The following is a 283,305-nucleotide window of genomic DNA, read 5'->3' as shown; positions in this document are numbered from 1 at the left end:
CTGCAGTGACGGGGAGGGTACCTGCGGTTCTCAGGGGAGACCGGCAGTGCCAGGGTTTACCTCGGGGCCTCGCACGTGTTGAACGGCTGAAGCAGGTCCAAGGCAGGTGCAGATGGAAACGAGGGGAGGTAGAGACACCCAATGCCCACCTAGAGTCAGCACGGTTCCTCCTGCCGGTCCAGGCCTGGGCCATCTGGTCTCTGGGTCCGTTCCGCACCTCGTCTGGCCATCCCAGCATTCCGGCTGTTTTCATTTCCTAAGTGCGGGGCTGGCTCCTTGCTAGTGGTTGGCTCCTTGTCCCGCTCTTTGTACCCCTGGCTTCTGGCTGCACCGTGAGCCTGCAGAATGGCTGTGTGCCGGCCCCAGGGCCTGACATGGGCTCAAATTCTGGCTCCGGGGACCTGGGGTTGCTCAGTAACCGCTCAAAGGCTCCATGTCTGCAGGAAGGAGGGTGAGAATAATAACACTTGCTTTAGGAGGTTGTTTAAAAATTCAGCGAGTTAGTACATGTAAAACTCTACAATAGGGGCTAGTATGTAGTAAGTGCTCAACTAACGTCAGCTACCATTACGGTGGGGGGTGACTAAAACGATGCCCACAGGTAACTTCGGATTCACCACCATCAACAGTTTTCCCACAATGCCCCAGTGAGCTGAGCAGACCAGGTGTTATTGCCCAGTTTTCAGAAACCCTGAGGCTCAGAGAGGTTAAGCGACCTTGTCCAGATAAGCCTGCTAATACTGGGTGAAATGTTGCCTCCATTTCCACCTCTGCTGCCCAGAAGGAGGGGAAGTCCCCAGTGGCCTGGGAGAAGACACGAGAGGTGTCACCTGGAGCTTCCGTTCCTCCGTTCCTTTGGGAGGTGCTAGGAATTCTGCCTTTGACCAGAGAGCCCTGAGATGTCCACGAGAAGTGACTTTAAGTTTTTCTTTTTTGAGAAAAGCCGGTTGAGTGTGTGTGTGTGTGTGTGTGGTGTGTATGCACTTGTGCACGGTGCTGGTGCAAGGAGCTGCCCTTCCTTTCTCTGGGGGCGGAGCCGCTCACCCAGACCCCAGCAGGGCCCGGCCTTTGCATAGCTTAGCTTCAGACCTGGCGCTGCCCCTCGAGGCTGTAGGGGCGTCCTGGAGCCCTCGCCCACCCCTCCGCGTGTGCACAGGGCCCGCAAACTCATTTCAATATTAACTGAAGTAGAAGAGGATTAAGAAATGAAGTCTGTGGTCGGGGGAAAAGGAGTAAGTTCATCACATGCGCTTCAAAGCCGAGTAGAAATGACTCGCGGATCCTCCGCTGGTTTCGGATTATCTTTGCCTGGATTCCCATCTGCCCGCGTGGATTATGCACACCTGTGTGACTGGCGCACGCGGTTCCCGAAAGGACTGGGGTGGGGGGCTGTGACGGGCAGGCCGGGCCACCGGGTGAGGAAAGGTCAGGCCCCTTCGGCAGCCAAAATGTGCCTGATGGGTTTGGGCTTCAGGAGGGACGTCAAGGTCCTTTGAGGGAGCTCCAGGTGTGGCAGTAGAGGAAGTGATTGGGAGAGACAAGGCATCTGGTCTGAAAGGCAGGCTGGGGAGAAGAGAAGGCGCCCATCAGGCCAAGAATGCTGAACTCCATCCAGGCTGGTGTTCCCCAGGGAGCAGGGAGGGGAGGGAGGGGAGGGGTCGGCGGAGGGGAGGGAGAGAGTTCTCAGAGCAGAAGAAAACCATCCCCACCGACCACTGTGGGGAACCCACTGATGGTCCAGTGACTCAGGTGATACAAAGAATTATTGCTTGTTCTGTTTATCCACTCTCTTTCTCACTAGTGTCTATTTATATGTTTCTGACAGTGTGGCAGCACTGAAGATACAAGAGGAAACGAGAGAGAAGTTATCATCTCTGCTCTCAGGGAGGAGTAGACTGAATAGTTACTTCAGTGTTACAGTGGTGGGTGTTTACCCTGATCATGGTACATGGGGGCACAGAGCAGGCCAAGTGACTCTAACCTCGGCAGGGGTAGTCAGAAAGGGCTTCCAGGAAGGTAGTGATGTTTAAACTCAAACCCAAAGGATGGTATGGATAATAATCATTGTACTAGCAAACTTTCTATGAGCACTCACTACGTGCCAGGCAGTGTTCTAAGCTCTGTACATAACTTTTCTCATTTAACTTCTACAAAAATTCTATTGTTACCTTTGCTTCTCATACGAGAAAAGCAAAGCAGAGGGAGGTGCCTTGCCAGGGTTACAAACTGAGAAGTGAGATGCTGATGGAGCAGCGAAGGCTGGGGAGAGAGGGAGGAGAAGCAGGGATGTGGGGCTTCAAGTAGAGGGAATGGTTCGTGCGAAATCGTGGCAGTGAAGGGAACAGGGCTGGAACAGAGAGTGCGAGGAGGAGTGTGGTGAGTGGAGAGTCTGGGGCAGATCTTGATGGTTCCTGCCTTGACGGGGTGACAGTGTGGAGGTTGCAGGGGGTTATGGGATCCAAGTCCCAGACATGAGCCCCACTTAGGGAGGACTGCAGCCTGGGAGCCCAGAGGTGGGCCCATCCCCAGTCCAGGCCTTCAATGAATGCTCTGGAGCCTGGGGATTTAATCCCTGGCAGCATGAGGGTAAACCCACTCCCTCAAGCAGGGGCACGTGGGGGCCATGACTCCTGGTGCTGTCGTATCACTAGAGGGGTCCTGCCACCTGTCTGTGTCCTGGGGAGTGTACAACACTGGACACACCCTGATCCTGGGGCCTGAGCAGGCCGGGGGGCTTGCAGGTCAAGGGGCTTACAGCCCGGTCACTGCAACCAGAAAGGTCTGGGCTCAAACCCAGGTTTTCTCGTGTGTGAATTCCATGACCTCAGGCACATGACCCAGCCTCTGCGGGCAGAAGCTCCCCCATCTGTCACATGGGGGTAGCCCGGCAGCAGGGCTTGTAGGCTCCTCCTTCCCAAGGACACTTCTGTTTTGTTCAAGCGCTCACCCCTGCCCAATGCAACCCATTCCATAGTGGAGGGAGACCCTATCTGCAGGCTCATTAGAGTCATCAACACATCATGGATTCCAGGGATTGGTTTGGAGTCAGGGCTTAAGCCGATCAGCACGTGGCATTTCAATGGGTGGCCCAGGCAGCTGGAGGAGGCGTCTCTCTTCCTTCCTCCCCTGATGGATGGGACCAGGGAAGCCTCTTGTTTGCGTTGCTCTGGGCAGCCATCACCTGTGGATAAATCCCACACTTGGGGAAGGGCTGGGCTGAGGCAACATAGAGAAATTGAGCCAGAGCCATGATCACACTGTACCTGAAGCCCACAAAACCTCTGGATCCCATTATGTGAGGTAGAAAGGGCCTCAATGTTTAAGGCAGGTTGAGTCCATTTTCTGCTACTGCAGCCGAATGGACGCAAATGCATTTTTCCAGGTTGCCCATTTCTGTTTTCATGTATTCAGTCGATAACTATTTAGTGAGCAGCTCTTAAGAACCACACAATGCCCCCACATGGGGGTGAGGACAGGAGGTCCCACATGGAGCTCACTCTCTCATTGGGAGAGGGGCAGGTGGGAAACGAACAACCACCCAGGAGAATATCAGTGATACATCAGGGACACAAAGACCACAGAGCAGGGTGACTTATGAAAGACTGAGAGACGCATGTCACTGTCAGAGAGAATTAACAGAGAAGGGTCTCAGGAAGCCTTCGCTGTGGTTTTCACAGGAAGGAATGAATGAAGCAGGAAGAACAGGTGAAGCAGGTTTAGGACTGGCTCGTTTGAATAATTTCATTGAGCTCTGGAGTGTAGGGAATGTCCCTGGTCACCTGGCACCTGGTCCTGGGGTGACTAGGGCAGGGGTGACATGGGAGGGCTCCCGGAGGGAGGTGCCTGGGGGGCATGGCCCCTGGGCTGGCTGGTTTGCCTGTGAAAGGTGCCCTTGAAGAAGGGGTAGGTGTTTGCTCTCTGTAGGAATCAGCAGGGAGGACCTGTCTGTCCCCTGCCAGCAAGGCCACCAAGATGTCAAAGCATCAAGCAAATAATAAACTAAAGAAAGTCATAAAACATGTTTCACGTAGTTTCTGAGCTGGGAAGCACTTGCTTGTCTCGAGAGTTCGAGAAGGAAAGAAGAAAGATGTTTGTGCTGTAGAAACACCTGACGAACAAACAGGACACTCGGCAGCAGGTCTCACGTGTTAACCAGGCAGAGTGCCACTGAGAGGGGACCGAGGCTATCAGCACCAGCAGGGACAGTCGGGGAGACAGAGGCACCAAATGCTCTCAGGCTGCTGCTTCTGGCTAGTCACGTCTTTGCCACCCACTGCAGTGTGACCCTGGCTGCTGACGTGGGCTGCCCGAACCGGACACCCAGTTCCCGAGTCCGGACCAGATTGTCCCAGGTCAGTGTTCGTCTCTGCTACTTGTTAGCACGGTGCCCTGGAGCGAGCCACTAAAGCTCTCTGTGCGGCAATTCCCTCCTCGGTTAGGGGGAGCGATGGGGGTGTCAACCTGATGGCAGTCGTAACGAGCACATCACAACTGGGCGCTTTACGCACCTGTGGGACACAAAACCCATGGGAGACACACCTGCAAATGGCCACGCCCGCACTGCTGTCCACAGCTGTGCCACCACACTGGGGTCTGCAGAGGATTATATGTGGCAGCCAGGCACGGAGCAAGCCCTCAATGCATGTTTACTAACCCTATTGTTATCGCGGTGAGACTTTATAGAGATTGTTGCTGTAGCAACAACGGAAGTGGTCAGTCTCCCTCCCTCAGCCCTCCACGATGTTGGTGACTCGTGGGTGCTGCCGTCTGCCCTGGAAAGAGGAAGAGGAAAGCAGAGCATTGGATGGGGGGCAGGCTCCGTGGATGATGGCCTTGCCCTTTGCACGAGGAGTAGCCACCATAGGAACAGCGGTCACCCCCTTGTCCTGTGGCACCCTCCGAGAGGAGGGAGGGACACAGGCAGGCCAGGGACATGTGCACAGGTCCAGCCCTTCGCACCCGTGCACTGGGCTGGAGGCCTTGACCTTGGCACATAGACTTCTTCTCTGCTCCCTTCCTTTCCCATTTTATAATGTCTCCTTTGAGTTGTGTTTAGTTTATCTGTGTGCAAAGCTTGTATTTCTCAATTTTAAAAATCCAAACAAGACATAAGAAAGAAAAACAATTTTCTGGAGTCCCGCCACCCAAAAAAAGTGACTTTCTCCTTTGCCTGCACACAAACACACACACACACAAACTTGGACACAAATTCAATCAGAATAGACTCTCTGCTCTGCCATTGGCTTCTCTCCTTCATTCAGCACCAGTGGGCACGCACACGCATCCCTCTGCAGCACGGCAGCACGGGGCTCCTTGGCCGCATCGTTTATTTCGTCCGTCTTTGATCAACGGACATGAAGCTGTTCCCATTTTCTCACTGCTGTAAACGATGCTCATTAAATATTTTGCACCTACAACTTGGCCCACTGGTTTGGCAGTGATTCTTAGCAGCAGAAATCCAGAAACAATGTGGCCCATTCATTCATTCATTGACTCACTCACTCACTCAAGACAGACTGAGCACCCAGGACCTGCCGAGCACTATCCAAGGCGCTGGAGCCCCAGCCGTGAAGAAAGCAGGCCATGGCGCCCGCCGGTAACAGCCCAGGCATAAGGCCAATGATCTAGAACATGGCATTTGACATATGCTGTCAAATTTGTCTCCTCCAGAAAGCTGGCGCCAATTTTCATGTCTACCAACAGTGAAAAAGGATGCCACTTTCCCCTGAACTCTTGTCAGAGCTAGACAGTGTCAATTTCCCCCCCCCATAAATCTGAGAGCTAAAAAAAGTAGGTACTCCTTGCTGACTTTGTTTAACAGTTACTGAGCATTTACTTAGGTGTCAATTATATGCCCTTCACTATAGCCATCATGTACCGCAGAGAGGGCACTGCTTGCGTGCGGTAGGTATGACAAGGTCTGTCCAGGAAAAGTCCCACCATTGTTAAGGTAACGAGAACAGTTTGCACGGTATGCTTGTCACCTGGCAGCCAAGGAGGGGGGACTGGAATGCACATGCGTGAACACTGACAAACTCACTGTACTTGTCAGTGAGGGCAGTAGACACTGCTGACTGAGCGTGTGTACTGTGTGGCCGTCACATTCATAATGACTGAATCAGCAGAGCAATGAATCTGCATCTGATTTTACATTAAGCTTGAACATTCCTCCGTAGAAACTATTCAGGTGATTCAGAAGGCTGCAGCTATGGGCACCTGGTGATTAGCAGCTTCATCACGACATTGTGCCTGCTCACGCATCAGGTCTCGTGCTGAGTTTTGCAAAACATCGAATCACCCAGGTGACTCAGCCCCTCCTACAGCCCAGATTTGGCACCCTGCAACCTCTGGCTTTTCCCCAAACTAAAGTCACCTTTGAAAGGAAAGAGATTTCAGACTGTTGATGAGATTCACGAAAATACGACAGGGCAGCTGATGGCAATTGGGGAGAACAATGTGAGGTCCAAGGTGCCTACTTGGAAGGGGACTGAGGTGCCATTGTCCCGTGTACAGCGTTTCTTGTATCTTCTTCAATAAATGTCTCTATTTTTCACATTACATGACTGGATCCCTTCTGGACAGACCTCATATTATTATCCCTATTTTGCAGATGAGGAAACTGAGGCACAAGGTCATGTGGCCAGACCGTGCTGGGCAGGGACTTGAACCCGAGGTTCTCCGTGTCCAGCGTTTAAAGACCAAACCACTTCCTAAAGCACCTCTCACCAACTGCACTGTGGCCTGGGCACTTCTAGTCTGTCTTTAGTCAGTTGCCTATTCACGTCCCTCATTCTCTCCTTAACATAGAACCTTGCCGTGGCCCTTGCTATGCTCATCAGTAAACGAAGATCAGAGTGTCCGCCTGGCCAGCGAACAAAGGGCAGGGATGGGAGGGAGATGGCAGAGCAGAAAACACGCAGCCCAGCACCTGGCGCATAAGCGCTCTTTGCAGAGAGCAAAAGAAAGACAGTGCATCAGAAGCGCTCTGAGAACGACTGTTCCTCTGGCAGCAGATGGCATTACTGTTAGGCAAGCAAGAGGGAGGCTTGGAGGCCTTCCTGGGGAGGCAGGTGCGGGAGGTGGACGTTTGGCTTGGGTTCCGGGATGCTGGGGGCTGGGGAAGAGCTGGAGGGGCCCAGCCGGGAGGCACACCTTCCTCCCGGAGGGGAAGGGCCTCCACCAGGCAGCAGAGTCAGGTGCGGACTCCAGCATCCAGGCCCGAGGAGTCAGGGTGGCACTGGGGTCCAGGCATGTCTGCGTGTCCAGACTAGGCGGAGAGGTAGGGGTTCCAGGGATGGGGACCGAGACCTCACCGTGATAGGGCTGCTAAGACAGGGGACCCAGGAGGGGGACTGGAGCTGGATGCACTCACAGTTCCATTACTGACGTACAGGCACCTGGAAGGTGACAGTGAACAGGTAGAGAGGGCCCCTGCCTGCAGGGCGCTTACCTTCCAGTTGCCTGAAGGAAGACCCTCTGCCTGTCCCCTCCATGGAAAGGGAGAGACTGGAGCAGGGACACCAGCCAGAGAGCTTCGGCCCAGACAATGGGGACAGTGGGAGTGGAGAGAAGAGGCTGGAAGAGAGGGTTTGAAGGGCATAGACCCAACCGGAGTTGTGATGGAGAAGGAGAGAAGGAAGATCCCAGGTCCGGGCCGTGGGCACCGGGGGAAGATGAGTGGATGCTGAGGCAGAGGGCCAGGGCCTTGGGGACGACCCGGGAGATGTGTGGGTGGGCGAGCCCACAGGGCTGCTGCCTGGATGTGGGGAGTGAGGAACAGAGGCCCCAGCAGGACTCTGGGCTGCTGGCCTTGCTGACTGGGGGGGAGGACAGACGTTTTCCCGGGACAGGACCCGGGCGGGGTGGGGGGAAGGGTAGGAGGTGGGAGCTTTGAACTGGGCGTGCCTCTGGGAACTACCCAGTGGAGACGTCAACTCTCGGAAACCAGTTTTCCTGGAATAGGGGCTTCTTGAACCTGCAGGTGGTTCTGGGGAGCTCCTGATATTAACTGGAGCTCCTGAAAGGATCAGAAACAGCCGAGGGCTTTCCGCACGGGGGCACGACAGACACGACTCAGGCGGGAGGCGGGAGGTGGGAGCATTACCGGGCTGGGCACCATTCCCATTCCCCTGCTCACGGCAGAGACCCCCACACTGTCAGCCCGGAGCCCCCTGTGCCCCTCTCCTACCATGCAGGAATCTTCTCTCTCTCTCTTTTTTTTAAGATTTATTTATTTATTTTTAGAGAGGGAAGGGAGGGAGAAAGAGAGAGAGAGAGAGAGAGAGAGGTTGCCGGGGGCTGTGGCCTGCAACCCAGGCATGTGCCCTGACTGGGAATCGAACCCGTGATGCTTTGGTTCGCAGCCCGCACTCAATCCCCTGAGCTACGCCAGCCAGGGCCGCAGGAACCTTTTCTTGCTGGGAAATAAGGGGCGGGGGGTGCAGTGGAGCAGCTGCTGAGAAAGTCACAGGCCGTGAAGGCAGAGAACTTTTAAGAAGGAGTCAGTCCGAGGAGAAGCGCGCCACAGCGAGGGTGGGCTGGGCGAGGGGTAACGTGGGAGAAGAGAAGGGGTGTTAATAAGGTTGGGGACTAACTCTTGGGTCACCTTCAATATACTAGGGGAGACTTGAGTAAAGAATGCAATTACTTTTAATGATCTCTGGCTGCTCATGTGCGTTTTTGGAATCAATATGGCTCTGAGATTCGGCCAGGGACGTCACTAACCCACCTGGGGAGAGAGCCACCTTAATTATGAGCGCTTTCGTTTGTTGAGGGCTTTTTGGCACAGGGACCCTGGGACCACACCACCTGCGGCTTAATTGTATTTGCACCCCTCACCTGTGCTGCCTCAATTTCCTCAGCGAGGAGGTGGAGGTGATAATAATACTGCTCTCTGATTGTCTGCTGCTGTGTAACAAACCACCCCAAACTCTGGGGCCTAGAACCCTCCTTATTTCATAACGCGTCTGGATTCCTTAGGGCAGGAATTTGCAGGGGACAGAAAGGGGGCGGTCTGTCTCTGGGGTCTCTGAAGATGTGACTGGTGGCGGGGGGCTGGACTCCTCTGGGGCGCCGGCTGCAGCACCCCCACGGGGCTTCTCCATGGAGCTTGGGCTCCCTCGAGCGCGGCGTGGCGGCCTCCGGCTAGTGAGAGTCCCACGTGGAGAGTCGGGGTTCTGAGGGTGAGTGTTCCCGCCGGCAAGGAGGACACGGCTTCTCCCTCGCTGATCTAGCGTTGAGTCACATGGCGTCACTTTCCAATGTATCCTATTAGTCGAAGCACCGTTGACCCCTGAACAGTTGAAAGTCTACCTATTTCCGCAGAGGGCCCAGCACATTTCTGTTCAAGGTGGCAGCGTTGCCCCTTGAACAACACGGGTTGGACCCCCGAGGGTCCATTGAAAACAACCCTCACCCGATGGACCCCTGCTGTTCCAACGCAGGCTGTTCAAGGGCCAGCTGTCACCCAGACTCAAGGGGGTGGCGGGGGACACAAACCATGCCTCTTGACGGGCTGAATGTCGAAGGGTTTGTGGTCAAGCTTCGTAACAGCCCCTGGCAAGTGCCTCTCAGCGCTGCATGAGGGTTTGCTGAACCAGTGCCTGTGCCGAGAGCACTGGGGCGGGGCCTGGCAGCCGCGCGGTGCTCCGTGAGCACCAGCCCCTGTGATGGTTGTCGTCGTTGCTACTCTTGGATACGCCCAGTCTGCACAGAGGAGGAAATGGGCTCAAGGTCAAGTGCTGGGCGCTGGCTCTGTCCGCTTCCCTTAGCCAGATGGCCTCAGTGCCCAGTGATTCCCTGTCAGGAGCTCCCCAATTTGTACCTGCCTTGGGTGTCTTTCCTTCTTCCCCCGTCCCTCACTCCTGCTCCCCCTCCCTGAGGCAGGGGGGCCTGGGGACCATTCCTGGCTGATGCACTCAGCTCCAGAGGCACCCTCCAAGCTGCACCATCATCGCCACTAATTTAGTGTCGTTAACACTTACCCATCATCACTGGTAACTTCTGGACCAGGTGAAAGGCGCCGCTCCCATTCCAGCAAACGGCGCTTCCTCCTTGGCTGGCTGCTCTGGGAGGCACACTTCAGTCCTTCCTCTCATGCCTCCCCAGCCTCTGGGAGGACAGGGTGCTCAGGGCCTGGCCCGAGCCTGCTGCCGGAGTGCAGGGGGCACCCATCCTCACCGTGACCCGCAGCAGGTCCCTGAGACTCAGCTATGCGGGAGCCTAGACTTTGCATCTGAGTCTCAGCTATACAGCTTACAAGCTGGGTGACCCTGGACAGGTGCTTATCCGCTCCAAGCCTCAGTTTCCCCAGCTGTGAAAGGGGGAGAACAGTGCCTGCCTGGGGGGCTTGCTATTGTACCAACAGAACCGGCCTTCTCTTGTCCTGAGGGTGGGGGGAGGGGCGGTAAAGAAACTGGCCAGGGAGGGGGTAGGCAAGTGATCAACTCCTGAAGCCTCAGCCTCAGCCTCAGCCTCAGCCTCAGCCATGTGCTGGGGCTGAGTCCCGAACAGTACCCACCGTGGTGTTGTTGTGAGAATTAGAAAGATGGTAAATGAAAGTGCGAAGTCCAGTGCTGGGCACACAGCCCGCGCCTTACTCGCGTGAAGCTGTAGCTGCGGTCCGTAGGAGGTGTCTGGGCTGGGTCTGAGAAGCAAGGGAGCCTGCTGGGGGGCAGAGGCACCACAAGGGAGCAGGGGTCTAGAATCCAGACGAAAGGTGTGACGAGGCCGGGGAGGCGCTGGAAATCTCTCGGGACCTCGCCTCGTTTGTGTGCCGTATGGCTGACCTCAAAGTGCTTTGATCACTTTAAATGAGCAGAACTAGTTTCTCCAGAGTATTCCCACCCTCCCCCCAGCCTGGCCCTGAGGCCTGGCCAAGGTCTTCGCTGCCCACCCTCCCCTTCAATCGAGAAGAGTGGGAAAGGTCGTGGAGGCCCAGGGCTTCTGTGCGAACCACAGCTCTGCCACGCCTTAAGCTGTGTGACCTCAGGCAGATCACCTGGCCTCTCTGAGCCTCGGTCTCCTTGTGGTCAAACGGGGATGATCGTTCTTGGCCTCCCAGCTTCTCAGTCTGCTGTGAGCCCCGTCAGACAACCACTTAGCGGACTGCCCAGCCCCTGAGCATGAGGTTCACCTGCCCAATGAGCCGACGGGCAGGGCGAGGTGTCTCATAGCAGAGGCCGCTCGGCGAGCTGACCGTGGGCGGAAGAGTGACCTCCTCCAGGCTGAGCTCCGACCCAAGGAAGCCCCAGTCCCAGGGGAGGGCCCGGCTCGAGTCCAGCACTCCTGGTCCCTCCCAGAACCTCCAAACATGGCTCCCCAGAAGCACCAACATGGCAGGTGGGGTGCAGCGGAGGCAAGAGTGGTCTCCCAGGAGCCTGCATGGAGAATAGAGCGAGCCGTGGATGGCGATGGCGGAGGCCAGCGGGCACAGGGACAGAGCGTGTAAAGGGCTCCTTCCAACCTCAGAGCAGCCCTCCAGTGCCCTCACCTAGGAAGCTCCCACAGAAATGCAAACGTTCTTCAGGGGGACCAACTCGTCCCAGTTTTCCTGGGAACGTCCTGGTTTTGAAGCTGCACGTCCTGTGTCCCTGGTAAACCAGAACACTCGGTCACCCTAATCTCAGAGCACTTTGGTGGACAGCACAGCTCAGGAGCCAGAGCCCCGGGCTTGAGTCCCAGCTCTGTACTGGCCGTGCGGTCTGAGCAAGTTACTGACTTTTCCTGTGCGTGGCGTCCTTATCTGTGAGATTGGGGTAACGCACCCCACCTCGTGGCCATCCTGTGTGTTTGGCTCCATCATGAGGGTAGAGCGGCCTGCACAGGGTCTGGCATCTGCACGAATGTCAGCCTCGGTCATTCCTTCAAGTCCCTTTCCTCCCGGGGTGGATGACGCGTGTGCAGACTCTCACCTGGACCGGCACCCAGGGGCTGCAGACCCTGCTAGTGGGGAGTCCAGAGACGAGGGTGCCCTGGCTTTGCCCTCGGCAGGGAGCTGAGTTGTGTGTGAATAATGACCACCGCTGGAAATCAATACATGGCAGGTCGGGGCATAAAAATGCAGGCTTGATCATGGACGCATCTGCTTAGAAGAGGTGAATTTTCTGACATGTAAATTGTAGCTCAGTAAAGCTCCTAAAATATAGCCAAAACCCAAACCAATAAAGAGGCTCTGGTGGCCTTCGGAGTAGGAAATGCCTGTCATGGCCAGCGACATGGTGATCATGGAAGGCTTCCAGGAAGAGGTGGCATTTGAACGGAACGTCCAGGAATGGGCAGAATTTGGACCCTGGAGGTGATGGGAGGCAGGGACACTGGGCGGTGGGCCTGGCCTGCAAAGCCTGGGTCGATACTCACCTTCTGCTACTGTCAAGCTGTGTGACCTTGGACAAATGGCTTTACATCTCTGAGTTCCCTTATTTGTAACATAGAAAGAGACTATAGGGAATGCCCAGCGTGGTCCCACAGAGCACCCGACACAACACCGGAAGATTTTCATGGGCAAGGTAGGAAGAACGGGGGTGGGCGGGGTACACATGAAGGTCCTTCGTTTATCCACCGAACGCTCCCAGAACGTTTGCCGTGGGCGTGAGCCACACCGGTTCCCGGAGCTTACATTCTCACGGGCACCTTCCAGGGGACCAAATGGAGTAGCGCCAGCACCTCAGACTGGCTGAGGTTCAGGGGTATATTGGATGGCAGTGGGGGCAGGGGTGGTCGGTGGGGGGGGTGGATGAAGGGAATAATGTTGGGGAGAAGGGGGGATTTTGCGGAGGGCCCTAAAAGCTTTGATTTCTCTCTGCGGAGACTTGGGGAGCCGAGTGTGGAGTGAGGGAACATTGTAATCAGCTCGAGTGAGCACCCTCGCCCCCCTCCCCCCTCCCTCCTTCCCTCCCTCCCTCCTAAAATGTTCCCGTGCTGGCCTGGGGTTACCAGACACAGTCTGTCTTCACGACGCTCACTAGGCAGACTTTAATCAAATGATTCCCTCAAAGAAATGCGAAATTTGTGGAATTGCAGCTCTGATTAGCAGGAAGAGGAGAGGGGTCTGGTGCTCTGAGAATTCATAAGAAAAGAGGTCTGACCTCATCAAGGGGGTCGGGGACAGCTTCTGGCCGACACAGCCCCTGGGCCAGACATGAAGGATGAGCATGACCACAGAACAAAGGAGGCTGGGAGGCGGATGCCAGGCCGCCGGCACAGCGTGGGCCAAGGCCCCGTGGTGGGGCCGTCATGGCGGACGCGAGGGTCCAGAGGGCAGGCGTGTGACAGGGGCAGGGTTGGAGGGGTCGGAGGACCCAACTCCTGGGGGCCATGTCCGAGGCTTCGCTTTCATCATTCTGAGAGTGCCCGGAGCTCTGGAAGGGCTCCCGCGCAAGGATGGAGTGACGGTTTGTGTGTCAGCGAAGATCATGAACGTGGCGGGGAGGACAGTGTCAGGGGGACCAGAGTGGAGCAGGATCCAGACGCAAAGCCGAGATGAGGATGTAGGGAGCCGGTAGTTACTGGGGAGTCCTCTCCCCGGAGCTCGAGATAAACCGGTGTGAGTGGCTCGGGACCATCGAGATCTGCTGTAGGCGACAGGGAGTCCCCACTGCTGGGATCCCCTGAGAGCCGAGCCCAGGTGCTCCCAGAACGTCCCCTCCACCCTCCAGGGGAGGCTGGGACCTCCTCCATCAGGGACGCTGACTGTTCCTAAACTTCCACGCTGAGCATGCACACAGGTCCCCCAACTTCAGAGGAGCCCCAGGGACGACCGGGAAGACAGCCACGGCCCCTGCTTGCGGCCAGACGCTGTTGGAGTCCCGTGAGTCAAACCCCTCGGGAGCTGTCCACTCCAACCTCAGGGGAAATCAGGCCGGGGGCTGAGAGGGCCAGGCAGGGAGTCCGGAAGTACCTGAGACCTGAGGGGGCGCTCCTGAAGTCATCCAAGAAGAGAAGCAGGTGGCACGGGCCAGGATGGTAGCCCAGGGAGATGGAGGAGAGTGGGTGGATTCCCAAAATGGTCAGGCGTTAACTCAACAGGTCTTGGTGATGATGGACTTGGCCGAGGGTGGCGCTCTTCACTAAGGAAGAGAGTTCCGGGGGAGGACCGGGTGCAAAGGCAGGGGCGGTGGGGACGGTTGGGAGGTCGCTTGGCATTGGAGGTGCCTTTGAGACGCCCCACAGAAGCAGTGGCTGGCTGTTCGGATGGGGAGCTCCGGGGAGCGGCCCAGACGGGAGCCATAAATGTGTGAGTCACCCAAGTCTGGGCGGTGATGGGAGCCATAGGTGAGCATGAGATCACCTGCGGAGGGAACAGAGCAAAGAGCGAGGCCAGGCTCCCAGAGCCGCCGCCGCCGCCGCCACCCCAAGGCCACCTGCAGCCCCCTCCCTCCTGGACCAGCAACCCTGGCTGGCTGGACGGGAGGAAGTGACATTTCAGCACTTGTGATTCTAATTGAACCTAATTGTCTCCTCCGAGTTACGCTAAAACCTTTTCAAAGTCCCCTGAAATTAGGGAGCGCCGATAACACCACTCCTCGGGTTTTAATCTGTGTCCTCCCCAAGAACAGCGATTAATTTTTTACGAGCGAATCATCTCTCTTAGGCAGGCTGTCAGCGGAGGACCGTCATCGCTCATCAATAATGAAGTGATCCCAGCCCCTGTCTCTTTCCGCAGCCTCCTGCATAATTCACCAAGAAGGCTTCAAACAAGGAGGCCCAGGGGCAGGGGCCCTCTTAATTGGTGTCCTTGTAATTATCCACAGGAGCTGGGAGGGGCGGGAGAGGCCGGAGGGGCGGGCAGGGGCTGTAAGAGTTGATGGATGGATGGGCCCCCATCGGCCACCCCTGTTCAACACGTCGTCGCCCGCCTCCTAGGTCAGCCTGTCTTCTCTGCGCTTCTCCGATACCTCATCTAGACGCTTCTCACTGTCCCCTGTCCTCTTCTTCCTCCCTGTGACTCTGCTTGGCGTTGTCGCCTGGCTGGGCTCTGTCTTTTGGCCTCACGGCCGAAGTCCCACTAGGCGCTATGGGCTCCGTGTGACGGGTGAGTCAACAGAAGCCCCAGGAGGGAAAGCTACTCACACACGGTCCCACAGTGAGTCGGTGGCCGTCAGAGCTAGACGGAGTCTGGGGTCTCCCAGCCCTGTGCTCTGCGCCCCCAAACCTCAGGCCGGGTGAGCGGATGGGCTGCCCCACGGCTGCCCCGGTAGTGTGTCTATAACTTGGGTGCCAATGAGGAATTGGTTATTTCCTTCTCCATCAACACCTGAGGCGTCTCCTTGGGAATGAACGGCCCCCTGTGGTCAGCGTTTGAGGCCAGAGGTCAAAAGCAAAGCGTGTCCAGGATGGAGTGAGCCGGAAGTGAAGGCATGGCGAGAACAGAACCGCTTGTCCCCTCCCCGCTTTGGGGATCCCGAAAGGACTGCGTCTCGGGCCAACAGGACAGACTCCAGACCCAAGGGGAGGCCCCGATGTCTTGCCCCGAAGCCTTGAGCCAAAGCCCTGTGAGGGTCGGTAGCTGAGACAGGGGTCTGCCTGGACTGTCCACTCATCTGGCCGGCCACTGCAACCGAGGGCCCGGCTCTCTCGCGCCTTCTCCACCCAGGGAGGGAAGGTCCTTCCTTGGGGTGGACCCCTCTCTCTAGGCCTGGCTCGGGCAACTGGGCTGGGCCCAGGGGCTCCCCAAGTCTCTGTGGGTGAGCTCCAAATCCAGACCTCTGCCCTGACCTTGTGCTAAAGCACTGGCCAGGCCTGCTCCCTGAGGACCTATCTCAACCTGTCAAAAAACTTTATCCATCACTTTCCCAGCATGTCACCCTCTGTCCTTTGTCCCATTTATCTGTCCTAGGGTGATCAATTGTCCTGCGTTGCTCAAGAAAAAGTCTCCAGGGACATAAGACTTTATTTTGAAACCGGGAGAGTCCTGAGCAAACCGGGATGAGCTGGTCACCCGGGTGAACGCCCCCTTTCTGCCAGGCACTCAGGCTGCAGACTTCAGCTGCAGACTTCAGCAGCGTCGGAGAGCAGCCGTGCAGCAGGGGTGTGGGGTGGGGACGGGGTGGGGGGGGGAGTGAGGAGGGTGTGGGATAGGGGTGGTTTGCAGCCAGCACCACCTGCCCTGCCTGGTGACCTTGCGTATGGTCCCTGACACCTCTGAGACGTTACAGCGTTGACTCATCTGAGACAGAGTGATCCTAATAAAACCCAACGAGATTGCTTTGAGGAGGGAGAGAGACGGGGCGTCACACGGACCCAGGGCCTCGGCCGGGCTCCTGCACGGGCGCTCTCACGATGAGATGCGCAACCCCCCCGCCCCCCGCCCCGGCTTCCCTCTCCCCGCCCGGCACGCCCTCTGTTGCCAAATGCTCCCAGATCCATCAGTGTCCATCACCTGCAAAACTCAGTCCCTGTTTCCCAGCTTGGAACCTGAGGCCTTCGCAGCCCTGCCCCACCCCAGCTGACCTTTCATTTAACCTTTCCCCCCATGGGAGCCACTCAGGGGTGGCCCGGCAGCGCAGCCGCCCATCGTCCCAGATGTCCAGTTGTTCCCCTTCCTGACCTTCTCTCTTGCCCACCCCTCAAGGCCCATTTCAAGGGCTGCCTATTCCAAGAAGCTGTCCTTGATCTCACACCCGTCATGAACCCCGAGTCCCCTTGACCCCCCACTGTGTGTAGTCTGTGCCCCCCTCAAGGCACTCAGCCCTTTCTGAGTGTGATCAATGGTAACTGTGGCTAATACTGCCCTTGCCAAGTTCTTTCCATGCACCAGACCCTGTTCCAGTTCCTTGACTTATCCCCACGAGGTGGATGTGATTATTATATCCACTGTAGATCTAGAAGCAGAAGCCCAGAGAGGCACAGTCACTTAGGAAAGGTCGCGCGGGAGCTAGCTGAATGGCAGAGTCTAGAGTGGCAGTTATGAGAGCTTAAATGTAGGAGTCAGATGTGGGTTCAAATCCAGACTCTGGTACCTTCTCTTTGAGTGACCCTGAGTCTCAGTTTTCCCCATTAAAAATGAAGATCCCAAAACCTACCTCCTAGGGTTTGGGGAAGATGAAATGGCACACAGTAGGCACACTCTGGCGTGGTCTCTGCCTGGCACATAGTAGGTACTCAATCAAATGACCCCTGTCGCTAGTAGCTTAATTTATGTGGTTAGGCACTTACATGCTTTCAACCTGCTGATAATTTCCCGGGTCCCAACCGCACTGACTCATTATTTCCAAGTCTTGTTCTGGAGGACTCAGGTGGCGCCCCCTCGGCACCCAGTGTGGCCACTCTTAAGGTTCCAGAGCCAGGCAGGCCAGGGATTGGGTTCTGGCTCCAGGACTTTCCATCTGTGCATGACCTTGATGAGGTCGTGCAGCCTGGAGCCTGAGGTTAAACGCAGGCCGTGAAGGGCGGCTGTGGGGGAAGGGAGGCAGGGCATCCACCGGTGGTCCACCACCTGGGACCCCCCCCCGCCCCCCCCCATCCTCCCCAGGCCTGGCTCCAGCAGGTGCCTGCAGCACCCCAGGGATTAAATGGGGGCCCAGAGATGGCCCAGCTGTGCAGGAGGAGCTATGGGACCACGGTGACGGGAATGCTGTTCAGATCCCCGGTTCCGGGCGACAAGGCTGCATTTGCATTTAAATGGAGGTTTGGAAGTCTGTAAATCTCCATTTCCCAACCGTGGAGGCCTGCTGGGGAGACGAACCCCCTGGAGCACTGGGGGTTGGTGCGGCCGCTGCGCTGATCAAATGAGGGATGTTTAGGCAGCCGGCTCTGCCCTCACTTCCCAGCCCCTGGCCCAGCGCTGCCTTTGAGGTGGGCCCACTGTTCCTTGCTCTCCACGGACCTGGGTAGGCCCTGACCCCTGCCTCTTCCAGGAAGGCATTCGGGATTGCTCAGAAGTAGCTGTCACCTGATACTGCCGCAGCCTTCCCTGCACTTTTCCCGGAAAAGAGGACAAGCAAGATTGAGAGGTGGTTTGGAAGTCTGGCCTGTGGCTGCGGGCGGGTCACTCAGTCTAAAATACATAGTATTTTAGAGTACACTTCCAAATCCAGTATGTAAAGTCCCTGGCACACAGTAGGGACTTTCCAAACAGTACCCAATATAGCTTCAAACTGCCCTCCACTTGAGAAGGATTGGCCTTGGGGGACGCTTTGTGGCTATGATTCTTAGGCCTTACGGTGAGTTGCTGGAGAAGTTTGTCTAAAGCACCACGTGGACCCCATTCAAATTCAAGCCCCAAGAGTATCTAGAAAGGGAGCTTTGCCCTGACCACTGTGGCTCAGTCGTGGGGCATCATCTTGCAGAGCAAAGGGTCACTGGTTTGATTCCCGGTCAGCACCCACACCTGTGTTTCCTGCTCCGTCCCCAGTCGGGGCGTGTACAAGAGACAGCCAATCGCTGTTTCTGTCTCTCAACCAATGTTTCTCTCCCACTCCTTCTCCCTCAGTTCCCCTCTCTCTAAAAATAAATAATAAATAAAATCTTTAAGAAAAAAGAGAGGGAGCTTTATGGTAAGGGTTGATAACACGCATCTGGCCACTTCAGCAGCCTCCGTGTACCTGTCTTGTCCATGCGCACGGCGGCACTGACTTGTCCTACTGTGCGCGCCTGAATTCAGATGGTGCCGTGTGGCGCAGTGATGCCTGATGTTCCTGTGGCTCCTGACGACGCACCGTTCCCAGGACACAGCCGCATCCACAGGTGAGATCCTCATGTTCCGTGTATCGTTATCCCTTCATTGTGGCTGAGACAAAGGCCCAGAGAGGGAGCAGTGCTTTCTCAAGGTCACACAGCTGGGGGCAGAACTCAGGCCTTGGTGGGTTTAGCCTGCCCTGCTCCAGGGTTGCTTCCCGCGCCTTGTGCCACCTCACACATTTCCTGGTGTGTGTGATGGCTGTGACAGGGAGGGGCATTTCTGATCTGGCCAGGTTCCATGTTCTGGGCCAGGGCAGGGGACCTTTCCAAGGTGGCATTTTCAGCTTCCCTTTGTCCTCTCAAATTCCAGGCTGGGTCTGCCAGCAACAACCAGGTCAGCCTGGAGCCTGGGTAGGAAAGTCTCCAGTGCCAGAGACATTATTCAAATGCTCGCCAGACAAAGCAGCGGGGCCTGGGGCTCGGCCACCTGGCCCTGCCCACTGCCGCGTCCCCCCACTGCCCGGGAAAGGCTGGGGCTGACACTGGGGGTAGGGTCGGGGTCGAGTGAAGACGGCGTGTTTATCCCTCTCTTCCCATCGCCCCCACCCCACACTGCCCGGAACTTGTCCTCCTGGGACGCTCCCTGAACTTGAACCTCTGAAGTGCTCCTGGAACTCTCTGCCCACAGACCTTCATCCAAGCTGCTCCCGCAGCCTGGACCGGCCCCAGCCCCATTCTCCTGCTCTGGTCAAGCCCCACCTCTTGGAAGGGGATTTCCCAGTCGCCATTCATTTTCTTTTTTGGGACAGTGCGGCGATGTATTTGGGCCTCTCTCTGCCGCTCTGGTCCTACACGTGGAACCCTGGGGGGGGGGGGCGGGGAGGTCTATCGGGGTGGGGAGGCTCCGGACAGCTCTGCTTCTGTCTGTTCTGAATTTGGGGATTCAACTTCAGCTTTTCTTTCTTTTTATTTTTGAGACTTCATTTGTTTAGAGCAGTCTTGGATTCACAGCAAAACGGAGGGAGGCGGAGGTGCAGAAGTCTCCCACAAACCCCGACAAAGGCACAGCCTCCCTCCGCGTCAACCTCCGCCGCTGGATGGAACACCCGTCACAACTGATGGACCGGCGTGGACACGCGGTCACCCCCCCGAATCCACACAGTCTGCATCGGGGCTCCCTCTCGGCGACATTCTGTGGGTTTGGACAGATGTACGATCACGTGTCTCCACCCCACAGCATCCTGTGCTGAGTGGTTTTACTGCCCCGAAACCCCTCCGTGCTCTGCCCACTCCGCCCCGCCCCCACCTAACCACCGCTGGTCTTTTTACCATGTCCATGGTCTCGCCTTTCCCAGAGCGCCATATGGTTGGAATCATCCGGTACGTAGCCTTTTCGGCTTGGCTTCCTCCAGTTAGTACTACCCATTTAATATTCCTCCCTGTCATCATGGATTGCTAGCTCATTTCTCTCCAGCGCCAAATCGCATTCCATTGTCTGCAGGCGCCGCCGTTGATGTATCCATCCACCTATGGAAGGGCGTTCTGCTTGCTTCAAGTGCCGGCGGTTATGAACACAGCTGCCGTAAAGGCCTGTGTGGTTTAGGCGCGGATACGCATTTCCAGCTCATCTGGGTCAGAACCCAGGAGCACGGGGCCATCCTGCACCCCAGCAGCGGTAGGTGAGGGTCCCTGCAGTTCCATGTCCTCACCGGCATGTGGCGCTGTCAGTGTCCCGGGTGTGGCCACTCTACCAGGCGTGTGGTGGCGTCTCACTGCCCAGGTCTTGAGGACTGGGTGGTTTCCAGAGTCTCTTCTGCCCGGGAGCTCTGTGACCAGAGCCTCCCGTGGAGCGGGGCTCCTGGCAGCCAGGGGCTGACCCGCCTCTTCTCTGCCCTTGGCCGCGTGATTCAGTCCCCACGAAGGGCGGAACCCTCCCAGAGGAGCCGCGGGCACCCGGAGAATTTTCCCTGAATGAGAAAGATGTACTCCCCCTCCCACCTATGCGCTGTGTAGGGCCAGGGCCCGACGGCACGCGGGGGTCACATTGCCGCCCGACGTGCTTGGACTCAGGGTTTGGCAGACTGGGGTCTGAACCTTGGTTCCTCCACCCCCAAATGGAGACTTCATGGGCAAGCTCCCGCTTCTCCGCGCCTCAGTCTCCCCATCCGCGAGATGGGGACGATGGCGTGAAGATTCGGTGAGACGATGCACGCTGAGCACTCAGGGCTGCTCACGCCGGGGTGAGTGCTCCGTGAGTGCCGTCGTCATCGTTGTTGTTACTGCTGACTGTTGCCATCCTCTGGCTGAAGGGGTCTCGGGGATGGCCTTTCCCTGTCACTCCCCGTGCTTAGGCTTGCCCAGAAATGTTTCCTGGAGAGTCTGTCCCTGGAACACTGGTCCCAGGGCGTATGTACGGGTCACAGGAGGCTTCTGGGGTCAGGCAGGTTTGGGGACGGCTGGGCTCTGCAGAAACAAGCCTCTTTCTTCAGCGCCAGCTTTCCCAGCCATTGGCGCAGCTTCCAGAAGAGTCACAAGTGTGCGGTTTGGCTTCCCAAACCGCCGGGCCACGGAACCTCCTTAGCCCAGGAGCGCCTCATCCAACCAGATGGCGCTTTGAGGACGGCTGGCACTGGGGGTTAGGGGCAGGCCTTACCCGTCACAGGGCGACTCCTGCAGTCCTTCCCACCCTGCCCTCGTCCACGGGTCCTCTTCCAGGGCCCCCAGAGTCCTGGCCACTGCAGGTAGCTTGGCAGTTCTGGGATGTGCTCGCTACCGCCTCACCTAGGGCCTCTACATGCTTGCTACCAGCCCAGTGAAATCCACCTTAACCTCTGCAAGTAGAATAAGGAGCTGCTGATGCCCCCCTCCCCGCCCCCCCTGCTTGCAGCCCTATCCCTACAATATTCCAGGTGTGTGCTTCTCTTCCTCATTAAATCATGGGCTTCTCAGTGGCAGGAGCCATATCTTACACCTGGCCTGGCACGGAATAAGTACCCAACAAATAAGAGTTACGTCTTGGACCTGTGCAATAGTATTCAGGGATGTTATCTAGCTTTGTAATTAAAGACACCATCGCTGGCATCGGAAAGACCTGGGTTTGAATCCCAGCCTTATTCTTTATTAATGATACGAACTCGCAGCAGTTACTCAGCTTCTCTAAGCCCAGCCAGCCCCACCAACTGTGAGCGAGGGAAGGAACTCCACCCGCTGCGCAGGGCTGCTGCGATCTGTGAGCGTGGAGCGTCTGGCCCCGAGCCGGGGCTCAGGGAGCCAGGGGGGCTCACGGGGTAAATAGGCCCCCGGGCCCTGGGTGGGTGAGTGAGCACTTCTCCCCGTGTCTTCAGAAAACTCAGTGTGCACTTCCATTTTCTCATCTGTAAGGTGGAGAGGACACGACGGTCAGAGGGCCGCCGTGGGAATAAGGGGTCAGTTCAGGGAGAGTGCTTAGTCCAGAGCCTGGCACATAGTGAGCTCCATAAGAACATGTTAGATGCATTCTCACCACTGTTGCTGTTGAAGATCCAGGCGAGAAGCCTAACAATCAACCCCCTCCACCCCCGCACAGTGGTGCAGTATCCCGGCTTTGACCAGACAGTCTGACGTTTTCACTCTGCAAGGGAGAGTGCGTCCCTGCCTTTCCAGGGGCCACCTCATGTCTCCAGCACCCCCTCTCCACCGCTTGCCTGCTCCCCTGCCCCCTCCCCCAGAGTCCACTGTTACCCTCACCATCAGCTCGGCAGCCCTGACACAGCTGATTGGAAATTTGTTTTATTTCGGTGCCTGCCCCTGCCCCTCCTCTCCCCTCTGAAAAAGCAATTAAACTTTTGTTTACCAGAGTGGGCGGCTGTAATCTGTCGTTTGCCTATCTTATCCTGTCGCGCTTCCAGTCTGCTTTGCTTAGGCCGGGCTGGGAGATTTGCATAATTAGTAAAAATGGAACTCAGGAAGGGGGTGGGTGATTTGAGTTCAGGCCAGCGCGTTGTAAGCCCTGCGCTGGGGGCTCTGATGGCCCTAGGGGTCTTCCCTGACTGGGAGGTGCCCCTGCAGGGCCTCGTCTTCCTGTGCCTGTGGGGTTAGTTCCCCAGCCCTCACCCAACCTGTTTGTCCTGGGAAGCCAGGCCAAGGCTCAGAGGGCCTGCTGTGCCTGCTGACCACCCCCCTCTCCGCATGCAGCACTCAGTGGCTCCCCAGTGCCCTGGCCGGCTGCCGGGTTCCCTTCCCATCTCGTCCTCCGCCCCCAACCCCCAGTCCCTCCAAGGGGCCGCTTGGGAAGAATTGAACACGTGCTTAGGATTCTAACTCTTAGCTATGCCACGGACCCTGTTTAGGTTTTCATAAAGTTGCCCCTGAACAGGGACCGGGGTGCTGGTAGTGTGGTGGCAGAGTGGGGAAGGTGAGCCGGGGCAGGAGAGAAGTCCAGGATCCGGGTGAGGGGTAGTGAGTGGGTTCCATCTATGGGCTGCTGGGTTCGAGTCCGCTGGGGACTCCCTGAGAGACTGACACACACCTAAGAATCGTCCCGCTGGGGAGCTGGCATGCCTACCCACCAGGGGGGACCGCTCATTAATAGCCCCCGTGAACCTCCCTCCCCTGTGCCCATGCCCTGGCAGAGGCCCCTCCCACACTGAGCCGGGCTGGGCCATGCGACTTGCTTTGGCCCACGGAGCATCAGCACGTGTGACGCAGGCAGAGGCTTGACAAATGCTTGCGCATTAGGGCTCACTCTCCGGGAGCTCTGCAGCTGCCAAATGAGAAGCCTGGGCAATCCTGACAGAGAGGCCACTAGGGGAGACTGAGGCACCCCCGTCCACAGCTGCACCTAATCGCCAGACGTCTCGGGGCTGTCCCATCATCCAGATGACTGCAACTGCATGAGCAACCCAGGTGGGACAGCTGGAGAACCTTCCAGCTGAGCACAGCCCTGCTGCTGCAGAATCATCTGCAGACAAATGACTGTGTTAAGACCCTGAGGTTGGGGTCGTTTGCTATGCAGCAATAGACAGCTGATACATGCACCAACCCTTCCTCCACTGTTGCGGGTTGCTTGGAGGGGTGCCCACTCCCAGACCTTCCTGACCAGCCCTGCACACAGACTCCTGTGACCAGAGAAAGCCTTCAGACAGACAGACGTCCTGTTTGAGGCAGGGCATCATCTCAGTGTGCGGGAAGTGTCCGCTGGAGCTGCTGGTGACTTCCAGGGGGGCCGAGGTGCTGGGACAGAGCATCCCAGTAGCATCCACCTGGCTGTGAAAAGACCAGAGGGCTGCCCTGCGGAAAGGGGCCCTTCAGGGTTCATTCAGAGCTCCGCAAGGAAGGAGACCTGTATTCCCAGCACCTAGAGCAGTGTCTAGCAGTTCCATCAATATTTATTGGATGAATGAATGAATGCATGAATGAAGTGTAGGAGGAGTTGAAGTTGAGTAGAAATTAACCCGGTGAAGAGGGGAAGTGGGAGATTTCCAGGCAGCACCCACCAAGTTCAGTGTTGAGGTAGAGAGTGTGGCAGGAAGTGAGACTTGGGGAGGCCAGGCAGGACCGTGGAGACCCCAAGTTGGCTCAGCAGAGCGGGGCTTCATCAGACTTAGTCTGGGGACGATCCCCGACTGCTCTGTGGAGAGAGCCCTGGAGGAGCTGGGAGAGGAGGCAGAAGACTCTCCTGCACGGGCCAGGGAGGTGGGCCCAAGAGATCAAAGAATCTCAAAGGGGAGCGGAAACCCACAGCCCTGGTTGCGGTAGTGGAAGGTCAGCCAGGGCTCGCCTGTGAGCTCCAGCGCCACCTTTGCCCTTGCCTGCCCTTCTCCCTGATTCGTCTTCACCAGGGAGCCTCCCCACGCCCCACCCCAGGCATCCTCCCTCTGGGCGCCCTGGGTGTTTTTTCTGACTAATTTTGACGCATCACATTCTGTGGTCATCTTTCAACAGTGCTGGGCTCGCGGTAACTGCAGGGAAAATGTTACCGTCCTTTGCCGCTTTCCTCACTTCCTCCTCCCTCCCTTCCCTACTTTCCTCTTCCCTTCTGTACTCACGGAACTCGGCACCCAGGCCCCCGGCAATGTGCAGCCACCCCCACAGCAAAGGGGTGACACGCCAAAGGGGCAGGAACATGGTATCTGGGTTCCGGTGTGTCTGAGTTTGAGTCCAACTCAGCCGCTTGCTGGCTGCAGCTTTCAGCCTGGCTGAACCTCCGTTCCCTCACCTGTAAGAGGGTATACACACCTTACAGGGTTGGCATTAGGGGAGGCAGTATTGTAAGTAGGGAGCATGTTGTAGCAAGAGACGCCTGCTTTAGACTTGACCCTCCTCCTGCTGCAGAGGCGGGTGGACTAGGACGGAGAGGATGAGGAGGAGCGACTCTCGCCTCCCTGGGCCTCTGGGAGAGGCGCAGCCCGGTTTTCGGTTTTCGGAGGTGGCGGCGGCGGGGCGGCTCCTTATTAACCAAGGAGCTGGAGTGATTAGGCTGCTCTCCACGGGCCTGGCTTCCGTCCCATTTCCAAACCTTTCATTTGTGGAGCCAGTTAGGAGGAGGCGGTCTTTTTCTCATGCATGCATTTATTTATTTATTTAAATTAAATGGGGAAAACTCCGGAAACCTTTGAAATGTTCAGAGCAGCAGCTTTTTTTTTTAAGTAAAAGGGAAGACAAAGGAAGCCGTCCCAGTCCTTGGGTCGCACAGGAATTGTGTGGCCCCAAACATTGTTTGAAATGACAGCCATCACCATTATCCAGGGACCCGCTTTGTTGTAGAGAGAATCCTAGGGTTCGTTATAAGGGGTTCGCCCCCCTCCACCCCCGTCCTCTCCGGAGAGCGCTTCCAAGGAGCTGTGCATTTCATATCCATTACAGCTTCACTTGTCAAATCAGGGATGCAATAAAACTGGTCTCCAATGCTTCACCGAGAACGTTCCGGGAGGACAATTTGATAAAGTTGAGAATGTTCTACAAATGTAAGTTATTATTAGTGGTGGCTGTGGGGCCGGAGAGGGGAAGGGATTTGCCCGGGGTCACAGGGCAAGTTGGGGGAGGAGCCAGAAACAGAAGCAGACAGAGCCTTTCATCCTGAGGGTCAGGTTTTGTCTCATTTTATTTCCATGGTGTCCCGAGCGCCGAGAACAGGGCCGGGCGGACAGCAAGTGCACCAGGAATGTTGTCCGCTGAACGAACCAGTGATCGACGGTCTAACGGGCCCCGGAGCAGGAAGGACCTCTGCGACCATCCCAATGGGACCCTCTGATCCCACAACGGGCATCCTGCATTGGCGTCTCCGTCTCCTCCTTCCTCTGGCCTACCCCCACCCCCAGAGTACCCCTCCCCTGCACCTACCTGTGGGAGATTGTGACTTAATCCCATTACTCCAGCCCCACCCCCACCCACGCCCTTTGCAGTTTCTCCACTAAAAGGTAGAGGATAATTCCCACCCTCTGACCTTGAGGTACGGGAGATGTGATTTGCATTGGCTGATAGAGCGAGGTGGAAATGACAGTGAACCTGATTGTGGGCTTAGGCCCCAAGGAGCGTTGCCTAGTTCTGCTGGCCCTATTGGTCCTCTGCCATTGTCCCGAGAAGACCGTGTCTGAGCTAGACCGCTGGCCCCAGAAAGAGGATGACAGATGCGCGGGGCAGAGTCGTTCTGGCGGAGTCACCCCTGGGGAGCCCCGGCCAGCCTGCCGATGACAGAGCTCAGCAAACGCTTTTTGTCATATGCATATCACCCAAATCTTCCAAGTCTCCCCCCCGCCTGCATTCGTATTCACCTCTTCTGGGAAGCCTTCCCTGATTAGGTTCATCATTGCATTCAGTCGTTCATTGACGAAATGCCTGCTCTATGTCAGGCCCAGTGCTGGCAGTGAGGAGAAATAAGGAAGGATAATACGCTCCCCGAGGGTCTGGAGTCCGGGGTGGAAGAGAGGCAGGCCAACAGAAGTCATTGCTCTTACTCCAGTTATTAATGTGCTTAATATATTAGCTACTACTCGCTGAACATTTCCTACACCAAGAACTTTATATACATTACTTTCTGTAACCGTCTCAATAATTCCGGGGGAATAGTTTATACGCACTTGGCAGCTGCAAACCCTGAAGCTCAGAGAACTTGACCGACCTGCCCAGACAAGCCAGTCGAGCAGCGGGGGTTCCAGGCAGCGTCTTGACCCCTGAGCCCGTGCTTGCTTCTGGGACGAAGGTGGTGCAGGTGCGCCCTGGAATGCTGGTGGGGGCAGGGAGGGCGCGCCCGGCCCGGCCTGGGCTGGTCCTGAAAGGTGCACAAGCAATAGCCACACGGAGAAGGGAGGGCCTTGAGGTGGCTCCAGGGAGCTCAGGGGGGTGTGAGGCGGGGACAGGAAGGGACACCTGCATCCATCACCTGGGCAGCTCATTAAAGGTGGCTTCTGGGCCCTTCTCCAGGATGGCTTGTGCTGGACACCAGGCACCTGGGTTCGGGTTATGCTCCCCAGGTAACCTGATGCTCCTCCAATTTAAAAGCCTCTGTCTGGCCCCAAGCCCGTCTTCCCTCCCTCCCTATGTCGGTCGGCCCCTCTTCTGACCTCTCAGGACCCCTTGTCGTCATCCGCCAGCTTGACACAGATCTGGTTGCGTCCTGTGAGCATCCTATCTGTGGCCAGACTGTGGGCCCCCAAGGGCACCCTGGGAGGATCGCACTGTTTTGCAGCTTCTCCAGGTATTTGTATGCAGGATGGGTGGCCACCTCGTCTGTCAGTCAAATGCAGTAGCCAGGGAGTTGGAAGACCCTCACGGGAGGCCTGGGGTCAGCATGGGCATCATCGTCATCATTAATGAAATACCGTGACTATGGAGCCCACCCCCCTGTTGTTTCATTAGGTGCACTTTACCCATAACTCCACTTCACCCTCGCAGTTGCTCTGTGATGTGCGTGTTAGTCTCCGCATCTCTTAAACGGGGACGGCGGGGCTCGGCGAAGGTGAGTCACGGGCCGAGGCCTCAGAGGGAGCTGGGAAACCAAGACCCATGTCCCTTATCCTCTGCTTGCAGGTGGGGGCTCCAAAGCAAGGAATGTTCTGAGAAACCTTCAACGTCAAGTGCAGTGAGCCCCAACACGGCTGCGTCTCGGTCCGTGGGTGGCTGCGAGGGTGAAGTGAAGCTGGGGTGTCCCCCAACCAGGGTCAGAGGCCTGGCTTCCCGACCTGCTAGGCATCTTAACAAGCCCCTGGCTGCTCCTGGCCTTGGTTGCAGAATTTGGGATGAAGAAGGCGATGATTCTGCTGGAAAGGCGGAGGCAAGCTTCGAGCTCCAGGGGAGCAGCTGGCGATCAGAGAGGAGAGTTGGTTCTATATTGTCCAGCCCCACACTGGGCTGGGATTCCCCGTCTTCCCAGCCCCCCAGGTCCCTGCTCTGGCCAGCTCAGTGTGGGGAGCACCCACTGCTCACAGCCCCCATGCCACAGGTACTGAGCCAGCACCTCTGCCCAGGGCATCACCCGCAGTGCACCTGCCTGTCTCACCACAGCCCTTGGAGAGACAAGGGGCTAAGCTTACATGGGGTGGCACCATTCACTTACCTTTGCGTGCCGCTAGCCTCTGAGTGGGCCGTGCAGACAAAGGTCATCCCGGGCTCTCTTTGCAAAGGGTGGGACAGGGCAGAGTAGCATGGATTTGTTGTCATTGTCATCTCTGTTTGCAGAGCTCCTTTGCGAGCACTGACTCAATTTATCTCCGTTGTAATCGCATTTCCTACTCTCTCCTGCAGGCTGTCTCCCCTGGCCTGGCTCTCCGGGTCGGCCTGGGACGCGAGCTACCACGTGGGCCTTCCTGCCACTGATGGCTCCTCCTGCCATGATTAGAAGCAGCGGGGAGGCCTCGCCCCACCGCACTCCAAGGGCAACCTCCCGGAACTCCACATCCTCCTCTGGGTCTTACCTTTCTCCCTAGACTGCACTTGCGAACGTGCATTCTACTTACTTTATTTATTGTCCACCTCCTGAGTGACAGTGTCGGCTTCACAGGGGCGGGGCGTTTTGGCTGTTTTGCTCACGGCTGCAGCCCCAGAACCCAGAACAGTGCCTGGCCCATAGTAGGTGCTTGAGGAGTATTCACTGAACTTACCAATGAACGTGCATTGGATTTATCAATGAACATTCATCGGATTTATCAATGAATCGGCGTTGCTCTGGGGAAAAAGGGGATGGTGCTGGTGTCTGCTAGCCTGGGACTCACAGAGAAGACAAGTTAGGCTCTGAAGTTAGGGCCCTGGGACGAATTTCGGCATGCCTAGGTGTCAGCTGCCACCCAGATCCAAAGGTGACAGTGACATGGCCGCCTCAGGACGGCTGTGCATTTCTATCAGCTGCCACGGGCACCGTGAGAATGATGACCTGTGGGGCCCCCGCCCCTGCAGCCCGGCCGCCGTGCACGGGCGGGCCTCATCCTCTTGCCTGCTGGGTCTGAGAGGCGGGAGTCGCATGCACCACCTCAGTCCTGCTTTCCCTCTCATCAGACCTGTGTCCTCGGCAGCCAATGAGACCCCCGCCCCTCCCACCCCACTGTCCTCTGAGCCTCTCCATCGGAGAGTCTTCAGCTTGCGGGGTGTGAGGAGGGTGGAGCTCCACCCTCTGTGGCCACAGTGAAGAGCCGCCAGGGCACAACTTCAGGCCCAGGCTCCGGGCTGGCCCTGGAGGAGGAACAAAGTGGACCATGGGTGACGTGGTGCCCCAGAGACACCTCCAGCGTGTCCCGGTACCCCGCCTGCCCCAGGTCCCCCGAACCCGGCCTCGGGGAAGTTTTCAGAAGGGCCAGCTCGCCGGGGCAACCGTTTCTTCAACGCAGGGTCCACTGTCCAAGCAGGTAGCAGAGCGCAGGGGCAGGCCCGCGGGCTCCTCCCCCGAGACCCCCTGGGCCGGAATCCGTGGGTGGGTGACCCAGGATCTGCATCGTAACACTCCCCGTGTTGGGAGCCCCCGGGCCACCTCCAGCTGTGCTCCTTCACCGGCAGGACCTACAGGACCCAGCATGGAGCAATACCTGTGATTCTGGCCTATTAGAGAGAAAGGGTCCAGAGCCAACCCAGCAAAGGGAAAGGCACGTGGCGGAAGGTGGAGACCAGGGACACTAGACAAAAGCTTCCAAGAGCCCTGTCCCTGCAGAGTCACACAGGACGTGCTTAATTCCTTCAGCAAAGAGTTGTGAGGACGCCCGTGACATTTGTCTACCAGGGAAGCTCGTCACACTTGGTGACCAGGGCTTCTGCTGGGGGCTGGGCGTGCAGAGACCTCCCTCCTGGCGTGTTCCAAAACTCCGCAGCCCCCGGCACCAAAGCGGGCGTTCGGCGTGAAGCACGTTGTTTCCAAACAGCTCAGGCAGAGCGAGCCTCTTTCATCAGAGTTGTGGGTTGTCCCCGCCCACAGCCCCGGCCCCCGGTGTCAGTTGAGAGCCTGCTGGCGGGCCTTTCAAACGACAGCGGTCTCTGCCCGCTGTGCCCCTGCTGTCCGCACCACCCGCTTCCTCCCCGGCGATTCCTCGGCACTTAAAGGTTGAGACGCGCTGGTCTGGGGGATGAAGGCTGGGTCGACCGGCTCCGGTTACTGGGGACTCAGGATAGATTACTTGATCGCTCTGAACTTGACACCCTGCTTTGCAACAGCGAAGATATGTTTCCTGCCAAGAAGGTTGAATCCAAATCTTAGGTAACCTCCTCCTTCGCTAAGCAAAAAGGAAGAGATCCTTCTTTGAAGGGGTCCTGCCATGCTTAGGCTGCTGGAGCCAAATTTGACCTTGACTGCCGTGTAATGAGGGAAGGGAGAGATTTACAGGGAGTGGTACTTCCTCGCATGCATGAGGATTTGAGTCTCAAATGGCCCTTTTAGCGCCCTCCCCAGGGACCCTACACCCAGAGCCCAAGCTTCCCTCCGCTGTGAGGGTGGTGGGAGCACTGGACTGAGCAAGGATGGAAAGCTGGCCAGGCCTCAGGGTCTTGGGACACCAGGCAAGTCTCTGCTCTGCCATTGGTGGGACCTGAGACCTTGGACAAATCACGTCGTCTCCTCAAGGCCCAGTTGCCTCCTTTAAAACAGGGCTTTAAGACCAAAGATTTAGAGAAAGTTTGTAAAGATTAAAAAGGATAATGATGTCATTTAAAAAGGGACGAAGAATGGTTTTGAAAGAGCAAAATGTCACAGGTGCAATAGACAATGACGAGTCTCTGCTGGGTCTTCCTTCCAGGCGCGGCAGACGGTGTGGACCGCGATCTCCCCACCTCCGACCCCAGGAATCGAGCAGGTGTCCACCCACCTGACCTCGGCCCTGGGCTCGGGAAAGAACGCTTGGCTGCTTCAGGGCTGGCCCTGCCGCTAATCTCCTTCCCTGGGCCTCGGTTTTCCCCATCTGCAAAATGGGAAGAAAAACCCTCCTGCCTCTCAGCTTCCCGGCACTGCAGGTTCAGGTTCCTTTCTGTTTCACCTTGTTCCAGAAATGCCCTCGAGACACATCCATGCTGATGGCCTGGGACCCACATGTCTCTGAGCGACATTCCAAAGGACAGTGGGAAACACTGTCTCGGATGGGCCCCCCAAGCGATCCCGGGACGGTAGCACAGGGAGGGCTCTGACAAGTCTGGCAGTAAGGATATTGTCTGAAGCTCCTTCCGGCAGAACGCCACCCCGTGGCGCTGTTCCGGTGGCCATCAGGCCAGCAGGACCCAGGGAAGCTGAGGCCCCGGATACCCACCAAACTCAGATCCCGGGCTCCCCAGGGCTCCTGTCTCACCCCAGCCTCCGTCCACCCCAGGGAATGATCTTTGAGGCTGAGTTACGGTCATCAGCTCCAGTTCCTCCGGTTCGCCTTGTTCCCAGGGGCCTGAAAGTCCCCGAAATAGCTGCCCGAGCTAAAATCCAGAGGACTTGATAAACCAGGTTAATTTGAATGCCCGTGGCCACAAACAGCAGTCCTCCCTAGCGGGTTGCTTGGATAAATGAGTTAATTTTGTCCAAGCTCCAAGCGTCTTGGGGACTCTGGTGCTGAGGGTGCACACATGGGTTGTTGGGGGCAGTAGGATTGGCTTGGAATGCGCTCTGCGGTCTGTGGGGACCCCAGGAAGGAGGGCTGCGCACTCAGCAGAGCAGTTCATGGTGCTAATAACGGCCCGAGAGTCCATCCCGGCCAGGGGGCTTGGCTGGTGGGTGGAGGTTCCTTGGAAAACCTCACGTTGGCAGCTTCGCTGGTGGGAGCAGGGAGTGGGGGGTGCAGTTGGGGACCCCAGTGCCTCATCCTGAGGCTGGGCAAGGCAGTCTGAGGCAGCAGGGGTGGGGACAGCTGTCCTTCTGATTGGCCCAAGCGTGGTCAGGGGCAAGTGCCAGACTTCTGTGGCAGAGGGCACTGGGGCCGAACCGCGGCTGAGCCCTGAATGAGCTGGGGGTCACTGGCCGGGACACTCGCCTCGCTCTCCGTTTTCTCCTCTGAAAACGGCAACAACAATCCCCTCTCCCCGCCCTCGGAATAGTGAGTGAGAGAACCTAGAACCACAGGGCACATAATAGGTACCCGGCCCCTTCTCTCCTCTCTCTTTGGATAAGCTCCGAGAGGCTGGCAGAAGCTTGCTTTTCTTTTCTTTTCTTTTTTATTTTCACTTTTAATTGAAATATACATACACACGGGAAAGTGCATAAATCTTTTTTATTCGTTTTTTAATTTAAAATTCATTTCAACTCTTCCGGGGCTGAAAATATTACAAAACCTTAAAATAAAATGTCTTGCTTTCATTGGTTGATTTTTTATAGCATTAAAAAAAAACTTATTTTGAAACAAGTTAAGACACAGTGAGTTGCAAAAATAGCACAGAGTTCCCAGGGGCCTTTTACACAGCTTTTCCCGGTGACATCTTACACAGCTGCGGAGCCCTGTCGCAGCCAGGAGGCTGACATGGGTACAATATTATTAACTAAGCTAAAAAGCGTGTACACCTTAATGGGTTTAGCTCAGCGGTCCCCGACCATGTCGGTACCAGGAACCAGTTTTGAGGAAGGCAATTTCGCCACAGACGGGGTGTAGGGTTTCGGAATGATTCAAGCGCATTCTAATCAAGCTCGCCTCCTGCTGTGCAGCCCGGGTCCTAACAGGCCTGGACCGGTTCCAGTCCGATGCCTGTGGGTGCGAAACCTGGGTTTAGCTCCAAAGTGCTTATAGCTCAATAGATTTTCACAATATGATCACAGCTCTGCAACCAGCACCCAGATGAAGAACAAGAATGACCAGCACCCGGGAAGCACCCCTGTACCCCTTCTGGTCAATGGCCCAGCCCCAAGGTGACCACGATGGAGCCTGACTTCTAACAGCATAGATACACGTGGCCCGTGTCTGAGCTTGGTGTGCACAGAGTCCCACGACTCGTGTTCCTCACACCTGCAGCTTCCGCTCACCCTCTTGTCTAGGGCTCCTCCGTGCTGTGGTGTGTGCTGGGTGGCTGGCTCGTGCTCGCTGGTGTGTAGGCAGAGTTTGGCAAAGGCCACAACCCTTTGCAATCCTAGCACAGAGCCCCCACCGCCTGTCCCCAAGAGGGTCCTTTAAGGCCCTACTCCTGGGCAGCCAGCGTCCGAGGCAGCCAGAGGAGAGGCCTTTATCGTCTCTCAGTCTGAGAAACATTGTTATGAGGCTGAGACACTTCCTGTTGAGATTTACACCCTTCAATCCCAACCCTCTATACCCCAGAATGTACCTGTTTTAAAGATGGTTTTTAAAGACTCAGTTAAGTTAAAATGACATCATCAGGGCGGGCCCTAATGCAATGTGCCTGGTGTCCTCGGTCATCTTCTCTCTGTTTGCAAACCCACTGGGCTGGTGCCTGCAGAGGACCAGGACATGGGGCCGTCTCCTCCCAGACCACAGCCTCCCTGCCTGTCCCCCGGCCTCGTGCAAACTGAGCCCAGGGACGGTTTCAGCTGTTCTTTGGTGGGCGGTTTCAGCTCAGCACAGAGGCGGCAGGAGTGGGGGTTTCTCAGGGATTCCCTCCATCCCTGTCACGGGCAGGTGTACTGGGGAGCCAGGCTGCCCTGTCTGAGCCTTTGGAGGCCCCTCAGTGGCATTCAACACATTTATTTCTCACTTCCGGTCCCGCTGATGTAGGCCGGCCTCGACCCAGGTCTGCCCCAGGCGTCTCTGAGCCTCTTTGGACGTGGCACCCAGGCGTGCCCCACAGTGGGCACAAGTGCCGGCGGGGAGGACGCCTCACCGGCCAGCGTTTCTGAAGGCTGGATCCCGGTGGGTCCACTGACTTCCCATTGGCCAAAGCCGGTCACGTGGACAGAGCCAACATCAACAGGGCACAGAAAGGGAAGTCCACCTGACCTTCCAGGTGGTGGGGAGGGAGGGATGTTTGCTGCACAACCACCTAATCTACTACATTTAGTAAGATTTTACCCAAAAGAAAGATTTTTTCCCCCTAAAAAAAATATCCTCAGAACCACTGGTTAGGATGACTGCACCCAGCACCTATCTTGGCAGCATTACTGGGGGCCTTTGTCTGCCCAGGGAATGTTCCCTAGGGACCTTGTATCAATAGCCGACACTCATTGACCCAGCCTGCCTGGCCCGGAGCTCCCTACTCTCTCACCGCCACCCCCTGCTGGCAGAAGAGGGCAGTGGCCTGACCTGGACCTGGACAAAGGGCCTCGTTCCCTCCGAAACAGGTTGTGAGGAAAGACAACTTTTTAAAAAAGCCACCAGGGTTCAAATGCTGATTCCGCCACTCAGTGGCTATGTGGCCTCGAGAAAGTTCCTGAACCTCTGCCAGCCTCAGGTTCATTGTGTGTAAAATGGGCATATACCTAGAACTTGGGTCTTGGGGTTTTCTGTAAGGATTGAGACAGAGCAAGACTGCAAACTCCTAGCCCCGCTGCGAGAGCTCAACAAGCGTTTGCTGTTGTCGTGCCGGGGGCTTGCTAGGCAGGATGAGGTCACAGCTAGGCCTTCTCACCGGGACCCCCATGCCCTTACGCCCAGGGCGGAATAAATTCTGTGATGCTGACACTCACTCGCCAAGGTAACTGGCTCCTAGGGGCTGCCCAAGTCAGTCCCTGTCCTCTTAACCCAAAGCACCGACCCCGGAGCACCCTGACTGTATGAGCCACCAAAATGCTTTTCCCTGGATTCTGGCCACCCACCCAGGGACAGAGCCTCGAATGTCATGTCCACTTTGGGAGCTGTGTCTCTCTACACGCCTGGCCCACCTGGTCCCAGCTTAGAGGAAGAGAAAAGCTCCCGGGAGGCCTCCCGCCACATGCCGGGGCCCTGTAAGCGACACGGCCCGCGTGCTGAAGTGGGCGGCACATCCGTGTGCCGTGCTCGGCTCAAACCTGCTGGCGCACTGCAGTAAAACCGCCGTCGACTTAATGTATGCTAATTAGATTTTAATGGGATTCAGGATTCCAATAGTAGTGCCGCGTTAGCCCTAGTAAGTTATAATCATATCTAATTGGTAATTCTAACATAACAAATTTCTTAGATAAATTATTCTTAGTTAATAGTCCCCTAGGAACAACCTCGACACACGCACACACACACTCACGCACACACACATATATATTTTACGGAAAACGGAGAAAAAGGAATAAGGTAGAAGCAGGCTCCCAGCAAGACTAATTGTTATTTAAAACCTGGACTCTCTGAGGACCTTGGCCAGAGCCTCCAGGGAGAACCCACAGCAGGGTTCAGAGCGCTTAAAGGCTGGGAGTGGAGATGCGGGTGACAGTCACAGCAATGGTCTTTGCGGGTGAGGGACCTCCTTGCCACCCCCGGGAGGTGGTACCAGGCTCAGGCCTCAGCCCCTACCCAGGGCCTGGACCCTGACCCCGGAGAGGTGCACCCTGGCCTCAGTAGCCCCTCCCCTCCCTGCCAGATTGGTTGGCTCTGGGATTCTTCCCAAGTGCAAATTCCAAAACTCCAGAGGGGCCAAAGGGAGCTCCACCGGCTGAGTTAATACTCTCTGGACCAGGCAGATCACTGAGTGTATTTCCAGAAAAGGGGGGGCCAGCCAACCTGACTTTTGGTCGTTGTTTTGCTGCTAAGCCACTGTGACCCTGGGCGAGCTGCTCGGGGCCCCTGCCTTCTCAGACGCAGTAGGACGTGTTGAGACTCATCATTCCTTTCTCCTTCAGCTGGAAGGAAGAGGCCTCTTCTCTGCTCTTGGGGCGAGGGGGCGGGCCTTTGGCAGCCCACAGACAGTCTGGAGTACAGGCCTGCCCTTGTTCTTTCTCCTCATTCTGTCGGGTCACTCTCTGTCCCCTGAGGCCGCTTGCTGCCCCTGGCCACGGGTGCGTGTGGCTGTCTACCTGCACTCATCCTCCAGCTGCCACCAGTCTAAGGCTTGTGCTCCCAGTGGGCGGGTGGTGTGGCGGCGACATCACCCCACTCAGTGGGAGGCAGGATGGTGGGAGAGATGTGCACGGGCGTGGGGTTTCCAGCGGGGCCGCTGCTCACCCAGACCTGCGTGGTCCTCCCCCTTGAGGTCCACTGCGCGATGCCTTCATCCAACGAGTGCAAACGTGCCTCTCTCTCACACAGCTGGTGGGCGGACCAACGAGATGACCGTGCAGAGAATGCGAGTTAGGAAATATAAGTTTCTCTCCCTTTTTCCTTTCCTTCTTCTCTGTCCCCCCCCTCCCCTCCGGCTGAGACAAGGAGGAGGCACCGCGTGACCTGCGGTTGGAGGGTGAAGATGGATGCCAGCGTCTGGGGAGGGATAATGACAGCTCATATTTCCCGAGCACAAACTAGAGGCCAGACCTTTTTCCGAGCACTTTATTTGCACTCTCTCCTTCAGTCCTAAGAGGTGGGTATGATGATGACTCTAATTATAGAGACAGGTAGGCCACTTCAGCACAGAGAGGTTATGTAAGTGGCCTGAGGTCACACAGCCAGTCAACAGCCCAGTCAGAATTTGAACCCTCAGGAGTTTTGCTTTCGAGCTCACCTCGGTGGCCTGAGCAGCTTGAGATTGTTACAGTACTTAGGAGAGCCATGCTCCCTGCTGGAGCTTCCCGGGAGGAGAGAGGAAAAGGAACTGAAAAAAGGAACTCTCCTCTGAGTTCTGGGTCTGCACTTGACCCTGTGCTGGGCGGCCCACCCCTGGGGGACAATCCCCTGGTGCATCTCAGGTCAGATCTCAGCTCCGGAACTTATTTTGCTGTGTGACTTCAGCAGGTTAAAGAACCTCTCTGGGGTTCTTGAGCCTCTGTTTCCTTCTTTGCAGAATGGAGCTAGTTCTGCTAATACTGGAAGGTCGTTGTGAAGATCAGACAGGATGATGCAGGTAGAGTGCCTGACACATAGAGATACCCGGCACACGGTAAATTCCTGAATGTATGAATGTTGATATTTATGTAAAGTCTGGTATACGGAGGACCGATATTTGATTTGTTAGCCACGTCCTGTAAGCTCAGAGCAGTTGTCCCCATTTTACAGCCGGAGAAACTGAGCTCGGAGAGGTGAAGCAGCGTGCCCGCGGTCCCTTGGTGGGGATGTGGTAAAGCTGCAGTGGGGCCCCGCGAGCTCTCAGCCCGTCTTTCAGAGCTCCAGCTGTCCCTGTGTGTGTGTGTGGGGGGGGGGGTGGGGGGGGCTGAGTGTGACAGTCACCGTTCTGTCCTCTGCAGCTCGTGGCCTCACCCTGCGGGTTCCAGCTCACTCCCACTGCCCCACCGCCCCACCTCCCGCCTGCCCGCCTGCCCGCCTGCCTTTCAGCCCCGATGACTACATCATCACTATGACGACATTTTCTGAGTGGCATTCACGTTCCAGCCTGAACTGGGGGCAGATGCTCCTACCGGCCTCCCGGGACTAGGCTTGGGCTGGGCCTCAGGTCAGGACCTAGTCCGTCAGGCCTTGGGGCCTAGGGCTCCCTGGCCGTCCTTCCTCTCTGCCTCTCTCCCTGCACCTCACTCCTTGGTTCCCACCCCCTCCTCCCGAGGGCCCCGTGCAGGTAAAGTGCCCGACACAGAGGGAGATATCTGGTACACGGTGAATCCCCCCACCCCCGTCCCCCAGGACCCCTTCTGCCTTTGTAAGAGCCTCAGAGTAGGCCACAGGGATCCTGGGAAGCCAAAGACTCAGTCTAGCAGATGCTGTCCTGGCCCCACTCCTGTCACCAAGGTGCCCCCAGGGGCCACTTGCCATTTACTGCCTATGGCTTCCTTGTGCAGCACCTGCGTCTCTCTACAGGGGCTTTCTCAGGCTTCAGGGGTGTGCCCGGCTCTCAGGGGGCAGGCCCGTGGTGCTGGAGTTAGTGGCCAGGCAATCACTGGATACTGTTCCAGCTCCGTGGCCTCCTTCCGGGGCCCGTCGGAGGTCCGAGGTGTGTGCGTGCACGGTCTCCAGGGCACCCCTTGGAATAAAGGCCCCGTTGCCCAGGCTGGTAACTGGCCGAGACCCGTCCTGGACGGGCATTCCTCCCTCCCCTGTCTGCACTGCCTTCTTCTTCCTCTGCTTCCTGGGCCCCTCCCAAGTCAACTACTCGCACCCAATCCTTGCTTCCGGGTCTGCTCTGGGAGGGACCCAAATTAAGAGCCTCGGCCACTTCAAGCATCGCATCATTTGTGGCTTGGTTCAATGGAAAGATTGTGGGCTCTTTATCCGGGCAGGTGTAGGCTCAGATCCTGGAGCTGTGCCCGTAAGCTGTGTGACCCTAACCAAATGACTCACCTCTCTGAGCCCCTACTTGCACACGTATAATATAAAGGATACCTGTTCCTAGAGCCAGTGGGACGGATGGAGCGCCTGGCGAATGGTCGGCGCTCAGTCAACGCGGGCGGTTCCCAAGGCGGATGGTCTCACGTCAGCATCTCTCCTGAGCCCCAGACCTGCTGACGCCACCGCTGGCCCGTTCCCCTTTCTCCAAGGTCAGCTTGTCCGGTGTCAAACTGACCCGTCCTCTGAGTTCTCATTCCTGAGTCTCCGACTGCAGCCCGGGGTCCTCTGGCTTGTCATCAGGTTCTCGCCCTCTCATGTCCCACAGCCACCATTTGCGGAGGGTTGGGGGCCTCCTCTAGAATGTTTTTCGTCTGTGTCCCTGAGAACTGCAGGTTCAATGGAATTAGAGGCCAAAGAGAATGGCAGCCTAGGGCTGGGAGGGCAGCTAGCTGCCGGGGGCAGGGGCAGGGGCCGGGGGCAGGGGCAAGGTGGGAAGAGCAGAGGGGAGGCGCCGGGCAGCTGCCCAGGGAGCTCTGTCACGAGGGCCGAGGCAGCTGGCAGCCCGGAGCGCCGCCGCGTGTGCTGACATTTAGGCCTGCCACCGATGATTGGGCCCGTTTTGGAAAAATGCATGTACTTTGCACATCTATTTCTTCCCACCCATCACTCAGGGCTGTCGCTCCCCGAGGAGGGCAAGGGCACAATCACCGACAGAACAGCTTAAGTGCCTTCTGGAAGCTCTCCCTTCTGCTCTGCTCCGAGGCGCTGCCTCCCCCGGGGGCGGCAGGGCCAGTCTCCCCGGCTGCGTGTGGGTCTCTGTCCCTGTCCCTCTGTGTCCTTACTGCCTCTCCGTGCCGCACCCCCTTTGTCTCCGCGTCTAGACGGGCTTCTCTCTTTGTCTGTCTGTCTGGACCGGAAAGTTCTCTTCCAGAATCCCTCCCCCCAGCCTCCTGCTGTCCCCTCCGTCCTTATCCTCAAATCCCTCTGAGGCGCCTCCTGTCTCCCAGGGTGTGGGATCGCAGGGCGAGCCTGACCTATAGTGCCCAGCGGGCCTTCCTCGGTCCGGCACCCCTTTCCCTCTCCTTCCTCTCCCCCCTCCAGGCCAGCTCCTCCTCCATCCCCCACCCCTGCTCCTTCCCAGGTTCCTCTCCCTCCTCTCCCCTTCTCTGCCCTCAGGACCACCGGCCCCCCAATCTCCCTTTCATTCCTCTCCCCCCAAATGGACAGGTGCGCATCTACATTTGGGGCCCATCTGGGGCTGTCAGCTCCCCAGGTGGGGCAGAGCCCAGGGGCCTTGTTTTGGGGTTTTGTTTTCTCGGTTCTGGGTACATTCGTGCATTTCACAAAACCTGCAGTCGTTCTGGGTCGGGAAGGCTGGCCCTTGACTCCACAGGTGCCGGAGCCTCGTGGAGGAGCCACGATTCACTGTCCACATCTCCCCATGGATGAGGTCATCGTGACCCCGGGTGGAGCTGGCGGCTGGCCTCACTGGCGCCCGTGGTGTGGTGGGGTCCCCAGATCCCCTTCTGCTTGGCCAGTAGCCCAGCCGGGGTAGAAACAAGAGGGATGTGGGGGCAGAAGGGCCACAGGACCCCTTGGGTGTGCTGTGCGGCCCCAAGGCTGAGGGGAAGATGGTGAGCTCAGACTTTGCTTCTCTTGCAGGTGCACAGGCCAAGGGACCCCCAGCACAGCTGTCTCCGACCCTCCTCCCCAGAAGGGGCAGCCCCGGGATGAATGTCATGTGCCCCCCCCCCCCCCCCCGCGGCTTCCTGTGACTTGACTGATGGGGGCCTCCAGCTGTTCAGGGCTCAAAAGCCCAGGCCAGAGAAGGGTGGCCCATCCCAAGCTGCCACACAGGAGGCTGCTAAGAGCTCCAGTGACCAGAGGAGGCGGGCTGACACCCTGGCCCGTGGGATGGGGGGAGGGGGTGGTCTCCGAGAGGCCCAGCAGGGGTCTCTGCATCTGCCTAGTCACCTGAGCACAAGACAAGGGTCAGTGGGCATCAGTGGGCATCAGTGGGCAGCCAGAGCACCGTGGAGAGTGGGGTGTCAGTGAATGGTGAACGGGGACCAGGGCTCACTGGTGGCTGGGAAGAGCAGTGGGCGGAGATGGAGCTTCCATGGGACCAGGACTTGGGGGTCAGGCCCAGACCAGCGGCCACGTGTCTGGCTGGCCTGCCCTTGAGCCCGGATGTGCCTCAGGGGACAATGCAAACTGGCCCAGAACTCGAGGCCTTCCTTCTCCCCGTGGCAGCAGCATTTTTGGGTTGGTGCCCGAGAGACAGCGGAGACATCTGGACTGACCGGGGGTGGGGGGCAGCATTGACTTCGATGCCCCCTTCTTAGCCTTCAAGTCCTGGCTGCCATGTCACCACCTCCTGGAAGCCTCCCTTGACCTCCCACATAGAACACTCTTTCGCCCATTCTGTAACTGTGTTGTGCTCTCTCTTACTTTTAGTCCAATACTTATTGCACAGAATTTCACTTCTTTTTCTCCTCCAGCCTGCCGTTCCAGACGGATCTGGGGCTCTTCTCATGGCAGAGTCTGTCCAATCTGTCTCTACGCCTCCCTGCCTGACACAGGGCCAGGCCAGGGGGCGCTAGGAGTTCATCGGATGAGTGGACGAGCCAGTGGACGAATACACAAAGGACCCATCTCCGCTCTCGGGCTGGGCTCTGATTGACTCGTCCCTCCTGCCCCCGTCCTTCAACTCCAGGTTGAATAAACCACGCTGTCCAGCCCACCCAGAACGCAGAACCCTCAAATTCAGTGCCAACGCAGTCGCCCTCTCCCCCATGGCACCCAGCCGCCTTTCTCCGGTGTGTCCCCAGCCACTTTCTGTGGTTCATCCACTTGCTGCTGAGGTATTAACGCACCTCAGGGGTCAGTGGAGCCCGGTGACTGCGCTGTTAATAGGGCAAAGCAATTTCAATTTCATGCCTACGTGGGCTTCCGCCTATTAAGGCAAAGAAGGGGAACAAATCTTCCTTTATTCCTTTCAGAAAACACGGTCACTGTGCGGCAGAGGCTTATGTAGGATTGCTGGCAGGCAGTGGGGGAGGGAGGAGGCTCTCGTGAGACCGAGCAGGGCTCTGGGGAAGCAGGAAGTGGGTGGAGGAGGCAGTCAGTACTATGTGGTTGTTGCCTGCCGGTCCGGCCTAGACGTTTCTACCGATGAGTATCTGAGCGGCTTCAATACTTGCAAATCATTTGCTTGTGTTGCTCTCCACACTTGCAAGGTGTGGACACACAAATGCTCCTTGAATGAATGGATCATTTACTTGTTCTATTTGTGGAAGAGAAATTGCTATGAAGAGTCGTTTGGGCTTCCCAGGTTAAAGGAGAGTACGTGACGTGGAGGATGGGAAGCGAAGATTCCAGAACGTCAAGGTCAGAAGGTGGGGCTGTTGTAAGTCACACACACACAAAAAAAGGCCTTCATCCTGCATCCTCTCGCAGCCACACGTTATGCAACGTGACTTTGCAGCTCTTCTCATCAAACACTGCGATCTATTTCTTCACCCCTGGAATCCAGGCTGAACTCACGACGTATCCTGGCCAAAAAAATGTAGCAGAAGTGACAGATTGCATGTTCCCTGAGGCGGTTGGAGGCCTTGTGTGTTTCGGCTCTCCCTGGCGCCTCTGTCTTCCTTCACCGAGCTCGTTTGCCAGACGACAAGAGACCACATGGGGCAGAAGCCCTGAGGGACCACCCCGCCCCCACCTGACTCAGCAGCTGACTCACCCTCCACAGGGAGCCCAGCCAGCCTCCCAGACTGGCCGCCGACCGTAGCCTCACCAGAAATAATAAACAGCTGTTGTTCTACGCGACCACGTTTTGGGGGATGTTCATTATACAGCATCACTGTGGCAATAGATAACTGATACAAGAGCCGCAGGACGGCGTTCCTGTTTAATCTGTAGCATTCATCACAATGCCCGACCTGTGGTGAGCGGTTAGGAAACATTTGTTGAGTAAATTAATGTGCTGTCAGAAGCATTGATGTAACAACTTGTCTTTCCCCTAAATATACACTAAATTGTCTTCTCGGAGCCTTCGCTTATGTTCTTCTCTCTGTGTAGAATATTCCTTTCCATTCTCTGCTTGGTCAAACTCTATTTTTCTTTCAAAGCTCTCTGCTCATGTGTCATCTGTTCTCCGCGGTCTCCTCTGACACGCCCCCCCCTCCCCCCACTGCAGAGGAATGAATCTCTTTCCCCCTAATCTCCGGAGCACCGGGGAGGGTTTGTGCTGAGCACTTATCACAGTTTGAGGGGCCGTGGTTATAGCCGAATAAATGCTCTCCCCGCCCTGGGCCGTGAGCTCCTGCAGGGTGGAGGGCACCTCCCGCCCATCTCTGCAGCCTGGATGCCTTAGCAGAGCCTGGCCTGTCCCTGGGAGATGCTCACTCCTTCACTTATTCACCCACTCACTCAGTCATTCATACACTTAATAAACAGCTGCTGAGCTCCTGCCAGGTGCCAGGTCCTGGCCTAAGCGCTGAGGATAAAAAATGGATGCTACAGATGTGGTCCCCACACTTACTGGCTGACATACTGGCCAAGGGTAAGGGAGAGACGGTCAATAAATAAGCGAGTAAGTGGGAAAAGCACCCGAGGGTGGTATGCGCTCTGTAGGAAATGAAATTAAGGATGGCATGGTGGAGAGAGGGCCATGGCGGTCGGGTAGGTCCCCCTGAGGAGGGGACAGTTAAGCTGATATCTAAGTGGAGAAGAGGAGGAGCCCTGAAAAAGTCGAGGGGACGGGCCTAGAGAGTTCTAAGCAGCGGCGCCAGGCAGAGCCAAGGTCCCGAGGCGGGACTGGGCTTGCAGAGTTCGAGGAAAGGAGAGACAAGTGTGCGTGGAAGAGAGAGTGGGTGAGACAAAGCCAGCAGGCTGGGCTGCACCCTGTAGGACGCGTAACGGGTTTGGGTTCGTTCCCTGTGTCTTAGTCTATTTGGGCAGCTACGCCAATCTACCACAGACCGGGTGGCTTATACACAACAGAGGTGTATTCCTCACAGTTGTGGAGGCAGGAAGTCCAAGATCGGGTGCCAGCGTGGTCAGGGTCTGCCGAGAGCGCTCTTCCGGTTGCGGGCGGCCCACTTCCTGCCGTGCCCTCCCAAGGTGGGAGGAGCGAGGGGGCTCTCTGGGGTCTCCTTTCTAAGGGCACTAGTCTCGTTCATGAGGGCTCCACCCTCGTGACCTCAGCACCTTCCAGAGGCCCCATCTTCTAAAATCATGACATTGGCGGTGAGGTTTCGACACATGAATTTGGGTGGGGGACACAGGCATTCCATCTACAGCAGGTGGGAAACCATGGGAGGGTTCTGACTTGGAGGGCACCATGGAATGATTTATGTGGCAAAGTATCTCTCCGGCCGCTGTGGGGGGACCAGATTATTGGGGGGTGGCAAGGAGACGGTCTGAAGACCAGATAGGAAGCGGAGGCAGGTTTGCAGGTGAGAGGTAGCTTTGGGCAGAGCGGTGGCCGTGGAGAAGGAGAGAAGCCAGTGAACTGGGGATGAGTTTTGAGTGTGGAGTCAACAGGCTGTTTGGATAGGAAGGGACGAAGGAAGGAGATGAATGAAAGGTAAGCGTTGGGTCTGGTCACCCGGGTTGATGACGGCGCCACTGCCTGAGAAGGGGAAGGAGCGCCATGCTGGAAGGAAAAGTCAAAAGCTGGGTGTCAGCCACGAGAAGTTGGAAACGCAATTCGCTGTCCCGTGGGAGAGGGGAAAACAACAGGAAGTTGGACATCGGAGTCTGGCATTCCAGGGAAAGGTTATGGCGTCAGAGATTTGGGAGCCAAGGTGGACGCAAGCTGCACTGGCCATCCAGGCCCTGACTTGGGCCGAGGCGAAGGGGCTATGATGACAGAGCCGCTGCTTGATTCCCAGCCCGATGCGCCCAGGACTTGGAGTTTTTGCAGGGATGGGTCCCTATTCCCAGGACATTTGCGTGGACTGGGAGAGGCACACAAGTCTCCTTGAGGTCATGTGTGTCCTGCCTGGGAAGGGAGAAGCCTGGGCACCCTGAGGCAGCAGCGGTGGCTGAGGGCACCTCCTCCCTGCCCTCACCCCTCCAGCCGCCCTGGCCTGTGCCTCTCTGCGGCGGACACAATGCACCGTGTTCACCAGCGAGCACAGAGACGCTGTATCTTCCAGCCTCCCTTGCAGCTAGGTTGGAGGCTGTGACCGCTACTCGTCATGGGATGTGGGCAGAGGTGATCTCCGTCACCGCTAGGCTCAGCCCTTAAAAATATCCTGTGCCACTGTGAGAGATTCCCCTTGCTGCTGGGAGAAACTACCACACACGTAGTGGCTTAAAAGCATGCAAATGCACTTCCTTAGCGTCCTGTCCTGGAGGTCGGGAGTCTGGAGCGACTCTGGGCTGAGAGTGCTGGCGGCGCCAGGTCCTCCTGGAGTCTCCCGGGAGAACCCGGTCTCCTGCCTCTTCCAGCGTGGAGAGGTGGCCTGCCTTCTGTGGCTCGTGGGCCCCTCCCTGCAGCACCCCAATCCATCTGTTGCTTCTGTTGTCACATCTCCTTCTAGTGCCTTCCTTCCTCCCTTGTATGAGGCCCCTTGTCATTACATTGGGCTCACCTGGACAATCCAGAGTACTCTCCCCATCTCAACATCCTTAAATAGCCCATCGGCAGAATCGATTTTGCCTCATAAGGTAACATGTGCACAGGTTCTGGGGATTAGGAGGTGGACATCGTTGCGAGGGTCATCATTCTGCCCACCACAGTGATCCCACAGCCCTTTTTCCCTGCCCTGGAGAAGATTCTAGAAGCCACATGTTCCAGCTGGGGTAGCCATGAGATGAAAGAGGACTGCCCAGTCTGCTTTGGGCTTTTCATACCCCAAAGAATGTTTTGTGGTGTTAATGCAGCAAGACCCTGGGGCCGATGTGCTCCTGCTGCACAGCTGGTCCCATCCAGACATTACAAGTGCTCCATGGACTCTCCTGGGCGACCCGCCAGTCTTGGCCACAGCTCAGAGAGGCCAACCCCACCCTCCCAATGACCCCTTCTTTCCCCCAGAGCTAATCACTGAACGGCACAGGGAATCTTCTTGAGGTTGAGGGGAAAGTTCTGGAACCTCTACCCTTGACTCACCTGTGACCTTGACTGATATTGGCCTTGGCCATGGGACTTGCTTTGGCTGCAGAAGTGTTCATGGACACGACAGGCCGATGCTTTAATGGTGGGTGTGTAGTTTGGGTTTTCCTCCCTCAACTTTAGTGATCTACCATTAGAGGATCGAATGCCAGAGGGTCACTGCCCCTTTAGCCTGAGCTCCCGAGCAAACACCCGCGGAGAAGACCCGGGTCCACCTACAGCCTGGAGTCGAGCCCAGTAAAGCAGAGCTGCCCAGTAAGGCCAGAGTGGATCAGCTTCACCACGCCATCCTGGACAGGAACCTAATCATAAATGCTGGTTGTTGCAGGCCACCGAGATGTGGGCTGGTTTGTTATGCAGCATTATCCTGGCACCTGCTGACCATTACACTTGGCCCCGAGGACCCTTTAATTTCCTGAGGGTCTCTGGCCATTTCCCATGCCTGGGTGTCAGGATCTGGGTGAGAGAGTGAGCCGCATCTCTACCCCGCATCCGGGGAGGAGCATGTCTTCCATCTCCCGTGTCACCGTGCCGGTCCCCATGCCGGTCCCCACGCTGGATGCCAGGGGGCGCCCAGTTGCCGTCACAGAACAAATGAAGAATGCAGAGCCACAGACCCGGGTGGGGAAAATCATTCTGTTTGTTTTAATTAAACCGACGGAAGGAGCCAGGGCAGACAGAAAGAGACTAAGAACGAGACTGGAAATCGTTTAGAAAAGAAATGAAAAGCGGTCGCAGAGATGTCAGCGCCGGACGGAGAGCTGGGAGCCGCAGCCGAGCCTTCACGTCAGCTCCAGAACCACTGTCAGGGCGAGCACCAGGGTGAGCCGGACGCCAGCAGGGCCAGACGCGGAACCTGTGCGGGGCGGCAGGGAGCAGGGTCAGAGCCTGCAGACCCACCACGTCGCCCTCCGGGGGGCTCGGTGGCTGTGGCGCCCGGGAACAGCAGAGCCTCGAAGGGCCCAGCAAAGAGTCTGGACTTCAGCGTCAGCACGCACTGGGCCCACATGCCCGCTCTGCCACTGGGCCCACCTATGGGTGGTCCCTTCTTTGCCCTGGGCCTGCTGGGCTGGGGCCAGGCTCCCTGGTGCCCATCAGGACCCTCCAGGGAGGACCAGGAGTTGGGGCCTCCGTTGTGAATTGTGGGATGGGTCCAGTGTGGGGACAGGAGAGCTGGCGGGCCTGGGAGCAGTGTCTGGGTCCCTTGGTGAGGCACCCGGTTTGGGGGAGCCCGGGAGGGCAATAGGAAGGGCCCCAGCAGAGCCATCTGGCCGTGCTCCCAACTGTCTTGCGGGGTGGTCCAGGGCCCCAGAACACAACCCTATGGTCAGTGCTGGACACATGTCCTCGGGGCCAGGGCGGCTGAGCTCTCTGAGTCACTGTGGGTGGTGTTGGGGACACACTCAGTCCCTGGGAATCCCCGCCACTGCTTTGGGGTGCTGAGCCCCCTTGATTGTCTCAGCGCCCGCTGCTGACAACCCGGCCCCAGGCCCTGTGACCTGGGGACAATGTGCTGCCTGCGGCCCAGGGGAGGGGCGAGGGCAGGCAGCTGGGGGGTGTGGGGGCCAGAGCTTCCCGGGGCCTTGAACATCGCGCTTCTACGTAAGGAGCCCTGAGAGCGGACACTTACCATTGGAGTCCTCCGTTCCTCTCGGAATATTTGGGTTTTCTGTTGGGAGGAACAGAAAGAGAGCTAGAGGGTGGGCGGCTTCGGAACACCGCAAAGGAGCTCCCCTCTATCCGGATGGCACCTGCCAGGTGGCATCACGTGCCCTGTCTCGGTGTAGCCACGCGTCTGTGGGCTGGAAGTGCCAGCCCCACCACGGCACAGGAGGAGAAGCTGAGGGACGTTAAGTGTGTTTGCCCAAGGTGGCCCAGCTGCTAAGTGGTGGGCCTGGGATTTGAACCCACAGATCTCTGGTTTTCATTGCTGAACTCCAGTGCCTCCCTGCGGGGTACCTTCCCAGGGCAAATGTAAGGGACTCAGGTGCTTTCTCTTCCCTCCTCCTCGGGACAGTGCCAGCCAGGGCCTGTCCCCGGACAGACGCCCGGACCCCCATCCGGCGCGGCGTACCAAACACGATGAGCCGGGTGTGAGTGTCCGTGGAGCCCAGCGGGTTCTGGGCCGTGCAGCGGTACATGGAGCCGTTGAGCTCTGCGGGAACCCGCTCCAGCACCAGCTCCTTCCCGTCGAACTCCGTGCTGCCGTCCAGGAGGCGGCTCCCGACCCGCGTCCACGTGAACATGGGCTCTGGGAAGACTTGGTTCTGTTGGCCAGAGCAGGAAGGGGTCAGAGCCATGGCCTGGCCGGCCCTGGCTGCGCGGTGTCATCTGATAGGTTAGGAGGGGCGTCCCGCAGCATTAGGCAGACGAAGACTCTAGGGGCTGGGGAGGATGTCAAGGCCCATGAGCCATGCCTGCTCTGAGCTCCGGATGGGTAAGCAAAAATGCAGGTACCTCTTGCCATTCCTCACCGAAACCAATTTCGCCATCGCGAGATTAGCAGGCTGGGCTGGAGGTCAAGGGCAGGGTCTCAGAGCGTGCTGCCGGGGATGCCCGTGCCTGGCTGGGGCCCCTCCCACTTCCTAGCACCCTCCCAGATGTTCAGGGAGAGGCCGACCTGAAATCCATGGACCAGAATCCGCACTGTGTCTCCGACCCGGGCTCTGGTGGGCGTCATCGTGATTTTGGGTCCTTTGGGGGCAACTGAAGGGAGAGAAAGGCCAGGTCAGAGAGGTGGGTGTATGTGCGGGGGAGGGGGCACTGGGCAAGAAAAGGAGGGGGCAGGGGAAATGGAAGAGAAAGTTCCGGTCCGGTTCTGGTCCTGCTCCAGGATGCTAATTCCTTCCTCCCTTCATCCTGGCCCGCCTGCCTCATGCACACACACTTCCTGGGTCCCTGCAGGGAGTCAGACCCTGGTTGGGACTCGGGGGTTCCACGGTGCACCGAACGTGGTCTCAGCCCTGGGTGCACGAGGTGTGCGGAACCAGATTCCTCGCTGCCTTGTTTTCTAAAAACCCCATCTACTTCCTCCAGGCTTGGGCCTGGGCGTCCTGCCCCGAGAGGGGAGGGACCCGACACGCATCCGGTGTCTAACGTGCACGAGGTTACCCTGGAGGGCCGTCACACCCATCCCGGTGTTAGAGGCAGGTCACCGTAAAGCCCCTTTTGCCGGCTTTAAGACCTAGGGCGGTCAGCGGCTTGCCCGAGGTCACGCAGCCAGGGAGTGGCAGAAGCAGGACTTCGTGTCACCCAGGTCTTTGGAGGGGAGCAGGAAGCCCGGGAGTGGAGGAGAAAGAGAGCTGATACCTTCTCCCACCTGAGCTGGGGTCCCTGGGAGCTCCTGGGAGGGCAGAGATGGTGGGCAAGGGGTCAGCCTTGCCTTCACTTCCCTGAGCTGACCAACCGGGGCCTTTGTATGACTAACCGGGGCCTTTGCATGACCAACCGGGTCCTATGCAGCCGGCGGCCCCTCCGACTCCCGCCCTCGCTGCTGCATCAAGATGTTGCTTCCAGAAGCCGGGCACCAGCTGCTCTCGCCCCGGCATTTCCACCACCAGCCTGAGACCCATTAGTAGCTGCTGGCTGTCAAGCCTGGGCCCCCCACCTCCGCCCGCCTGCTCCTAGAACACATCACCCGAAGGCATGTTCTCAGCCCCCGGAGTCTCACGCCTCTCAGCCCCTGGACACACAGAACAAGGAGAGCCCCGGGACCAGGACCGAGGCCTAGCCTTCTGCTCTCTGGCTGCATGAACCAGTTCAGCTGGTTGGGTCTCAGTTCTCTCCCCTGTAAACGGGGGCAACAGGCGACCACCGTGTTGGAGGGGTTGCTCTGAAAGGACAGTGGGGGAGGGGTCGGAGACCGTAAAGGGTGTGCCTCCGCTCATGCACAGGAAATGCATCTGGAAATGCACAGGATGCTGATTACAAGGGATTCTGATCACATAACCTACCCTCTTTGCCTCTCCTGAGCACTCTGCTCCAAGGGCAGACTTGTGAAATCTCACGGAAAAGATGCTCTAAGCTTCCCCCAGCAGTTCGGGGTGTTCACAAAAACCACCACTCACCCACCCTCACACTCATCCATCTGTGCATCTATACATTCATGCATCTACCCATGGATCCGTCTACCCACCCATCCATTCTTTCTATCCATCCATCCATCCATTCCACCGTAGCATCCCATCCATCTGCTCAAACATTCATTCTACCCATTCGTCCATCATTCCATCACGTTATCCATCCACCCATTCCCCCACCCATCCACCCGTCTACCCCAAAACCTACCAGTCCGCGCACCAGCCCATTCCTTCATCGGCTCCACCCACCTGCTCTCTATGGTACCCCTAGTCAGTGTCGATCCTTATGTAGGGCAAGGTTGAGGGCACAATGGTGAATGATGGATGATAATAGTAGCGTATATTTATTTCCTGGGTACTTGCTCTGTCACTATGCTAGGCACTTTCTAGGCACCGCCTTATTGAATCTTCACAAACCCAGAAAAGAATGAGTTGTTATCAAACAAGAGTTTATTACGTAATGTGTTAGGGATTTTTCTGACTCCTGTACCCTGTGAACCTGCCCATACGGCACTTACACTCCAGTGGGGGACCCAAGAAATAAGGAACTATGTAATATATACTTGTAGATAGAAGTAAATATGATGCCAGAAAGCAACACAAGGAGTTGACGGGGCCGGCAGGAAGAGGCTGCGATAGGGTAGAAGATTGGAGGAGAGACCTGGATGAAGGAGGGAATTGAGATATCGGGGTGAGCTGTTTTCAGGCAGAGAGGAAAGTCAGTGCAAAGCCACGGAGGTGGACCTGAGCCGGATGCATTCGAGGAAGAGGAAGGAGGACCGTGTGGCTGGGGCGGGTGGACCAGAGGGGCGTGGTGGGTGAGCACTCCCTGGATTTGATGCGGTGGGAGGTCACACAGGGAAACGCACTGTTCTTAAGCACACACTTCGATGAATCTCAATGAACACGATTACCTGCGTAAGTGCCATCCCAATCACACCCCAGGGCATTCCTCGCTCTCCAGAAAGCCCCCTAGGCCTCCTTTCCGTCAGTGTCCACTCCCCGTCAATAAAGACTGCTCGGATTCCTGTCGCCAGAGGTTTGTTTTATGTTCTAGAAGCCCGTAGACATGGAGTCCCGCAGTATGTCCTCTTCGCTGTCTGGCTCCTTCAGCTCGGCGTGTTCTGGGTTCCAGCCACATCGCCATGTGTATCCGGAGTTCGTCCATATGTATCGATAAGAAGTACAGTTTATCGTATGCATACACTACCATTTTTTCATCCATTTTCCTAATCACGGCCATTAGCATTTCTCACAGGCTTTGCTGTTGCGAATAAAGCTGATGTGAACATTCATGTCCGAATCTTCGTGGCTGTGTGTGTTTCCCTCTCTCCTGGGTAAACACTTGGGAGTGGAAGCGTGGGCCAGGGAGGAGGGGTGTAGTCACCTCTGGAAGCAACTGCCACCAGCAAAGGACGGGCGTTCTGACGGCTCTCCATCTGCGTCAACAGTTGGCACCGCCGATCTCCTCCATTCCAGCCCTTGCAGCGCTTGTGAAACGGTAACTTACAGACGCTTTAGTCTTCGTTTCGCTGATGACTAATGATGTTATGCCCCTTTCTGTATACATATTGGCCACCGTTAGATCTTCGTCTTAAAAATAATTGAGTTTCCTTGTCATTATGAATCTGCCGTAGCTGTTTACATATTCTGGATGCAAACCCTTTGTCATACATTTGTGGTCAGAACGCTTTTTTCTCAGTCTGTAGTGTGCCTTTTCATCTTCTTAAAATTGTCTTCTTACGAGCAGAAGATACGGATTTTTATTAAGCCCCATTTACCAACTTTCTATTTTTCATCTAGTGCTTGTGGTGACCTCTTTAAGCAGTCCTTGCCTGCCCCAGTATCGCAAAGGTATATTTCTATGTTTTGCTCTAGAAGCTTTATGATGCTGGGTTTTACATTTACGTCTATGATTCATCTCAAATTAAATCTGCGTATATGTGAGGTAAGAGTCCAAGTTCATTTTCTCTTTATGCATCTCCTGGGTCATTTGTTAAAAAGACTTCTCCATCCTCATCGAACAGCCCGGGGTCCTTTGTCAAAAATCAATCGAGTCTATATATTAGGGTCTATTTCTGGACTCCATCCTGTCCTACCAATCTGTTTGCCTACCTTTAGAGGGTTTGCGGTGGGCGTGCGTGTGATTCATGATGTGATTGATAGTAAGTGGATCAATCAGGGTGAAGAATAGAAGGAGGCACGTGGGGAAGCCAAAAGTTCAGTTTGGGGGCTACTGCAATTGTCCGGGTGCCTTGGCTGGGGGGTCGGAGAGGAAACGGTGAGCTGTGGCAGACGTAGGACATGTTCTGGTTGAGCTGCCAAGGCTCGGCGACGGCTTGGGTGTGACGCACAGGAGAAGAATGGAGTTCGTGGGTGACCCCAGATTTCCAGCTTGAGCAGTGGGAAGGATGTAGTTACCATCGACAGAGATGGGCTCTGGACCCAGCTGGGCGTCTGTCTTCTTGGAGGAGGGGTGGCATCGGAGCAGGGGGCAGTACCCCTGTTGGAGGGGACAGCTAAGGGCTAACACAGGGAGACACGCGCCGACCCTCACTGGCCTGACCTTCGACGTCCTCATCAGATGATTAGCGTCTGTGCCCAAGGTCATCTCGTCCACCCCTCTGTCGCCCTCCCAGGCCAGGGCGCTGGTGCCCTTCCTGTGTGAGGTGCAGACTCTCACGCAGGACCTACCCCGCCCCCGGCTCACACCGCTCTTCCCGGCTCCTCCCGCAGCCCCGCCCAGGCAGACGGTACAACCCGTGGCTCTGGGGGCAGACCCACCGACCTGGCTCGGTGACCTAAGGAGAGCTCCTCGAAGCCCGCATCCCCTCATTTTTAAAATGGGGACACGGATAGCATCTCTCACTGCTTCATGGGGTCACTGCCCAGCGGCAAGGAGAATACATCTTACACAGATCCTGGCTCCCAGCACATGCTCCAAACGTTTATGAGGTCCCTACGGTTTCCTCCATTCCATAGGTCCGAAAACTGAGGCTCGAAGACCTAAGAGGCCTGAGATCTCACCAGCTGACAGCAGCCGAGGTAGGACTAGGAGCCAGCCAGCCTGGGGGGCTCTTACTCACCCACCCAGTTTGGCCTCTTCACCTTGGTGGCTCTGCTACATCCCCCTCGCCCCGAGTCCCTGGTGTGCACACACACGTCCTGCTGGCTTGGGGTGCGGTGTGGGAAGGGGTGGAACAGGCCCCTGGCAGCACCCTCCTTGTCGCCCATGATTTGAGCTGAAGCTCACCTCCCAGCTGCTCTGAGTCCTTGTCTGGTCTCATTTTTCTCCCTCTTGGTTGGGGCGGGGCAGGGCGCCGTCCGTGGGAAGGCCGTGCTTGGCCAGGAGAGGCAGGCGGTGGCTTTCATGGGTGAGGCGGCCTCAGGAAGGGTGGAGGCGGCTCCCAGCCTAAGAGCAGGCTGTATCTCGAGGATGGGACGGGAGGAGACGGGAAGGCTGGAGGGTCCAGAGAGTGGGGTGGAGGCCGGTGGGAGGGCTGGCTCTGGGTCCAGAAGTCCCAGCACCTAGCACAGGGCCTGGCCACAGTGGGTGCTCGGGAATTATCTCTGGAATGATGAGCAAGTGGTACCCGGGAGTGGCGGTGGGGTGGGAGCTCACGACAAATGGCCGCTATGTGGAAGCATAGTGACAGGTCACACTGCCTGCCTTTGAATCCTCTCCCTCTCACCTTCGACAACGTATGTAACCTCCCGGTGCTCAGTCACCTCCTCTGTGACACGGGGTAGTAACAGTGCCGCACTGAGCTATCATGAGGGATGCCAGTTGGGTAGTTGGGTTACGACCGAGTTAATATGAGACAAGCAGGAGTCTGCGGTCTGCAGTAGGTGTCCAGTAAAAGTTAGCCCTAGTCATTACTTTCTGTCTGGGCAGGTGGCCTCGGAAATCAAAGGGCCATTTAATGGGTCTGAAGGGAAGCAACCCCATAAGCCAGCCAAGGACGTCCTTTGGACCCCCTGACATAAGCTGCAGTCCCCACCCTCATCAGTCGGTCATTGCTGTCTGCCCTTGGTCACGAGGGGTTAGGGGCTGGGAGGGCTCCACGCAGCACCCATCACTGCAGAAGATGCAGAGGACAAGCCCAGGCATTTGGGGCTCCAGGAAGAGCTTTTGGGTGCTGTAGGTCAAGGTCCAAATGGCTTCAAACAGAGAGAACCAGAACAGTGCAGGAGGCGTGCCTGCCTCCCCGCCCTGGCTGCCCAGTCAATGCAAAAACCGTCTCAAGGGGCCTCTTGTATTTCTGCTAGAGAAGACTCCACATGTGCCCTCCCCTTAACTCAACCCAGCTGGGAGGAGACATAGAAGGGGGAAGGTGTCAGATCTCAGGGAACCGCCCAGGGGTGCCCTGAGCTAGTGCTTTGTGGCTAGAGGAAGCAGGTTCTCAAGCTGAGCGGGCCTTGGGCATCCAGTTTCCTGGTGGCGCCCGCCTCCCGCATCCCCGAAGATGACAGGGTTGTCCTTGTACTTAAAAGTCTGAGCCAGCGTGGTGTCCTCCTGTGTCTTTTGTGTTCCTGACCCCAACTCCGCAAAGTTCCCTGACCCTGATCCAGCAGGCCTCCGACCTGCCCTGTCACTGGCCCTTACTTAGTGACTGTCCCCTGGGCTCACGGGTCTTTTATCTCATACAAAAAAACCTCTTTGTCACCTCCTATGTTCCCGACTAGGATGGATAAAAACCTTCCCGGACCTTTCTGTGACCTGACTCAGCAACACCCCCGCCCCCCAAAGAGTCCAAAGTCTGTGTTTTTCGTGCTTCCAGCAAGCGTCCCTGTGTTCTCTGTGTTTCTTTCCAGCCTTGAAAACCTGCTATGTTTTCTAACACGGATCCATGTTCTTTTCTTTAGAGACTTTATTTATTTTTAGAGAGAGGGGAAGGGAGGAAGACAGATCAACGTGCAAGAGAAATATCGATCAGTTGCCCCTCGCACACTCCCAGTTGGGGAGCTGGCCTGCAACCCAGGCATGTGCCCTGACCGGGAATCAAACCGGCAACTTTTTGGTTCACAGGCTGATGCTCGACCCACTTAGCCATGCTGGCCAGGGCTGATCCATGTGCTTGACCCTGATGGACCAGCCTCTTGTGACCTCCTATGTTCCTGACTCTGCCCGGCGAACTCCCCCGCCCCCCTCCTTGCTAGACTCTCCCATGTCCTCCTATCCAGCTCAGCAAACCTGCTCAAGAACCCGGACTCTGCCCTTGCTGGATGGCTCAGCTGGTTGGAGCATCATCCTGTATACCAAAAGTTTTCAGGTTCGATCCCTGGTCGGGGTGCATGTACAGGAGGCAACCAGTGGATGTTTCTCTCTCACATCGCTGTCTCTCTCTTTCTCTCCCCCTTCTTTCTCTCTCTAAAATCAATAAATATATCCTTGGGTGAGGGTAAAAGAAAAAAGAACCCAGACTGTTACCTGTGTGCCTGCCCCTGCCTCCAGGTTGCTCCCTGTCCTCCCTGTCTCCATGATGGCCAGCAGCCCGGGGCCTTTATTCCAAGGCTCCCCCCACCCCAGCTCTGCAGGAGCCTGCAGAAGGGCAGCCCCAGACCTTACCCAGCGTGACCTCCGCCTGCATGGGCATCGACAGCGCTGGGTGCTTGACCTCGCAGCTGAAGAGGGCTTCGTTGTCGATCTGAGGGTTGAGTGTCCAGGTGAGCAGGGCGCGCACCTCCACAGTGCCGTCGCTGCCCGGGGTGTGGCTGTGGCGCAGGAAGTAGACAGGTTCGGAGCTGTGGACCCAGCGGGGGAACTCACGGCTCACCACCGTCTCCGGGATGTTCTCGGTGGTCGGCTGGAGGAGGACACTGGGGTCTGGGGTCAGGCCTCGGGACGGCCGCTCGGTGTAGGGATGCCCACCCCGGTTCTCAGTGTCCAGCAGGGACAGTGACCTCTGCACCTTGGTGTCATCCAAGTCACGGTGCAGGAGGCTGCGGAAGGGCCTGCTGTCCTGGAGGGGGCCGGAGCTTGCAGCTGGCAGCTCCGACAGGGGCACCACATCAATGGGTTCCCCATCTCTTTTGAAATAAACCTGGAATCACAAGGAGGGGATGGGAAAAGATTTCGTGCCAATGCCCTAGACCTCCCAATGGGCTCTCAGAGGATGTGGCCATAGGAGGCCGTGCTTCCGGAGCCTCCTTTTCCTGGCAGCCTTCCCGATGTACCTCCTTATTCATTTCCCTCCAGCACCCAAGACTGAGGACGCGCAGTTCCGTGAGGACACGCAGGCCCTGGGGGCAGAAGCTTTGCACCTCGGTTTCCTTACTTGCACGGGGAATACAAGGACCCACTCCACGGGGCTGTGGCGTGCCTAGGATCAATGGGCAAATAGAAGCCCAGCCCGGTGGCCACCTGGGCTCCAAGGGGTGGCCCACGCCCACCCAGGGAGAGCAAGCAGATGGGAAAGCGGAGAGGGGCTGAGCTTAAACGAGACATCAGGAGAGTGCGGAGAGGATCTCGCGTGTGCGGTGGCTTCGGAGGTTTCGGAGACAGGGCAGGACACAGGTGTGCGTGTGCGCAGGAGGCAGCTCGGTGTGGGTGGGGGAGGGGAGAGCACCGTCCTCTTGCTTTCTCTGCTAGCGCGCAAGGGAAGTTCTGAGAGGCGGCATTTAATTTAATTTGCTGTCTTTTTATTTTGGTACAGGCGCCCAGAGGCCTGTGGGGATTGGGTGTGTTTTTAATAAATCAGATAAATAAAGAGATGGAAGCTGGGGAGCGCGGAGGGCAGGAAGCGGCTCTCAGGGTGCCGGCGCAGGTGGGGGAGGGAGGCGGGCAAGGGGGGAGGGCGCGGGGGGCGGGGGAGAGGGGCTGGGGGCGGGCGGTGAGTGAAATGTGCTGCGCGGAGAATCTGTCAGAGTTTATAGCTCCAACGAAAAATCTCTTATGCACATAATAGCCATAGCCTGCTTTGGCTTTTTCTTTCTTTTTTTTTTTTTTGAAAAGTGCTTGAAAAGCATATTTGTAATTTATATCAGAGATTTTTTTCCAAGTTCTGACCTTCCAGGCAAATGTAAGATGCCTGGAATGCGGGGAGATGAGGATTATATATACATGAAGATATATATATGTGTGTATATAGGTGTACACACACATATATATGTATGTAATTTAATTTGCTGTCTTTTTATTTTGGTACCCACACACACACACATATACCTTCATATATATGTCTTTTACTATGTGTTTGAATATTTCGTGCCCTGTCTTAAATGGCAGAAGCAGGCAGGCGGGGGAAGGGTTGCCCCCGCAGCCCCAGGGCTGAGAGGACACTGTCTTTGGGCCCTTGGGGAAAGTTTTTCTTTGGGGAAAAAGACCAGCTTGCTTGGTTTTAGGGGCCCAGACCTCTGAATGGGCTCCGAAGGAGGAGGACTCGGGGTCGCCTCCTGCTCTCGCCCATGCTGGTGTGGAAGGTGCCTGTGTATCTGTCGCCTTGGGAACGCAGATGCGGGGGAGTGGGCCTCGCCAAAGGCGTGTCTCCGAACACAGGCCCCGTCCCGCCCGTGCGCGCCTGCCCGCTGCCCCGCCCGGGCCTGGTGCACCTGCCCACTGCCCTGTCTTCAGTCTTTCTGCACCTGTTTATTGCCCTGTCCTGGGCAGCTGGGGGAGGCTGGCTGAGTCCCTCGGTCACCCCACTGGAACACGCCTGTGAGACAGTCAGGGTCTGTAATGCCTAGCCTCCCCCTCCTTGAACTTGAACCCTACCTGTCCCCCCTTCATGGACCCTGGTAATGTAAGAAACTCCCAGGGTCAAGACCTAAAGCACTGCACAATGTCAACGCTGGAAGGGCCTCGGGAGCCTGCGGCCCGTGGAGCCTCCACGTGGAACCCCAAGGGCTGGCTCCTCGGAGGCACCTCAGGGATCAACACGGGCGACATGCCCTTCCCTCGCCCTTCACTGTTTTACAGACAGTTAAACACATGGCGCTTCTGTGTATCCCATTCAGGCCAAATGGTCCCATTGCTCCTTGAAACGCTGAAAAGCTTGAACAGTGTCCACCCCCTAAACCTCCTCACAGAAACGAGAAGCAGGGGGGGGCCTCCCAGCTCAGGGGTGCTCAGCGCTGGGCTGGAACCCCGCTCTCAGTGGGCGGGCGCTGTCACCTCTGTCCCCGCCTCTGACTCGGCTGGACCGTAGCTCAGGCGCTGGGCGGGGAGACCTCGGAGCAGTTACACTGGGTGTGATAAGGTGCTAACCGAAACAGGATCCCCTCTCCTCCCTTCTCTCCTTTCCTCCGTCTTCCCTTCACGTTGGACTTGAAGCGGGAGGACATGAACTTGAGTGCCAGCTCTGTCATGGACACTGTGGGTGACTCTGGAGCTGTCCCTTTCCCTCCCTGGGTCTCACGTGTCTGCGTCCTGCTCAATCACTAGGGTGGGGTGAGCATGACGCTGGGCTCCCCTAAGGACCACGCCACTCGGATGCCCGGGGCCAGCGGATGTGGGAGTTCTCCGTGCTGGGAGATGGGGAGCCCCAGAGACACACGTGGCTGCCTGGACAGGTCAGTGGAGTGGACAGGGTCGGCCCAGGCAGGTGGCTGCCCTCTTTGCAGACCGTGCCTGCCCTCTTTCCTTCATGACGCGGAGTGGGTACGGGGATGACGCACCCGAACAAGCCACACAGGAGGGTCGTCCTGCAGGGACGGGTGGGGGCAGGGGCACTCACCGTGGGCGCTGGTTTCCCTCCAGACACGATGCAGACCAGCGTGAAGTTCTGGGCTTGGTAGCGGCTGAAGGGGGCCGGCGTGTCCGCAGCTACCACTTCGATGGAGGTAGGAGGGGCTGCCCAAAAGGGGAGCACAAAAAGAAAAAGGCTTAACCGGGGGAGTCAGGAAGAATTCACTGCGCGCCTCAGCCGGGCCAGGCTCCAGACCGAGTGCTGGGCGGGGAGCGGGGGCAAACACTGCCCAGCCCCGGAGGGTGCCAAGGCCATCCACCACAGTGAGGACGATGTCCCTGCTGGGCATGGAGAGAGGGCCCTGCCTCACGGGGCTCACAGCCTGCTGGACACGACAGCACACGACACAGAGGTGACATAGTCAACGTGCTCAGGGCACCAGGTGCCGGGAGGCATAACAGAGTATAAACAGGCCTTGTCCAAGCTGGAAAAAGTGACACTGTGCTGTGACCTGAGGAAGCGACCCATGCGGGACAAACACGACAGGTGTCGGGGACAGCATGTGCAAAAGCCTGGGGGGGCGGCGGTGGGGGGCAGTGTGGGGGGTGGGGGGATGGGAGGCAGGGGAACGTGGCGCCCAGTGGGGCTGGGCTGATGCACAGAGCATGAACGGGGCGGCTGGTGGTGGTGGCCCCTCACTGGCGCAGGTTCCCACGGGCTCAGAGAGCCTACTGTGACGTTGTCAGGGAGTCTGAGACCCAGTTGTTAAGTGACCGCTGCCTGGACATGGGCCACACTGGGCGTGGACACCAGCCGCAGCTGTGAATTGGGACTTTCTTCACTTGCTTGCTCCTCCTCCCCCTGCCCCAGCCCCCAGAGACGGGGTCGCTAGCCTTCCGTGGTCCTGAGTTTTCCTTCGTTGTCCTGAGAGCAGCCGGGAGCCACGGGAGGTTTTAAGCAAGCGTGGTGACGTGACCTGAGCGGCATATTGAGAGACAGGGAACGGAGCGGAGGCCGGGGAGACGGGGGGCTCAGACCCCGGTGAGGGCGGTGGGAAGAAGCTGGTGGCTTTGGCGGGCACTGGTGGCCTGGCGGCTTCTTCCCACCGTCCTTTTCCTCTGGAAGCCGAGTGGCCCCAGGTGGCCCTGCCCCACCAGCTCACCTCTCTGCTCTCCTCACCAGGCGCCACTGGCTGGTTTGCCAAAGCCGGGCTCCCGGCACTGTGGGGCACCAGGACGGGGCCACGTGGAGCCATCGGGCACGCCTGGGTCGCCGTCCCAGCTAAGTCACCGCCACCTCTGCGTCCTTGGGCAAGTCACCACAGTCCCCCACGTCCTGAAATGGGAGTCCTACTCGGCAGGCATGTTTGTAGAAGCAGCCAGCTAATGCGAAAAGGCTTCGCACATGGCAGCAATTCCCTATTCTTAGGGTTCCTCCGATTATTTCCCCCACCCCCTCCTTATCAGCAACACCAAAGTCAGAATCTTAGACCCTCACTTGGGAAAAGCTGTCCGTTCTGGCTTCTCTGGCCTCGGGTCCTGAGCACGGAGGGAAGCAGCGAAAAGGAAGAGGGGCGGGCGTTTCCTCCCGGCACAGGCTTTTCACCCCGGTTAAGTTTAATTAAAGTCGACAAACATTTCCTGACACCTACTAGGTGCGGGGCATGGTGCCAGGTGCTCACAGTAGGCACCCGTGGTGACACAGACACTGCCACGGGAGGCTCGCTGTCTGGCAGGGGCGGCAGCCGCCTGGCAACGCTATTTTAAGGTCTGGGGAAACAGAGCCAGGTAGGAACCGTTCATTCATCCAGGCAGCCCCCACGCACGCACGCTGTCAGCGGGGGAAGCGAACAGGAAGCAATGGGAGAACAATAGACGGAGAATTGTAATTAAGTGTAAGATGGGATGAAACAGATGGTAAGTGAGGCAGGAACTCCGAGGGGGGAAAATACACCAGAACACTTCAATTACCCAGAAGTTGCAGATTCCACAATCTAGCTTCTGTTCAGTTCAACTGAGAACTGGGATGTTACGGCGGCAGCCGAGAGCGGCTCCCGTTTACGAGCGAGAAGCCGTTCCGAGCCCTCACCTGGGTTACTTCACACAATCCTCGCCATTAGCCTACGCCTGGGTTTATGCGTTCCCTGGTCTTACAGAGGAGGAGCCTTAAGAGGTGAGGCAGCTTGCCTGGGTTCATGGATGGCGTCAGGATTTGCAGCCAAGCGCCCCAGCTCCGGAGCCTGAACTTGGACGCGAAGCTCTGCCCTCTTGAGCTTTGCAAAGAAGGAAGGAGCTCATACCTGCTGGCACCTGAACCCTAACTACACACTTGAGCCACTCGTTCCTCTGGCACGTCTCGGCTTCCACGGGTCCGGGAAATCCAGGTCCCTTGAGAGCTCCGCTTAAGATCAAGGACCCGCCCCGAAGATCAAGGACCACGCCGCCAGTGGGGGTGCAGCACAAAGCCCTGGCAGTGCTTGTGGGGGCACGTGTGCAGCCTTCAAGAGCCCTAGAGGCTGAGGCTTAGGCAGGGAGCACCTTCAAAACCTCTCATTCATGCTTCCTTTCCTTCACTGAGCAGACAGGAAGTAGGCACCTACAACCTTCCTTATAGGACTGCTTGGAGGAGGACATGAGATGATGTTTACAAGATGCCTGGCACATCGGGAGCCTGCAATACCATTTAGCAACTTTAACTGATATTATCTGTATCCCTAGCGGAGGAAGGGAGTCTAGGACAGTGGTTAAGAGTGTGGGCTCTAAACTCAGCCACCCAGGGTTCAAAGACCAGCGGTACCACGACTGGGTGTGTGACTCTGAGTATGTTATTTAACCTCTGAACCTCACTTTCCTTATCTGCAAAATGAAATTAGAGGTTCCCTGGGAGGATTCAATGATGGAGGACCTCAAAGTGTTTTAAAAGTGCACCCAATACGTGTCAGCTGCATTTATTAGCAATATTACTTCCTGACGTTCTTTCTTTGAGGATCCTTGCTACCTACCGGCTGGGAGAATAAAACCTGCTCTCTGCCCTTGGGGTGCTCACCGTTCAAAGAAGGGCCCAGAAAATGCCCTGGACCGGCATGGGTCAATTACAGTCATCGCTAACCCGCTGTGGCTGCCGAGCACTCAAAATGTGGCTTTTTCAAGTTCATATGCGTTGTAAGTGTACAATACACCCTGAACTGTGAAGATAATTGTAAAAAGAATGTTATGAACAAACAGTATTAATAATTTATATTGGTTACATGTTAAAATAACATTTGGGCTATTTTGAGCTTAATAAATGTGTTATGGGAATTACTTTCACCTTTAGAAACTTTTCTTAACATGGCTATTGGAAAACTTAGTTACATATGTGCCTTGCCTTGTATTTCTCTTGCCCAGCGCTGGGTTAGACCTTCCATTGACAGGGAAGCAACGGGGGTCAGAGAGAGGGAGAGGTTTGCCTGTGGTCCCACGGTGAGTCAATGGCAGAGCCTGGCCGGGCACCTCAGGCTTTACAAATGCAGGTGGGGGTTCCTGGCATGGCACAGGTGCCCCCCAACATGCACACACATGCATCTGCACGTACACATGTCCCCACTCTGTAGATCTGCACCCAAGTCACGCACACCACCCACACAGACCCTGATTGGGAGCCGTGTTCCTGTCCCTCGTTATATTGCTGAGCAGGTGTTAGCAATATGTACAGTTAATCAAGCTCATAAGACAATAACAGATTTTGGTTGTATGGGCGACGGCGCAGCAGAGCTGCTAATATCAGCGTGGATAGCCCAGGCCTCCCACACTCTCCCCATCGACATGGCCCTCAGCCACTGCGCCCTAGAAAAATGTTACTCTGCCATCTTGCCTGGTGCAGGGCTCCCAGAACAGATGGGCAGGGAGCTGCCTACACCCGGGAGTCCCTGGCTGCCTCTGGTCGCTTCACCCCACACATCGCTGTCACCCTCTCCCCTTCCTCCTTTCTTTGCCTTCCTTTGAGGGAGAGCAGCGTTCTTTCTCCCACAACCCACTGTCTCATAGACTTGTCGCCTGCAGCCTTCCTTCACTCCTAGCATTCCCAGCCACACTGCATCCCCAACTCCATCTCCACCTGCATCCACACCTGCATCCTCACCTGTATCCTCACCTCCATCCCCAACTCCATCCCCACCTCCATCCCCACCTCCAACCTCACCTCCATCCCCACCTCCATCCCCACCTGCATCCCCACCTCCATCCCCACCTGCATCCCCACCTCCAACCTCACCTGCATCCCCACCTCCAACCTCACCTGCATCCCCACCTCCAACCTCACCTGCATCCCCACCTCCAACCTCACCTGCATCCCCACCTGCATCCCCACCTCCAACCTCACCTCCATCCCCACCTCCATCCCCACCTCCAACCTCACCTGCATCCCCACCTGCATCCTCACTTCCATCCTCACCTCCATCCCCACCTGCATCCCCACCTCCATTCCATTTCCACTCTATTTCCTTCTCCACCTCCACTCACACCTCTATCTTCTCTTCCATCCTCACCTCCATCCCTACCTCCCTTTCCAGTCCTACCCCCACTCCACTCCCTTCCCCATCCCCCTCTCTACCCCCATCTCTATCCCTGCCCTGATTCAGTCCTTATTTCTGTCTCCATCCCTTCCCCAACCCCAAGCCCATCTCCATTCTCGCCTCCGTCCCACCCCTGTTACAATCTCTGACCAAGGTCAAAATGAGCAGTCCCCTTATGTGCCCATCCTGAGATAGATTCCATGGCCGCAGGAACAGTGTCCAGTCACAGGCAGATGGCCAACTGCAGGCTCAGGCGTAAAGTGGCTTCTCGGACCAGAGCAATCCTAAGTGCAAAGTCGGGCTCTGGGATGAGCAGGGTAAGGCAGAGCCACCTGGCTGTGATCTAGGTGGCAGAGAATGGCACAGGATCATCAAGCACGAGCCCCGGCTCACTGATCTCTCCCCACTCCTTCTGTGACAGTGTCCAGCGCGTCCACTCTTAGTGCCTGGTTCCTGGGGACTTCGGGACTGTGCCTTCAGGGATGTCTGTGCTCCAACAAGGCTCTCGCGGGGGTGTGTGCCTGAGACGCCCCTCCTCAGGCGAAGAGACACCGAGCAGGTGTACGTGGCTTAGGGAGGGGACACACGGTAGTTAGCTGCCTCCATAGCAGCAGGAAGAACCGACACTGGGCAGAGCTTCAGGACTCCCTTACCCCGCCCGGCACGTCCTCACTCTGTCACCCAGCCCTGGGCCGTAGGAAGAGCCCCCGCCAGCCCCGTTCTACAAGTCCGCCATCGTGGTCCAACAGAGGTCGCTGCCATCAAGCCCAGCGGCCCCAAATCGAGCCAGCGGACTTCCCAGTGTATTTCTGTCTTTGGCCTTCAGCAGGGAGGACGGCCGCAGGAAGTCGCTCTGACATCGCCGAGTGCAGGACAGGGAGCCCGGCTTCGCCTCCGCCACAGCTGCGCGTCCCAGCTGACCTCCGCTGGGTCTGCTGCTCTACCGATGAGGGAGGCAGGGGCTGGCATTTCAGACTCCACGGTTAAGGTGGACACAGCGAGGCGATGGTCGGTGATTCATCTTATGAAGTTAGCTCTGACCTATCGCCTACCTTTCTCTTGAAAGCAGAACTTTGTCTCGGTCATCGTAACTCACTTTGGGGATAATTTGATGGCTCTTTGCTCGACGAATCATCCCGCAGCCTTTGAGATTTGGGAATACAGGCCTGCTCCCGCACAGACCCCAGCATTCCTGGAAAGAGGAGGCTGCCCCGTGCCCCGTGCCCAGCTGTATCCGCCAGAATGAAACGCTCCTCCCACCGTGAGGTTCACCCCGTCCTGGCCCAGGTTTTGCTACCAGTCTCTGGCGGGAATCTGGGCAAATCAACGGAGCCCTCCCCCCTCCCAGGCGACAGTCTTCTCAGCTGTAAAATGGGCTCCAGAAGCTTTCAGCTTCTGGAATTTTTGAGAGGCAAAGCAAATGAGGAAATGAACATAAGCCTTTTATACGGACCGCAAAGTGCTGTGCCAACAGAGAGGGGTTATTTATGTCGTCCATTCGGTCGCCCGCACCCACCCCTCGGTTTAGAGGGGCGTGTGGGGGAGCTGTGTTCTCTCCCTGGAACGCCCGCCATCGGAAGGACGGGAGGATCGGTCCTGCGCCCTGGGCACCGCTCTGTGGTGGCGCTTAGCACACTCAGCTCCGGGGGCCGTTTGTCACGGGGTGGTGATCAATTAGGTTTGGGGGAGGGGCAAGGGAGGGGAAAGACAAGTTCAAAATTATATTATTTGCAAAAATCCATTCTTTCCTCTCAGCGTGCCTGCTCTATTGACTGCCTTCCTTTTCAATCAGCTCCCAGTCATTACACTATATTTCAAAAAAGAAAAAAAGAAAACCACCCTCTTAATATAAAAGTGTCAATGAATATAAATGTACCTCCATGTTCCCTGTGTTAATTTGTTTCTTTTTTCCTTTTTTTTTTTTTTGGTTCCACATCTCGGTATTTCTTTCCTGCCCTCTCTCCCAGTCTCTCTCTGCTTCTTTAAGATACTGCTCCAAGGAGCACCTCCTCCAGGAAGCCTTCTCCGCTGCAGCCACACTCAGCTGCCCAAGCTGCCTTGCTCACCTCCTCTGTGCCAATCACATATGAGACCTTCTGCTAGTTAACCCTGCCACATCCTTTAGGGCTGGCCTTGGGTGTTGCCTCCTCCAGGCAGTCTTCCAGGTTTTTGCCAGGCTCCATTAGGACTTATCCTCTGGTTCCCAGAGTGTCCTGCTCTTGTCATACTCACAGGTGCTTGTCACTCTGTCCTGGATCCATGCCTATTTCTCCACTAGCCTGTGTGTTCCCTGAAGGCTGGAGCCTTGCCTTCAACCTGACCTCAGAGTCAGTGCAGGCCTGCCCCACAGGAATTCAACTTAATTCCTGTTTGTTTCCCAGTCTTCCTTCACTTTTCCCAGCACAGCTAGGGGCACACAGCCTTCTCATGGAGGGAATTTCACTAGACCCTGACGTGCTGGGGGCCTGCCCCCATAACCAGCTTTGTCTTGATTCTCCCCACTTGATCATGCTGCAGACACACTGAGATTTTTTGGGGGGCGCCCACGGACACCCTAAGGTTGTTCCAGCCTCGGGGCCTTTACATCTGTTGCTTCTTCTGCCCGCAGTGCTTCATCCAGCTTTTTGCATGGCTGGGTTCCCCCCACCCCACAATCTAAGCGAGGTCCCCCGTTACTGTCTGCCATAGCACTTTGTTATTTCTTCATAGAGGTCATCACAATGAATGTATAATTATTGCACGCACTGGTTTGCATACTTGTCGTTCTCTCCGATATCCCGCCCTAGAATGGAAGCACCATGTGGGCGGAAACTCCTTTCGTCCATGGTCGAATCCCAAGGCCTGACGCACAACAGTTCACTCAATAAATATTCGTCAAGTGAATCAGTGGATGAGTTGAGGGGAGGGACCCAGGGGTCCCGCCCAACAATTCCTGCCCCATTTGGAAGGACTGACGTCTCCAGCCCCGCCCAAGCCCCTCTCCCCCAAGGGAAGCTGGAGGAGGCAGATCTCACAGCAGGAGTGGGACTCGAGCAAAAAGAGGGAGAGAAAAAGCACAACTCTTTGCTTTATGGGAAAATTAAATATTGAACTGAGTAGTAGCAGCAGCCAAGGGGGAAAAAGAAACCCTGACAAAAAGCTCCCAAACGGAGCTGCCCTCAGTGACGGGAGAAACGCAGCGTCTGTGCTCATTTGGGCTGCAAGGGACTCTTTCTGCGGCAGCTGCTGCACGGAGCCCACCGCTCCCTCCAACCTGGGAGCAGTGGGAAGGCTCATGCTGGTGCAGTGTCGAGGGTGAGGGATCTGGCGGCTAGGTCATGGCCAGGGCGGGTGGCCACTGCCCAGGACCCTCCCTGCCAGGAGATGGGGGCCTTTCTGAGGGGCGTGGGGCTACGAGGGAACCCAGCGGCTGCGGGCACAATCCATCCCCCGCCTCCCACTCCCCGGGAAGCTGGCGGGGAGCACCCACTCACCTGCCTCGTCCCTCCCCTGACAGCTGTTGTGCTTTTGCAGCGGCGCAAGATAAAATTAACAACCCACTGGAGGCTCTGGCTGACTGCTCTGGGGGAGCGGGGCGGGAGCCGGAGGGGGGCAGCGAGGGAGGTGGTGGATCGGTGAGGCTGGGCAGAGCGGGATTCTACGCAGGCTGCAGGCTGCCGCCGCTGAAGAAATAAAACCCTACCTGCGCACACACACAGTTTGCAGAGGGCAGTGGGCGGTGGGGGCGGGGGGAGGGGGCCGGGCCGCAGCCTCTGTGCTGGATTGGACTGGTGCTCTCGTGCTATTTTGTAGGCTACACCTTTTTATCCGGTGCTTCTCCAAGTGTGGTCCCCGACCAGCAGCATCAGCCTTTCCTGGGAGCTGGTTGGACATTCCGAGCCCCCATTCCAGACCTGCTGAATCCTCAGGGAAAGGAGGGTGAGGTCCAGCCACCTGGATTTTAACAAGCTTTGCAGGAGATTCTAGTGCAAGTTCAGTGTGCGAATCACTGCCCTGACTTCTGTGAGCTGCAGTCTGCTCATCTCTAAATCAGTGATACAACGGTGGTGTTATGTGACCTGAGGACTCGGTCCATAGTAAGTGCTCAGTAAACAGCAGTGAAAATTATTACGGATCTGGAGGGCCAGACTCAGGAAGGGCAAACCCCAGTGCAGAGGGGGCAGAGGTAGAGCTCTGTCCCAGACTCTCTGACTCTCTGCACTGATTGGGTCAACGGCCTTCAAATCCCCAAGACCCCGCCCCCACAGCCAGGCAACTTTCTGCTTGTGCCTTGATTGGCTATTTGTCAAGGCTCTCAGTTTTCTGATTGGCCTACTAGGCTGCCAGTCCCACATGGACCCACCCCACACCTGCGGTTTGCTGGCTGGAGGCAGCCTGCCTGTGGCCACCACAGGAGGCTGCCCCAACCCTTCCACGTCACTGTAGTTTATGTGGCAATAGAACAAATGTGTTCAGGCCCAGATAGGTGCCATTTCTGCAGAGATGAAATCTATGGGGTGTGACATGAATCTGTTTTAAATAGCGGCAATGCTGGCTATTGGGGGAATGTTCTCAATGCATCCCAGAGGTATATATTACACACATGGGTGATTTTATCAGGTGCCGTACTTGGAGTTTGATGAAGGAAGCCTCTGGAAGCCTACAGAAGCCTGGGGAGGTCCTCGCAAGTGGAGCAACATTTAAGATCTGGCAAGAGCCAGTGGCACCCAGCTCAGGTTCTCCCTTCTCAAGTTCAAGTTCAGAGCTGCTCTATATTCCCCTCTCATCCGCCCACAAAAGCAGTGTGCTGAAGTTCCGAGGCTCTGAGTGGACCCTGACCCCTACTTCCCCACCCTGGAATACTTCTGTCTCTTTCAGCAGAACTTTGTTCCCCTAAATACTGGGCCTTGGTGTTCTGGGGCCCAGAACAGGGCTTACCCCTGAACTTCCCCCTCCCCTCGAGCCTGAGACGCCTGGCTCCAAGGTCACTACCCTTTTGTTCACAGGCAGTGTGTCCCTTAGGCAGTTGCGAGTCTCCTGAGCCTCACCCACAGGGTGCCTGTCCTGTGTGGGCTGCTTGTGAGGGCGGAAGCACGTGGCAGGGGCCACCCCTGGTGATCTTACTGCAGAGCCCCCAGCCCATGCCCCCAGCTCAGAGCCTCCCTCCCAGCAAGAGATTTCCCAGGGCTCTCTGCGGCCGGAGTCTTTCCTGTCCAATCAGCATTTTAAGATTGATTTCCGAGTCAAGGGCAAGTAAATCATTCTTGCCGCTTTGCTTCTCATAAAGCAATCTCCAGGGGAGATGGGAAGGGAGTGGAGGGGAGAAGCCGTGCAAAGGGCGCTTTTGGAGGAAGAGGATTGTGCGATGTTTTTCCTCCCCAACATTTTACGATGAAAAATTTCCAACCTATCTGAAAGTTCTGATAATGATATTATCGGAACTTGTGTCCATCCTCCAGTTCCTACGAGGAACACTGTAGTCTACCTGCTTTGTCCTACAATACATTTGTCGCATTGTTTCATTTTCAAGAGCTGGGGGAGGCCCAGCCAAACTTCATCCCCAGTGGGATCCAGCTGTGGCCGGGGCGGAGGGGCTGGAGCTGGGGTTCTCAGAGATCTGGCACCCGTGGCCTCTTGCCCGGCCTTGCCATGGCCCCGTGGGCCAGGGCCTTGGCTGCCTGTCTCACCTCTGACCTCTCCATCCTCATGTCTCATCGGGCCCATCCTGGCCTCAGTTCTCTCGTCTGTAAAATGGGGACCCAATAGTTCCTGTCTCGCAGGGCTGCTGTGAGGAAGAACTGAGCTCACGTTTGGGAAGCTCTCTGCAGGAGGCCCGCTGTGGTCAGTCCACATATCCCTCGGCCACGAAATCAAGGAGCAGTGACGTCCATCGCTGGTCCTGGAACAGTCACTCACTGTTCCTTCCCCTCTGTCACTCACACTGGCTGCTGGCCCCTCACTCTAGGGACACTGGTTCACTCTGCTGATCGGGATCCAGCACAGGGCAGCTCTACCAAGTGTGTGCCGGGCTGCTGTTTGCAGGGATCAGGAGGGTAGGGGGGTTTGCTCAGAGAGTGTCCTCCTCTGCACCCTGAGTTCGGGGGGGGGGGCTCCCTGCTGCTGGCCTGGGGGATTCCTAAAGTCTTCTCCAGTTCCAAAGCCTCTTGCTCTGGGTGGGGAGGTCCAGGGGGTTCAAGGTTAGGGAGGAGGCAGACCTCCTGACCAGCTGTCAGACAATGGGACTGGTCAGCAGAAGGGGGCCCAGGGTCTCCCTGATGGGGAGCCTTGGGAGTTGGGGAGTCTCTTCTCTGATGGGCCTGGGCAATCAGCTGGTGGGGCAGGGGGTGCCTGGCACCATAGCTGCCTGGTGAGTACCTACTCTACCCTCCCTCCTATGCCCAAACCCCAGGTGCTGAGGGGGCTTCGTAGACCCATCCTGGCTCCGGCGGCATCCCTGACAGATGTCACTGGACTTGGGGCCGTGCTGTGGCCTTGCCTTTCCTGTTAGCTTGCGGCCAAGCCCAGTGGACAGAGGGCAGCCCGGCCCTGCAGCAGCTGGGCCTGAGAGACCTTCCCCGAGGCACCTCCCTCCCCCTCCCCCCGCTCCCTCAGGACTGGGCACAGCAGTCGCTCATACAGGGCTCGGGAGCCACGCTGCCATGTCCTGGCTCTGCCACCTGTTAGCTGCATGAACTTGGTGAGTAACCTGCCCTGTCTGTGCCCGTTTCCCCATCTGCGACATGGGAATCCCCATGACATCCACCCGACAGGGTTCTTGGGAGCATTGTGTAAAGGGTTTGGACGCTGGCCTGGCCCCTGGCACGCACTGAATAAATGTCAGCTCTTGTTGTTATTATATCTTATTACCTCTCTTCACCTGTGTCCCCCTGGGGTCCTGCCACACAGCAGTGCTCCCTACTCGCCACGGTTTGCTGCTCCCACACTGCTATCTACGGGGCTCCTTTCACTTGAAATGCCTCCTGTGCTGTCTGCCCCCAGCCTACGAGGCCTCGCTCTATACCACCTCCTCCGTGAAGCCTTCCTGATGCCTCCTCTGGGGGGAGACTCTCCTTCCTGGGAACCCCCACATCCCTCAGCTTGTACCCTAGTCCTCCCCCATCGCCCTTATTTTCCAGGACAACCTGTGCCTTTCTCTGTCTCCCCCATCTCTCAGGGACTCCTTCAGGGCAGACACTGGTTTCACACCCCTCTTGGTGTCCCCAGAGCCTAGAGGTCAGGCTCTGGACTCAGGGAGAGCAGCTGAGACTCTCCCTTCGGTCACTCACCAGCCATGTGACCTTGGGCAAGGGACTCCAGCCCTCTGAGCCTCGGCGTCCTCCTCTGTAAAATGGGCATAACCACACTCACGCACTCTCCCACCAGCCGTCGTGCGAAAGAAACACGAGAAGGCTCACCAAGAACGTAGCTCAATGCCTGACACATAATAAGCACCTGATCGGAGCAGGCTTTTTGTTACTGAGGTTATCACGATGATTACAATCGTTGTTAAGAGGATCCCTCCTAAGGGAGTGAGCAAGGGAGCTGGCAGCAGAGACAGGGCCGAGTCAAGTTGGGGTGTGCTCTCGGTCCCAGTCTCCCCTGGGGTGCCTAAGGCAGCAGGCTGTCCCTGCACCCCCCGCCCCCCCGCCGACTTCTGGCAAAGTTCTGTTCCCACCTGTAACCTCAGCCTCCTGCCTGCTTCTTAAATCACTGGGCCCGAGGCACTGCAGCCTCCACAGCCACATATCACTTGTAATTAAGGGCCCTGTCCCAGGGAGGGGACGTTTACCTTCTGCCGGAGACACTAAATCCAGCTCCCAGTGGTGCAGAGGATAAAGCATAGACCTGACCTAACACTTGTCAAGGTTTAACGATGCACCTGCAGGCCTGCTGTGGTGGGGCCCAGGAGACTGGGGCCTGAGGGGCGGGGGGTGCGGGAAGGAGGCAGAGGGAGGCAGTGCCAGGACTGGAGGCCAGTTCTGGTCTATGAGACACAGACGGTCCAGGTAGCTGGCGAGGGTCTTGGGGGGCTGCAGACACCTGCCTTGACAAATCCAGGGGGCAGGTAAATCTCCACAGTTCAACTCAGCAGGGCACGATGAGCCAGCCATTCCATGAGTGGCTGCAGAGAAGCTCCTTAGCCAGGCGGTGTGGGTTTAAGAACCAGCTTTGTCACTTACATGCTGTGTGACCTTCAGCACGTTACTTAACCTCTCTGGGCCTCAGTTTTCTCATTTCTTAAAATGGGAACAATAGAAGTACGTACCTCCTAGAGGTGTGAGGATTAAATGAATCAATATATTTAAAATGCTTGGAGCAATGGTCCGCACCCTGTGACTGCAAAATTCACCACTACTGTCGCATGTCCTGGCTGTCCCATATTAAAAGGGCTCTCTCTCAGGCCTTTCCCCTTAGCAGGCTCATAGTAGGTGCTGGTAACTATGGGCTGAATCATGAACTTGTAAGTGTGAGGAATGAATGAGCAAACGGCCGCTCCCTCCAGCCACAGCCCGGGGTCGGGGAGGGGTTCCGCACCATGCCCAGTGTGCGCATGCGCTTGGGAAACCTGGCCTCCACCCCCGGCTCAGGGCCTCAGGTCCTCATGGAGGGAGAGCGAGAATCAGAGGACACTCAGGTTCATGCTTTAGGCTTCTCTTAACTAGCAGACTCAATTTTCTCTTCTGTAAAATGGGGGGACTGATCTTGCTGACTGCCCAGATGGCTGGGAGGAGCAGCTGATGGTGCGGCCCAAATATTCCAAGCTGCCTGTTGAGGGGAGCCCTGGTCTCCGGCCCAGGCCCATCTGGCTGCCATAGTGCCCCCCACTTGGACAAGGTCCCTCATCTTCCTGGCAGCCTCGTAGCGGGAGAACCGTGGGCTCTGGCTCCCAGCAGACCTGAGCTGGAATCCCAGCCCACTCCCGGCTGTGGGGGGCGGGCCTGTTCCCGGACACCCTGAGCAGGCGTCAGAGAGGCAGGCCGGGGAGGACCGGGGCATCTGCTGCTGAGCACACCGTGGGCTGCGGTCAAGGGCACCCCTCCTCCGCAGGACCATGTTCAGGGAGGGAGGGATGGCAGATTCTAGAAACCTGTGCAGGAGGCGGTTAGCAGGCTCGGGCCTTTGGGGCTGAAGCTGGGAAGTGACCGTCCTTGGTAGATGGTCCAGGTAGCTCCAAAGTGTTCCTCCGAGCCCCCAACCCATCTGTCTGGCTCCTCTCTGCACTGGCTCTCAGCTGGTGACCTCGGCTAGCTGGGGGCCCAAGGAGCAGTTGGCGGGCAGCATGGGCAGCCTTTTCCCAGGGCCCTAGCCAGGTCCAGGCATGGGAGATGCTGTTATATCCACTGTGGAAGGCCCTGGCCACTCCGGTCTCAGTCACTGGCCTGCCAAGGGACCCCCTGTGGCAGCTAAGCCCAGCCATCTGTCTCCTGCCCCTTCTGCCCATCTAGCTGCCCCCTCGGGAGCTCTGCCTGGTGAGCAGGTGCCCTGGCCCCTCCACCCCGGTGGCCCATTTTCAGTGGTCACCTCTGCTGAGTGAGATCACACGGCTTCATCGGTACCTTCTCAGGGGCTTGCCTCGTGCCGGGTCCTGCCATGTCCCCTGCATCGCCCCCATCTTTTCGATTGCTCCCCATGTCCTGTGGCTTCTGTCTGGAGACCCCTGGCGTGTTCCACCTCTACTGTCTGAGCCCTGGGCTGGCTCCTGTCTCTGTGCCCTTCTCAGAGTGTTCTCTGTGTACCGTCTTATTTCCTCCACACAGCAGCCCCACGAAGTAGGAACCTCCATCACCCCCAGGCTCCAGCTGCAGAGACTGAGGCTGGGAGAGGAACAGTCACAGCAGGACTGCGGAGGGGGTGGGGGTGGACTCAGGGCTGCTGGTTCCATTCTTTCCTCGTCCCCTCTACCAGAGCCCAGGGTGGGAGGCCAGTGCTGCCACTGCCTGGCTTAGGGATCTCCCACCGGACAGATGTCCCTTCCTGCAGCCCTGGACCCATCCCTGGGCCTGGCCATCATTTACAGTGTGAAGGTTACGGCAAAATGGGCCAGAGGTGAGAAGAGCTACCCTTTTCAGCAGCTCCCTGAGCACCTGGGACTCAGGCCTCTCCTTCTCACGCACCAACAAGGGAGCTGTTGCTATAACCCTACCCCACCCCCACTTAGCAAACAGGGAAACTGAGGCTCCAGGAGCTTAAACAACCTGCCAGTGTGAGCCCATGGTTAGGCCCAGGGGCTCTGGAGCCCACCGCCTGGGTTTGAGTCCCACTTCTATCCTTACTGGACCTGTGCCCTGGGGCACGCTCTTTAACATCCCTGTTTTCACAGTTGTACATGGGGAAGGTAACGGCAGACCCTACCTGAGGGGGTTGTTAGGACAATTAAATGTGTTGACAGGTGCAAGATATCGAAGAACTGTGCCTGGTGTGTAGTAAATGTGCAATAAACATTTGCTGCTTTTATCGCCAGTAGTTGCAAAGTGGGTTTAACATTCATGGCTGAATGCAAGGCTCGCACCCTTAACCACTCCTCAGCTCTCCAAGGGAGTGAACGCCGCTTCTGGTCCACCTACTCCGATAGAGGGGTACTTCTCCAAGTGGCGATGACCCGGCCCTGTCGTTTCCAGCATGGTGGGCCTGGGGGGGTGGCTGTAGGCACCCAGAGGGGGTGGGGAGGAGGAGGAGGGAGGGCAGAAGGCTTTGATCGGGGAGCAGCCCAGACTTGTATCCAGCCCCGGTCCTCGGAACCCTGGGGCTTCTGGGGTGGGAAGTGGAGTTTGCACCCCCTGGCCCTCCTCGCCCTGGACTCGTCTGCAGCGCGGGCCTGGATCCTAACCGGCCCACGCCCCCTCCTGACACGGGCTCTCTGCAGTCTGAGGCCACTGCAGTTGCCTGGGGCCCTTTCATGTAATGAGTTCAAGCCCAGCGGGAGGCTCATCCGCTCGGGCTCCAAGACCGGGGAGAGAGCCGCTCCTTTCCCACCCAGCAGGCATCCTGCGCTCTGGAGGGGGCTGATGGCGGCCCAGAATCTTGCCTCCCAGCTGCCCTGCCTGCAGACCTCCAGGGATGCTCACTCAGGCAGCCTCCCTCCCTCCAGGGAACCTAACCCATCCCCTGGATGGCCAGGAACACCTGCAATGCGCTGGCTCTGCCTGGGAGACTCCCACCCCCACAGCCGCCCTGCACCCAGGTAGGCTCCCTGAAAGGGGGTCCTGCAGACTGAAGCCCCCTTTCCCACCGGCATCCTTCGGAGACTCCGAGTCGTGTCTCTCCGGCCTGCGGCAGCATCAGCGGGCCTTGGAGGGGCAGAGCCTACCCTCAGTCCTCAGCTCTCCCCATCCCACGAAGAGCCATCTCAAGAGAGGGCCTCGACCCTGTGATGACTGGTTCTGGGAATACGCTCCTTCTTCTGGAGAGGAGCACTGGGCTGGGAGTCCAGACAATGGGGTTCAAGAATCTGAGAAAGCAGAGCGCCAGGTCTCTGGGCTCCAGCCCGGCCATGCGGACGCGGGCTCAGCCTGCCCCACCCACCCCACCCCCGCACGCCGGTCATCTCTGTCCCCTGGGGACCCGCAGCTGCCGTGGTGAGAAAGGTCGGGGAACCGGCTCCAGGGCAACTTCCTGTGAAGTCCTCGTCCAGAAAAGCACCCAGCAGGGGGCGCGGCAGAGCCGACGGGAGGCAGCCAGACGGCTGCACAAAGCACCCCCCGGTGCACGGGGACGGACGTACAGATCAAGGGGAGGGAACAGAGAGCCCAGAAATAAACCCTCCCAGGCGCGGTCCGTCGGATCTCAGCAAGGAGGCCACGACCATTCAGTGGGGAGAGAAGGGTCTGCTCGGAAAACGGGGCCGGGGCGCCTGGACATCCACGTGCACAAATCGTGGGGGCGAGGCGCCTCTCTCACACCAAGGACAAAAATAAACTCGAAATAGGCCACACGCCGGCGCGTGCGAGTAAAAACTACAAACACCGTTAGAAGAAAACCACAGGAGTAAATCACGGCCTTGGGTCAGGCAAAGCCTCCATAGATATAAGACCACAAGCACAAGCAACTGAAGAAACAATATATAAACCAGGCTTTGACAAAATGAAACCTTTTCTCCTTTAAAGGACACACAGCCGAGAAAGTGGAATGGTCACTGACATTGGGGTAGAGAGCGTGCAAACCGCCCATCCGACAAGGCCCGTATATCTGGAATAAAGAACTCTTAAAACTTTATCATCAAAAGACAAATAACCGAACTGGAAAGGAGCAAAGGGTCTGAGAAGATATTCCCCCCAAAGCAGACATCCAAATGGCCAAGAAGCACACGACAAGATGCTCCACATCATTAGCCGGCAGAGAAATGCAAATCTAAACACCACTTCGTGAGGAAATTAAACATATCTGTTTACTCAAAAACTTGAATGTGAATGTTCATAGCACAATTATTCACCACAGCCCAGGAGTGGAAACCACCCCAGTGTCCATCGGCGGGTGCGTGAATAAACAGGGCGCCGTCGGCCCTGCAGCAGAATGGTATTCAGCGGGGGGCAGGAACGGGGCGCCGAGGGTGGATGGGTGGACCTTGCGGGCACTGCACGGAGTGCAAGAAGCCGCAGGAGAGCGCACGTTGTCCAGTGTCATGAACGTGAGGGGTGCAGGCAGATGCACAGAGGTAGGAGGTAGGTCCGGGTTTGCCTGAGCCTGGGGGAAGGGGGTCTAGGATGGGGGCAATGGCTCGCGGGTACAGGGTTTCTTTTGGGGTGAGGGAAATGTTCTAAAAGTGGCCGCACGACTCTGTGAATAGACTACACACACTGAATTGTATACTCCAAACGACGGAATGACGTTATATGAATTATGTCTCAATCAAAGCGTTTATTTAAAAAAAAAAAAACAAGAGGGGAAAGTGTCAGATGCATTGAATAAACATGCAGTAAAATTTTTTCAAAAGACAAGCCGTGTAGAGTTCGTTAACAACTTCCCGGGGTGGGGGCCGTGTCCCGGGGCCTCAGGATGGGGAGGCGCATGGGGTGCCCTTGTGGCCTTAGGTTCCAAAATTCCACTTCCTCGGCCAGCCTCACCCGGAGCCCTCCAGAAGAGAGACAGGAATCCTGGGATGGAAAGTTTTATTGATGCCTACCAATACTTCGTGCCTGCTGGTAGAGCAGAGCGGTTACCTGTGTAGGAGGCGCTTCCCCCTGCTCTGTCGCTACCTGGGGTAGAACCTCGGGTTTCCTTTCTGACAAAGGGGCAATGGTCGTACCCACCTAAGGAGCTTTTGTGATGGTTCAATGGGTTACCGTACAAGGAGCTTGGCACAGCACCTGGCATTCGGTGACCCGTGTGCTTGGGAGCAGTGTTGGACCCAGAGTCAGACAGTGAGTGACTCCCTGCTCTGCTACCTCATGGCCCAGTTACTGCTGTGGGTTGAATTGTTCCCCTCCCCGAAAGATGTTGAAATCCTGACCGCTCCCCGCCCCAGTCCCTGCCAATGCGACCTGATTTGGAAATAGGGTCTTTGCAGATGTAACCAAGTCATACAGTTTGTGATCACGGCGATGGGCAGCCCTGGGACTGAACGCAGGCATGGAGCCTCGGCCTCTGCACACGCACCAGGAGCCGCCCCCTCGAGAGCCGGCCCCTCGGGCTCTAGACCTGCGCCCGGCAGGCGGAGGCTCGAAGCAGTCGTGATTGAATCAGGCACAGGAAGACGTGACGGCTACACGGCTCAGGCCTCGCCTCCTCTGAGCATCCCTGTGGAGAGGCCTGGCGGACCACACTGTTTGAAATAGCCCCACCTGCCCCGACCGCTGTGGCTCGGTTGGTTGGGCACCCTTTCTCAAGGCGAAGCATTGCCGGTTCGATTCCCGGTCAGGGCACATGCCTGGGTTGCAGGTTCAGTTCCCCGTTGGGGCATGTACGAAAAGCAACCAATCAATGTTTCTCTCTCATATCAATGCTTTTTCTCCCTCTCTTTCTCCCTCCCTTCGCCTCTCTCTCTAAAAAACTTAAAAAAAAATCTAAAATAGCCAAGGAGTCCCACTTCCCTCTGGTCGTACCCACCTCTGCTTTGCTTGACGACCCCCGCTGACACACTGCAGGGTCCAGCTGTCCACCCGCCCATGCCTGCCTCCCCTCCTGCACTGTGAGCTCCACGAGCTTGAGGGGTTTTGCCTGTGTCGTCGCTGGAGCCGAATGCTAGTGCACACAGCCATGCCCAGACTGCGCTCAGGGCTCAATCAACACTTCTTCCATAAACGAACCCATGGAGAGCGGGTGAATGAGATTTAGAGCACCCCAGTGTGTGGGCATCCAGGTCACCTTCTGATATGTTGGAGTCCTCGCCCCCAGTACCTGCGAGTGTGCTCTTCTTCGGAATACGGTCTTTGCTGATGTAACCAAGAGGGGGCCTATTTGTGTGTGTGTGTGTGTGTGTGTGTGTTCTGCTAGACTCAAAGTCCAGCGCTCCTTCCAGAGGGACTGAGTAGTACTGAGGGGTCCTGGGTAGTAGAGGACAGGAGAAGCGCCCGTGGGGACTGGGGTGCAGGGATGGAGGAGGGCTCTTGGTCCTCCCAGAACCCTGCAGGCCCCCAAAGGGAAAGCAGCTCCCCCTCAACCATCTGGCCTTTGGAGAGCCAAGCGCTCCCAGCGGGGCCTCGGTTTCCCCGAGCTGAGGTCCTCCCTCTCCCCCAGCTCTGCACCGCCCGCCCCCCCCCCGCCCCCCGGCCCCGACACTTCCTGACACTGGAGTTACCGACAACCTTTGCGTCCAAGGCAGGGACGTTTCCCTGGGCGTTCAGAGCTGCTGTCAGGAGCACCAGCTCCGGCCTCAGGCAGACCTGGAGGGACCCCCATCTCTGTCGCTCAGCATGGGTGAGCCCCTTAACCTCCCAGAGCCTCCGTTCCCTCACCTGTAAAGTGGGGGTGACGAAGCCTGAAGGTCACGGATTAGCCGGGTTGATGTTCAGCGCCCAGTGCTGGGCACACAGACCCCGTCTGGTGGGGCGTGACCATGGCTATTAGCTGTGGGTGGGAAGAGCCCCCTGCGTGGTGACAACTCCGTGCCTGGGCCTCCGGGTGGCACCGGAAGAGCAGCGTCTTTGGCTGGGACAGGGCGGGGGTGTCTGGGCCTCCCAACGTTTAATTGATTGTAACATCGCGCCCTTAACACGCTCTCCCGCACAACCGGCACCCGCGAGGAGCGCCGCGGCGACGCTTCCGTGACCGTGTGCGACGCGTTCCCGGGGCTCAGCACGCGACTTTGAAATTGGCTTACAATTTATCTGCAGCTCGGATAAAAACATTTTAATGACTGCGTGCGGCACGAGTCCTCGGTGTCACCCACGGGGCTCCCGGATGTCTTCCCCCACCACAGAGCAGGGATGTTACAGGCGTGAAATTACAGCCACTCTTGCATTTTGATTTCCACCCGGAGGCCTCTGGAAACAGCGCATTAGGATGTGCTGGATGCAGACTCTGTGCTCCATGCTCGGCTCTCCTGCGGAACCGCTCTTCTGTGTTCTTAATGCGTGTGGGGCCCAGGGCTGTGCCGGCTCCCCGGCTTCCCCTCATCCCTGCTGTCCTGGGGAGCTTCCTGTTGACCTCCAAACTGGACAGGGGCTCCCTTACACCCCCGGTATCTGCCATGGTCTTTAGGATCCCTTGTAGCACAAAGGAGAGCCCAGCTTTCCTTAGCGAGGCCTTTGCTTGCTAAGAGGGAGGGTTTCTGTGTGTGCGTGTGTCTCCAGAAAAGGTCTATGGGGTGTCCCAGACAGGCCCAAACAACGGACACATTTTAATTTTTGAAACCTGCCTTGACACAGAGTTAAAGGAGAGAGTCATGGAGGTGTGTGTGGGGGGGGGGTGGCACAATGGTTCACCTTTCTGACTGTGCCTGGCTTTTAACTGGCGTGGTTACCATTAACTGGTGCTGGAAGAGATACTATCTATCAAGCACGGGAAGTTGGCCCGAGCCCAGAGCATCCTGTTCTGTGGATAATCTCGCTCCATCCTCCCAGCTCGGGCCAAACCACTTCCTTCTCCGAGCCTCCGTCTGCCGCACGGCTGACGTGGCTGCTGGATCCTGGGGGAACCGTTCCAGACCTCAGGGAGCCACGAAGCCGCGCTCCTCTGGGCCAGGACCAGCCACGGCTCTGCGGGGCCCAGAGAAAATCCCCCCCATCCCTGAGCCTCAGCCTCCTCCTCCGAGAATCGGGGACCATCGCACTCCCGCCCCCGAGGGGCTGTTGTGAGGATCAGGTGCAATGCTCCGTGGTAAGCGCTTCGCAGTGGCGCACGTCGGCCAGGCGGGAGGTGTGACTGTCCTTGTCGAAGTTGGGATGGACCCTGGCTCCTCTTCTATGCACACGGTGCCAGGACGGGCAGAGCCGAGGGTGGAGGCTAAGGGAGCCCGGGGCACGGGCGGGCAGAGGCCAGCTGCCACCTCTCCCGGAAACAGGGCAGAGCTGGGCCCCCTTCCGGGGAGCCGGGTTGCGCGAAGCTGTGAACACTCATTCCTCAGACTGGCTTAGAGATCCCGGGAGTCACGAGTCTCGGACGGGACTTCTCTGTGCGGGGGCTGAAACCAGGGGCGTGAGGCAGCCGGTGATAATGAAGACGGACGGGGAAGCTGAGGCCCCGGGAGGCTAACGAACGGCTCATGGCGGGTCTGGAATTCGAACCCGGACCTGAGCATCCTTAGCTTGTGTGCTGCAGGGGTGGGGCCACTGTCCTGCGTCCGGGGCCACGGGAGGTGAGAATTAGAATTGGGGCGGGGAGAGATACATTGCATATGGATATGTTGATATTTGTAGCAATATAGACATATACAAAATTAGTACGTTTTTGAATACTTAGAGGTCTGGATCGGTGCTCTGAACGTGTGGTCCCAACACTGAGCTGCCTAATAACAGAGGAAGATTAGGCGATCCTAGCTGCTGGCAAGAGGCTGGCTTTCCCTGCACCTCCAAAACGGCACCGGTAACATGGGGGCGCTAACGCTGGTTCCTGCCCTTGGGGCGGTGGAGGGGGCTAAATGATGCCACATGGAAAGCATTGAGCACGGCAGCCTCTTCGGGGTCTTCCCTGAGTCCTCTCCCTAAAGGAGCCGCCACCCCACCTACGGCCACTTGATTTGTCCCCCAGTATTTATCGTCACCCACAACCATCTCACTAATTCACCCTTGGGTGCATTTTATGCTCATCTCACACACTGGATGCACACTCCCCAGGGACAGAGATGTCCTGTTAAAGGCGTGCGTTCATTACTTGGCACATAGTAGGTGCTCAATAAACATCCGATGATGAAATATGACTGCTTGCACATCCCTCCTGGGACTAGGAGCCCTTTGAGGGTGCCAGCTGAGTGCTGTCCCCTGGTGCGACCCCCTCAGGGCCAGGCACCAAGACCACTCCCTGTCCTTGTTTTACATGAGCCCATCCATGAGCCGGGGCACTGCAAGAGGGGAGGTTTCCCCAGCAGAAACCGCCCCTTCCCCGCCGCGGCCCTGCCCCCAGGAAGCCAGAGCACACCAGTGCTGCTGCTGCTGCAGGAGTGGGTGTCCTCCTGGAGGTCTGGCCTTCGGAGGGTTTCAATTTCCCCAGAAGCAGCGGCTTTCAGCGGGGCCTTTATGCTTCCATTGATTGCCCGAGTACCGCGGCTTTGTTTCCCTGATGAATATCATTTGCTAAGAAACTTGGGGAGAGCGCTGGAGCCCAGAGTTGAGGCCAAGTCCCCAGAGTTCTGGAGGCAGAACTGAGTGTGTTCCTAGCAAGAACATCTGTGCTTAAGAGACTTCAGACACTGCTGGGAGCGAGACCCTTGATTTTGCAAATGGGGAGACCGGGGGTGGGGTCGGGGACATAGGCAGCCGCTTTGCAGATGTGCACAGGGAGGCACAGAGGCAGCGTTCGAAGCCAGGAGCCCCCACACCCAGGCCAGCGTGCTTTCCACCTCATCACTTAGTGGCCCGAGTCTCAGCAACGGCCCTGGGAGGTTCGGGGAGGGGACACACCGCCGGGTCAGAATCATCTGTCTGCAGCAGGTGCGTGTCACCAATGAGGCTCCTGCATTGTGTCCCCCCCACCACTCCCAAGGAGCGCCCCCTCCCAACTGCACTTTCCCCACGGGTGTTTCAGTGAGTGTGGCTCTCGGCTTCCGCTGGGGAAAGGCGCCCACGCAGCTGTTCGCATGGTGCCCTGGAACTGCCTGTCTGGGTCCCCACTGGGTCACCGAGCCCAGAGCTGCGTGGTCTGTGAACAGTCCCTCGGGCCTGCGTCCAGCCCCGTCTTACAGAAGGGAGACCTGAGGCCCAGAGGCCGCGACCGCCCACTGCCCCCTGGGAAGCCCTGATGCCTCCCTCACCCTCGTTGGCTCCCTTTGACCTGCCCCCTACAAAGTGCCTGGTCCACGAGGACCCAAGGATGAGGCGCAGCTCTGTCTTCATGAGGTCAGGGTCCCCGTGCCGGTAGGAGAAGGGGGCCAGCGAGCAAATCCTCGGTGGCAAGGACACTCTGGTCGCACCTCAAGGGCAAGGGTGGGGGAGAAGAGGGTCCATGCCAACAGCATGGGCCTCTTGGCAGCTGGTGCCCGGGACAGCCCCTCCGTGCGCATGCGTACACACAGCTCCTCACGGCCCCGGGGACGCCGGCCGGGGCCCTGCACTCACCCATGACGTTGAGGAAGATGTTGCCCGATGCCAGGACCACCTTCTCCCTCGTGGCGCGGTCGTAGATGCCCACGTGGCACTCGTAGGGGCCATTGTCCGAGACGCGGACCTCGGGCAGCCTGCGGGAGGCAGAGGAGCAGGGTGAGGGCCCCACGGTCCGAGGCTGGAAGGCGCCACTCCAAAGTCCACACGGTTCAGCCTCCCTCCACCAATGTGCCCAGGTCCTGGGCTGAGAGGAGGAGCAACGTGCACGCGGCACCGACTGTGTGCCGGGCTCCCTGCTCCCAACACGCCCCCTCCGTGTACAGGTCATTATTCCCACCACATAAACACGGAAACTGAGGCTCCAAAGGGAGCAAGATGGTCACCCCCCGCCACCCGCTATGGCCAATAAGAGCCAGGACGAGAATCTGAATGCTGCTTAGTAAAGCACTACCTGTGGTAGTAAAGTACTACCACTGTACACCCAGCCCCGGGGACTTGAGAAGAAACACAGGGAAATCCTCATCCCCAAGGAGCTGCTGCCCCGGTGGACAGGGAGGCAGGGACACTGATCGTCTTTTCAAATCACGTGGGAAGGAGGGAGCTGATCCGGGCATGGGGCGGGAGGGGCTGGTTCTGCCTGAGGTAGGCAGGAGGGCTTCTCGGAGGAGGTGACCAGGAGGACGGGAGAGACACCCCCGGAACCCTGCTCTGGACACTTCCTGTAAAAGTCTGGAGGGTGAATGGTTCGGTGCTGCTGTTTTTATAGTCTCTGTCACAACTACGCAACTCTGTGCAGAGGAAAAGCAGCCACAGACAGTGTATTAGCAAAGCAGCGTGGCCATGTTCCAATAAAACTTTATTCATAACCATTGAAATTTGAATTTCAAATATTTTCATGCATAATGAAGTCTTCTTCCGGGTTTGTTTTTTTCCCCCCAACATTAAAAAGAAAATGTAAAATACACATTCATGGTTCACGGACTGTTAAAAACAGTCTGGATCTGGCCCGGAAGCCGTAGTTGGACAATCCATGTTCTAGATCTTTCTACAGGGTCTGCAGGTCAGACCATGCTAAGGATGCGTTGATATGTTGTTCTCTCTCCCTATAGAAAACACAGATGGGACAGCTCTTTCTCACCCCCTGCCGTGGGGTCAGAGAGCCAAGTTCAAGTCCCACCCCTGCTGTTGGTCCACCGCGTGACCTTGTGCGAGTCATGCCGTCTCTTTCTGGGCCCCTGTTGTCTCCTCCAAAGTATGGGGCCGATCCTTCCCGGGACTTAGAGATGATGTCACTGCAAGCCTGTGCCGGCACACAGGTGTCATTGAAGGGAGGAGGCGCTGTCCCCCGTCTTCCCTTCAGCCTGTGCCGCCCCGAGAGCCTGACCTGCACTGGCGGAGGCCGCGTGGCTGCTGTGTCGGGAAACCTGCATGTCCCCCGGCAAACCCCAGCCCTGCCTGGGTCTAACCATGCACCCAGGGGAGCTTGTTCCAGCCACGACTTAGAAGTGCGGTCACCGTGTTCGGGTCTTAGAGGGCCCCGCGCTGCAGCGGAAAACTGGGGGAAGAAGCACGGTAGCCCACCCACCATACTGGCCCACAGGCCTGTCAGAGAGACCCCGCTGGGGAAGGGAGGGGCAGCTGTTGAGAGCTCTGGCCCTGCCTGCGTGTCCCAGCCCCGCCGCCATGAGAAGGGGGGCTCCTCGAGTCCGAGTCTTCGCTCCCCCCGTCGTGGACACATTCTCCACTCTGCGCGGCTAAGCCTCCCTTCCCCATCTGTTTCTGCTGAGCCATCGAACCTCAGATTTACGCCTTCCCTCTCTTGTTTCAGCTGTGCCCACCCGTTGTTGTCTTCCAGCTCCATTTCCTCGTGATTCACTAGCCGCCACCCCCTCCGCTCGCCGCCCCCGCACCTGGGCACCAGCCTGCGTCTCCCTCCATCCTGTGGTCTCGTTGAGCTGAGTGGAGCCAGCCCCTCTGAAGCTCCCCCTTCCCTCCCACCACCCAGCACACATTAGCATAAATAAATACCTTCATTTACATAGAATATGCAGAGGTTGACATCTGGTCTACCGACTGCCATGAAAGACTTGAGACAACCGGGAGCTTCTCATCAGGGACACTTCGTGGGGGGGAAGATGCCGCCCCCTCTCCCCCCAACTCTCGGGAGAGCACAGTGACAAGGGGGAGCAGCAGAGAACTGTCTCCCCTCCGGGAAGTGCTTTCTTTCTTTGTAACTCACTAGACTAAAAAAATAGCCTCTGGACTGCGCTCTGTTGGCAGTGACAGTCACCTGAAGTGACATGTTGGGGTGACACTCACAGGTATCAGCTACAGAGGCTCCCTGCCTCGGTGACTTGTGCAGGTGGTGGTGCGCAGTGACACGCTCAGGTGCCGGTTCTGCAAAGAAGCTGCGTGGCTGGGAGCTGCCCAGATGATGTCATAAGATAACAATGACATGGCTGACACCCAGGTGGCGATGTTCAGGTAGCTGCGCGGAGGTGGTGGATGCAGGTGTGTTTTTGGTGATAGCGCTTCGCTGATGACACGCTCAGGTGACAGTAACATAAGCAATATGTTTGGGTGACACGGATTAGTGACACAACACAGATGGCAGAGAAGACAGCTCAGGGGACACCTGCACCGGTGCTGTGTGACACAGGCAGCCTCTCCCTGAGGACTATTTCTGTGGCCTCAGAGGCGGCCCCTCCTGGTTTCCCTGGCTCCACAACGGCCCTGCCCCGCCCCGTGGTCCAAGTCACACTCCTGGGCACCGCCCTTGACATCGCCCGTTTCTGGCCTCCCCAGGTACAGTCCGAGGCCACGTCCTGGGTGTTCCGCCTCCTAAAAACACCCCGAACAACCCCCTTCCCTCCACGTCCACCGCCACCCGCTTCTCCACCGGGACTGTGGGGGCAGACAGGTAGCTGTTTTCCCGACCCTGCTCTGCTCTGCAGGTAGACCTTCCCAATGCCCGTGGAGTTCACGGTGCCCCCCCGCCCAAAGCCCTGCTCGTGTGATGAAGAGCAGGACCCTTGTCTTGGCCAACAAGGGCCGGCACAGTGGGTCCCACCACATCTCCAGCCGTGTCTCAGCCGTCCCCTCCGCCAGGCGACAGCGGTGTTCTCTCCACTCCTCCCGTGTGCTGAGTTCCTTTTAAAAACATAAACCTCTCGTTCTGGAGTGACTTTAGGTTTACAGAAAAATTGCCCAGAGAGTAGAGAACTCCCCACACACTGACCCCCGCCCCCGGCAATTTCTCCCACTGTTGATGTCTCACATGACCCTGGCACAGCCGTCAGACCGAGGGACCAGCCTGATACGTCCCTCTTCCGTCAGCCCCAGACTTCACCCGGATGTCACCGACTGTTCCACTGACGTCCTCCTTCTGTCCCATCGGGATCCCTTGGAGGGGACCCTGCCAAGTGCCTTTTTTGACCCAACACGTTTGCTGGAAATATTCTCTTTCCCTGGGAATGTGGCATTCCCCCTGCCCCCCACCCCGGCACAGTCTTCAAGTTACAGAGCAACAGTCAGTTTCTTAGTGACCCCCTGGACTAGGGGGTCCCTCAGTTTCTCCATCTGATGAGTGGGCATCACAATACCCACCTCGTGGGGTTACAGGGTGCTGGCATTCATAGAGATTCACAGTGAGAGACTGTGAACTAGGCATGTCACCCTGTCTCACGGGATCCTCGACACCATCCTGTGCTGCAACAGTGTATAAAACATGCTTTCACATGCACTGCATTATACACATGTTCTACTATGTATTGTGCAGCAATAACAGTGTCATTACGCCTGCGGTATGGGTGAGAACCCTGAGGCGCCCGGAAGAGAGGTGGCCCGGCCGAGGGCACAGCAAGAGCAGGTGGGCGGCCTCGGGACGGGACGCATCTCCGGCACCGCCCCTCCCATCTCCCCGTACCGACCAATCCATTCGCGCTCTTGGTTCCGGAATTTGCCTGCACTGCCTCTGAGCGTGTTTCTATTCTGAGCGCCGCCACCCCTCCAGGTAATGAGAGCCATCTGCTTCCTCCCTGCTGGGAGAAACAGGATGGTCTTTTCTGTTCCCCGGTTCCTGTCTGCCGGCTTCTGGCGGCCCCTCCACTCTGAGGACTGGAGTTTGCCGGGCGAGTTGCGTTCACGCTCTCCCCACCTGACACGACCTAAGGGCCTCGGCTCGTCCTTCCTTTCCCGGCTCTGTCTTTGCACCGGAAAGGGTCCTAGGTTCTCGCGGAACTGAGATCGAGGGTGGGCTGCGATGGAGGGTGGGCTGGGAGGACCCGGGGCAGACCTTGGAGGGACGCCTCCTGCACCCGGTAGGGAATCGATGCCGTAGCCACCGACGCTCGCCGGGAACGGAAGCCTGCGTCGAGGAGCAGATGTAAACGCACTTGGAACAGACTGTGCTGCAGGCGCTTGTCAGTTTCATCCCCCTATGCTGTTAATTGATTTAAATTTTAAAACAAATTATTAAGTCCCTGTTATGTTCCAGACACTGTTTATGGTGCCGCGTATACCGCAAGGGCGAAGACCGGGGGATACTTCCAAGCAGCGACACTCACACGTGCCTTTTCTGTGGAGGCTGCCCACGTCTCCCTCCTCCTCAGGGGAGCTTGGCTGGATTCGGTTGCCCTCAGGTTCAAGGTCATAACAAACACCAATCTCATCCTGCCACATCTTAGGGGCAGTGCAATGGGTTAGGTCGGTTTGCCCCTACGCTATATGTCTCCTGGGATCTTTGCTTTTTTTTTTTAATTTACTTATTTTAGAGAGGGAAGGGAGGGAGATAGAGAGAGAGAGAGAAACATCAATGTGCGGTTGCTGGGGGTCATGGCCTGCAACCTAGGTATGTGCCCTGACTGGGAATCGAACCTGAGACACTTTGGTTCGCAGCCCGGGCTCAATCCACTGAGCTACGCCAGCCAGGGCTAGATCTTTGCTTTAAAAAAAAAGTTTATAACTTTCCTGAGCTGTAATTGACAAACAATAAACTGGGAGTAAAGTGTGCACATTTGTTGGGTTTTGACGTTATGCCTTCACCGTAGAAACCGTTGCCACCCACGTTAAGGAACCTCTCACCTCCCCAAAGTTGCCTTGGGTCCTTTTGTCCTCCTTCCCACCCCCGCCCCCAGGCAGCCGCCGCCCTGCTCTCCGTCACTGCAGACCGAGTGTCCTATGGCTCCCTAGGAATGAGTCATGGAGTGGGGGTGCTATTTTGGTTTGGTTTCTTTCCCTTGTCGTCACTATTTTAAGATTCATTCATGTCCCGAGTGGCATCCCCTGGCTCGCAGGGGCCCACCCACCTCTGTCCATCAGCTGCCTGCCGATGGGCGTGTGTTTGAGGGATCGATCACCAACGAAAGCGCTACGAGCATGTGTGTGCGAGTCCTTGTGCGGACACGCACTTTCCTTAGCCTTGGGTGTGCACCGAGGAGCGGGCCGGCTGGGCACAGGTTTAACTTGGTAAGACACGGTCCAACTGTTGCTAAGGCGACTGTGTGACAGCCTTTTGTCAGTTTCTGCCTTTTCACACGCTGCTCGAGGTGCGTTCCTTCAGAAGCATCTCGCCCCACGTGGCCACTCACCCACCCACCCACATGCACACCTCATTCCCACTCCGTAACGCCCTGCCTGCCGTTGGCAGTGAGCTTCAAGTCCCAAGGGCAGGTGCTGTGGGATAAAGAGGCTGCATGCCCGGTGTGGATAAAGAGGCTGGCGGAGGGGGGGCACGGCGGGGGCTAGGGGATTTCTCCAGGACAAGAGTGTGCATGACATTTTCGGGGAGGGGTTAGACCCTGTTTTCTCTGATCCTCCCTCAGGTGAAGGGAGGCTGTGGGAAAGGTCGCCCAAGGGCATCTCCTGCCCCCCCCCCCACTCCACTGCCCCTGCTCTGCTGGGGAAATCTTTCCACTTTTGTTTCTCATTTTCCCTGTGTCCCTGCAGTCTGTCCCCTCCCCATCTTGCTGCCAGAGTGACCTTATCACAGTGAGGATCTGGCCTGTCCTTTTCCAGTTTCAAACTTTCCCTTCCCGTGCCTTCCACCCCCAGAGAGTCAAACCCTTCCCAGATCTGGCCCTGACCCAGAAAGGATCCAGGGAGGGAGGGAGGGAGGGAGGGAGGAAGCAAAGGGTGTGTGGCCTCAAATCCCTTGTGATATAAAACAATCTAATCAGAAGTTTTGTCAGAACCAAACTTTTATAATCCACCCTATTTAAAAAGCATTTTGTAATTCAAACATCTTCATTTATATACATAGTATCTCATTCTGGGCTAATAGAGGAGATGCAGGTAGCGATTGGTCCTTTGAGGCGCTGCTTTAATGAAGAGACTAGAGAGCCTTTCATTTGTATAACCATTGTTTGCACTGAAACGGAGCTTCGGAGGGGCCAGGAAATAGTTCATTCTTGCAAGTAGGTTAACACACACCCCCTGCAATCTTATTAGCCCGATGCCTGCTCAGCTCCGCTCTCCCTCGTCCCTGCTGGAGAGAGCTCAAGTGGGAAGTAATGAAGTTTCACTCTGTGTGCATCCGCCATGCTTCCCTGATTGGCTGCACACCCCCTGAGGCCTGGACCTTGCTACTCCCTCCCTGGAACACCTGCTCACTCTCCAAGTTCAGGGTCATGCCCCTGGATGCTGGGGCCACATGAGCGGAGAGCCCTCTCCACCTCTGCAGAGCCCTCAGACAAAGCTAATAAAAAAGGCCATCAAGTAGCCATAGGTGCTGTCGGAATGTTTGCTAATAAGACACTTGAAAAGGGGTTCCTGCCCTCTGGGTAAAGGGGGCGGGTGGGTGTTGAGGTTCCCGCCCCTCCTCCTCCTCACCTCTATGCAACTGGCACAGCCGGGCTGGGAGCCGGCCTCGCTCCGCCCCCCCCAGCTGCCCTCACTGTCTTCTCTCCCTTCGTAGTCCCTGAGTGTCTGCATGACGCTTCCAGTGCCAGGAATGGACCAGGTACTGGGCACAGCACTCGTGACAACTGGCAGATCCGGGGAAGTGGGAGGGGACAGGCAAGAAGGGGCCTTGTCTAGACCTAGCCTTGTCTTGGGCTGGTGTCCTCTGGGGCGGGGGGAGGGCTGGGGGAGGGGCTGGGTAGCGTGACTCAACCTCCGTGCGCTTTGGAATCCCTTGGGCGTCTGGTCTTCAGCCCTTCTCCCTTCCCCGTGGGTCCATCCATCTGTCTAGCCTCCTCCCACCCCCCAGACACAGGGTGGTCCCTTCCCACTCGAGTCACCAAATCCCAAACCCAGCACCTAGAGCTTGGAGGGCGTTGACACGTGCTATGTCCCTGGTGAGAACGGTAGGATGGAAATTATTTACGAATAGATTTTGCAGCTTCGAACGAGTCCTTTGAACCATCAGAGGCTGCCACCCAGCCAGCCGCACGCAAACCTCGGCTTCCCTCCTCCTCACGCTGCCCTGGCTCAGTGCCGAACCTGCTCTCCGGGACCTGGCCTGTGCCTGCTCCCTGCCCTCCAGCTTCTGAAATAGGTGACGCATTCTCAGTCTTTCCTGGCCTCTGGAGGTGGGTCTGCACTCCTGCGCCCCAGGAAGGGGACCCGGACCTAGACCTAGATCAAGGGCACATGGTCTCATTCTGTTCGGTGTGAACTTGGCTAAAGTCACCTGAAAAGGTAAGACCCCTGCTGCCCCTCGTCAGTACGTTCCTGAGGAAGCTGCTTGTCTCAACCCCAGTGGGACAGGGGCGGAAAAGTCTGAAACCCAGGGATGAGTCCCGTGCCTCCTTATGGCCAGTCCCTGGGCCCTCTCCTCCAGCGAGCCCTTCGCAGAAGCAGACTGGGGAGGCCTTTCCCCTGGGGAGGTGTGGAGCCATGGGGACCGTCCCAGACAGAGATGCTGGTGGAGAAAGGAGACATCCCTCCCTGAGCTAAGGGACAGTCCCATGGGCACAGGATGGTTGCAGAGTGGGCCAGTGCGTTCATGTCAATCCCCCGGCCTAACCTGGCTTACCCAGGACTTCCCTGGTTTGGGCACTGAAAGTGCCGTGTGTCAGAGACCCTGCAGCTCCAGGCAAGTCAGGGTGACTGGTCACCTCATGTGAACACCAAGGAGGGAAGAGTGACTGGCCACAGACGGGGCCAGGTGGCAGTCAGCAGCCGATCACGGATAAAGAGGCTGGGCCACCTGCGCCAGGTGACCCCGCGAGAGCTCTGGGGGAATGGGCGGAGGACAGCCCCCTGCAGGGGGTTTGAGGACCGGTGCTGGTGTTACACACCTCTTGCGTCGCCTCTTTCAGAAGCTGGAGGGCAGGGTCGGGGTGGGGCACATAGTAGGTGCTCCCTGAACTGCAGCTGCGGTTTCTATGAGCTGGAAGTCTCGGTGACTTGGGGCCCCAACAAACCAGCAATATCCGGTGCCCTTTTCCCAACACAGAGCTACAGAGTTCGGGTCCAGCGTCTCCCCTGCCAAGCAGAAGGACACGCCAGAACCGCCCCACAGGCCTGCGCCCACAGCTGGGCCCCACCATCTTCCAGCTGTTCCCCGGGCTGGGGGGCCGGCCAAGGTGCAGCCCGTCTCAATGTGGCACCTCTGACCAGGGAGCTCTGGCAGCACCAGGTAGAGGTGGCAGGTCGTCTGGAACTGGGGGCAGGGCCCAGGGAGGGAAGGAGGGGGAGCCCCGGGCAGCGGGCCCCCTTGTCTAAGCGGCCCTCCCTCAGGCCTAAGAATTGTATTACCTTCTTTGTGGTATGTTTCCTTTCTTTCTTTCTCTTTCTTTCTTTCTTTCTCTCTTTCTCTCTTTCTTTCTTTCTTTCCAGAAACTGCCTGAACTCTTTTTTTGCCCGGGGCTTTAAAAAGCCATTAGTGTGATGTTTAGCCCCCTTTCAACCTGAAAACGGTTTTCATCATAAAACTGCTCAGTGGATGCGAAACATCTGTCTGTCGCTTCCAATCAAATTCAGGGCCAGCGGGGGTGGGGGGCTAGCGGAGAAGGGTGGCAAAGCGGGGGAGAACGTCCAGCACAGGCCAGCAGCCTTCCTGCCCCAGCTCCCTTCCCTTTGCGTTCCTCTCCCTTGTCCAGGGGGTCTCAGACGCACCTCGGACCCTGCCCCGGCCAGACTCTCAATGCCAGCCCTGAGCATAAAGCGCTATGATTGGCATCCAATAATTGCAGCTCTCTGACCAGCCCCTCACTACGCAGACGGCAGATGGTGAGGACCCAGGCGAGCCCCATGCTGTCCCTCTGTTACCTTTCTAAAGGAGGGGGCTTGCCTCCCCCAGTGCCCCCTGAGCTGCACTCCCCCACAGTCTGACTTTTCACATGGAGAGGGGGCCCTTCCCACTGAACTTGAAGGTGCGGGGACTCACCCAAATCCAGCTCAGTCTCCAGGGACTGTGAGATCTCAGGCAGGCTGCCTGCCTCTCTGGACCCCGCCTCTGCATGGTGGCTGTAGGGAGCCTTAAAGGTTCCGAGGCTCAGCGAGGTCACTGCCAAATGCCCCCTCCCTCCTGCCCCGGGGGGAGCTTCAGAGATGGTGGTCACGGTGTCCCAGTGGGCAAACTCGGGGTGACCCGTTTCCCATGGGGGAGCACGCCTCTCAGAAATCAGATTTTTATCTTCCAGGGATGAATTCATAATGGGGAAACACACACAGCTTAGCCCAGGGTTCCTAGATCGCCCAGGCCCAGGAAGTTAGTAACCGGGCCCCTGGAGGATGACAGATTTGGGGTCACCGGAACCTGCCACACTGGACTCCTTGAAGCCTGGTGAGGGGAAGACGGGGGTCAGTCACCCAGCCACCCATCTTGGCCCTTCCCACCCTGTTGGGCTGTCACCCTGAGCCTCAGGCCCCGAATCCATCCCATCCCATCCCATCCTATCCTATCCCATCCCATCCTCCATCTCTCTCTGCTGACCCCGTTCCCCTGGCTCGCGGGCTCCCTGCCGCCCCCTGCCTGTCCCTCCCCTTCTGACCCCTTCCTCTCCTCTCCTCCCCTTCCTCCCCAGGCCTCTCTTCTCCAGTCTCTTGCTGCTGCCATGGAAACCACTTTCTCTTCCACATCCTGATTGATCCATTTAGCCTTCATGGCCAGTCTGCTCCACTCAGGGTCTGGGGCGGGAGGGGGGCGAGGGCAGGAGGGGCCGAGGGTTCGGGACGTGTCTCCCAACTCGCCTCCACCACAGGCCATCCCAGGCCCAGCGAGCCCAGGGGCCGGGGCGTGTGCGCTGTGGGAGAAGTCACTGGCTGGTGGAGAACTGGAAACCAGGCAGCAGGCGACAGGGGACTCGGACCAGGGAGCCTGGCAGTGAGCCAGCTCTAGGAGCGAGGCAGCAAGGCTGAGGGCACGGGGCTTTGCCAGCAGCCTCCTTTCGGGCCCGGCGGGTGCTTTGCTTTCTAACAGGAATCCCTCTGTCTTTGCCTCTCCACTTGGCAGTGTGTGAGGGGTGGCATCATGAAGACCCCCCAGCCCCTGGGAACCCAGCCTGCCTCCAGCAGGAGAGGGAAGGTGGGGAAGGCGGCCCCCCAGCGCTTCTGCAAATCCTGGCATCAGCGGTCACTCCGATCTCGTTCCCCTATTGTGCCCCTGCTGTGTGCAAGGCCAGATCAGGCCACTGGACAATGAGATTCTAGGGGACAGCGCGTGCTTCCTTCATCTCTGCCAATCAGTGGTTCACTGAACACCTACTATGTGCAAGACCCTGCGTGAGTCACTTTGAACACTGATCTCTTTCAACCCTCACAAAGCCATCTGAAATAATACTAGTAATCATCATCATCATCATCATCATCATCATCATCATCATCATCGAGCTTCCTGCGTACCAGATACTCTCAGCTAAAACTCTGGTTGATTGACCAGGGACAAGACATTTAGTACCGGTGCCTCAGCTTCCCCATCTGTAAAGCTCAATCTTCCCAACAGTCTTGCGAGGTAGGTATTAGTATCGTCATCCCACCTTCACAGACGAGGAAACTGAGGCTGGGACATGGTTTGGAGCTTGTTGACAGTCACTCAGCTGGAGGATGTCAGAGCTGGGGTTTGCACCGGCAGCCAGGTGGCCCAGGCCTCTGCAAGGTCACCAGGCAGGGGCAGGATGGACACAAAGGCCTGCAGACTGGGAAGCATGGTAGAGGAAGACGGCATGAGCGGGCGCTCTGGGCCTCCTGCCCGCTGAAGTGACGTGGGGCCCTGGGTACCCAACCGGGCTGTGCCTTCTGGTGACCAAGAGCAGACTTCTTCAACTGCAGGGACCACATTTTTCCTAGAAGCAAACTCCGGCAAGAGTCCATCACCGGGATCCCTCTCGGATGAGACAAGAGCAGCCCAGGGGCTAACCCCTTCCATCACAATGTGACATGAGGATCAGAGAGGGGGCTTAAGGAGACGGTTCTGGACCCTTAGAAAAGCAGGCGGCACGCCAGAGCACTCCAGTTCGGAGAAGCCCGCTCTGCCGGAGCCGGCCTGGCCCTCAGGTGTGGCTGTCAGCCAGCTTCATGCAGAGAGAGAATCTGGGAAATAATCCTCAAAGTCTGAGCTGGCACTCTATCACTTAGCGCCTACAACCACCCAGCGAGATCAGAATGACAAACCTCGAGGAACAGATTAGGAAACTGAGGCCCGGACAGGCCAAGCAATTTGGACGAGGTCATGCAGCTAATGCCTGGAAGAGCTGGGGCAGGAGCTCAGAGCTGCCGGGCGCCAGGAGTCCATCAAGAGGGTGAAACATCTGAGAACGGCCCAGAGCCCGCCCCCGCTTCGGAGTGACCCCGGCCTGCTTCCGAGCAGGACCAATTACCCCAGCTGAGGAGAGCAAGCCTCAACATTCCCAAGGAGCCGGCAGCTGGAGGCCTTCCCCAACCAGGTCGGCTGATGGGTGACCCATGGCCGAACCTGATTCCCGCTGTTTCATCAAAGCTGAGCTAAAAACAGCCTTGCTCTGGCAGTGGAAAATTGAAACTCCCAGCTCCCTCTTAAAGGCTCTTAAACAGGTCAGCCCACCAAAAAAGCCAATCCTTCAATCTGGGTTCCCTTTAAAAGTAGGGCAGGCCAATTATGTTTTACTGTCCTGAGCTACGACGGGCCGAGAGCAGGGAAGGTCAGGCCAGGGCGCCAGGGACCACGGGCAGATGGCAGACAGAGGAGCCAGCCAGCCTCTCCCATCAGCCTCTCTGTCAAAACAAAATTAAAATGCCTGGACTCTTGCTGGCGCTGAGATCCCATCCAAGGTAATAGGTATTTATCTTAGTGTGTTCGGCTTTGGGCTCCTTGCCACGGGGACACGGAACCTGGAAAGAATCTTATTCTCTGCTCCGTCTCTCGTACCCAGCACAGTGCCTAGCACGTGGAAGACATTCATGAAATACCTGTTTGTTCATCTGTTCATTCATTCATTCATTCATTCACTCACTCACTGTATTTTTACTGAGGATCTCCTATGTGTCAGAGCCTGTCCTGGATGCTGGGGACACAGCTCTGAACAATGCAGACGAAAATCACTGTCCTCCTGGAGCTGATGTTCTTGTACACAAAGCAAGCTTTTAAAAATAAAGACAGGGCAGGGACAGAGAGTGCTGGGAGTGGAGGTTGGGGGGGTGAACATTTAAATTGCAGGGGGGTCAGGGGATGCGGACATTTGGCAAAGACCACAGGAAGGGAGTGAGCTGTGAGGACATCTGGGGGGAAAATGGAAGAGACTGACAATCATTGAACTGACGTTAAGTGCCGCACACTTGGCTAGGCATGTTGACATCCATCATCTCCTTGTGAATTCCTCAGAACTTGATAAGATGAACAACAGTGTATGAATTACCAATGAAGTAACAGAAGCTCTGAGACAAAGTCAAAGACAAGGTCCCCTCTTCGTGAGCTTATGGTCTGTGTAAAGAAGTTAAATAATTCAATAGCCATTCCCTTTTCATACTAATAGAATGCCTGACAGCTGGACATAGGGCTGCCTGAAATGAAGACTACATTTCCAGCCATCCTTGCAGTGGAGACTGCCCTGTGACTATGCTCTGGCCAATGGGATGTAAGTAAAGGTATTCTGTACAACTTCCTGAAGGATCTTCAAGGGAGGAGCTGAGTTCTTCTAGTTCTGCTCCTTTCTTCCCCCCCTTGGATGGAATGTAGTCCTAATGGCTGGAGCTGCAGCAGCCATATGAGACTTTGAGGTAAACTTGAGAATGAAGGCCATGAATAGTAGACGTCAAGAGAGAAGGAGCCTGAGTCCCTGACACCAAGGAATACCCTACCTGCTACCTGGAGAAAGGAGAATAAACTTTTATCTAGTTTAAGACACATTTATTTGGATTTTTTGTTGCACATAGCCCAAACTAATTCTGACTGATATAACTTCAGACAAGAGAGAGTGGCGTGGGCTGTGGGGGGGAATGGAGAGGTCATTCCCTGGTTTGAATCCAGCCACTACTAATGGCAGTTGATTGCTATAACTTGGAAATACCAGTAAAAGAGCCGCATCTTCAGCTTTTTAAAGAAAAGTAAAAAATAAAGGTGTGTGTAAAATCTCCTGATTTTCAAAAATTCACTATTAATTTAATTGAAAACTTTCTAAATAAAGTTCGATGTCCGTTATACAGAACTTGTTTACTGGCAAGCTTTACCCTCTGAGTCCCTGGTCTGTGAGTGAGAGCCCACGAGAGGAAGGACTCACGCAAGAAACCGAGCGAGCACTGGAGGGGCGGGGCGGGGACCATCAGTGCTCAGAGCTCATCCTTCCATGGAAGAGGTGGGGCGGCAACCACCTGTGCGGGCCCGTCCCCACTCCCAGCCCCACTGGGTTCCAGCTCTCAGACGGAGCATCTTGGATTCCCACCAAGCCCCAAACAAAAACAGTGCTGTTTAACCAAACAGACACACACGCAAACACTGACATGCGCACATGCGCACACGCCCTTATCCATGGAGACAAGGCGGCAGAAGTGAGCCTGGCTTGGCAGGCTGGTGCGTTTTCATGGACACTCACTAGCAGCCACATCCTCCACCATTGGTTCCTTCTGCTAATTGCTGACAGAAGGAGGAGAGGCAGCCGTGTCGGGAAGGTGAGAAGGGGAAGGAGCGACTGTCCACCCACCCGTGAGCTCGGGAGCAAGGGCCAGGGGCTCTCGCTCGCAGCCACGGCAGAGCCATTTCGCGGTTACACGGGCCCAGGGAAATGCCGACAGCTGGCGGTCCTGCTTTGGGAAGTGCCGTCTGGAGTCAACGTGCCCGCCCTCTGGCTCTGAGGCAGGTCTTTCGTGGGACGGGTCACCATGCCCCATGCGTTCTCCAGACCCACTACGAGGGCCTGCGTGGGGTGTAGGAATGCCACAGGTGGAGGGGTCAAGGGCATGGACTCGGGAGCCTGGCCTTGAATCCTGACTCCTCTGCTGACCAGCTGCGTGACCTTGAGCAAGTTACCACCCTGTGCTCTGTTTTCCCGCCTTAAAATCTGAGATGGTGACTTCTGGCCAAGATGGAGGCGTAGGTGGACACACCTGTGCCTCCTCACACAACCAAAAGAAGGACAGCAATTTAAAAACAAAAAACGACCAGAACTGACAGAAAATCAAACTGTATGGAAGTCTGACAACCAAGGAGTTAAAGAAGACACGCTCACCCAGGCCAGTAGGAGGGGTGGAGTTGGGCTGCCGGGCAGAGAGGACCTGCGGCAAGGCGGCAGGTGGTGGACCAGGTGGTCCCACATTAGCGCACAGATAAATCAGGCAAAACTGGGGAGCAGGACGGACTGCACAACCCAGCGTCCCAGCACCGGGAAATAAAGCCTCAAAACACCAGTTGCAAACACCTATGGAGTTGAGGTGCCGAGAGAGATTCCCAGTCTCATAAGACAGCTCGTTGGAGAGACCCACAGGGTCCTAGAATGTGCACAAGCCCACCCACGTGGGAATCAGCACCAGAAGGACCCAGTCTACCTGGGGGAAGTGGCAGAAGGGACTGAAATCTGACAGAGAGTGGAGCAAGTGCCCTCTTGGACCTCTTCCTCTCATACAGCATCACAACCCAGCCACGTGGATTACCCTGCCCTGGTGAACACCTAAGGCTCCACCCCTCATACATAACAGGCATGCTGAGACAAAAAGAAATGGTTCAAACGGAAGAACAGATCAAAGCTCCAGAAAAAATACAACTAAGTGACGAAGAGGTAGCCAACCTATCAGATGCACAGTTCAAAACACTGGTAATCAGGATGCTCACAGAAATGGTTGAATTTGGTAGCAAATTAGATGAAAAAATGAAGGCTACGCTAAGTGAAGTAAAGGAAAATGTACAGGGAAAACGATAGTGATGGGAAGGAAACTAGGACTCAAATCAATGGAGTGGACCAGAAGGAAGGAAGAATGTACAATCAGAAAAGAATGAAGAAACAAGAATTCCAAAAAATGAGGAGAAGCTTAGGAACCTCCAGGACATTTTGAAATGTTCCAACATCTGAATTATAGGGTGAATTATAGAAAGAGAAGAGGAAGAGCAACAGGTGGAAAACTTATTTGAACAAATAATAAAGGAGAACTTCCCGAGTCTGGCAAAGGAAATAGACTTCCAGGAAGTCCAGGAAGTCCAGGAAGCTCAGAGAGTCCCAAAGAAGTTAGACCCAAGGAGGAACACACCAAGGCACATCATCATTACATTAGCCAAGATTAAAATTAAGGAGAGAATCCTAGAAGCAGCAAGAGAAAAAGGGGACAGTTACCTACAAAGGGGTTCCCATCAGACTGTCAGCTGATTTCTCAAAAGAGACCCTACAGGCAAGAAGGGGCTGGAAAGAAGTATTCCAAGTCATGAAAGGCAAGGACCTACATCCAAGATTGCTCTATCCAGCAAAGCTTTCATTTAGAATGAAAGGGCAGATAAAGTACTTCTCAGATAATGTCAAGTTAAAGGAGTTCATCATCATCAAGCCCTTATGAAATGTTATTATATGAAATGTTAAAGGGATTTATCTAAAAAAATAGAAGAAAAAACATGTACAGTAAAATGACAGCAAACTCACAGTTATTAACAACCACACCTAAAACAAAAACAAAAACAAACCAAGCAAACAACTGGAACAGGAACAGAACCACAGAAATGGAGATCACCTGGAGGGTTAGCAACAGGGGAGTGGGAGGGGGAGGGAGGGGGAAAAGGTACAGGGAATAAGTAGCATAGGTGGTAGGGAGAAAATAGACAGGGGGAGGGCAAGAATAGTATGGGAAATGTAGAAGCTAAAGAACTTATGACACAGGGACATGAACTAAAGGGGGGGAATGTGGGTGGGAGGGGGTGGGCAGGGCGGAGGGGAGTGAAGGAGGGAAAATAGGACAACTGTAATGGCATAATCAATGAAATATATTTAAAAAATAAATGTTTAAAAAGTCTGAGATGGTGGCAGGGCCTTCCCTAGAGACCACGGAGAGGCTTTGGCAAGATAACCTGGGGGTTACACTGAGGACAGAGCCCTCTGTGGCTGGGTTTTCATTCCCGTCCCTGTGATTGTGGTGTTTGCGTGTCTTCCGATCACTGGGCGCTCTCTCCTGTTTTTTGAGGGGCCTGGGTAGGGGATGTGGATTGACGCCCAGAGACTGGGCGAGGGAGAGGACCAGGAGGTCCCAGAAACAAAGTCCATCAGGGCGCCCACACCACAGAGAGGAAGTGGGTGGGGTCTGCCCGCAGCAACACTCAAGACCTCGCACCAAGAACTCACTTTTCTCACTTGAGTTTTGGATGTTGGAAGCATTGTCCTGGCTCCCAGGTCTCCTGGAGCTGGTGGTGGTGCTGATTCTCGGAGCCAAGCTGTGGCTCTGATGGGGAAGTGTATGGCTTAGTGGCCAAGTGCACAGGTGGTGGCATCCGATAGACGGAGGGTCAAATCTCAGCTCTGCCACCTGTGAGCGCTGTGACCTTGGGCGTGTTCCTTAACTTCTCTGTGCTATGTCTTCTAACCTGTAAAATCAAGTCATATAATACCCACCTCCCAGGAATGTGGGGAGAAGTCACATAATAGTATGGAAAGGGCGGGAAAGTTCTTTCCCTAATCATAGACCTGGGAGTAGAGGGGTGAATGCTGGTCCTGAAAAAAAAAAAATCCTAACCACCATTTACTGAGAACGTCCTGTTTCCAAGACCTCTACATATTCATTCCGTCTCTACTCTTCACCAAACGCCGGAAGGGCGGGCACTGTGTACACGGGAAACCTGAGGCTCAGCGGGGTTCTGTGACCTACCTGAGGTCACAGAGAGGGGGGTGGTACAGAGGGTTGTCATCAGTTCTGCAAACTGGAACAAAGGGTGAGCTCTGTCCTTCCAGGTTAGCTGAAGGAGCCAGTCTGTCCACCTGCACACCCAGCACCGGGAACTTTGCTGGGCTCGTACTGTAGTTCCCTGCCTGTTGTTGGATAATAATAATGCACACCAGCACAGTACTTAGAGTGCTCCGGGCACAGTTCTAACGCTTTACGTGCATCAGCTTGTTCAATCCCCTAACAACCCCGTGGATGCCATTACATACCGATACTACATTACGTATTGCTATCATCTTCTTTCAGCCGAGGAAACCGAGGCACAGAGAGAGTAACTGATATGCCTAAGGTCACACTGCAAGGCTGGCTTTCCACTACCAACACACGAGGCAAGATCAAATCCAGGCCTTATCTAGGAAGAATCAGCATCCTGGGGAGGGAGGGACTGTGGCTGGGACTTAGAGATGGGGGTTAAACCAGAGACCCACTTAGGGAACGGAGGGGCAGAGGCTCGCACACAAGACAGTAGGAGAACTGGTCACACCAGCGCGGGAGGTCAAAAAGGAGGAACTGATAAGAGGACAGGTCCACGCGGAGGCCAGAGCAGGAGTAGGACCCCGTGAGTCCGAGAACAAGGGGTACAAATAAAGCTGGGCAGCTGCAGTGTCTGAAATGCACCGGGGGACCATCCATCAACAGCAGGAGGGATCCCATTCTTCAATGTTCAGCTTCGGAGCTCACTCTCGGTGGCCTGGCAGTGGCCACGACCATGCTGGGAAGGGGGAGACGGATGACAGTTCTGCTACGAAAAAGCCCAAGTTCCCCAGGGCCCCCTTCCCTCAGTCTCTGCATCCCCGCCTGGCAGAGCCCAGGCCCAGGGACTGGCATGGGCCGAGGACCACGTCTGGCCCCTGCCACACCTCTCCCTTGGCTGGCTCTGGGTTTGGGCTTCCCAGCAGGGGGTCTGCCTTCCAGAAAGTGAGCCTGAGAGGCGAGTCGAAATCCCTGCACCGGAGCACGGCAGAGCACTGTGCTTCCCACGTAAGAAACACTGAGTGACTTTTCTATGCCGGACACTGCTGGGGACTTCTCCATAGGGTCTCATAAAAATAGTCAGTGCTTCTGTCCACCCATAGTCATCCACTTATCCATCCATCCAACGTCCATTCACTCATCCACCCAAGTATCCATCCATCCATCCATATATCCATCCATCTATCATCCATTCATCCATCCATCCACTTACCCATTTATCTACTTATCCATTCACCTATCCACCCATCCAACTATCCACCCACTCTTTTAACTACCCATCCACTCATTTATATATCTATTCAATTATCCATTTATCCATCCATCCATCCATCCATCCATCCATCACCGATTCACCCAACACTTCTACACTGTGTGTCTGCCAAATCCCACTCAACGGTACGTGGGGTAATTGCTAGAGAGACCACAGTGAACAGGGCAGGCACGACCCCTGCCCTCACGCAGCTAGCTTCCTCTCTAGGGCTCCAGACACGGATGGGACTAACCACGGAAACATGTGTTCACTTCATAGTGTGATGAGTTCCGTGAGACATCCAGGGATCTGCTGGAGTGACAGTGGGGGGACCTGACCAACCCACACTGACAAGTCAGCTTTCCTGGGTCAGAAGGAGGAGCAGGACTTGGCAAAGAAGGCCGTGGGGCAGGGGGAGGGGGGCAGGTAGAGAGGGTTCCAGGCAGAGGGAACCAGATGCACAAAACACCTGGGAGGGCGGTCCCTGGAGGATGAAGGATGGCTCTGAGAGTGAGGAGCGGAGGCACAGGATGCGGAGGCCGAGGCAGCAGGGGTCGGGCCATGCGGGCCTCCTGGGTCATGCTAACGAGCTTGGGTTTTCTCCTAAGGAGAGTGGGAGTCACTGAAGAAACGTGAGGGGGAAGGAGGGCGGAGGCACGACACAGTGAGACGGCATCTTAGCCCTGCTGAGTAGGGAAAGGGACGAGGAAAGACAGAGCGCGTGTGGGCTGAGCAGCTGGGAGGCCTCTGCAGTGGCGTTCGATGAGACCTGTCAGCGACTGGGTCCGGGGGGCGGGACATAGGGAGAGAAACGAACCACCTTGGAATCAGCTCAGGGAGTATCAGGGGCTGGCTGGGCACGGGGAGGGAGGGAGAGGGGCGTCTGGATGAATTCCAGAGTTGCTGGCAGCTGGCGGGTGGCTGGGCCCTTCCCTCAGCACGGAGCAGCTGAGAGGGGCCCGCACGAGCTCAGTCTGAGTGTGGGCTGCAGGAGTGACAGCCAAAGGGGAATGTTGAACAAGAGGCTGCGTGTGCGGGTGTGGGGAGACTCTGCGTGGAGGACCAAAGCCCCTGGAGGTAGGTATCGCCACACCCATTTGACAAATGAGAAGGTGGCCTTAGGTTATACATGTGCCCAGGGGCTGGGCCTGTTGGAGTTCATCTCTGGTGAGAACAACAGTGTCAAACCCGGGATTCAGGTGCAGCCGGGCTTCCCTCTTGTTTTGGTTCCGGGTGGCCCCATGCAGGACAGTGGTAGTGTCTCCTCAGAGCTGTGTGGGAAGAGCCCCAAGACTGTGGCTGGGCCAGGATAGCTGTTCCCACACTCCCCTCCCTTCACTCCAGCCACAGATCTCTGGATGCACCACTTAGCTACTGGCCCTGCTAGGCCTTCCTTTCCCCTGGAGTGACTTCCTCCTGCTTCTTTGTCTGGCCCTGTCCCGCTCCCCCACCAATCATGGTCTCTGATACATCACCCACGCCCCTCACCCTGCTGCCCCTGGCAGCCAGGCTGGGGGTAGACACCTCTGAACTCCTAGAACCCCCAGTAACTACTGTCTGCTTGTCCAGATCTACCCCCAGCCCCACAACAGGTCGTGAGCACGTCCCACAGCTCAACAAACGTGCCTCATGGCAGCCGGAATTCCTAGCGGCTCCCCCAGGCTGGGGTATCATCGGCATCGGTGCTCATTGGCTAGAGGTAGGACACCCGTGGTGAGGACCACCCTGGCGGGGTACCAGCTCTGTGTGGTCTCGGGCAAGTCCCTTCCCCTCTCTGATCCCATTTCCTGCTCTGATCCCGTTTCCTGCTCTGATCCCGTTTCCTGCTCTGATCCCATTTCCTGCTCTGCAAAGCAAAGCGAGGCTCATTAAAGATGGCCCTTGCGGGCTTATCACGAGGATTAAGCAAATCCACACATACGAAGGCCACGGCCGAGGGCCCAGCACAGCCCCGTCATGCACACTCACAAACGTTAGCACCATTATTAGTATTAATTAGCCATGAATCATCTCCATACAGAAAGGACGACCTCCACCAGCCTCCAGAGAACGAGTCAAATCTCCGAAGCTGGAATTGTGGTGTAGAGGGAGCAGCCAGGCCAGGGGCTGTGGGAGCGGGGGTGCTGAGACAAGCTAGATAATGTCTTTGTTTAGGAAAAAAAAAAAATCGTTGGGCTATGTTCATGGGGAAGCAGATTCACGAGAATAGGTTTATCAAGGTGGTTTTCAGTTCCACTGTAATTTAAAATAAATAACTCAATTTAATGTTTGTAGAGTGAGTTATGCCTTATTAGGGACACGGTGAGCGGAGGAGACTTGGCCAAGGCGAAATGTGAGGAATTGGCCCCGGCCGCGAGTGTAATTACGGCCGCGCTTTAGCGTGCCGCCTTGCCCAATGATATTTTCATTCTGTCTAATTTATTAGTTTATTAGCTTTATGGTGAATATAGAAAGTTATGCCGCGACAGGGGCCTAATCTGATCAGAGCCCAATTCTCAGGCTCTCCCCTGACGGCCGTAATGAGGGAGGAGACCCCCGCTTCGAAACCACGTCCAAGATTTCCAGAAAGACGCAGGGCAGAGCGCCAGGACGCTGGGTCTCGGGGCCGCGAGCTGGAAAAGCGGCAGACGACAGCCGTCTGGAGTGTGGGCGGCCTGGTTTGCAACGCCCGCTCCCCTGCTTTCCGGCCGTGCGGCCTCAGGTACTCCTCACCCGTTTTCTCACCTAGAAAGTGGGAGCAGCGGTAGTGCGTCCCCACGGGGCCATCGAGGGCCCTGTGTGACGGCCAAACTACTCGCCACGGTCTCCCTAACCCAGCACCCCGCCTGGCTGGTCACGGGCACCCAGGAGATGGTGCAGGGTGAGTGTGGCCAAGGGCAACATCCATACAACGTGGGCTAGGCCCCCCGGCGCCACCACCCTCTGTCTCGGGCACATCGAGCCAGTGCTGAGAGCATCGCCAGCTCACGTAAGCCCCACAAGCGCTGTACAAAGCAGGCACTGTTATCATCACCCCCGTTGTAGAGATGGGGAAACTGAGGCACGGAGCAGCAGTGACTTGCCTAGGGCCCCACAGCTCCTGAGTGGCAGAGCTGGGATTCGGATGCCAGGAGCTGAGCTCCAGGTGACTCTCATCACGCCGCCTCCTAGCCTAAGTGTTCCTGACGTCGTGGCTTTATCCTTCAGAACGAGGGTCCCGCTCCATGACACCGTGACGGTGTCCAGTCCGAATCTGTTTATGGGGAGCCCACGCCCTCCGTGACCTGGCCACCCCTTCCTTTCCTTCACCTGCCTCCCCAGTCTCCTCCCGGACCACACCCAGCACCCAGTAGGTCTGCTCAGTTAAAAAAATGCCTTTGAGGCCCTTGGGTGACCTGCCCAGCCCACTCCGGGACAACAATGGGGGCACTGGGATTGATAACAGGGGCTTTTGCCCTCAGGAAGCTCACGTTGAATTCCTGAGCACCTACTGTGCGCCAGACCCTTGAGGAGGAAACTGGAGATGCAGAGGGAAGAAGGGCGTGGTGCCTTGCACATGGCAAAAGGAACTGTGCAGGCCTTACCCTGGGGCGGGGAGATTGTCCTGGACTCGCCAGGTGGGCCCCGTGCAGCCCCAGGGTCCCTCTGAGAGGGAGGCGGGAGGGTCCGGGTCGGAGGGGCAGCTGTGACAGCAGGGGCAGAGATCGCAGTGGTGCCGTTGCTGCAACGAGCCCCACGCCACGGCACCTGGGCACCTCTGGAAGCTTCAAAAGGCCAACAATCAGACTCTCCCCCCGAGTCTCCAGAAGGAAGTCAGCCCTGCCGATGGCCGGCTGAGCCCAGTGAGCCCGTGCCAGACTCCTGGCTCCTAGAACTCCAAGATCCTGAATTCGTATTAATCCTCACCGGAGGATGTTTATTGATTTGAGAGAGAGGGGACGGGGCGGCGGGGAGGAGAGAGAGAAACCCTGATGTGACAGAGGAACATCGGCTGTTTGCTTCCCGTACGCAGCCTGACCGGGGATCAAACCCGCAACCTTTCGGTGCAGGGGACGATGCTCCAACCCACCGAGCCGCTCGGCCGGAGCTAAATTCGTGCCGTTTTAGCACATTAGCTTCACGGCGCTTTGCAGCAGAAGCAATCAGGAATGAACACAACAGCTAACGCCGACAGAGTCAGCTCCTGCCATGCTGGACGCTAACTAAGCATGATCACCCAAGAACCACCCCTGCCCCGGCCAGCGGGCGCTCTTCTCCCCGTTCTACGGGGTCCGTTCATTCATTCATTCATTCATTCATTCATTCAACAAATATTTACGGACTGCCGCAGGTGACCTTCCGGGTGCTGGAGACGGAGCCGTGGGCACGAGATAAGGGGAAACTAGTTTCCGGTCGGAGAGACAGCGAACAAGCAAACTCATCACAGAACGGCAGGCGCTGATACCACTTGAGAAGAAGCAAAAAGACAGCGAGCATAGTGCTGGGGATGCTGTTTCAGACAAGGTGGCCGGGGCAGGCTCCTCTTGGGAGGTGACAATGGGGCAGAGACCCCAAGGGACTGGAGGAGGGAGCCCTGCGGACACCTAGAGCATTCTGGGAAAAGAAACTGATGGTGGAGAAGGGAGGCGCTTGTTCCTGTGGGTCTGGAGATGAGCGCTGCCACTCCCGAGCTGCAGCCTTCCGTCCCCCTCAAGCCACCAGTCAGAGGGGTCCGTCTGGAAGGAGGGGAGTGTGCAGGAAGCCGGGGGGGGGGCTGTGGAATTCGGCCTGGGCGGAGGGTTCAGGACACGTTCCCGGGGTGGCGGGGGAGGGCAGGGGTGTGTGAGTTTGGTCCACAAGGAGGGAAGGGTTTCCACAGGCAGAGCCGGTGGGGGCCTCTTCTGCGAAGTCGGGGGCAGAAAGGCATGGTGGGCGCTTGAACGGTCGAGGAAAAGGGAGTCACCTGATTCCCCGGGCCAGGAGTCGGAACACCCAGGACGCGGAGCACCCAGAACCCCCGCTGGCGCGAGGACGAAAGGGGACAGGCACTTCGGGAAAACGCCAGGCAGTGTTGTGGGTTGCACTGTGTCCCCCACCGTGAAAAAAGACAGGCTGAAGTCCTACCCCCTGGTGCCTGTGACTGAGGCCCTGTTCGGAGATAGGTCTTTGCAGATGTGACCCAGCTGAGGTGAGGTCAGACTGGATTAGGCTGGGCCCTCACCCAGTGTCTGCTGTCCTGATACGAAGAGGGAAATTTGGACCCAGAGACACAGACTGACAAGAGGGAGACGCCACGTGAGCATGGAGGCAGAGATCAGAGACCCGAGCCAAGGAGCACCCAGGGCTGCCGGCACCCCCAGATGCTAGGAAGGGGCAAGGACGGACTTTGTCCTGGAGCATGCAGAGGGAGCATGGATTTCAGATGTGTGGCTGCTGGAATTACGAGAGGCTACACTTCTGTTGTGTTGAGCCACCCAGTTTACGGCATCTCGTCACGGCAGCCCTGGGGGGCTAATACAGGCAGCCTCCACGAAAGCTAAACACTCACCTCCCTGTGCTCCCTAAGTTCCTCTCCTGGGGAAACATCTGAGAGAAATGAACACTCACGTTCAAAGCAACTTGACTGACCATTGCTCAAAACTGGTGGCAACAGCCCAACGTCCCTCCACAGGAGAACAGACAGAGAAACTGTGATAGAGCCACACAATGGAATACTACACAGCAATGAAAAAGGGCGAGCCAGTGACATGGGCAACCACGTGATCTCCCGGTGGTTGCTACCACCGGAACACAGATCTCCCAGACCTTATGCTGAGTGAAAGCAGCCAGACACGCAAAGTGCAATCCCCATTGTGGGCAGAGCAATAACAGGAAAAACGAGTCAAAGCTGGTTCAAAAGTCAGCATCATGCTTCCCTCCTGGTGGAAGGACATATCGAGGGGTGCTGGCCGGAAGCGTTTCAGACCCTGAGCTGGGCCGTGGGTGGGCCGCCGGGGTGTGTGGCTCTGTAACAATTCCCTGAGCCGGACCTTTAACTGAAGTGCGTCCCTGTGTGTCCGCTGGACCCTAATGTAAAAGGAAAATGAAGAGCTGGGGATTCCCCAGTGGAGAGCCCCAAAGCCCAGCAGGGGCATCTGGAGTCGGCTCTGTTGGCCCCCGGAGGCGGGGATGTGGAGCGGAGGATGAGATGCGTGCAGCCGTGGGCAGCACTGGGGCGTTTAGCAGCCTCTCAAGAGATTTATAACGAGCCCAGGGCCCCCCGCCCCCCGTCCCATCAGCAGCTAGAGCAGCTGGCGGGGCCTCCATGGGGCCCTCTGCGGCCCAGATCTCACAGGCTGGCATCCTAGGCTGGCATGGCCGCCTGGGCAAGCAGGAGGAACACAACAGGGAGAGCTGATGGTGCAGAGACACGGCGCAGGCTGCCTCTCCTCATCTGCTCGCTCTGCCGGGCCCCACTCTGTCCCCATCAGCCCTGCCCCTCCCGAGGCGCCCTGGCGTCGACTCCATCAGACCATCAGACCTTCACGCCGACTGTGCTGGGGCCCAGGCCTCATCACCCGCCTCCTCTGCGGGCTCACGGCAGAGGCAGAAAAGGAGGCAGACCTTCAGGGGGAAGCTGGAGGCAGTGGATGGAACAGCCGCACGCGGAGGACTGAGCCCCCTGTTCCGGGAAGGGCGGTACAGGGGCTCAGAGAGGCCGAGCGATCTTCCCAAAGTCCCACAGCTCTGAAGGGGCGGATCTGGGCTCCCCAAACCTGTCTGCTTAACCCTAAAAGGCCTGGTCCCGTCTTCCTTACTCCCCAACTCTTCCCTCGTGCGCTATCCAAACAAGTGAGCGAACTTACAGGCCAGAGGTGCCCAGAGGTGGTGTGGTCTGGTGGAGAAACACAGGGACGCTGGCCGCAGGCTGCCTGGGTTCAAATCTTGGCCCTGCCCCTTGCCACGTGCTTAAGCTGCGGCAAGACACTTAACTTCTCGGGCCCTCACTGTTCCCATCAGCAAAATGGGGCTACTAGTGCTGATCTCCTCCCTGAGGCTTTACTCGGCCCCCAGGGAGCCCAGGCAGGTGAGTGTAGCTGTTACCATTAGTGTTGTTCTCTTTGGCCCTGAGATGGAGACCAAGGTCCCCGTTGTGCTTGGAGCCCTTTGGGGGCATCAGACCCACAGACAGACCCGCTGCAGGCCTCCTCGTCTTTCTCCAGGACTCTGATGGGGAGGAGCTGGGGGCGGGGCAGGGTGCAGTGAGGGTGGGGGTGGCAGTGCAGGGCCCTTGGCGGAGAGGAGCCCCTCTCACTGGCTGGTGGGCTCCAAGGCCGGGCCCAGATCCAGCTCGGCCTCAGCTCGTCCTTCAACGTGGCAGCGTGGACATGGGGACCGGTGCCACCAGCCCCCCACGGGGTCCTGCAGAGATGGCTCCAGGCCGGTCTGAGAGCCCTGAGCTCCGGCCGCTCCCTGCTGGCTGCTCCTGCCTGACGCCCGCTTAAAATCCTGGCTGGCTGCAGGGGCCCTGAGCACGGATTCGGGCTCTGCTGGGCCCATGCACCCCACAGGGTCATCCGGGCCGTCCCCCTGCCGCCCACAACACTCACATCCAGCCAGAAAAGGGGCTCCTGCCTGTGTCTGAGTCCCCAGAGGAGGGCCTTGGGGGCGGTGGGAAGTGGGGAGCCAGGGCTGTGGGAGGGGCCCACAGAGGTCAGGCTTGCCAGGTTGGTGAAGGGGGCAACAGGGCACAACGGGGGCTCCAGGTATGGGGCCTCTGACCCTGCAGGTCGGAGCTCACCAAACAGGTGGCCACCCAACCCCCGCCACAGTTGGCCCAGACTCAGGCAGCTCCCACCCGCCCTCTCTGCAGCTGGCACACAGCAGCCAGGGCATGCAAGGCCCCACCTGCGTACCCATGCTGTGAGCTGCAGCCCGCCCCAGGGCTCCGCACACGGTACCATAACTGGCTCTGCACACGTCTCTGTGGGCCTGCTTCCTCACCCCTGAAAGAGGGACAGGCACAGCCCGCTGCATGGGACGTTGTGGGGCTCAGCCGAGACGGCCCACGAGAAACGTGGGAAACCACGGCAGTGCTCCAGGGCCAGACGCGCTTCCTCTGGGGGAAGACGCCCGCCTCTCTGTGCGACCGCGCCACCCTGCTCTTTCTCCGTCACCTGGCTCAGGAGAGGCACTCAGAAACGTTCACTGAATGAACAAATGAACAAAATAGCCAGCAATTCCACCGCCCCCCCACCAATCACTCCTGGAAAATCTCCAGACCACACTGGGGGTAGGAGGCGCACTTAGATGGGTCACCCAGGGGGAGGGGCCAGGAAAGGGTCCCTCCCCCCTCCCCCCCCCCCGGGAAAAGCAGGGGGAAGAGCCAGCCGCTTCCCTCATTCTTTCATTCTCTGCACTTCCTCTGTGCTGAGCTCCGCAGGGCCTGGGGTGGGCGCGGGTGGGTGCGCCTGTAGTTCCTCCCCGAGGGAGTTGTGGCCGAACCATGGAAGGGCATTGAGAGAGGCTCCTGGGATCAAAGGAGTGGGGTGTCCTTGCTGGGGCAAGAAGGGACAGCCCCCTGAGAGTCAGTGACCTTCCCACTCCATTCTTGTTATTATTCGACATTCCGGTGTAAAATGTGTCTCATACAGGAGAATATATGTAGTAAGACAGGTACGCATTAGAAGCACATTATACACAAGCACCTGAGATTCAGCTATTTTCACCTCACACCACTCCGTGCTGGACATGAGGCATTCCTACAACCCTCCCCTCGGCTTGGGAGCTGAGGCCATTCTTCTTCTGTCACCGAGGGAAGAGCTGAGGCTCCAAGTCCTGCCTGGTGTCACTGCGCACAGCATCTGGCAGAGGCAAACCAGAGCGGCCCCCCTGCCTGCCCCGCAGCCCAGCGTGGTGGGGGCCTGCATCCCCGCACCCCGAGCCAGTTGGGACACTTAAAGAGCAGTGACTGGGAGCCTGTGCCTGGCCTCTACCCTCTCACATGGCCCGTGGGTCTGAATCCCAGGGCTGGGCCACTTAGCGGCTGTGCAACCTTGGCCAAGTCACTTAACCTCTCTGAGCTTCACTTTGCACCCACGAATGCAGACAGCCACAGCACCCGCCCCGGGCAGGTTGATGAGTCCATGTGTGTGAAGTGCTTACAGCAGAGCACGGCACGTGGTGAGAGCTTGATGAGCACTGGCGTTAGCATTATTATGAGTCCTCCGCTCTCGGGGCTCTGACTATATCATCACTCTCAGGGGGAAGCAAAGGTCCAGGGAAGTTAAATTAAAGTGCTCGGAAACCCCTGGCAGGGCGAGCGGGCTGGAGGGAGAGTTATGACTTGCTTCAGTCCCATGGTCCCCACAAAATACTCAACATGCCCAGGAACATTAACCTAGTGGGGGAAGAAATAAAAGACACAACTGAACAAATGCCCTGTCAAGGAAGGAAATATGTAATCAATTAACTGAGCCTCCCCAAACCTTCCCAAATAATAATTAGGAGCGCCAGCCCAGCTCAGGAGGAAATTGCCGCAGCAAGGGCAAGCCACTCCCCCGAGGATCCAAATGGAGGTACTTAGAACCGACGGGCAGGCAGTTCGCTGCTTGTCTCGGAACTCGGGCATCTGTCTCCAGGCCCCAGGCAGGCCTGGCTGTGCGTGCAGCCTGGGGCCCTCGGGGCCGGGGCGCTGCCTGGCCCCTTTCTTTGGTGGGGCAGCGAAGAAGGGGCAGGGAGTGTTAGACCCCGGAGGGCCGTCTGTCACCCAGCACCCCCTCCCACTAGTGCATTGGAAAAAGGGAAACTGAGGCTCAGGGAAATGGGGTGTCTGGCCGTGTCCCATTGCAGGCTTGGGGCTAGACCCTCGTCCTGAAACCCCAGGGCTTTGGGCTCAGTGCTGGGCAGGGATCTGACGGTCCAGCCCTCTGACCAGGGGTTCGCTTCTCCGCTGATGTGGGCGGAGGGGCCTGGTATCGGTCTGGGCGCTGGGGAAGCAGAAGAAAGCCGAAGGGACCAAGTCCTCATCCTCAGGGTTGCACTTGAGAAGAAAAAGGGAAACGTATGCAGATACACACAGGAGAGAGCCATGCCGGACAGGGATAAATGCTGCAACAAGCAAGCGGGTGCAAAGGGACCTGAGCGTCTGGGGTGGGTGTGGGGACCCCTCCAGATGAGGCGTCAGGGAGGCCCCTGCGGAGGTGACCTTCCATCAGACACCTGGGATGGAAGACGAGTGTATCCACTGGAGGAAAAGCATGCGCAAATGTCCTGAGGTGGGAACAAGCTTGGCGACAAAATCAGGGTGACCAGAGGACGGTCGGGGGCGGGGGGAGGGCAGAGTGGATGGAGACTGAGGTTTCCTGGACTTTGCAGGCCTGATAGGAAACAAGCATTTCCTGGAAAGGGAGCCAGGAAGCCCTCGGAGGGCTTCCGGCAGCAGGTGCCACCATACAATCTCACCTGGGAAAGCTCACCCCGGCTGCTGGGTGGAGGAGGAACCTAGGCATCGCGGGGCCCGGTGTGCAGAGAAAGGACCGGCACTGTGGGGGCTGGGGAGGGAGAGGCAGCCCCGGGCTGCACAGCAGGAAGCCTGGGGCCTGGCGTCTCCACTGCCCCTGAGCCGTGTGACCTTGAGCAAGTCACTCACCTTCCCCAGTTGCCTCTTTGCTTTTTCATAAAATGAAAAAGACCTCCCTGCCCCTGCAGCCTGGGTGGTGTTGCTTCATCACCTCAGTCGCAGTCTGTGCTATTTGCAAACAGAGGTGACAAGGGCAAAAGGCCACCTGTACAAAAGGCCCATGGCCCACTGACCTTTTGTCCTTTGTCTCTGCCACTGGCAACTTTTAGGTGACTTCTTTTCCTTGACTAAGTTGTGCCACAATCTGATGGTTAAGCTGGGAGCTCCTCTTCCATTCATTCATTCATTCATTCTGCATCCATCCATCCATCCATCCATGCATCCACTGTTGAGAGCCCACTGCGAGCTCAGCAGGGCACTCACGTCTCCTGCCCTCTCCCACGTGTGTTTTCCCAGGACCCTTAGGCTCACCAGACTCCGCCCCCGCCGCCCGCCATTCGCCATCAATCCTACCCAATCCTCACCTCCTGAAACACAATTACCTTCCGAGGCAGAGAAGCTTCTCCCAGAGCCTGGGAACTTTATTAGGCTGCAATAATATAGTAAAGAGAAGATCTGAATCACCCGGAGCAAATTCTAATGTGAAGAAATACTACGGTGACAAATACTTTGTTCTGAACTGTTTACTAAATTAAGTCTTTCCCAGACATTTTTAGCCTTCATTTTTTTTAATACCAGCAATAAAGTAGTTGTGTAATTAGTAATAAAGCTGACAGCCGGCTACTGATTTTTTACTCAGAAGGAAAAAGATAATGTGTGTGCGTGTGGGGGGGGGTGGATAATGTCTAACAGTGTGTTTTCTGGCTGCGGATATATAAATTACTTTCCGTCTCGGCAGCTCTGGCCTTCCAACGGTGGCTGGGGCGGGGGGAGGGGGGCTGCACGGGGCTCGGTGGCATGGAAATGGTCCCGCCTAGAAGCCACACGCTGGCTTGCTGTGCGACCTTAGGGGAAGCACCCCCAGTCTCTGGGCCTCGGTTTTCCCATCCAGGGAAGGAGAGGAATGGCCTCGGTGAGGTCGAAAGGCTGCTGGCCGCACTGTCCCAAGTCTGGGAGGGGACAGTGGCTTTACATGGCATCTGTATGCCCGTGGCTCCCACATTTGTATCTATGACCCCAACCTCTCCTACTCACCGTCCTCGCTCTGGTGTCTAACAGGCGGCGCCTGAACCCGGCCCAAACCGAACTTGAGAATCCCGCACCACCCCCCGCCCCGCCAGCCCTAGGGGGTCCTCATGGGCCTCCCCACCTCAGGAAGGAGCTCCCCTCCACCTAAATGCTAGGACCCTGGCCCTAGAGGTCACTGTCAACTCATCTCTTCCTGAGATCCCCCCACTTCCGGTCCATCCGTGAGTCCTGCTGAAGTCCCCCGTCACGGCGCTCCGGGCCTCCTGGGGCCAGCCCGTCACCACCTTTCCTCCCCGGTCCCCCCTCTCCACTGTCACATCCTCCCCAGTAGCTCCGGTGGATCTTTTAACAACACACAAATAGAAACAAAATCGACTTTGGTGACTCCTCACCATTCCTAGAACACAGTTCAAGCTTTCTTTTCAACCACCCAGAATGTCCTACAACAGTGGTTCTCAACCTGGCCTGCGGGGCTTGGGAAAACTGGTGTCTGTGCCCCGCCCCACCCCCTCCCCGCTCCGCCAGCACAGCTCTGCTGACCCCGCTGGGGCTCGGCCGGCGCGGGGGGTGTTTGTAAAGCTCCCTGGATGTGTCCGTGTCCACCCGGAACAGCAGCACCCGCCTCCCCTGGGACAGGATCAGAAACGCAGGAGCTCAGGCCCCAGCCCAGACCCACTGAGTGAGAATCTGCATTTCGACAAAGTTCAAGAGGCCCGTTCCTTGCCCTCTGGCCTCTGCGGCCGTCTCCCCTCCTCCCCACACTGCTCACAGGGCCCTCTGTCCCCCCAGAGGCCCTCCGGGCCTCTTCTGCTCTCTGATGATCCTTCAAGCTCGCCCCCACCTCAGGCCCTCGCTGCCTCCTCTTCGAGAATGCTCACTCCCTGGCCTTTGTGTGGCTGCTTCCCCTCACCTCCCACACCCCCTCCCCCGACTCTCCCTGGGGTGCTGGCATCACCCCGGGAATGTCACCTCTACAGAGACAGGGATCTTACCCCCCTTGTGTACCCCTTGATGTCTACCGTTAACAAAGAAATGCTTTTGAAACGGCAAGTGTGTAATTAGGGCAAGGCCTCACTGGAGGGGCTGAGACACGTCACGGTCCACGGGACACTCACCGGAACTCCCTCCCGCCCCCCGGCCAGACTGCGGCCTGACGCCGGGCTCGCAATTCTGTGGGGTGACTCGGGGTGAAGGCACGGTCTCCAGAAGGCCCCTGGTAAAGGGCAGACCGACCGCTAACCAGAGGAGAAAATGGGTTACCCCACAGACACCTGCGCCCCCCATTCTATCAGCCCAGGGGCTCTGCCCCTCACTGGGAGGACCCCTGGGGGGGACCCTCACCCAGCCCTCGGGCGAGTCACTTCTCCTCTCCGAGCCGAGCGGGAGCCCCATAACTAGGACCTGAGATCTGCACTTCATAAAATTGTCATTAGGGTTTAAGCAAATGATGGATGGGAAAGAGTTTTGCTGAACGTTTGAAATAATAATTCCACATTTGGATAACCTGTCAGCTCATTAATTTAACAAATCCCTTCTGAGACCCTTGCTGGGCAGTGAGGCCTTAGAGATAAAGAAAGGAGAGTCCCTACTCTTGAGGAACAAGACCCATTCTTGGTGAAGGGGGTGGGGGCGTGGCGCACAGGTGAGGGACCCCCCCTCATTGCAATACTCCAGTGCATCACCAGAGGGCAGCAGACAGCTTTGCAAGCCCTTCCCTCCCCAGGGGAGAAAGGCGAGAGAGGGTACCTTCTGGGAGTCCTAGAGGCCTCCCTGTGGGCAGGAGGGCGAATAGAGAATGGGGAGGGTGGGTGGAGGAGGCTGCTTTGGTGACAGCCGTGGACCCATGGAGTCCATCTCAGTCCCCTGCACCAAAGATCTCCACTAACCCAAAACCCAACCATGGAGAAGTGCCCCTACCTGCCTGCCTCCCCAGGTGGAACAGGAACCCTCTTGATGCTACTGGGGCATCTGGGGCCTCGAGACCCAGGGCCCGTGCTGGGCCAGAAAGGGGCTCCAAGCCAAGGGATGCAGGAGTGTGCAGGGAGAAGAGGAAGTGTGAGAAGGTGGGAAGTGTGAGACTGAGAGGGCAGAAGTAAGGAAAGGAAGAATGTGGCCCTAAGAAAGGAAGGCCACAGCAGCTGAGGAAAAGACTAAAAGCCAAGGAACAAAAGGAGAAGAGGCTCGGCTTTTACTGGTGGGCGGGGTGGGGGCTCGGGAGGAGGGAAGGCCGTGCCCGCCCCTTGGGAACCTGCGGAGGAGCAGCCTGTGTGAGCGAAACCCGGCCTTGCCTGGTGGGTGCTGGTGGCCTTGCGGGGACAGCGATCCTGTGGGCGGGTCATTGCATCCACACGAGAGGGGCAGAGTCATGCTGCAGAGTGCTTCTGGAGCAGGACTGATCCTGGAGGGGCATGGGGGACACTGTGCCAAGTGGGGCATTTGAACTGGGCTCCCAAAAGGCAGAGGAGGACCGGCAACCGCTGGGGAAGGGGAGAAGTGGGAAGCTGAGAAGTGAGCGAGAGGAGGAGGAGGGCGGGGGGGAGGGAGAAGGCTGCGGTGGAGTGGGGGTGGAGGCTGCCCCCCTCCATGGGGGGACAGGCAAACAGCAGAGGCGTGCCAGGTTAACCCATTTCTCCGCAAGTCAACCAAATTCGTGCTGCCAGCTGAGGTGGCAGAGGCTCCACAGCCACTTCCGGAGTCAGGATTGGGCATCGCTTATCTCCTTGGCCGAGGCATCCATGGGCCTGGGGCTGCCAGGTGGTAGCTATTTTTAAGGTGGTGACTGGCAGCTTCCCACCTGGAGACGCCGAGCATCTCAGGCCAGGGATCCCGTGTGTGTGCTCCTGTGCACACGCGTGTGCATATAAGGATGGCGATACAAGGTCACATGACCTCACTAGGCCACCTAACTCTCCAGCACCTAGCAATGGTCCTGGCACAGGGTGGGCACTCACTGACTGCTGAGTGACCCCTCCCCCAGGCGTCCAGGGACCAAATAGGGCTCTGGGGACCCAATAGGGCTCTGACGACCCACGGGGACAAACCCAGGCTTCACTACGTGCAAACCATGTGACTTCAGCCCTCTAGTCTCCTGTGTCGTCATCGGTACCACAGCACAGACCCACACCGCGGGATTCGGTGAGTCTGAGCTCTGCCCACCTCGCGGTGGCTGTGAGGGTTAAACCACATGATGGATGGGCAGAGTTTTGCTGACTGTTTGAAATGGTAATTCCACATTTGGATAACCTGTCAGCCTATTGATTCAACAAACTTTTACCGAGGCCCTGGGCTTCCATCCCAGGCCCTGTGCCAGGCCCTGAGGACCCAGAGATGAAGCAGGGAGGGTCCCCTCCCTGATGGACAGGACCTAGGGAGGAAGGCTGGAAGGCTGTGCAGAGTGCGGTCTGCAGGCCTGACACGGGGGGGAGGGGGGGGGCAGGAACTCCGCATTCCCTAATGGGTACCCTGGGGTGCAGGGCTCAGGATGAGGTCCGGCAAGACTGTGGCTCAGGGAGCATGGGCACCCTCCACCTCTCGGGGAGATGCGTTGGCCAGGGAGCTGCGTTAGGAGCATCTCCTTTCCGAGCCCGCCTGCCTCCAGCCACGCCCTCCCTTCCTGAGGTCAGCTGCATTCTTCTAACGACAAGTAGTGGTAGCTGGGCATGGGGTGGCCCAGGCTCTGGGACTGGTCGGTACCTGTGAGGTCACTCTGGACTGGGAGGTCACTGGCTGGTCCAGCTGTTTTGTCATCTTCAACCCAAACAGGTCTCCAGCCCTGGGAGTGGGGCAGGGTGGGGGTCGGAGGGGTGGGGGAACTTAGAACAATCGACTGTCAGCCACCGGCTGCCAGCAGCACTAGAATTATCTGTGCCTTGCAGCTTCCCACCGAGCTCTTTGGCCCAAATCTGCACATCGGAGCAGATGGAAGGTGTTGTGTGAGCAGAGCTTTCCAAGTCTCGCTGCCAGCGTCTCTACCTGGAAGACTTTCTAAAAGACTGGTTTTCTAGGCCCTGCTCCAAATCAAATTCCATCTTGGTGGGGCCCAGGAACTGGTGTTTCTAAGGCACTTCCAAGGTGATCCTCATGCAGGTGGTCTGGGGACTGGCCTGTGCGGGAATGGTGCAGCCACCACCTGACTGCGGAGCCTTGCTCCCTTAGCAAACTTGCCGCCTCTCCTTGCTGGGAAGGGAGAACTGGACTGAAAATCCCCTAGTGGCTGGGAACTGCAGTCCTCGCTCTTTAAGTATCCTCTAGGTTTGAGATGGGGACCTGGCTCCCACGTGGGGTGGAAGACCTGGGGTGTTCAGTTCTGATGTGGCTGAGAGATAGCATCCGTTATGAGTAAAGTGCTGAAAATGGCTTGAGGTTATCCTTACAATCTCGCTCCGGCTCATTCATATTCCTGGATGATTTTTGGGCAGGGGAGAGAAGAATGGGTTGACAGAGGGTCAAGATCAGGGCTGCCAGCCTCACCAGGCAGTTCTGCAGAGACAGGGCCCACGTTTGTTCCATTGCACAGAACCTGGCACAAGGCCGGCGCGTAGTAGGTGTTCAACGTGGGTGTGCTGCGTGGCGGGATGAGTGGAGAAATGAAAGGCATCTTCGTGCATAAGCAACCTCGAGCACACTTTGGACAGAGAACAGAGGTGTGGCTGATGGCGGCGCGAAGGGCAGTAGGGAGCTGCGCAACTCAGGCTGTGAAATCGCTCGCGTCGGGCGGCCTGCTTCTTTGCACCGACAGTGAAGGCAGCGGCGGCCCTGCTCGCTAATGGATGCGACTCAGAAGGGACATTTAACTTTTCAAAGGGAAACAATCCTCTCAGCTCTTTGGACCAGACAGTTAATGTGTCTGTTTAAAAACCAACTCCATTTTTTTTTCCTCTGTTTGAACGGATTCCAGAGGGCATCCACTTTGAAACCTCTGCCGGCCTGCGGGACTTCGGCCCTCCCCTCCCCCACCCCCGCGCCCGCACCCGTGCGTGCCTTCCCTCTAGAGCGCCTGCTCCCGGGTCCCCTTTGTCTACAGCCGGCTCGTGCTTCCAGGGCCACTTCCAGTGCCGCCTCTGCCGGGATTTGCCCAATCTCTCCATCTCTGAGTCAGCGCTGCATTCTATCTGAGCCCGTCCTGTGACAGCTATCACTTTATTACTTGAATTGTTAGCTATTTATCTCCGTGTTTTATCTCCTCTTTCTCTCCTTTCATTTCACAAATATTTATTGTTCCTCTCTGAATGCCAAGTGGGTTCTGGGGTTACTAAGATGAAAAAGACGGCAGAGCACAGCCTTTGGGGGAGCTAATGGGCGGGCGGGAGACGGGGCAGGCTGTAAGCTCCGTGGAGGCAGGGGCTGCATCTTCACCCCCCGGGGCGCTGTGCCCACCCCCTGCGCCCACCCCCATGCTGGGCCGAGGATGCCGCAAACGCTCAATATGTGCTGTTTGTTGAGCGCATACGTGAACGGCTGCATCTCAAAGCAATAAAAGAAGTTGCGTTTCTTTCCGCGTCTTCGATCCTCAAGGCTCTTTTTTTCATTTACTTGATTTCTCCCACACCTCCCTCCCCTGATCAGTATGAATTAGGAAAGTGTAACTGTGCTCTCACATTCTCCAGGAAACCCCTAGGCTCCACCCGACCCAATTGTTCCCCAGCTCTGCTGGCTTTGGGGGGATGGCGCATGCGCACAGGTTCCCAGGCTTGGCAACCAGACCCTGCCGGTGAGAGCTGGTTCTCCCGCCCCCGCCTTCCGGCCCAGGTGGTCTTCCAGCCCCCCACACCCCAACTTCACTCCGACTTGGAAATGAGGTCCTGAAGCCTACGGAGAAACCTCTGACCACTTCCCCGGACTCCTTCACGGAGGGCTTTGTCCTTCTTTGTCGCCACCAACCCACCCTCCACGCTGCAACCCGGGTGAGCTTCACAAAACACAGGTCACGGTGGCTTCCAGGGCGCTGCGAGTGAACGCCAGTTCACTTCCTGGCCACGCCGGCCCTCGGCAGCTCCTCGATCAGGCCCTTTCTCGCCTCAGGGCCTTTGCACTTGCTGTGCCTTCTCCCTGGGGTGCCCTTCCTACCCCCAACCCTGGCCGCCGGCTTCCCTTTGTCCTACAGATCTCTGCGCACACGCCTCTCCTAGGAGGAACCCCGCAGCCCTCCCCCTCCATTATTCCTCCTTCTCTATTACATGACCTTATTTCCTTCACCACCCTCATCGCCAGGTATAAATAGTTTTCTTATTATTCTAAACATATTTTTATAGTCTGTCCCTACTCACCCGCTACGTCGTAAACCTCACAAGAGCAGGTCTGGTTATGTCTTGTTCGCTACTTTATTTCCAGCGCTGTCCCTGACACACTGCAATTGCTCAATTCCCTGTGATGAATGAAGGATGCAAATACGGGGGCGGGACCAGGCGCCCGGCTTGCTCCTTTGTAATGCCTCCGACACCACCGCTAACTCATGTACCTGACAAATATTTACAGATCACAACATGTTCGTGTGGGGGGTGTGCTTGGGGGGGCAGTGGGTGAGGGAGGGGCTGGTGCTAAGCTGGGGACTGGGGAGACGGGGATGAAGACATCGGACCCAGTCCTGGTCCTCATGGGACTTCCGGTCTGCTTGAGGAGGCGGGCTATGAGCGCCTAGTGTCAGGGCAGTGAGTGTGTGAAGGGCAAGTACGCTGGGGTATCTGGCCCAGTGTGGGCAGTCAGGACTGGCTTCCTGGAGGAGGTGGTGTTTCAGCTGAACCTGGAAGAATGAGTAGGGCCTTGGCAAGGAGAGGCGGGTCAAGTGTGCGAGGGGCAGGAGCACACGTAACCGCTCGAGTCTAGATTTTCCTTACCACTGAATCAGAGCCAGCGCAACCTGCCTGGTGCTCCTCACGACACCCCGAGCAGATGAGAGTGGACAAGGGGCCGCAGAGGGCTTTGGGAAACGGGAGGCACAGCCCAAGGGGGCGGTGCGGGTGGTGGGGGCGGTTGAAAGCTCACGGGGGTTCACCGCGACCTCCAGGAAGGTCTTAGCTGCCATCTGGGGGCAGCCACATTCTGCAGGAACCAATGAATTGTGCCCACATGGCCATCTTCTCTGTGGTGTAACAGGGGAATGGAGGTGGGGGGGCAGGGCGTGAGAGGGCAGGTGAGGAGGGCAGCCGGTGTGCTGGTGGGACTGTCCTCCACATCACACCGCCCCACACGGGAGGCCCCTGCGAAGCGGATCCCGAGACGAGGATTCTGTGTGAGGGGTGTACCAGGGAGGGAGTCCCAGGCAGCCGGACGGGCAACGGAGAATGAGCGGGAAGGGAAGGATGCCATGCAGGGGCCTCGCGCAGGGAGTTCCTTGCGTAACGTGTAGTGACATGTTTACGGACGTCTTACTTTCCTAGATTGCTGCCTGCGTCCCTGGAAAAGCAGAGAACCCTGCCTTTCTTGTGCCTCTGGGGCGCGGCGCCTCGCATCACACTGGGCTCCGGGAGATGCTCAGTCAAATATTAAACACCCTTTGAAGGAGGAAATGCCTGCCGATGCCCAGCTGGGAGTTCCGGGTTCTGAGGCTCAGAACTAGAAAAGCCTTTGACAGATGGGGCCTCTTAGGCGCCGGGAGGGGCAGTGAGCTGCCCAAGCTGTGCCATACCTGCACCTCCCCTCCAGAGGCAGAAGGCTTGCCCCTCCCAGCCCCCCACTGGACTGCCATCCCTCTGGGAACCCCACCAGTGGGAGGAACACCTCTGGGGGCCCCTGGGGCTCCTCTCAGCTGCTGCCCAGAGTTGCTCCCTGCCAATTCCTGGTAATCTTCTCAGCCTCCCTCTCCCCCCAGCCCGGTTCCCCAGCTGAAGAGGAAGCGGCGGAGACAGCTGTGGAGCTGGGACTCTCTCTAGTTGGTATGCATTAATTTGTAAATATCTTCATTTATATGTAAATGTGGAGTCCCACGCCCCACCGCCAACCCTAATGGGGCCCCGCAGCCTGAAGGAGCAGCCTCTTCCAGCGCGGATGCTCTCTGGGGGCTGGCGTGATCGGATTAGACTGGCAGAGAGAGAGAGAGGGTCCGCTCCCGTCGTCCCTTCTGCCTGGGGCCTCCTCTCGGTTGCTCTGGCCTCGCGCTCTCTGCCTGGGACGGGACGCCAGCCCTGGCTCGGCCGTGTGACCTTGAGCAAGTCTCCTGCCCCCTCTGGGTGGAGGGGTAGCACGAGGTGGGTCAGATCTGACCCAGTTCATGTCATTCCAGCAGGGGGCCCTTGACCTCACTAAACGTGGATCCCATCTGAAAAACCAGGACTGTAGAAAATAATAGTAACACGGGCTTGTGTTCACGAGGTTGTTGGTGACGCTCAGGAGACCGCGTGGACACACGTAAGCAGGCTTATGAGAGGCGCTGGGAGGAGAGGGCTTTTCCTTCCTGGGAGGGAGGGAGGGCTTTTTCTGAGACATAACAGCAAACACGCGGAGCTCGGGGACTGCGGCGGCTCATCAGATCCTCTCCAGGCGGCTTTGAACTTCTTACTGCGGCCCTTCCCTCCACACACCAGGAACTCAGACACGGAGTCACGCCCAAGGCCACACTACAGCGGGAGCGTGGAGGAGTCAGGACTGGCGCTCAGGCCACTGGACACCAATCTCCCTTAAACTCCACAGGTCTGTGGGGCCGATCCCATTCAGCAAGCTTGCTGAGGAGCCGACCCATGAGAGGTTAAGGCCCCGTCCAAGGTCACTCAGCAGGAAGTGGCTGGGCTGGGATCTGACCGGGTCTGCAGGTAGCAGGGTGAGCATGGCGGGGCGAGGCTCAGGGGTGGTCTCTGGGTTTCCGTGCTGCTTAGGAACCAGAGCCAAGGAGTCGCCCTGGGGACCCTACCTACAGTGGCGGCGGGGCACCAGAAATGATGGGATGGACTGGCACAAGGGGGGCCTCTCAGAGATCCTGGTCACCATGCAGCGGTGGGGAGGCAGCGGTGGGCTTCTGGGAAACTTGGGGTGATGTGAATCATCTGTGGTTCCCAGAACAGTCATTTTCTTCTCCAAAAATGAGAGTTTGCCTCCATTTCATCGCAATTGTCACTGGCTGGTCTTAGGTGTGATTCAGTATTTTAAGGCACCCCCAATCCCCTTTGGAAGCAAGGGCAGGAAAAATTGTAAATATATAAGTGAAGGCATCTGTGTGGCCACCTGCATGCCAGAGCCCCTCGGCACCCACAGTCTCGCCAGATCGCCTCAGCGAGCGGCTGGGTCTGACTCCGGGCACAAAGCCCAGCAAGGAGCGGAGACCCAGAAAGTTCCTCCAGGGGAGCGCACCCACCTTACAAAAGGGGGCAGGGAAGGACCACCTGCCAGACCCCCCAGGCTGGGCTGGATGGGCCCTTTGAAACCTCCTTGTCCCATTTTCTAACTTTACTCATGGGGAAACCGAGGCCCAAAGGGCCAAAGGAGCAAGCCCAGGGTCATCCAGCCAACGTGCAAATCCCGTCGAGCACCTGCTGTGCGTGCAGGCCTTGTGCTGGGAGCTGCGGGTACAAGGCGAAAGGGAGCAGCTGCTGTGCCTTCTGACGCTGGTGGTCGTGGAAAGGAGAGCCAGCCCCCGTGTGGAGAGCAGGAATGTCACAGGCACCCCGCGAGGCGCAGTGCCCCGGCCCGGCCCTGTCTGCCTCGGCCTCTCGCCACGGGCGCAGCGTAGCCCAGTCATCCTCCAGCTTCTCGGCAGCCTGTGCTTTCTGCCCGGGCTCCAGGCAGAGCAGCTGGCTGTGCAGCGTGGAAAAGGGCCCATGTGTGCGCGTGTGTGTAAAGTTGTGCACATTCAGTGCTTGTATGAAGGTACTCTTCATTAACCCTGTGGTGAGGTCCCCCTCTTGTGGGGTGGCAGCCCTGGGTTTCGGGGCGATCAGTTCTGCTGGGGGGGTGGAGGAGTCTAAAGAGGGTGTCCACAGAAGGAGCTGAGTGAGGAGTTTCCCAGGTGACCAAAGGGACACCCCTTGTCCCCTCCCTCCAGGAACGGGTCCCACTCCTGCAGCAGAGCCCCCGGCTCGGCCTTCCCAGCCCGTGGAGGCTGACTCTGAGAACCCCCAAGCACACCGTGGGCCGGACGCCAACGAGCCGGACAGGTGGCCTCCCGGTCCCCGCCCCGCGCCCTGCAGCCCCTCACCTTACGGTGGACTGGTACACCAGGTCCTCTCTCTTGCGGTAGTTTTCCATGTGTGAGTAGTTGGTGGAGAACATGGCGTCGAAGGTGAAGATCTTCTGCTTGATGGTGCCGCCATCCATCACCTGCAACAGAGCACAGAGGCAGCCGCAGGTGAGCATGCGGCCAGCACCCGCCACCCCTCTCCTCCCACCCCCCGGGCAGGGAGTGGGCTTCGGGGACACCTGCCCAGGAGACGAGGAGGCCAGCAAACCCACTGTCCCACTGCCTCTGGAAAGGCTCTGGGTAGGAGATGTCACAGCTGTCACTGGGCCCCCCCCCCAAGTCATCCCAGTTCCATTGATGTGCAAACTGAGGGTCCGAGGTGAGGACCTACAGCCAAGGAGGAACAGGGCTGGCTCTCTCTGCGTCTCTCCCCACCGCACCTGGGCTCCCACGTGGGGGAGCCCCCAGGTCGGCCTCGCAGAAATGACAAGTCCGGCTTGGGGAGCTGCAGGCAGAGCCGCGGACAGAGCCGCAGTCTGTGCATGTGTTTTGCAGAGTCAGCCACAGGGTCCCTGCCTGAGAAGAGACAGGAGAGGGGGCAGGCTGGACAGAAGGAGAAGAGGGGGCACCACCAGGGACAGTCACCAGAGCAAAGATCTCGTGCAGAGACAAATGAGCTACATGGCAACCATTTCCGGTAAGTCCCACAAGGGGCGGGCCCAGAATGGCAGGGGGTGGCAGAGCCGGTACAGCCCCCGTCCTGGGGAGAAGGTGGTCAGAGAGGGCTTCTTGGAGCAAGGGATGGGTAAGTTATCTTCTAAAAGGAAGAGTAGGAGGCAGCTTTGCAAATGGCGGGCGTGCTTCCAGGCAGAGGGGGAAGCAGGAGCAAAGGCCCTGGAGCAGGAAGGAACCGCGCGGGTAGGCTGTTCAGGGTGCAGTGCAGTGAGAAGGCCCTGGGGAGTGAACCGCGTGCCGGATCCTGCAAACAAAGCAGCTCAGGTTCCGGAGAGGCCATGGGGTTGCAGGGTTCAGATTCTCCTCTGGCTTTAGAGTCGGATGAGGACTGATCGAGGGGGCGTGTCTGGAGCCTAGAGACCTGGGAGGGGGCTGAGGAGAGCCCAATCCACTGACACGGGGGGGGGGGCGGGGGGAGAGACGGGGACAGGGTGGGGGACTCACTCTCCTCTGGCTGCCATTGGGACCGGCAGGCCAGGAGGTCCCCGTTTCCCCCAGGAACACAGGGGAACCAGGAGGCGATAATAAAGCCCGAGCTGGAAGACAAAGCCGCGCTCAGGTGCCCAGCTGCTCACAGCTGATTAAAAGCCGGCCCCCGAGTGTCCTGGGCTCCCGGCTGCCGGCGGCACGCCTGCCTCCCCACCGCCGGCATCCCCGGGTCTGGGCTGCCTCCTGCTAATGAAAGTGTTACTCCACAAAGCAGCAAGGTATGTGTTGTCACTGTTTCAATTATTTATCTGTTTACTCGGCTGCAGTTTTCCGCTTGTCTCAGCAACTCTATTATAGACCGAAAGCTTGCAGCCTCTCGCCACTCAGCTGGGCTCCAGGCGAACAGCCTGCCACGGCGGCCTCATGCATGGGCCTGGGGAAGCGGAATGAAGTCCATGCGGCTGCGCCTGTGGAGCCGGGGTGGGGAGCAGCAGAGGGGCCTGGCAGGGTGGCAGCCGGAGATGGGCTTTCTCCAAGGAGCCGGGGCAGGGGAATCCTGAAAGCCACTGTCCCCCTCCATCCCCACCCACCTTTGCTAGGCACTGAGCTCGGATCTGCCACCCTCCTTGGGAGGACTGGCCTGGGTGCAGCTGGGCATGTCTGGACCCACGGGGACTTGGACCACATCTGTCTGGCCTAGGTGGCGTTGGTACTCATTCAGGAGACATAGGTGTTGTGCATTTATTGAGCACCAGTGTATTCCAGGCACCGGCCACATCGGTGTGGACCACCCTCCCCCAGTGCAAGCTCATCAAGAATAGGGAGGCCTCTGCAGGTAGGGGACCCCCAGGGAGCCCGGGCTGGGAGGGTCAGAGTGAGGATGCGTGCTCACGAGCTTTAGGACCGTAAGGGGGATCTGCAGGGGGACTTCCCGCTGCAGTTTGTCCTCACCCCTCACCACGCCCACCACACTGTCGCTCTTCCTCATACACTTCCCCTGTGGGCCCCTTTGGGGACTTGGCGCTTTGGGGTGCTGTGTGCGTGTGGTGGGAAAGCAGGGCGCCTCGTCCTCTCGCCTGCTCACTTGCCTCCTCTGCAGCATGGGGGACCCAGTGTCCCAAAGAGGGGACAAAGAGAAGAGGGAGGAAAAGGGGCCAAGTACCTTTAAACCAGGGTCCTTAGCTGGGGGACATTTCTTTGGCAACGTGTGGAGCCGGTTTGGGCTGTCACAACGGGGGAGGAAGTGGGTAGAGGCCAAGGATGCTATAACCATCATACGGTGAACGGCCGCCCCACAAGTCATCTGCCCGAAATGTCGTCGTCAGTGCGGAGGGCGGGAAATCTGCATCAAGGCCATCACTTTGTCTGGACCCACAGTGCCCCTGAAAGGTGAGGAGATGATAACTCCCCCGTTTTGTGGATGAAGAAGCTTGGAGAGGAGCCGTGATTCAGCCGAGGTTCCGCCCTGGGCGCCTGGCAAAGCTCTGTGAGTTCCCGGAGGCAGGCTGGCCCCAGGGGCCCCAGACCAGAGTTCACACCCCACCCACCAGACTCGAAGTCTGAATGAACTCACCACCTCTCGGCCCCTCCTCTGCTCCAGGGAGGCTCCTTAAACCGGGGCGGGGTGGACTCAGAAGCGCTCAGAAGGGGAGGTGTGAGGAATTTCCTCCCCAAGTCCCCGGAGGGGGCGGCGCCCCACTGGGCTGACTCCCAGCTTTGCCTCCCCTCAGGTTCTGGCTTTTTATCTCCTCCTAAAATTGGGCTGCCCTTCTAGTCCCAATCCCAAATTTCACTCCGTTTTCTTTTATTATACAAAGGAGAAAAAAAAATCTGTCGGTAAAACTGTCTGCTCCAATTTATTCGCCGAGACGGAGGGTTTTATTACTAGAAAAATACACCTGCACCCCTCCCCGCGTGCACACACACACACACACCCACGCACCCTAGGTAAAGCACCAGCGATTTCTCTGGGTCATAAATCCCCGTTTCGGGCCGAGGGGCAGGGAGTTTCAAGGTCGCACCTAGTCTCCCTTTGGAGAGTTTATTTACATCTTTTTCTCTGGGGCCCGAGTCTGGGCTTCCGTGTCAGCCCAGGGAGTGAGTCACCGCTTCTGCTAGACTGGTCTTGGGGAGTGGGGACAGGCATTCTTCTCCACTCCGGCGTGACACCCACCATCCAAGTTCACTGCCCCGGCGTGGAGCTCTCTCAGCCTCAGGGAAAGGGAGGCAAAGGCAGAGCCTTGGAATTCAGTCCCTGCCAGTCCCAGGCCGGCGGGTGAGCGGCTGTTTGCAGGGAGATTAGCTTTGGGCTCTCAGGCAGCCATTTCCCCTCTGCAGGTCTCAGTCTCCACATCTGTAGCCTGGGGAGAGTGGGACCCAGCTCCCCGGGGGGCACTAAACCAGACGAGAGAATCCGGCGTGTGGTCTGCGCGCCTGAAAGAGACAGCTACCTACACGCATTCTAACACTTTTCTGGGCCACCCCCTTTCTGTGTCCCTTCCCACCATCCACAGCTGGGGCTGCAGGGCAGAATGTCTTTTACTGAAAAGCCCGAGGGTGCAGAATATCAGTCAGTGGAAGGAGTGGGTCCATACCTGGGGAGGGGCGCAGGTGGGAAGAGCCTAAAGCCAGTGTGGGCCAAGGAAGACGAGAGGGCTGGGGGGGGTGTGCAGGGAGGGGGCAGGGAGAGCAGAGGCCCCGGCCCCTGCTAGTAGCCCAGAGTGGGAGCCGGAGGGATGCTCTGAGCAAGTTCCTGGAGGCAGGCTGGCCCCAGGGGCTCTGAGACTCGCCCCCAGCGCCACAGAGGGGTGTGGCCCCAGACCAGGGCAGACAGAGGGGGGCAAGCTGATGGGGCAGACACAGTGCTGTTCTGGAAAGACAAGGCCCGGGATGTGTGGGTTTCCCTCCCCCGGAGGAAGACAGACTCCCGTGTTCATCAGCCAAGCAGGCTCTTGAATGGGGGCCGTTCCTAGGACATAAGTGTTATAAGAGCAGGGTCTTCATCTGTCCTGTTCGCTGCTGTGCCCCCAGAGTTGGGCACATGGTACTCGTTCGATAAATATATGTTGGACGAGTAGATGGATGAATGAATGAATGAATGAGCGAGTGGAGTCCTCGCCTTTGTGCTGGGCATCCGGGGTACCACGAAGAACGGAGCTCTGCAGTACAGACTTGCCCCAGGACGGCCCGCTGCCCCCGCTGCCCCCACACCCCGACCAGGCTGGGCCTTCTCGGCAGGAGTGGCCTGGCCCCACCAGGAAGGCAGCTGGACCGTCCAGGCAGCGATGCTCCAGGAGGAACCAGCGTGTGCCTGAGTTGCTCTTTGTCAGAGGTCTCAGCGTTGACCCTCCCGCTGCGGGAAAACGTCCTAATCATGCAAAGGGCACCCCGGACCAGGGAGGAGAGGCTGTGCACACCGTTATGCTAAAGATCCAAGTCCTAGCCAGCGACGACGTGGGCTTGGCCGTGTCCTTGGGCCCTCCCTCTGTCATGTCGTTTGGATTCTCAGGTCTGCGGGCTCCAGGAGCTGTGCCTCCCTGTGCCCAGCACAGCCCCCAACACGGGTAAATACATGAACTGTCCTGGGAGACGTGTCATCGTCCCCATGTTGCAGATAACCGAGGCCAAGAGAGGCAAGGGAGCTGTCCAAAGTCCCGTGGGCAGTGCACGGGGCAGCTGACGCCTCTGCATGCGTCGGTTAGAAAGAGAGGAGTAGGGGGCCCATCCTGAGGTTGCCCATGTGGGCAAGGGGCAGAAGCTTTGGGGGTCACACACCCTTCGAGTCAAGTACAGACGGCGCCTGGTGGGCTGCTTGGCACCTGGCAACAACAACGGTGACGGAAAGGAAACGGCTAGCACTTCCGGCGCGCCCACTGTGGACCAGGCACTGTGGGCAGACACTAACTCTTGGAATCCCAAGGGGAAGCAGTCAAGGCACACCGGCTGGGACAGCAGTCGCCCCGTATCTGCAGGTGTGCCTTCCGGGGTTTCTGTGACCCACGGTCCACCGCAGCCTGAAAACATTAAGTGGAAAATTCCAGAAACAAACAACTCCTACGTTTTCGACCGCGCAGATGTTCTAAGCCATGTGATGCAGTCCCTCACAATCCCGCTCCGTCCCCACTGGGACGAGGACCACGTTGCCCATAGAGTGTGACAAGACATTTTGAGAGCGAGAACATTCACATAACTTATTACGGTGCGTTGTTATAATTGTTCTGTTTTATTATTTGTTATTCTCATTAGTCTCTTACTGTGCCTAATTTAGAAATTAAACTTCATCATGGGCATGTGCGCAGGAAAAACTCAGTATGCCTAGGATTTGGCGCTTACCACGGTTTCGGGCATCCGCTGGGGGTCCTAGAACATACCCCTGTGGATAAGGGCTGGCGGGGGGGGGGGACTACTGGGTTTGTTTTCGCTTAGGTCCAAAGTAGGAAGGTTGGTTAGGGTGCGCAGCAGGTGCATTGTGGGTGCTCAAGAATGGGAGGCTTTTCTCCTTCCCACCCCGTGCACATCTCAGCCAGGACTTCCCCGAGGGATCCACCTCGCTGTGTGGAAGGGACTGAGGAGGCAGAGACCTGGCTTCTGAGTCCCATGGGCTGTCTCTGCACTGCTCTCCCCTCTGGGCCTCGGTGCCCCTCAGCGCTCAAGGAGGAGATTTGGGCCATTTCGCATTCTAGAACAGCTGGTCCTAGAAGCCATGGCTACTCACACTCTGGTCTGGCCCACCAGGGCTCCACCAGCCTCCCTCAGGCCCTGAGGCTGTCAGACTCCACCCAGAGCCCTGGCTGCCCCCAGCAGCAAAGGTGGCCTCCGCCAGGCGGGGTTGATTTTCCAGTGGGGCCACCAGCGCAGTGAGCAGACCTGCTCCCCGCTGGCAGCGCAAGAGCCCACCAGCCAGGTATTTCATTTGAAAAACAAATAAGTCTCCAGCTCCAGCCTCCTCCCCAGCAACATCCCAGGGTGCCATCATCCGGAAGAGAAAAAAAGAAGAAAGGAAGGGGGGAAAACTCACCTCTCCCACTCCCCAACCTCCTTCTCTTTGTGTTCCACAAAACCAATTACAGATTGGAAATAGCTGTAATAAACTTGATATCCCACTTAGGGGCCAATTCCGCTGCGGCTGGAAAGTGTAATAGTGGCGGAGAGCGAAAAGTGCTGGTGTATTTTGCCAGAGCTGTTTAAATTGCCTGCCTACATTATCCCAACTCCTCTCCAGCCGGGAAGGAATTTGCTGTCCTGGAAATGCAGCAGCTGAGGTCTCCGCGGCTGGGCAGCGAGAGGGAGGGTTTTAATGAACTGATTAGACCGGGGAGAGTGGACGGTGCCCGGGCATCGAGTCAGGCCGGCCCAGGTTCGATGCCCAGCAGAGGACAGGTCCTACGGCATTGTCGTTGGGGGTCAAGGGGCACTCAGAGAACGCGAGGCACAGGTGTTGGCTAGGAGCCGCAGCCAGCAACAGGAGATTCGGCTCGGCTGTGGGGGCTGCCATTTCCTGGCCCCGTCTTGTCGGGCAAGTCACCGACTGTCTCGGTGCCTCAGTTTCCTCATCTGTAACATGGGGGCTCTTCATGGAACTGGTGCCCCAAAGCTGTGAGAAACACTAAAAGGAACAAATGTCCAGGAAAGCATCTTGTACAATGTGAGCTGACTGCTCTGTTCCTAGTATAAGTGATGGAAAGCTTATCCAGAACCTTCTGCCTTGCCACCATCTTCTAGAAGTCCCTCACTGGGTCCTGTGTGTCTGGTGTGGGGACTTGTGTGTAGTATGTCCTTACTGTATGATTGCGGAGTGAATACATGAGGGAATGGGCGGAAGCAGGCCTGCCCCCATCCGGCCACTCGGCGATGGGGCTGAGGACGCGCCCTCCAAGGCCCGGTGCAAAGGTGGCGCCAGGTTAGCCAGAGTTCACGCAGGGCTGACGCAGATCGAGTCAGCCTCAGTGCCGCGGCTCAGGCCACCCGTGCACTGGAGCTTCTGTGTGCCGGCCGCCGAGCCCCTTTCCCGGGCTGTGCTGGATTCGGGAGCGTGGTGCAGCCACAGCCGATGAGACAGTGAAGAGACGCGACCACCTCACGTAATTTCCGCAGTGGGTGTTTCCCAGCTCTTCTGCTGACCTTTGAGAGCAGAGTTCTGGTACGTAGGGCACCCCCGACCCACATTCTTATAGAAATCAGCATCTTTTTTTCTAGGGACAAACACGGGGGCCACAGGAAGGCTGCCGCTTGTCCAGGCTGCTCAGCGGGTAAGGGGAGGAGCAGAGATTTGAACCTGGGTCTGACTCTGAGGTCCAGCTGGGAAGTGGCGCAGGCAGAAGCGTTGGATTACGCGTCAGGCAGGGAAGGGGGCAGGTGTTCTAGGCCGAGGGACATTTCGGCAGGGGCACGGGGTGCGAGGCAACCTGCTGAGGGAGGAGGGAGAGGCACGAAGTAAGAGAGGAAGTGGGGGGTGGAGATGCAGCCTCTCCATGGCCTGCTGGGCAGAGGGAGAGGCAGCCATGGGGCTCCTGTCTTCCTTGTTGCCATGGTGACCCTGGACCACTCTTCCTGCAGACCTCCTGCCCACCTGTTCTCCACCCAGGGTCTGGGAGCTGGGCCAGAGGAGCCGCCACAGAGAGGGCACGGCAGGCTCCCCGGGGGCCCGAGGAAGAGAGAGGTGAGATTTCCAAGGACGCAGAGAGGGGGAAAGCTGCGAGCCAGGTGCCACCCGCCCCTCTGGGTGGTCGGATGCCACCTCTGCTCTGTCTCTCCTGTGAGTCCCACCTTCTGGCAGGGCCGGGCTCGGGGTAATTGGCTTCCCCGTGTGTGTGTGGGAGATCCGGTTTTGACAGAGACAGCTGGTGTCATAAATTGCCTTGTCTCATCTGGTTACTGCGCGACGGCAGACAGCAGCTAGGGGATGGGGCGTGAGGCGGGCAGGGGCCCCGGGGGCTGCCGAGAATGACAGGCAGGGGAGCGGCGGCTGGCGTTGCAGGCTCCGCACATGTGCAATGGAGCTACCACAAGTGTGAGGAGGTATGTGTGCGCAACTGGTGTGAGCACAGGCCCCAGGAGCAGCTGGCGTCCGGGGGGTGTGAGTGCATATGTGTGTCAGCAGTAGTGAGCATACAAATCTGCATGCTCTGGGCTGCATATGAGTGTGTGTGTGTGTGTGTGTAAAGCAAAGTAATGGTGAGAGTGCGCGGTGGTGTTCTCGGTGTTTGGGGAAGAACCTGGGGGTTGGGGTGTGTGAGATATTGTGTGTGCACATGTTGAGGGTTGTGTCAGCATGTGGATTTGTGGTGTGTGTGGATGTGTGTCTGCACGTGTGTGTGTGATACCTGCGCCCACAACACGGGCCCAGTGTACACACCACCCCCTGTCCCAGGCCAGGAGGGTGGAGGATGTTGGCTAGGGTGCCCACGTGAGGGTAATTTCCTGAGAAATGCCAGTTGTCTGGTCCTCTCCCAGCCCCACGCACGCTCCCATTGGTCACATGCAAAGCCACAGTCGGGACCCAGCCTCCTGAGCCCCGCAAACTCCGCCAGTTACAGGCTGGGATGCTCTGGGACCTCCCTCCCCATCTCTTGGGCGTCCTCCCGCAAAAAAAACCCGTGCTGCAGGGGCTACGGGCCAGAAGCAGTGAGATAGGAAAGACCTGGACACTCACACCTCCAGGTGCAGGAAAACCGCCTGGGCTGGGGGAGTAGGGTGCAAAAATGCCACTTTCCCTGGACGCCCACCCAGAGGTTCCCTTTCAGTGAGTCCTGGGTGGAGTCTCAATTCTGCATCTTTAACAAGCCCCATCGGGGATGCAGGGGTCGGGAACCACAGTTGCGAGACACGACCCTAAACCCTCTGGACGTCCCCGCAACCAGAGCCTCTTCGCTGTTCTCCCAGAGGCCATCCCCGCCAGACTTTGGTGCCCTCGAAGGCCCAGAGCAGGAGACCCCTGCCTGTCCCGTCTAGACCTCCCACTTTACAGAAGGCCAAACCGAGGCCTGAAGACAGGAGGGACGTGCCCGGGGCCACACAGTGGGGAGCTGGCAGGGCCAGGAGCCAGGTGCTCGGCTCCGAGGCACCTCCTCTTGGCAGCATGCCCTCTGCCCTCTGGATGCCCGGGACCCAGACCTTGGAAACCACAATCGACCATTGAGCACTGTGCCGCTGAGGCACTGGGTCAGGGGGTGTGTATCTGGCTCCCCGATGCCTCTTCCCTGCCCCCCCAGCTGTGATCCCCAGCACCAGAAATGGGCTCCACCCCAAACAGAGGGCTCTTTCTCAGTGTAGCTAAGGCTGCCCCCTGTCACGTCCTGGCTGTGGTGAGGCTGAGATGGAGGAAGGGGCAAGAAAGCCTTTTCCACCCATTTTCTTGTCCCCCCTGAAGGCCACCCCTCATTACTTGCCATCAGTCTTCATTCCTCGATTCCAAGTGACCTCAGCTTCTCATTTGTTCGTTCATTCATTTATTCATTCATTCAGTACCCCCTGGGGGCCAGGCCCATGGACAAAGCCTGGCATCAGCATGACCCTGGCCCTCAAGAAGATCACAGAAAGGACGGGACGGGGGGATCACAGAGGAAAACATCAGCAGCACGTGCTCGCTCTGCCAGCCCCAGCGGGGAATGGAAATGGCACAGGGTGGGGCAGGGCGGGGCGGGGGGCAATGGGTCCTGCCAGGAAGGGCTCAGGGCAGGCCCTGCACAAAGGAGAGGCAGGAGGGCCCTCCCGGTGCTGAGAATAGCAAAGCAAAGGCGAGACTCAGGAGAAGAGTGACCGGGCGTCCAGGACGAGGTCTGTGGGATGCTGTGTGGGGACTCAGAGCCTGGCCATGGGAAGATGGCCTGGCAGGGAGGGTCGTGCTTCACACCTAAAGGTGCCAAAGCCCCAGGTTCAGATCTAATTCAAGGTCTTGGGCAGGTCGCTGCACAGCTCCCTGCCTGGGCTAACCCATCTGCAAATGGCGATGACAGTGGTACCACCTCATAAGTGGCCGAAGGATGAATGTTGCTGTTCCACGTACAGTGCTTAGAAAAGTGCCTGGGATACAGCAAACACTCTATAATTGTGTGCGACTATTATTACTTGCAAGATGCTCAGCACAGTAGATACGACTTAGCAGATACTGCTGTTGTTAGTATTCGGCAGGAGAGAGACGGCAGCCCCCTCAGGCTTCCGGGGCAGAGGAGCGACAGCTCCCACTGAGGCCAGAACGATGCCCCGGCTGCAGTGTGGATGACGGATTCAGAGGCCAGCGGGCCTGGACTTGGGAGGAGGCCGCAGGAAGGAGAAGAGCCCGTTTCCCCAGCCCCTCCTTCGGAGCTTCTGACTGTGTTTTGGATCCTACGAGCCTGCTGAACAGGTGGGTGGGGGCGCGGCTGAGTCATCTGAGCCCCGGATCTGTGTCTCTGTGTGCAAGGCTCTGGCCCGATCCCCTGCTCCTGTGACACCTCCCACAACACCCTGTGGCGGCCAAGCTCAGCGCTCAGTCCCACTGCCTCTTCCTGAGCCGCCCATCAGCAAGCACACCTGGGTGGACAGGTTGTGTCCAGCAAGGGCTCATCATGGGAACAGACGCCCAGCTTGTGCCAGCCTGGCGGACCAATGCCGTCAGGAGGGGCTGCCAGTCCGAGGGGAGGGGCCTCGCTGTGCCGATCTGCCCGGTCCTGCACACTCGGCAGGCTGTGCAGACAGTCGGCGTATGTCAGCGTGACCGGCCACCAGCGGACCTACGGGCCTGGCCCATCAGCAGCCTGCGCCAGCCTGCCCACCTGCGAACATTTCTAGGCTGGCATGTCCTGCCTCCTGAAAATAGCACAGGGCATCGCAGGCAGCCCGGCCCAATGGAGCCTGCGTGTCTGCCATCTGCGGCCACCCGCGGCCACCCGCGGGGAGGAGCACTTTACCGAGGAGCCCAGCAGCCTGCTGGGGAAGACAGTGCTGGGCTGAGAGCCAGAAGGCCTGGGCCCCATCTCCACTCAGCCACTACCTGCCAGTGGACGCTGGGAAATCCACCTTTTCTCTCTGAGACTCAGTTTCCCCATCTGTTACATGGGGTGAGGATGGCTGATCCCTAAATCCACGCCCTGCTATTCTGGGCAGGGGGTGTTAGCAACAGGCACACTGCGGAGGCCGAATGCGGCACTCGAGGGGTGGCGCTGGGGCTGATACAGCCCCGTTCATTCATTGGTTCCTTCAGCAAAGACCCACTGTGTCCCCCTGGACGCCAGATCCTGTGACAGGTGAGGGGGTGAGGCTGTAGACCCGGAGTCTACACTGCAGAGGGAGGAGACAGATGACAAATCACGTTAAGGAAGATCGAAGAAATGCATCGGGTCGGGGAAACTGTCATGCAGACAATGACATAGAGTGAAGGGTGGAGGAGGCGGGGGCCCCGGTGGATTAGGTGGCCAGAAAAGGCCCGGCCCGGGAGCCCACATTTAAGCTGAGATCCCAGTGAGGAGGCAGGGGGTCAGACTTGCTTGGAAAGGACCAAGTTGCTGCTGCCAGATCCCCATGAAGCCCTGCTTGTTCGGCGTCTCTGGCTGCCCCTTTAATTCCGGCGACACCCCTCGGGGCAGCGCTGTCTGCCCTCTGCAGAGGGGGACACGGAGTCTCAGAGAGGCCAAGCGGCTTGCGGACGTGCCCACAGTCCAGACGCAGCGCGGCAGATACAATCCGGCCTCCACTTCCCCAAACACCGGTGTCGGCGCTCGTGGGGACGGTGTGGCCCTGCACACGTCACTCCCTGCTGCCCGGCTCGGCCCCACGGCACCACGCTCTCCTCCGCCCATTCCCAACGTGCAGAACAGTGTCACGAACGTTGGAGCACACACCTGTGCTTGCAAACGCCTGCTGCCCGGCTTCTCCGATGGACACGCGCCCGAGTCGGATTTATCACGCACCTCCCCCTCTACCCGCTGCCCTACCCACCCGCCCGCTGGCCCACCCGTGATTTCTGATGGATTCCAGAGGGGGTTGCAGACGTCAGGACACTTGACTCCTAGATGCTTTAGCATGCGTATCATCAATTACATATTTGTGTACGATTCTCTTTTTTAGGTAAAATTTACCTGTGCTAGAACGCACAAATCTCAAATGCACTCCTCTGGGAGTGCTGACGAACACACACTCCTGTGCAGTGCACACCCCTCTCGTGACGTAGAACCTCGACGTCACCATTATCCTGGAAAGTTCCTCCTGCCTCTTCCCAGTCAGTGCTTGCCCCTCAAGGCAACCGCTGTTCTGATTTTTCTCCCACCGTGTTTTTTCTGCGTGTTTTTTCTCTAGAATTTCATACATGTGGAATCATACGGTACGTTATTTTGAGTGAAGGCCCTTTTCTCCCAGCTTAATATTTGGGGATCAACCCATGTAGTTGTGTGCGCCCGGAGTTCCTTCCTTTTTACAGCTAAGTAGTACTCCTCTGGAAGAAGATACTTCCCTTTGTTCAGCCATTATTTTTTGTTGTTGTTAATAGACACCTGGACCATTTCCCGTTTGGCTCTCCAATGCATACAGCTGCTAAGAACAGTCTTGTACACAAGGTTTTCTTAATGGGCATATGCTTGTATTTCTCTTGCTACTGCTTTGTTTGATAAAGAGTTGGTTTAACTCAATGCATGTTTCCTGAGTACCTACTATGTGTTAGGACCTGTGTTAGCCACTGAGGTGAGTGGCAGCTTGGGCTGGGGCTGGGGCTCCGGAGGCTGCAAGCAGGCACAGAAGGCACTGGGGTACCTGTTGGGACCCAACGCTTTGTGCAGGTCACCATTGTCATCCTCACGCTAGCCCAGGGGGTGCTCACTGCGACCCCGGGTTTCAGTGCAGGCAAGGGAGGCCGGAGGGATAAAGTGACCCCTACAAGGGCAGTGGCGGAGCTGGGCTCCAACCTGGGGGTAAGTCCAAACTATGCTGTTTCCTTTGCCTAGCATGATGCCAGGGAGGCCAGTGACCTGCTCAAGGTCACACAGACTCTGCTGTGATAAGAACACAGGCTCCCGGGTCTCCTGTCCGGGGCCCTTTCTTGAAGACTTCATCTTGAGGACCTTCAGAAAAGGTCTCAGTGTGTCCTGGATCAACATTTCCTTCCAGAAATAGGACCGGGAGAGCTGAGTTATATAAAAGCCTTGATTATTTGAGTGTGTCTGTGTCTCTGTGCATGAGATCATCAGACTAAACTTGTCCCCTGGGCCTCCAGTCCAGGACCGTGAACTTAGGGGCCCCGGCAGCCAGGCAGAAGCCCGAGCGCGAGCTGCCGGCAGACAGTGGGAGGTGGTGGCCGCTGCGAGGGAGAGGCCAGGCAGGGCCAGAGCCATTTAACTAAAAAATGGAAACCCCGGTGTAAAGCAAATGGACGCAGCTTGGGAATGTGGCCTCAGACATTCGTTTCTGTGGGCCCAGCTCTTAGCAAAGGAAGACGGGCAGGGTACTTGGAGGAAGAACATGTGATGGGTTGAAGACAGTGCCACCTCCTTTGACACTCCCACACTGAGAGATGGGGGTCTACGCGCCCTCCCTTCGAATTCGGAGACATTCTGTGACTGACCACTGGAATAGGCTTTCGTGGCCAAAGTGCACTCGTTTCCAGTCCCACGCCCTAGGAGGCCGGCAGCTTCCGCTCCCTGGTTGCCGGCAGGAACGGGTGCTGGAGAGACCACAGGGAGAGGGAGGGGCTCCTGGTGGAGCCCAGCCCTCCAGCCCTGCCTGCACAGGCATAAAGCTGCCTTGACCCCTGCAGTCAGACCAGCCACCAGTGAGAGCTGATGCCATTCAAAGCATGAGAATCACCCAGCTGAGCCCTGGCCTCATAATCGTGCGATGTAATAAAATAGCTATTATTTTAAGCTACTGCGTTTGGAGGGACGGTTGTACACAGCAACAACTAGAGCCACGCGTTCAGCCTCTTTCGAGGAGGGGCGCCCTGCCAGCGCCCGCCCTCACGCACACACGGGATGAGCCTGTGCATCTCTGTCTGATCGTGAAAACCTCTATCTGATCGGAGTCTCACTGGGTGGCGGGAGCTGGCCGTGTCCGGCAGGGTCCCTCAGGAAAGAGCTGGCCCATGCAAAGAGGGTGAAAGAAGAGACCTCAACACTAGGGTTATTTGCACAAGTGCGAGCTGGGCTGAGGGATCCCAACAAGGCATGGGCACCTGGAGCAGGGGCCACTGGGAGCTGCTACTTTTCTAACGAGCAGGGGGGAGGGGGCCAGGGGCTGGGAATTTTACCTGGACCTGAGAGAGAGCAGCAGGTAAAGGAGAATGCCACCTAACAGGGGCGTGGGCAGAAGGCATGGGAGCCCAGCAGAGAGGAGCTGGAGAATGAAGACCCTGACTCACTCCCACCTGCCCTCCCACTGCCAGCAGGTGCCTCCCGGGCATCAGCCAAAGAGCAAGGAAGCTTAGCGATGCCACCCGTGGAGGTGGCATCTCTAAGCCGCTGGGCGCAACAATGGATGGAGAAGGATGAGAGTGGGTCTGGAGGGTCAAGAGAAGATGTCCCCACAGGGACCGGTGGCATGGAGTTTAGGAAACCAGAGGCTGTTTGAGTGGCCCCTAGCTTGGGAGGTTTCCATTAGGTGCTGCTCCCTGTCTGCTTGTCCCATAGCCGAGTGCAGTGAGGTCCCTTCCCCTAGAACCGCCCCCTCAGACAGCTCCCGATGAGCATGTGAAGACAGCCTCACCAGAGAGAGATTCCCATTCAACGGTCACATTCCTGCCCACGGCTGCCGCATGTCTGATCCCAAGACGTGCCTGGTGGGCACGAGTGCTGGGCCCATCTCTGCTTCCTCATCAGAGCCAGGCTCGGTGAAGTGGGGGTGCAGGGGGGCTGAGGAAGGAAGGCCGGTCCTCCACCCCCTTGGCCTGGGGAGTAGGTCCCCGGGCTGGTCCTCCTGGGAAGTGGGGCTTGGGGCTGGGAGACTCTGAGCCCCAGCGCAGAGCCCGGGTGGAGTGTTCCCCCCATAACGCTGTTCCCAGGGCAGTTTTCCGGGAGAAAGCACGACTCCCCCCAGGGCTGGCTCCAGCGGCAGCGTGCCCTCGGAGCTGTCACACGGGGCCCTGTGCTCAGAAGGCCCCGAGTTTGGCTGAATGCTTTGCTGTTGCCATCTTGAAATGTGTAATCAGTTTTGAAGGCAGGAGCCCACATATTTATCCACATGCATCAGGCGGCCGATCCTATTTCCAAGCAGGCCTCTCCCTTGGTCTGATTCCTCTGTCCTGGCCAGGACTCGGCATACTTTCTCTGAGAGTAAGCATGTTAGGGTTTGCAGGCCGTACAAACTCTCTCGCAACGAGTCAACTCTGCTGTTAGGCCTCGAAAGCAACCCCAAAACAATCTATAGACAAATGGATGAACATGGCTGTGTTCTAATAAAACTTTATTTGCAATAACAGATTTGGCCCCTGCTCTGCTTTGTAAGACCCTCCTCTCCGGACTCTGACTAATGCCTCAGCTCAAAAGCCTTTCTGAACTAAGCTGAACTCAGAAGCACGAGCAAGAAGGCATGGTTGCTGCCTTTGTGGGGCTTTGTGGTAAACACGGTGGGAATGCCCGGCTCTATACCGTGGGAGGGCTGGGCCGGGACCATGTTGTTCAGTCCCAGGGTGACAATGTGATGACAGAACGAGCGGACCGATACCCAAAGGCATGGCCGCATACTCACAATTCTCTCCTTCCAGCTGGGCCCTTTGAGCCCCTGGGTCATTTCTGAGGTGGACCAGAGAGGCTGAGCAACACCCTAAGACACACAGCAGCAGACTAGTGAGGGAGCCGAGGTTCTAACCCCCAGGCCTGGCTCATTTCCGCCACATCCAGGAATCAGACTTCCAGACCGGTGTCCTAATGCAGCCGCGCAAGGTGACATGGGCTGCTGGCATCAGGTCCCAACAGAGAGTGCACAGATGTCCCTACTCCCCACGGGGTCAGCAGGAGGACTGCTTTAGTTCCTCTAGGGGACAGGAAATTGAAGAGGCTGCTGCTAGGTCTTGTTACAAAGAAACTGTCCAATAAAAATCACCCAGCATATTAAAAAAATCTTCACCCAGCTTTGAACAGCACTTGGTATTATTGCAACAACAAAATCCTATTTGCTTTGCATTATAGATCTGACTGTACTTTGTTTTCCCGTCCCCAGAGAGCAATGACTCCCTGGCAGGGTGTTTACTAAGAGGAAGAGGGAAAGAGAGTGGGCTTCGCAGCCAGAGCATCTCGGGCCTGCATCCCAGCTCGGCCACAGACCCACCGAGAGACTTCGACAGCTGATTAACTCTGGGAGGCCCGGCCCCCTCGCCTGCGCGTGCGCACAGCGCCACCTCCTCCCCAAGGTTTCCGCGGAGATGAAATGATGACGTAGTCAGTAGTTACGACTTGGTGCCGAGCACCTTTATCGGAGACCCTGCTCTCAGAGAGCACGCATTGTCCTGAGAGACCAATCGCTCAGCACAGCTTGGAAAATCAAACGGCGAGGTGATTTTGAGTGGCGAACACTGTTACGGGGCAAATGGAACAGGATGAGGTTAGAAATCAACCTGGGAACTGTGCTCAGGGCCAGGGGGGACTTTGCGAAAACCCGAACGGCTCTGGGGAGGCCTGGAAGGAGAGCGCCACGCCGAATTCAGGGGCTCAGAGACGGGCTCGAGCTGGTCACGTGAGGGGAGGGAACCACGGCTTGGATGGCAGGAGTGGAGTGAGCAAGGCGGAAGGGGTGGTCCCTCTGTTCCGAGCTGGCACAGGTGGGCCTGAGCCAAGGACCGAGCCTGGCCCTTGCACCCGGCTGTTCCTGCCATGGACCAGACCATCCCTGGTCGTGCCTGGCTGACCAGTGCCTGCTGGGGTGCCGCCACACACTGGGACCGCCTTTGAGCCTCAGAAAGGAAGTCAGGCGAGGAAGGAGAAGTGGACACAGGCTTTTTCTGTGTGGGGTGACCAGCTGTCCAGATTACAAGAAGGTAGGACTTTCGGGTTTAACACCTGGTCGGTCACAGGCAAACCAGAAGCTGGTTCTCCTAACTAGCTAAAACTGGGAGTCCTGGCAAACTCAGATGAGTAGTTCCATGTCACCCATGAAGCAGAGAGGGAGCTAGTAGGTTGGAGCAATGGGGTGGCAGATTCCATCCATGTCAATGGGCAGAATAGTAATAACAGCACTTCCTAACTGCCAAAGACTCTTAGAGATGCCATGGTGTGCCTGCAGTGGGTGGTGAGCTCCCTATCATCAGAAGCATGTAAGCAACAGTGAAATGATGCTTGGCAGAGAGTCCCCAGAAGTCCACCCTCTGTCTCTGACTCTGTGAAACGGGACAGAGGAGCAGTCCCTCTGAGCTCGGCTGGGCCGCTAAGACCCCCTTCTCGCCACACGTCCGTTTCCTTTGGGCCCGCTGTCCAAGGTCAACCCCATCGCTGCTTCCCTCCATGCCTCTCCAGCCCGCTAAGAAGTGAGGCCGGAAAACGACTTGCACGCTCAGGCAAACATTACAGCAGCCGAAGGTGCGGCTTTGGTGGGAGAATGATGTGTAATTTGCAGAAATGCTACCAGTGCATCAAATCACACACACGACCTAAGGGGTGGGGAGCAGTGATTGACAGCTTCAGTGGCTCTGCACTGGGTATTTTTTTTTCTTTTGCTGTCTTTGATAGACACTGATATGAAGGAACCTGAAGGTCACCCGCTCCGGTGGTGAGGTCTGCCTGGAGCGCAGGAGCCCGGCCTATGTCCAGGGCAGCTCACCCTGCACTCGCCATGACCGTGATCAGACACCTGGTCTCTCGTGAGTGGTGGGCATGGAGGAGCCTGCAGGGGGTGCGGAAGAGTTGGTTCAGGGCTCTGCCTCCACGGACCACCGAGCACGTGCCAGCTTGAACTCATGCGCCTCTCTCTCAGTCACAGTACAAAAGGCCCCCTATTGCACGCAGCTGCCCTGGAGAAGAATGGAGCTGACGCAGTGCTGGCAGAACCTCGGAGAACTTGAATTATCCGGGGCGGCCCGCCCCAGTCCTCTCTGCCCATTCTTCCCGGACTGTCTGGGCTGGGGAAGAACACAGTCACGAGGGACGGAGCCGAGTGCGTGGGACGGATCGCTCAGAACTGCTCTCTCTCTCATTTCGATTCAGGTCTTCCAAGGAGCCACCTCCCTGAGCTTCGGGGGGTGAAGGGACAGAGCAGGTTTGGAGTCTCTTAATTTCGGTTCCCTGCAGGGCTGGTAATTCAGCCACCTGTGAGCACAAAGAGGTGGGAAACGAGGCTGCCAGGAGCCAGCAGGGGCACAGAGATGCTGCCTGGCTCGGCCTCCGAGCCAAGTCCTTGTGGAGGGGGGATGCAGAGGGTGGGGGCCAGGGGCCGGCGCTGGAAGCAGGTGCCTTCGGAAGGTGCAGGGCGGAAGTCCAGAGAGCTGGAGGCCTGCTCCTGAACTTCCGGCCAGCCTCTTGGTTTGCGGATGGGGGACATGAAGCTCCACGGAGGGGAGGGGACTTGCCCAAGGTCACTGCCCAAGATGACAGTTGCTAACTCAGTGGCTGTCCTTGCCTTCTTTCTCAATAGTCCAGGCTGAGGGGGGACCTTCTGCCCAGGCCCGCTCCTTGGCTGAGCGAGGCCCACAGCGAACTCTTTCCAGTGAACCTATCATTCATTCAGGGATGCTGACACTCTTCCTCCTCCCCCAGGAAGTCTTCCCCAAGGCTTGCACCCCATCCCATGACACAGGATCGGGGTGTTCTGGATTCTCCTTCATTCACTAGGAAGGGGCTGAAAGTCACGCAAAGCCTTGGGCACATGCCCAAGTAGTCCCTCAGGGTGTCACACTTGTCTCAGGATGCCCAGGTCTGTCACCCCGAGTCCCATCAAAACCACGCAGCCTCTCTCACCCACAGGTGCTATCAGAGCCCACCAGAGGCTGCAGGCACCCCAATTCCGCCTGTCCCTCCCTCTGCGGAGTGCCCCGCTCCACTTGGCCCTTCCGGAGCAGCTCCTCTCCCGTCCTGCCACGTTTGTTTACAGCCCATTTGCTCCTGACCGAAAGGTTTGGTGGAGGAGCTGGGACCTTGAGAACAATCGACCATCTCAGCAAAGAGATGGCCCCGAATCGACATGGGCAGAAGATTCATTGCAAAGAAGACCCTGGAGCTACTTCAAGGACAGAGGGAACCTGTGTGTGTGTTTCAACCTGTCAAATCCGGTGTGGAGAATTCCTGCCTTGGGTGGCACATGTGTGACAAATGACTATCCCACTGGGATAGACCTATGGGACAGTTGTCCAGCTGCTTCCCTTGTCGCCTCCCATGGGGCCCCCGGGATGGAGACCAGCCACAGGTTTGGCTTCCCCTCCTGTACTTCCATCGGCTTAGGGTCCTGGGAGGAACTAACTAGTTTTTGTTTAGCAGACCAGCAACAAGCCATTTCCTCCAACCCTGAGGCGTGCAGGTCACCGCGCTAAGCAGGGCTGCAGGAGAGACCAGGTGAGCCACAGCCACATCCCTTGGGGATCCCTCCTGCATGCAGACTGGCTGTTCTTCTGGGCGCACCACAGGGAAGCTAGCATCTCTGTTTCAGCTTCACTCCCCAGGGACCTAGGAGTCCCTAAGACCCCCATCCATCACCTCAAAGTAGTTACCCCACATGGAACCTCCTACAAAGGACAAAAGCAGGAAACCTTAGCACTGATTGCTCAGGTGACCGTGGGGGAGGGACCCGGGGATTGCAGGGAGTCGCAGGGTATATGGAGTCACAAGGCCTGGGTCCTGGTGCCAGACCCACCAAGAATGAGCAAGAGGACTATATGGCTGCTCACTCTGCCCTCTTCGAGTTCTGTTTTCCCATTAAAATGACCAGCCAGGGGAAAATAAACGAAGGAGCAGAGCGCTCTTGCTTCCTGTGGTGGGAAAGGGGTCCCTTCCTCCACCCTGGGCGCAGGTGGGGGAAAGGTGGAGAGGCGGGGCCATTCCTGCCTTCCGTGTGCATGGACGAAGCACCTGCCCCGTGCAGTGCTGGGTGCTGGGGAGACAGCAGTGATTACAACAAAGACCCCAGCTCTTCTGCTGCTCACCTCGAGCAGGGCAGGCAAATGGTGTCAGTAGAGAGCCGTCGTCACTATTTAAAGCTTTGCTGGTCACGTGGTTCCTGTTGCAACTACTCAACTCTACTGTTGATCAGCGTAGACAATACATAAATGAATAGGCATGGCTGTGTTCAAATAAACTCATTTGCGAGAACAGGTGGTGGGCTGGATTTGATGTGTGGGCTGCAGTTGCATCTATCAGAGGCTCCCGGCTGCAGAATTAGCCATTCTCTCTCCATGATGGAGCCAGGCATGGCCCAAAGAATGGAGCCCCTGCCCTCTGAGAGTTCAGGGTCTTGGAAAGTCGGCAGGTTCCAGCAGCAGGCCTTGCTAGATCTACCCTCCTCTCTCCTCCCCTCCATCCTTTCCTCCTTTCTCTAAGCTTCATGAAGGTGCTGGGGCTTCCTTCTCCAAGCCCCTTGGAGACCAAGGCTTTCCCTTCCCACGGGGGCTGTTGTGAGAAGAGGGAGACAGAGACAACCTGGAAGATTCTCAGAGAGTGGGTCCTGAGCAGGATGTGAGGGCAGGATAGAAAGGAGACTCCACGAAAAGCGAAGGAGCTGGAAAATCAGCTTCCCCCATCCTCTTCCCTGTGTTGCATGACCCCACCTTCTAGTCCTTGCCCAGCAGGGAGCTTCCTCTTCCTCACTGTGGCCAAGACTCACCTCCTCCAGGATGCCCACCCAGGTTGAGTCTCTTGGATTGGGTCTTTCCTGTCTCTTTCCAAATCAGCAGGCCCTCAGTACACAGTAACACTTGCTTTCTAATTACACGGATGCTCCACCTCACCCATTAGACAGCACACTCTCACTAGGTGAGGGCTATGTCTAGGCCGGTCAGCAGTCAGCCAACCCTCAGATGGGTGAACACAGCAAGAACACAGAGCCACCTAGTTCATCACTTTGGCTATGTGGGCTTATTGTTGTAACCACTGAGATTCTGTGATCATTTGTTACACAGCATGACCGTGGCAACAGGTGACCGATACACATATGCTTAAGAATGTGGACTGCAGAATTCAATTGTCTAGGATCAGCATCCTATACCAGATGTGTGACCTGGAGCAAGTTACCTAGCCACTCTGACCCTCAGTCTCTTCATCCATAAAGTAAGGCTAATAACAGAAGTCACCCCATGGGGTGTTGTGAAGATTCAATGAGATCGTTCATGTAAAGTGCTTAGAACACATCGCAAGTGGTCGATAAATATTAACTCGATATTGCTGTCCTAGGGCTGAACCAGAGTCTGCAAAGATAAATTTCTTGGTCATTCTCGCCTTTGCAGAGTGTGATTGAAAGGAACTCCCACCCCTTGCCACTCCTGGCTCCATCGCGGTTTCCTTAAATCACTGGCGACTCTCTCCTCAGTGGCCACCTCCAAGCTCTTCATGTCTCTCTGAGGCTCAAAAGAAAAACCTGCTGAAGCACATGCCGGAGGGAGATCCAGGACCTTGGACAGAGGCCTCCGTCTGGGCGCTTAGGGAAGAGCAGGCTTGCCTGCAAAACACACGCTTCTGCTTCGAGATCTGTCTGTGGGGCCTCGTGCCAAAAACCTGCGTGAAGAGCGGAGAACCCAGCCAGCGGCGCAGCGTGGGGGAAGGCGAGCATGTGGCCGCCAGGCGGGGTGGAGGCCTTCCTTCCAGCTGCCTGGTGGACACCGACATCGGCCTGAAAAGGGGACGATGAGGCAGCCTACGAGACGGAAGGCTCAGCATCCAGAGAAGGAGCTGACCGAGAGCGGGGGGATGCTGAGTGCTGGCCGGTGCGTGTGCCTGTGTGTGTGGCGTGTGTGTGGCGTGTGTGGTGTGTGGCGTGTGGCAGGAAGCTGTGTCCTGAGGGTGGGTGTGGGCTGGATTTGTGGGCACGTGTGAGTGACTTGGGGCCACAGGACAAACAATCTTCCGAGAGTGTCTTGAGGGAGGCACGCAGAGGACGCACAGAGGTGAGAACCCAACGGGAAGACCAGTCCCACGGCCCCCACCCGGGACTCTGCAGCCGCCCTCCTGCTGGAAGGGGATATGGTGCGTGTTCAGTGTGTTCCACAGCCCACCCAGGGGGCTGGGGAATCGTTCCGTAATCGCCCACATCGATATTTCTGCAGCGAAGCGTCGGGATAGTAACACTAAGTGAGATCAATAAAGACCATAAATAACCTCCCATTGGCTCAGGCGGGGTTTTGCCTTCAAGTCAGTTCAAGTTCAGTCCAGTCTGGCCAACAAATAAATTATCAAAAACCAAAAAACAAACAACAACAACTTTCGATCTTCAGATCTCATTGGATTTCCAAGTTGCACGTGAGGGGTCATGGGCTAGTGAGAAGGAACTAAGAATTATACGACATGGTGCTCAGTGACCTTGACCATAGCTGCCAGGTGTGGGGTGTCCCCCGCAAGGTCAGCCCAGTTTGGAGGTCAGCTGGAACAGTCGTCACAACCTAAAAAAGTGGGCGCAGCCTCTTCCATTTGGTAGAGAAGGAGAAAGGTAGGGTTACCAAGGTTACCAAGGTTACGGGAGTACCTGAGTCACCACAACAGGTAAAAAGAAGCCGGAGCATAAAACAGGCAATTTGCCCTCAGAGAATCATCTGGAAGAAAGTGCTAGGAAGAGAGAAGTTCAGTTTAGACTGAATGGTCCCAAGCTGAGTTTCACCTGCTGGTCTGGAGGTTTCTGTTTATATGTAGGAAAAGGGAGCGACGGGGCCTCTGAGGCTACTGCCCAGGGGCCTCCTGGCCTGACGCCCTCCCAGCGAGCGAGGTCAGCGCCCTGACCCCTGCTCTGGGCGCGCTCTGCCCACACTGTCTCCCTCCCATTTCACAGCTGGAGAAACTGAGGCTCGGTGCCCTGCGACCTGCCTGAGGGCGCATGCGGTCTCAGAGTGACAAGAATCACCGTGTTCAAATGCCCCCTATTCGATGTCATCAGCAATAACGATTAGCAATATTATTCACACTAATTGAACACTTACTCTATGCCAGGCCTAGTTCTGCGTCCTAATGTGTAGGATCTCATTTAATCTCAGTGGCGGGGGTCGAACGGGAAGCGAGCTTGCTAACCAAGGTTCCTCATGCTTGCCTGCCTGCTGGTGGGGGTCCACAGGGTGCTGTGGACGTGGGAGACACGTGAGAGACAAGAGACTCCCTGGGAGACCACAAGAGAGGACAGAGCAGGGCCATCCCCCGATTCGGGGGGGGCGGGGTGGGGAGAAAGGTCACGCAGCTTCCTGGGAATCTCAGAGAATAAACAAGGAAAACAATCACTTTATTTAAATGAATGGAAGAAGACTTGACTTCAGTCTGTAGGAGGGAGCAGTTAAGGGGTTTTATTTTATTTTTGGCCCTAATAATATTACCATCTCCAGGCTGGTTATTATCTGTCACTTTCTAGGGAAGATTGAAAAGAAAATAGTTTTATCCCAGGCAATTGCAAACCGCTCCATTTGATGAGTTGTTGTTCCCACTTAGAAATTACATGCACCGGCGTCAGGTGACCGGGCCCAGCTGGGTGGCTTCGGCTGCTTACGAGAGAGAGGTGAGAAAATTCTTCTGCCTTTTCCAGAGGAGTTCTCAAAATGCAGAGTCACCGGGGTAGGGGAAGGGCAGGCAGTGGGGAGACACCCATTCCCACTCTGCTCAACAGATGCCCCCACCTCAGCAGGACCTGGGAATCTGCATTTTACAGGCTCTCTTGCCGCAGCTGCTGCTGCTGCATTGTTTGAGGAGACCGTGCTGGGGTCTGCCTGGGCCTGCTTGGCCGGCGACATGGGTGGTGGTCCTGTGGGACTCCTACAAAGTGCGGAGTCCGAAGCTGTCAGAGCAGCAAAGAATCTCGGAACGAACCTGAAGCATTCGCATCACAGACAGAAACTGGCAACCCAGGTCCCACAGCACACAGTAGGCACTCAGTATAAGGTTCGCTGGCCTTAGGCTTGGTGCTTCTGCCGCCTAGTAGGTGGTCGGTGTTTATTGGCCGGAAGTGAGGTCAGCGAGCCGGGGGTCGGAGAAACTGGAGTCACGGGCTCTCATTCCCATCCCACCCATGACCCGACAGAAAAACCTCTCTGACCCCCATCGGCCTTGACCGTCACTCGGGAAAAATGCCTGTCTTGGCTGCCTATAGCGCTTCATGGGGAAAACATCAGACGGCACACGGACACGTGCTTTATACAGATACAGTGTAGCGCTCTGTGATTGCACGGCGCTTCCATGCACACTCTCCACTCACACTATCGGGAGTCTTCCTCAGGTCCACTTTCCACCCTGTCTGCTGGGGTTTGCTAAAGATCAGGAAACACAGGCCGAGGCGCCGAGAACTGGGGTGGAACGATGGGTCACGAAGAACGTAGAGACAAAAATAAAGTGGGTGTCTTCTTTAAAAACGAACTTCCTCTCCTGCTAAGTGTAGAGAGTATAATTTGCTTGCTTTGCCCTGGCCCACCGTCTCCTCCTCGTCTTATCGCTGTGGGCCTAGCAACTGGGAGAGGGAAGGATTATGCAAATAGAAATCAGCTTTCAAGAAAGTGGGCTAATCCAATATTACCAAGAGGACAGAGTTTGAGAGGAAAGGGGAAAGCCACTGAGCTGGGTGAGCTGTGGGAGATGGGCAGCCAGTTCGTGGCACGGCACGGAGAGAAGAAGCTGGCTGGAGGGGGTGCCCTTGCTGGCGCCTGAGCTGGGTGGTAGAAAAGGGGGCCCAGTCTCTGTTTCCTTGAGAGCCAGAGAGGAAGGGAGAGGGAACTAGGCTAGTGGACAGAGAAACTCTTTACTAAATTATTTGTTGCTGGGATAGCCCCTCCTCCTCCCCAGAAATCTGGCCCAATGCCGAGAAGTAGGTGTGGTATCAGGCTCGTAGCTTTCGCACTGAGTTTCCCACAAAAAGGCAGACCCACACCCACCAGGTGGAGTAGACTGAGACTCAGAAGGTCGGACCAAGACAGTCCCTCCCCCTTGGGAAATATGCAAGGAAGACAGGACGGTGCCCGAGTGAGGAGACTCCTCGGTGAAGCCGGGGCGCCGGCAGCACCACGAACATGAACGGCGCCCAGAGATGGCCCTGGCAACCAGACTTCACCCTTAGGTGGACCGTAGGCTAAGCCCTTGTGGCTCCAGCAGTGAAGGCAGACAATTAAGTAGGCAATTCAGATTCACTCTGATAAGAGCTTTTGTTTAGAGAAAATGCAGGGGACTGTGAACACTTAGAGCAGGAGCCTGTAACCCACATTTGGGAGTGAAGACAAGATTTCCAGACTGAAGGATGAGTCAGAACAACCCTAGTAAGAGAAGAGACTGAGTCTGTTCCAGGGAGAGGAACAGCATAGGCAAAGGCCTGGAGGCAAAGGAGGGTGTGGCTTATTTGCAGAGCTGAAAAAAGCTCTGTCATTGGCTGGAGCTTCAGGCGGGAGAAGGAGGGTCTGGCTGGGGGCTGGTAAAAGGTAAGTAGAGGAGGTAGGTAGAAGCCAGACCCTATCGGGCTCTAGATGGCGTGGAGCAGAGCTGGACTCCACCCTGAGGTCAAAACCAGGCTGCTTTGACCTTTTGTGCAGTGACATGATACAACTAGATTTGCATCTTGAGTTTCCACTATCTTCAGGATAGAGAATGGTTTGGGGCCAGGCAAGCCCATACCGCTGGGTAGGTCTGGATGTGACCGTCATTCTGACTTAGGTGACGGTGGAGTGAACTAGCAGGAAGGGTCTCGGGATGCAGGGCAGTGGACACATGTGAGAGCAATTTAGGAAATGGAATTGACAGGACTTAGAGATTGCTTGGGTATAGGGAGTGAGGTAGGAGTTAAGGATAGAGTCAATGTATGGGAGCAAGTATGAGAAGGAGGGGGAGGAAAAGGAGCACAGGATGGAGTCAAGAGAGTGACAGGCAGAGGGAGAGGGAGGGACTTGGCTCACAGACGGGCAGAGCCGCAGAAATGAGGGCAGGGAGTTCGGTGAACGGGGAGGGCCAGAGAAGCTGAGGGGCATGACAGCATGATCGGGATGAAGGATTCAAGCCTTTGTTCCGCCACCTGCGTGACCTGCCAGGGTGTGTCAGTGTCATCCACAGCCAGACTTCACAGGACTGCGGGCAAATGAGCTTGACAAAAGCTACTCCGCTTGAATGGCTGGGGAGGTCCCCACAGCTCAGCGGGGGCACCGTGGTGGGTGCGCACTGAGCAGGCAGTCAGGGGAGTGGAGAGTGAAGTTGGATGTCTGGTAGCCGTGCCCCTGAGGCAGGCTCAGTCCCCTCCTCCAACCCTCGGTTTCTTACTCTTTAATGTGGGCGCTGGGGCAGGGGCTGGAGACTGAAAGACCAGGTCTGGGCAGGGCCAGGCCTGTGACTTGTCCTTGGGTCAGTCAGTGCATCTCACTTTGTGGATTCAGAGCACCTATCATTTGACAAAGAATAAGGGTTATTGGGACGGATGAACTAACCTCTCCATTTCCTAGAAAGTCACAGCCTATGGTGCTGAGAGCCTGGTGTGAGGAAGACAAGGCCACTGCCTCAAAGTAAGTACTGAACGGATGTGTGGGTGGGTGGATGGACGTGTGGATGCAGAGATAATGGATGGATGGATGGATAGATGGATGGATAAATGGATGGATGGATGGATGGGTAGGTGAATGGGTGGATGGATGGGTGGATGCATAGATGGGTGGTTGAAAGGATGAACAAACACCTGAATGATCACCATGCTCTAGGTTCTAGGCACGAACAAAGCCTCTTTGGAAGACTCTAGAAGCGGGGCAGAGCCACTAGCCTTGAGTGGTCTATGCCCAGGAGTAGCGCAAGCATCAGCCTGTTTGGTGGTTGACAAAGAATTCAAGACTACCAGCTACAATCTGAGAAAGCCAGCTGACAGACACTGGTTTGGGAATAAGAGTTTCCAAAGGCACCTGCTAGAACAGAAGAACAGACAGCTGGTTAGAGGGAATGGGACCTAGATCAGGTCAGTGGAGGCGGTAGGTCTAGAGCTGGCGAATGCACAGACAGAGCCACATGTCCTTGGGAGGTTCAAAAGAGGGAAATGGGGGTGTGGGGGCTTCCAGTAAAGACAAACGCTACCAGCTTCACCACCCCCTACTCCTGACTCCTCCACACCTCTTCTCACACTTCTCAGCCCAGGCGTTAAACATGGACACACTGGAGTCATGGGCCTGGATTCTAGTCCAGGCTCCAGTACTCACGAGAAGCGTGAACCAGACTAAAGTACCTACGACTCAGCTTCTATATCTACAACGTGGTGGCAATAACAGAGCCAGTGTCATAGCGTTGTTTGAAAGATTAGAGATCACTTATAAAGCACTTGGCACAGTTCCTGGGACATAGAAAGTCCCCTCAAACACTACCAGCTGGTCCCCATTAGTCCTGCCTTCGCTCCGCAGGGCTTCTCACCCAAGATGCCCTCTCCTTTCTCTCCACTTTCTCCGAACTCGACTTACTTTTCAAAGCCCGGTCCAACGTCCGCCCCTTTCAAGAAGCCTTCTCTGACCAGCCTCGCTCCACCATCTCGTTTGTCTCCACCACTTTGTGAATTCTTAAGGGCAGCGGCAAAGTCAAGGAGTCCTTTGGCCTCTCCCTGGAGCCTTCAAGGCCGGAGGCGCCTATTATTGCAGACGATTGTCCTGATCAGAGGGAGCTGAGATGTCTTTCCTGGCCCACACCTCCCCCACGTCTCCTCTTCCAGATAAAATGCTAGTAATAAAGTCAAGTTGAACTGGCCTGTCCCTTTAATTGGTGCTTTGGCAAAGAACAGATTCCCCACTAAGCATTAAAAGGCTTTAAAAGTCTCTTTATTGAACTACCTCTGGGAGTCCATGCTGGATCCCAGGGATGGCAGGACCCAGACTGGAGCTTCCCTGGGCAGGACTAAAGGGAGGTGAGGGGCCCCGCACTGTCTAAGAGGATGATGGGCTGGAGCCAGAGGCCCTGGGGTCTGGCCCAATCCCCAGTCCTCAAGGGCGTTGGTGACCTCTCTCCTGTGCCCTCTAAATGTGATCCAAGGCAAACAGCAGAAGCCCAGTTAAGGACACGCAGGTGCCAGGAAATAGTGCAGCCCCTCAGGTGACTCAGGGGAGCTGGGGCTTCCTGTGGTCCCTTTGATCTCTGAGTACGGTGCTTAGGATGCTCAGCTGCATCTTGCGACAGCAGAATGGGAGGGTAGGATGGTGGTGAAGATGCTAGGAAAGACCTCGTGCTTTTGGGGGAAAAGGGAAGCATTCCTCAGAGCAAGTTCCTAAGTTTGTCCTGATCCTGAAGGAGCTTTGTCAGGATGATACAGTCAGCACACACAGGGGCGTGGGAGGGAGGGGGTCGGGGCGGAAGACGGCTGGGCAATTCTTCCCTGTGATTATTCCCGTGGGCTGAGCACTTCCTAAATGCCTGGCTCTGAGCTTGGGGCTTTTAACCTATACCATCTCATTCAGTTCTCATAACGACTGTGTGAGGCCAGTGTTGTCAGCCCCCGCACCTAAAAAAGAAGTCTAAAGTTCAGAGAGGTTAAGTTGCTAACTCGAGATGTAACAGTAGGGAAATGGCAGAGGTGGGATTAGAACCCACGATCTCTCTCACGCTGCATGTGTTGTTTCTCAGGAGCACAGAGACAGGGTAGAGCGCAGCAGGGTTGGGTGAGCAAGCCCAGTTCCCTTCTCCCTTCCTCCCTGTCCACTCAGATCTCACCAGATGTGAGCAGAAGAGGAACTTTGACCAAGAAACACCCCCAGTGGCTTGTAATCTTGGATTTGCTAGGGAAGGAGAGATCCAGAAGTCACTCGATGGCATAGAGGGGCACATGGGGTATGCAGACCTGGACCCAGGCTCCAGTGGCCTCTGCTTAGCTAGTGACTGCCACAGTGACTGGGGCACGTCCCTAGCCTACTCTGGGCCACTCTTTCCACCTGGACTGGGATATCTCCAAAAGCCATTCCAAGGGTAAAGCTCCAGGACCTTATGACCATGTCAGAGAACCTGGTCAGAGAAGATCTGATGGCCTTGGTCAAAGAACATCTCAGCCTACTGACCTTTATGGAATCACAGAAAAAGCCTTTAAGGAATTTAACTTCATCCTACTAAGGGACATTTAAATGTTGTAATTGCAAGGGCTTGCACTAGGAGTGATGATTTAATGGAAGCCCACCGGTCAAGCCCAGTACCAGGTGTTGTATGAATGTTACGACATCCTGCCACCTCTCTGTATCCCCACTGCCACCGCCCATGTCTAGGTCACCGCATCCCACATCTAGAAGACTGCCAGAGCCTTCTCCTTCCACACCCCACTCCTGTCCTTGGCAGGGACAGTGCTGGCTGAGCACTGAATCTCATTTTGTTCTGTTCTTCCTGGGCACCCAGCAAAACTACATTTCCCAGCCTACCTTGAAGTGGCAGCCATGTGTCTGGGTTCTGGGCAACAGAATGCTAGCAGAATAACCTCGGCCACTCCCAGCCCGGCCCATAAAAGCAATCACATGACTTTTTTGACTTTGTGCCCCCTTTTGGTGGTAACCATGCACGTTGATGGAAAAGAGCCAGAAGATGAAATGAGCCTGGATCCCCGAGCCTGGTCCACGGAGGAGAGCTGTCCTGGATGACTTAATACTCCACTTTTCGTGAACGAGGAATGAGCCATTGTCGCAACAAGCCACTGGGCGTGGGGGGTTATTTTGTTCATGCAGCACAGCCGAGGCTAACCTGACTCCTCCACTCACCCGTAGTCCAGTCTCTGCACAGTAGCCTAAGACTTCTTTTCAAAATCGAAATGAGATCGTGTGGCGCCCCACTTAAAACTCTCCACGAAGTCCCACTGCACAAAGAAGCACACCAACAAGGGCCCGTGTGAGCCCTGTCTCTGCTCCGATTTATAATCTCCCTTCCCTCGTCCTCCGTGCTAGGCACACATCTGATCTCTGCACAGGGGGGCCAGGGCCCCCCTTCCACGGGTGTCCTCCCTGCGGGGAACGCCCCTCCCCCAGATCTCTGCAGAGCTGCTCATTAGCATACGAAGCTCAGCTTCAATGTCATTTCCTAAAAGGCACCTTTTCAGGCTAGCCCCTCTAGGAAGCCCCCGTTACTCTCTGTCCCATCATCCTAAATGGTCTACACCACACTCATCACTGTCTGATATTTTCTCGCTAATTAATTAATTAATGGTCTGTCTCCCCACCCCACCCCGCTAGAGCAGGGATATTGTTTGTCTAATTCATCATCTGTCCCGGTGCCTAGAATAGTTCCCGGCACACGGGAGACACCTTGTAAGTGCGTGCGGATGGGGAACATTAACTTTTATAGCTCTGGGAGGTGGGGGTTTCTGTCCCCATTTAGCTGCAGAGGAAACTGAGCCCCAGAGAGGAGAGATCCAGTGAATGGCAAGCTCCACTTTCACCTTGGCTCAGTCTGACAATCTCTGCCTCTTGTGAAGGCATTTAATAAAGATTTTGTTTATTCACTTTTAGAACGAGGGAGAAAAACACCGGTGTGTGAAAGAATGGTCTCTTGCACACCCCCAGCCAGGGACCTGGCGTGCCACCCAAGCCGTGGCCTGACGGGGCATCGAACAGGTGACCTTTTGCTCTGGGAGATGACGCCCAACCACCCGAGCCACGCCAGTCAGGGCTCGAAGGTGTTTTAATGACACGCTCATCTTGTAGTCCAGTGCAAAGAAGGAAAGGGGTTCTGTCTTCAGTCATTTCTCTGAACTCAGCCCTTGCCCCCAGGGGCTCCCAGTCTGATGGGAGAGGCCTGGTCCCTTCCCCCCTGAAGGAGCCCAGAATCTGGCGCTGAGGGCAGAATCTCAGCCCCTGGGAGAATCACGGGAGCATTTACAGAGCAACACTGAGGTGAGAGCCAACGGACAGAGCGCATGCGAATTCACCAGGGCCTCTGCAAAGGCAGATCTGCACAAACCGAACCGAGAGAGAAAGACAGGGTGGGAGAGGGAGGGAGGGGGAGAGAGAGACAGAGAGACAGAGAGACAGAGCGGCACATGCGGAGCCCGAGCCCAGCCGGACGTGCTGTGAGCGCTGGGGCATCCACCCCTCCCTCCCCGGCGGCAGGAGGGGAGCAGACTGGCTCACAGACCAGCAGGCGGAGAGGCTGCCAGGCTTCCCCTGGCAACAGGAAATGAGTCTGAGGACACACAGTGTGCGTCGGGCAGGGTGGTCGGGAGCCAGGACTTGGGGTGCAGATTCTGACACTCCAGCTCCCGCACCGGTGGGTTTCCGTCGTCGTGCCAACCGCCTCGACCCCTCTTCTGCGGGCCGGTTGCGGGGGAGGCAAAATCGGGAATGAAGGCAAACATTGGCAGGCTTTATTTTTTAAGACTAAAACTTCTACTGCCATGTGGCTCCTGGCCATGCCTGTGGCCTCAGCCAGAGAGATTAAGGGGTCCGGGGTGTGGAGAGATGCGGCTACAATAAAACCTGGCTTGGGGTCTGGAGCGGCAATCCCACTGCACTTCATGCTCAGGAAGGCTGCCCAGATACCCATGCTGCTCAGCGCAAGGGCCGCCCCCACCTTGCCCACCCTTTCGTCTCCCCTCACCTTCTCCATCTGGTGAAATGGTGAAGGCACCCACCCCTCCAGCCCACCTCCTCTGTAAAACTTCTTCATCTCCTCCACAACTCGGCATTTTGGTCCCTCTGCTGGGCATCTAGCAGGCCCCCCCAGCCACTAACCCATCTCCCTGCCCTAACCTACCACCCCCACCACTGCCCATTCCCTAACCTGGGTGACCACAGCAGCCTCCAACCTGGGGTCTTTCACCGGCCTGGGGGCTCCCCAACCTCCAGCCAAACCTGCTTTGCTGACCTCATGGCTGCCGGGGATCAAACAGACTCTGCCTGCTGCTCCCCTGCAGAAGAGGGCATCTGGTTCCCCTTTGCTCTCAGGGTTAAGTTCAAGCATCTCATCAGGATGAATACCTGTTCCAGGCCCTCCTCAGCGTCCACTGCTTCCTGCTTCTCCTCTCCCCGCCTTGGCCCCCATGAGGTGGCCCACTTCAGTGTCTGGGGGTGTCACCCTTCCTGTCATTTTAGAAGGTCTGCACGGGCTCTGGGCAGGCGCCCTCTTCCTTATTCCAGCCTTAGCTCATGCTCTCTCCTTCGTTGGGAAGCCCACACGGCCCTCTCCAGTCTGGGTTGGGGTCCACGCGGTGGACGCCCTCCATCACTTGTCAGGTGGCTCTGGTCTGTGCGCCCTGCAGCCCCCAACAGGATGCACGCTTGTCGGCAGCGGAAAGAACCTGCCTGTCTCGCTCGGGCTGTATCCTCAGCATCTAGCACAGGGCCCGGCTACCCCGTAGCTACCCGGGAAATATTTGTTAAGGACGTGAATGACTTGGGGATGTTGGATACATGAGTAATTCTGCCCAGAGCACCTTGCGTGGGAGAACGCACCACGGAGCTTCCTCAAACTGTCTCTCACCCACAGCGGTGTCCTAAGGCCCCGGGCAGGCGAACACACTGGACGCACGTCTCGGGGCCCCGAGAAGGAGGTTGTCTGCACTTCAGAGGCATTTTCTGGCCCCCCCCCCCCCGCCCCGCTCCCACCCGGACACCCAGCACAGCATGCCGCCCGGCTCGAACGGAACACCCCAGCGCCGCTCTCCTGCAAAGACCATCTGCAAATCACGTGCAGAACCTCACCGGCACCCCGGACACCAGCTTCCGACCGACTGCCTCGAGCCCCCGACGTGGCGCCACGTTTTGAGGAGGACACGGGGGTTCATTCCAGCCACTCGAAATGAGCCGCCGTCTCTCCCTTTAAAGGTGCGTGAGCCCGAGCCGCCCGGGCCTCCCGCTGTGCGCGCACAGACCCCCGTGGGGAGCGTGGAAGGGATACAGAGGCCGGGAGGAACACAGACTTCGCTCGCAGGAAATCTGTCATTCCAGCGAGCTGCGTGCCTGTCCCCCTGGCGGTGTTCAGTGGGCCTCTCTCCCCAGGGAACACGCTTCTATCCCTGGGCCCTTTTCACTGGAGTGCTCAGTCCTTTTCGCTCGTGGCTCTGTGAGCCTAAGGAGCCGGGGTGAAGGCGGGGAGGCGAGGGGAAGCAGCTGGCGTTTCCAAGGACTTACTGAATAGGAGCGCAGGCTCTAGAGCGCGGCTCCCAGGGTCGGAATCCCACTTTTTTGACATACCCACTGGGTGACCTTGACCAAGTTCCTGCCTGCCTGTGCCTCAGTCTCCTCGCCTACCAAATGGGGACAACGACAGCTCCTACCTACCCACGGGGTTGCCACGAGGATTCGATGAGGCAACGTATGTGACGCGCTCACACAGCGACGCGGTGTCTGGCCTGTGGCCGGTGCTCAGCGTTAGCTTCTCTGTGTGCGGTTGTGGACATTATGTGCCAGACACTATGCTGGAAGCACCAGCTGGAATGAGCTCATTTTATCCCCACAACACCCCGTGGGAGGATGCCGTTTCCCTCACGTCCAGATGAGGGAACAGAGGCTTTGAGAGGCCAGGGACCTGCCGCAACCCACGAGCTCGCTGGCTGGGCCCCCACAGGGAGCTCCCGACGGCCCTCTCTGCCTCACGCTCTGGACGCTCACACTGAAAGGACGATGCTCTTGCTCCTTGCCACCACCCAGGATGACAAAGGCGGGCAGTGACTGGAACTATGGCAGTGGGTCCCAGGTGGGGTGTTTTTGTTTTAAAGATTTCATTCATTTATTTATTTTTTAAAGAGGGGAAGGGAGAGAGAAAGAGGACAGAAACATCAGTGTGTGGTTGCCTCTCTTGCGCCCCCTACTGGGGACCTGACTCTCAACCCAGGCATGTGCCCTAGACTGGGAATTGAATTGGCGACCCTTTGATTCACAGGCTGGTGCTCAACCACTGAGCCACGCCAGCCAGGGCCCAGGCAGGGTTTTGATGGCCCCGAGGAGAAAGGGGACATACGTGCTGCTCCGACCCCTGGCACAGGCTGGAGGGCCAGTCTTATGTCTGGAGGCCTGACAAGAAAGAGCCAGCTCCATCCTGGCGTCACCGAGACCGCTGCCCCTGTGAAGTGTAAGAGTCCTAGCCACCGACCGTCTCAAGAGAGCAAGGGTACAGGCAGAGCGGGGTTTGAGTCGGGAGGACCGGGCTTGGAACCCCAGGCCTGCCACTCTGGGGAGGCCACGTCGCACATAGCCGAGCCTCAGTTTCCCTGCACATACGACGGAGCTGCGTGTAGCTCCTGCTTCGGGCGGTGCGTGGACGGCTCTTAGCTCAGTGCCTGGCGCAGCGTGAACAATCCAGGATTCCTTCCCTCTTCCCTGAGTCCCAAGCAGCTTCCAAACTCAGCTTCGGCAGCTGATGAATCTCCCACAGTCTCTGAGAGCTAGGGGTGGGTGGGGGTAGGGACAGGGCCTGGGCAGAGCCCAGGAGGCTCTGGGGCCTGTGGGTGCTGAGCAGGGCAGCTCTTGGGTGCCACAGCAACAGGCTAGACAGGCTGTCACAAACCCACACAGCGACTTGGTGCAAATGAATAACGGGCGTCCCAAGCATGGGACTTGGTGATTGGAATACACGCTGAGTCAGTCCCCCTTTGCCTTCTCTGTCCCGCACCCAGGTGGGGTCTTACTCCAGGGACTCCGCGGAGAGACAGGGGCCGCTGTCTCTGCAGGAGGCCGGAGGAAGCCCGAGGGGACCAGACCGCAGGAGGGTGGTTGTGAGGATGGGCCTGGAGTACGGAGTCCTGAGCTCCACAAGGCTAATTAAGTCGCCTGGTGTTAGGTGAGAGGAGATTACAAGATACACGCTCCTAGGGGTGCGAGCTGCTGGGAACAGGGAAGGGGGCCGTCTGCACGGTGATGAGGTGGAGTAATTAGCGTGAAACACCAGAACACGGTGACAGGCAGCAAGCTGCGGGGCCTGAGGCAGCAAGAGGCCTGCCAGGCAGCGAGCGGAGCCTGCTGGGCCCCGAGACGCCAGCAGCGAGGGAGTAGGAGAGCATCGCCCACAGGTTCAGGGGGAGCCCAGGACCACGGCGTGCTGCAGCTCCAAATCCACGCCCCTCAGAGCCGAGGTGCTGCTCGAAAGGAAAAACCAGAACGGAAACATTATCTCCCTGTTAGTCTAAGCAAGTTCCAGACTCAAGGGCAAAGAGGTGGACAGAGCGCTTGACAGTGCAAGGTCAGGGTTTAGTATCAGGGCCCTTAGCTTCCCTTTCACGTTGAGAAATGACTAGTGCACGAGTCCCAGAGTGTGTCTTGACCCTGGGTTTCCTTGGGGTCAAAGTCACTTACTCCTGCTCCTGTAAGAGGAGACTCGTCAGTTGGGAAGCAGCCTGGTCTGAGGGTTAATGGTGTTCGGATCCCAATCAGAATCTAAGTGGCTTTGGAACCTGGAGGGGTTTCTTTCCCTCCTCGGTCCTCTGTTCTCAGCATATCCGCTGAGGAAGGTACTCCAACGGCCTCACCCTGCCGGACAGCCACGAGAGTAATGAGGCTGTGCCTGGCGCTTAGTAGGTACTCAATGCACACTTGTTCACTGACAAATGCATATCCCGAAAATAGAGAAAAGAAAGAAAGAAAAATGCCAGCTGGGAAGACTGAATGCCCAAACAATACAAGGAAAGCTACCACATGCTTATTAAATGAATTCATCTCATTTGTAGAATCAAGATAAAGCCACACACACACACAAAAATCAATTGCATTGCATTCTTACATCCCAGAGACCCACAGAAAATCCAATGAAAAAGATTCCATTTATAATAATAAAAATAAATACTTGAAAGTGCTTTTAATTTGGGACACAAGATATTTGTTTAAAGAAATGATAAAATCCCACTGGAGGATCAATATTAGGAAAATCATGAACATAATTCATTGCATTAGTAAATTAAAGGAGAAAAACCATATGATTACTTCAATACAGTCTTAAGAAGCATTTGATTTATTTTCCTTTATAAAAACTCTAGGTGAAGGTGGAATAGAAGTAAACTTCCTTTACGTGAAAAAAAATGTATCAGATACTGGCAACACATATCATACGCAATATTAAAAGAAATGCAATCCTATGAAAAACAAACATAAGACAAGGAACGATTTTATAAGCATTCTGGAAGTTTTAGACATGAAATAAGGCAAGAAAATGTAATAAGTTCAACAAGTAATAACAACACCAACATTTACATAGTGCCAGGCACTGTTCTAAGTTCTTATGGAAGATCAGAAAACTGGGGCACAGAGAGGTTAAATAACTTGCCCAAAGTCACACAGCTTCTAAGTGACACAGCTAGGATTCGAATCCAAGTGATCTAGTCCCACAATACGAGCGTTTATACATTATGGGATACATAGGTGTTAGAAGAGAACAGTATCCTTATTTGCAGATAATATAATTGCATAACAAAAAACCCTAAAAGGTTGACATTTGAAAAAGTATCTGTAAGATGTGTGCCTAAAAGGCGAATGTGGGAATATTACCAGTTTCCTTTATTCCACTGGGACGGAACCTCTGCTGCAGCTCCTAGCACCCCACCTGGGACATGCGATTCCCAATAACTCTGTTGACGATGAATCCATAGAGTGCAATGAAGTATTTGGATCGTCCCCAGCACCCCCACACAGCCCATTCAAACCAGCGACCCCCTGCCCCTTACACACACACACCATTCTCAGCCCGACGGCTGGGTGGGATCACGGCAGAGTGCCCACACTGGAAAGGGAGAGGGACGTGGAGCCAAGGTCAAGGTTCTCTTAGCCCAGGGGCTAGTGTCCCTCTCTCTTTCCTACAGTTACTCAGTTTTTCAGGATTGTTGGCAATGGGCGGAGCGCTGCCCTTGAACCTGTCCCATAGCCTGTGTTCACAGAGAACCAAAGTGCCATCGTGAGAGTTAACCTGTGAAAAGCCGAATTGCAATGTCTACACCCAAACCCGTACATTTTTTGAGACTGAAAAGGGACGCTCTTAACAATCAGCCTCAGATAACAAGCACGAGGAGGACTGCTCCAGGCACGCTGGGTCCCACGGCTACTCTCACTTGCCTCCCGTGAGGCGCGCATGATAATCGCCAGCCCATTTTACAGACACAGATGTGGAGGTGGACCGAGGGGATGCAGGAAGAGACGGAGCCTGGAGCTGAGCTCAGATCCTTCCGCCTCCAGCAGCCCTTTTGCTCGGCAGCCCCTTCACCTCTGGGCCACGCACCGCCTGGGGCACAGGCTGCTCTTCTCTGAAACCCCGCCGAAAGCTTCTGCACCTCGGGAATTGGTCGGGCCAACCTGGCCTCTTAGGATCAGTGGACTGGGGGTATTCACAGACCACTCACAAGGCTGGGGTGGTGGGAGGCTGCGGAGGGGCAGGGCCAGAGCCACCCGCAGGGGGGTTATTCTCAAGTATGAGTCAAAGCTAAGGAACGACTTGGGCCGGTTTCTTTCTAAAAGGTTACTCTGGCTGCTGCGTGGACACTGGTCGGGGAAGAGCGGGGACCAGAGTGGAAGCGGTCTGGAGGCTGCGAACTCTCGGGGGTGAGAGAGACATTGACGGGGAGCTGGGAAGAAGCAGGCGGGTTCAGGGCACAAGGTCTGACCAAATGGAAGAGCTGGAGGGTGGAGGGGGGTGCAACAAGAGAAGCGAAGAGACAAGAAGGATCCCTGGGCTTTTGGCTAAAGTAACCAGGTGAAGGAAAATGCCATTTACTGAGATGGGGAAGAACAACAGGTTTGGGGGCAAAAATACAGAATTTCACTTTGGCCAAGTGAAGCTGAAGATGCTTATCAGACTCCGCTGGGAGGGGTCTAGGGACTCGTGAGATTGGATGCCGCTGCTCTTTTGCTTCCGAATGTTTCCAAGTACAATCCAAGCTCCACTGCGTGCACCCCCAGGCTGGGCACGCTCTGCTGGGTCCCTCTTCCTCCTCCTCCTCTCAGCCTTCACCAGCGCCGATAGGGTTTCCATGGGCCAGCCCCTGGGTCTTTGCACCTGTTCCTGCCTCTGCTTGCCATGCCCTCTGCCCCCTCCTCATCCCAGAGCAGTTCCAGACGAGGGCGAGGGCTTCTCCTCCTCGTCTCTGTGATGTCGGTCTCTCCCCACAGAGTGGGAGCTGGCGACAGCATCTCTGCCTCACACCCCAGGGCCCCGCCCAGCTTTCCCATAGGTGTTAGTTCTGTGCGTGAAGGAATCGGGAGGCACGAACTGGAGACCTCATCAGTTCAGAGCCCGCACACTCAGCCCGGCTTCCCGCCTCTCTGTCTCCGAAGAACGGGCCCCGTGTGACTTCACATTCACAGAGCAAACAGGGTTAAAGGGGGATGTTTAAACCACTTAAAGAAATAAACAGCTTTCCAACACCTTCAATTATTTGGGAAGCACCTGCTCACATATAATTAATGTGCCAATTAAAATGATTATTATAACCAGGAAAGCAGGTCCCCCAAGGACCACTACTTGACAACACATGTTTAGACTCATTTGAGTTACTCCGCCACCTTGCGAAATAATAATAATAATAATAATGAAACTCCATTCCTTAAAGCGCAGTCTCCAATTCAGACTTGCCGCAAGTCCAGGCCACCCGTCTCCCTCATTAACAGACTCCCACGGACTGTGTGTGTGCCGTGGTGTGAAGGATACGGCATCACCAAACATTTTGCAACGCTCACCAGAGGAACTCGGGCAGCCGCCGGTGTGAGAGGAGCATGCAGGGAGGGGCGTGGAGGGAGGGGAGGGGACCGCCCCTGCTCCGTGTGTTTGTCGGGGCAGGTGAACCTTGCTGCCCGTGTCCTCTCTGCGGGGCGGAAGCTGTGTTTTCCCTCTGGTCTCCCTTGGACGCTGACAGTGCATCTGCTCACTGCCTCTGCAGACAGGTGGCCCTGGCTGTGTGATAAGGAGGACGGCCAGCCCACCAGCCCTCTCTGCATACTCCCGGTGGCAGAGACTACGGAGCTGCCCATAGGGGCACCCGGTCGGCCCCTGCTGGTTCTGCAGACCAGGCCGGATGCCGAGAAGGCTGGGCTGCAAGGGGAAGTCCGACAGGCTGGTGTACAAATCCCGCCCCATCTTACCGTCTGCGAGGCTTGGGGCTAGTTACTTCACCTCTCTGAGCCTTCATGTCCCCAGCTCTAACATGGACGAGAGGACCGATATCAAATGGTCTCCTTGAGCATTCAGTAGGCAGTTTTGTAACACCCCTGACCGAGCACCTGCCCTACAGTACAGTGATGGTGTTGACAATGATCACGGGGAAGGGACAGGCTCCCCAAGTCAGAGTTCAGCCTTCCTGAGGGTTCAGCCCTCGGCTTGCCTGTCACTCAAGGGGAAACCCCTCCCACCCCTCTGCATGGCAATGATAGCTTTTAAAGGAGTCTAACATCAAGAGCATCGCTTTGGAGTCGTACAGCACAGTGCAAAGCTTGAGCTGACCACTCTTTTTTTTTTTAAGATTTTTACTTATTTATTTATTTTTAGAGAGGGAAGGGAGGGGGATAGAGAGAGAGAGAGAAACATCAATGTGCGGTAGCTGGGGGTCATGGCCTGCAACCCAGGCATGTGCCCTGACTGGGAACCGAACCTGCGACATTTTGGTTCGCAGCCCGCGCTCAATCCACTGAGCTACGCCAGCCAGGGCGACCTGACCACTCTTTAGCAGCATAACTTACAGTGAGTTGCCCAACCCGGCCAAACCTCAGTTTTCCTGGCTCTGAAATGAGAACAATAGTGTTCGGTTTGCAGGGCCCTTTATGCCCTTCCCCAGGCCTTGCCCTTCCTCCTGCTATGACTCTCTGAGGTCTCTGAATGCCCACGGCATCCTCACTCGTGGGAGCACCCCGGGGCAATGAGTCTGGAGAGGCAGGCGGGGGCCAGGCCAGACAGGCAGGGCCCTGAGAGGCGATGCCGAGGGTTCTGGTCTGTGCCCTCTGAAAAACGAGAGGCTTCGCTGACGGGCTGCAAGCAGGTGACGTGGACTGAGAAGTGTTCTCCAAGGCCTTTGGCGGAACAGCGGTGTTCCGGGCCTGGTCGTTCTTACCGACTTCCTCCCCACTCGCCCCCTCCCCTCGGCTCCCAGGTGCCTGCGGCCTCATCTCCTTCGAGTGCTCACTCAAGGCGGGGGTGCCGCAGGAGTCTGATTCCCAGAACACTCACAGTCGCCCCTCTCCCGGAGAACACAGAACTTTCTGGGTCCCGGTGCCCCATGCTCAGTGTGGGGCCAGCCGTGTTGGCTGGATATGCCATCCCCACCTTGCCAACAGGCCATGGCTGGGCGGCTGGACTGGGGGCAGCACAGAATTCCAGAGCTGACACGGACAGCGCCCTCCTGCCCTGGGCTCACGTGCGCTAGGAAGCCAGAGGTCTTTTCTCTTGCATCTGTGACATCTGCTTAGACCCCGCCCCCCAGCAGTCCCCAAGACGTCCCCATCCATTGTTGAAAAGCTTTCATTGTGAGAAAATTCTTTACCTCATCAACTAAGAATTGACTTCCATGTCCCTCACAACCACATAAGATATTCATTCATTCACTTATTCACTCATTCATTCATTTGTTCATTCATTCATTCCCTAAGCTATGTGCTCAGACACAAAGACCAACAGGACACCCGGTCCTTACCAACAAGGGGCTTGCCTTCTGGGAGAGACACGCAATGACTACAGTTGCCCTGTTGTGAGCTCTCAGCTAGCAGACACCCACCCATTTTAGGGAAGTTAACGCAATTTAAGGAAACATTCATCTAACAATCTTTCATGTCACACCTATTCCCCCGCTTAACTACAAGCTCCGTAAAATCGAGGCCAGGTTGTTCTCATTCAGTGCCCTGTTCCTGGGTTGGCACATAACAGGTGCTCAGGAAACAGCTGCTGCATTAATGACCCCACAAGCCCAGGGTGTCCGGGCATAAAGTAGAGTTCCGAGTGTTTTGAGAGCATTCTGAGAAACAAAGTCAGCCTGGGTCATGGCAGTTGCATGAGGGGGGAGATGCAAGGGGGGAAGGATGGGAAAGGTCTCTAGGAGCGATACTGCAGCTGACCTTGGAGGGCAATTCTGAACTCAACAGGGGCGTGGCGGGCAGAGGAAGCAGCCTACCCATCAGGGTGGAGGCGGGAAAGAGGGTCGGCAGCTCTGGGAACTGCAAAGAGACCATTCGAGGGGTGAGCCCATTGGAGAATGCAGTAGCAAAGAAGGCTGGAGAAATCAAGAGCAGCCTCGTATGTTGGGCCAATGACCTTGAACTTGGTCCTAAGGTAATGAGAGCTCTTGTAAAGAGTGGTGCCATCCCGAGGCGGTACGATCAGATGTGTGCTCTTTGGGAAAGCACCAGGCTGTGCCCCTGTGCAGCAGGGAGACTGTGTGACTGCCCCGTGGGCACCTCTGAGTGTCCTGGTGAGAGGGCACAGTCACCCCCCCGACGAGGATGGCCCACCCGACGCAGAAAAGTAGAGAGAGAAGGAGGCGGAAGGACCGAGGAGGGCGGAGGATTCTGAGCCGGCCTTCTGGGAAACATCCTTCATTTCAGTCGTGTTATTTTATTACATTGGCATGCTGGAGTGGAAGTTCGCCTCAAATCCTTCCCTGACAAGTTAAGTCAGCCCCCTTGTCACTTAAGCCCAGCAGGGCTATGTCAGGCAGTCTTCTGGAAATCACACTCTGGGCTTAATATAGCTCCGGAGTCCACCGGCTCAGAGGCCCCGACAGCAATTCAAGCCGGGAGCTCCACGTCTGATGAACTGTTCAAGCCTCACCCCAGGGAACATGCTGTCAGGGACGCGCCAGCCTCTGCCCCCAGCCCGGGGTCCTCTGGGGGGAAGGGAGGAGGGAGGCGGGCTGCGAGGTGGGAAAGAGACAACGCATTCTACAGACACCGTCTCCCTTCGCCCTCTTGTTTTATGGATGGAGATCCTGAGGCTCAGAGAGGGGAAGTGACTTGCTCCAGGTCACACAGCAGGCCGTTTTGCCTCCAGACCCCTGCTCTTCTTTTCTGTGCACTTGGTAAGTGAGGACAGACTCCCCGGAGTGAGCTAAGTCATTGACCTTCACGAGCTGCCAGTCCACTGTGTCTTTCACAGCTGTCCAATGGGTCAGCTCATTCCTGGTGGAGTCCACACGTGGCCAATAGAACGCCTTGTTATTCGGGTGTCCATGACAACGGTTGGCACCCTGTCTCAACAATTTGGGAGCCAAGAGCCCTTATCAGCCCTGTATGAAAACCTCTGGGCAGAGAAATGGTCTCATTCCCGGTATCAGAAACCCGATGTTAATTCCCCAAAAGAGGATGGATTTCTCTGGTCCAAATATCTCCCCATGTGCCAAGAACAGCGAGGATGTGCCATGAGAACAAGCCTTTCCTTTCTTCTCCTCTTCTCTCCTTTTCCCGGCCAAGGGCACGCCCCAGCTGACGGTCCTGCAGCAGCCTAACTGTGCCTGGCCCACTCCCCCACCGCTCTTCCCACCCCAGGCTGCCCAGCACCACTCCCCCCAGGTCCCCGGAAGGCTCATGGACCACAGAGACTTCCTGAGGCAGCCTCGCAGCCCCTCGGTCTCCTAGGTCCATCCTGAGCATGGAATGCGATGAGCCACCAGTGGCGATGGTGACCCTCTCCACATTCACAGACCCCTGGGCGCCTGCTGCTGCCATTCTTGAGCATTTCAGGGCGTCATGGACCCTTCTGAGAATCCTCAGCCCCTCTCCCCCTGCCCGATGCACACAACACATTGGGCTCACTTGCCGGGGTTTCAAGCACCCCCAGAAGCCTATCTGCCTGCTTTTTAGGGATCCGGAGACCCCACCTAAGCACCCTGGCCCGGGGCTTGCCAGCACCGCGGCTCACACTGGATAAGCAGATAAATAAAACTCAGCCATGGAGACAAAGACAAGACGGATAACCGAAACACAGGTGACAGCTCTCTAATCGAAGCGTGGACGACATGCTGAGGGAAGACAGCGGGAGGATCTCTTAATTCCGTCTTGGTGAGCCAGGTCAGAAGGCTTCGCGGAGGAGACAATGAGCAGGACTAGGCTCGGAGGGAAAGAGAGATGAAGTCACATAAGCGAATCCTATCTCCCCGGCGCCCACCTGTGGGTGATGGAAAGGACTTGTCTGCGGGGCGCCTTCTCCGATTCTCACAAACTCCCGGGAGAGGCTTAGGGGAAGTCCATCACGCCTATTGATCAGATGAGGAAACAGATCTTTACAATTTAATGACACCTGGCTGGACTGGAACTTCCCCCCTCCCGGGCCGTGGGCCCACTGTTCTTCGTATCTCCAGTCCCGAGTACCGTGTCCAGCACCGAGCAGGGCCTCAGGAAGGTTATGTGAATGAACGGCTGTGGTCCAAACGCCAATGAGTTCATTGGGTGGTAGAGCCGAGATCCTCCTTCCAGATACCGAATACACAGCTTACTCTAGACTCCCCTACACCCGCTGGGCAGCCGCTCTCACGTCTGCAGGAGGAAAGCAAGACTGCCACCAGCTCTGGAAGGCGAGGCTGGGGAAGTTTGGAATAGAGAAGGTCCCTGGGAGCTTCTGGAGGACGAGCAAGTGGAGATGAGCCAAATAGAAGCAAGTGTGTCTTTCTGTTGTCTCCAAAATTTCTCTAGAAGTTCAAGGTCAACCTTTTCATAGTCAAAACCTCAAGGCCATGCCACAGCTGACCTCAGTGCTTCCTTCAGTTCCCTCCAGCCAGACGTCTGCCCCCACTAACTCCAAGAAGGCTATTCTTATCTAGGTCCCCAGAGGGCACCATGTTGCCAAATTCATGGTCATTTCTCTGTTTTTACCTTAAGTCGCCTCCCTGCGGCTCTGGGCATAGCTGACTATTCTCTCTTGGGATCCAGAACGCCTCACTCCTAACTGTCTTCATTATCGTGCTGCTTGCTTCTTGTCAGTCTCTTGGTTGGTCCACTTGCCTGTCCATAAATCTGGAGTGCCCAGGGTCCAGCACTGGGTGCTGTCCTCTCGCCCTCCTCCCTGGGTCATCTCGTCCAGGCTCCTGGCTTTAAACCCATCCACACTCTGATCCCCCCGCGCATCGGTCTCCAGTGGTGACGTCTCCCCAGACTCCAGACTGCAGCCTCCACTGCCGCTCTGACAGCTCCATCTCCGTGTGTCAGAACTACCGCCAGGTAGCATGGCTGACGGAGAATCCTGTCCAGCAGTCTCCTCCTTCCTCCCCGCCAAAGTCTCGGTCCACAGCACGGTTCCCCCACGCCTAGCCGCTCAAGCCTGACAGCCCAGAGTCATCCTGCACCCTCCTTGCCCCTCACCCCTTCCACACGTTAGCGAGCCCTTTAAACGCCTCCTGCTATCACAGCAGGGTTCCTTCCCTCCCTTACTCGCCACCATCCTAGTCCTCCCCCAGCCACTGTCGCCTCCTCTCTTGCCTGAACTGTGGTCTCTCTGCTTCCAGCCTCGCCTCCCCCACAATTCAGTCTGCACCCGGAAGTGACCTTTTAATTAGGCAAACCAGGTCCTGCTACTTCCCCGCGTAAAACCCTCCAGAGCCGCCCCTTAGGAGGACTCCAGGTCCGGGTGCCTGAGCACAGGGCCTGGCGTGAACAGTCCTCCCCATCTGTCTCACCCCATCTCTTAACTGGCTCATTCCGGCCACGTGGTGGGGCCGCCCTCTGTTCTTCGAACATGTGAAGATCGTTCCCGACACGGGGCTCTTGCATGTGCTCCTCCTTCGGCCTCGAACACTCCGCCTCCTCCTCCCCTTGGCGTGGCGGGGTCTTGGTTGCCTTTGAGGTCTTGGTTTAAATGAGTCTTTGCCTGCTGACCCAATCCCTTTCTAGCCCATCAGCCTATGTTAATTATATGCACTGACTACCGAATCCCTTTCTAGCCCATCAGCCTATGTTAATTATATGCACTGACTACCGAATCCCTTTCTAGCCCATCAGCCTATTTTAATTATATGTACTGACCACCCAATCCCTTTCTAGTCCATCAGCCTATTTTAATTATGTGTACTGACCACCCAATCCCTTTCTAGCCCATCAGCCTATTTTAATGATATGCACTGACCACCCAATCCCTTTCTAGCCCATCAGCCTATGTTAATTATATGCACTGACCACCCAATCCCTTTCTAGCCCACTAGCCTACTTTCACTATATGCACTGCCCTTGTCATTATCTGGTCTTTTTCTTGTTTGTTTCTTTTTAACTCCTCCCCCAAGGTCAAATGCATGACTCCGGGATCTTAGTGTCTTGCTCCTTGGTGTGCGCCCCCCACCCCCACCAAGTGCCCAGAACCATCTGACTGGTAACTATGTGCTGAGTTAATGTTGAATAAATGAATGGAGCAGTTCCATGTATCAGTTTCCCAAACACCAGAACCTGGTCTCTGGCTGGGTCGAGGGCATTGCAGTCACGCAAGGGAGCTGGTTAAAAGAACAAATGCCCTGAGGCTCCCGACCTGGAGATTCTGACGCAATAACCGTAGGATAAGCTTCAGCCAGTAGTACATTGTTACAGGCCCCTCTGAAAACTCTAAAGAGCAGTCAGAGTGGGCAAACCCTTTACAACCTAGCTTCCGTTCAAGACCAAGGATGGGGGACAGAAGTAATTGCAATCCATACTCTGACCTCTAGGGGGAGCTTAAGGTTTTCCCCATTAGTCCATCCTTGGAAGGAGGAGCTGTGTGATAAGGGTTTGGAGTAGATACAACCTACAGCTGAAGATGGAATGAAAGAATTGCAATGGAATCGGACTTAGAAGCTTATTCTTATTTCTCCTTTATGCGTTATTACGTTTTCTTACAGTCCACTGTCCTTTGGCAGGCCCTCTCTCTGGTGGTCCCTTTCCTCTGTGGACTGGTGGGATAGGATGAGGCAGGGAACATTGCTCATCTTAGACCTTTGGAAGGTCAGGGGCAGAAGATGGACGAGGCAGCGTGGGCCTGCTTGCCTCTGGCTCTGTGAAGAAGATCTCCTGTCTTCCCTATTCTCTTCCTTCTCCAGATCTTGGAGCGTCAAGACCTATGAGCCCAAGATCAGGATGGGGGTCCAGGGGAGTGGCAAGGAACAGCCAGGTTGAGTAGCCGCCATACTGGGCTCCAAGCCCATACTGGGCTCCATACTGGGCTCCATAGAGGGGCCAAAGGGGTGGTCCCACTCAGTACTCCAGAACTTGGGCTCTGGCCTGTCCTCATTACCAAGGGTGTATCTGCCTTCTTGCTCTTATGACGTCATTGGACTGTAATGCCCCCTTATAATCCTCGTCATCTATTTTGTTTCAGACAAAAGGACTGAGCCAAGGATGGAGATTAAGAGAGCCGATGTCAGTAAAGCCATTTTTGAAATAACTCCTTGCTTCATAGAGGGCTCAGATCCATGGAGAAGGCTTAGCTATGTAAGATAGTGCCCAGGATTGAACTCCGATGAGTTCACCAGGACGACCACGTGGGAACAAAGAGAACCAGCGTAAAGTGGGGTCTCTGCGCGTCTGCCTCAGAGAACGTGGGCGGTGGGATGGAATTCAAGGGGTCTGATCTCGGTGATCTTCCCAGAACACACCTCCCACTCTTGTTGTGTGCCTTTCCTCTCGGGATCCCTTCAGCTACCAAGAGACGTGATAGGACAACGGCTGCCATTTGTTGACTAGGTGCCATCATGAGCCGAGCACTGGGCTTGTTTGGTTGCAGACGCTACCTCATTCATGTCTACCATGGAGGTGTGTTCATGTCCCGTTTCCGAGGAGGTTTCTCAAATGCAGGAAGATTGGGCCACTGTCCAAACTCACGCACCCTGAACTCCTCTGTAGGTATTCTGAGGCCTAAGTCCTTTCTCCTTCTGCCTCCCCCTTCCCAGCCTCCAGTCTCAACCGTTTTTCTGATGGCCCCGAACAGCCACAAACTCTCACAGCAAAAGGCATCCAGCAGAGCCCCCAAGGAGGAGCTCGTGTGGCCAGGTAGCATCATGGTGGAGGCATCTGCACCACAAAACAAACACCAGGCACACACTCCCCACCAGGTGAAAGAGACAAGATAAGAGGCTCGTGAAAGTGGGGACGTTATCGCTGTTTGTGAATCTCCTATCTCGCCCCATGGCTCTCTTCACTGTGGCCTTGTAACCTGGGCCCAGTGCGGCTCTCAAAACAAACTGTGGAGGAAAGAGACAAAGCAAAGGTGAGATCATAAAAGCTGCTGTGAAAAGGTTAAACTCCCATGATTCTCGGTGGCTGTTTAATGGATTTCTAGGATATAAACACACCTTTGGCTTTGCTTGCTGGGCAGACGACCTCCGACTAAATGAGTTTAGACAGTATTCCCCAATAGGAAATGTTCCATTTTTTTTCATCCTCCACAAAAGCCCCTGAGTATTCAAAGACTCGCACTCACCCTCAAACAAAACGATGCTCTCAGCTGTACACATGTGGCCGAGGAAACAGGAGTGCATGGCATGATGGGTCAAATGTGCACAAGCATTTATACTTACGGCGCTACCGTTTGTGCACTTAACAAAGATTTGCCGAGGTGACTGCTAGGCACACCTCATGGGACACAGCCGGGAAAAGACACGGCCCTTGTGCTGGAGATGCTCACGGTCCAGCGGGCAGACACCTGTTTTGACAGGAGGTAGGAGCCTGAGTGCAGACCCACACAGAGGAATCCCAGGGGAGGGAGTATCTAGAACTTTCTGCAAAGGTCAGGAACGGCAACATGAGCTGAGATAGTCTCTTTGGATGGTCTCGGTTTCTGCATCTGAAAACATAGGCTTAATGATAACACCTACCTCTCAGTGCCCCCGGGGAAAACAAACTGTGGTCATGGAGGCACAGCGCGAAGCAAAGGCTCAAGAACATGAACTTGACCAGACACTCTGAGTGACGTTAGTCACTCAGATTAGTATTAGTGGCATTGTTAAATGAGCCCCCAGTTACAGGTGTAAACAAATACAAAGGATTAAATGAAGGATGTTATTTATCATTCACATTCTAGAACCAAGTCCTGACTGGCCGGGTAGGGGAGTTGGGTTGTTAGGTGAGAGTCCCCTACTGGCCAAGTACAGAATTGCACTTCTACTCTATTAGCCATTGTATTTTTCTAGGGAAAAAGGTGAGTTATGGGCCCGAGATGGGAAGATGGGGCCTTGGAGACTCAAAACTAGGAGAGGAACCCGTGCTTCGGGGGAGAAAGCATCAGGAGACGGAAAAAGGGGCTTCGAAGCATCCTTCAGTTGAATAGGGCTTTGATAGACCACTGTGACACCCAGAGCTTTAAGGGCCTGACAACTCTCTTGACATGTTTTCAAAAGAAGTCTTCTGAGAGGATGATCCATCTTCCCACCCCCCTCCACACCCCACCATCTAATGATGGCAGGTTACAAAACAATTTATGGAGCAGGTTTTCCTGGAAAGCTGGCTCGGTGAACATTCACTACCTTGCATTTGACAGGAAAGCACAGTATATTCAGGAGGCCGTGTAAAAAAAATTCCAATATCTATAGTGAGCTGTCCAGAACTTTTGATGAAAACGGTAGCCACTAATTATGGGTGACTAGTGAGTGCTTGACATGTGGCTAGTCTGACTGAGGAAAAACCCTTTTAATTTAATTTGATTTAGTAGAGTTTAAATTTAAATAGCCACGTGTGACTAGTAGCTACCACATTGGACAACACAGACCCAGGGTGTCTGGTCAAGTTCATGTTCTTGAGTCTATAGTTTGGCGTCTTCTGCAAACTGGCCAGGCCATGGGGCAAAGCGTCCAAGGTGCAGACCCAGGCCACCGTGTCCTATGCTCCCTGCCCCCACCTGACTCCCAAGGGCTCCACAAGGCGAGACCTTCCCGAATGTTCAGACAGGGGTCTCGTTAACCTCAAGGGGGCAATCCCTTTTGCTTCGGCCATTTTCATCAGCTTCCCCAATTGACCCAAAGAAGCCAATCTACTCACTAAGTTTCTGAAAGCTCAGGATGATCCCATTACTGAGATAATGTCTTTAGGACCAGAGGGAAGGCTGCTGGGCTTTACACTCAGTTTTGGTCCATTCTGTGCCCACTGGGCTGAGCGGACAGGGGGCAGCCCCATCACAATGCCCCGCTTTTCCCTTCTGAAGGGATTGGAGACACGTCCCCGGCTGGGCCTGTGTAATCTATTCATTTCCTTCCAAGCTGGGCTCTGTAAGCTCATTCATGGAGGAGGAGGAGAGGAAGCTGGGGAGGCAAACACATGTACAGAAAACAAACAACGCTGGCTCAGCAGCTCCCTGTCGGGGGCGGGGGGGGGGGCGGTCAGGGAGTGGATGGGGGGCTGAAGTGCGGTGATGGGGGTCTGGCCAGAGGAGATCCGGGCTCCCTGGGTTGCTTCTCCTGCTTCCCCCAGCAGCCTTGCCCAGCCGTGGTTCCCGGTGCCCCCGTCTTGGTAGGCTCTTATCTGCCTACACTCAGTTGGTTCCTTGGGAAAAGAAGCAATCAGAGAGGAAAGGCCGGAGTGACAGCAGGCAGAGGGAGCTGGCAGCTGGGAGCCGTTTCCCTGTAATTTCCTCCCGTCCTCCAACTCCGGCCTCACCATCGCAGGGCACTCGGGGCTCGCCTGGGTCCAAAGAGGCTCCCAAGTCAGCTAAGCTGCTACCTCAGTCCAGCTACAGAATTGAAAGGGCCCAAGCATTTGGCTCCAGTGGGCGATTTGCATGTGATTTGCATATATCTGCATACCCCCCTCCAGAGGCCCTCAGTCAAAGGATGTGAAATGAAATAAAATAAATTGATTAGTGCACCCACCATAGCCTGATATGAAGGGCCTGACACCCTTAAGAGATTCTTAAGGCAATCAGTGTGATCACAGGCTAGGGTGGAGGGAGATGGGGCTGGGGTGGGGGGTGGGGTACACGGGCTCTCAGCACTGGGGTTAGAGAAGGGGAGGGAAGTCTCCACGTGCACTGGAACCTGGGCGTTTTCCCCAGCCCCAGCCCCAGCCCCAGCCCCATCCTCAGAGACCGTGGAGCTGAGCCACCTGGAGGCCTGCCTCGTTTCCCACACCTGGGCCTGGCACTGGCCTTTCCCTCACCCTGGCAGTGACCTCTGCAGAGAGATCATCACCACTGTGATACAGTGACGTTGGATTTCAAACAAGCGTGAGGACACTTGCTCCAAGGGCTGGGAAGGCAGTGAGGCGCCCACAGGTGTTTTCCTGTCTCCAAGCTTCCTGGCTCCTTTGTTCCCATTAACTGGTCCTGTCGGGTGTCCCTAGTTCTCGCTGCCAGCTGGGCAGGTTTTCCGCCACCCCTCGCTCCGGTCCCCTCTACGGATGGATGGCTGATGGCTGAGGGAGAGACGCCGGTCCCATCTCCCATCGTCAGCAGCGAGCTGGAGTTAATTTACCCCAGTCCTTCTGCCAGGTGCTAATGAGATGCTCACGGCGTGTGTCAGCCAAGCAGTTCCCGCAGCATGTAAATACGCCTCTTAGCCAGTCAGTCCGTGGCACTGTTTAACACATGCCTCGACTTTCTCCAGGCCCCTGGATCCGTCCAGGATGCAAACCTCATCTAGAGCCAGGGCCCTGCAGGGTGTCCACAGTCAGGCCCACACCTGTGGGGCCTGGCCTGCCGGGGTGGGGGGGCCCTAGGGGTGAGTCTCGGTGGGAGGGGCTATGGAGAACAAGGACTTGGGTTCAGAGGAGCCCGGGTCACAGGCAACAAAACAGCAGCCACCAGCAAACGATGAATCAAAGGATGAATCAAAGATCAAACCGGCAGAGGGACATGCAAGGGCAGGATGGTTCAAAGCAAGACCGGACCGCGAGTTAGAAGGAGACCGAGGGGGTGCAGTTCTGAGGCTCGGCTGCCAGGGCGGGTGTGGCCCCACAGGTGCCAGGCGCCGCCCGTGGATGTGGGCAGAGCTTAAAGGAGGGGGGGAGCCAGTGTTAGACCACCAGAGTGGGCCCACCCCCCCACCCCCTACCCCACTCCCACTCTCTCCTCCGATGCATCCACTCCACAGAAAGCAGCTCCATTTGATGCGGCTTACAAGGGTTCAGGAAATGCTATTTAACACCAGGGATGAGCAAAACGTGACCGAAATCGGACCAAATCAGCCCACAACCTGTTTTTGTACGGCTTTCAAGCCTGGAATGGTTTTTCACCTTTTTGTGGTTGAAAAAATTTTTTTTCAAAGATTTTATTTATTTATTTTTAGAGAGGGAAGGGAGAGAGAGAGAGAGAGAGAGAGAGAGAGAGAGAGAGAGAGAGAGAGAGAGAGAGAGAGAAATCAATGTGCGGTTGCTGGGGGCTGTGGCCTGCAACCCAGGTATGTACCCTGACTGGGAATCGAACCTGCGACACTTTGGCTTGCAGCCCGCACTCAATCCACTGAGCTACGCCAGCCAGGGTGAAAAAAAATTTTAAGAGTATTTTGTGACATGTGAAAAGGACATGAAATTCAAACTTCAGCCTCCGCGAGTAAAGTTTTGTTGGAACCCAGCCACGCCCTTCCGTTCACACGGCAACAGCAGAGCTCAGCGGCTGCGACAGGGACCATATGGTCGTCAGAGAGGAAAATATTTCCTCTCTGGGCCTCCCTGGAAAAATGTTGCCAACCTCTGTTTTAAATCATGGAAGGGGAGTCTCTGCCCAGCCCACTGCCAAGGTGGCGGCACTTTGCTGGGTGCAAACCTCACGTTCATTGCAAAGAAGAATGTCAATGCCGACTGGACCTTCTCCGGAGCCCAGCCAGCCCCGACTCCTTTGTGGCAAAGAGACACCACCCTGGGGTGCCCAGTCCAGATGCACGAAGGATTCCATCAGGGCCAGAAAAGACCAACACTTGTGCCCAAGACCACGGGCGGGTCCTCCCGCTGCTGACCCCTGGGCCCTGGGCGCGCGGATACCTGCGTGTCTCTAACAACATCCCTTCTCAGACCTAAACTTAGGGTGCCGCATGCCAGGGCTGTTCCCATACGGAATCAAATGGGAAGGCAGACTAGCTCTGTACGTTGGTTTTTAAGAAGGCAGGAGGCCGTCCTGGTCTCTCTCTCCCCTTCTCTCTCCACACAAAGCCTCCTGCCTGAAAGTCCACCCTCCAACATCCCCTGGTTGTTACACGGCACCCAGGGCCCACGGTGTCCTTAGCAACCCCACTGGGTCCCAGTGGGGGTTCCTGAGCACAGCACCATGGCAGGGGCACAAAGAGGCCAGAACGGGACAGGTCCGGAGAGCGGAACAACAGGCCGAGCAAAGCGGTCTTGGAGGAGGGTTTCAGGGGAGGAGGGAGACCTGGCGGACGGCACAGGACGGCCCAGAGCTGCGCTAGCGCTGCAGACACAGGCAAGCCTGTGAGGGTCTCCCGACAGGCTCTGGGGACCCTCCCCTTGGCCACAGGCATGGAGCGGACGGCGGTGGCGACTTACCCGGTACCACACGATTTCACGCATGCGACCGTCCGTCTTGAAGTTACATTTCAAGGTCACGGCATCACCAGCCACCACGGGTGGGAGAGGCTCAATGTTGACGGTCAAGTAGCCTAGGGAGAAAGGAGAACGGGGAGGTGAGGCCGTGAGCCGATCAGGAGGGCTGGCTGGCTGAGGGGGGTTTGGCGGTGAAGGAGAGAGGCAGCACAGCTGTAGGGGGCGCTGTTCTCACTGTGGTCTTATGGGGTCGGTGACTGAGCCGGAATGGGGCTCATCACCCTCTTCTTCTTCCCTCTCATTGACGTCTCACTTTCTGGGAACCTCCCTGGCTCCCGTGGGTCCCTCCAACCCTGAAAACGCTTCTTCTTGGGATGAAATTCCTCTTGAAAAGTAAGACCTGCTGGAAACCGAGGGCAGCGCCTCCGTGTATTTCTGTGAGATTTCCCAGAGAAACCTGTCTGTGCTCAAACACGACACCTCCACCCCACCCCCTTCAGAGCGTCGAGACACCTGTCAGCCTGCTAGGCCCTGCAGGAAACGAATGAGCTAAAATGCATTCATTCACTCTCGAGTTTCCGAACCCAGGGGACTCTGGGTCCCTCAGCCGTCCCCTAAACACCATCACATTCTGTGCAGCGGTGAAACCCACACCGGGATACGGTGTCCCAGGTGCCCGGACCCCTCCAGTCCCAGCCTCACAACCAAATGACTCCTGGCGAGCAGGGGGGAGAGCCCTGGGGAATTGCTCTTTGCTTCCGGGACCCCAAATCTCCCACTGCACACCCCCCTGCCACCCAAGGAGAGAGGCAGTTCCAACCCTGGGCCGTGGGGCTGGTGATGTGGGGGAAGGCGATGACGGGCCGACTGCCTGGGAAGAACGCTCAAACCTCGGTGAGCACCGGATGTTAACTTCTCGCCAACAGCTCTCCCCGGGGACCCCTGGGGCCCTCCCCGCGGTGCCACGCCCTGCTGGGCATACACTGCTGCCTCCACAGCGAGTCCAGCCAGGTGGGGCCCCTGGCCCTCCCCCGCCTCCCAGAGCCCCACCCCAGAGGGCTGGGCGTCCACTGCGGCTCGGCAGGGCACCTCCAGGTGCACCGTCCAGGCTCGTCCGATTGGCGTCCCACCGGCTGATGTCCAGCCATCGATCTAGCGGATCAATCCAGTCCAATCGTCTTAATGAGAAAACTAGCCAGGATGGGCTCGGGGATTTCAATTGTGCCGGCAACCCGAGCAGATCGAGCCCGGGGGCCTGACCCCTGCCTGGAACTTAATGGTTACAGCACTCCAGGGCAGGAAAAACAAAAACAAAAATCGACCCCGGGAGGATCAATGTGGAAGCCGAAGTCAGGCTGGAGCGCCGCGGTCCGAGGCTTCCGGTGCCAGTGGTGCCGGGGGCGAGGAGGTAGGATGTGGGGCTCGCCGCTGGGCAGCCCCTGACTTAGGCTGGGAGCCAGGCTCGCGGGCGCCCAGAGCCACGTGGTCCGGGAGCGCAGTGCCCCGAGCCCACCAGAAGGACCGGTCTTCCACCTCCGCCTTTCTTCTCTCATTCACTCAGCCCCAGGGTTCGCTCCCACCCACTCTGAGCAGGCGCTGGACTGAGCACGATGGTGGGATGAAGGTGGGGGGCCGCGGGTGGGGACAGGGGGCACTGCCCAGCCGTGACAGTCAGGGAAGTCCCCGGCCAGGGCAAAGAAGGAGGCTGCCCTCGGGGGCAGGAGCGGGAGGATGCCGGGGCCACGCCAGGCCGGAGTGAAACAGCAGTGACGGCTCGCGTTCCCAGGGCACCCACTCGGAGCCACACACCGGGCTACACGCTTAATACGCACTCACCCATGGGATTGTCAGAGCCATCCGGGAGAGAGGAACAAATACTACTCCCACCCGCCACCACGGAAACAGGGAGGCGCAGCTACCTGCCAAGGTCACGCAGCTGTAAGTGGCGGAGTGCCGTTCCAACCCAGGCCTTCTGTTCCGTTATGGCCGCCGAGCCGGGTACGGGCTCTAACGACGGGCGAGGCGAGGGAAGGGACGGCAAGCATCTCACACCCAGCCCCAGGGAGGAGGGGCTGTGCTGCTGGGGGCCACGGCAGGAGCCCAGGGCCTGCTCCCATTGGCTGACACTCCCAGACTGGGGCTGGCCCCTGGCTCACCTTTCCAGGGGGACCGTCCTCCCCTGGGGGTCTCCCCCGTGACGCTATCACTAAGAGCTGGTTGAGCATCGTCAGTGCAGATGGCTGACCAGCTCAAGCCCAGGGAAGCCCCCCCGCCCCACCAGAAGGAGGTGGAAGGGACACATTCGCAGGCAGCCCAAGGTGGGTGCAGGTGGCTCGTGCATGGGAGGCGGGCCGGGGATGGGGGTGCTGGCCGTGAGTCACCACTAGTTGCAAGCCACAGTGGAATTACAGGGGTGAGTCTGGAGGGGCTGGGGGGTGGCTGAACTCGGGCAGATGTCTGGGGCAGTGGGACTCACCAGGGCATGCCAGGCTGGGAGCCGAGGACGACCCACTGCACGGTGGGGACGGGGGTCCCTGGGACACCAGGAGGACTAGAGGGTGGCACACAAATGCGGTGGTTCTGAAGCCATAACATGGCATTTCCTGGAGTGTGTAGAGAACAAGGAACTCCTGACGGTGCTTCAGATTTCTATTACCAACTAAGTGTGTGAAATACTGGTTTAAACAAAATTAGACATGTTCCTTCCCTCCAAGGCTTCTCAGAACCTTACTCTCCTTCCTTTTTCCTGTCTTGCCTCCATTCGTTGAGAACCTATTCAATATCGGGCATTGTTCTAGGCACGTCCTGCCCTCATGGAGCAGAGGAGACAATAAATAAACGAACGATGGGAAACATGTCAGGTGGCGGTAGTGTAAATCAGGGTAAAGCCGTGGAGAGGAACAGGGGAAGGGTGGCTCTGGACAAGGTCTTCTGAAGAGGCCAGAGTAAAGGAAAGCGTGAGCCACTTGGGTGTCTAGGGGGAGAGCATTCCCGACAGAGGACAGCACCCATGCAAAGGCCCTGGAGCTGGAGTGTGCTCAGAGTGCTCCGTCATTCTGCAGACTTGGGCCCTGGCAGGGCACGTTTCGGGGCCGATGTGCACCCTGGAGCCCATCTTTGGCGGAGCATGCTTGTCGGACTACAGCCAGGACCAGGACGAGGGTGGGGCAAGCGAGATGCCTAGGGTGCAAATTAGAGGAGGCACCGGCTCCTGCTGCAGGACCCCGAGTCCCGCCAACAGTGCCTCACTCCGGTTCTGCTGGAGTGCTTTGGTGCACACGTCAGGAAACACCTCTCTAAGCTCAGGTAGCAGGGACTGTGTCGCTGGTCCCTGAGGTCCCTACTTGGAGCCACAGAGAGTAGAGGACAGTGGGAACCCTTCCTGGCCGAGGTTCCCCCTCCTCTCAGCCCCCAGGAGCTGACGGAGGAGGCCAGGACGTGGCTCTGAGGGTGAAACCTCCTTCCCGGGTTCAAGGTACTTCCCAGCTTTCCCTGTGCGTTCGCTCCTGGCTTCTCATTGGCTCACACAACAACCCGCGCACACCTCACACGATGCTGCGATCGCTGTGTCTGTCACACTGGAGTGTAATTGCCTGTTTGCACATCTGCTTCTCCTTCTGGAGCTCGAGTTCCATTAATATCAATAGACCACTAAGATCAGATTTGGGCAAGTGCTGCTTCTTGAGCTTTCTTACGTGCGCAGTCTCCATCCCCACAGAAGCCTGCGGGCAGTCCCCTATCACGGGCGGAACTGCGGCTCAGAGCCACAGAGCGCCTCGCTCCGTACTGCTGCGACGTGAGCGGCAAACCGGGGATTTGAACCCAGATCTGCCCGACTCTGAAATCAATCTTGTCCCACCACCTCCTGCCCTCACCCAGAGAAGAGTCTGCAACATGCCGGGGTCGTGTGGGAATTCTGGGGGTAGCCCCCTCCCCCATTCACCACTCCATCAACTGCATCTGTACCAGAGGCCTGGCTCTCAGCTGGGGCAGGACAGTCCACTCGGGGCCGGAAGGGCAGGCCCAGGACTGCACACGGAGCGAAGGGGACTGCAGACAGGTCTGGGCAGGGCATCCGGTGCCCACTCGCTCGGGGATGGATATCCGGGCCTTGCAATGAGCTGTGAGCCCCCCCCGCCACCCGCAGACCCCTCTGGTCTGAGGCCTCAGGCCATGCGTGGGCTCTGAGCCTCAGGCCTGGAGCGGGGATCTCAGGCTGGGGCAGGGAGGGCGAAGACGGGAGGGAAGGCCCTATTCTGACAGATGCACCAGGTGAGGATTGCGTCAGTGCCAATCAACACCTGGATCACAGGTGAGAAATCACCTTCGCAGACATGGACACACACACAGGAGAAGGGACAGCAAGGGTTCACGGTCAAGGGGTTTTTTGCAAAAGGAAAACACGGGAACGTTCTTCTCTAGGTCCGACTGACAAACCTCCTGCTGCTGTTTCACAAAGTCCCGTCACCTTCCAAACACCCGGCTTTGCTTCTTCCTCTGAAAACATCCCCCTTCGCTTTCCCTGCTGCCCCCACACACGCGTCTCCAGCAAATACGAAGTCAGTTACCTGCTTCGAGTGTCCCGCCCCACCACTCAGTGGCGACCTGGGTGAGAGACGAAGTCTCCAGGGGACAGTCTCCCCACGTGTGGCGTGGCCATGGGGACAATCACAGGGACCTGTGTGGGGAAGCACGGCCTCAGGCTGTGCCCTCCGTGAGCTCCACCCACACAGGCCACTGGGTGCCCCGAGCAGGGCGAGGGGGTGCCATGCCTCCCGGCCCCCCGACTCTCCACTCCCTCCCACTTTGCACTATCTGGTGAGGAAGGGCAGTCTGGGGTCAAGGGGGTGCGGGGCAGCCTGACCTCTGGAAGCTGGTCAGAGAGTAGAAAATTCAGACGTGGCCGGCTCAGCCAAGCACACCTGCGGTCCGGACCGGGACCAGAGCCAGGAGGCCCGGATGGAACCCTTCCCCCAGGGCAGAGGACAGAATGCCAGAGAAGATCCCAGATGGCCCCCCCGATGCCAGGACCCCCGTATCAAGCCTCCGGGCCCGTGGGAAGGGGCAGCTGACCAGGCAGGGGTCAGGGGAGACGGACTCATCCACCAGCCAGGAGTGGGTGAGTTCTGGCCTCAGCTGTGCTGCCAACCCGCTCTGGAGCCTTGGGCAGGGCACCCCTCTCTCCGGGCCTCCGTGTCCTCGTCTGTGAAGTGAGGACGCCCTGGATTTTTAGGGCCTTCCTGCTCCGGTCAATCCCACGTCGGCTGCTCGCCGGGCCCGAATCTCCCCACCTTTATTTCCGACACGACTCCACGCCATCTCTCCGAGCAGTGCGAGTCTGCCGATTAACCAGGCACCGGCGGGAGACGGAGGCCTGTCTCTTTCAGCACTGAATTCGCCACCAATCCGCTTGGACGCATACCCCGCCCACCCCGCAGCGCGGTATCGAGAAGCGGGAGGGATCGGGGATGGCACAGATTCATCTTAACTAAGCAGTTCATTATCCGGAGCGCTGCCATCGCTCTCGCCTGTATCTCTGACAGCGTTTGTGCCTCGCCCGTTAAGTTGCGTTCAGCCGAATCGCGGGCAATATGTAGGAACCAGGCGCCCTCCCGGTGAGGCGGTGACAGATAGCTCCTCTGTATGGAAGCTCGACTGGCGACGTCCCGGCGTTGCCCCCACCCCTCTCCCCACGCGGAGGGGATGTTTCCAGAGGTCCAGCTCGTGTCCGGCCCTACGGGTGGACAGGAGGGATGAGGGCTTCCACGGGTGGGGGGGGGCAGGGAAAACAGACACAGCTTGTATTAAGGTGACCAGGTGCCTCAGTCTGCCTGGGACCAAGGGATCTCCCGGGACAAGGGTGGCAAACTTAGACAAGTTAGTCACCATGGTTATCAGCCCACCACGGCCCATGGATGGTCCACGGTAACTCATACCGCTCTTCCGAGTTCAATGGCAAGGGTAACCCCGGCCCCATGGCCAACTGTAAGGACTGAATGAGCGAATGCGGGCCTCCCGGTGCTGGAGCCTTCCGTGATCTTCAGCAGACGGGGGTTAAGGAAGCCCTTGTGGGGTCAGGGTTTATCTTGGACTTCGTGTATACATCCACGCCGTCAATCATCCTCCACCAGCAGCCAGAGTGAAACGCACACCCCTGGCCTTCCGGGGCCTCCAGGGCCTCCAGGGCTCCAGCGAAAAAGCCGCAGGGGCGATTGGGCTGGCCGAGCCCAGCGCTCCGGCTTCTGCACCCCTGGCCAGCTCTCACACCCCATCCGAGTCCTGCTGTGTCCTCCCCTCCCCCACAGGCAGCTTCTCCCTCGACTCGGGGCCTTCACACAGGCTGTCCCCTCCGTCCCAAACCCTTACTCTTTGCTCCAGGAACTCTTGCTCATCCTTCAAAAACGAACGGCAATCTCCCTTCCTCAGAAAAGCTCTCCCTGACCCCCGAGGCTTTCAAAGTCCCAGACACCCCTCCCGTCCTACCACGTGGGCCACAGTGAATCACCTGTACAAGGTGCTCAGCACACACTCGCCAGTGCACAGGTCACGACCGTTTCCACGTTACCCGCGGGCCCGGAACAGGGCCTGGACTGGAGTCCATGGAGAAGGCAGGGACAGATAAACCCGGCCACCCCCAGACCCTCCCATCACCAGAGTGGGAGGGGCTCCCCAGGGGCCCTCTCGAAGTGCCCCCTTCCTGCAGGCCTTGTCCCAGGAGGCCCCAGGGCCTCCCCTGGCCTCAGGTGCCTTCTGCTGCTCCTGTCTGACCACAGCTGCTTGGACTGATGTGGGCACCACCCTGGAGCAGCCGGCGGCCTCTTGTGGAGACCAGGCAGGAGAACTCCGCTCCACGGGGGGGAATCGGCGCTGGGTGGTGAGTGGCCACCCCGTCAGGGACGGTGGAATGGAAGACAGCAGCGAGTCGGCAGACAGCATGCCGGCCGCAGCAAAGACCGCAGCAGCAGAGCCATGAACAGAAGCAGCAGAACCCAAGGGCAGCAGTTGCTGAACCACGGCAGGGCAGGGCCCTGGGGCAGGAAACTGGGCGTCTGCCAGGCTTAGCAAGGGGGCCCGCTGATTCTGAATCCAGTCCTCCTTCCCAGTCTATGGCAGCCCCCTACCCCTCGCTTCCAAATAGAGAAGCTGGAAATAGGAGTGGGTAGGGGGGTTCGATGGCCAGAAATACACAAGAAATCTTGCTTGGGGCATAGTGGGATCGGGTAGACACTGGTTAGACCCGCAGGACACAACACCTCCACAAGGGGGCAGCAGAATGACTGATGGTGGAGGCCACGTGCAAGTTCAAAGATGGCAGAGGGTGTTAAGAAGGCTAGAAAGATGAGTCTGAGAACTTTTCCAGGACCTCAAGAGACTAGAGGCTAAGCGAGTGAATCTGTTCTATTGCATCCATGACATACGGTCTTCTGAACCCAGCTCTGGACAGCTACCTTGGCCCAGAACTGCCTGTCTTGAGGCATCCAAGCCGCCACTTGTTGATACAAACTAACTAGAGAAGAATGGAAAACAGTGGGCCACCAGCTTTCCGTCAGAGAGCGGGGGCTGTGTCTGCTGTCGCAGTAGGAGCTCCTCAAGGACAGGGGCTTCTGTGTCTGGCCATGCAGAAATGGTGCAGGAAGCTCAAGGACCCCTCTCCCCTGGGCATGGGCCACACCAGACCTTGACCTGGGGCAGACAGACGGTCAGGTGGTAGCATCAGCTCGACCACCTGGGTATAAGGCCCTTCCAGGGTCACCCTGGGAGTCAGGGTCCATCATTCCTCACGCCACCTTCCCGCTCGGGGGGTCTAGGATTTATCTCCACGTCACACACGGCTCCATGCACCGCCACTCATGGAGAACAAGGTCACCCCACCGCACGAAGAGAAATACTGTAGCATGGCGCCTGTGACAGCCTCCCTGGGCCCCCCACACTGCGTAATTACTACGTAGTAAATATTATTGCAAGAAACCAATCACTGGGACCATGTCTTCAGGCAGGTACAGAGGGTTCTGCAACACACCCTTCCATGCTGGGCTAACAGGTGCTGCGGCCATCGCCGCCTGGTTAGCAGAAACTGGGGTGAGAGGTGGGGCAGAGCGTGGAGGGGGCTTTTAAGACAAGGAAGCCTCTGAGCGAAGAGAGGAAGCTAACGCTCATCTGTGTCCCGGACGGCCAGTTCTCCCTCTCAAATCGCTCTCTCTGCCCTACCTTGGTGTGCACCCTCACGGCCCTCCCCAGGACCCCGCACAGCCGCTCGCTGGACTCCGGACTCCAGCCTCGTCCCTCCGATGCACCCACCACGCCGGAGTCTCAGTGCATTTCTCAAACGTAACTATGATGACGCCACCTCTCTGGTTAATGCCATTCCATCTCCTCACCCCATTGCCTTCCAATTCAGGATCAAGTTCAGGCTCTGTCATGGCCAACTGGGCCCCTAATGATCTTGCCTCTCTCGGCCTCTCCAACGCAGTCTCACACTGTATTTGTGCCACCTGGAAGCCCTCCCCCGGCCCCTCCAGACCTCAGGCTCTTCTTTTTGCCTGTGCGATTTCCTCTCCCCGGAATGCCTTTCTCCTTGGAGTTCACCTAGGGGAGTTCTCCCACGTCCTCCCAGGTTCAAAGCCACAGTCACCCCGTCCTTGATTTATGAGTCTGATACTCCCTGTTTCGAGCTCACAGCCCCTTGTGAACGTCTCAGCAACAGCCTGTCCACATGACGTTGTGATACAACATAAGGTTCTTTCTGGGCGTCTGCCCCCCTCGGACTGGGAGCCTCTGAAGATCAAGGCCGTGGTGCGCATTTCCAGTCACTTGTACAACGTTTGGCACGTGATAGGTGCCCAGCCAGTGTGCCGTGTGAGTAAACTCGTGTGTGACCCAAGGAGACACTCTGCAGGGGACTAATGCGGATCATGCTGCAGCCCAGGGCACCGAGCTCACACCTGGGCCCAAGTCCTTCTTTGCCTTCCCACTGCCTTTGGGGTGAAGTCCAAACCCCTCCCTCTCACACCCGCGGCCTGCTCCCCCGCAGCTCACCTCTCGTCCCTCTGCCGTTTACACGCTCAGCCTCCGTCGTCCTGAGCTCCCCAAACATGCCTGGCTCCGTCCGGCTGCTGGGTCTATGCAGCTGCCGTCCTTCTGTCTGGGACGCCCGCCATCACTTGACCCCCATGGCTTTGACGAACCCATAAAGTCTTAGCTTAGATGTCCTTTATCTGAGAGGCCTCTAACACCCAGTCTGTACCCAGCGCCCCCTACCCTGGGTTAAGGGACTCTTTCACAGCACCTACCACAGCCCTCACACGTGGCACGGGGACCCCCTTTTCTGCCATCACCATGGACTGTGAGCTCCTGGAGGGCCACAGGCAAGTCTCAGTAGCTGCACTCTTAGTGCTGAACACGTTCCTGGCCACTGTTGGCACTGAAGGCATTTCGGATGAATGAATGAATGAATGAATGAGTCTGTGGGTAAACAAATAAACTCTACAGATATCTTCAGCAGACCTGGCATTGGTCATAACATCCCGTTCTGTTGGGGCTGGGTTCTCTTTTTTTCTTACTGGACAATGAATTTCCCACCTGAAATGTGGGCCATGCGGAGGCCCCACGCTCACTCCGGGTGCTCATCCCCCAGCAGAAGGTCAGTGCAGCTCGGGGCCAGCGGGGACCTCAAACGGTTCGCAGCCTCTGCAGGGACTTGTGCCTGCCGCTCTCGGGTCTGCATCCCCCGCCCCGACCTCTCAGGCCCTTCTGAAACATACCCCCTCTGTGATCCGCAGCCAGCTAATCAAATTCCTGTCTGTCAGAGGCCATAGATGCTCAAAAGCCTTGTAGTAGTAATGTATTATTCATGGCATATGTATTATTTATCATGAGTTTGTTTATTTATTATTAATTTGTGTTTCATTATTGATAACGATGTGGTTGTACTATTAATAAGAAGCCTAGAGGAGGCTGCTCTGTGGCCCTTTGCGGACACCTGCTGCGCCTCCAGTTCCCTGGAGAGCCAGCTCGGGGCACTTCTCACCCCATTTTTCGGATGGGAGAGACTGAGACTGGAGAAGGGAGGATTTGCTCCGTCAGCACCCTTGCCTTGAGGTGTCTGCAAGGGACGGCGACGGGACCGGGGACGAGCACAGACTCCTGCAGGAGACCAGCACTGGACCTGCCAGTCATGTCTCCATCTGCACCCTCGGACTCCGCTTGTCCTGGGGCCTGCTCTGTGCTGTGCTGGGTGTGCTCCCCAAACTCCATTTCCTTTTCCTCCCAGGTACGCAGCCCAACTCCATTTCCCAGCCTCCCTTGCAGTTTGGTGGGGCCATGTGACTAAATCCTGGTGGGCATGGGGCAGGGCAAGATGTGCCTTCTAGGTGTGGCCCCTAGAAACCTCCCACACCCCGTCTCTCCACCTGCGGCTGGGATGCAGGGAGCTCTGAGGACCTGGAAGAGGGCGGAGCCACAAGATGGAAAGAACCTGGGCACTTGAATGACAGCAGGAGCGATGTCCTCCCGTGGTCCCTGACCGACAGTAGCAGGAGGGAGTAGTAAACTACGATTGTGTTAAGCCCCTGAAATTTTGGAATGCGTTGTTACAGCACTTATTGTACTGATGCATTGCACACAGTGCACACTCACTAGGGCCTTGGTGGGGAAAAAGGAGGAGTGAACAGATGAGTAAATAAGTAACAAAATGAATCCGAGGGTCGGGCTACACTGTCACTGAGTTGGATTCCCAAACCGTGGTTCCCCGTCACAGAATATTGCAGGGAAGTGGCCTTCGTGACCTTGAATTAAAAGGCTTTTGTTATGCAGGTGGGTAAACTGAGGCCCAGAGAATGGAAGGGTCTTGGCCAAGGTCACAGAGACGATTAACAGGCAATTTGAACACCAAGACCCAGGTGTCCTAAAGCAGAGCTCTGTGACCCTTCTGCCACACCCTGGACTTGTCTCCGACTGGCTTTCATCTGACAGCCTGTTGCCACCCTCTGGAACATTCTCCGTGTCCTTGAGTATAGGTGAGGGGGACTGCAACTTCCTTATACCCAGGGCAGCCCTGCACCCACAGAACAGCCGGAACTGCTGGGAGGGTGGGAGGCTGAGAGAGCAGCATGATGCACATGCTCGTGAGACGCCCTGGCCAGCCACGGCCTCTGCAGGGACCCCTCCTCCGGGGCCTGGGCCTGCCGGGGGCAGCCAGCACTGGAAGAGTCACAGGCAGCGGCAGGAAGGAAAGGAAACAGCTCAGACCTCGAAGCCAAGGACCTGGGTTCCTTGTTCTGCTATAAACGCAGAGGGAAAGTCCCCCACCTCTCGTCTGGCCCTCAGCCATCTCATCTGAGAAGGGGGCGCATGGTGCTTAGGTCTCTGGGCAACGGTGGTGAGGAAAGTGGTCTGAAAAGCAGATAAGTGACCGGCAATGGCGTCCCCCCTCCTTGTATGCAGGTGTTGTCAGGCACCCCCGGTGCCAAGAAGCTCTGACCTTAGGGACCAGACAGACCTGGGGACAGCTTCTGACTCGACCGCAGCGACCCTGAGGAAGTTGTTTCATGCTCCGAGCCTCAGTTTCGACCTCTGCCAAGTGGGGGTGCTGGCCCTTACTTCTAGGGATGGGTAGGATGGGGGACATGGATGCAGGTGGGTGGCCCAGGCGAGGGGCTTAGCACAGTGCCTGGCACAGGGGGACAGTGCCGACCAGAGCCTGGCCGCCACTCCCTGGCCTCGGCGCCCCACCTCTCCGTGCCCTCCACCCCCTTCTACCAGCAAGCCTGCTTTAAGGATTTTGCTAGAAAGTTGTGGGGGCACCGGGCCCATTTTTTGCTGCCTGTTTCAGATGAGCCTCCAGAGCGCCAGAGGCTGAGAGGTCCATCCTCAGGCGGCTTTGTTTCCTCTCGGAGACTTTTAGAGCAGCGCCCAGCCGTCCGCCGCCCTGCATCCCCGGACACGCCTCAGAACCATGAGGACAGACGCAGGAGCAACGGGGAGGCTTCTGTGACTCGGAATAAAATTTAAAATATGGATGAGAGGTTATTAGGGGATATTTTTAAAGAAAAATAGTTATTACTCAAGGAACACGGTCTAGGCTAGATTATAAACTGGTCTTAATCAGTAAAACGCGGCGACTTAATGAAAAAAATGCAATTTAAAATAGGTTTCCATGAAATAATAATGCCTCATAAACACAGAAGTCCTTTAGCATATAAGAATTAATCGCTGAGCTCAGTTGCTCAAGGCACAATAAAGGAATCCTTAATTTTTTTTGGTCTTTTATTTTTCTCCCCCCGAAAGGCAGCCCACATTAGACTGGATTTTCTTTCTTTCTTTTTTTAAAAAAATGTATTTATTTTTAGAGTGAGGGGAAGACAGGAAGAGAGGGAGAGAAACATCAATGTGTGGTTGCTTCACATGCACCCCTACTAGGGATGTGACCCGCAACCCAGGCATGTGCCCTGACTGGGAATCGAACCTGTGACCCTTTGGTTCACAGATTGGCCCTCAATCCACTGGGCCACACCAGCCAGGGCAAGACTGGATTTCCTCACGTTGGCACCCAAAGGCATGGAAATGTGCAAAGGGAATTTGCTCAGTGACAATTCTGTCTCTTTCAACCTATGATTTTAAGAGATGGTCTGAAGGAAACGTGGCTTTGCCCTCCGGATCTGCATCCGTGTTAAATAAACTCATGTGACAGAGTTTTCCCGCTGATGGATTAGGGAATGGGCTCGTTTTGCAGAACAGAAGCCCGGCAGCTCGGGTATCAGTGCAGCAGCCTCACCGGTCCGGCGAGATTATTCAAGTTCGGCATTCTACCAGCTGTTGCAAACAGTCCAATAAAAGCAGAGTGGTCCCAACCAGGGATGACTTTTGCCCCAGCCCCAGTGGATGTTTGGCAGTGTCTGGAGACACTTTTGGTGGTCACAACTGGTGGTGGGATGCCACTGGCATCAGCTGGGGACAGACCAGGGAGGCTGCTAAATATCCGACAATGCAGAGGGTGTCCCCTGCCCCGCCCACCCCACCTCCCACAACCAGGAATCATCCAGCCTCAGGGGTCCGTTGTGCTGCGGTTAGGAAACCCTGCAGGGAAGAGAGTAAAGCAAACTTCCAGAAGGTACACATGATGGTGCCCTCAGGAGCTCCCAGGCTTGGGAGATAGAGAAAGCCTCCAGACACCAGGACCAGCTATCGGAAGCCGGGAGTGTAGACCGCGGGAAAGTTCTCCCTCCACACCACCCCAGCTGTGCCTGACACCCGCCTTCCACGCCAACCCCTTTGCCACCAGAATGGATCAGCTCTCTCTCTCCACCAGGGCCTCTTTCCTGCCCTGGAGGACCTGCTTTGCCGTTGTGATAGGAGAATCCTGGGAGAAAGTTCTCTTACAGTCACTCTTGCAGGATGGATTTGTGCTGCAAAGCAAAGGAGTCCCAGCTCACCGGCTCACCGGCTCACCGGGGCCGCCCCTCCCCCGGGAGCCACCGGCGCCTCCTCCCTCGCTAATCTCGCTCTGCCTGCTTGGCAGGAGAAGAAGCAATCTGGTCTTCATATTAATACGTTATTAAACGCACACATCCTGCAAGATAAACATCAGCCTATTACAGTGGCTCCGTTATAGAGTCCCTGCTAGTCACCCGAAGGCTATTTGGGCCTGATTTGCTCACCATCGAACTTCTTCCTGCTGGAGGCCAAGGTAGAGATTGTAGACATCTTCCTGAGTGGGTGGGGAGCGAGGGGACTGGGTGGGGTTGGGGAGTGAGGAGGAGGCACTTTATTTCCATCCTTCAGGGCCCAAGACAGCCTAGTGAGCCCAGAGGGGCATGGGGCCTCCAGGCGAAGGTTGCACGGACCAGGTCTGGGGCCAGTTTGTCACCAGGGACACGGGCATAGTGAAGGGACACTCCCACAACTAGATAACCTCTAGTCAACTTAGAAAACAATGGTGTGCCTACTATGTGCACGCCAGTATTGGGTCAGTCCCACCGCAGACCAGCCGCCTTTCTGACAGAAAGGGCTTGAATGATCGGGCCACGAAACCAGGTTGGAGCCTCACCCTGCCGCTTCCTGAGTCCACGCTCTTGGAAGAGGAAGCTTCGGTCTTTTTATCTATGAAGTGGGAATCCCGAAAGCTACCTCCTGCCTCCCAGGGTTAAAGATAACAGACTAACAGTGCTAATGGATCCCTCAATACACGGTTGATGTTACCATGGCCGGAACGATTCTATTTCTTTTTTATAGGTATGATTTATAGCAAAGCGCACACATCTTAAGTGAAAAACGCGACGGGTTTTTACGTTTCGCCCACCCTCAGAACCACCACCCGGATCGAACTACGGCGCCACTCCCGGCACCCCCGAAGTTTCCTCCTGCCCGCTGTTAGGCGCCAGCCCCCCCACCCCAGAACAGCCTGGGTGCAGCCTTCGCCACCAGAGGTTAGCTTTGCTTCTTGACCCTCATAGAAACAGAATCACGCACAAAGTGCCCTTTCATGTCGGCTGCTTTTTCTCAACATGATGTTTTTGACATTCAGCCATGTGCTGCATTTATCAGCAGCGTGTGCTTTAAAAAAAAAAAAAGGTTTCCTGCATAGCATTCCATTATAAGAAATACCACAATTCGTTGATCCTTTCTACCACTGTGGGGCATCTAGGTGGCTTCTAGTCTGAAGATATTACAAATAAAGCCCCTTGTTGTGGTGAAAGTATCATTCCTAGACCCTGGAGACACCTGGGTCTCTTCAAGGGCAGAACCGATCTCTGTCCTGAGCCAGGTCCGGACAGGCAGGTTGTCTGTTGGGGTCTGAAAACCGTGAGCTGCCTTCGGCCTGCCCACCCAGCCCTCGGGGACCCTCGTCCTTCCCCACGGGGCATCCCTGAGGAATGCCGGCCAAGCATTTGCCTTTGATGTGAGCCATCTCCCCCATCTCTCTCCTCCAGGCTCGTCAAAGCCAGCCCTGACATCCCCCGGAATAAATGACACCGATGCTTGAACCCGCGTTCCTTTTTACCAGGTGTACACGCCCCTCTGCGTCCGACCTTCCCACCATATCCTTATTAATTTTTTTTGTAGAAAAACGGAAGCACGTTGGTTCATTCACACGTTCCTTTGCTGGGCAAATCTACTGAGGGAACCTGGCTAGGGGCTGGGCCAGGCACCTGCCAAGAGCGCTGAGCTGGTCTGGGGGAGACGCACACACACAGAGAGTCACGCCCCAGCCGGATTCTTCCCGCTTTGCTGCCTTCAGCACCAAGCGCTCTTGTATTTTTTTTTTTTACCAAATTCACTGCCTGCTTTCTGCATCATTAGTCTCAGCTCCCCAGCGAGACGAAATTTTCTGTAGTTGTTGTTATTTTAATCCTTCCATAATACACAGCACTCCCAGGAATACAGAAGTGCTTAATAAATGCTCCAAAAGAGTACAGTGGAGAATGGTAACGTCAGCTTTATCACTCTGTATTTTCAAGGGCCACGTTACGGGCTTGCACAGGCCCGGATAGCTTTCCCGCACGCAGGGCTAAGCCACACACCGTGACGTGCAGGGGAGAGAGATTCGAGGTTCCAGGGGGGCCCCCGCATGCCCTTGCTGGCTCTGAAGAAGGCATGTGGGCAGCTCATAGGAGCAGAGAGTGACCCGGTCGACAGCCAGCAAGCACACACGGACCTCAGTCCTACACCCACAAGGAACTGAATTCCGCAACAACCCGCATGAGTTCAGAACGTCTCTGGATTCTCCTCCAGAGCCCCCAGATAAGAGCCCGATCCGCCGGCACCTTGGTTTTGACCTTGTGAGACCCCAAGCAGAGAACAAAGTCTAGCCTACTTAGACTTTGGACCTTAAGGACGATGAAATTAGAAAAATGGGTGTTTTTTAGGCTTCTAAGTTTGTGGCAATTTGTTGCGCAGCCGTAGCGGACTAATACGAGATGTTCATCTGAGGTCACAGTGGCCAGGAGGTCCTTCTGAAGCGTCCATCAAATCGTGCCATCCCCTCCCTGCTGCCAGCACTCCGCAGCCCCCACCACAGTGGACGGGGAGAGGCAGGGCCTTCCGACGACCCAGGAGACTGGCACAGTCTGGCCCCCTGCCTTCACTCCACCCTCGCTTCCTACCGCTCCCTCTGGCTCACTAGCTTCTAGCCACGCATGCCTCTTTGCTCTTCCCTAATGCCCCAAGCTCATTCCTACCCCAGGGCCTTTGCACGACTACTTCTTGGTCCTGGAACGCTCTCATCTCAGCTGGCACATGGCTTGTCCACTCATTGCATTTAGATCTCTGCTCACTGCCACGTCACCACAGACGCCCTCCTGGGCCACCCCGTCTAAAGTTCTCTAAAATTCCCACCTACCTGCTCTCTCTGTCCCTAAAATAGCTTTATTGTACAGACCACCATTCCTCTGCCTGACAGTAGAGATCGCATTTATCCATTTGTTTATTATCGGTTGTCTACCACCTCCTACCGCCCCCCGACTAGAATGTCAGCCCCATGAGGAGTGGACCTTGTCTCTCTGGTCCACTGTGGTGATTCCAGCCCCAGGAATGGCATCTGGGAATCAGTGACGTTTTACAGGGTCCACGGTGAGCTGGGCATTGCTTCAGGGCTGTCTCCTGCTCCGATAAGAAGGACAGATCCTCTCGCCCATCCCATGGCACAGCAGCTCAACTTACAGAGCAAGAACCGCCACAGTCAGACCTGCAGCTGCCTCCCTTATCCCTGATGGTCAGCACTCGTGCTTCTCCTGAACTTGATTCTACATTTTTTTATAAAGAAAATCTTTTATTTTAAATTTGTGTTTCTTCCACTACCGTTGTCCCAATTCCCCCCTCTTTGCCCTCCTCCATCCGGCCTCCCCCTGGCTCCCACAGTCCGTCCCCACCCCACCGTCCATGTCCATGGGTCATCCATACATGTTCTTTGACTAGTCCCGTCTGCTTCTTTTCACCACTCCCCCTTCTTTTTAAAAAGATTTTTTTTATATCTATCTATCTATCTATCTATCTATCTATCTATATTTATAGAAGGAGGGGAAGGGAGGGAGAAAGAGAAGAAGAGAAACATTTACAGGACATAGAAATGTCCATCAGCTGCCTCTCACATGTGCCCCGATGGGGGACCAAAGCCGCAACCCAGGCTCGTGCCCTGATAGGGAATCGAACCGGCGGCTTTTCGCTTTGCAGGACGACACCCGACCCACTGAGCCACGCCGGTGAGGGCCGATTCTACATTTTGATCAGAATCCCGCACACAGGTCACCTTGAGTCAGCCGTCCCCAGCTCAGCCAGGACTCTAGGGTTTCAGCGGAGCTCAGAATCAACCCGCTCGGTGGCATCTCCTGGAGACAAGGCCTGGCGTTGTATTTCACTCCCCAAACTGATCCTTGCGATTGCCTCCCTTCCCCACGGCTGCCCGAGTCACGCTCCCGCAGGCTTCACTCGCTCAGGGCCCCTCTCCATCCTTCTCTCTGTCAGCAAGATAAGAGGAAGTCGGGAAAAGACCTGGATGACAAATGTCCCCTGCACAAACAGGGTGGCTTTTTCCACTGAGCAGGTAACTTCCCGTTGGGTTCTGGAAGGAGAGACACGGCCCCACTCCTATCAATATTTTTATCTCTAATGACTTCTCCCTTTGGGGATTTCAAGATTAATGTTTATTATAGAAAATAAAAAATGATACAAGTAATTGTACAGGACAATAAATCCGTTCCTGTGAGCCACCACACAGGGAAAGTCACCGTTAGGGTTCTGAAATTCTCATCCATTCTCTTTCTCTCTGTCTCTCTCTCTTTCCATCAGCTTCTCGGCCCAACTCCACGGTCCTGGTTTCATCGGACAGGTCAGAGCAAACCTCTCCTGCCCAGTTGTGGGGGTTCGCTGTATGTGTCAACGTGAAGGGGTCGTGGGGTGCCCAGATTAAACATGATTTGTGGGTGTGTCTGTGAGGCATTTGAATCCATGGGCTAGTCAATCAGATTACCCTCCCATGGTGGGTGGGCACCGTCCAGCTCACGGAGGACCTGCGCGGAACTGCAGGCTCCGCTGCTGAGCTGCAAACATCGCCTGTCATCCTCTTCTTCCCTCGGCCTGGGACTCACACCACCAGCGCCTGGGACTCTCTGGCCTTTGGACCCGGACGAAAGTCCACCCTGGGTCTCCCCAGCTTGCAGCCGGCACATCGCGGGACTTCTCAGCCTCGCGGAAACTATATTTATATACTGTTTCTCCATAGAATACAAATACAGATTTTTGATGCCTCTTCTAAAAGCAGAGACTTTTAAGGATGAGTTTTCCGAACTGCTTCTGTGGTTTCTGGAGCCGGCTCTCTAATCTGTTTAGATTTAAAGATGCTAATGACTCCATTTATTTCTGTCTGCGTCTGTTTGGACCACTGAACACCATGAGCTGAGTGGCTCATAAGCAACAGAAGTTTCCTTCTGACGGTGCCGGAGGCTGGAACGGCCCAGGTCCGGGTGCCGGCGGCTTAGTGTCGGGCAAGGGCCCTCTTCCGGGCGTAGTCATGGATGAAGGAGCTCTCCAGGGGCCCCCATCCCACTAGGGAGGGCTCCGACCTCGTGACCTAACCACCCCCCAAGGCCCCACCTCCTAAAGCCATCACGTTGGGGGTTAGGATCTCAGCACGTGGATTCTGGGGACACAAGCACCCAGTTCTCAATAGTAACACCACGATAACCTAGAACGTTTCCAGGCTAGTGAGCTTTTATAATTCCTCTCAGACCCCGCGTCTCCCACCTCGGCCCACCGTAAACAAAATTTAAATGGGGGTTTGAGCAGCCGAACTGTAAAGAGGACCCGTGCACCTGTGAAGTGATTTCTCTGGAGCACACGCTCTCCCCAGCTCCGAGAGGCGGCAGGGTGCAGCCCCAGGAGGTCAGCCGGTCCACCCTCCACTCTTCTTCCATTCCCGCCTGGTTCCTGTTCTTGCTCCTCCTGAGCCCTTCCTTCCAGGGCGAAGAGACCGATGGTGCTGCTCCAAGGGCAATCACATGCGAACTGCTTTGTCTGCATGTTCGTGAACGGGACGACTCTCCTGCCCAGCTCGGCCACCCCTGGGCCCCCTCCCCTTCGCCTCTGCCCTGTCCCCGTGCCTGTGCTCGGAGACGCCAAACCAACAGACCCACGCACACGTCACTCAGGAGGTGAACTGGAGGCCCCAGGAAGCTAACGAAGGTACAACACACCCAAAGAGGAGGCTGTGTGTCCTCTGTAGTTTGGGGACGGTCTGGGATGCCGTTGGAACATTGAATATGAGACTTCACAGCAGCAACAAGCACCACAAGAGCAGCTGACCGTGGCGGTGAAGTGCGCAAACTCTGGAGCCCGAGACGACCTGGGTTCAAATCCCACCCCGGCCTTGGACAGCTGGCTGCAACACTCTGAGCCCGCCTCCTCACGGGAAAAGTGGAGACTGTAATTGGACCTGCTTCCCAGGGCTGGGGAGCTCATGAATTCCCACTCTCAGAGCAGTGCCCGGGGCCTGCCCCTCTCCATACCCCAGCGCTTTCAGGATTGTGCAGTCACCACATGCCGCACACTCCCAGATGTCTCGTATCTGGGGTGGGGACTCTGCACAGCCACCGACAAGACCAGGGCTGGTCACAACTTACAGATAAAGGAACCAAGGCTCAGCCACGGTCGCCAAACGGTGGCCTCCAGGGTCAAGTCCTGTCTGTCGCCTGTTTCTGTACAGCCCGCCAGCTAAGAGTGACTTTAATATTTTTCAGATGATTACATTTTAAATGGTTACGTAAGTAAGTACACAACAGCTTCCATTTTACCTCTGGGCCTGCAAAGCCATTCGGCCCTTTTTTTTTTTAAGATTTTATTTATTTACTTTTAGAGAGGGGAGGGAGGGAGAAAGAGAGAGAGGGAAAAACATCAATGTGCGGTTGCTGGGAGCTGTGGCCTGCAACCCAGGCATGTGCCCTGACTGGGAATCGAACCTGCGATGCTTTGGTTCGCAGCCCACACTCAATCCACTGAGCTACGCCAGCCAGGGCTGCCATTCGGCCCTTTATAGAAAATGTTTGCCTACCCCAGGCAGAGAAAGGGTTAAAGGCTGGTGGCAGGATTCTGACTCCAAACTTGTCCCCTTTCACATAGACTGCTCTAGCAAATGTTTCTCCTTTAGCCCAAACGGAAGGGTAATCAAACATCATTCATTCATTCAACAACCGTTTATCAAGAGCCAGAGGCAGGCCAGCTACGCCCCTGCACTTCCGGGGCCTGCAGTTGGGGAGATCCCACATGCTGTGAGAGCTTCCCCCAGCGGGCCGTGCGACAGCTGCGTCCTGCAGCCGCGAGCCTGAGCCCGAGAACCCTGGTAAAACGAGATCGGTCAGAAAACTCCTCCCGGCGACCGACGTCTGAGGTCCTCCAACCAAACCTCACCGCCCCCCCACCCCCCACGACCCAGAAGCTCAGGGACTTCAAACCCCACCGCTGACCCGGTGCATCCTGTCCCTTCCCAAGGCCCCAGAGCCCTATCTGTCGAGCACCAGGGTGCTGTCCCTCGCCCAGAGCCCCTCCCAGTGTGGGTCCAGCGGGCCAGGCCAAGGCATCTCTCTCCCGGGGTGACAAGGGCTTGGGGGACCTCCGCTCTAGGCACCCCATTTCAGCGCCTGTCCATTCCCTCAACTCAGAGGTCCAGCAGGTCTTAACGATGCCGACCAGAAACAGAGACAGCACTGGTTCGGGTGAGGAAGGGGGGCCGCCGTACCGTGGTGGCGGTGGTTGCCTAGGGAACGAGGATGGTGACACCTGTGTCAGCTCCCCGTGTTCACCCCCGGCTGATTTCCTGGGCCTGCCCCCTCCAGGCCCCTCCAGGCCCCTCCAGGCCCCTCCAGGCCCCTCCGGTCCCCACCAGCCCCCTCCAGTCCCCACCAGTCCCCACCAGTCCCCACCAGTCCGCCCAGCCCCCGGAGTTCGAGATAGCATTATCACTCATCTCCTTGGAATACATGGCAAACTGTAATAGACTTATGAAAATATGGGTGTTTACAGCCTTATTCTCATCATGGGAAAATTGACATTAGGAAAGTACATGATAGAAATCTTATGTACTTTCCAGAATGTAAATAGAGTTAAAAGTGAAACTGTCAGGAGAGGCGGGCAGGGTGCCTGGCGGTGGGAAATGAGCTGAGTGGGCCCGGAATAGAAATTTCCAATCTCGCGGGGCCCTCCTGGACGAGAATGGCCGCTCTGGGGGGTGCAGAGCAGCAGAGGGGGTGGGGGAGGGAGGGAAGATTGAGGTCATGGATTTAATATCTGGCTCATTTGCAGGTGGGTTTAATCAAGATCAGCAGACAGAAATAAATGATTCCACTTATAGGGCACGAAGTGGATGCCTGGGAGCCCGGTGGAGCCTGCCTCTCACAGCTTATTTCTGGGAGCTTCTACCAGGCAAGCTTAGTCTCGGATGGAAATGTTGAAATCTTGGAAGTGCGGTGGGGGAGGGGTGCCAGGGAAACAGGGCAGAGGCTCACACCCTAACCAGGGGCCAAGGGGGACAGGTCCCCAGGATGCTACTTCCCTGAGGAGGGGGAACAGCTGGGTCCCCTCCCCTGGGCGCCCTGGGCCAAGGCGGATGTCCGCCTCCCCCCCCCCCAACAGGAAGAAGGAATCGGGGCCAGAAGGTGCAGTCAGTGTGGCTGCTGTGTGCCCACTGGGCTGCAGGCCTCGCTGGGAAACTCTCGTTGCCAGACCCCTGCCTCTAGCTCTAAAGTTCCAGCGATACACGTGTCACCCGGTGGAAAAACCTTCCCTTCAGCAAGAACTGTACCATGTTCTCGCTGCGGGATCACCTCTCTGAGCCCCTGAGCTCAGTCTACCACTTTCTTTGCTCTACAACCTTCACTGGCTCCCCAGCGCCCGCATGACCGAGTCGGTACTGCTAGCCCGCCCTTCCAGGTGTCAGTCCCGCGGCCCCTTGGAGCCTCATCTCCAAGGAGCTCTGCCCTCTCCAGGCACACAGCCCATCCCTGACCCAGCCTCCAGGGCTGCCCGCCGACCCTGGGGCCACCCAAGAGCACCGTCTTGGGGCCCTCTGCCCAGAATGCCCTGCTCACCTCTGCATCCTCCTGGGCTCAGCTCCACGGATCCCTCGAGAGCTTTCCCAGTTTTACTTCCCGTCAGTGTGGAAGGGACACTGTCTCATCCACAAGCGCTCACCTCCCTGGCGTGGTCCCTGTCTCATGCCAACACGATGCTCTGTTTACACAACCTCTCCCTGCCTCCGAACAGGGTGAGGCGGGCGGGGACAGAATGGGGACCCCCTAACAGCACGCTGTTCGAGGGGCTGTGTTGGGACGGATGAGATACGGCGAGTGCCACTCCAGGCAGCGTGAGCTTAGGGACAGAGGCTGCTTCCGAGGGCAACGAGGACCCCCGGCCCCTGGGCTGGAGGGCTTGGCCAAAGTGTACAGTGGCAGGGTGAACTGTGTCCCCCTCCAGGAAGACAGGGTGCAGTCCTCACCCCCAGTACCTGTGGCCTTACTGGGAAATAGGGCCCTTGCAAATGTAACCCAGTCAACGTGACAATGGGCCCGAATCCAACAACACAACCAGTGTCCCCATAAGAAGTGGGGACTCTGGACACACAGAGAGGAGCAGAGGGCGGACACCATGTGACCTCGGAGGCAGAGATCCCAGTGGCGCCGCTGCAAGCCCAGGAACGCCAGGCCTGCCGGCCACCCTCGGAAGCCGGGGGAGGCGAGGCAGGAGCCTTCCTGGCGTCTCCAGAGGGAGCGTGGCCTCGACCGCACGTTGCTCTCGGACTCCCAGCCTCCAGGACTGCGAGGGAGTGAATGCCTGCCGTTTCCAGCCGCTTTGTTACGGCAGCTCTAGGAAACTAATATAGGTAGGAAAGGAAAAAGAACAGCCATCTCCCCGCTCAGCTCGAGGCAACTGCATGTCCATAATCTCATTTAACTTCACTTTGTATAAGAGGCAGATCGCTTTTTTTTTTCTTATTTTATTAGGAGCCGACGCAGACCCAGAGAAGGAAAGTGACTTGTGCAGAGCCCCAGGGTAAGGAAGAGGCAGAGGCGGGATTTGAACTAAGCCTCCCCGCCCCCCACCTCTGCCCCCGCCCCACAGCTAAGAGAGTCTCCGGGGGGGTCACTAGCCAGCTGAGGAAGCGGCAGAACGCACACACAAGTGGGCCGCCTCCTGGCTCCCTGGGGCCCCCAGCCCTGCGCCCCCTCCCCTACCCCCACCCCCCCGCACCTTGCCCGTTATTCTGCTGCAGACAGCACAGCTGCCTAGGGATTGGCTTCCACAGGAGCAGCTCCCCAAGCATCAGCCCAGAGAGAGTGAGCATCTTATCTGACAGAGCCCGGGGGGGGGGGGGGCCCAGCTGCCGATAAAACTTTGCCCGTTTGTTGACATGTGTTCCGAGCGGAGATTACCCTGTGTGGAGCAGACAATGGGGGCAAGTAAATAACGCGTGGAGGCTGTGACTGCCGTGGGTGCGATAGAGAGAAGGAGGGAGACCTGGGGAGCGCAGGAGTGGGGAGGGGGCTGCGTCTCACCACCCCCCCCCGGGCTCTACTACCGCAGCCACGGGGAAGGCAGGCGAGGCACAGTTAGTTCCCCATCACGCAAAGGCGGCAGCGCCGAACAAGGGACCCGTGGAGGGGCGGGGCCGGGATGCGGAGAGCTCTGGAGGCGGAGGGTGCTCGGAGAGGCAGGCCGTCCTGGGGTCATTTCCGGGGTATGTGCCCAGCACAGCCAGGGGGTCCAAGGGCCACTAGGCGTGAGTCCGACACGGCCATGGTTGTTGGAATGGGGACATGTTGGGCGGTTTTACTCAGGATCAGGCACATCTTTCGTCTTCTTTAATCCTCACCGAGGGAGATAAGTTCTAGCGTTGTTCCCATTTTACAGATGATGAAACAGAGGCTTAGAGAGAGGTCAAGGAATTTAGACACATCGCCGATCCAGTCAGTGGCAGGGGCAGCATCCGGGCTTCTGGGCATTTCGTCGATGGGGCACAGGATCGCCAGCCTCCCCCGCTGTAACCACAGTGGCTCCGCATCGACCGTGTTCCTCTGCTCGCCGTTCTGGGGTGCCTCACAGAGCCGAGAGCTACAACACTCGCTTTGGAAGGACAGGTCTCGTTCATCTGCCTCCTTTACAGACGCAGAGACACAGGACACCCGTGCTGGGCCTGGGCCTCCGTCCTCCCCACAGCTGAGGCCACAGGCGTCCCCAGAGAGCTGCTGCCGCCTCCGTCCTCTGTGCCAGGACCGGCTGTCCTCCGCGCGGGGTGTCCCAGTCTGCTCCTCTGCCCTGTGTGCCGCGGCTGCGTGCCCCAGGCCCTCCCTCTGCTCAGCCCCGTGGGACGTGCCCCGGGAGCTCGCTACTGCTCTCCCCAAGATGCTCCCGGCTGAGTGTGATGCTTCTTGGCTCCCCCGGCACAGGCCACCAGCTCTGCATCTGGCCCCACACCTGAGGCACAGCGTCCCAACCTCAGTCCAGGACCCACAGGGGCGGGGGGACCAGGTAAAGCGAAGGGAGGAAAGGAACTGACCAAGAGCCCATCAAACCACCCTCTTCTGTCCCGTGGGGCCCATCGCTGTCCCACACTCCTGCTTTTGGTGGGCATCTGTGCAGAGGGGGAAGGGAGAGGCCTGCCCACTGTCTTTTTATGCTAATTCTTTTAAATAGCGAAGCTCTTTGCCTCTGTGATCTCATTAGGTCCTCACAACACCCCAGGAACTAAGTGGGCCAGGAGGGAGGTGGCGGGACCCCGGGTCACCCACTATCAAGTAAGTGGCGCCCAGGCCTGTGTTCTGCCTGGCGCCGGGTCTGGGGCTCTTTCTCCAATGCTCTGCTCTCTCTCTCTCTCCTGATCCCGGGCATGTTACAGTGCCGGCCCGCTCCCTGACTTGAGAGTTTTTCCTGGCCTGGGGAGGGCCATTCGTTTTGCTCTAGCAGGAGCAAAGCTCCGGGCAGGCCACGTCCAGCATCACAAACTCATCTGGAGACAGTCTGTGTTTTTAAGAGCCTGGCTGTGTGGTTTCTCCGTGTTTTATAGCCAGGAAGATAAAAATGGGGAGACAAGTGACAAATGTCCCCCCAGCAGCCCAGAAGCCTGGCTCGTAATCTCTCTCAGTTCTTTCTCTGGCAGCCGCTCTGTGCGGGCGGGGGGACCGCCAGGCCCACGGGATTCCAGGAAGAAGCACAGGTGAGGCCTGTGCCCGGGGTCCCAGGAACGGCTGGCATCCGAACCTGGGGCACGTGTGACCCCCTGAAGCCTGCTCTGGGAGCTGTCCCCAAGCCCTGACTTCCACGGAGCTCTTACTCTGGTCAACAGACACCCCCACACCCCGCCGCAGGGGATCCCCATCATGGCCACTCAGGACAGGGGACTGTGGTTTGATTCTAATCAAACCAGAGTTGATCCTGAGATACATTCCAACAGACACTTCTTTGTTACGCATTTTCAAAGGATGGCGAAACGTCAGTTACACTTCAAAACTGAAATTGTGTTTAAAAATATCTTTCTGCAAAGAGCCAGAATCATGCCTACGAGTGATCGGGAGCTTACTGTGTGCCAAGCCGGTTAGGACTTTGATCTTTGAAACCCTCACTCCCTTTTTCCAGATGAAGACACCAAGGCCTGCGGAGGGGAGGGGACCTGCACCATCTGCACAGCTGGGTGACTGTCACTGGCTGAGGACAGACACCCGTGCTAGGCGCTCTTCAAGCCCTTTGCTTTCACCAAAGCCCCCCGCCCCCCTATGAGGTGAGCTGGCTCTTTCCTCCAGGTGACAGATGAGGAAATCGGGGTTCAGACGGGTCAGGCCACGAACCCAAGGTCCCAGAGCTTGAGTGGCACAGCCAGCTTCGAACCCAAGTAGGCTGCCCAGTCCAGAGCCTGGATTCAAGTCCCTCTCTGGGGTGCTGTGAAGTCCACCCTCCCCCCCAACCCCGCCCCGCACGCAGGGATATCTCAGTCAGTCCCATTGCCTGGGACTCTCTGAGCGTCGGTCGGCACCAGGCAAACCCAGCCGTGACAGCACTCGGGTGGACGGCCGAGTCAGAGTTCATGCAGCTATACACATGGAGGAGGAGCACCCTCAAGGCCCAGAGGGGTTAAGTAACTGGTCAAAGGTCACACAGCTTCCTGTGGGCTGATGGAGAGCTGGACTCCCAGGCCAGCCCTCCAGTCGGGCTCTCACTCCTTCTGCATCCAGGAGACCCCTCCCGAGTCCAGAGCCCACTGGGCTTGCTGTCCCGGGTCACAGCACCTCCCCTCTCTGGGCCTTGCTGCCCTCCAGGCTCTGACGAGGCCAGGTTGCCTGCCCGTGACCTTGGGAAGGGACGGGAGTGGTTTTAACAATCTACACACACTCCTTCCTCGCCTCGAGACGCCCGAGCGCTGAGTGATTTGTATGCTCCAAGCACGTCACCTCTTTTCAGGAGACAGAGAGGCTGCCTGAAAGTCATTTTTCAGCATTTGACACAAAGTCTCTTTCGCTCTCTCTCGAAGCCAGATAACCATCAGCAGCCGGGCCGATTAGAAAAAATATATACTTGGTACCGGGAAGCCAGGAAGAGAAAGGAAGCCGGCCCATCAGTCTTCCTTCACTCATGTGGACGTGGGCGTGGGCGTGGGCGTGGGCATGGGGCGTGGGGCGGCTCTCCCACCCGGCTCTGCGGCTCGGGGTGAAGGTGAGAGCGGCCTCCAGCAAAAACAGCGTCTTCCGGGGGAGGGGGGGGTGGCACGGGCCAGGCTTGGGGGTCATGAGGACAACTGTTCCGGTCCCAGCTCTGCCACTTCCAAGGAGTGTGACGTTGGGCAAGTCACTTCCCCTCTGGGAGCCTCGGTTTCCTCATCTGTCAAATGGGAGTAATGAGTACCGGCCTGATGGGGCTGGCATGGGGTCAGATGAAACAATGCAGAGGTCATTTGCAACAGCGTCTGGGGACTAGCGAGCCATCAGTCGGTGTCAGCCCTGACTTGGACTGTCTCGGGGTGGCACCTTTTAGGACCTGTCGGAAGCCCGTGCTAAGCGTGGGCTGTGAAGACAGACCCCCCAGCTCTCTGGCTGACATCTAAGTGTATGGGTTGTTAAGCTCTGGGCCATGCAGGGCACGCCTGGATCCTGCAGACACGCTGGGCCCTGTCCTCTGGGGGCTTGTGGGCAAGAGAGAGCACCTGACCACAGGAAATGGACCTCCCCCTCCCCACCCGACAGGAAGGACCCTCCTGCACCCAGCAGGGACTCAGCAGGGACTAGGGGGTGTTTGGGACAAGGCCCTTCCTCCCTGCATTAGGTCAAGTCCGGCCCTGCAGGTCAATATCGAATGCAGTTCGGGGAGCATTTAGGGATGTCCAGATCGCTCCCCTCTTCAGCACCCCCCACACCCCCCACCCCTGACCACCGCCGAGTTCATTCAGTCCCCTGGCATCTCTCTCCTGGGTCACAGGGTGCATTCTTTCCCTCCCCACTGCCTGCAGCCCCACCACACCCTCCTCCAAGGAAAAGCCTTCTGCGGCGTTCAGCCCCCTGCTCAGAACTCTTCAGCGCCCCCTGCTTCCTCTCGTCTCAAGGGAAGAGATGTCCCAGGAGAAGGCCCCGCCCTCCTCATCTGGGCCCCACCATCAACACTTCCCAGGCCCACCTTCTCTCTGGGCGCACCCACCAGCCTCACCAAGTTGCCTGTGGGTCCCAAAGGCTCTGCACCCTCTCTGCCGCCCGAAGGGCTCTGCACCGGCTGCTCGTCCAGCTGCACTGACCTTCCCTCTCCTTTCCTGTCACTGCACAGCCTCCCCTGTCACGCTCGACGTCACCTCCTCTGGGAAGCCTTCTCTGCCTCCCTCCCACTCCCCAGTCGGGACTGGACCCCCTGCTGGGCTCCCATGATCCCCTGTGCTTCCCCATGCCAGTCTGTTTGTGTGTCTGTCTCCCCTTTACAGCACGTGATCATGCTCAGTGTCTATTGGCGGAAGGAATACGTGAATTCCCAGTGCATCTACGATGTGCCGCCCCCTGCGTTAGCGTTAGGCACAGGGGACAGAGACGAGGAGAGCACAGTGCTTTGCCTCGAGGAGGTCAAGGTGGGTCTGAGTCAGAAAACAGACTGTGCGAAGAGGACAGATTCATTCCAGAGAGACACAGGCAGCAGGGCCGGGGCCGCTCGGAGCCGGGGCTGACACATACCAGCACTCGGTCGGGGCCCTGGGGAGGCCTTAGGGGGAAGGTGGTCTCTGGCAGGTCCACCAGGATCCAGGAGGGGAAGGCGGGGAAAGGGGGGCCCTCTGCCCCCCCAGGACTGTTCTGATCCTCATACCAGTTTCTCGTCAGCCGATCTCCCTCCACAGCATGTCCCAGCCACTTTGATCTATTTGGGGAGCCCCGGGCAACCCAAGTTGCCTTGCGACATTCTGTTGGCTCCCAGGCCAGGCCCCCCACAGTGGGCAGCGGAGGGTTTGGCAGGAACTTTGCCAAAGACACTCAGGTTCAAATCCAGCTTTGCCACGTTGTAGCTGTGTGAACTGGAGTGGGTTATTTAACCTTCTAGAGGTTTTATGAAATCGGGGTGACATTATTACCCCTTTGTGGGCTGAGTAGCGTACCCAGAATGTGCTCTTGTTTAGAAGTAAGTTCTTTGCCGATGTAATTAGTTCAGGTGTGGGGTGGGTATAGATCCCTGCCGAATCTGGGATGACTCGTGCTCCTCTCAGCAGAGGACAGGCAAAGGCAGGCACCATGTGGTGACAACAGAGGAGACAGGAGGGATGTGTCTGCAAGCCAAGGCATGCCAGGGATGGCCGGCCACCCCCCCAGAAGCTGTGACAGACCCAGACGGATCCTTCCCCGGAGCCTTGGGAGGGAGCACGGCCCTGCCGACACCCTGACCTCAGCCTGCTTGCCTCCCAAGACGCGCAAGAATAAACTCCTCGTGGTTTCAGGCGCCCAGGTTGCCGTCATTCGTCAGCCCCACCAAACTAATAGGAGTGCAAGGAGCCAGAAGGCGGATTTCCCGCAGTGCGGCGAGCACGGAGCCAGCCCGCCCGTGGTGCAGCCCACACACCTTCGCCCCGGCTGCTGCTCTCTACTTCAACACCCGTGTCTCCCTCCTCTGCCCTCCCCCAGAGGCAGGGACCTCCGGCCCTCCGGAAACAGGATTCCGGCAGCGCCCCCTGCTGGCCTCTTCGCTGAGCATCTCTCACACCCAGCGTCACCCTCCATTCTGCCTGTTACCCTGAATTCGCTCGTGGTCCGGGGCTTGGAAAACAAGACACAGAGCTGTTTCTTCGTAAGATCTCACAGTCTCTGGGTCAAGAGGGTCTCGGATGCCAACTCGTCCAGGCTTTTCCGGTTCCTGATTGTTCTCCCAACCACATCAACATCCGCGGCACACTCACAGATGTCTTCTCTGCGCGTGTGTGCACACTCGCACACTCACGGGGAAATCTGTTTCCCTCCTGCCAGTCCCATCGTAGGCTAATGAATATTTGCATATTACAGGAGGTTGGTAGACAGACATCCCACCAGACCGCGTCCTGCCCCTGTCCAAGCCCCCCCCCCCCCCGCCACCATGCCTCCTGTGTCCCCTGGAATAGATTCCGGATTCTGGCCCAGCCCACACGGCCCTGCAGGGGTGGCCCTCGTCCACACTGCCACACTCCCCTCGGTATCCCTTGAACAGCACCCCCCTTATGCTGCCCTTCCCCCCGTCCGTTAGCTCCTGGCCCCATATGGCTGCGAGCTTGTCTCCACTGCATTCAGTTACCCTGCCAAGGGCCACTGCCTCTCACCGCCCTCCCTGACGGCCCCCCGACACAGCCCCCACCCCTCTGTGCTGAGCACCCATCTCAGCACCTGGAGACTTCCTTCCGTCCGGGTGGGGTGTGCTGCCCGCGTCCCCCCTGGACTGCAGGCTCCGTGAGGACCAGATCCCATCTGTCCCATTCCCCCCCGCACCCTGGGGCCAGGACGGCGCCTTCCACTCAGCAGAAGCTCAGCAGATAAACGTTGAATAAATGCATGGAATCGGTCTATGGCCATTTGTTTTTCAAAAAATGTATTTTCTTGTTTGATTCTCACGAATGCTTCAGGGGTGAGATTATCCCAATTTTCGGGGAAAAGAAAACAAAAAGTAAGATCACAACAGAACTTGGGAGGGAGGAAGCCAGCTGGAGTCCACCCGGACGACAGCAAGGGGAGAGACTCTAACCCGAGTCTTCTGATCCTGCCGCCCCCGGCACACACACGGCCACACACATAGGGATGCAGCATAGAGGCTGAACCCGCCGGCGCCGTGCACCCCGCCGCTGACGGGCCTCGGCCTCCAGCTTCTCCTCGGCCCCGGGTGGCCCCAGGCTGCCTCCCTGGACACGAAGGATGCCGGTGGTGAGGAGGAAGCTTCAGGCACAGTGCAGACCCGCTGATGGCTCCCATCAACCCCATGAAGCAGCTCTTGTTCCCTCCTATGGACGAGAAAACGGGGGCCCAGAGAGGCGTTGACTCAAGTGCCCCGGCAGAGCCAGGCTGCAGCCCCCAGCAGCCCGGCCCGGAGCGGGGCGCCTCCTACACACCCATCCCAGACCCAGCCCCGTTGCACCTCCACGGGGTCCCCAGACAGGTGGGACTACCTCCATTTTGCAGAGGTAGGACGCGGCTTCCTGGAGGGACAGAGCCGAGGGACACACCCAGGCTTGCGTGACTCCAAAGCAAGTGCTGGAACACTGGGCCCTTCTGCTGTTGGAAACCGGGGGAGGGAGAGACAGATGCACGGGATGGAGAAGGGGAAGCCCGCGGCGGCCCCCAGAGGTGCAGGGGAGGAAGGGAAGCTGCTGGGTCAACTCTCGGGCGCAGGCAGGTGCCACATGCTCAGGGTCAGGCACGCCGGTGCCCTGAACAAAGGCCTTCCACTCTTGCCCCGTCCACCCCCCGGTCCCTTTCCAAGGACCGCTGAGGGGCCAGAACCACCGCCTGCCCTAAGGCCAGATGCCCAGGTTGCAAACAGACCTGAGCATCAGAAATAAGGAGGCAGGGATGGGATGGAGCCCAAACAGATGCCAGGTTCAGAAGAGAATCGCAGGGAAGCAGTGACAAATGAGGAATTCAGTAGAAAAGCATCCAAATAACATGAGAAAAACAAAGCCAGATGGGCCCGGCCTCCCCGACCGGCGGGGCTGCCACCGGCCAGCCGCGTGAGGGGCTGCCCCAGTGCCCCCTGCCCAGCTGCCTTAGTGGACGTCATGCCCTTTGCCCGGAATGCCCTCTCTCTCTGCTCTACACCCACCACCCGCAGGGTGAACCCTAGCACAGTCGGCTCCCCTCTCTGAGTCCTGCTCTGGCGACTGGGACTCCCTCAACCCAGTCTCTGCTGTTCCTCCTGGTGAGCCCCCTGCACGCAAGCTTATCCCTCCAATCATGTCCTTCCTGGGGGCACCAGATGTCACAGGTCATAGGTTATAAGGCACCACCCTCAGCTGGGTGACGGTGGGGAGGGCTGACGTACTGGGGCTTCTTGTGTCCCAGGCACCGGCCTGAATGCTATATGAGTGTTACTCCAGTTCCCGAAAGGAAGGGGATGTTATCACAGCTCTCGGTCGCAGGGGGGGACTGAGGCACAGAGAGGGAAGCCCCCTGGTGAGATGGGCACTGTTATTCTCACTGGACACATGTGGCTCAGAGAGGGCAAGCGACTGGCCCGAGGTCACGTAGCCAGAAACCGTGAGAAGCAGAATCAGAAGCCTGAGACTAAGTCCAGCGCTCTGGGCCGCCAACTGCCTGGCACAGAGTAGGTGTTTCGTGAGGGATGGGTGAATGGAGGCTGGGTCACCGAGGATGGTATCACCATCCTTTTTTTAAAGCCAGCATGTGCTCCTTCTGGGTTCCTGGAGCTTCTCAGGGTCGTCCCACCATCCCCGAAACCCCTCTGCAGGGCAGAGAAGACGGGAAGGGGACAGGCACGCTGCTGTGTCCACTGTGATGGCGTGCCAGCCCCGGCAGGCCAGCCCCGATGCCCGCTAGCTTCCCCAGTGGATTTGGCTGCCGCTGACCCAGGGTAACCTGGCCTTCCCCTCAATCACAGGCCCAGATCCCCCGCTGACAGGGCCTGCGGAGAGCCCCCTGGCCCCGGGGAGATGACGTGATAGCGTCCGTGTTTTACAAGCTCCCAAATCCCTGATAAGAGCCGGCCAGTCGGCTGGCTCCGGAGAGATAAGGAAATGCCCCCCTCTCCCTGCCTGGGCTCTGGCTGAGTACGGAGCCCCGGTGCCGAAGCAAAGAAAGACGGGCCAGAACCAGCGTCTGATGAGCCCCTGCTCTGGTCACCACAGCCCCCTCGGGGCCCCAGCAGACAGACATTACAGCAGCCCACAGGACAGGCGGGTGGGCCCCGCTTGGCAGGTGAAAGGAGGTGACAGGAACTGCATTCTTAGCTGAGGATCCCCCGTCAGAGATTTTGGCAAATGTTTACCGAATGCTACTATGTGCCAGGACTGTGAGTGTATCACACACACACACACACGCGCGCATGCACGCACACACACACACATACTTGCCTCCAACAACCCCCGGGGGGATGTGCTCATATCCCCGTTTCATGCAGGAGAAACTAAGGTATGGAGAGGGCAACCAGTGTCTGCCAGGGGCTGGGCTCCGAGGAACAGACCGTGAGATCAGAGGGTGTGCAGAGGGTGCTTGGGGTGTCTGGGGCCGGCACCCACGCAGGAGTGCAGAAGGAGAATAGGCAGAGGGGAGCAGGGCTGGGGCGTCTCAGCCAGTCCCACCGGGGCCCCTGGAGCAGAGATGACCCTCCAAAGGTGCCCTGAACTGTGGCAGGAAAACAGGATTTCTGTTGCCATCGAGCGGTCAGGGGGCGGGGCTGCCTCTGGGCAGGCCTGACGTGGTGTTAGGTGGTGGTCTTCCAGGGCTGGTAGACAGGCTCTGCTGGGGACGGCACCTGGGGAAGGAGGGCCCGGGGACCCCACAGGGTCAGCCCGCCTGATTACGTGTGAGCCTAGAGTCTGGCCCGTCTGATTGGCCCCATCCCACCTCTGAATCACTGCATGAAACCATCTTGCTGAATAAACTTGGGTCTAAATTGAGTTTTCTGCTCTTTTGAGAGAGAGAGACTTACGGAGCAAGTGGGACATATTCGTGTCAAAGGCAGGTGACTTTGGCTTCTAGGCCTGGCTCTGTCACTGCCCAGCTCTGGCCTGAGCCTCTGGTTCAACGCTGGGAGGGGTCCAGCCGGACCCCCTGCCTCTCTGTCCTGATCCTCACCCGGCAGCTCTCTCGGACCCTTGCAGGGATCCCCACACTTCACCCCTGCAGCAGCAGAGAGCCTGTACGGGCCCCATCACCCCAGCTCCAGAGGCCGGGCCAGGGGTTGCATCAGCTCCACCAACGGAATGGCAGGCCTTAAGGGCAAAGTCTCCAGGAGCAGATGACCCCGGTTCAAATCTCAGCTCTGACACGTTCGAGCTGTGTGTCTTGAGCGAGTGACTTCTTCTCTGTGCCTCAGTTCCTACCTGTAACCGAGAACCATAGCAACGTCACCTTCCTTCCGGGAACCTGAACTAACTCTCATAAAGCATTCAGTACGGCGCCCAGCACACCGGAAGCCCCAGAGCATCAGCTGTCCCCACTGTCACCCAGCCGAGGGTGGTGCCAGCCTGGCCAGGTGGGTCTCTGCGCCTAGGTCTGCACCATCCTCTCCCGTCACACCGACAACTTCCAAGAACGTTCAAGTTCTAAGACATCGCCATTATTCATTTACCTTCTCTGCTTTCTCTTCCTCCCCGTATATTTATACGTATTTTGTGAGGCTGTGGTAAGAGTCCCCACTCCCAGCAAGCGGCTCAGCCTCCCCTGCAGTGATCTAATCAAAAGCCGTATTTTACTGGCATGCACTAAGCCAAAGGCCATATTTCATGGGGGCAACCTCATCAGCAAACTGTATTTCCAAGGTGGGGGATCTAAATGCATGGTTATATTTCATGGCTTGAGATCTAATCTCAGGACCATGTTTTACAGCAGGGATCTAATCCCAGGGGCATGTTTCATGGTTGGGAGACCAGAGCAGTTCAAATGCGACCTTTTCCTCTTCTTCTTTCTTTTTTTAAATTTATGTTTCCAGAAATTATCCTAACAAGCCAGAACTTTGCGAGCAGTTAGGTCACTAATAAAAAAGTAGTGTCTTGCCCTGGCTGGTGTAGCTCAGTGGGTTAAGTGCCAGCCTGCAAGCCAAAGCGTCGCCAGTTCAATCCCCAGTCAGGGCACATACCCAGGTTGCAGGCCAGGTCCCCAGTAGGGGGTGCACAAGAGGCAACCACACATTGGTGTTTCTCTCCCTCTCTTTCTCCCTCCCTTCCCCTCTCTCTAAAAATAAATAAATAATTTTTTCTCTCTTAAAAGTAGCATCTTTGCTAAATGCTGATTCTTCTGGTCCTCTCTGGTGTCACAAAACCTCTTGGGACATAATCAGGTTTGCTGAGAGATCTCCAGATTCAATGTCTAAGCGGACTGTAATTCCTCATTCATTCATTCATTCATTCACTCATTCAACAAATATTCTGAGTGCCTGCCTAGTGCCAAGAGCTGGCCTTGGAATCAGTGGTCCAGAGGGAACAAGATATTTACTACGCATTACGGACTGAATGTTTTTGTGCGTCACTGGCCCATATTCATACGTGGAAGGCCTGCCCCCAAAGTGACGGTACTTGGAGGTGGGGCCTTTGGGAGGTGATTAGATTTGGATGAGGTCCGGGGTGGGGCCCCGTGACGGGATTAGTGTCCTCAGAAGAAGAGAAAGACCAGAGTTCTCTCTCTCTCTCTCTCCCTCTATCTCTCTCTCTCTCCCTCCCCCTCTCTCTCTCTCCCTCTGTCTCTGTCTCTCTCTCTCTGCCACGTGAGGACACCAGGAGAAGGTGGCTGAATGGAAGCCAGGAAGAGGATTATCACCAGGGACTAAATCTGCTGGAACCCTTTCCCTGAACTTCAAGTTTCCAGACCTGTGAGAAAAGAAGGTCTGTGGTCTTTCGTTACAGTAGCCCAGCTGGCTGAGATGCCACCCTTGTGTTCCAGATACCACTCTACGAGGAGACGCAGGCAGTCAATTCAGAGTCACAGAGGGGTGATATGATGGGGGTCGGTGCACCAAAGAAAGGGAGAGGGGCCATGAGCCTCGCTCGAAGCCCCAGGCCAGCAGGGGGACCCCCCTTGGCAACTGCCATGGAAATGGGCACCTGAAGGAGGGGCAGGGGTGGATGACACTAGGTGGTCAGGAAGAAAAGGAGAGTGGAGAAGTGACTTCTAGGTAACAAGAAAGGCATAGGCAGGTTCAGATGGAGTCTGTTCACTCAGAAGGACAGAGAGACTGCTGGCTTGAGGGGAGGCTGGAGAGCTGGACACACCCAGGTGTCCGGAGGAAAGATCCGGATCCTGACCCTTCTGAGCTGCGGGGCTGGGGGCGGAGCTAACCAAATGGACTGGGCCATGCAGTCGTCCCTTGTGGGTTTTTTAAAAACCCTGCGATACAGTGAAGCTGCAATAAGTGAACCCTGATACAGTGAGGGACGACTGTATACTTCCCTGGTGAGTACCCATATAGAATTTTCTATGTTGCTAAAATTATGGAGGTTTAAGAGTGTAGAAAGTGTTTAAGAGCATATGAAGTGTTTGTAAGAGTGTGGGCAAGGTTAATAAGAGAGTGGGAAAGGTTTATAGGCATGTGGGAAGGGTTTATGAAGCCTTAAAATATATATAAACAATAAAATAAATAGAACGCCGCTACTTCGCAGATTTTCGCCTATCGCGGGGAGGGGGGGCGGTCTCTGGAACGTAACTCCCGAGATAGGTGAGGGGTCACTGCAATTGCCTCATCTGTGAAATGGGATCATCATAGTATTGACTTCAGAAGATGTTAAACTTTTTTGTGTAACTAAAGGAAGCTACCGAACCTCTAGGGAATGATTAGATTGGCATCTTTTTAAAAAGGGATTCTGCTAACAGCTACTTGGAGAATGGAGTCTAGGAAGATGAGAAAGGAAGCAAGGGGCCCGGCTAGGAGGCTACTGAAGACATTCAAGGGAGAGATGCTGGGCTCTGTGGTCGAGCCGGGGGGACAGCAGGGGACAGCTCCCAGTGATATTTGGGTTGGGGGGGATTTTTTATAGTCCTCGGTGAGACCTGGGGCGTGGTGCGTGAGGGCGAGGGAAGGGCAGAGAGTGACTTCCAGGGACGGGGCTCTGAGACAGAGGGGGCTGTCCCGTCCCTCAGTAGTTCCAGGGAGGGAAGACGGGGAGAAAAGCAGAGAGAGAGAGAGAGAGAGAGACTGACATCTACAACTCATTCCCCAATCATCCAGCAGCTCGCTGCTGGGGGATAGATTCATAGGCCTCCCTCCCTCCCTGCCTCCCCCCTAATAGCTTTGCCTCCCCCAAGCCAATTTCGAGTGAATCAGTCTCCCAGGTAGACAATGGGAAGATGTTCCAATACAATAAGTGTTTGGGGGCGGGGGAAATGAAGGCTTCTGGGGAGCTCAGAAAATTCTCATTTAAATATCACAGCTCATCACTCACCTCATTGCCAGTGCATGTACGCAGGCACCTCTCGCATAATCGTTCACAAGGCGCGGTGCTGTGGCATTCTGCAGAGCACGCTCACCCACTGTATTGCACCGGGTTCTCGCCACAGCGCCGGGGGCGGGGCGGGGGGAGTCGCGCAGCGGCGGCGTGCCTACTTCACGGATGGGCCCACCGAGGCTCAGAGGCGGGGGAAACAGCGCACACAGCGATGGAGGTGCGGCGCAGCGGCGGCGACTCTAACGGTGGCAAAGGCACACGGAGCCCTTGCCCTGGGCCTGCCACCCCGAGAGGCACTTTAGACATTGTGATTGATTCGCCCTTACAGAAACTCTTGGAGATGGGTCTTCTTATCGTCCCCATTTTCGGAGGGGGAAACCGAGGCACGGAGACACAAGATCACACAGCTAGTAAAGTGCTGACGCTGGGATCCTGACCCAGGACGTCTCCCCCCACAGTCCATCTCTAGCCACCAGGTGACGTGTCCTCGCAATGAGGAAGAAGGGCCCGCTCAGAGCTGCCCCGTGTCCGTGTCACGAACCTCAGCTGTGCCCGGGCCACGTAAATGCCCGAGAGATGCCGGTGGGAATTACAAATCTACGCGGATGCTGCCTGGAGGAACGCAGCCAGAACACGCTTTGTTTCATGTTGCCCCCCGATCCCTGAGTTCTATATTGGGGAACCACTTCGAAGTTCAGACAGGGGCGTATTTCCTTCCTAGCAGGTCGTAGAAATAAGCCTCCAGCTTCCCAGCCCACAGCCCAGCCACAGAACAGAAGCACGGACTGGGTAGGTACCCGACATTCTGCTAGCCCCCGATCCTGGGTGCAGCCCCCCGAGGGGCCCGTCGGTCCCACACATTGTCCAGTCTGTGGGGGCACGTTAATCCCTTTCTGCAAGGGTGAGCCACTGGAGGCTTTGGAGCTATACAAAAGATGGGATCGATTGTCTTAAAATTAACAAGGAGGATTTATACGATTAGACGCGCTTTGCGTAAGACAGGACACACACCCCGTAGAAGGGATACGTAAGTGGTGGCCGACTGCCCCGCGGGGGATGGGAGAGGGAGCCATCACCCATCCCCACTGCGGAAAATGCACAGGAACAGACAGTCCTCCCACCTCTGGGGAAGACGCCAGCAGAAACGTGGGCGGCCCTCTGCAAGAGGGTAAGTTTCCCGACACCCAAATCTGCTCCTCGCTGGGGCAGCCTGGCGCGCGCCCTCCCTGCAGGACAAGAAGCCCGAAAGCCTGTCCCTGGACTGCAGCCCGTGTGCGGTGGGGGCCCAGAGACGGGTCTCATTTAGATCACGTGCGAGGAAAGTGATTAAACGTTCAGAGGGATTAATTTACGAGGAAAGATTAAAGGAACTAAATCTGTGTGGCTTGGCTCAACCATGACCAAGACTGGGGACTTGGGGGCCCTTGTCCAAATATTTAAGGAAAGTGGAGGTCCTGGGAAGGGGGAGCGGGGAGGGTGGTTTGGCCCGGAAGAAAGAAATGAAGGGGAAGGAGACCATGGTGGACGACTAGTGAAATTAGAGTGTCTCTTGGCCTCTTTGAAACAACGGCTGACGCAGGTGCTCATTCTGTGTGAAGCCCAAGGCCAGGAAGCTGGACGGACAAAACGGGATTTAATGGGCTATGCCTGGTGACGTCTGCTTTCCAGATGGGGAAACTGAGGCATAGGCAGGGACAGTTACGTGCCCAAAGTCACATGGCTAATGAGGATCATAATGTGAACCCACGCTGGTCTGACTTTTCCCCATTGCGCCAAGTTACCTTGCGATCACTTGGACCGATGTTCAGCAAATGCCCTCTTCCCTCCTTCTCTACAGCAGAGCAGGCTTCCCCACTCGTTCAGCTAGGGCGTGGTCATGTGACCTGTTCTGGCCAATGGGACGTTCGATGCCAGCAAAATCTCAAAAATGGGCTTGCACAATGGGATTCACTCTCTCTCCTGCACTCTGCCTTCCCCACGCGAACAGCTGCTCCCTTAGCGGGGACCCCAGAATGATCACACGTGGGGCTGAGTTCATCTCAACCTGCAACCCGGAGCCTAGCCCCCTGGACCCACAGAACTGCCCAGCAGACAGAGCCCAGCCGGGCCCAGATCGCTGACCCCCACCCACCCAGCCACAGAGTCATGTCATGAGCTCAAGCAATGATGCTTTAAGCCTCAGAGAGTGGAGCTGGGTATCGTGGCGATCGGTGTTATGTAGCTCAGGACCCTGGCGTGCGGCTCCAGGCCTCCCGTGGCCAGGGCTCGGGCTTGCTTTCCAGGCTCACCTCTGACTTCATGCCCACTGGTACCAGATGCACAAGACTCTTGTTGCTTCTAGAATATTCTTTGGACAGTCACGTATGTGGTTCACGTGCATTCACTTTTGTTGCCTCTAGTGAGGTGTAGTTTATATAAAATAAAAGTCAGTGATTCGCAGCTATGGCCTGTTCTCATGGGGAAGGCAGAGCCCCAGATCTCAGAGGTGGAAGGGGCCTCAGTGAATGGAATGAAGCCATAGAATGAAGCACCTTTATTTTAATATCAATGGGGAAACTGAGTCTCAGAGAGGGGGTGTGTAGTAGAGCTAGGCGGCTTGACTCCCTAGCTTAGCGCTCTGTCCACTGCCCCAGTGGCACCCTCAGACCTCCGGGGGAGGAAGTTCCTTCAGCCAGCCGGCAGGCTCTGACTCGGAGTTCAAGGCAAGACCATGCCTCGGCCAGGGGAATCATCCCTAAGACGTTCCTGAGACTACTGAGGTGAGGGCAGCAGACTTGGGGGGAGGGGGAGTGGGATAGCTTCCTGTAATCTTGGACCTCCGGTCCACAGCAGGCGGAGAGGGTGAGGTCTCATCTGCTTGTTGAGGACAGGGACAGCAGCCATGGCCTTAGGACCCGTGTGATTCATCAGGGGAAGGAGAGAAGAGGGCGTGGGGGCCTAGAGCCCCCCCCTGCCCCGGTCACGTGGACGGACACAGACATGAAATCCACAGGCAATTCCACTGCCGAGAGGCCTCAACCTTCTTAGGCCCGTTAGTCTAGTTTCCACCTCTTTGTACTGACCTCAGCTTCTAGAAGGAACCAGGGACAGCTTGGTGCACAGGAAGAAAGGAGGGAATGCGGGAATGAGTCTCATGTTTCATTCATTCATTCATTCATGCATGCATTCACTCATGCATGCATTCATTCATTCAACAGTGATGACCAAGACAGACACAGTCTTTTTCCTCCTGAGACTCCCAGTCACTCCGTTACAGCTCTGGCAGCTGCTCCTAGGGGAGACGGGGGTTCATGGCAGCCCATCCCAGGCAGGCACGGCCCAGGCCTGGGTGCCGGGGAAGTAGAGACAAGTCACCCGTGAGAGACAGTCTCCAGGCATGGCGGTGAGCGCTTCCGCTTTCTGGCGGTGAGGCAGTGTGGCCTGTCGGACCCTCGGGCTCTGTCCCTGCCAGCGAAGGGCTCAGACGTGCGTTGAAGGACAGCAACCCGGGGTGCCTGGCCTAGGACAGACGGGCCCCGATCTGCGTCTCTGCCCAGCCCTGCAACTTCGCAGCTGGGAAACGTTGAGCGAGTTTCTTAACTCTTCTGAATCCACTCTCTTCATTGAAAGCTGAGCTCACCAGCCACAAATGAGTGCACGCCATGGTCCCACCCAGTGTTCCATTCAAGGACAGTGGTGGCACTGAGTTGGGGACCTGTGCTTCCTAAAGGCCCAGGACCCCACCTGAGGGGGCCCAAAGACATGCTTCCGAATGTACCGGGAAAGGTCAGTATCTTCAGAAGCCCTCCCCCGCCCCAGCCACCAGCCCGTGTGAACACTCAAAGAACAAATTCAAGAGAGAACCAGCTGACGCTCTGTCCCATCGGGGCGGAGGGACACCTTCCCACAGCATGGAAGGGCCTCTCCGTTAGGAGCAGGAAGGGGCTCAAAATTAAGGGCAGGACTCCGAGAACCAAGAGAGAACATTCACTACCCCACTGAGTCCTCACCACAGTCTACAGGCCCTTGGTATTACCATCACAGACAGAGCCGGGTTGCTCAAGCCACAAAATCCTGGACCAGAGCAGCGCTGGAGTCAGCACGTGTGGTGCCCTGAGAAAACGCACCTGTCACCTCAATGTCACAGCCATCATCAGACAAGCGGCTGAGCGGGGCTGTGGCTCCCGTCTATCTGGTGTCCCCAGAGCAATGCACTCTCTGTCACGTGAAGGAGGGGCCATGGGAGATGCCAGGCAGGTGCTAAACGGTGCCAGCACGCACCCGTCCAACCACCGAGCGCCCACCCGCTCCCGCAGCATCAGGTGGGGACAGGGGGAGGGGGAGGGGGTGGCTGTGAGGAGCAGAAGCCTGTGCTCCAGCAGAAGGGAGGCCCCAGGGAGTGCAGGAGTCACGGATGGGGCGACGGTCACCCAGAGGGCAGGACCCCTACCCAGGTTCCATGAGCAGGCGCTTTAACCTGCGCCCGACTGCTGGTCATCACTGCCTCCCCAGAAAGGGATCCCCAATGACAGACACCGACATGCTGAGCCCAGGGTCGGCCCCGCCGTGCTCTCACCCCCCGCCCCGGCTGCACCTCCCAGACCCCTTCCTGACCCGCACCTCGGACCTTCTGCACTTTGTTTTATCACCGGACGCTATGAACCCACTAATCGTGTGATCTGGGGGCAAGCTGCTTTGTCTTCCCGGGCCTCAGCATCCCCTTGCGTGAAATGGCGAGGACACGGCAACCCAGTGCGCCAGGTACCGGGGCTGCCGTCCCGCTGGGGTGTGGGGAACGGACCGTTCGTTCACTAAAGGAGAATTTACGGAGCGCGCACAGTTCTCCAGGCACCGCTCCAGAGGGTACGGACCCAGGGAAGGGTGAGCGTGCAGTCCAGGGGACCACAGCCAAGCAAACCCCCGCGACATGTATTACGTGTGGTGTACGGTGTACTGCGTGTTTGTGTTTGTCACACAACGTCCCGTCAGGAGGTCACGAGTGCTATGGAGACACGGAGCAGGAAAGGGCACGGAAGGTGAAAGGGGTGGGAGGGGCCTTCTAGGTGGAAAGGCCAGGCGGCAGTGACCTTGGTGGAGAGACCCCGAGGAGGTGAGGGAGGGAGGGAGCCAGGAACGTGGACACCAGGGATGCAAGGGCAACGCCAAGCAAGGGCGGCCAGTGCACGGGGAGTTACTCACCATCGTGGTTACTATTCACAAGTTTATTATTATTCACTCACGTAACACGTGGTGTGGGCCTGAAAGATGGGATCCGGGCTTTCGAAGCATCACCGCCCTTAGGTGGCCATGCCTCCTCTGGGGACCCTCACCCGCAGGGCACCTCCCCCTCCCCCTCGCCAGTGCCTGCTTCCCAAGATCAATGGCAGCCCCACCCCGCCCGGGGGCCCCGGCTCATTCATTCAGGCGCGGTGCCCAAGGCCCCTGAAAATGTTCTACTTTTGATTGTCTTACAACTGGGGAACAATAACATCATAAGAATGAGTATATAACCACGAATCCAGCCTAAACTGTATTTGCTTTTATGCCAATGTGGCCATAAATTATGCACTGTAATAATTTTATGTCAGGGCGGGGCCCAGGAGAATAGTGCTGGGCCTCGGAGAGTCCCACGGGGCTCCTCTCTGCGGGGTGGGGGGCAGGCCCCGGCTGTGCCCTCCAGGGCCTGGGAAGGACACCTATCGAGCTGCCATGAGCCCCGGCCGCCCGCAGCACCCCCCGACCGTGGGAGCCCGCGCCCAGCCTGTACGTAACCAGACACCAGTGGCCTGCTGTTGCCTGTCCCCGTTCCCAAGTCTCACTCCTGCGAACCACGCACGGGAGCTGCCGCCTCCACTTCTTGTGAGTCCCCTTCCGCCCCTTAAATCTGGGGAAGTGGTGATTTAATATTAATATTTATTCATGTACTCAATTCTTTCCCTGTTAAATAATTTCTCAGCTGTCGGAGGCTTCTGAAGGCTAATTTAAAACAGGTGTCATGGTTATCTAACTTATGCCCTCAGATTCTCCGAGAGAGGGGATGGGGGGGGTGGCCCTGGGTAACACCGGCGGCAGACGCCTCTGCGAGCAGACCCCCAGGGTGGGAGGCGGCGGGGGCCCACGTCGCCGGCTTGCCGGAGAAGCTGACACCAGCTTAACTCCGGGAGGGAGGCGGATCGGGCAGGAAGGGGAATTGGGGAGAAAGAGAGAGAAAAGGACTTTTGAGGTCTTGCTGATCCAACCACACAGGCAGAATAATAATAATAACAGAATAACAGCTGATACTCGCACAGAATGCAACACTCGCCTGGCAGCGTTTCGTGCGTTTTGCATAGATTCACTCATGTAACGCTGACACAACCCCAGTGGGTTCCCAGGCGTCATCCCAATTCACAGGTCGGGAAACTGAGCCATAGGAGGCTGCAGGCCTTGCCCGATATCACGTGATAGCAAGAGGCAGGTGAGGGGCGTGAATCCAGGGAGACAGACGTGGGGCCGGAACCTGAGTCTCCCCCTGGACGGCCGAGAGACCTCCCCAGGGTTCCACTCCTCACGTGTCAAACGCAGGAAATGCAGCTTAATCAGGATGGGCCACTAAGAGGGTAAGGAGACCCGGGCAAGACCCGGCTGCGTGCATCGTGGGCTGGCCTGCAGCAGGGCAGCCGGAGAGGACGGAGGTTCGCCGTATCGCAGGGACTCAGGAGACATCGTCCCCTCCACACTGTCCTTCCAGGCCTGGGCTTGTTCTTTCCGCCCCGTCCCCCCTCCACTTCCCTTCTCTCTTTCCCGACAACCTCACACTTCAAGGTTACGGCTGTTACAGCTGATTGAAATCTAAGTGGCAGCTCCAGCCCTGGCCACCGAGAGCCTGCGAAACGAAGGAGAGACTCGTCCCTTGGTGGCTGTCGCCTTCACACCCCACAGACCGGCGATTCCCGGCACGCTGGCCCTCCGGGAGGCTCCTCCGCCGGAGCCTCCGCCGCTTTCCACAGACTCACCGACCCTGGGGCCTCTCCACCCACCCACCCACCTCGAGGTTCACACGGAGATCTTCATCGCCTCCCTCACCGGCCAGGAAGCTTGATTTGCTCTCGGATACGAGTTGAAGACAACAGGCACATTGAGCGTGGCTTTTTTTTTTAAAGTTTTTTTTTAAAAGATCTTATTTATTTATTTTTAGAGAGAGAAGGGAGGGAGATAGAGAGAGAGAGAAACATCAATATGCAGTTGCTGGGGGCTATGGCCTGCAACCCAGGCATGTACCCTAGCTGGGAATTGAACCTGCAACACTTTGGTTTGCAGCCCACGCTCAATCCACTGAGCTATGCCAGCCAGGGCGAGCGTGGCTTTTAAACGTACACACGCCACCTCCCCCAGTCCCATCTCTAAGACACCGGCCTCCCCGCCCGTACAGGGTCATTGCTCTGAAGGGAGACTCCCAGCGTGCATGGTCAGGACGAGAGGGGAGTAAGACGTTCAATCACGGCTCGGGCACCGTGCACACCCATGCAAGTTGACAGCGTGCAGGCCACGCGAATGAGCGTGTTTGTGAACAGAGATGAGGTCGGGGCAAGGCAGTCATCAGCTGGAAAAAAAAACCCCATCTGAGAACGCTTGTGAGTGGGCAATGGCCTGTGTTTACGGTTTTTGCACGCGTGAGGTGGGGTACAGACAGACTCATGCGTGTGCACCGATGTGTGCGTGTGTGCACGTGAACGCACCCCCACACACGAGTTCTCACCGGTCATCTCTGGGCATGTCCTCCCAGCTCTGTTGGATCTTTCTGGGCAGAGGCAAAACCTGGAGACCTGACCCTCCTGCCCCGGGGCCTGGGCCCGTCAGAAAGTGCCCACTGACTTGATTACGTCTGGCTCATGACCCTCCAGGCCACCAGAGCCCATGCCACCCTTGGTTTATGGAAGGCGCTGTCCCCAAAATTCACTTACAAGCTAGCTTCTGGGGTCAAGCAATACACCTTCCCAGGGAAGCGGTGTCCGTGGGCGCAGCAAGGCCGTGGCAGAAAGCAGACACCGAGAACGGCAAACCCCAGCAAGTAGCTGAACCACGCCGCTTCCTCACTGGTAAAAGGGAGGAATAAAAATATCCACCAACCTCAAGTGGGCCGGAAATTAAAGGACATAATGCATGTCGAGTGGCCGGCGCCCAGGAAGCACTCGGGAAACTGTAGCTATTGTTATCGTTGCTAATGCTGTAGCTGCATTGCTATCACTACTGATGGTGGTCAGGGACCCAGGGTAGCCCCCCAAAGCCTCCTCCGTGTGGGGGGCGGGGTAGCTGACGAAGTTTTATTTGTATCTGTGGCTGCTGGTGATGAGAAACGCTATGTCCTTGGGAATTGCTCTGTGTTCTCAATTCTCTGTTGGGATCCAGAGAGTCATCCTACCTCGCCCAGGCAGGGGAGGGAAGCTCTCCAGAGCTTGCGGGGGGGTGGAGGTGGGGGGATGGGGAGGAAGATTGTGGGGGGGATGGGGCAGAAGATGAGGAGGGGAGCATGCTCTTCAACTCCAGGACACATAAACTCTCCACGTCAATGAAACAGAGGATTTCTCCTCGGAACATTAATTCCTGATGCGTATCCACCACGTGCCAGGAGGTGCCCTAAGTTCATGGTGTCCTTCAGGCTCAACAGCGAGTCTGGGAGGCAGGCCTCATCACCCCATTTTCCACAGGGAGCTTCTAAGGCTCAGAGAAGCAGAGTCAGTTACCGCCAAGGTCACCCTGCCGAGGCTGGCGGAGCCCAGGCTGGAACTCAGGGCTGTTTGGCTCCCATGCAGGCTCCCAGGTCCTGGACTTGGCCGTGATGCCCCCAGGTGTCTAAAGCATGAAGCCTCAGGTGCCTGGGCGTTCAGAGCTCAGGTGTTTCTCAACCGAGGAGCAGTTAACTCCCCACGCAGTTACCTGATCGAACAAAGAGTTCTGTCTTTTCTAAAGCAGTTCATTCCCGCGGGGCTGCCTCGCGGATCCGCCCTGTCCCCACCCTCTAGACAGTGCCCCTGGCCTGGGGAGCAGGAGGGTGGTCCCCAGCCAGGCTCACCGCTGCCTGTGCGTAGTTAACACCTTGGACGTCTCTGAGCCTCGTTCTGCAGGTGCCTAAGTCCAAATCAGTCACCAGCCGCCCTTCCTCCACAGGGCGGGGTGAGGGGGGCAGGCGGCCAGGGGGATGAGCCCCCACCCAGGGGGTGCTCAGGGGCTGGTGGGGAGCCAGCGTCCAACAGAGGCACCGGCCTGTCCGACGTGATCTAGCACCAGGGCACTGGCCTCCACCAGCGGCGGCCCCTGGGCCTCTCCGCTGAGAGGGCTGGGAGGATTAACATTAGCACAATCATTTTAATCAGGGTGTGATTAACAGGCACATGCATAATTCACCCGGCTCTCCCCTCCGCCTTGCTCCTTGCTCGCAGAGGTGGACAGAACACGGCACCGGCTCATTAGCTCTCCCGCCCCTCACCCGCCCTCCTTTGTGCTGGGGAAGGCAGACTCCCGACGAGTGGGCCCTCTTGGGGAGGAGGGTCTGGAGCGTCCTCGGCTCTGGGGACCCCGTGCAAGGGGCGGTACAGGGGTGGCAGGACCTCTCCCAGGTCCTCCCCAGAACACTTCCAGCCGAGAGAGAAGGACTCGGAGGAATGGTTCTAGGCTGACAACTCCCTCTTGCCCCCCACCGTGAACCCTGGACTTCTACACCTGACCCCAGCCTCCCCAGGTCCTTGCAGGGGCTGCCCTTTTCCTCCATCGTCAACTTGCTCTGAACCCTCCAAGGCTCTTTCTCTTTTCCCTCCCTCACATCCACGGAGGCTACCTCCACACGCATACTCCCCACTGGGTGAAATAGGGGGCCTGTTGTTTGTCTTCAAACCGCCTCTTCACCCTGAGATTAGACCAACTGTCAGAGCTAGAAAGGCCTGTGTACATCAAGCAACCCTATCCCTACAGACTAGAACGAGGAAACAGAGCCCAGAGAGGGTGAGTGACTTGCCCGAGGCTGCACAGCACACACGTGGCAGAAGAGCTGAGACAGGGCTCTTGAGTTTTGGGACCTCAGGAGAGAGTGCTTTACTGAAAGTCCAGATAAGGGCCACACAGATATCTGAGTGGGGTGTGTGTGTGTGTGTGTGTGTGAGTGTGTCAGGGGCAGGGGAGGCACAGGGAGGTTGAAACCAGGTTTGGCGACTTACTGTGTGACTTCCAACAAGTTACCCATCCTCTCTGAGCCTTGGTCATGTCACCTGCAAAAGGACAGTAATGGGCCGGGTCCCACCTCAGGGGACTGTGGTGATAAAAATAATGAAAAAGCATCTAGCCCGGCGTGTCGCAGACCGTAAGTGTGTGCTCGATAAATGGTACCATCGGGCTCAGATGGACCCCCAGAAGCAGATCTGAGACAAGGATTCAAGCGCGGGTAGTTCATCGGGGAGGGGGGGCAATTCTGGGGAACACTGCCAGGGCCCTGGGAAAGCTGGGCAAAGTGGGCAACAGTGGGAACCAGCGTGGAACATGAACCTCAAGCCACCCCACCCGAGGGCAGAAGGCCCTGGGGAACTGGGGGGCAAGCGGGCTCTGCCAGCACAGAGCACCCCAGGCACAGGGCGCCGGAGCTAGTGGGTGACATCGGGCCGTGTGCCCCGCAGTAAGGAGAGCGAGGGGACCTGAGTGGGTCCCGAGAGCACCCGCTGCACCATGCAACAGCTTTTTGGATAATCAGGGACACGGGGACTCCGGGGCCCTCTCATCCATCCCCTTGTGCCTCAGACCCACTCATCCCCCTCACTTCAAAGCCTGTGTCGAGTCCGCAGCAGGAGGGCGGTAATGAGGCGTGACGGTTTGGGACGAGATAAAAGAAACTCTGCCCATCTGTGAAGATGCGCAGACACTGCCCGTGGGACTGGAGGAGCCTGAGTGATTCTCTCCCGGATGGAGCCCCCCGGGACTCTCTGGAGACACAAGGGACCCGGAGCTGCTCAGATTCAGGACGTCAGCGCACAGAACCCCACGGCCCAGGCACTTCTGCCCGCAAGCTGTGTCCCCTCCTGGAACACGGCGGTGACTGCTGGGGGGCGGGGCGTGGAGCCACAGACGGCGGGGCTGAGCTTCCGAGAGCACCCATGTGTGTGAGGCCTTGTTCTTGCATTCAGATAAAGCCGCTACGTCCTTGTAACAGATCACTCCTCACTGGTGAACAGGAGCAAACTACGGACACACACAAGCACAGGGCGAATCTCAAAAGCGTTATGCTGAGTGACAGAAGCCAGAGCAGAAGGCACAGACTCTGGTTCCCCTTACGGGAAATTCTAGCAAAAGCCAACACACAGAGACTGGGAGGGGACCCACGGTTTTCTGGGCCCAGGGACGGAGACAGAGGGGCACACAGGGACCTTGGTGGCGGCCGTTTTTACACAACCGATTACATTTGTCAAGTTCCTGCTCACTGGACGGTTAAAATCAGTGACTATTTTTGTAGGTAAGTTATACCTCAGCTGAAGCTGATCTAACGAATAAAAGACAGAAGAAAACTCAGTGTATCTCCAAGTGGGATGATGTGTAGATCAAGTCTCTCTCTCTCTCTCTCTCTCTCTCTCTCTCACACACACACACACACACACACACCCCAGAGCTGCTTGACTGGTGGAGAGAGTACACACCTTGGAATCCAGGCAAGTTTACTTTCAAATGCCAGCTCTGTCCTGTTGCAAGTTCTATACTCCGGGCAAGCCACCTCGCCTCCACAAGCCGCAGTATTCTTGTGTGTGCAGTAATGCTGCGGACCGAACTGTGCCCCTCCCGAACGCCTGTGCTGGAACCCGAATCCCCAGTGTGACTGGACTCGGAGGTCCGGCTTTTAGCAGGTAATTGAGGAATTAGGGGGAAATGAGGTCCCAAGGGTAGGGTCCTAATCTGATAGGACTGGTGGCCTTATAAGGACAGACCTCTCTGTCTCTGTGTCTGTTTCTGTCTCTTTCTCTCTCCTTGAAGATGCACCAAGAAGAGGGCTTGTGAGCAGACAGCAAGGTGGCCACCCACAAGCCACGAAGAGAGCCCTCGCCAGACACTGACCATGATCTTCCTGCCTCCAGACCATGAGAAAATAAAAGTCTGTTGTTAATGTGACCCATTCTGCAGTGATTTGCTCTGGCAGCCCCAGCTGACTAAGACAGATGGGGATACTAATTCTGCAGTATTGCTGTATGTATTATAATATATTATAATATATATTACCTATATAGTAAGGATAACTGAGATGACAGATACAGCAGTGCCTTCCTCCAGGACACTCAGGTGCTTAGTAAACTTCAATTACTTAATTCAGGGTTGTAGGTAGATACTTTCCAGCTCAGGCAACAGGAAACCTCAACTCCACTTGGCTGAAACAGTGATGAAAATTTATGATCTCACATAAGAAATCCTGAGCTAGGGGAATTCTAGGGCTGATCAATTCAGCAGCCTAGGCCCTCATCCAGGTCCCAAGTCTCATTTATCTTTCTTTCCCTGCCATCTCAGCCTGTTAGCCAAGTCCCCCTCATGGCTGCAAAGTGGCTGCAGCAGCACCAGACATTAACTGCAGCCACAACTCTGTCCTGGGAAAAAGAAGAGGGGCCATGTCTTCCCATGTGCCTCTTTTCTCAGATGCCCCCTTGCAGACTTCTCATTGGCCAGAACTGTGTTAGGTGCCCATAACTCCACCAATCACCTGCAGAGGGAACAGGATAGCCAAGACTGGCTTAGCTTGAGACCAATCATGACTGAGTCTTTGCAGCTGGAGGAGGTGCTGCCTCTCTTGTGCACATGGCAGAAGGCGAATTCCTGAACAAAATTGAACTCTTGTTAGGAAGGAAAAATGAGCAAGAATGGTTGTGAGGTAGATGGCCAACAGCAAGTGTGACAAGAACTACTAACGGCTGTGTGTATGGAGTGTGTATGACGAGTCTCGTGACTCATCCCACTCTAGCAGGCTTTACGAATCCTCATTCTACCGCAGAGGAAAATGAGGCTCAGAGAGGAAAAGTCACTTGAACAGGTCACATGGCTAGTGAGTGGCAGTGCCAGAACTAGAATTTTCCGTCTCTGAGGACTGGGCCCTTAACCTCTCTGCTAGGCCACCACGCCGTCGGTGCAGCCACGACTTCATCTGGTTTTATTCTTGCCCTTGCTGGGAACTGGGGCCCGGCAGGCGCTTCCTGGTCCAGAGCTGGGGGGAGAGGAACCCCCCCTCCAGGTCGCCTTGGAAGGCCTGGGCCCCTCCAGTCTGTCCCACGGCCCCTGGCTCAGGGAGGTCCGGCGAGTCCTACCAAATCGTTTCTAAGTGAAGCGACAGGCGCTCCCTTTCTGAGCTGCTCTTTGCACCGTACACAGATTCTCACTGAGCCTGGGAAGGTTCTGGAAAGAAGGGGTCTTGAGGTCTTAGGACCCACTGGTTTCTCCTCATGCCCCACGTGACAGCAATCTCTCTGGGGCCTCTGAAGTCCACGCTCTGCACCCGGCCTCCCCCACCCCAACGCCTCCCCTGTGCAGCCTCTCCCGTGGGCCTGCGAGTCTGCTCTCCCCTGGCCTCCCACCCAGAACGCCCTCCTCCCCGACTCCACGCATCCACCCGACCTGACCTCCTTAAGCCCACCTCCTCTAAGGAGCCCTTCCTGATGGTGCCACCTACTCTGACCTCTGTCCTCTCTGAGCGCAAGGGCAATCACAGACAGTGCCGACGGTCCCAGATCTGCAGCTGTGGGAAGGGAGGACGTCTAGAGACGTCTAGTGACGTAAAGTGACATTGATTTCCTCAGCCCGAGTAAAAGCCAGGAGAGCAATGTGGTTTAAAGCATGAGCTGAAGAGTTAGCTGGTCTTAGGTTCAATCATTGTTCTGATCATTGTTCAACCCAGTTCTGATCGTTGTTGCTATGCAACCTTTAGGAAGTTACTTAACCTCTCTGTGCTTCCCTTTCCCCACCTAGTGAATGGCAGAGGGTTATGTAAAGTTAAAAAAAAACACATAGAATAAAATCAAGCAAGCAGATACATATTAGGCATTTCTACCCATTGAATCACACCCTCTAGAAGCGGAGCCCTAGACTTTGCATTTTAATTGTAAGTACCATCCCCAGTGCGGGTTCTTCTGTAGCCTGCCAGCCAGGGCTCCAAGTCGGCCGTTCAGAAACCACTGACCTTCTCCCACACCGGAGTCCAGAATCCCTGCTCAGAATGACTCTTGACTTTCCTTGGTCCATAGCACATTCCTCAGCTAGACCCTTGGACCCCGACCTCCTTTTCTCACCTCACCCCTGTCCCTTGTCCCCTGCCATCGATCGCCTCTTTTAATCACGGCATAGCATCTCCCAAACACAGCGTCTAGGTTCGGTTGCGCCTTTGCCCAGGCTGTTCCCTCTCACTGGGATGCCCTTCCCTGCCTTCCCCACCGTGACAACATCACCACTGCTACGGACAGGGTGAGCATGGCGTGCCGGGGGCCTTGCCAGTCTGGGGTGGGACGCAGGGCTGTGTGACCCCCAGGCACGCGTGCTTGACCGTGAGCTGCGTTGCCTCCCCGGTACGTCTGCCCGCTCTGTTGAGGCCGTCCCGGTCGCATGGACTACAGTTAATGCATCCCCCGCCCACGCTTGCAGACACCCTGCTGCACTCCTGGCTGTGTTTTCAGTCATTTCCAGGCTTGTCCACCACCCCCATGGTCAGGCTGCTTATCTCCAGCACCAAGCACCCACACTGGGGACCCCTGATGCTTCAGCACCAGGAATCCCATTTATAATCCTGTCCCCTTCCCAGGACTCAGAGATTGAAAGCTGGCTCTCCTTACCAAGGAAGCAGCGCACATTCCCAGCAATAAGCTCATTTCCACTTGTGTTAATCAGGCGTAACTAACGGCCAGTGAGAAAAGGAGCTCCCTAGCCTGAGCTGGGAGTGGGGGGGGGGCGGGGGGGCGCTCCAGCTGCTGCAGAGACGCCGGCTGACCTGGCCCGCCGTGCCACCGTCCTCGGGCAGTAGAAGCAGCAAAGGAGGCATATGACTTCCCTGAGGTCTCAGGACAGAATGGAATCAGCCCTTGAACCCCGGGGGGGCTTTGTGAATCGGAAAGAGCAGCAGACCCCCAGCAGCACGGCTGGCCTCTCAGTCAGCGTTGGAAAGAGGGGAGGAGGACCGCAAAACAGGAAGAAGGAGGAAATATCGTCTGGACTTTGCCTTCCACTGCTCCCGGACAAAGATGAGGGCGTCCCCCAGGCCAGTGGCTTCCCAGCTCTCTGCTCTTCCCTCCACTCCTGACCGACACTGGGCCAGGCTCCCAAAGCTGCTGACCGAGTGCCCACAGACACGCCACCTGCTGCGAGTCCTGCCTCGGAGACCCGGCCTGGAGGGCGTGGTCGGCCTGCGCCAGCGGGGCCTTTCCCGTGTCCTGAGTCCTCTGCTGAGGGGCCTTGGAGAGAACCGCTGAGTAAACAGCAATTCCCCCCTAACCGTCATCGCTCATTAAACATTAACCCTGTCCATTTGCTTGTACGTGAGCGTGCCCACCCTGGTGAGCAACGGGAAAGCTCCCAGCCTCTCCCTTCCCTGCTCGGTTCTTACAACCCCCAGGGGGCTCCCTCAGAGCTGCCCACCAGAGCCAGGACCAGCCCCCACCCCATCCCAGCCCCAGAGCTTGGTGCTGCTTACAGATGATGTTTATGCAGGTTCAAATCCCAGCTTCGTCACTTACCAGCTGGGTGACCTTGGGCATGCGACTGGATTCCCTCAGCTGCAAATGGGCAAAACACCGTTCGTGCTAAGTCAAGTCATGGATCTGATGTGACCGTGTGGGTAGAGTGCCTGGCATGTCACAGGTTAATTATGATACGTGGCCATGCCTTTCCAGTTTCAGGTTTCACCCTGTCCCTCACGCAGCAGCATGACAGGGCACCTGAGGAAAAAAAGGCTGAGTGGAAGATGGAAGGGGGACAGGGGACATAAAGTACCGGGGTCTCTTGGTGCATCCAGCTGCAGTGACAACACAGGGACCCAGTGGTCCAGCTCTGGGCCAGCCCCTCTGTCCTCGGCGCCCCTCGCCAAGTGGCGGCGACTCAGGGTGCGGGGAGGGGCGTGCGCTGCGGAGCGGCCCGGACACCGAGCTGAGCTGAGTGATGCTTTGATATCATAGCGAGTCTTATTTATGCAGCGACGTGTGTGTTCAGCGTGCTGCTAAGTCCTTAAGCTGCCCAGTGCCGGCCATAAAAGCCTCCATATATCACCCTGAAGTCCCTTCCTGGGTAGTTTAAAAGAATGAGAGGTGACTTAATGGCAGTGTTTAAGGGTTATTATATATAAACTAACGGCCACGTGCTCCTTCGGGGTGTGCAGGGGGACAGGGACAGGGTCCCGGCAGCGAGGAGGGCAGAGACCCTCCTTGGGGCCCAGAGAGTTCACCACATCTCCACCCCGCCCCCACCCAAAGGCAGGGGGCGGGACCCACTGAACCTGCAAGGCGCGCTGGGCCCACGGGAGACATTTCGCACCCTGACGCTAAGCTGGCGGGTCTCCTCCCCTGAGCGTGGTCTTTCAAAGGAGGGAAGGCCCCACGACAGGCTTGCTGAGGTGTTCGGCTGACTTGGAGTAAGGAGAAGGAGGGGTCTCTGGCCCCGGAAGCCGCCGCCAAATAAGGCAGTGCAGCGTGACACCTGGATTCCCGTGGAAAGCAGAGTGCCTGGGTCGCCCAGCCCCTCTTGCAACGGGGAACAGGACAGCATTGGCTTCAGGGGGTGGGGAGGGTCCCTCCTCTCCTCGGAATCAGCAGAGTGGGGAGCGAAGCTGAGGCTCAGTACACGCCCCCCCCCCCCAACCTGGCATCAGGTCCCAAGGGTGAAGGTATAAAGTGAGTTCCAGCAACAGTTAAAAGGGAAGGTGTCAGTTTTTTTTTCTGAGAAAGGAGCCGTGGAAAAGGGGGGAGGATTTGGCAAGGCATGCGGTCGGTGGGGGTCGGTGGGGGTCTCGGAAGCCTGACGTGGGGGCGTTCACTAACGTCTCCCCGTCTGGGGCCTTTCCCACCCAGCAGAAGGGGCACGAGGGAGTGTTGTCACCTTAGGCTCTAAGGCCGGCCCCTCCTCCCTAAGCGACTTCAGGCAAATGGTCCCGCCTTTCTGACTCTGCTTCCCCTCCGGCAGGATGAGGCCCGCAGTGCCCGCGCCACAGGCCTGGGGCAGGGCTCCGGTGAGATCAAGTACCAGCCACTGACGTCCTTTCCCCTTCATTGTCTTGTTGAGCCACCTCCATCCAAGGTGGTCCCCGGGACCAAGCCCCACCACCATCTTACTGATGGTCCTGGTCATCCTTCCCCCCTGCTCAGGACACTCCTTCCCAGCCACCCCTCCCCCCAGGCTGGGCCGCCTCTCTCTGCAAGCCCAGCCTCAGCCAGGACGCCTGTGGTTGACCCAGTGGGTGCCGATGAGGGACGTGACTGGTCTTGCTTGACCACATGGCTGTCCACTCGGCGAGCACTTAGTGTCCTGGTCCGACTCCAGCAAACACTCGTGTGTCTGCCTGTTTCCAGGGAAGGGGGGTCTGCTTGCCGGAAGGATCTGCCACGCCGCCTTCCAATTGCAACCATTCCGGATACCTCGCAGAGCGGAAGGTGAGACCGCCCCGTGAAGGTGGTCTCTGCTCTCTGGCTCACTGCCCTCGAGCACGCTGGGCCTCCCCCCAGCAATGCCCTTCGCGGCCCCTCCATTCCCCTGCACAGCTTCCCCACTTCCCAGACTCAGATACGAGCCAGCACGTCCTGGAATGCCCCCCTCCCCCATTCCAGCCTTGGAGGGTGGCGGGGGCCCATCTATTCCAGCTGCCCCTCCAGACTGCGAGTCCCTGTGAGCAAAGACCGAACACGCTCATCTCTGCGTCCCCTCCCCTCGTGTCCTGGCTGCTTGATAAATAGCCGTTATTCACCAACTCCCGCCGGCCACAGAACGCCGGGTCCCCGCTGCTGGCCGGACGCGGCGCTCCACGTCTCACAGACATCGGCTCACGTTGTCCCGGCACAACCCCGCCCGCCAGCTGTGACCAGCCTCCCTGCCAGACGCGTGACTTGCCCAAGGTCACCCTGCTGCCGCGCGAAGTGCCAGGACTTGGTCGTGGGGCCGCTCGGAGAGACTCCCAAGTCCGCCAAGTCCCCCCTCTGCACGGCACTGTCTCCGGAGACAAGTCAGGGGAACGGGGCAAGGAGAGCACTCCGTGCTCTGGCTCAGACCGGACTCCAGATACTCAAGTTGGGGAATTTAGGAAGGCTCTATGACAGGGTGAGAAAAATACACAGGTAAGATTCTTTAAAAAGCAACAGAAAAAAATACATAAGACTCTGCTATGGGCCGAACTGTATCCCCCCCAAATCCACACGCTGAAGCCCTAAGCCCTGATACCTGGTAATGTGGCTGCACTCGGAGACGGGGTTTTGGGGGAGGGGAGGAAGTCAGGATGTGGCCTTCAGGGTGGGCCCCCCTCCGGTCTGACCGGTGCGCGTCTACGGAGGGGCCATCGGGACACACGGAGTCACCAGTAACGCGCACCCACAGAGCCCAGACCACGTGGGGACACAGTGAGAAGACAGGCAGCCTCAGGGAAGACAACCAAGCAGAGGAGCCTCGGAAGAAACCAACCCCGCCGACACCTTGACCTTGGACTTCCAGCCTCCAGAACTCTGAGAAGATACATTTCTGTCCATGGCGCTTTGTGATGGCAGCCTGAACAGACTTACACGGTCTCCTGTGACAAATAATACCCCTAATGTATGAGATTTCCTAGAAATCGATAAGACCCATAAACTAATATTAACAGTGGGCAAAGAACATGATAGATATTCATCAAAAAATACAATGGCTCATATTCTAAGAAGAGATGCTCAGCCTCACTCATGATCAGTTAAAACCGCACGTCTCCCACTCATCGGGGGAGGCGCGTTCCCAACGGTTCGCTGCCACCTCGTGTGGCGAGACCAGGGGCCTGGGGAGGGGCTCTCCAGGGGCGCCAGCGGGAGTGTAAGCTGTGCAACCCTAAAGGTGGCTATTGGGCACCGACCCATAGAAAAGAAGAAGGGAAGAAAAGGAGGGAGGGGGGAGGAAATGAAATGTGTGCTCAGGAGTCAGTCAGGTTTGGGTTCCAGTCCCAGCTCTGCCACGTTCTAGCTGCACGACCTTGGGCAGTCTCTTCCCCTGCCTGTGCCTCAGTTTCCTCCTCTGTAACAGGCCCGGGGAGGGCACGTTCCTCGGAGAGTGCTCCACAGACGAGCCAGGGTTGGGCCGCTGTCATTGTTATCATCTTCACCCTTCCGTGGGCCGGCCGCAGGGCAGCCTCAGATCGGAAGGATTCTGAGACGCTCTTCACGCCCTTTGCTTTCTTCCGTCCAGTGATTCACCGAATGGACAGCTGAACGGGATTTGAGAGAAACGATGGCCATCGTTGTATTTCACGTGTCATACAAACACATTTCAGGGATCAGGAAACATCCGTTAGAGCCAGACCCCCGAGACCGGGTGTGCGAGTTATGACTTCCATCCTGGCCCCAGCAGGTACCCGCCCTGGGCTGGCATCGCACTCTGAAGTCGGAGAAGACCTGGGGGGGCGGGGGGTGGGGGGTGGACACTTCCGTTCCTTCCTGTCTCCCAGCCCAAAGGGGCAGGGTATGGGGGGCGGACCCCCCCCCCCCGCCCGCCCCAGCAAAGCTGGCTGCATCAGAGACGTCTCGGGGAAGCTGGGAGTTGCAGGTCTCCACCCCAACCTGAGTGGATGGAGAGCACAGCTGTGCCCCGGGACTCGCACCTCCTGACGGCGGGGAGACGGAGGCCCGAGTGCGTGACAGGGGCCTGGGCAGGCTTGTCCGGAGCCGCAGAGCTGCCCTGGCCCCGGGGAAAGGGGGCGTTTGCATGGAGAATCTGTTCCCCAGGGCCCAGGGAATGAACGTTTAGACACCCGTCCTGCGGCGGCTCCTCCCTCTGCCCTCTCTTCCCACTCCGTCCTCCGACTTCCGGCCTGCGACCTTAAGGCCGACTGCACAGCGACCATCACTATCTGCTGAGCACCTGCCACCCGCTATCACTTAGCCTCAGTGCTGCTGCTGCTGCTGCCGCCGCCGCCACAACCCTGCCAGGCGAGTGTCACGATCCGCACCCCGATACAGACAGGACACTGCCTCAGAGAATGAACAATCCCGTCGGAGGTCAGCAGCTGGTGACCAGCAGAGCCCAGCACGGACCTCCGGCCTTCTGACCCCAGGATACAGCACCCAGCCTCGGCCCCAGCACCCTCCAGCACCGAGGAGACCCCCTCGGTTCTGAAGGGTCACCCCGGAGTGACCGGGGACCCGATTTAACCTCCCCACACCCACATCCTGTGGAGTCAACTTCAAAACACCCTCCAGCTACCACCCTGATGGGCCCCTCCCACAGCGAGGCCCCGTCGTGGGTCTGCCTCAGCCCCTGGCCAGCCAAGTCCAAAGACCCCCTGCCTCCAGGACCTCCAATCCTGTCCTTTCCCTGAGGAGTGCCCCACCCCCCATCAGTGTGATCTGTAGGTCAAACACTGGTGAGTTTCCCATCTTTGGCTTGCCAAAGCCTCAGCGACAAGGACGACAGAATGAGCGTTTATTGAGTACCCGCGATGTGACAGGACCCACGCTACATCCCTCATAGGTATTACTGAACCCTCTCAGGGGGGTACGATGATTCTCTTTCGCAGCCGAGAAAAGGGAGGTTCAGAGAGGTGCAGGGACACGCCCAAGGTCACGCACGCGGCCCTCCAAGGGGAAGCTGCGATTCAAACCCGGGCACGCTTCACCGGCTCGATTCCAAAGCCTTGGCGCCTTTGGTCCCCTCGCTTTGCCTCCAGCACTAAACGCTTCATAAATATTTGGCCACTGAACACAAGGATGGAGCCTCACTCCACCGCCACGTGAGACGGTCGCCGTGTGAGCTGGGAACACATCTGTCTGGCATCTGCCTTCCTTCTGAGCAAACGTTCTGCTTTGTTTTTAATGCCGGTTTCACCGCTTTTCTATCCTTTAAAGTCCTGGCAGGGCCCCCGGCCAGCGGGCTCCGGAGGGCTCCGACTCGCCTGTTCTCCTGCCATCGGGGGCCGCTTGGAACGAGCACAGGCAGTGTGAGCAGCTGCTCTGGCCTCCGCCTGGGCAGCCCCGGGCACGGGGGCCGGGAGGAAGGTTAACAAGGATTTTGGTGGCTTAGGCACACGTTTGGGAACCTGGAAGGTGTCCACAGGCCCAGAGAAGAGAACAGGACGTGGGACTCAGGCCTGGGCTGGGGTCTCAGCTCTGCTGTCTGCTCACTGCCTCGGTTTCCTCATCTGTGGCATCAGGGCTGGGGGGATGTTAATGGTGCCAAGAGAAGTGTCTGCTGGATACAATAGGTGGCTGGTAAATGCTGCGTGCACCACCCCCGATCCCAGTGGGGTTGGGAGGGCCCCGCAGGGACTCCGGGTGCAGGGCAGCAGTGTTGAGAGTGGGGAGGACACAGTCCTTTTCTACCGAAACCCCCAGTTCGAGGAGTTTGCTGATCTTGGGTGCAGGCCCAGGAGGTCAGACCTTGACCTGAGAGGCTCCCCGCCAGTCCCCAGCAGGACTGGAGGCCCAGGGCTTTGCAGAGGGTCTCCCGTGCCCAGGATCGCTTCTGGGTGGCCACATGGGTGCGGAGAGTACCTGGGGTCTGCCTCCCCCCAGACCCAGCCCAGCTACCTTGTAGGGACCCCTCTGCAAACCTCACCCCCCCACACACACACCCAGTGTAGGAAGACTGCACACACAAACAGCCCCCTTCTCCTGGCCTTGCAGGGGTTCCGGGGGGGTCGCCCATGCAGGGACGGGGGTCCCAGGGAGGGCACGGAAGCCGAGGTTCCCAAGGGCACCGCCACTTGCTTTGTTTCCCTGTACATGGGTTGTGCCACCCACGTGGTCACATGGGACAGGCACACGGGTGGCCTGCGATGCAGCAGCAGCAGCAGCAGCAGTGGAGACTTGCGGGGTGGGGAGCAGGGGGACGAGCCGGAGGGAGGGAGGAGCCTCTGCCCCCTGCTCCTGCTCCTCTGGACATCCGGGAGACCCTCCACGCATGCTCTCATTGAAAGGTCCCCAGACCCTGCGAATCTATATGATTCCCATCTTGCCAATAAAGAAATTATGTCTCAGAGGGGGAAACTGAGGCAAGGCCACCCCACTAGAATGTGGCAGAGCCCCGTGCGCCGTAGGTCCCACACCTGTGCTTCCCACCCGCAGGGAGCTGCACCCTGGAGGGCAAGTCCAGTCTCCCGGGACTTAAGCCATTTCCCTCTGTCTGTCTGTCTGTCTGTCTCATTGAGGGAGATGCAATAACTACAATATCTACCATTTGTTGAACACCTACTATGTGCCTGGCACTGCGCTATTTGAAATACTTTGCCATGTATTCTCTCAACACACCCTACGAGGTCTGTTGACTGAGGCTCTGTCTCATTGCACACACCTGTCTACAGAGGCTCGGAAAGACCACAAAGCTGGTCAGTCTCAGAGCTAGGCTCAAACCCCAGTGCATTTTCCCAGGGAGCCCAGGCTGCAGCTTTTCGGCCTGTTTCTAGAGCTCCTCAAGCCAGTTCAGTGACATTCCCGATGCAAAGGCCGTTCTTGTCCCCCTCCGGACCCACCCATCCCAGGTCCCGCTCCCACTCTGCCCCTCCTAGCAGATCCATAACTGCTTCTGAGTTTGTCATCCGGAGACCTGGGGTCATGTCAAAACTCGCCTGTCCAATGGGGAGGGGAGTGGGGGAGGCGGCAGGGGGTCCCACGGAGATGCCATCGATCCCAGCATTCCGGCAGCTCCCTGTTTAGGGCCCTCTGTGGTTCCCTGTTGCCTGTCTCCTCCAGGACCCAGCGACACGCTGGCCCCACACAGCGACGGTTCTTTTTCTGAGCAAAGTCGTCTTGGAGGAACAGAGGGTTCCGGAGCCGTGCGGGACACCAGGGTGCAAAGTGGACGAACAGACCAGCCCACCCTTAGGAGAGCTCACAGTCTGATGCAAGGGGGGAGGGGACACATGCTGAGTGTGCAGGGACAGACGCTGTGGTGTGGGGGCGCACAGGCAGGCCATCACCCTCCCAGGGCAGAGACCCTCAACCGTGGGACCCCGGCGGGCAGGGCGAGTTCTGGGGGGAGGGGCTGCCCAGGCAGAGCCCTGAAGGACGATCAGAGGTGGCTCACCCTCCGCACCCCCTAACTCTGGGGTAGCGCCCATCACCCACCTCTCCTGAGCACCCCACACCCTCTGGCTGGGCTGCCCTCTCTTCATCTCTTGATGCTACGTATCTCTCAGGACCTCCCTGTTCTTGGAAAACCTCTTCTAACTGCAAATTCCCCACTGCCTCTCATCCACACCCCCCAGCACCTGCAGAACAGGGGGCTCAGAGAGGGGAGGCGACTTGCCCGGGGTCACACAGTGAGCGGCGTGGTGGGGATCTGAACACGAGCCATAGGGCTCTGCACAAGGGAGGGAGAGATTACAGGTTTCCGTGGGGACTCCAAAGGCAAAGGCAGAGGGATGCTCAGCATGACCCCCCAGGCAAGGGCAGGCTCTGGTAGCCCAGGCCACCCTGGGGTGGGTGGGTCAGCAGACACCTGGGCCTGGGTGGGTGGGCGGCACCAGCTCAGACATCCTGTCAGGAGGATATTAACAAGCCATCCATCCAATTAGGAGCCAGTAATTAAAATTCATCTTCCTTCCTACTGCACAGTATTAAACCACAAACACTTCATTATATGCCTCTTACCTCACTGATTTGCATAAATGGGAAGAAGCACTTAACAGCGGCAACGCTAATTAATGCCCGGGGTGTACTTTGCGGCCGGTTGGCAGCTTCTGCTCAGGCTGAAGGCGAGTCTCGTGCAGGACCCAGCCTGGGCCAGGGGTGCTGCAGGCAAGGGATCCTACGATCGGGGTGGGGTGGGGGAGGGGTGGAGGGTGTGTGCAGAGACACTGAGGGACCCCAGACTCACGGCTGTCCTCACACAGCTCCCAGCCTGATGGGAGAGGCCCTGAGCTCGCCCCTGGGGAGAGCCCAGCCTGATGGGGGAGACACAGGTCCTACCTTTGGAGGGTCCCAGGATGATGGGAGATGCGCAGCCTCCACCCTCGGGAAGCTCACAGTGTAGTGGGAGAGGCAGGGTGCCTGCTCTGAGCAAATGCGTCGTCTGATGGAGGAGACTCGGCCCTTTCCTCGGGGGAGCCCTGAGTCTGATGCGGGAACGAGACCCATCCATCAAACAGGCAATCTGATGAAGTGGAAAAAATCATGGTTTTGGAATCAGGCACACCAAATACGTGACCCCCCGGGAAAGTTACTTAACCTCTCCTAATTGCAATTTCTTCATCTGCAAAATAGGTACTTGGCATCCCATTAGGGCTGCAGCCGGGAGGAAGAAGGGCCGACTCGCAGCACTGCTGAAGTTGAGTCTCACTGTGTGCACCAGGCGGGGCTGGGAGGGGGCCAGGAGGCAGGAGGTCAGCGCCTGCACGCCAGGAAGATGACGACAGAGTCCCTAGGCAGGGGGCTGTAGGGGGAGGTCCCGGCAGGTGCTGGAAGGACACGGAGAGCCAGGACTTGCCTGGAATCGCCATTCAGCCAATCACCATGACGGTGTCCTGCTTTAGCCCAGGCTGGGCACAGACAGTGAGGCAGCATTAAAGCTCCCAAGATCGTGCTTAAAACCAACCCCTGACCCCCCCCCCCCCCACACACACACACAAAAGTCCTTGAGGGGCAGACAAGGGCGGATGGCTGGGGTGTCTGGGAAGGTACAACAGGAAGCCAGGGCTGCCGAAAGTTATTTTAAATCTGAGTGTTGCTTTGACTCCCGCCCTGCCCCCTCCTAGCCTCACACCCACTGCCCTCACCTTCCTGTCACCTCCTGGTCATGCTGCGTCCCCCGGGCGCTACAAACTCAGAGACAAAAGCCGTAGCTGGCTGTTAGGGGACCCTAGAGTTGCTAGGGTTTTCTCCAAATGCTCTTTACAAAACCAGTTTTCTAAAACGTTTAAGTTACATTCAAGAGAAAGACCCAGGATGCTGCACACCCCCCTCAGGACCCTCCCGACAGGGGACTAAGGTGGGGGTGGGGGTGGCCTTGGGCCAGCCTTTCCCAAGAAATAGCACTCAGACTTGAAGCCAGGCGGACCTGGATTTGAATCCCAGCTCTGCTACCCATTTGCTGTGCATCCTTCAGCAAGTTGCTTCCCCTCTCTGAACTTGTGTCCTCATTGGCGAAGAGGATGAGATGCAAACAGGAGCATGGAGTGGGATGGTGTGTGCACAGTGCTCAGCCCTCCCTGGTCTCCTTCCTTCATGGACTGCCGCCTCTTAGAGCTTTATGGTTCCAGAAGGTCCTGGAAGGACCCCTCCCACCTAGGCAGAATGGTTCCTGGTTGGGGACGAGGCCAGCCAGAGCCTGGCCCCTCCTGACGACAGGGTGGAAACTGGCCTGCCTGCTGTGTCTGAGAGGGACCTGCAGGCTGTCCAAGCCCACTTACCCAGATTAGTTCCCAGCTGGGTAACTATTTACACAGGCTGCCAGGCTGGCGGTATATCATAATTATATATTATATATATTAATACTTCACCTTTCACCAGCACTGCATCTGGGCCCGTCAAAACACATACCAGCATTAATCAGTTAAGTGCCCAGCCTCCCCGACTGACTGCAGTTATTAGCTTCCCTTTCCTCGCTCCAGAGGGGCTGGGAGCAAGGCTCACCCAAGGTCACTCCCGCTCAGGCCACAGGAGAAGCTCAGCTTGCTGTCTGGACCGTCAGCACTGATGGAGGGACACAGCTTACCCTTCTCCGGCCTGTCCCTGCCCTGCTAGGCTGCACCAGGGGCTCATCAGCCCTGGTTTCAGGGCTGCCAAGATGGCCTCTGTGTCCCCATAACTTTTGGGGGGGGCAGAGACTGAGTCAGGGCGAACTGAAAGAGTGTGGCTTTGAATGGGGAAGTTTCCACGTAAGAGGGAGGTTTGCAAGAAGGTGCAAAGTGGGAGTTAGGGTGGACAGGACTTGAAAGGGGCACTGGTGTGCCCCAAAGAAGGGGAAAAATACCAGGTCAGACTCTATCCAAGTGCCCTGTAAGGACAGCGCAGGCAGGAAGGCAAATGCCGAGGGCATCCAACGGGAGATTTGAACGAGAGAATCAGTTCCGGTGAAGGCAATAGGGAGTGGTGGGGACTGCGGTAAAATGCCCCACCTCAAGGTGTGAGAATTCATTAACACAGAGACAGATGGTAAGACGCTGATCCGGAAGACATTGGACCTAGGAATCAAGGAGCACTTATACAACAAACTCACTATGCGATGGCGGAAGGCCCTTCCCTGCTCTGGGTTTCCGTGTCTCCGTTTGCTAAATGGAGGCGCGGGCTTGGTGCTCCGCATGGGCGAGCAGCAGCAATGACGTGAGACGGAGCGCAGGCAGTTCTGGGTAAACGGTCATGGATTACGAAAGTGCTGTGTGGAGCAAGCCGACCAATGGGAACTCGAGCCCTGGTCCCTCCCTTGCCACCAACGACCACCCTCTCGCCATCCTTAGCTGTACCATCCTTAGCTGTTATCACCTTAGAAGGTTATTGCTTTACCTCTCTGGGCCCCAGTAGCCTTATCTGTAAGAGGCGGATCAGAACACTTAATCCACAGGGCGATGAGGATTAAAGGAGAAGATGCCCGTTTAGCACCTGGTTCAGAGGCAACACTTCCCTCCCTGTTAGTGAGCCACGTCATGGGGGGCTGGGCAGATGGTGTGTCCAGCCCCTGGCTGGGGCTCTTCCATTTCCGTGGCTGTGGACACCCGACCGCTCCCTCCCTCTGGCGGGGCCTCTGTGCCGAGTGAGGGTGAGGAAGCCCATGACAGCCGTCTTCGGATGGTCATGGGACAGACAGCTTGGGAGGACGAAGCCACCCATTACGGTTGCACAGCCTAACCTGAAGCTGAGGTATCGCCTGGACAACCCTCATCGCTCTCCTGGGCTCCTCGGCATCGGCCACCTGCTCTGAGCCAGCGGAACACAGGAGTCACAACCGCTGCCCAACAGGACCTGGGTGCCCCAGGGGGCTCGTCCGCCCAGCCCCTGAGCCCCGGGGCCTCAGTCTTGTTGGCCGGCACTCTGAGGGCGATCAGCGTCAGCCCGGCGCAATTGCGCCATAGCCACGGGGCAGGAGCTGGGCCAGGCCCCGTAACCCTCAGTACAGCCCCGTACGAGCGCGTTTCATTCCCCTCTTCCGAGGACCCTGAGGTTCAGAGAGGCCGAGTGGGCTGAACAGGTTTGCACAGCGCTCACTGGCAGAGCTGAGGCTGACGCCACACCAGCAGGCAGCGTCTGGTGGCAGTAAGGGCTCCTGCACTGGGCACTTGGGGGCGACCTTTGGTGGCCGAGAAGGGGCTGCATAATGGGCAGGACAGGACCTCCGTGTCCCCTGCACAGCCAGAGGCCAAAATACACAGTGAGGGGATGGCAACGCAAGTCTGAAATCTACAGAACGGAAATCACGTCGATGACAACAAGCACCGTTCGCCGAGTCCCTGCCAGCAGGCCAGGCTCTGGGCAAGGAGGCGGCTTTCAAACACCGCCTCTGCCCTGCAAAGGCGCGGGCCCTGGGTCTCTTCCTTCAGATGTGGAAACTGATGTTCAGAGAGGTCACGCCGCTCGGTCAGGCTCACACAGCCTCTAACAGGCCTAATAATGGCGAGCTCAAGACTGATTCGAGGCGAGTCTGCGGTCTCTGCTTTCTAAGCTTCCTCGGCTCCAACAGCCCATCTGCAGAGGGTCTGCTCGGACCCTGCCCGCCACCCCTGAAAGTTACTCTTCCTGACCCGACCTCTGATTTCCCCACCGGAGTTCAGCTCTGGGAGGGCAAGCGCACAGTGGGCCAACGCACAGTTGGTCCTCAGAACCCATCTGTGGGCTGGGTGGGTAAACGCACTCATTCACTCGACAGGCACGCAGGGAGCACCCAAGTCCCAGGAAACCCTCTGCCAAGTGTGACGGCCGGTCAGCAGGTGTTCGCGCCCCTCCCCCACCTGCTGTTGTGGCATGCTCTCCCGCCCCCCACCGAGGTCGGGCTCGGCCACGTGACCTGCTTTGGCCACTGGGATGTGGGTGTAAGGGTGGTACACCACTCTGGGCCCGGCCCCTGAAACCCAGCTGAGACCCTCTATGAACCCTTTCTCTCCAATTTTCAGCAGCTGAATGCAGAGGATCCGGGGGCCCCACAGACACTCAGTGCAAGAGGCCGGGATTCTTGAACCACTGTTTGGAGGGGAATAAATGCGGGAATACATGCTTTGGACTTTGCCCAAGCAAGAACTCCACTTGTATGGCGCTATCCCTAAGAGTTCGGAGTTGCTTGTTACAGCAACTAGTGTTCATTTCCTGACTATTCCAAGTGGTCAATGAGGGCCTCTCTGGGGAGGGAACACATGAATGCAGACCTAACTAAGGTGAGATCATGTAACTACACACAGAGGACGCGGCATGTGCAAAGGCCCCGGGGCATCCAGCAGTCCCGGTGACTCTCCGTGGCTGGGCTGCATCCTTCACCACCTGGCCACACTCCTCGGGTCACATGACCTGCCTGCAACTGGGACGGGCAAGGCCCCTGCTTCTTTCCCCTGAAGGCGCCAATGTGGGGCTGATGTGGTAATAACAGACATGTTATTACATGTCTTCAGGGATAGGGATGCCCTGTCAGCTCCGAGTCCCCTCCTGCCCTGCCGGCAGACCAGACACTCTGCACTCTGCACTGTCCAGAAGGCACTGGCACGTGTGACCTCATTTGCTGAGGCCATGGCGAGGTTGCCGCTGTCCCAGTGACCACGTCTGTCTGTTGGTGGCCCTGCAGGGGTAGCTAGATTGCAAGGCCGCCTGGGGGCACTACTCTGAATTCAGGGATCCCAGTGGCCCGGGAGGTTCTGAGAACACGATTCCGACCCTCTGGAACCCAGGAGGGAGGGGAGGGCAGGTGTTTGCCGACTGCCTGGTCCTGAACTAGGTGTCCGCGTACCCGTCCTCACCGACCCCACAGGCAACTCCCCCAGGAAGCCAGAGTTCCTGTCCCTGGGCCCCCAGCCTCAGACACCCAGTTAAAACAAGACCACCCAGGCTCAGGCAGAGTGCCTGGCACACACTGGAAACTTAATGTGAAGCCACCTGAAGTAGGGGGTGCCAAGTATTATACAGGCACTGTCTCTACTCTTTTCAGCTCCCATAAGGCAACTATTATCCCCATTTTCCAGATGAAGAAACTGAGGCTCAGAGTCCCCCAGGGTCAGAGTGAGTGGCAGCAGGGGGGGCCGCTCCAGATCAACCTGGTTCCAATGCCTACATTCTTGCTACCGAATACATGGACACGTGACTGAACGTAACAATAATTAGCATATACTGAAACCTGTGCCAGGTGTTCCGTTCAGCAGTGATGCATTCATTTTATCTCAAGAATCCTCAAAACTAACTTAGATTGTAGTAGGCACTGCAGCAGCCATTTTACAGATGAAGAACCAAGGGGGGTGGCACCCATTTTACAGATGAAGAACCAAGGGGGGCAAATGACTCAACCAAGATCACACAGCTGGAAATCGATAAAGTGAGGGACTTAAGAAGCCAAGGTCCTACCTGGAGAGACCCTCAGAAAGGCACCCAAGATTTCCAGGACCTGTCCATGTTATTGTACAAAGACCTACACTGGGGCAGGCTGTGGGCTGGCCGGAGGCCGAGAGTCAGCCCACGTGGGGTCTGGAGGCCAGACCTACTGGGGAGTCAGGTCCGGCTGGGCCGGGCACCCAGCCAGGGCGGCGGAGCCAGGACACATCACCCTTATTGTTAGCGACATTACCTCCGTGATTTGCCGTATTGACACCAATGATTAGCACAGCCACGAGTCTGGCCCCTGGAGCACACTGGGAAGCCTACTGCATGCATCATCCTTGCCTCGCAAGGCTCTCTCAAGTCTGTCCCTCTCCCCGGAGCCTTGGGGATTGGCCCAGCCCGCCTGGCCACCCCCGAACGCCAAGCTCTTCCACTACGGCCACCGCCACCCCAGGCTGTCTGGTCCCCAGCCGTGTTTCTGGTCCTGTCTCCTAGTGCTGATAGGCACACGGGTGCCAGCACGTGTGAGTGACATGTGCCTGGCCCGGCTGTGAGAACACAGGCACTTAGCCTGTCGCGAGTCCCCAGACGTCGCCAGACACACACGAGTGAGCACGTCTTGCTGATGGTGCTGTGAGAGCTCACGGACACACAGTTCAAGCGCTGGGTTTATGCTCCGGCTTCTTTAATGGGTCTGAAACATTAACTTGTTTGCGTGGGGGCGGGCAGGCTGCTCTGTTCTTGAATAGACACAACCTCCCTCATTCAAGGATGAAACATTCATTCTTTAAATTACACAAGCTTATTTTCTCCACTTCGTACTCCTATTTCCTCCTTTCGTCTGAGCGCTGAAATAAGCTATAGCAGGAGGTCTCTTGCTCATTGAGGTCCACACTCCTTCACTCGACACACATCCACTGCACATGCGCTCTGTGCCGGCCTTGCGCCAGGCACCGGGGACTCGGTGTGGGGAGCAAGGCAGACCTGGCCCTGCCCTGCTGCAGCCTACGGTCTGGTGCTATGGTTGAGAGCCTGGATTCTGGAGCTAGACTGCTTGGGTTCAAATCCCAGTTGTACCACTACCCAGCTGTGTGGCCTTGGACAAGTTACTTAACCTCTCTGGGCTTCAATGTCCTCATCCGTAACATGGATAGAATAATAGTACCTCTCTCGCAGAGCTGTGAATTTAAATGAGCCATGTGTCTAAATACCTAGAATAGTCTTGGTATGTAGGAGGTACAAATTTTTCAATAACAGCAACAATATACTCCAGTCGAGAATCAAACGATGAAGAAGGAAATGACCAGACAAAATTGTTAGTGGTAGATGCGCCCTGGAGGATGGCTCAGGCGTGTCACTAGACAGAGAAAGTGCGGGAAGAAGGCAACATTTTGATGAGGTGACAGAGAAGATATGCCCTAGTCCTTTTTACTTCAGTCGAGCCCTGCAGGAAGGGAAGGTGGCAGCTGCGGAAAGATCCAAGCAGAGGAAACTTCAAGTTCAAAGGCTCACAGGCTGGACAGCTCCTAGCCCGTGGAGAAGAAAGCCAGGGGGCCAGAGTGGCTAGAGCAGCGTGAGTGTGGACGGTACCGGGACCAGGCGAGATCAGAGTGGGTGACCACTGCCAGGGTGAGGAGACAAGATAAGGAGTGGGGTTCAACTTCAAGTACAACAGCAAACCTTGGACGGCTTTAAGCCTGGAAGGCTCTGATCTGATTTACATTTTAATAACATCTCTTGAGTGCAGGAGGGTGGGGGTGGCAACCAGAGACCAGCTGGGAGGCTGGGCAGGCCCAGACCATGGTGGCCTGGACTGGGGGCATGGCGGCAGTGGCAACAGGGACAAGCGGCCGGAATTGGGAGGTGTTGGGGGAAGAGCTGCCGGAACTTGTTCTCAAACTCGCTGCCAAGTGAGGGGAGGAGAGGAATCGAGGGTGACTCTTTTTTTTTTTTTTGGCATCTGCTAGGGGACATCCAGTCTATTTCTGACCCTCCCATTAAGTATCAGCGTGACCTTGAGTACGTCACCTGACCTCTCTGAGCCTCGCTTTCTTCATTTATTAATCAGGGTAATGTTATCTGGCTCCTTGCAGAGTTTGCAGGGAGGATCAATTAAGATAAGACACAGAATGGGAAAGCGCTACCAGCAAGAGGCAGGAAAGGGGGCTGGGGAGAGAAGGGGGGTGTCGGGCCAGATTCTGCTCCCGCCCGCCCGGGACCCTCTGGGGCTCTGACCTCCGCTGCAAACCTGCTCCGGGTGGGTCCCTTACCCATCCAAGGAGGCAGGAGAAAATGACTCTAGATGACCCCCCTCCCACTCCCACCTGGGCCGAGAGCAGGCACTTAGACCCCCAAACAGAGTAGGTGCAGTGGGTGGGGGGGGGCGGGGGTTGGGGCTGCTGGGAGGGGAGCCTGCCCCTTCCATTTCAGAACCGCTCCCTACTCAAGGGTGCTATTCCCTGGGAGGCTCAGGACAACAGGCACTGGCTCAGGTCTGGCCTCTCCTGACAGGTGCAGTGACTCAGCCAAGGTCACCTGCTGAGTCAGTGAAGGGTGCAGAATAGGTCAGAGTTGCCCCACCTCCCTACTACACCCCCCCCACCCCCAGCCTCTTTGTCTCAAAGACAGGGGAGCATTCCCCAAACTGACTGAAGCCTGCCAGGCCCGGGGATTCCAACTGGACACTCTGAGACGCACGGCAAGGGGTCTACCCTCCCCTGCAGTTTGCAAGAAATCGGGAAACTGACAGAGGATGGGAAGAATCTGCCATTTACCATGCACTCCCTCTGTGCCTGGTTCCTTACACTATGACACTCAATCTTTATAATGCCCTTGCTTTCTCCATTAGATGGATGTCCAAATGGGATCAGAGAGGGCAAGCGATTTGCCCAAGGTCACACAGCAGAGCCCGGTTCAGTGCCCCGTCCATGCTTTCTTCACTGCCCTGGCAGACGCCATACATCTCTCCCCTGAAAGACCAAGCCAGGCCTCTGTCCCTTCCTGCCGGGGAGGGCTTGGGCAGGAAATGGAACAGAGCCTAGAAATATTTATTGAAGGGATAAATAAAGAAGTGGCTGAAGTCCTTCCCGGCTCTGGGTCCCATCCCCTGGCAGAGCCTCGACCTCAGTGAGGGAGCCCAAGGGCAGCGGCTGGGTTTATCTAACCTCCATCCTCGGCTTAGCAAGTGTCCCCCCACGTTACGAACCCCCCTGTCCCCTGCCCTGAGACGCTAGCAAGAGGGATGCCCCTTCCTCAGTCCCTCCCCACCCCTCAGTTTGGACTGCAAAACATTTACATGCATGCCTGTCCCGATATTTATGGCTCCCATGTTGTGCCGGCGCGTCCCAGTCCCAGCGTGGAGGGAAGGTCACCGCTAGGACTCTATCCCCGGCCCCCTCCCCCAGTCCCCGTCCCGGGGCCCAGGGCCGTGGGGGAAGTAGGAAAGGGGCTGCCTCGTAGGACCCCGGAGGGGCAGGGGCACTGGGGCACCGGGGAGGGAGGGAGGTGGATTTTATGGCGGGGTTTTCACATGGTTGATTTTGCCATTAACTTTGAATGCCTTTGTGGATCCATAAAGTTCCCCAGGGTGGTTTATAGGGAGTATGAATTGAGGAAATTGGTGGCAAAAACAGGGTAGTGGGCGGCTTTCAGACCCCCACACAAGGGTCTGGGGACAAAAGCAAGGAGGTGTCATCTCTCCACAAAAACTACTCCGATGGTAACTTTAAAAAAACACACACACACACGAACTCCCTCATCCCCCCACCCATTGAAATTTTGCATCTCCATGGGCAGAGCTAGCAGGCTGGGCAACGCCATGGAGAACACAGCAGCCCTGTCTGAGTGGTGAGATTTCCTTCTCCGTGCCTTTCTAAATGCTCCGAATTATCTCCAGCTCTCAGGTGTTACTTTCTTAATCGAAAAAAAAAATGATCTTTTTAAAATCAGATAATTCAAAACAGTAGGAAGGCATGTTTTCCCAGGCGCTGTGATTGGCCCGCAGGGACCCCTCGCCGAGGCTCCTGTTCTGGCGTCTCATCTGGTCTCCACCGAGACCCCCAGCTTGACAGATGGAGGAACTGAGGCATCAGATGTCTTACTCAAGGTGACCAGCAGGTCTCTGCCCGCCCCCCCGCAGCCTTGCCGTCCTCTGTCACCCTCCTGTGTCCGGGTTCTCTGCTCTGGCCCAGGATGGCGGGGGGGGCGGGTCAGAGCTGAGAGTCCACAGATGGGGTGAGGGGCCCTCACTTGGGAGGGTCCTGGGCATTCTTTCTGGTGGTCTGAGGCAAGGGCTGTATTTCCCGGAGGCTTCTCTGGTCAGACTTAGAACACCAAGCGGTTTCTTCAGGGGGCTAGGGAACTGGACCTAGATGTTTCCAGAAGGTTCTAGCTGCAGCCTAGGCTAGGTCAGGAGTAAGCAGATGCAGGAACTGGGTGTGGAAGAGACGGCGGACCAGGTTCCCTCAGGTCTGGGGCATTGAGCCAAGTCAGCGGTTTCCGTCACAGGCCACGTGGGCAGGGAGACAGAGGGGGACAGAGCCCCCACGCAGGGCCCCCAGGCAGGGCCCGGCTGGGTGGGCGCAGGGGGGTGCGGGTGGGCTCCGCGCCTGGAGCAGAGATGAGGCCTATGAATCCCCTGTGGGTCCCGGCCCTCCCCACTCGGTTCTGAATTCCTGAGCGGCTGCCCTGTCCCAGCGAGACACTGCGGCCCAGGCCCGGGGCGGCGGAGGGGACGGAGAGCTGCCCGTGCCCTGTCCTCCTCCCTCTGCACGTGTCTCCCACAGACGACCGTGTGAGACGTCACGGAGCAGGAACGGGGACACTGACATCCCCCTTGGACTGAAACATGACAGCGCCCCACGACATGGACTCTGCCCTTTGGGGGTCCCCACGCTGATGGGAGGAGACAGGACCCCCGCCGTCTGGAAGCCATGGTCTGAGGGGGAGACACAGCCCCTCCCGGGGGGTCCCGAGTCTGGTGGGGAGACGCACTCCTGCCGTATTTGAGAACTCCCAGCCTCCCAGAGACGACAAGGCCCTCACCTGGAAAGGACCCTGGGGCCCTCCAATACAGACGCAGTGACAAGGGCACAGGCCACAGGGTGGCCTGCACTGGGTGCGTCCCCGAGATCCTCGACATCCGGAAAGGCAGGGTTAGGCGTTCAGACTTGACGTCTGGACACTGGGGAGCCACAGGGAGCTGTAAGCAGACGGGCGGGCGACCAGACTTGCGATTCGCAAACCTGGCTGGGCTGCCGGGAGGAGGGGGCAGTGGAGGAGAAGTAGAGGCAGGAGACCAGAAACGAGGCCGCTGTGGTCGTCCGTCCTGGGAGGCGATGAGTGGCCTGGCCTGAGGGCCTGGCTGTGGGGGGCAGGGACGGCCTCCTGGGGCTGGACCCTGGGCAGAGCCTTGATTGTTGGGACTCTGAGCTCACTCAGCCTGACGGAAGGGCTGGTGGGGTTCAATGGCGGCTGCGCTCTGAGCAGCTGCCTGGCGGGGCTCAAGGACGCGGACCCGGGGTCCTCCTCTGCAGATGCCCGTCAGCCTTCGGGAGCCCTTGCCGCTGGAGGGCGGGCATCTGCTGTTACTGGGCATGTGTGGGGCCAAGGTCAGGTTCATGAGTCTGGTCCCTGAGAAAAAAAGGCCCAGGGCGGGCCTGGCAAAACCCTCGGCCCCCACTGGACCCTTCAGCTGTCGAGGCCACGGGCCCGCCACTGCCTGTGGAGTCCTCCATCTGGATGGGCATCTGTCCCACTGGCTAGTGAGGTCTTTAAACCAGGCCACGCAGGGGTCAGGCAGAGGCCAGAACTGACCCATCTTGGAGAAGAGCTAATAAGCCCTCCTAATCTGCATATATGCAAACAAGGGCCACTGTCCACAGAGCAATTAGCATAGCCTGCCTGCCGCCTGGCCAGGCTGCCAGGATTGGCGGCAGGGCCGGAGATCTTATCTGCTGGGTGCAGGGGCCGGCTTCTCCCAGCAGAAGCCTGGCTGGGTGAAGAAGGGTGACATCCCGGAGTGGGCTGGATGCCCCCTTCCAGAGGGCAGGGGGTCCACACAGGGCCTTCTGCGGGGTGGGGGCGGGGACCGGGAGAACCCAAGGACCTGAGAAGGTATCCCCCCTCTTGTCCCAGGAAGAAGGGGGAGAAGGGCCATCAGTCATCAGATGAGTGTGGGACACCTTGGCCATCCCAGCTCTGACAACACGGTCAAGGGGAACAAGCCAGGGCTGTGGCTCAGAGAAGCCTGAGTTCTAATCCTGATTCTACCACTTGCTGCTGTGTGACTCTGGATACGTTAATTGACCTCTCTGCGCCTCCTTTGTAAAATGGAGACAGTGCCTCCTGCACAGGCTGTTGGGAGGATGAGCAGTCCTTAAAGCCGAAGCGCTAGGTGGACGTAGCTGCTCATTAAATGGAATCCCCGTGTCACGAGGCACGGTTTGCGAGAGACAGGAAGCACACACTTGGTCCTGTTCTGTGTCTCCTCTCCTCACCCTGCTGGTTTTGTTTTCTTCATTTTTCATCTGAACGGCGCTTTAAATTCTGGAAAGCACCTTTCCACCCGACAGCTTAGGAAATAGCTGGTGAAGTTGGCTGGGGTGTCTCTTCAATTTACGGACAAAGAAACTGAGGCCCACAAAGGTGAAGCAGCTTGTCTCAAGTCGTCCCGCAAGTTGGCAGGGAAGCAGAGAAGGCAGTCGCCAGCCCCCTCCTGTGCGCTCTTTCTGGCCACAGCGGCAGCACCCTCTCCACCTGTCCTCTGCGCCTCAGCCCCGCCCCCATCTCCTCTCCGTCATTCCCTGGGTCTCCATGTCTCCCCACATCCCCGTGTTCCGGGCTGCCTTTTCCCTGAGCCTGTCATTCTGCGGACTGCCTGCCGAGAGCTTGATGACAGCCAACTCTGCGCACCAGAGTGGGAAGTCCCTTCTTGTGTCTGACTGCAATTTCTCTTGCTTTAAAGTCAGCCTGTATCCTCTTTTTTCATTATTGGCAGAGGGGGGAAACTTTGATTCACCATTGTCCTTATGAAACCATCATCATCATCATCATCATTATAAATCAAAACAAAACGAAGTAGGCCTCCTCAGAGCTCCCCCCTTCTGTCTTCTGTCTGTCTCCCCATGTGTCTCATTCTTCCTCCTGATCAAATGAGACCTTGACCTCAAGGCCCGTTAACCCTTCCTCCCCAAAGCCAGTTCCCATCACCTTGGCTTCTCACCCTTCTTCAAGGTCCAATTGCGCCAGGGTGCAGTTTCGCTGGGTGCCCCCAGGAGGCAGTGGGGGGGGGTGGGAGATGAGCTGGGGGTCTGCCGTCCTGCACTAAAGTCTCTGTCTCCCTGTGGGCTCAAGGCCATCATCAAGCCGTGTCTGCTGGGTGCCTAGCGTGTGCAGCAGACATGTGTCCGGCCGTGGGGGACAGAGGCATGCATGTACATGACACACGCTCGCTCCCCTTGCCCCCCGAGAACCAGAGGGCGGAAGGATGGTCTGTGGCCATAAGGAACAACTGAGGCAAAGGGACAGTCGGCAGGGGTTACAGCCCTGGGTGTAACCGTGACGAAGGAAGGAAGCCCGTGGAAGCACCGTGGAGGGACCCTGGCCCAGCCAAGTGTAGGAGGTGGTCAGGGAAGGCTTCCAAGAAGAGGTGAATCCTTCTCGGGCTAACTCCGGAAGGACACGTTGGCACGAGCCAGGCGAAGAGGAAGGGAAGGGCGGAGCAGGTGGAAGGAACAGCAGGGGCGAAGGCAGAGGCCCTGCGGGGTGGGGAACGGGAGGACGAGGGGTGGGGGTGTCGCTCCGATGTCACCTGCACGTGCAGGACTGTTCTGCACTTTGCACGTGCCCATGAAGCCCCCACAGCTGCCCCACAGGGAGGTACAGCCACGGCTTGGTTTGGGCTCCCCAGATCAGAAAAGAACCCAGGTAGCGTCTTCAGGAGGTCACCCGGGAAACCTCGGGGAGGCAGCAGGGAGAAGACAGACAATACGATGTGTCGTCCTACAGCTGCTTGTAAGGGTAGCCAGAGCTCAGTCCCACGGGGATCTCCGGGAGCAGGTGCCTAAGACCTCCTGGAGGGTTCGCCAGAGACAAGGACTGTGGGGCTCCATCCACCACCTCCCTATCCATCCTGGGTGAGGGCCGTTTCTGGGGACACCCGCTCTCCACACAGCGGCCGGCCCTGTGTCTAGCTGAGGCCGCTGCCCCGGACAGAGGGTCACCGCACACACAGTAAGCAGACATGGGCTCTCTGGCCAACAGACATGCTGAGGCTCTACCACTGGGCCCTGGCGGTCTGCCTTACCTCGCTAACCCCAGTGTGCAGACGAGGAAACGGAGGCCCAGAGCATCCAGTATCCAGGCCCAGGTCACACGGCCAGCACGCCACAGAGCTCAAACCCAGGGCTCTGTGATGAGAACCATGGAGCCACACTGCCCCGCGGGGGCCACTCCTGAGAGGAGGGCGGGGAGGGGCGGGGTGAGACATGAAGACAGAGCAGAAGGGGGGCAAGAAGTGCCGGAGGCCAAGACTTGCTGGGAGGAGAGGGAGTGGGGTGCTTCCCCGGGGAGCCCCGAGATGTTCTGGGGACTGGGGACCCCCACTGACCTCATCACCGATGTGGCCCAGGCGGAGCCTCACAGAGTCCAGGGTTCTGGGGCTGAACGGGGCCCCTCCCTCTGTTCAGTGACCACATTTTCCCAGCCCGATCTAGAACATCTTGCTAGACACAGCTTTCCCAGCGGGCAGGGAAGAAAGAGTATATTCACTCATGCGAAAAGTCTTGCCGAGGTTGAAACATGAGTGTGCATTCAGTGACCTATGTCACAAATTGTCTTTTTTGCAAAGGATAAAAATACTTGCAGTCGGGGCCGTCCTGCCGAATCTAGAGAACATAACCTGTGCCCTGGAGAGACGAGCGTGTGTGCACGGAGAAGTGCAAGGTCAATGGTCACAAAGGTGGGTTTCAGCGTGCTGGCCGGGGCCCGGCACGTGGTAGATGCCTGCTAAGCGCTTGGTGGCTACGTGACTGGGTCTGCATCTCAGCTCTCCCCCAGGCTCTGTGCATGGATGGCCCTTTCTGTGCCTCAGTTTCCTCGCCTGTAGGAAGAGGTCAGTAATAGTCACCAGGAGGGGATTTAGCTGAGATCCTTCAGGGAAGGCCCTTAGCAGGAGCCTGACGTATAGTAAATGCTCAGTTAACAGTGGTGGGGGCAGCGGTCACACAGCAATGGGACTGGGGAAGCCTGTGTGGGGCTGGTGTCCCGCGTTTCTCTGCTTAACGGGAGACTCCACCACGGCGTGCTTGGCCCGCACGTGGCCGGCCTGAAGGGTAATGCCCCAGAGAGGTGCTCTGTCGATGAGGGGTGAGGACTGGTGGGTACACACCCCAGCTTCCTCCCCCTGGGGGGAAACCCCGAGGTGTGCCCCACACTGCCCCTCCGCTGGCCGAGTGCCAGCGTCCTTCCTTCTCCTGGCTCACTGGCCCCCGCCCCCGCCGGCATTTCCTGGGGTGACTCCCCAAGAAACTCCCTGTACCCAAATCTTGTCTTAGGTTCATTTTGATGGGAACCCTCCCCCTAAAAAATGAAGAACCATAATAGTAGTGGATATGGCCTTAACCTTAAAGGGCTGAGGAGTAAGTGACCACCCAGTACCGCCCCGGTCCCTGCTTGTTTCTCAGGCTGCTGTGAGGGCGGATTGAGACACACAGCTGGACAGAGCTGGGGAAGGAAGAAAGCGAGGCCACACGTCCCGGGAGGGATTACACTTCGGCCATGAGCTAAGGATCCTAAAGCTGGCTGATTCCGCAGCCTGTGTGTGTGGGGCTTAGGCACAGGCTATCCCCAGCTCTGTGGGTCCCACCGTCCCACCTGTCACCGAGGGCTGTCTTCTCTTCAACCCCAACCCTGGGGCAGACACACACATCCCCGGGACCGGTCCAACCTCCTCAACCCGGGCCATGAGACAGAGGGCAGCCTCTGCACTGGGGACCTGATGGGTCCAGAGGAAAGAGAGGCGGCCCTCAGCTCCTACCCCCAAGTCAGGCCCCCTTCGAGGCTCAGCCCTGCCACTTACACACAGCCCATCCCCGAGCAGGCCACTCCCCGCTCTAAGCCTAACCTTTTCTTCTCTCAGACGCAGGGGGCAAGGCAGCAGCAGAGCGAGAGATACGGGCCAGGAGCCAGGCTGCCCGACATGGAACCCCGCTCTGTCACTTGCCAGCTGTGTGGTCTTGAGTCGGGTACTCAACCTCTCTGGGCTTCTGTCCCCTCGTTTATGAAACAGGAGAAATAATAGAGCCTCATTCACGGGGTTTTTAATTCAGGTTCAGCACATTAATATTTATAAAGTGCTTAGAAGATGGGCACAGTTAGTACTCCATAAATATTTGTTAAGTAAACATGTATACTGTTTACCTCAAAGGTGGAATCTTCAAGTGATCGGTGTCTGAAAGTCCTTTGTATGTGGCAGAAACGCAAGCCTGTATATTGTAGTTGTGAATTCTCTATCTCTGTTTCCCAAAGTGGCTTCCCTGGGTGGCATTGTGGCATGGTACACAGATATGAGTATGGCACTGTCCCTCCCCGGCCAAGGGACCTCGAGTCAGTGACTTCGTACCTCAGAGCCTCAGTTTCCCCATCTTGGATAGTAATGGCACCCGTCTCTGAGGGTGAGGTGGGCAGTACGGGAAGACAGGTAAGGGAGCTACCTGGCCCTGGATGTGCCCCCTCCCCCAGGCACCCAGTAAATGTCAGTCAGTCAGCTCCCAAAACCAAGTCACTTTGCTTCTCTGAGGTTCGGGGTCCTCACGTGTAACAGACGCCCGACACGCCAGTTCTGTGGGCCAGTGGGAGGCTGCGTGGGCTGGCGCACGCGAAAGCCCGAAGCCCGGGTCTGGGGGAGAACATATGCTCACTGACAGTCTTCTTTTCCTCCAGAAAAATCTGTCCATCAATCTAAAGCACAGAGAATCCTCTAATCTCCCAGGCATGGCCAGGGAGCTCTCTGTAGGATTTCTCTCCCTCTCTCTCTCTCGCTCTCGCTCTCTCTCCCCCCGTGACTGACCGAGGCCCCTGTCGGAGCGCATCTGCTCACAGAGCCAGCTGGTGCGGGAGGGGGCCAGGCCGGAGCTCGAGCCTGCTGCCAGAGTCCCTGGGAGGGAGGATGTGAACTCGGGCGCCCGGAATGTTCAGGACCTGCAGGTTCATCCTGAAGGCATGGGCTGAAGGGTCCGAGAATACACCCTCCGTAGCCGAGAGAAGCCCAGAGATGTTTGTCAGAAGGCTCGGGCTCCCACGAGCCTGGCCTGTTCGGCCTAATGTGTTTGCCTAAAGGCTCCTGTCCCAGGTAAGAGGTCTGGGGGGGGATGAGCAGGTAGCGCCTGTGAGTAACCAACCCTCACCCAGAATGTGGAGCCGGCGCCAGAACCTGACCTAGAGGAGAACCAGGCTGGAGGAAAGGTGCGGAGACAGGGTGTCTGCCCTGAACACTCCTGAGGCCCGGTCCGCAAGGGACCAGAACATGTGTCCCAAGCTCAAAGGGAGTTTAAATGACAGCCCCACTCCCACTTACATGTATACAATCTTCCTATCCCAGACAAGGCAAGGGACCCCGCAGGGCAACACAGCCAGAGTGGAACCAGGTCTCTAAACTCAGCACAACGGTGAACTCCCTCGGATAATGTACAGTGGACATGTTACAGGTGAGAGTTAAGGGGAGTCACAGATGGGAGATGATTTTCCTTCCATTCATGTATTCATTCATTCACTCATTCATCATTCAATTGAGTCGTTGGCAGGGGCGCTCTCCAAGGTGATGAAACATGCGTTGCCTCCCACTAGTTGGTACCTCCTGGAAGGGATGGGCCAACCCTCTGCTGCTCCCTGCCTTATCTCCAAAGCCCAGCGTCTAGTAAGAGCTTGACAAAGATCTCTCAAATATGAGGTTTATCACACTTAGGTCTCACTTGCAAAGAAAACATCCTCATTCTCGTTTTACTGTTAGAAAACCGAGACTCCAAAGGTAAAGTGACTGGTGAATGCGGCTGTCACAAGTACGTTCGGTCAAGAAATAAATATTGTTGGTGCACGTATGATGAGCCAAAAATGAATAGGCAGACGAGGCTGCGGGGGGCTTTCAGCCCAGTGGAGGAGTCAGCTGTGGTCAAGTAACAAATACGCTAACGTGTGTAATTGTAAACCAAGTCAAGGGTCAAGGAGGGGAAGGGTTGTATTTCCTGTTCTGAACTGTGTGGGTCTAAAGCCTGTGTCGTTGCTGGCCAGGTGGTAGAGGGAAGGTCTGCAAGTGAAAGAGTGGCATTTGTCCGACAGAGAAATCGGGGACTCGGAGAGGTAAAGTGACTGCCTAGGCACCCCCAGCTGCTATGTGATGAAGCTGGAGTTCAAGTTCACTCTGCAAATGAACTCTTTTCCCACTATATCAGGAAATGGGGAAATACCTGAGACAGGGGTTGGACCAGAAGGGTGTTCTGGTCCGCAGAGCCGAGATGGGGCTCAGGGCCTCGGCTTCTCTTGACCTGAGCACACATCTGGGAAGAAGCCTGGATTCACCCCAGCCTCCGTGAACAGATATCTTGAAGCCAAATCCAGCTTCCTCTCCCTCCGCCCTCCTTCTCCTTCATGGAGACACTAATTTTAGCCAGCCAAAAAGTCAGTCTGAGCTTTTAAAAATGGACTGATTTATGCTTTTCCTTAATTGCTCCAAAAAACCACTTTGCATCTAGTGGTAGAGAGAATAAATATAGCTCTATTTAGGTTAAAAAATTAAAGCCAAATTCTCACTGGTCCGGCGAGAAGAGAGGGTGCACTCACCCCTGTCTCAGTGGTCTCCCCTTCCCCCCAACTACCCTCCTCCAACAGCTCAGAGTCTCCTTGTCTGCCCCACAGCCCCAGACCCTGACAGAGAAGAAAGCTGGGAAACACCAGGGGTCCTCATTAGGCACTCAAGTGAGGGCGGGGTCTTTTTAAGGATGCTCTGGAGAGATCTGCAAAATCCTTTTCTTTAACAGCCCTTAGAGGCGGCCTGAGCCCAGAATCCACTGACGCAGTGGGAGTCTGAAGTCACTTCCCAGTTTGGGGAGTTAGTCCGTGCCCAGGTCACCTTGTCCATCCCCCTGCCTAAAGGCCGGGGCTGGCAGCACGCAGCCCAGGCTCAGATACTGACCATTCCACAGGAGCTGTAGGAATTTCATTCAACAAACACTGGAAACCTGCCATTTGCCATAGACCGTGCCTGGTGGTGGGAATCTTACAGTCAGTGAGGCCGGAATGTCCACAGGGCTGACCATAAATCCATGAGTTCTCCTAGTCACAGATCCTTGTGGTTTGATTCACTATCATCTCACCCACCCACCTATACATCTGTTATCTATCCACCCATCTTCCACACACCCATTCATCCATCCTCCATCCATCCTCCATCTACCCATCCACTTTCCATCCACTCTCCACCCATCATTCCGTCATCTGTTCATCCATTTATCCATCCATCATCCATCCATCTTTCATCCATCTTCCACCATCCATCCATCCTTCATTCATCTTCCCTCCATTATCTATCCAACCATCCTCCATCCATTATCTATTTGTCCATCCATCCATCATCCATCCATCATCCATCCATCTTCCATGCATTCAACCATCATCCATCCATTATCTATCTATCCATCCTTCATCCATCTATCCATCCATCCACGATCTACCCATTTTTCGCCCATCCATTCATCATCATTAATCATCCATCATCTATCTGGCCATTCATTCCCCATCCCCATTTATTCATTATCTATTCATCCATCTATCCATCCATCATCCATGCATCCTCCGTCCCTCCCTCTGTCCCTCCCACCTCCATCTATACATCCACCCATTCACCATCCATTCATTTTTTAGCTATCCATCCATCCTTCATCTGTCATCCATCCATTACCTACCTACCCATCCATCTCCATCTATTCTCTATCTACCATTAATCTATTATTTATTCATCCATCCATCCACTTTCACCTGTCCATCCATCCTTCATCTATCATCCATCTATCTACCCATCCATCTTCCATTTATTTTCCATCCATCACCCACCCATTATCCATCCATTCATCCATCCATCTACCCATCCATTACCCATCTATCTTCCACCCATCCATTCACCCTCCATCCACCAGCCATTCATTATCTATCTACTATCTACCTATTCATCTTCCATCCATCCACCCATTTTCTATCCACCCATCCATCCTCTAGTCACCTGTCATCCATCCATATCTATCCATCCAGCCATATGCCATCCATCCACCATACATCCACCTTTTATCAATCGATCCAGCTATCTTCCACTTCCACTCACCCATCATCCATCCACTCATCCATCCATCCATCCAACCATCATCCATCCACTCATCCATCCATCCACTCATCCATCCATCCATCCACTCATCCATCCACCCAAATATTTAATAAACACATTCTCTGTGCCCAGAACAGAGCTAGCTTCCGGGACTATAGAAATTGATAAGACAGGGTAAATAGGACAAACGAGGACACTATCCTTATTGATTTCATCGAGTGGGTGAGGCAGGCAAATAAATATGACACTTATTGGAGCAGGGACATCATCGGGACACCAAAAATCCACGCACAAAACACACACACACACGCCGCCTCCCCCTTGCTGCATAAAACGGGATTGTCTCTGCGAGGTCACTGCCACCCTTCCCCTCCCCCTGCCGCATGGATGACACTTCCCAGGTGCTTCTCTGCTTTCTCTTTCTCTTCCACTGGCTGGAAAGGAGGACTCTGAAGCTCCTACAGGACAGCAGAGTCACATGAAAGGAACCTGGATGCCCGAGTCTCCACATGGAGTAAAGGCACCCACTTACAAAGACACCTGCCATGGAAGCTAAACATACACTACTGAGCTGTGCCAGTTAAATTTCAGATTTTGTTACAGCAGCAAGTGCTATGCCATACAATTAAATGTTCAATGCACCATTCCACAAACCCATGCTCTTTCCACTATAATAAAGTACATAAAGAGATAAAATCATATCATTTGATTCTTATAACAACTACCTGTGGTAGCTATTGGATGCCCTCAGTTTCGGATGAGAAAACTAAGGCTCAGAGAAGTAAGTTAAACCACCCAGGGTAACACAGCTGGAAGGCGGTGGTGCCAGGATTTGACACGGGCTCACACGTCCATTCACTTTATACGGCAATATGCTCCTAGTTGGAGGTACAGATAGGGAACCACAGCGTGGAACCAGAAGGTCCAACGTCTTCATCTGCCTCTGGCTGCAGAAGCTGAGGTTGGACAATGACCCCTGGGCCACCAGGGTGTTTTCTGTTACCAAACACATGGAACAAAAAAAAAATCTGACCCTGGTGTCCCCCTAATCCAAGCAGGGACAGGAGGTCCCCAGGCTGGACCCTCTTCCTCTGGCAGTTGCTATCTTTCTAGACGGGTTTTTCTCAATCCATGGGCACCCCCTTCCCTTCTTCTATAATAGGAGACAGGGAGATTGTCCAGACACTGTGTTTCTACCCCTGGGAGGCAGCCGGCTCCCTTCAAAGGCCTGGCCCAGTCCCTGGCAGCCCAGGCAGACCTCCCAGACATCTCCATTCACCACTAAGGCTGCCAGAGCCCAAGGGTATTCCAGGCCCCCTGTGCAGGCTGTCAGAGCCGTACACACAGGGCTGGCTCAGCCGTCAGAGCGGGCTGGCTGACAGAGGGCAGTCAAACATAGCCAGACCCTAAAGGCAGGTGGGTGGAGGAAGAAAAAACCCCACTGCACATTCACAGAGGAGCTGCTGCTCTCCACTGGAGGCCTGGGGTCAAGTTCCTTCTCAGGCAACATTTCTTTCTCCACGATTTTCTGGCTCTTGGACAAGGAGAGGGAGCCTTGTGAGGAAGGGTGCCGAGCTTTTGAGAGCAGACTGATCTGGGTTTGAATCCAGGCCCCTGACAATCAGTAGCTGTGTAATCTTGGTCAAGCAATTAACCCTCTCTGAGCCCCTCAGTTTACCTGTCTATAAAATGGAGTTAATAATGCTTGCATCCCAGGGGTTATGGGGAGGATTAAATGACAGAGCAGGCCACTGATCATGTAAGGGGGAGGCACACAGAAGCGGAGAATGTTCCAGCGAGAAGGGCCCTCAGAGATCGGGTAGGGAAAATGAGGCCCGGAGAGCGGCAGGTGCTCGCCCTAGGCGGGGCTAGAAGGCAGGTGCTCATGCTCTCCCCTAGCTGCTCTGTGTGTTCCACCTTTTCCAGTCTCCTGCCCACGGGCCCTTCTTGTCCCCGTGTGGCGTGTGGACCTGAGGAAGGGAGAGGTGGAAGAGGAAGGCGTTCCGTCCCTAAGCTCCTTGTCACACTCAAAGGTTGGCTCTCACAGGCTTTCCCACATCTTCTGCTGGGGGCGGTCCGGCGCTACAGTGCACGGGTGCAGGCCTTTGCTGTTCAGAGATGGGGTCGAATCCCAGCGCCGCTGTCCCTGCACAGGGCCCTCCGCCTCCCGCACCTGTTCCCCTCTGAATGGGGACAAGGCACCTGTCGTGATGTTACTCAGGAGGACTCAAGGCTATGCTGTGCAAGGGGCGACACCTCCTCACCACCTGCCGCTGGTGGGGGCACTCCCCACATGGCTCCCCAGTCACCATCCTACTCTGCCCTCTTCCTTACGTCTTACAGACAACCAGACATGTTGACACCCACCTGCCACCCACCACCCTGTTTCTCAGCCTCTGAGCCTTCACCGTGGGTGGGGGTGTGGCTTGGCCGAGAACTCAGAGTCAGAACCCCACCCAGGCCCAGCAGTTGAATCATTGTCCAATCCGGACCCCCCGTTCACAGGGAGGGACTGGAAGGGGCGCACAGTAGGACTAAGTCTACAGCAAAGACCCTTGGGAAGTCTGGAGGGTCCTCCCTTTCCCCACCTCCCACCCCTTCTCCCATCTCCCATTCCCCTGTCTTTTCCCAACAGAGGCAAAAACTCCCCGCCCTGATGCTCTCCCAGATGGCCCAGGCCCTGCCGACTCCTCTCCCTCCTTCCAGACCCAGGACCGGCAAGTGAGGAATGCTCCCGCCTCGCTCCCGTAACACTACACCACTAATAAGATTAAAACATATCTCCCTCTTACAGCATCGATTCATAGCACTGATTTACTGTTGCTTCTCGGCTGCTACAAAACGGATGCGCGGGCCGCCACCTTAATCTCTATCCATCTCCTCACTGCCGGGGAATAACTGCTAATTAATACCTTTCTGCCTCCCAACGCCTGCCAGCTTTGAGGGCCATCAATACTCCATGGGCGCCCTGCCTCCCAGCCCGCTCAGCCCCACCTGCTTGAGCCTCCAGCCCCAGCCTGGAGGCACACGGAGGATTCCAGGTAGAACAAGAGAAGGTGAGGGTGGGCTTCTCCCCTCTGCTCAGCCTCCTACCAGACACACAGACACACGCAGGGAGCAAGCAACAGGTGACGGCTAGTTCGGAAGGGGCAGAGCGGACAGACCTTGGTTCAAATCCCCACTCCTCTTCCAACTGTGAGATGTTTCATTTCTGAGCCTCAGGCTCCTCACCTGCAAAATGGAGCGGGGCACGGGGCCCACCTCCTAGAGATCGGCAGGAATTACGTGAGAACGGGCAAGGGCATGCCCGACATAGTCCCCGGCCTCCTGCCTCCCTGAGGAGGGCGCCCTCGTGGGCCAGCTGAGTTTGTAGTACGGGCACCAGGGAAAGGCAGGTGTCCCATCCCCAGCGACGGGGCAGGACCCAGAGGAGTCCCCCTCGGGAGCCAGCTGCAGACTTGCAGCGTGGCCAGGAGACGCCGATGTCGGAGCTGAGCCAGACTTTTCCTGCTTCTGGTTCACGGGCCGGTGCTCATTGCCCTGAGCCACTCCAGCCAGGGCTTTTCCTGCTTCTTTTCTTCTCCCTTTTCAACTCAAAGACACCTCCTCCAAGAAGCCTTCCTTGACCACTCAATCTAGAGAAGCTGCTCTGCCCCCAAGCTCCCCCCTCCCCCACAGCCCTGCTTCCTTCTCCTCTCCGTATGGCGCCACGTAGAGTCAGGTTATTTACACATTTGTTTATTTCCGCCCCATCCTCCGCGATGGCAGCCCCATGAGGCCAAGGCTTTTGGCAATTTTGTTTGGCACCACCTCCTGGGGCACATAGTAAGAGATCAGTAAGTACTTGATAAATGAGTAACAAGTTCTCCGTTAGTATCAGCAAATAATAACAACAATAAGCAAGATTATCACTTCCTGTTTTCCTCTCATGAAGATCTAACCAAAGGCCCTCTCTCCTCTAGCGGGGGATCGTATTAGAAAACATCATCACCGTGTAGTAAACACCTACTATGTGCCAGGTGCTTCACGTGATGCCCTCAGCAAGCTGTCGTCACCCCCATCTTACAAACCAGCAGCTGAGGCTCCGAGCACCAGATCTAGGTGAGCCACCCCCAAGGACCCCACTGGCCCCCGGGGTAAGGCACAGCACCTCCCTCTGGGGACAAAGGGGGGTGCTTCTCCACCAGAAGTATGTGGGTGCAGGGGCTCTCCTCCTGGCTCCCAGATTGAGACTGAGAGCCTGCTGAGCGCAGGGCATTCCCTGGGGTCACCGGTGGATGGAACATGACCAGCCTGAGGAGGGAGGGGTGTCAGCCCTCATCTCGGATCTGCACGGGTGCACGGGGAGGGTCAAGACTGCAGGACTAGGTGCATCTGATGGGCTGTGCAGCTTTGGACTGGCCCTGTACCTCTCCGAACCAGCCCCCACCAGGGGTAGCTGCAGGACCAGGTGGGGTTAGAGATGTGTGAATGCACGGGATTACCATCCTAAATCTCCAATCTGCCCTCACCTGCAGGATTCCCTTCATCTCATCCACACCTGATAGCTGGGGCCCTGCTCCGAGAAAGAAGGGGGTCGGGGTGGGCATGGGGTGGCAGCTCTCTGCCTCCCTGGCAGTCAGAGGTGGGTGGGGGGGAGAGGGAAAGGAAGCCCCAGGACCGAGCCTGGCAGACGTGCCCATGGAAGGCAGCAGGGGCGCTTTTAATAAAACACAACAAAGTGTGGGACCATAAACCACTGCATCACACGCCAGGCTCCTGTGGGGGGGTAGGGGGCAGCCCAGTGGGGCTGGCGAAGGAGAAAGGTCTCTAGGAGGGGGTACCCTGTGGCTGAGCTGGGGTGGCAGCCCCCTCGCTTCCTGTCCAGGGTCAGGGTGGGCTGTCACAGGCCTCTGTCCCAGCTCAGAAAGACGGAGAAATCAGAGGCTTTTGTCCCAGATATGGTCCCCTCCTGCTGGTGACCTGGGACAAGTCACTGGCCTCTTTGTGTCCCGGTTCCCCCACACACAGAGTGAAAGGGGGGTCGATCCTCCCAGAAAGGCACCAGAACCTCCTCCAGCCCCGACAGTGGAGACTTCCTCCCCAGCACCCAGTCCCCTCATTTCCACATTCTTTTCCAGGCTGTGGGACCCTGCATTCAAAGCAAAGCCAAAGTAGAAGGCTAGTCTGTACAACAGGCAAAGAAGGTCTCTTGGCTTGAGGGACAAGAACTCCCTCAATCATCACCTTGACCCCTATGCTGACCTCTCAGAGTGGTGTGCAGGTAGGGGGGTACCTCCATCAGAAACCAGGGTTCCGAGGAGCACAGTTTGAGAACCAGGAGTCGGCCAAGTCCTGCCTAAACTTGCTCATCCTCCAAGGCCAAGCTCGTGTCTCAGGATGGTGCGTCTCTCCCGGTCAGTACCCAGTGCATCCTGGCTTTCTCCATCCTGACACTTACTGTAGCCAGCGGTGATGCTTCCTGACTTGTATGCAGCCCGGGGCCTGTAGAGGGCCGCGGACACAGCTGGTCAATAACTAGAGCCCCTCCCTGAACTTTGTAGACGGTTCCTCCACCCTTTGCCATCACTCTTACCAGGTCTTGCTCTGCAGAGAAGTTATCACTTGCTGCCTTATGTTGTATGTTCCTGTGTAGTAGCCGTAGACTCATGCACTCTAGAAAGTAAGCTCCAGGAGGGCAGGCTTTATCTTTATCTTCTTCTACTCACCACTGTATCTCCAGGGCCTACCACACTGGCTGGGAGCTAGTGGGGGTCCAATTTGTTGGATGGTGGATGGATGGTTGGATGGATGGATGATAGCTAGATGGCTGGATGGATGATATGTGGATAAATGGATGGATGGATGGATGGATGGATGATGGATGATCAAAAGGAGGAAGGAAGGGTGTGGTTCTGCTAGGACTAATCAGCTCTTTCAGAGTTTACGATGTCTGGAATGAATCTCTAAGCAGTCTATAAGCTCCTGGAAGGCAACTGTATCCTTCCTCCAGATCCCACAGTATCCGCACCAGCCTTTACTAGTTCCATAAACACTTAATGTCGCCTGTTCGGCACCAGGACGCGTGCCGGGCACAGAGGACATAAAGATGAGTCACAAATAGCCTCTGTGTCCCACAGTGCTGAGAACATAGTAGATACACAGAAAATATTTGTTGAGTAAATGCATGAGTGAAGCAATGTCTAAGGTGAGACCTACGTAATGAATGGGACTTAGTCCAAAGGAGGAGGCAGGTTCCAGAAGAAGGAACAGCAAGTGCAAAGGTCCTGGGGCAGCTGGGGGCACCGTGTCTTCAGTGCTAAGGTCCTGTGTGGCAGGAGGATGGGGCTTTTCGTCCAGCTTTACATCTTCCCAGCGATTCACCTCAGGCCTCACCCGCCCTCCTCCTCCGAGAACACTGTGCACAGTAAATCTCCCCTGAGGCCACGCCTCCTGGGGGGATGAGAGGGAGGGGAGACCAGCTGCAGACTTTCCTGGTCACCTCCACACCCACTGAACCCCACACTCAACTGCTAAGACCCACTCGCTGCACTAAAGATAACTGTCACATATGCCTCCTCTGTCTCCTTTCCAAGGGAAATAACATTGTTTAAGTAAAGCCCTTTAAATTTTAAAGAGCTGAGTTACGCACACTCCACAGGAAGCCTTTAGCAGCATGTTGGAAAGAAATAATAATAATAATGAGCCCAGAGACAACAGAGCATAACCAAGCTGCCACCAGTGACTGCCAAGGTGGGGAGGGGCCAGCGACTCAGCCCTGGGGCCCACAGTCAGCTCCAACTGCTGCTGGAGCTTCTGAGCCCCCCAAGAACCACGTAGAATCAAGATGGAAGGTCCACAGAGCCCCAGAATCATGCAAGGTCAAGTTGCAAGGGATCCCTGGCATAGAAAGCAGTTACAACGTGGGACATCCTGGGTTCAAAACTCAGCACAGCCACTTACTAGCTGTGTGACGCTGAGCAAGTGGCTTAACCTCTCTGTGCTCCTGTTTCTTCTGCTATGAAATGAGGATACTAGAAGCACATGCCTTCTGGGGGTTTGTGAAGATGGTGTAATGAGCAGTTCACACAAGTAGGAGCTAGCACAGCGCCTGTGCCCACGTCGCAGGTGTCCACTAAATGTTTGCTACTGTTACCACTTTGCAGGTGAGGCCCAGGAGGTCCAGGCAGAAAGCCTGGACCGGGTCACCCACCTCCCAACTTCAAGGCCAGGAACCTTTCTCTCTATCCTCATAGCCGAGAGACTCTGGCCACTTTAGAACCAGGTGTCTGTCCTAGCAAGGGGCCCTTTAATAGAAGGGGACAGCTTTTAAAGGGTCCAACATGGGTTAAAATCCACCTGTGCTCCAGCCCCGAAGTCCTGCCCCAGTACCCACTCCACAGCATTTTCCTCCGGCCACAAGGGGCAGCCAGCCCCAGGGGTCTTTTCAGTGGGAAAGGAGGGACTCTTGCTTCCCAGGGTGGGGCCAGCAGGATCCGGGCTGCTGCGAGAGCCAGTGAGCCTGGGGGTCCAGACCTGGGAAATCTTTCTCACTGCAAGGCTAACTCACCTCCAGCAAATGCACTTGACCTGCCCCGGTGTCACCTCTGGCCTGGCTGCTTCTTTCCTACAACACCCACCCTCCCCCCCGCCACCCAGACTGCACTAGATGCCCCGGCCCTCTCCAGCCTGTGAGTCTTTGTCCCGGCTCTTACTCCCTCCTAAAACCCTTCCTTTCGCTTCTCAGCCTCACAAATTCCTGTGCAACTTCAACACCCAGTCAAGTATCACTCTTGCTAGTGACATATGACCTCCCCAACATCTCAAGCAGGTTAATTATTCCTCTTCTGCTTTCCCACAAGCACTCCATAGCTATTTCGACTTTAGAATTTCCAATATTGCACCGTAATTGATTCACTAGCTTGCCCATCTGCCCCAGGAGACTGAACTGCCTGAGGACAGGCACTGGGTCTTATCTACCCCCGTCGTGCTGGCCCCCAACAGGGTCCAGCGCAGAGCAAGTGTGCGGTCAACGCTGCGGAGTGGGACTGAAACAAGGCCACGCCTGGCTCCAAGGACGTGAGTGGCTGCTGGAGTGTCCCCGGTCACTGTCCCAGCCGCCCTTCAGCAGGCACTTCGTCCCAAAGGCGGGAATCGGGGGGAATCCAATGTGTCCGAAAGGAAATATCTGGGAATAGACGGGACTCTCTTTGCCAAGTTTACTGTCCATCAGGGACTCTTGGAACTGGCTCACCCAGAGTCCACTCTCTGTTTTATGGGCCTCAGCCTCCGAGGAGGGGTCGGCCGGCCACGCACCGAGTTAGCGGAGGAGGAGTGGAAGTCAGCTCCCGGGGCTCGGGACTCTGAGGCCGGCGCCTTTCCTTCCAAACGGTGTTTCCCTCTGTGGCTCACGGGGTGCAGCTGGGTGGCACGGGGAAGCTTTTTCAGGAATTCCAACAGTCACGTGTTCATTTTCTTATGTCTTAAGAAAAATGCACTCCGTATAACAAACCTATACATGATACCTTTGCACAAAACAAATCAAAACAAAGGGGATCGATTGAACTTGGATTTGAAGAAAACTGTGCTGTAAGTAACAGTACGGATGGGACGGAGACAGGACAGAAGGCATGGCGCGATGACTGAAGTTGGGCACTCTCTGCGGTGTGGCTCGGGCCGGACAGGGCGTGGCTCAGAGCCGGCGGCCGGCTCTGAGGGGGCACGCCCCTCACCCAGGGAGCTGAGATTGACAGGTGACAAAAGCTGCCTCTGAGACCCAGGACCCTACTCAAGGAGCCAGATGCGGCACCCCAGTGTCTGAGGGAGGCCCTGCAGCCAGTACGGAGGAAGGCCCAGCCTGCTGGACACGTCCCCAAATTCAACCAGGAAGAGTCCTCATCAAAGTCAATTGAACCCTCAGGTAGATGGAAAGGGGGTTGAACGAAGGAATGCCACTTTTGCCAACTGGGAACCAAGAGGTCTTTCCATAGAGTTTTTCCGAAGGGACATTTATCCCCAGTGAGCCATCGATCGCGTGCCCCGCCCCCGCAGACGGCCATACTGCCACTGAGCCGGTCGGCAGGACGGGGACCAGCCTGCGTGGGTCGGGCACATAGAGGGAGGGGGCGGTGTCCTCAGATGGCACGTGGGTGAGGGCGGGCAGGGGCCCTCCGTCTTGCCTGGAGCACTTCAGGGAATGAGCCGGGGAAGAAACTGCTACCGGCCTGCATTCGCCACGGCAATCTCAGCAAAGCGCGGAATGTGTCTCTCGCATTTCAGCTGGCAAAATTAGTCCTCATCAGAGTCAATTTGAACAGTCAAGGTGGATGGAGAAAGGGGCCGGACCGAGAAAAATAGAAGGGCATCGGAGAAGCCAGCTCGCCAACTGAGAAGCTGAGAGCTCAGGGGGTTTGGTGGGGGTTTCCCCAAGGCATCGTCCTCTCCGTTTGGAGGGCAGCCACCGCCTGCCCCCCAGCCACACCGCGCTGAGAAGACCGCTCTAAAAGTGGCAGCGATGCTTCTAGCCTTCGGGTCAAGGATAAAGACCTGGTGGCCCAAAGGGCCCAAAGGACACCACAGCCTTACTCGCTGGGGTCCTCCCTTTCCTCACCCTTGCAAGGGCGGAAGCAGCCTGCCCTGGGAAAGCAGCTGAGGCCTGGACAGCACCTGCCTCTCCGCGTGGCAGGAGGAAGCTTTGGGGCCACCTGTGACCGACGTGGACCGGGTTGCGCGTGGTAAGAGCCAGTGGGGACGGCAGGAAAGACGACCTAAATGGGTCCCAGGAGAAAGAACCTCTCCGTGGGAAACAGGGTGGAAAAACAGGCTAAGGAGTAAGGAACAGGTGTGCCCTGGGGTGGAGTCGTGAGTCAGGGAGACGGCCCCGGGGCAGGGGCGGTGTAGGGACACTGCAGGGTCGGCCCCAGCAGTGGGGAGCTTCGACACCTCCTCTCTGCAAACTGCACTGTTCTCCCCAGTTCACAGGCCCCTGTAAAACGAGCCCCACATTCATTTGCTACTTTTTGGCTCAGGAAACGACAGCACGCAGCACAGGATTGGGCGCGTGCATTCACTGCTATTGTCATTGATAGAAATAGCGGCCAATTACTAGCCCCACGCCTCGCCTCGTTTCTCCAGCACCCCACTCTGCTGAGTAGGTGACACAACCCCCACTCCACACACGGGGAAACTGAGGCTCAGCAGGAGGGTGCGAGAGCTCTGCTACTTGCTGGCCAGCCCGCTCTGTGCCTGGCAGGCCAACCTGCATGGGGTTCCAGTCTGGGTTCGGTGGACGAGCGAGGCCAGCGAGAGACTCAGCAGCAGCAGAAGGGTGGAGTGTTCCTCCTTCCAGCCCCTGCCAGGTCATCCAGAGCTGGCTGCATCCCTGGCCCCAGAGCCATAGCCCTGTCAGGCAGCCCTCCCTCCATGCAGCCCCCTTCCCAGTCTCGGGGAGTTAACAGCTGCCCCATATCCTGAGCCCCAAGGGGCTGCGCCGTTCCCTACACCCCACACAACCGGCCCCTGTCATAGCCTGCTCAGACCACCCCCCCACCGGTGGGCCTGGTGTTTCCTGCCCGCACCTGACAGACACGGAGGGAAAGAGGAGAGCTCACAGAGCCACAGAGCGTACAAACAGCGGGGCTCGCACACCCTCTGTCTGCCTCCTCAGCCCGCGTGGCTCCGCCTGAACGGGGTTTCTCCACGGCAGACGCACCTGCTGCCATCATAGGCGGGCCGTCCCCGTCCCTGTCCCCACAGGTACCGCTCCGCTGCGTACTCCACATTGCTCTGTAACTCACGCACTCCTACTTAAATAAGGCGTTTTTAAAAAGAGAGAATTGCAATCACTGCCCCAAATGGCAAACTGGTCTCGCTGGCCTTAAACAGAGGGCAACTGAAAAAGAATTACAAGAAAAACAAAACAGTGTTATTAAAAGTCCTGCTCCCCCTGGCTGGCTGAAGCCTTATTGCCCAGACCTCCAAGGTGTCCTTCCTTCCTTCCTTCCTTCCTTCCTTCCTTCCTTCCTTCCTTCCTTCCTTCCTTCCTTCCTTCCGTCCTTCCTTCCTCCCCTTCCCTTTCCTTCCTTCTTGCCTTCCTTCCTTCCCTTCCTCTTCTTTCCTCCTTCCCTCCCTCCCTCCCTCCCTCCCTCCCTCCCTCCCTTCTGAAAGAGATTAGCAAGTGATAGAGGAAATGAGAAGAAATGAGAGCATCAGCCTGAGGCTTTCTTCTTGGCACAACTACAAGGGAAGGACAAGCAAGAATTAGGGAAAGGCCCCCCCCGCCCCGCCCCCGTGAATCCTTGTCATTCTTTGCAAATGGGCAGCTCCCACCTAAAGAGGCCCACTGCTCTGGGCCGGCACTATCCAGTGGAACGCTCTGCACTGCGGAACTGTCCTGTCTACACCTGTGCTATCCAACACAGGAGACACTGGCCATGTGTGGCTATGGAGCGAGTGGAATGTAGCCGATATGATTGAAGAACCAAATTCTGTTGCGTTCAGTTAAATAAAAGCTGAGCCGCTTTGCTTAGTTTTAATGTACATGTCAGTCATCACACGGCCACACACTGAACAGCACGGCCCTAGACCGTAAGCCCCGTGAGGCGAGGACTCACCTGTTCATGCCCCCTGGATTTCTAGAACGCCGGTGCCTGGCCCCAGGAAGCATTCAGTTAACATTTGCTGCACCAATGACTGAGTCAGCGAATGAATGAATGAGTGAATGAATGAATGAATGAAGCCGCTTCCTGCAACAAGAAATGGCTCTCTCTGCCACTCAGACTGTCCTGGGAACCTCCAACTCTCCCCCACCAGGTCCGCCTTTCTCCCACCACCGGGCCCCTCTGCCAGTGACAGGCCCTCAGAATTGGCCTCCAGTGACGCCTCCCCCCTGCACGCCGAGCCCCCGCCCACCTCTCTGCTGCCCAAGCGAACAAAGAAGTCTTTGTGGCGTGGGTGCCTTCCCAGTCCCCCACCTCACTCCCTCCTCGCTGTCTGAGACATTAGGTGCCGAGTGACAATTACCAACTTATCACCTGTTTCTATGAGACCAGGCACCTGGCCTTGGGTGATTGTGTAACCTGAATACCCACTTGACAAAAACCTGCTCTGGAGCAGTGAGCACCAGCTCCGAACGCCGAGGCCACCCACCCTCCTGCCGCACCCGCCTCTGCCTGGCTTCACCCTGACAGCGCCTCCTCCGAGCCCCTGCACTGCCCCTGCCCCTGCCCCTGCGCCCGGCCCAGCGGTGCCAGGCCGGCCCACTGCCCGTGATGGACGCCTTCCTCCCGGGCTGTGTTAGGGAGGGGGGGGAAGGGAGGGCGCTGGGGAGATCACGGAGGCGCCGGGGTGGGTGACAAACAGCCCCATCGGAGGAGGAACGCAAGTGCCTCTGTGGAAAGAGAAACAAAAGGGCAAAGGAGCAGCTTGGCAAAGGAACAAAACCCCGATGGCTCAGCTGCTTCTCTCCCTGGTGACTCCCGAGCAGCCCCTAGGATTGATGGGGCTGGGGGCGGGGTGCTGCTCCCTACTGGAGGCCGGCCAGGGTCCCCACCCAAGTCTGGGAAACATGATGCTGCCCCCCGCCCCCCATGCAAGGAAGGCTCTTAGGGTGGGGGCCTGCCTGGCCGAGCCCCAGGATGGGCCCCAGGACCTGGAGGGAGAAGGTCTGGCCCGGACACCATCCAGCGTGCGGGCCCACGGGAGACGCACTCCTCTCTCTGGCCTCCGTTTTCTCAGCTTTAAAAGTGGGGGAAGGAGATGGTACAGATACTCTCTCAGCTCCCTTCTGGCCCGGGTGCTCTGTGACTCCAAGCCTGGAGACCTGCTTCATGCTCCATCCATGTGGGAAGCCTGCAACAGAGCCCCGCAGCCCAGACGCTGGGGTTTCTCTCCCCTCACACCTGGGGCCTTCCACACGCCAGGCAGCCCACCAGCGTTGTCACAGCAGCACTCTGCACTTTTCACACACCCACTCTGCACAAGATGCAGTGCACGCAAACCCCTCGTGTCACGTGACTCGCCCGCCCAGCGGCCCCCACCCCGACAGGCTGCCGTGACAGCCCCACGTTCACTGAGAGAAATCAAGGCTGACAGCAGTGAAGGGGTTACCTGAGTTCACTTGCTGGATAAGGGGTGGGGATGGGATCCGGACCCTGGTCAGACTCCAGAACCCACGTCCCCTGGAGATCTAAAAGCTTCTCCCCAGAAGGAGCTTCTCCTCCCGTGGCTCCTGGTTCAGACCCGAGGCGCATGTTCTAGCTGGAGCAGCCCCATTGCAGGCTGTGTGACTGACATTGGTGGGGCCTGGGGGCGGGGCCTGGTTTTCCCTCCTTGCCAGGTCTGGACACTCTGGGGGACAGGTGGGCGGTCTCCAAGTGATGGCATTTCTTCCTTGAGGCCGTTGTCTCTTTGGGAACCCCAGAGCAATAACCCAATGGAGGTCCCAAAGAGTCTCCAGCTTCAGGGGGCCCAGAAAAGCCAAATTAGTCTTCCTAGAGCACTGCTCTGGGGGGGTCACACCTCTCTCTCCTCTTCAACTGCTCCCCAGAGCCCCCGGCTCAAACCCACACCCCTCGCCCTGGTACGCAGGCCTCCGCCAACAACGCCGACCGAATTCCCAGCTTCTCACGGACTCCTGATGCTCCGGAAAAGCCGGCCGCCTCCCTGCCTCCCAGCAGTCACACACCCAGACAGCTTTCTGATCCCCTCCACCCGGCCTTTGCACGTGCTGTTCCCACCCCCACCCCCGGTGCCTCCCTCCTTACCTGTCGAGGTCATTTCAATCTCTCAGAGCTTTCTTGGCATCCCCATGTGGGCCATTGACTATTCATGATCTTTTATTGTTCTCAATGAGCTTTTCCTACGTGGGGTTGCCAGTGAGTGCGGGAGGAAAAGGAAGGCTGAGCTCACAGCCACCAAACTTGGGTTCCAGTCCAGGCACTTCCTACTACCATCTTTTCACCTCCCTAAGCCTCACTTTGCCTGGTTGTCCCACAGGCTCGAGAGTAGCTGCCGTCACGTCTAATATGAGGATGATGTGGAATGATAGGTCCACAAGCCTGTTGTTGTTGGGAACCGTCCTGCCTGGTTTCAGAAGCTGTAATCCCACCAACAGCCAAAAAGGCCCCATGGCTAGGAGTCCTTGGGGCCATAAGCCACTAACGAGACAAAACTTATCCTCCTGGCAGGGGTGCTGCATCTGCCCCCCTCTACTTCACTCTGCTTGGCCCCTGGAGGATGGCTGGATAGTCAATGATGGGTAAGATTCCTCAAGGAAGGAACAACCTAAGACAGGCACAGTCACGAAGGAGCCATCAGGGAAGGACTTAGGGGATTATGAGGGGGAACAAGAGGCCCCCACCCCTCAGCTTTATCACAGCCTGAGTCTTCATTCTATCTGTAAAAAGTCTCCTAATCTCTTGGCTGTCTTGCTTCCCCTACCTGATTTAGGCTTGTTACAATGCAGAAGGAGGGGTGCAGCCCTGTGCTGGAACCAGTGGTTCCCAGCGGGGGGGTGCAATCAGGCCTGAGAGAGAATGCATTAAATCGTACAAACCTGTCCTCAATTTAAATGTTAAGGGTGCAAGCACAAAATAAGTTTGTTTCCCCAGGTTTTATGGCTGATTGGTGTCACCCTGTCTACCAGACCCTGACTCAAAAGGACCCCCGTGATCTGAGGAATGTTATCTGTAAACCATACCTCCTTTCTTTGATATGCATCCCTATGCAAGCTAAACTCAATAAAAGCCCATTGAGAGAGAGGCTCGAGACCTGTCTCCCCTGAGAGACTGGTCAGCCTTTTCTCCCAAGCAGATCATGTCTTGGTGGACTTAATCTCATCCGCGGGGGCCGGGAGAGCTCTGCTGGATGAAGCTCCCCGACGTTGTCCCCTCTCGAGTGCTACCAGGGATAGAGAGTTGGGGTGTCTGGAGTCAGCCTCCGAGAAAAACAAGCAGACCTTGCCCAACAGGAAGCTCGCCTATAAAACCAGTCTCAATTCCACGTGCCATCAGCCTTTTCATACACTTTTCTGTGGAAAGCCCTGTACCCACCCCTGTTCTAAACCGGGATGCACGTGTCTAAAGGCTGAAGGTGGTTTATTCATCTGAACAGCCAGCCTCTATTGAGCTGTGTTTCATGGGGAAGATTCGACAGCAGAGCCAGACAGCATCCCTGTCGTCATGGGGCTTCTAGTCTACTAAGGAGGGTGTGGGAGGTTCGTGGTGAGGCTGGCTCCTGAATTTCACTGGGTCTAGGTGAGAGGGGCAGCAACGCCTCAAGCTTCCAAGGAAAGGCAGGGAGCAGGTGGTGGGATTGGCCACCCCTAGCCAGCAGGCCATCCTCCAGGTGTTACCAGGAGTGGCTAAGCAGCTAAGGGTCATCACACCTAGGGAGGCTGTCAAGTTGGGTCCCCTTCTTGCCAAATAGCAGAAATCGACTCTGGACAACTCAAACCAAAACTGACTGGTTGAAGAGGAAGAACTGCAGGCCTTGGCTTTGGGAGGACCCATGCCCGCTGAGCTGGAGCAGCTCTGGCATAACCATGGTTAATGCTGGTAACCCTCACTAGAGCTAAGAGCTCTGCATGGAATGGCTCCTTCCATTCTGTCAGCTCCCTGGGAGGTAGGTCTCGTCCTTATTTCTAGGGAAACTGGCAAAGTACAGTTTATTGGGGGCCTCCACTGGCAAGGGGAACTTTCCAGCGATTCTCAGCCTTCCTGACACTCTGCTTAATATTCAGATTCCAGGGAAAGCATGTCTGATGGCTTCATCTTGGGGTTGTGTTACCTGATGATGACACCTACCAAGATGGTGTTGCACTGGGGGTGGGGTTTGCATAATTTTCCAAAGTAAACCTAGTACATTACCAGGAGTGGAGTGGCTAGAGGCCAAGACAAAGGCCAGATTCTTTGTCTGGGTATCACAGTCCTTTGAGTGGCTACTCTGCACACCTCCAGCTCCCTACACGTTGCATTTATTTGCTACACCCGTGGAGTGATGGACAGCAGGTCTTGGTGGATGTGGGTCCTTTCCACTAGACCCCACTGAATGTGCAAGGGCGGGCTCCAGAATCTCATTTCTCTGGTCCATTCCAGAGAACCTCACGCTGAAAACAGATGTCTCTTAGGAAGTGTTTCATCACCACCCACATCTATCACTTACAATGGAAGGCTTTGCCCCCTCTTGCAAATGGTAGAGGCAGCTGCATTCCCCCTTCCAAGTGATGGAAAAACACTTTGTTTCTCCTCTCCTCCAGGAGCAGCGGTGTCTCTGGGTTGCTTCAGACCTGGGTTGCAAAGTACCAGTTTTTTCACTTAAAAGAAGATCCTGAACTTCGTTTATTATGTTAGAGAGAAAAGACAGAAGAAAGGAAGGGAGAGAGAGAGGGAGAGATCCTGGGCCTCTTGTCCTCATCTGCAAATGCAGTTAATGATACTGCCTCCTGGATTGTTGAGGGCACTTAATGCACACAGAACATCTCTCAGGTGTGCAGTGCGTGGGAGCGATCAGCGACATCCCTCTTCCCTCTCCCAGGCCTCAGCTGGACTCTCGGGAGACGGCGTTGCGTTGAGCAAGTCCCACCGTTCGCGCTTCCACCCCTGGCTCTCTGCTCACACAGGTCCCTCTCCCTGGCACATTTCCCCCCACAGCCCTTGGCTTAGTAACGTCCTCCCCTTGCTTCCATGTCTGAATGTCTCCCTCCTCTCGGAAGCATTCGCCGAACACCCAAGTAATCACTCTCCCCCTGAGAACTTCCTGGAGGGGACATCAGTTCCCTCCGCATCTAGCAGGTATCGACAGATTTCCCCCTGGGCTGTCGTCCATCTTTCCAGGAACGTGCCCAACCTCTCACCCCACGGGCACGAGGGTCCTGGTCTTGGGTCTTTCTCTGCTCAGATGCGCCCCGCCCACAATAGTTGCCCATTCATTCTCTTAATGATGACCAAGGCTCTCAGGGGCTCCCCCGCTCCCATCTGCACAGATGAACACACTGGGTAATTCTGTCTCAGCGAGGGCTTGGGAAGGAGTTAAACATCCAGACAGGGAATCGGGCACCCTGCAACTGTCCCTGTGGCCAGAGCTGAGGGAGGGCTGAAGGCCATTCTCACTAGGGGACAGCAGAGCACAGAGAGAAAGCATCAGACAGTCCTGTGTCTACATCTTGGATCGCCACTTACTGACTGGGTGGCCTCGGAGAAGTTACTCAACCTCTCTGAGCCTCAGTTTCCTCATCTGCAAAAGAAGGCTAATTTTGCCTCTCTGGGTGGCTGTAAGCATTCACGGGGATATGAACGACACAGCACATGGTGTCTGGCACATAGTGAGAGCTCAGCTGGGGTCGGAGATACAGCCCCTTCCTTCCTCTAAGCGTAGAACCCATTTTCCACGAAGCTGTGAGCACCGTCAGGGCAGACTCTCTCCTGCCGTGGTCAGGACGATGCCTCCAGTGCTCAGCGCCGCCCCTCGTGCACACTCGGTGTAGAACCAACATTCATCGGGCGCCTGAACCAATGAATGTCAAGGGGCCCGAGGAGGCAGCAGAGGTGGGCAGGATGGTAGGACAGGTTAGCCACCCATGCGGGTTCCGGAAAACCCAGTTAGCAGAACCCACCAGCCTCTTCTTTGTTTGGCTCTTTGTTTGGCCTCTGCCTTTGAAGTCACAGACTGCTCATCCAGAAGCCTGAGCAAATCCTGCGGACACTCCTCCACCCCATATCCCGCCCCCCCCCACCCCACCCCCTGCCCACCAACTGTAGTAGGGTTCCAGTGTGTGTGAGACAGATGCTCTGAAAAGTCGGGGTAGCCAGGCCCACCTAAGGCATCACTGGTGCCTTGCAGCCCCCGCCCACATGCCCCGCCCACAGGATTCTCCGCAGCCCAGGAGAGGAATCCCTGGAAGGAAAGAGGGAGCCTGGGGCTGGACCAGGTACTGGGAGCTGGAAGGAGCCAGTGTGCAAACCCGGAGCCTCCCAGGCCTGAGGACTGTGGGGTGGCCAGCCCATGCTGGACACATTGTAGCGGATCCATGTAATGGAGACTATTGAAAAAACAAAAGCCAGCTACGGTACAAGAAAGGAGCAATCCTACGGCTAGCGACGCCATGGAAGGATTGTTAGGGGCAGGGTTCCATCAGGGCGTGGACCAGGGCAGCTCTCCTTTTGCGCCTATCATCTTGGCTAAGGAATTAGGATTTGGGGGTGGGGGAGGTGATAGGATCATCAGTTCCTTCTCTAAGAAAGTTCTCCTGCTTTAAAAAAAAAATAGAAGTTTCAGAACCACTGAAGTAAGTGATCTCGGAGGTTGCTTCCAGCTCTAACAGTCTCCACACTTAAAAAGGAAAACCTGGTTCAAAGTCTCAGGAAAAACTGTTTGCATCTGGAATGCAGCCAATCTGGGGGAGTAGGGGCGGAGCAGCCCGCAATGGGCAGACCCCGAGCACACCGCTGAGGACCCAGAAGGAGCCCCCCGCCCCCTGCCTGCCTGCCAGTGCGTGGGTTGGGGGTGGGGAGGGAGGATAAATATGTAAAGTTGTAACACCAGTTCGCGCGGTGCACAGCCCCAGCTGTCTGCCACGCGGCTGCCTCTGTAGTAGCCGCTGCCACCCAACCCACCTGCTGACGCGAGGTTGTGAATAGAGAATTGGCAGGGCCTCTGGCTGGGGCCTATGGCTCCACCTAACTGGGCCTGACCATCTACTACCATTCTCTTGCACCCACCCCCAATCCCCGGTGCACGCCCCGCCCCCCCGCCCCCTCCCCCCCCACACACACCCCGCCCAGGGCCACTGCACAGGCCCAAGGGCAGGAGTTCCTTTCCGGAAGTGCCCAGTTGAAAATGCCCTTTGGGCGCTCCTGGGTGATCTGGGAAATCCGGGTTTCTCCTCTGGAGTCAGATACCCGGCGAAGGGGAGTCAGGGGTAGGAACTTCCCGCCCAGCCAGTCCTGTGTGCAAGGGACCCGTTCTCCTCCCAGCGCAAAGACCCACCTCTCCCAAGTTGAGCCCCCTTGCTTTGCAACCCAAACGGGCAGAACAGGCCAGGGCGCACTGGCCCCACGCTGGGGAGGCGAGTTTCTGAAAGCTTGCTCTCGATTCTACCCTTCCCGCCCTCCAAGGCGGCCCCCGGCAGGTGGCCGGGCAGAGCCTACTGCCAGGTGCAAGGCTCTCTCGGTCACATCCAGGAAGGGCGCCCTCCTCCGGCAAGCCGGCCTCTTGCATCTCTCACGGACCCTTCTGGTATCCCCGCCCCCTCGCGGGCACCGACTTGGAAGCGGGAAGGAGGGACCCCATCTCTGCGGAGAAGAGACCGCTCCCGGGCGGCCTGCCACCCCCAGCCGGCGCCCCAGGCTCGGAAAGTTTCAGACCCGAGATCCAAGTCGGCGCTCTTCCTTCACCCTGAGCAGTGGAGCTCAGAGGCGACGCCGGCTTCCCAGCCCAGAGGCGCTGGCCCGCGGCGTCCGCGCGCCCCTATCCCGCCTCCCGCAGCCTGCAGAGGCCGGCAGGGGCTTCCCGGAGGCCGGGGCAGCTGCCCGCAGCTCGGCAGCCCGCAAACCAGCCGCTGCTCGAGCGTTCCGGGCAGGGCTCGCAGGGCGCGGTCCTGACGGAGCGGGTTTCGCACCAAAGCCTTTCCCACCACTCGCCGTCATCCCCTCTCCCGCCGCTGAGCCTCCCTGCTCTGAGCATTCCGGAGAGGAACGGGGTGCAGACCTCCGGCCCCCAGCCCTAACCCCTGCTTCTTGCAACGTCCAGGCCTCCGGCACCTTTCAACAAAGCTCGGAGCCCTCTCGGTACCGCGGGAACCGGGACAACAGACCCTGCCTTCCCATATAACCTTTCTCCCTAGAGGCATCCGAGGGAGGGATCCCTCACCCCAAAGTTGGGGGGAGATTTTGATCCACTCTGAAAAGTCTCTTGCTCCAAGGACAGCGGAACAAAGTCAGGGGCTTGCATTCCTTCGGGGTCACGCCAGCCGCTCACCCTCTCTGCCCGCAGGACCACTGTTCAGGTTCAAATTCTGCAGCTCTCCCCTCCGCAGGCGGACCCAGCCCTCTCCCGGGGACCTCGGGGTGGAAGGGAGTGGGGTTACTTCAGGGGGCGCCCCTTCCAGGCAGGCATTTTCATAGCCTGGTTAGGCACCACCCCTTACGATAAGGCAGAAGGCAGGGGGCAGAGTTGACGCCCGCCTTCCCCAACACACACACACACCTCCGCCGTCCAGCTGGGCCAAAGGCTGAGACCCTACTGCTCACAAAGGCTACTTCTGGGCACCCCACGTCCCTTTCCCCTCCATGGCGGAACCAGGCTGTGAGTCCCGGCGGGCTGGTTCTGGGCACCCAGTTCCACGCCAGGCTCAGGGGGAACCGAGGACAGGGTCCCTCCAGTCTCATCGCCCGCGAATCTTCGCTGGGCCCGCCTCCCTCGCGCTGGGCTCGCGGCCAATACTCGGGCTCCCTGACTGCAAGGTGCCGGGGTCGCCAGGTTTCCACAACCGCCGCATTTCAGACCCACCAGCCGGTGGCGCCGGGCGGGAGGCACCACGGCTGCCGTGAACCCTGGACCCCGGAGCTGCGGAGCCACGGATCGGCAGCTCCGGGGACGCCTCTCGGCTTCATCTCCCTTCCAGCTCCTTCAGCCTGGCCGGGGCCAAGTCCGCGCGGGACACACACATACCGCCGCTCACACCTCCTCGGCAGCCCCCACCCCTTTACGCGTCTGTACCTCCCTCCTCCCGCTAGAGCCACACGCTCCATTGCACGCGCACACACACTCCCGGTCCCGGGAAGCAACACAACCCCCACGAGCCCGCACCTCCGTACTCCTGCCCAAGTGCCACATTCTCACCTGCTGTGCTCGCACGCTGGTCTCCCCCCCCCCACACACACACCATACACTCATCTGCTGTCACACCCCCCTCCAAAGACCCGCGCATTTGGGACACGCGTGAAACACCACACCTCACACATTCACCCAACCGTTAGCACGCTCACACACACGATCACACGAGCTCACACACTTCACACCCTCACGGAGAAGCCGGCACCCGCTCGCACCCCCACACACTCGCTCACACACACACACACTCACCGTCACACACACTCGCATCTCTAAATACACTCCCGCACCCTCTCACACGCAGCTGCTTCCCGGACACCCTTCCACGGAGACGCAACAAAGACACACGCACACACGCCCTGGCCCAGACCCAGACCCAGAGCGTTCTCTCCAGAAGAGACGCCCTCCCTCGCTCGCCGAGCCCACCAGCTCGCCGACCCCCCACCCCACCCCCGCCCACCACGCCGAGACCCGCGCTCGGACCCCGAGCCTCTCCGGAGCGACCCCGCGCCCCTCGCCGGCGGCCCGCCCCCGCACGCGTCCCCAGCCCGGGCTCCCTCCCGCCCGGCGCCCGCGCACTCACCGCGCGCCAGGTCCAGGATCGCGGCGAGCAGCAGGCAGACGCAGCCGCGGAGGCTCGGGGCGGCTCGCATGGTGCCCGGGAGCAGGCAGCGGTGGCGGGGCAGCGGCGGTGGCGGAGGTGGCGGCGGCGGCAGGTCCCCTCGCCATGGGCTCAGGCGCGCTCCTGCCTTCGGCCGCCGGCCGAGATGGTGGCGGACAGCGCGGGGCGCCGCGGGGGCGCCCCCATGCCCCCGCGGCCCGGCCGCCCGGGCGCCGGACTCCACTGGTCTGGGTCTCGGCGGGGCGCCGCGACCCTCGAGCTCCGGGCGTCCTCCGAGCGCGCCGCAGCCGCTGGCTCCCCGCTCCTCAACTGCGAACGGCACCCAGCGCGGCCGGGAGTCGGATCCGCGGCGGCGCTGGAGTTTGGAGCCAAATCGCGCTCCCTCCGCCTCGCGCTCGCCTCTCCCGGAGGCGCGAGCGCCCCCCTCCCGGCGCCCTCCCTCCGTCCCTCCCCCTCTCTCCGCCCCCCGCCCTCCCCGCCCTCCGCTCTCCCCGCTCTCCTCGCTCTCCGCTGTATTATACAGACTTTTCTTTAATCCTTTCTGGGCTGTTCGGTTCTCGTCCGATAAGCCGATTTATTGCGGGGAGAAGGAGAGCTCCCCGCTCCCGGCCCCCCACCTCCTCTCTGCCTCCCACCCCCTCTGCTCCCCCCAGGTCCCCCCCTCACTCACAACTCGCTTGCAGCCCTCAGCTTCATAACCACCTCCCAGCTGACCGAGCTCCCCTGCCCCCCGGAAGCCCAGCTCCATCCGATCCCGCTCCGCCTAATCCCATCCCGGGATCCCCACGCCCCAGGCTGGTGGAGGGAGGCAGCCCCCGTAGCCTCCGGGAGAGCGGCGCCCACCTCGGTGGGGCAGAGCAGGCAGGGTGTGGCCCCCAGCACTGGCCTGGCCGCCCACTAGTGCCCTTAGTGGGGACCATGAGGGGCGTAGGTGTTCTGAGACTTCCCAAATGAGGGGTGCCCGCCACCCCCGCAACCCAGAGGAGTGGGGTATGTTTTGTCCTTTCTTCCCACAGTAGCCACATCCTTGTGTCCAGCCAGGAATGGGTAGGAGCTGTTGTTTCCTCCTGGCAGAGGCCAGGGTTGCACTTTCTGGAGGCCGGACACCCTGCCTCCACCCAATACCCACCCCCGCCCCATTTGCCTGAAGAGTGGGGTTTGGGACTTGTATCCTAGCATTATCCTCCCACCAACAAAGACACACACACACACCATTGAACTTGGGGCCTGGCTGTGGGCCTTGAGGTCCCCTAGGAGGGAGAGGTACCCTAGCACTTGGGTACTCTCCCTGGCGGTGAGGTTGAGTGGGGAAGTTCAGGGCATGTCCTGCCATCCCTGGCTGGGCCCCAGGAGGTGGCAAGCGGAGGCCGGAAAGGCCCGCGCGGCCAGGGGCAGGACTGGGTTCAAAATGCAGCTCGCCGGCTGGGCTCTCGCCCCAGTGTCCTTTCTATGGCCTTCCACAGAGAACCCCCAGCTTCCAGGGTTCTCTCAGGTTGCTGCATACGACCTGGGCCCTATCTACTTAGTAGCCAGTGGGCAGGTAGCCAGCTCCGTCCCTAGCAGCCCCTTGGACGGGCGTAGGGGGTACCAGGGCCACTGAGTGTTTGATGAGTCGTATGTTGGGGAGCCCGGTGTGGAGAGGGCCCGTGGCGGGGACTGCTTCCTCCGTCCGCCCTCCCCGAACCCCACTCCAGGCTTCCCCCTGCAGCCCTGCTGCAGCTCCGCCTCGGTGCCCCACCCGCCCCGCCCCCAGCCCCAGAGAAGGAGCGATTTGCATTGATGAAGATCTGAAAGCAAACATTCACCTGACAGGCTTTAGAACCATCTCAGTAAAATAATAATAATGATCGTAATAAACCCTTATAAATAGGTGTTTGATTACAGTTTGTCCCTATGTGGGTATTTTTTTTTTTTTTTTGAATCAGACTAATTGGCTGCCGGGCTGATTGGGCTGGTGATGGCTTGAATACTGGAGTCTTGGGCCCTTTCTTTTCCTTTTGGCTGGCTGTTCTCCGCTCCCTCTCACCTCCCCGCCCCCCCCAACCCACCCGTTTCTCCTTCTCCAAGTTGCTGAGGGTCAGTTTGATGTCACCTCCGCCCCACACCTTTTTTTGGGCTGATCCAGCCATGCCAAGGGGCACAGTCCCTAACGGAGTCACTCCCCCCCACCCCGCCCCTCCTGAACTCCAGCTCTGGCCTAGGAAAAAGCCAACAGAACCCAGATCTGTCCCACCTGCCAAGCTATCTGGGGAAGGGATCCCCTGACTGGGGGGCAGCAGCGTCCAGCTGAGAGGCCCCTCGTGTCAGCAGGCTGGTCTGAGTTCACAGGTCAAGGCCAGGCGTCGCGGTGTGGGCACTCCTGCTGCGAGCCAGAGTGCACCCAGGCAGGCGGACAGACCGGAGTTCATCCGGTGACACCTGAACAGGCGAGGCTTCCCGTCTGCACTCACAGCAGCCCGGCCGTGAGAGAGAGGAGACAGCCGGGGGCCTGGTGGGACTCCAACTCCCCTCTCACCCGTGGGCCCACACCAGCCGGGGGATCAAATCCCCAGGCAGCAGCAGGAAGGGGCTGGAGGTCCACCTTCATTATGCCGCCAGTGAATGGCATGGAGCAAGAGGCTCACGCACGGGGAGGAAAGGAGGCCTGATGGCCCAGGGAGGGCTGCCTCCTGGGGCCAAGGATGGGACCAGGGGAGGGGCTGGTGCTGCTGGAAACCGCAGTGACCCCTCCTCCAGCCCCGGGACTTCCGAACCCCCCCACCCCTTCCGCCACTGTTCTCACTCTCTTGCAATGTCACCCTGCATTACAAGCACTAGTCTTCCTAGCCAGCTCCTGGCACATAGTAGGCCATTCATAAATTCTTGTTGGACGGGTGGATGAACAGGCACCTGGATGGCTGAAGGCAGGGCCCCTGCTCACCGAAGCTGCAGTCCTCAGCTCCTGGTACGAGGCTGCCTCTCGGCAGGTGCTAGCTAGCAAGCATCCTGTGACAGGAGCCTTGTCGGAGAGCGAACGCCCCACTGGATGGCGTGTGCATGGGGAGGACATCCTGCCCAGGTGGTTTCCCGAAAAAGCACGGCTGCGGTAGACGTGTTTGTGCCGCATGGAAACTGTGTTCCTAGTAACACTGCCACCTTCGTACACCTTCTCCTGAGGGAGCCCACTCATCCCGCTCCCGTTTTACAAAACACAGCTTCAGAGTCCCCCCCCCCCAACCCCCCGCCCCAGAGAAAGGCGTATTTGAAACGCTGAGAGGCAAGGTTAGCAGAGGGCACAGAGTGACTTAGCCCAAAAGAAAAATCACCCAGGGAGCCACAGGCTGTTCATTTGTTTAAGTCCCTTGGCTCCTGGCTCCTGATGGATGTGCCGCCAGCAACGTGGTCTCCACTCCACAGTCCTCCTGGCACTCAGATCCTGGAGCCAGGGCGGGGCGTGCCTGCTCCGCGCTCTGGCTGCGCAGGGGCCCTGGGCCTCCCCGGAGCCAGGGTGGGGCCGTCCAGCCCAAGCCTCCCTCTGTCCACTGTGCTGCGCTAGGCTCTCTCCCAACAGAGGGCGCTACAGCATCAAACAAATTTCTCCTCTCCTGACCCTAGGGAACACCCCCGGAGGTCAAAGGGCCCCTCTGTGACCTCTTAGTTTGTTTGTTTCAGGACGGGGGAGGGATACAGTATATGATTATCTTCCACAGCCTGGTATCCCAAAGGATGGGCTCTCTTGGTTGGAGGAAACACCCCCCTGTGAAGTTTGATAAGGACGCTAAGAGTGGTAAACATTTCCTCCCTGGCTGGTGTAGCTCAGTTGGCTGGAGCGGCATCTGGTAACCAAAGGGTTGTGGGTTCGATTCCCTGTCAGGGCACGTACCTAGGTTGCAGGTCTTATCTCTGGTCTGGGCACGTCCCATTGCTGGTCTAGGTGCTCTGGGAGACAACCAATCAGTGCTTCTCTTTTGATGTTCCTCTCTCTCTTCCTCTCTCCCTAAAAGCAATGAAAGAAACATGTCCTTGGGTGAGGATTAAAAAAAAAAAAAGCAGTACGCGTTTATGAAAGTGCTTCTCCTGTGACAGGCACTCACGGACTCTTCACAGTAACACACGAGGTTGTTACCGTCATTATTCTTACTGTACAGATGAAAAGACTGAGGCACAGAGAGGCTAAGCAACTTGCCCAGCGCCACACAGTAACAGAACCAGGTCTGTACCCAGGGAGAGGCCAGAGCCAGAGCTCTCACATGCTCTTCCAGGCCAAGACACACACGCTCACATGTGACATGTGTGTTTACACACACAGACACACATGCCTTGGAAGGCAGTATTTTGATGAGAAATGAGATTTTTTAAAAAACGTGAATAAGTTCTGTGTGGTCCGCCTCTCTCATCTCATTTAATCCTCCTAAGAGCCCTCTGTGGCGGCCTTATGTATGCCCGATGTACAGCTCAGTAAACTGAGTCTCGGAGAAACGGAAAGGCTTGTGCACAGAAGCGAAGGTAGCGGACTGCCGGACTCTGGGCCGGCCCCAGAGATCCACACGCGTGTGCTCATTCTCCCCCTGCTTCCTCCCATCTCCCCCGCTCCCACGTACACATGCTCACTCACGCAGTCCTCCGGCTCCTTCCTACCTGGCCCTCGGCCTCTCCGTGCTGGGAAGTAAACATCCATCAGACCACTTCTCAGACAGGATCGAGTCTTTTACCGTTTGGTTAAATTAAACACAGCTGAAAGTGACGCCTTAACACCAGTGACCCGAATCAATACGGAGTCGGTCGCTTGGAATTAAGTCCAAACCGTGTCCTTAATGGACCTCAGTCCCATCTGGACTCTCACGCTGCAGCCCCAGCTCGACTTCCCACAGGAGGAGCCCAGTGGGTTTTCCACGGGGAGTCTGAGGCTGTGGGTGTCTGGCGGGGCCTCAGCATTACAGACCCAGAGAAAAGAGCTGCACCATAGGGAGGAGTGGGGACCGCCTTGGCAAAGAGAAGGTCGACCCAGGAGACCAGCGTTTCACAGACTGGGTTCCACCAACCATTCATTTTGCAAGTTTATAGTAAACATTCCTTGAAAGGGGGTTCCGTGGTTAATACATCTGAGATATGACTCCCATCGGGCCCCTCTCCACTTCTTGGAGATTTACGATTTGCACGAGCATAGAAAAGGCTATGAGAAACTCTGCAGCCATTTTCGGTTTTGTCTACTGCAAACCTAAACTTGTTTGGCCTCAGAACCCTCTTTGCATACGTGCCTATGAGCGTCTCCTGGGCAAGAGTTCGGCAGGTCACAAGATGCATGGGAGATGCTGCTCTTGCCCTGGACCGGTCCGGCCTCTTCCCGGACTACCGCAGTCAAAGTGGTCGTAGCAACAAGCAGAATGGCAGCCGCGGCGACAACCGCTGCCAGCGGGCGGCGTTCACTGAGTGTTTACTGTGTACCAGGCTCTGTGCTAAGTGCTTTGCTTGTACTGATTCCTTGAATTCCCTTCATGACCCTACGAGGCTGGTTCTGTTTTGAACCCTCCAAAATAGATGAAGAAACTGAGGCACAGAGAGGCGAATCCCCTTACTTAAGGTTACTTTGCTTTTATGTATTTCTGAGATGGTAGGCGATATGAAAATAAGGACCACAGGTAATTCATGTCTGTGTCACTTGTGCCTGGCAGGTGGCAGGAGCTCAAGAACGTGTTTGGATGGAAGGAAGGAAGGAAGGAGGGGAGGAAGATGAATAGAAAGATAAATGGGTGAAAGAATAATTGGATTGATGGATGAATGGACAGATGAATGTGAGTGTTATTGGGCGGATGCATGAATGAATGGACGGGTGGATGGGAGAACAGATGGAAAGAAAGGGGGGCGGGGGGATGAATGGGGGATGACAGGGGGGTACGTAGGCAGATGGGCTGGAGAAAGGATTGATGGTGGATGAGCACATCGGTGGAGGCAGTGAATGGGTGATTCAAGATTAGAAAACATCAGTAAGATTTGTACTTTTTTCCTGTGTCATTGAATGTGGTAAGTATAAGAGACCTGAACTAACAGGTATTAGTCATAGTGAGAAGGTGCCAGCAGAGGTAGTCAGGCGCGGTGTCTAAAAGCGTGGGCTCTAAAGTTGGCCTGCCCAGACCCAAATCTCAGTATTGGCACCCCAGAAAAAGACCGCAGGATGGATGCATGCTTGGGTGGGTGGATCAACGGGAGGGAGGGAGTGAGGGAGGAGGGCGGGAGGAGGGAAGGGAGGGAGGGAGGAGGGAAGGGAGGGAGGGCTTCCTATAAGGACTTGAGAAAAGCATTTCATCTCTCTGCATTTTGATTTCCTCATCTGTAAAATGGGGGTGGGAGGGTAACAGTACCAACCTCATCAAGTTCTAGTTCTAGCACCGACTAAATAAAGCAGTGCTTTAAATGAAGTAAGCACTCAATAAACATTAGCTATAGCAAATGCTACCCACCGAGGCAGCCATACGATGCTGTCATTTCCCCACGCGGTGGTTCCGCCTTTCCATCCTCGACTTCCTGCACCTGCCGTGGAGAGGGGTGGGTGACGACTCCTGGGTCAAGAGCGCAAGAGACTCAGCAGATGGTTGCCAACAACAGGAATCAAAAAAAGGGGGGGTGGGCAGTGCAAATGGGACCTGAAATTCACTCACCCTCTGTGGCATTCTGTGGCATTCGTCAGTCTAGTCCTGGCTTTAGACTCTTGTCTCCATGACTGCCAAGGCAGACCTGGGGTCTTCTCTTCCCCCTCCTCTTCCTCCTCTTCCTCCTCTTCTTCCTCCTCCTTCTTTTTTTTAGGAGGTTGAAAAAGTGAGGAAGGACTTTACTGTGAACCCAGAAATGACCAAGACTTTAGAGGGATAATGCTGGAGAGAAAGATATTTTTTAAATGTGTTTGATTGATTATGCTATTACAGTTGTCCCCATTTTCCCCCTTGGCCCCCCTCTGCCTCGGTACCCCCATTCCCTCCAGCAGTCCCCCCACCTTAATGTCCATGGGTCATGCATGTAAGTTCTTTGGCTTCTCCATTTCCCAGGCTATTCTAAACCTCCCCCCGTCTATGCTGTACCTACCGTTTATGCTGCTTATTCCCTGTACTTCCCCCTCCCAGCGGATAACCCTCCAAATGATCCCCATATCTATGATTCTGTTCCCATTCTGGTCGTTTGCTTAGTTTGTTTTCTTCAGATGCAGTTGTTGTAGTTGTGAATTTGTTGCCATTTTAATGTTCAAAGTTTTGATCTTCTTCTGAAGTCACCCTTGGAGACTTCAGACCCTTTCCTCCTTTCCTTGCCAAGCTGCAGTACCACCCATAGACAACAGGTGGCGCCATCTAATATGTGATTTGTTCCATTTT

The 283,305-nt window shown here is 57.0% G+C and overlaps 1 protein-coding gene across 1 annotated transcript; it reads right to left on the bottom strand.

The window, feature by feature from the left end:
• Positions 1-46,045: 46,045 nt before the first annotated feature.
• IGSF21 (immunoglobin superfamily member 21) lies at positions 46,046-276,039 on the bottom strand. The gene is made up of 10 exons (XM_045859339.1): positions 275,927-276,039; positions 174,003-174,115; positions 121,574-121,695; positions 81,269-81,387; positions 58,139-58,254; positions 55,033-55,507; positions 48,005-48,090; positions 47,459-47,651; positions 47,015-47,053; positions 46,046-46,240 (listed from the first exon to the last, which is right to left on the bottom strand). Exons 1-10 carry the CDS (start codon positions 275,994-275,996, stop codon positions 46,167-46,169), a joined length of 1,407 nt encoding a protein of 468 aa, XP_045715295.1. The 5' UTR covers positions 275,997-276,039; the 3' UTR covers positions 46,046-46,166.
• Positions 276,040-283,305: the final 7,266 nt, after the last annotated feature.

The sequence above is a fragment of the Phyllostomus hastatus genome, unplaced genomic scaffold (genome assembly GCF_019186645.2).
Source record: "Phyllostomus hastatus isolate PE091 unplaced genomic scaffold, TTU_PhHast_1.1 phas_scaffold_182, whole genome shotgun sequence".
Lineage (NCBI taxonomy): Eukaryota > Metazoa > Chordata > Mammalia > Chiroptera > Phyllostomidae > Phyllostomus > Phyllostomus hastatus.
Note: the sequence above shows the minus strand (reverse complement) of the source record. Positions and strands in the feature narration are given on the sequence as shown.

Excerpts from the sequence above, each read along its gene's own strand:
- IGSF21 (XM_045859339.1), bottom strand. The coding sequence starts at position 275,996 with ATGCGAGCCGCCCCGAGCCTCCGCGGCTGCGTCTGCCTGCTGCTCGCC. Across the intron at positions 58,255-81,268 it reads CATCTTCCTCAACGTCATGG|CCCCTCCTACCTCCATCGAA; the intron begins GTGAGTGCAGGG and ends CCTTTTGGGCAG. Across the intron at positions 46,241-47,014 it reads AGGAACGGAGGACTCCAATG|GTTCCGCGTCTGGCCCTGCT; the intron begins GTAAGTGTCCGC and ends CGCCCCGCACAG.